General features: G+C 41.2%; 8 protein-coding genes, 2 long non-coding RNA genes and 1 pseudogene across 38 annotated transcripts; 5 read left to right on the plus strand and 6 right to left on the minus strand.

Annotated features, from left to right (window-relative positions):
• Window positions 1–3,592: 3,592 nt before the first annotated feature.
• HBEGF (heparin binding EGF like growth factor) lies at window positions 3,593–17,883 on the minus strand. Of its 2 annotated transcripts, none has more exons than XM_047731351.1 (6): window positions 16,451–17,883; window positions 16,067–16,240; window positions 12,049–12,223; window positions 6,475–6,630; window positions 5,370–5,460; window positions 3,593–5,028 (listed from the first exon to the last, which is right to left on the minus strand). In XM_047731351.1, exons 1-5 carry the CDS (start codon window positions 16,494–16,496, stop codon window positions 5,388–5,390), a joined length of 624 nt encoding a protein of 207 aa, XP_047587307.1. In that variant the 5' UTR covers window positions 16,497–17,883; the 3' UTR covers window positions 3,593–5,028; window positions 5,370–5,387. The 2 variants fall into 2 exon arrangements, with proteins under 2 accessions (XP_047587307.1, XP_047587306.1); XM_047731350.1 differs by having other exon boundaries at window positions 12,049–12,226; window positions 16,451–17,871.
• Window positions 17,884–30,804: 12,921 nt separating this feature from the next.
• Window positions 30,805–43,648, plus strand: SLC4A9 (solute carrier family 4 member 9). Of its 6 annotated transcripts, XM_047730488.1 has the most exons (22): window positions 30,805–31,060; window positions 31,405–31,565; window positions 31,838–31,951; window positions 32,359–32,414; window positions 32,567–32,724; window positions 32,985–33,072; window positions 33,431–33,585; window positions 33,765–33,881; window positions 34,053–34,227; window positions 34,388–34,521; window positions 34,701–34,963; window positions 35,846–35,904; window positions 36,140–36,328; window positions 36,435–36,548; window positions 37,746–37,907; window positions 38,054–38,232; window positions 38,927–38,999; window positions 40,488–40,556; window positions 40,810–40,983; window positions 41,817–41,969; window positions 42,326–42,426; window positions 43,422–43,648. In XM_047730488.1, the coding sequence occupies exons 1-21, from the start codon at window positions 30,843–30,845 to the stop codon at window positions 42,377–42,379; spliced, it is 2,865 nt and encodes a 954-aa protein (XP_047586444.1). In that variant the 5' UTR covers window positions 30,805–30,842; the 3' UTR covers window positions 42,380–42,426; window positions 43,422–43,648. The 6 variants fall into 6 exon arrangements, with proteins under 6 accessions (XP_047586444.1, XP_047586446.1, XP_047586442.1 ...); XM_047730490.1 differs by lacking the exons at window positions 40,488–40,556; window positions 40,810–40,983; XM_047730486.1 differs by lacking the exons at window positions 42,326–42,426; window positions 43,422–43,648 and having other exon boundaries at window positions 41,817–42,314.
• On the minus strand, window positions 38,166–68,700 carry LOC125100340 (uncharacterized). Of its 4 annotated transcripts, none has more exons than XR_007127510.1 (4): window positions 68,384–68,700; window positions 59,434–59,539; window positions 39,100–39,193; window positions 38,166–38,993 (listed from the first exon to the last, which is right to left on the minus strand). It is a non-coding gene; the product is annotated as an uncharacterized LOC125100340 (long non-coding RNA). The 4 variants fall into 4 exon arrangements; XR_007127509.1 differs by lacking the exons at window positions 38,166–38,993; window positions 39,100–39,193 and adding exons at window positions 41,606–41,930; window positions 42,579–42,661; XR_007127508.1 differs by lacking the exons at window positions 38,166–38,993; window positions 39,100–39,193 and adding an exon at window positions 46,672–47,850.
• A 386-nt stretch (window positions 68,701–69,086) lies between these two features.
• ANKHD1 (ankyrin repeat and KH domain containing 1) lies at window positions 69,087–201,899 on the plus strand. Of its 12 annotated transcripts, none has more exons than XM_047729812.1 (37): window positions 69,096–69,532; window positions 97,805–97,958; window positions 104,134–104,290; window positions 105,257–105,404; window positions 105,998–106,145; window positions 108,439–108,672; window positions 110,789–110,883; window positions 119,959–120,196; window positions 120,429–120,620; window positions 126,028–126,137; window positions 136,173–136,229; window positions 146,259–146,346; window positions 149,154–149,281; window positions 149,493–149,636; window positions 150,580–150,682; window positions 159,610–160,368; window positions 166,044–166,189; window positions 166,563–166,674; window positions 167,133–167,278; window positions 167,798–167,940; window positions 168,439–168,652; window positions 171,148–171,323; window positions 171,594–171,756; window positions 173,420–173,515; window positions 173,977–174,093; window positions 179,121–179,295; window positions 181,153–181,609; window positions 182,077–182,223; window positions 184,731–184,880; window positions 185,046–186,655; window positions 189,748–189,924; window positions 191,055–191,306; window positions 192,091–192,263; window positions 192,711–192,875; window positions 196,145–196,254; window positions 200,464–200,637; window positions 200,796–201,899. In XM_047729812.1, exons 1-37 carry the CDS (start codon window positions 69,242–69,244, stop codon window positions 200,797–200,799), a joined length of 7,953 nt encoding a protein of 2,650 aa, XP_047585768.1. In that variant the 5' UTR covers window positions 69,096–69,241; the 3' UTR covers window positions 200,800–201,899. The 12 variants fall into 12 exon arrangements, with proteins under 12 accessions (XP_047585779.1, XP_047585773.1, XP_047585778.1 ...); XM_047729811.1 differs by having other exon boundaries at window positions 69,097–69,532; window positions 192,088–192,263; XM_047729814.1 differs by having other exon boundaries at window positions 69,097–69,532; window positions 191,106–191,306; window positions 192,088–192,263.
• On the minus strand, window positions 111,405–112,441 carry LOC125100043 (60S ribosomal protein L7a-like; annotated as a pseudogene).
• Window positions 201,900–202,085: 186 nt separating the features above from the next.
• SRA1 (steroid receptor RNA activator 1) lies at window positions 202,086–208,038 on the minus strand. The gene is made up of 5 exons (XM_047729836.1): window positions 207,903–208,038; window positions 207,655–207,780; window positions 203,075–203,280; window positions 202,669–202,777; window positions 202,086–202,514 (listed from the first exon to the last, which is right to left on the minus strand). Exons 1-5 carry the CDS (start codon window positions 207,976–207,978, stop codon window positions 202,303–202,305), a joined length of 729 nt encoding a protein of 242 aa, XP_047585792.1. The 5' UTR covers window positions 207,979–208,038; the 3' UTR covers window positions 202,086–202,302.
• Window positions 208,039–208,043: 5 nt separating this feature from the next.
• APBB3 (amyloid beta precursor protein binding family B member 3) lies at window positions 208,044–214,772 on the minus strand. Of its 8 annotated transcripts, none has more exons than XM_047729830.1 (13): window positions 214,613–214,772; window positions 213,689–213,852; window positions 213,527–213,603; window positions 212,940–213,000; window positions 212,539–212,691; window positions 212,289–212,416; window positions 212,031–212,036; window positions 211,742–211,877; window positions 211,517–211,601; window positions 211,186–211,269; window positions 210,802–210,917; window positions 210,475–210,666; window positions 208,044–208,193 (listed from the first exon to the last, which is right to left on the minus strand). In XM_047729830.1, exons 1-13 carry the CDS (start codon window positions 214,719–214,721, stop codon window positions 208,044–208,046), a joined length of 1,461 nt encoding a protein of 486 aa, XP_047585786.1. In that variant the 5' UTR covers window positions 214,722–214,772. The 8 variants fall into 8 exon arrangements, with proteins under 8 accessions (XP_047585786.1, XP_047585788.1, XP_047585780.1 ...); XM_047729832.1 differs by having other exon boundaries at window positions 208,076–208,206; window positions 214,613–214,768; XM_047729824.1 differs by lacking the exon at window positions 208,044–208,193 and adding an exon at window positions 208,687–209,242 and having other exon boundaries at window positions 214,613–214,763.
• A 40-nt stretch (window positions 214,773–214,812) lies between these two features.
• SLC35A4 (solute carrier family 35 member A4) lies at window positions 214,813–217,118 on the plus strand. Its single transcript, XM_047729837.1, has 3 exons — window positions 214,813–214,958; window positions 216,139–216,237; window positions 216,894–217,118. The coding sequence occupies exons 1-3, from the start codon at window positions 214,944–214,946 to the stop codon at window positions 217,089–217,091; spliced, it is 312 nt and encodes a 103-aa protein (XP_047585793.1). The 5' UTR covers window positions 214,813–214,943; the 3' UTR covers window positions 217,092–217,118.
• A 331-nt stretch (window positions 217,119–217,449) lies between these two features.
• LOC125100042 (probable UDP-sugar transporter protein SLC35A4) lies at window positions 217,450–219,450 on the plus strand. Its single transcript, XM_047729835.1, has one exon. It carries the CDS (start codon window positions 217,456–217,458, stop codon window positions 218,491–218,493), a length of 1,038 nt encoding a protein of 345 aa, XP_047585791.1. The 5' UTR covers window positions 217,450–217,455; the 3' UTR covers window positions 218,494–219,450.
• Window positions 219,451–220,390: 940 nt separating this feature from the next.
• Window positions 220,391–228,696, minus strand: LOC125100041 (uncharacterized). 2 transcript variants are annotated; one of them, XM_047729833.1, is made up of 13 exons: window positions 228,489–228,696; window positions 227,822–227,899; window positions 227,464–227,546; window positions 226,890–226,976; window positions 226,696–226,812; window positions 225,602–225,735; window positions 223,705–223,913; window positions 223,549–223,632; window positions 222,359–222,410; window positions 222,216–222,286; window positions 221,620–221,784; window positions 220,664–220,822; window positions 220,391–220,585 (listed from the first exon to the last, which is right to left on the minus strand). In XM_047729833.1, exons 2-13 carry the CDS (start codon window positions 227,888–227,890, stop codon window positions 220,424–220,426), a joined length of 1,392 nt encoding a protein of 463 aa, XP_047585789.1. In that variant the 5' UTR covers window positions 227,891–227,899; window positions 228,489–228,696; the 3' UTR covers window positions 220,391–220,423. The 2 variants fall into 2 exon arrangements, with proteins under 2 accessions (XP_047585789.1, XP_047585790.1); XM_047729834.1 differs by lacking the exon at window positions 226,890–226,976 and having other exon boundaries at window positions 222,359–222,413.
• On the plus strand, window positions 225,295–230,032 carry LOC125100046 (uncharacterized). The gene is made up of 2 exons (XR_007127425.1): window positions 225,295–227,288; window positions 229,848–230,032. It is a non-coding gene; the product is annotated as an uncharacterized LOC125100046 (long non-coding RNA).
• The last annotated feature ends 11,820 nt before the right edge of the window (window positions 230,033–241,852 follow it).

Consider the following 241,852-nt stretch of genomic DNA (forward strand, 5'->3'; position numbering starts at 1 on the left):
ATCTGGGGCACTATGTAAGTAAGTTTCTAAAATAGGAGTATGCTTTAGAGCTTGAAACATCATATAAATGTCAGGTGTCCTCATTTGTTTCTGTCTTTAGGTCCTTATTTACAGTTTTGCCTCTTCTTTTTTCCCCCTCCTTGCATCCCCCTTCCTCTCTCTCATTGCCCTCTCTGTAGTGCCCTCCTTTACCCCATATGGACTTAGTATGTCCACAGAAGAATGTTTACTTCTATAGTCCCCATGAACTCCTCCCCCATTCCTTCCCATCTGGGTGGCTAGAACCATCGTTTACCCAGTTTCTCAGGTTAAAATACAAGAAGTCATCTTTGATTTCCATAATTCCCACAATTCCACCCATCAGTGTGTCTAACGGGTGATTCCCTCCAAACATAGCCTGAATCTGACCATTGCTCACCACCTCTCCTACCACTGTATTCCTGGCCACCAGCATGTCTTCCCTGGATGACTGCCAAGGCCTCCTAACTGGTCTTGCTTCTTCCACTTTTGCCCCCTAAAACCTCTTTCTGTGCATAGCAGAGTCATATTTGCAAAACAGGAATCAAATCCTATCAGTGTCCTACTCAAAACACTCCACTGGCTTCCAAATTGCTCACCATGGTCTACAAGGCCCTACATGATCTGGTCCTTGCCTCCCTCTTCAACCTTCAATGACTATGCTGTGTCGCTCAAGGGATCCTTTCTTTCCTTCATACAAACAACGCTTATTTTTGTCTCAGGGCCTTCGTATGCCTGATCTCATCTTGTCTCGGTTCAAGTGTTACCTCTGCAGAGGGACCTTCTTTGAGCTACCTATATAAATTAATTCTTCCCCCAATAACTCTTCAGCACATCACTCTTTGTGTGCATGTGTGTGTGTTTATATTACTTATTTCTGAAGTTACCCTATTTCTTTATTTATACATCTATTGTTGGTCCAAGTGTTGGTCTCGCCACTGTTCTCCAGTGACAAGTATAGTATGTGGCACATTATAAGTGCTCACTCGGTTTTATGGATGAATGAATGAAAGCCCTTGCTCCAAAGTACTTCTCTTTCTTTTCTTCCCCCACCCTCGCTCCATCAAAATGCCCTCTCCTTCAGAGCGTGGATTTCATCTGGAAGGTGATTGGGAGGCTTCCACAAATATTTGCTGAATGAATGAAGCTAAAATGAATTACACCAACAAAGAATCCCAGCCTCTCGATGCTCAGTTATTCCCAGAAGTATTAGCATTCTCAAACAGGAAGCTTGAATTTCAGGCATTGTTGACAAAGGGAAGAATTTCAGGCCAGCCAAGTTGAAGTGATATATTTGGACAGAGTTGCTGTTCCCGGGCTTCTTAAACCCACAAATATTTGTTAAGACCCTTTAAAGCTCCTTTGAAACCACAGTTGACATTAAAATGTAAAACACTGATTGAGAAGCATGTGTCTAGGGGAAAAAAATGTGGACTAGAATTCAGAAGGCTGGGTTTCAACGCCCAGTGTGCCTCCAATTATTTCCTTGGACAGGTTGCTAAAGATCATCAACATTTACTGAGTATCTAGCATGTGCCATGAGCTAGGCACTTTCTTCGCAGATATCATTTCTGCAACTCATCGAGGTGGATATATTTAGTATCTCTTTTAAGAGCTGGGAGACAGGTTCAAAGAGGTCAGATATCAGGCATGAGAGCACCCCCTAATAAACAGAGGCACCTGGACCCAGACCCAAGACCGAGTCTGCCTGCTCTCCTGTTCCTTCCCCTGTCCCCTGATAAGACATCTCACATCTTCTCCCATGAATTTGTAAACAGGGGGCAGGGGAGGAAACTCATAGGCTTTAAGATCCCTTTCACACGAGCTTCTCACCTTAGTGTTATTTCTAGATGAATACGGGAAGAGAACACAAATCTGGGCCAAAGAACTCATCTGGAAGGTAACTTAGCTGTTAGAGCGAAGGCTTGGATAGTTGAACGCAACTGAGGTGATGCCTGAAGAGTGTGTGGCCCAGGAGACAGGCTTAGGGAGCACTCCATGACTGTCCAATATTTATTTGATTATTAGCCTAATAATGATTGTGATGAACATTATAAAAGAAAGTATGGCAAAGGTGGCGAAAGGGAAAGCCCATTGGAGAAGAGGTAGGGGCTTCTCGGCATGGGAAGGCCAGATTACTGCTAGCCAGTCTTGACAAGTGGCTGCAAGTTCAGAGGCTCCCAGAGCCACCATATCAGCCAAGGAGATGCCTGGTGTGGGGGTGGGGGAATGGGGAGAGATGCTCCCAGCAGCAGCAGTGGCAGGAGAGAGCCCGTGAAAGGCAGGAAACCCAGAGGCCGCAGGAAATATTAGTTGGAGAAACAAAGCGTGTTTGAAAAGCTGAGCCTGGTGTAAGACAGAAGCAGGAGAGGGAGCCCCGTGAAAAGTTTGAAGTGACATCTGTCCTATTTTCTCTGATTACCAAAGTAATATACTGGTACTTTACAGAGCTTTATATAATGTAGATAGCAAAAGAATCCCCGATCCGAGTTTCGAAAATCTTTTTGTTGCAGTTTAATCATGACCCAAGCGGAAGGCAGTTGCTTAACCGAGTGAGCCACCCAGGCACCCAACAGAGGCCCTTCTTTAAACCCAACCACACTCCTACGGCAGCACTGGATCACATACATGTCCACTTGCTGGCCTCTGACAAGATTCTAGTCATTTCTTATGTTCATTCATCCATGTGACAAACATCGAATCCCCACAATCTGGGATTGGAGTAATGTACACGCCCTTACCTTCATGAAGCTAGCATTCTAGCAGGAGGAGACAGTCAACAAAGAAGAATATGTTAGTGATGATAAGGGCTATGGTGGGAAAGAAAGCAATGGAAGGAGAGTAAGAAGAATGGGGTGGGCGAGGAATGTGCTATTGTCTAATAGGTTGGTCAGGAAAAGGCTGCAAGGCAGACAAGAGCTGGGTTACGTTTTACATGATGGCTCTGGCTGTTCTGTTAGAAATGGGCTGCACAGGAGCAAGGTGGAAGACAGCAGACCCAGCCAGAGATGACTGTGAGTGGGACCAGGGTGATGGTAGGAGCAGTGATCAGCTGTGGCTGCATTCAGTATATATTCTAAAGGTAGGTGTGATAAGGTCTGTAGACAGATTGGTTGTGGAACATGAGAGGGAAGTCAAAGGGCCCTGTTTCCACCAGGGACAATGCTTCATTGCATAGAGAGCACAGGACCAGGCCCTGAGTCCAGAGTCTATTGACCAAATGGGTGGACGTCTTTCCTGATTACAGCTGGCCAAAATTCCTATGTGAAAGGTTTCTTTTCAGTTGTCTCAGAGGTGGTATAAGATAAATCCTAAGACAAATAATTGCAGTCAGATTGCCCATCCCAGCTCTGTCACTTACCAGCTGTGTATCTTCAGGAAAGTTATATAACCTCTCTGAGCGTCAGCTTTCTCTTCTGGAAAAATGGACAATGATAGTACCTCCATCACACTGTTGCCTGGGATACCGTGAGAGCATACGTAAAAAGGCCTGGCATAGAGTCCAATATCCACTCAGGGCTTAGGAACTACCTCTGTTAAACCAGTTCCCAGATAAAACAAGCAGACAGAAGTCTATGGAGTAAGGGTTATCTTTATTTGAATTGCAAAATATAAATATGAACCAGGTTTGGAAATACAGGTTGTAACAGTTCAGAAATGGCACCAGAAACTTCCAGAAGGGACCATGACAGCATACCTTTTTAGTTTTCGGTGAGGTGGGTGGGTTTACACAAAAGCCCTCCTCACCTCCAAACTCTGTAGTAATTGGTAGATCATCAGTCAACAAGAACAGTCGGCTCCAGTGTTTCCTGCTCCTCCTCAGCCTTTTTTTGTTGCTAAAATCTTCTCTAGATTATCCTCTGCTGCACTGACCCCCACATGGAGTAGCACCAGAAGAATGGCAGGAGTAAGAGAAATGTTTCGACACAGGGGAGAGGGAGTTCCCACTCTGTGGGCCTGGGGCCGTCGGGGTTGAGGAGTCAGGAGAGCTGCGGGCATGGAAGTCCAATCTCTTATGAGATTTGGCAGGGACAGGACACAGGCAAACACCAATATCTGTCGGTATGCTTGGACGTCAGCACCTTGGGCTTTCAAAACACAAACGGTAGACAATATCGCCTAGGCAAGACCGCAGTCCAACTCATAGAGAGGATCTGACAAGGTTAACTCCTTTATCTTGACTCTACTGACCTCCCGCTGTGGTACTGCGATTGTGGAAGATCTTCGGAAACGTGGACAGAGAGCATATTACCCCAGCATATTACCCACCTTGGAGTTGTGGCAGAGGGGTGCAACGCTGAGCCAAGTGGTGGGGTATACAAGGTCGAGGGCCAGGAAATCGCCAAAGTAACAGACTAGGCACTTGAAATATTATTGTTAGATTGTTAAAAACTAAATAAATTAACATACATAGAATAAAATAAATATATAATTTAAGAGGCATTTTACAAACAAACGAACAAAAAATAGTTGTTACTTTTCCATCTGGGTAGAAGTCCCAAAATTCAGAGTTCTCGGGCTTGTTGTATTTCACAGTTAGCTCGTCAAATCCTGCGCTAGAGGCTCCAAATGGCCGATCCCTTGGTGGCCGCATGAGTTCATGGCTTCTCAATCTTTGTTACTTTCTTCCCATCCACAAAGTTTTCTTTCATCCTCTCCTTCTTCTTTTTTATCAGTCAATGATCCTGGAGCATATGGAATTTAACTGGCATCTGAATCCAGAAGGTAATTGTTTAAACGAACTTATGGGGATACGTGAAGTTTAGAGGAGGGGAATCAGAAGGGCACGAAGGCCTCTCGCTTTTGCTTTCTTCTGACCAAGATCCCATTTTGACATATTCCATTTGGCACTTGAAGGCTCTGGTATTTCGGCAAAGCAATTATGGGAGGCCCAATCTAGACAGCAACCGGGAACGAAGGAGTCTTCCTGACTAGCTGTGACGTACTTTCCCTCTGCAGAGTCTACGATCAGCTGTGCCTTCTCAGAGGTAGCAGTCGTCCTGCAGATTCCTAAAGCACAAAAGGAAGGCATGTAAAGCTGGATCCAGTCTTAAGAGGTCTTAAGAGTCTCTCAGATCCAGTCTTATAAAGTAGGGAGCTCATCTGGGAATGGGCAGAAGAGGGGACAAGGATGGGAGAAGCTGTGGTCTCAGGCATCTCTCTCGGGTATTTCTCTAGCAATTGTCACCCCAAGTGGAGATGACCCACTGGAAACCTTTTTGAAAACCATTCTGCAATGGGACTCTGACTCCATAGTAGCCTGCCCCCCAACCCCTAGGTCAAGAGAAGAATTCAGAATGTCTTGAAGGGAAGATGGTGATGGTGCCGTTGGGCAAACAATGGCCCATTACCTTGAGCACAGGTCTCTCTCAGTGGGAAGTAGTCATGCCCAACTTCACTTTCTCTTCACTTTCCACATCATAACCTCCTCTCCTATGGTACCTGGAGGAGACAAGTTTTGTGAGCAAGCTCTGCCTGATATGACAGGATGCAGGTCCCAGGGAAGGTCCTTCTAAAGGACACTGCCATGGTAGTTCCCTCCATTACTTGGAAAAGCCAAGATGGTCTAGCAGGGGGCGCCTGGGTGGCTCAGTGGGTTAAGCCTCTGCCTTCGGCTCAGGTCATGATCTCAGCGTCCTGGGATCGAGCCCCACATCAGGCTCTCTGCTCGGCGGAGAGCCTGCTTCCCCTTCCCTCTCTGCCTGCCTCTCTGCCTACTTGTGATCTCTCTCTTCTGTCAAATAAATAAAAATAAAATCTTTAAAAAAAAAAAAAAAAAAGATGGTCTGGCAGCCCAACAGACCTCTGGTCAAAGGCCCGAGTGCCCCAAGGAATGCCTGTCTCTAACAGCAGGCTATAATTTGCTGAGAACTTTGACCTCATTTACATGATCCTCATACTATCCTTATGAGGTAGGTAGACAGATTCAATCACTGTGAGATTATAGCCCTCAGAGAGACAAGTAACTTGGTCCAGGACTTACAACAGATGAATTACACAATGTGGAAATGGGCAGAGTGTTTGGTAGGTCTCCCCCAGTCTAGAACATAACCTGGACTGGAAGTATGGCCTGAGGTTGAGATGCCTCAGAATTGAAAGGCTATATCACCAGCCATGCTGTGTCTATCAAAGCACACACTAATACCATCAAAACACAGTGCAAAGGGAATGAACTGTTGTGAAGAGGTAGAGCCATGGGTGGGTCACTAGGCCTGCTATGAAAAGCAGGACCTTCGACGACCTGGCAATCTTTGCCCTGGGCTCTGGACCCTGGACTCTCGGCAGGCCAGAGAAGCTAGGTTCCTAGAGAACCTGTACTCAGGAATGTCAGTCAGAGTCCTAGCCTGGAATTTGGGAGGTTGGAGGGCTCATGTGATGATCACAGACAAAAGACCCAGAGGGTGGAGGAATGGGAGTGATTTGCAGAAAGAGCCTGCAGGGGGCCCCGATACTCACCTAAACATGAGAAGCCCCACGATGACAAGCAGACAGACGGACGACAGCACCACGGCCACCACAGCCAGGATGGTTGTATGGTCATAAGTATATAAGCGATTTTCCACTGGGAGGCTCAGCCCATGGCACCTCTCTCCGTGGTAACCGGGGTGGCAGCTGATTCAAGACAGAACAAAGTGGAGATGAGGTTAGTGGTTTGGCCTCTCTCTACAGGCAATGGGCCTGCTACCTGAGGCCATTGCCAGCTCTCACAGCCTCACAGCCTATCAGTCCCTGACCTTAATCCCCACCCTTCCTCTATCCTTCTAGCAGGAGTCTAGGAAAAGGCCAAAACTCCTCTGAAGGTTCTGTGGTTTTCCTCCCCATCCTTCGCTCCCCCTGTCCATTCCCTCTGGTTCTCTGACTCAAGATTCCTGCTTCAGGCAGGGGAAAAGTGAGGGAGGACTTGAAGGTCCAAGCTACATATATTCCATGTGTGGATTATTTATTACATGTGTATTGGAACATGCTGTTTAAGCCCCTCAGAAGACTTAGGTCTGTGAGCCGACAGGTTGAGCTGAGGGGACTGAGTATCACTTCCTCTAGTGAGGCCCCTTAACTCTGACCCAGAAATAAACCCAGCCTTCTCCACCACGGCGTCCAGCCCTCAGTTCCTCTCAGCCACGGCCCATCCTATTAATAGGTCCTGTTCCTTTGCCAGGAGTCATTTTTCTCAAGTTCCCTTCATTTAACTCCCAGCTCCCTCTGGGTGCAGGGCCCACTTCGAGAGCTTCACATCAACTTTTGGCCTCTGAACCTTGGGCTATCTGGCCTCCTCCATCATAGGACAAAGCAAACAAAACCAAGGTAACTTCTTCTTGCCCAGCTATCTTGCCAGAGCATGGAAAATGTCATGGAAAACAACCCTCTGACTTTTCACACCAAGAAATCAATCAGACAGCAAATGCCTCTTGTAACATAAAGCATTTCCTCGAAGCTCTGAGGAAGACTTGGAAGCACTTTCGGTTGAACAAAACATTCATGTCCCTTCCTGCACCCGAGCACCCTAGAGGCCCTTTGATGTAGGTGGCGGCCCCCCATGTTACAGAAGGGCAGAGCTATCCTCCCCATGGTCACTCAGCGGAGCAGAAGTGTGGTCTCAGTTTGTCTGACTCTGAGCTCAGTGTGCTCCCCAATCCCACCCACAACCGCACTGGCACCATCTGCCTGGAGCCTCCAGGCCACTGGCTTGCTAATGGAAGCACCGAGAACCCTATTCTGAGCTGTGCCTCCACTGGGAAGCAGGTCGTGCATGTGGTACCTCAGAGCAAGGAATCCCTTCTTGGCAAGAGGCACCCCGGAAGTGGACCTTTCCGGACCTGGCAGCAGCAGGGGGGCCAGGCCACCCCTGACGAGTGCCAAGCACCTCTCCCTGCCTCAGCTCCTCCTGGGTGCTTTGGGGAACCATCCCCCTGCAAGACAAATGGGGGTCAGTCCCACAGACACACAGCAGGGCAGATGACTCCATGCCTCCACTCTTCATGAATCTGTTCCCTTGGCCAAGATGGGCAAAACAACCACCCCCATCCTGACAGGATATGGAGGAAGCTCTCAGGAGTCCCCCTGGAAAATCACTTATGCATAACAGTTTACAGTTCATAAGGCCCTATCCCTATCTGCTAGCTCAACTGAGACTCATAACATTGGGTAGGCAGGTACAGCCCCATTTTACAGATTGAAAGATTAAGATTAAGCATCAGAAGATGTGATTTACCAAAAGTAGCACAACTAAGAAGCAACAAGACTAAGACTAGAAACCAGTCCTAGCAGATTCCAAATTCATGATTCTTTCCATTCTGAACAGCGCAGATTACCCCAAGGAAACATATCTGATGAGGTGAGAGGTTCCTGGGGCTGTCTGACCCTGGTCTTTGACTTATTATTATTAACTTGAATAATAAATAGCAAGCATTAAAGGCTTACTGTGAGCCAAGTACTCTGTGCTAATTGGTTTACAAGAATCATTTCACTTCATTTAATCTTAAAAACATCTCTGTGAAGTAGGAGTTAGTCTCCCCATTTTAAAGATGGAGAGACTGAGGTTTAAATTCTTAGCTAATTTGCCCAGGGTTACGCAGCTAGTGAGAGGTAGAGCCAAGACTCAACCCAGCAATCTAGATGACTCTTTCAGAGACTATGCCTTCCTGGGTTAGGGGTGGGGGGAAGGGAAGTTGAAGCTGAGGCTGTTTTTCACTTCCAGCCACCACTCAAACCCCACAGGTAGTTACTCAGATGATAGAAATAAAGCTGGTCTCAGAGTCCCGCAATTCCGTTACATAATCCGTCCACCCCCACCCTGAGTCAAAAGGATAATAATGTAAACATCCTAATATTACCCACCTCCCCCTCCCTTTGCAGATGACTCCTGACTTCCCCAGGGAAGGAGGGGGGTGAGTACGTTCTAAGCATCCCGGGGAGGGGACAAGATCATGTGTCTTGCTCAGAGCCAGCAACCCACCAAACTGGAATGTGTCCCTCCTACAGATGTTTGCTACCTATTTCAGAACTTGTATTACAATGGGAGTAAGAACCCTCTAGGGTCCAGAGACTCTTCCAAGCAGGGTTTCTCTGCCCCTACTTCATGCCTTGCTGCTATTTCTAGCCAGGTGATCTTGAGCAAGTTACTTTTACCTTTTCAAGCTTTGGTTGACTTGTGTAAAACACATTATTAATAAAGACCTGTTTCACCAGAATATTGTGAAGATCAAATGAGATGTTACACTTAACAGCCCTTAACAAAAGGCCAAGTCCCACATATGTGTGAGTTAATATAAAATAGGAATCCAGAGGGGCGCCTGGGTGGCTCAGTGGGTTAAGCCGCTGCCTTCGGCTCAGGTCATGATCCCAGGTCCTGTGCTCGCTTCGGCAGCACATATACTAAAATTGGAATGATCCCAGGTCCTGGGTTCGAGCCCCACATCGGGCTTTCTGCTCAGCAGGGAGCCTGCTTCCTCCTCTCTCTCTGCCTGCCTCTCTGCCTACTTGTGATTTCTCTCTGTCAAATAAATAAATAAAATCTTAAAAAAAAAAAAAATAGGACTCCAGAGGGTACTGTCCTGAGGAACAGGGCCCCGGAGTCTGATGGAGAGAGAAGGGGGCTCACCATTCCTTCTCAGCATCTGGCCAGGGAGGCCAAGGGAAGGCCCCAGGCCTGTCTCTCTTCCAGCTGAGTTCTCCTCAGCCTGACTGCCTCTAGGTTTCCTCCGGCCACAGGAAACTTTGCAGCCGGTTTCTGGGTCAGCAGCCAGTCAGGAGCCCCAGGAAACGGCTCTCTGAGGGCAAATTTGACTGGTGACACAAAAGGGTTTTCCTGTAAATGATGGCTGCGGAGGACTGGTTTAGGAAGCCAGCTAGCCTCAAGCTTCTCAGGGCAGCGCGGGCACACCCTGGCTGGCAGTTCCAGGGTCTAGAGGGAGGGAGGAGCAACAAAGGGCCCCAAATGTAGGCGCCCAGCTAGGACACGTCCCCACACCAGGAGCTCTGTGTCTTCTTGCTGCACTCTGCCCTGAGTGCCAAAGGCCAGAGGCAGGAGGTAGCCAAAGCTTAGACACAATCCAGCCCCTAGAAAATCTGCCTACGAAGCAGAGACAAAGTCTTCAAATCAGATTGCTCTGCTCTTAGGCTGGTAAAAGCCTTAAGAGACCTCGAACATAACAGCTGTCCTCCATGAAATCCTATTCAAACTCTTTAAGGACAGATAAGGAAGAGGGACACAAGCCAACAACACCCAGTACAGCCTGAGGGCATGAAAAGTTATGCTGGACTGGAAGTCAGGCACCTGAATCCTTGTTCTGTTTCCATCCATTTATTTAGCTGTTGATCTCAGGCAAATCACTTCCTACTTCCTGGCTCTAGTTTCCTCACCTTTCAACTAGAGATAGCAAGTCCTGCCAACTCCCCGCCTAGGGCTTTTAAGAATCCTAGGACATGACTGTAATTCCCCATTCCCTAGAATAGCTGGTACCAGGTAGGTACTGAACATGTACCTGCTGGGCTCAGCTCATAATAAAAGTTAATTGGGAAGTTATGGGGTAAAAGAGAGAAGGCATTATCACCGTTAGGACCACCTTGGCCCTGGGCAACCTTATCTACTGGCTTTAGCTGGTGGGTCAAGCCCAGCTGTCCAGGATAGCAGCCTTACAAAGGTTCTCAGCCGAGCAGTCCAAGTCCATCCACCAAAGCCCTGGGTCAGTTTGGACCAGACAGAATCCTGGCCTCAATCCACCTTGACTACCCTCAGAGTCACGGTCTCCATCCTGTGCTAATGATGGCGTTTCACAAATTGAAGACAAACATTTCCTACCCTATCCCAAGACCTTGGGAAGAATACTACTATGGGGACTGTCTATGTTACTCCAAAGCAACTCCCTCTAATACCAAGGTCCTGACAAGGATGTTATAGGGGAGGACACACAAGTGTTCATGGACATGGTAGAAAGTGACAGGTCTGTCTGCCAACTGCCAAATACAGGGCAGCTTTGCTATCTGAGATCAGATAGGACAAGGAGGGAGCTTTAAAGACAAGGGATTGGTACTAATCCCAGTAGAAGAGATGCCAGGCAGCCAACCTTCTTGACGGGTTGAGAGGTGGTACACAGCTAATAGCCTCCCGGCCCTGTCCAGAGCCCAGGTCTCAGAGTCTGTCTCTCTACAGAGGAAGAGAGTGGACATTTGTAGTCGAATGTGGGTGTTGGCCCCAGGCACAGCAGCAATACGATGCCTGCCAGAGAGAATGGCAGTACTGTCGTCCCCAAAGGGGTGCCAAGGCAGCCATTTGCTGGGCTTGGCCTTAGCAGAGTAGCTGAGGAACCCAGGGCCCCTCCGCCCAGGGAAAGGGTGGTGCTGCCTGACCAGGGGCTGATGCCTACTGGGTTGGGTTCCATTTCCTGTTAATTTTGCACAGAGGACATGTTCTCCCAATCCCATGGCCAAAAGGCCAATACCCACTATGTCCCCCGACATCCTGGCCCTTGTGGGGATGAGGAAGAAGAAACGAAGGGGCTTTTCCCTGTTCCCATGATGACTGCTTTCTGTATAGTCCAGCCATGCCTTCGAATCAACCCACGCATGCTCTCATATGAGTGCACATATGTCCGAGCACAGACACATCTGCACAGCATGAGTCCACATGCACCTCAGGGCTTGGGAAAGGAGGCCGCGGGAGCTCCCCTCCGCCCGGGAAGCCTACTCAGCCGTGTGTTCCACTGGCTTCTCCCATCTGAACTAGGGCCTGAGGTAGGACTGAAGGACCTGCCTTCAGGTATCAGCTCTCCTAGCCACACCCTTGCCCGAACAAGCAGGAAATGTCCCTAAGGATGAAAAAGCGTCACAAACCTACACCACAGGAAATTACATCCCATGCGGGGGAGAGCCCCTTCCGCTGACTAAAAATATTTCCCCTCCTCCCAACTTCCGCCTGAAGATTGAGAAGAAACTGGGTAGAATTATGAATTCAAGGAACAGTGACAACGAGGAACAGCCACGTGACTGACAAAAAGTGTGCTGAGCACAGTCAGCCAGGGAAGGGACACTCACATGCAGGATGGAGCCCGGAGCTCCTTCACATATTTGCATTCACCATGGATGCAGAAGTCCTTGTATTTCCGAAGACAAGGGTCTCTCTTTCTCCCTAACCCCTTGCCTTTCTTCTTTTTTTTCCCACGCTCCTCCTTGCTGGGTGTGGCCAGAGCCTGTGGCTTCGAGGAGAAAGCAGCTGCAGGAGAAAAGGACTCTGTTAAGTCTTTGACTCTTCCTAGGGGAAAGACCCAGAACAGCACCTGTCTGGAAGGAATACGCACGCTCTGATGCCACCCGAAGTCAGAGGACTGGGGAAGGCCCCCTAGCTCAGTGCCTCCCAGGGGGCTAAAGGAAGACTAGGCAGAACCACCAGAAAGCAGTGGAGGAAACAGAGGCTACAGGGGTCCCAGGGAAGGCATTTCTCAGGCTCAGTTTAAGAATTTCATTCGAACAATGCTAGCTTCTGTTAAGTAACTGCCGCTGACTGGGCAGTTCCAGCAAGCTCTCCCCCACCCCACTGTCCATCCCCATTGACTCCCCCACGCCCACTTGGTGCTATTTTGGCCTTAAATCAACCTCATTTCCTGATGTTGCACTCAGTGACCCACTTGCAGGAAGACAGTGTCAGAGATAAAAATTGCTTCTGGAGAAGGTACTTGGAGGGGTTTTGGCGGGGTGAGGGGCTCCTAAAATAACAACAGTGTCCCTGTCCAGACAGCCCCCTCTGAGGCACCCATTAGCACCAGGTTACCATAAGCCCAGGCCAGAGCCAGGCTTAGGGACTGCAAGCAGGCTATCCCTGGTCAGGGCCTTGCTTTTTCGACTTCAAGCAGAATATTTACCTGGCTCTGTGTCCTTTGTAGCTCACTACTTCTCTCAAAGGTCTATTACATTTACTCCTAAATGTCCTGTTTATAGCTCTCTAGGATGGATGAGTATAGTGTGTACATGGGGGCAAAAGATGGAAAGTAAGGAACTCCAGAAGGAACTGGAACAATGATGACTCCCCCCATTCTTTCCACACTTCAAAGGGGGGAAAAACAGCCTCACACAGACATCCAGCCGGGACAGACCATGGGCTACGCCCATCAGCCCATCAGGGGTCTGACGCCAGTCCTCTTTCCCCTGCTCCCAGAAGAAAAAAATGTGCCTGCTGCCCATAACTGTAGCCACGTGTCTGGTGTAAGCACGAACATCATACATAAGACTGGAGACCCAGGGTCCTCAAGCGGGAAGTAACTTGAAAGAATATCATGGTTTTCCATTTTCAGATGAAAAACTTGAGGTCCCAAAAGGCAGTGATTTGGTAAAGGTCATGCAGGGTTGAGATCTGAAATGTCTCCAAACTGTGGAAAGAACCAAGATGCCCTTCAACAGGTGAATGGATAAGGAAGATGTGGTCCATATACACTATGGAGTATTATGCCTCCATCAGAAAGGAGGAATACCCAACTTTTGTAGCAACATGGACGGGACTGGAAGAGATTATGCTGAGTGAAATAAGTCAAGCAGAGAGAGTCAATTATCATATGGTTTCACTTATTTGTGGAGCATAACAAATAGCATGGAGGACAAGGGTAGTTATAGAGGAGAAGGGAGTTGGGGGAAATTGGAAGGGGAGGTGAACCATGAGAGACTATGGACTCTGAAAAACAATCTGAGGGTTTTGAAGGGGCAGGGGGTGGGAGGTTGGGGGAACCAGGTGGTGGGTATTGGAGAGGGCACGGATTGCATGGAGCACTGGGTGTGGTGCAAAAACAATGAATACTGTTACGCTGAAAAAAAATTTAAAAAAAATAAGTAAAAAAAAAAAAAAAAGAAAAGAAATGTGGTCTGTGGATTCCATATCCAGTGCTCTTTCCCAATATAACCAAACTGCTCACACACCCCTGTCCCTTCCCCTGGATAAGTCTAGAGCACCTGGGATGTTGAACCAGGAATGAGATAATAAATGGGCTCTGAAGTCAGCAGACCTGTGCTCCAACTTCAGCTGTGTGATTTTGGGCAAGTGGCTTAATCTCTCTGAACCTTGGGGTTCTCAGTAAGTAGTGGCTAGCACAAGTTCAATCTTAGAGGATTGCTATAGGATTAAGCAACCCACAAGAGCACAGTGATTGCCTAGAGCACAGTAGGTACTTAATAATTGGTAATAGTTATTAATTTTAGATGATAGGATCCCCAGACCTGAAAAAAAAAGAGCTCTCACCAAGCAAAGCCAAGAGAAGGGAAAAAAGGCAGGTGCCAGTAGTGCCCCAGTCCCGTTCCCTCTGGTGTAGACCCAAGTCCCTTCAGAGCTCAGATGGTGAGGCAGATGCTCAGAAAGACCAGAGCTGTGGTAAAACTGTGGCAGGAGGGGCAAGCCAACCAGAGAGGAAGAGAGTGACAGGGTGACAGCGACGCTCCTGCCAGGGACAGGGAGCAGTGAGTCAGGTTCTGCAGAGGTATGAGGAGCAGCCGTGTGGGTGGAGGGTGAGTCACAGCCCAGCTCTGCCCAGCCTAAGAGGAGAGGGCTTGGAGAATCCAGGTTGTTCCGGCCAGGGGTGACCCAAGGAGGCTACAGGGAGAGGACAAGGGGTGGCAGCTCAGGCTCGGCTTGGGAGCAGACCTTTGATTCATACAAAGCAGAGATAGCACCTAAGGGAAGCTCTGGGTAAGGCAGGGCTGGAACAGGTGGGTATCTTTCCAACCAAATTAGTCATTCTGGAGCTCCAGGTCTCAGTCCCTGCTCCACCCTTAAGAATCACTGCAGGTGGCTGGAGGCAGGCAAGTGGGCAATGCTGGAGGCTCTGGGCTCAACCACAGGCACATCTGCTATGGTCCTGCTGTGGTCATGACGTCAGCACCTGCACACGAGGGTCGTTTCTGATGAGTCTGGGGAGACCTACAGTTCAAATCTCTCCATCTGTCTCTGTCTCCCTCTCTTTCCGTCCCCCTAGAATATATATTTTTTTAAGATTTTATTTATTTATTTGACAGAGAGATCACAAGCAGGCAGAGAGGCAGGCAGAGAGAGGAGGAAGCAGGCTCCCCGCTGAGCAGTGAGCCCGATGCGGGGCTCGATCCCAGGACTCGGAGATCACGACCCGAGCCGAAGGCAGCGCTTAACCCACTGAGCCACCCAGGTGCCCCCCCCCCCCAGAATATTTTTGGTCAGACAAGGACCTACACCACCCCTGCCCCCCAACACACACATGGTAGGTCTGAGATCTCTGCTCAGAGCCCCAGAACCTAGAGAGATTTAGAGAGTGAGAGATAAAGGGAGAGGGAGAGAGAAGTGGAAAGAGAGAGAATTAGATGGAGAGGAAGGGACGAAGGAAGTGTCTTTCTCTAAACTGGGAGAGTAGGAGCCTGGAGATGAGACGCCAAGGCTTGGAGGATCCCACCTGGCCCTTCATCCCTTCTCTCAGGGACTCAGGGTGCTTCGAAGTCTCTAGGCTTTGGGTAGGATGTGTAGATACCCTGCATTTCATTATATCTCCCTAGGGACACTGTGCCCACTGCTCATAGGCTCCCAAGGAGGTGCTGGCCTCACCCCCCTTACCTGGGGGACCAAGAGTTCTTCATTGCCCTCTGTTTCTCCAACCTGGAGACAGGTGGAGAACACTGCACACCCCTACTATGTTCCTAGGCTCTCCACATCTGTCATTTTATACATAATAGTCATTTGATGGAGGAATTAAGACTTGCACCCATTTTTATGTAGAAACTCTACGGAAAGCATCCCAACCATTCCTCCTTGTTCCTTACTCCAGCTTAGCCCAGAGGACTGTACAAGACCCCAGACCCCTTACCTTCTCCCTAAGCTCTAAATTATCCAGAATGGCAGCAACTCGACATGTGAGACTCAACAGCAAGAAATACAGTGGGACCCACATTTCAAGATCCCCGAGTAAGCTGGTCAGGCTCAGCAGCTTTTCCTTGAAGTCCTCCATGAATATCCCCAACCCATAAGCACGCCCAAACAGCGGGAAGCCTCGATCTACGTATTCTTCAATTGCCCAGCGCGGGCTCGAGGATGGGCAGCCCTCACACCCACCTCTTAAAAGGTCCAGGTCTGTCTCTTCTAAGTTCAGGACTTCCCTGCCCCGGCCGCCTTCCGGGGCCAGTAGCTGGTCTGTAGATTCGGTGGGAGAGTCCAGGTTGCCGGTTCCAGCTGCCAGCCCTCTCCGAAGCCGCTCCAGGCTCTCGCCAGTCACCAACGCCGAGAGCACTGCGGGCGAGGGGCGAGGCCGCATCAGACCCCCCTCTCCAGACCCCCGGTCGCCACGCACCAATGCTGGCGCCCGCCTGCCAGGGAGCACGGGCCCCACCAAGTGGCCCGCGCTGGGGTCGCTGCAGCGACCTTCCCCGGTGCCCCCCAGCACAGTGTCCCCCAACCCCCGCCCCTCCCCGACCTCGGGGGCGTCGGCAGCTCTCTCACCTGCAGCCAGAAAGAGCTTCAGCACCACCGACGGCAGCAGCTTCATGGTCCTAGACGCGGCGGAGGCGGCGAGGCAGCAATCACTTCGGAGGCGGCGGCCACGGGGCGCTGGCACGGGAGCCGGGGCGGGCGGAGCGCAGGAGATTCGGCCGGTTTCGGTGTGCCGGCGGCCTCTGGGTGCAAGCCTAGCAGGGACCTGCGTGGAGCTGGCGGCCGCTGGGCGTCTGTCTGCTCGCTCTGTCCGTCCGCCCGCCCAAGCCCCTGGTGTCTCAGTCAGGCGAGCCACCGGCCGCCCGCAGGTCCCTCAGTCGACTGAAGGCTCCCGGGAGCGCGGCTGGGAATAAGGCTCCGGGAGGAGCTGAAGCTCCGCCCCGCCCCCCCTCCCCCCTCCCGCGCTGGGCAGCTCGCCCGGCTCCCGGCGCCGGCCGCGCAGCCCCCGCAGCCCCCCACTCCGCGGGCGCGGCGGTGGGGAAGGGGGCGGGAGTAGGAGGCTGCGCTCACATATTTTGGGACCAGGCCAGGGTCCCGCTGCCTGACTGTGGGAAGGAGTGCTGACCGGCAGGTGGCGGGGACCAGTTCCTACCTTCCCCAAACGCTTGTCGCGCTGCAGCCTTGTGACTGCCGAGCTGAGCTCTGTCCTTGGACACCCCTCGTTCCTTCCCCCTGTTCCAGGCCTGGTCCCCTCCAGCCATCCCTGCTCCACACCAGGGATCTGCACCCATGTCACCTTCTGAAGGGTAACACTCGCGTCTTTGCATAGCAACACAGAAGATAGTAAATAATTAATTCATGTATCATTTAAAAATTGGACACATGAATGCCAGCAGGTCTCCCGAGCCCAAAGTAACGGGAGTTGCAGTTGCAGGCACTTGGTATCAATCCAGCAAAAGCAAAGGAAGTTAGTATTCTAGCTGCTGGAGTGGCTTCCCTCCACATTTCTTCCAAGGAACACAGTCTCAAAACCATTAAGATTTTTGAACTATGGATTATAATTCCCAGGCTTCTGGGATCAGAGAGACAATGGTTGTGCAACGTGCCTCATAGTATTCCATCTTGGAACACCCTTCTTCCCCAACATCAAAACTGAGACCCTCTCCCATAGGAACCAGCTAGCTAGCCTAGGTTGCTATGTTCAACAAGTGCCAGGAGACTAATGTGTTGCTCCTCCAACCTATGTATTTTTCCAGGGGTCTTCTGCTGTCAATGTTCTGACCCAAAGAAATGACTCTCCCAGTAGATATTTCAGCTCCCAGAGACATGCTGGGGAGGGAGTTGTGTGACACAGGGCTGGGTTGGCATTCAGAGCCCTCAAATTGTGCCAAATAGAGCTGCTTGCCTGATTCAGCCCATGTGTAGAGATAAAAACAGGCCTCCTATTTATACCCAGGCTATCCCCCACTGTCTCTCTCCATCCCCACTTTTGCAGGGGTCTGCCCTCTTGACCTGTTCCTACCAACCCTTCCCAGGCCTAGGTTTCCATAGTACACTGGAATTCCTACATACCTAAGTTGGAATCCAGACCTGGCTGCTTCCTGAACAAACTTGAACAAGATATTTAATTTCATTGAGCCTCAGTTTCCAAATCTCTCAAATGGAAATAACAACAATAATAAGGCCTACTTTGTAGAGAGCTTTTGGAAGATTGAACGAGGAAACTCCTATAAGAAAACAGTTAGTACAATTCCAGGCGTATTATAAGCTCTCAATAAAAGTGACCTATTATCTTATTATCACTAAGCATCCTACCTTGACTATTCTGTTCCCTTAGAGCCTTTTCATCTCTCCCTTCCCGCCAGGTCTGAGGCTATATGTTGTCGGTTGGACTGGTTTCAGGTGGAAGCTCACCTGTCACCTATTTGGCCAAGTGCCACTGTGGGATTATTCTTTTGGGTGATCACTAGTACCTTAGTGGATGGTCACCACCCAGGCCACACCTTTGTTCTCCCTCAGCAACCGCCTGACCACCTCCTTCCCCCAAACAAAACCACTCTGGGATCAGGGCTCTCCTTGGGGGAGGGTGGAGGGAAACACTTCCTGACACACAGCCAAGTCACCCCTTGCCCCTACCTGCCTCCAGGGTCACACCCTGCTTTCCTGTCCCAGCCTGCCTCTCCCTTTGCACGCTCCGTCTTTCCGCCTTCTCACCTCCACATCAGCCTTAGCCGCCCCATTCATGGGGCAACTCCAAGCTTTCACCACACCTAGGAGCCTCACCCCACCTCGGTTTGTGTGTCAGCCAGGTTTTACGGGAAGGGCCTGGAAAAAGAAGACAAAGACCTGGAATGCTTTTGGGACAGTCATTTCCCCTCTCAGAACCCGGGGTGTCCTCTGATCAAAGAAAATAAATCAAAATTCAGACTGGGTTCATTCCATTAGCTTATTTATTCCACAAACATGCAATAAATGCTTTCAGGCACAAGGGACGCAGCAGTAAACAAGGCAACCAAGAATGTGCTTTCATGATGCTTCCATTCTACAGAAAGGGAAACAGGCAACATATTAAGTAAATTTAAAAAATGAGGAACAGCTACAGTGCAAGTTCAAATGCAATGATACACTATAGGGGGAATGTGTCCCAGTGCTTGGGATGACACTTTAGGTGCAAACTCGTCTCTGAGCAGGTGATGTGTAAGCCGAGTCCTGAATAAGAAGAAGGAAACAGACTTGTGCTCATCCATTGCTAAAGCATTCCAAGCCACATACATAGCGCACCAACTGAAGTGGGAACAAAATTGGAGGATTCAGGGAACAGCAAGAAGGCCAGAAAGCAAGGAGGGTTATAAGATAACCTTGAAGCAAAGGCTAGGGACAGAGAACAGAGGACCTTACAGGCTCAAGTAGGTGCTGGAATTTATTTCCTATCACTGTGGGCATCAAATGAGATGGTGATGGGAAAGCACAATTATGCAGGATTTTTTTCATGTATCCTAGCCCCCCCCAACATATGCACTGGCTCTCTGGCTGTCAAGTGCCCGGTATACTCCTAAAGAAGCAGAGTCTAAATGGGCCACTCCAATTTCCCCAACTGTCTATGGACCATAAGCAAACTGAGGCTTGAAGACTCACTGGCCCTGGGCCACCAGTGAGTCACAGAGGGCAAATCCAGAGCAGAAACCCTGGCATCCTGTTCTCCAGCCCTGTCCTGGGTTCCCTAGCCTCTGGAAAGACAGTCTTCATGGGACACTGAGTGTCATTGACTCACTGCCAGGCCATACGGACCTTAATCTGGGGAGAGAAGCCAGTGGGGAGGAGGTGGTGGAAAGGGGTACTGGTCAGGAGAAGAAAAGGGAGAAAGGGACTTGGAGAGGGAACCCACCGGAATCCCTTCCCTAATGTGGCCAAGATGTCTATGCCAGCAGATTGGTTCGCCCAAACCTGACTCTGCATCAGCTTACCTGAGAATTTATTAAAGATAAAAAGATCCAAGCCCCACCCAGTCCTCCTAATTCAAAACCTCCTGGGGTGGAGCCCAAGCCTTTATACTTTTGTTGGTAATTCTTTTTTTTTTTTTTTTGTCAGAGAGAGAGGGAGAGAGAGCGAGCACAGGCGGACAGAATGGCAGGCAGAGGCAGAGGGAGAAGCAGGCTCCCCGCCAAGCAAGGAGCCCGATGTGGGACTCGATCCCAGGACGCTGGGATCATGACCTGAGCCGAAGGCAGCTGCTTAACCAACTGAGCCACCCAGGCGTCCCTTTTGTTGGTAATTCTGACATCAACCCGGTTCAGAAGCACTGGTCTGCGTAATTAGCTAGAATAACTTATCCAGCATCTGAACAAAAAGTGTGACTCTCTGGGGTAGAGGGGTTTAGATAATGTCGCTTGTCCTGTGCTCAACACTTCACACACATTATCTTGTATGATCTTTACAATTGCCCTAAGACTAGCTATTCTTCCCATTGTAAGGTCTTGAAGCTAAAAACAGGTATGTAGCAGTCCAGGTCACCCAGCTAGTGAGAATCTAAGCCTCGATTTGAATTCCTCCCTTCTTCCTGGGCTTCTGTTCTTGAGCTCAACACTGCCGTTAACAAATGGATGAGACAATGGCTGCCTTCTCCCTGCCTCTACAGTCAGTAACACTGTCAGCTTTGCTGAGGCTCAGGGCTCCATCTGTCCTGCGGGAGGCAGTGATAAGAATCGGCCTCGAGGCCGGAAGACTAGGTAAGACAGCAGAGCAGCTAGTGAAATTGGTATACCCTTGTGAGCCAGACAGCCAAGGGTTCAAATTTTGAATATGCTATTTGACTTATTTATTTATTTGTTTGTTTTTGCTTTCTAGCTTAGGACCCATTATTCAACTTCTCTGACATACAGTTTGCTAATCTGCGAGACAGGAATAATAATAGTAGTTTTTACTATAGGGGTTTGTGATGATTAAATCAGATCATGTGTGTAAAGCAGAATATGATGCCTGGCACATGGTAGGTGCTTCCTTGGTGACAGCTGCTACTAAGAACAAATGCTTCAAAAAAAAAAAAAAGAAAGAAAAGAAAAAAATGCATGCACACACACACACACACACACAATCCCCAAATGCTGCTTCCTTCTCTCCTTCCTTCTCTCTCTCATTTTTTCTTTCTCTCTTTCTCTCTCCCTCCTTCCCTTCCTTTAAGTGGGAAATTTTAAAATGTGACAGCCATCCTCATCTCTCTGCTGGGAGATCATCATGCTTACGATGAGATGGTAGATCTCCAAGGCCTCCTGGAATTTTGAAAACCTTTACCCAAGACAGCAACCCTGGCTCAGAGTTCAGAGAGTAGCAGGTGTCCCCTGGGAGAGGGGATTCCGCCTCTTTCTCCTTCCAGTGTACCAAGAGAAGGAGACCTAAAGCTCTGCTGGCTGGGGAAAGGGCACCTCCCTTGAGGGTACTTCTGTCGTAGGGTACGATGAGCCCAGAGTTACCGAAACTTGAAAGCTGAGAGTTACGGAGTCATGGTTCCTTGCCCTAACCTGCCTTCATCCCCACTCTCTATCCCAGCTTGAGCCCAGCAATCAAGCAGTTTTGGGGTTGCAGCTGGATTTGTACTCAGATCTGCCCTTTGGAACCCCCTTGTACCGCCTATGCTGCCTGGGCTTTCCTGGAGGTCGTGCCAGGTAACATTTCATTCGCACTCAGGGATGAGCAGGACTGCCTGTCTGATTGCCCGGGCTCGGGACCCATTTGAATAGGATGAAGACTGGGGTGTGGAGGGGGGTTAGGGGAATCAGGAGTCCCTGTCATTCCCAGATATTGAGGAGGGAATATTTATAATGTGCTTGGCTCAGACCTGGATTCCTAGCCATCCTCCTCCATTTCTGGGCCCATTTCTGTGACTTTGAGGGATTAGCAGGACTTTACCGCTCTGGCCATCCGCTCACACAGATGGCTGTCTGTCATCAGGAAGGGGGCGAGTGATTCCTCATTCAGCCACCACACAACCATCTCCCTCTTTAAGCCTCAGATTCCTCACATGTAAAATAAGAGGCTGAAGCACTATTCTGTGTTCAGGCACTGGCCAGTAAATGTCCCTCCCAAACTGTTTGCAGGCCTGCTGCTGTTCAAAGTCCAGCAGAGACAATACCATGACAACCAGCAGTGCCTGATCTGTGAGGCATGATAACCTTTCTCTCTGTGCCTCTTCGTCTCTCAGTGTGGAGAATAACAATCTACTTAAGGGGTTCTTGTGGCTAAGGAGATGGCACCTGTGAAAGCTCTTGGCAAAATGGAGAGTCCTACATAAATAGGTCAGTACTATTGTTACTAACTTCTCTAGGGCTCAACCTTCGAATGAGGTCACATCAAATCCTGTACCAGGAATGTGTAAGTTCGGGTTCTCTTAGAAATGCAATCACAGAGCTGCAATTTAAAAATTTAACCTTATCCATCTGCTTTTTTTAAAATAACAGAGCATTGATCCAGGACAATGATTCACAAAGTAAGAGATGCTGCCCCCTAGGGGTCATTATGGGAATCTGTGGGGAGTTTTTGGTTGTCCAAAACTAGGGAGTCTTCAGGCATTTGGAGGAAAAGATGTCAGGCTCACACATTTAAAATTTGCTCCCCAATTGTCCCATATTCCACATACTTTTGAGTGTCCTTCCAGACATTCATATAGGTGATAAGCTTGATTATAATCACTTGAGCCTAGAATCATCTCTAATTACCATTAAAATATAGAAAGAGTTTTTTAACACTGACTTTCCCAAGAATTGAATTAGCATGAACTGTTCATTTTGGTGGTATCTGAGTTCTGAAACAACACACTTGTGTCAGTATTTGTAGGTGTCACATTCAAAGTAAGTCTGAGTAGGTGTAAGCAATGGGCTTCTTCATTGAGATTTCTAGAGTCATTCTTGAGCAAGCATTTGCATATTCAAATAATGTTATTTTATTTAAGAAAAGATTTTTTTAATTTAAGTAATCTTTGCAACCAGTGTGGCATCTGAATTCATGATGCCAAGATCAAGAGTCATGTGCCCTACCAACTGAGAAAGCCAGGTGCCCCTATTTTTTTTTTTTTTAAGATTTATTTGTTTAAGAGAGAGAGAGTTAGAGGGAGAGAGAGAGCAGGGGAGGGGCAGAGAGAAAGAGAGAATCTGAAGCAGGCTCCATGCCCAGAGCAGAGCAATGTCCACACAGAGCTTGATCTCATAACCTGAGATCATAACCCCTACCTCTATTTTATTTTTAATCACTTTCTCTTTTCTATTAATTAGGGCATTGACTTTCTTTAAAGAGTAAATGTGCAATTATGGTGATTATTTTACAATATATACAAATATTAAATCATTATGCTGTATACCTGAAACTAGTATTATAATGTTATATGTTAATTATACCTCAATTTTAAAAAGTGAAATTAGGAGTGCCTGGCTGGCTCAGTTGGTAGACCGTGCGACTCTTGATCTGAGGGTCATGTGTTCAAGTCCCACATTGGGTGTGAAGCCTGCTTAAAAAAAATAGAAGGTGGGCGCCTGGGTGGCTCAGTGGGTTAAGCCGCTGCCTTCGGCTCAGGTCATGATCTCGGGGTCCTGGGATCGAGTCCCGCATTGGGTTCTCTGTTCAGCAGGGAGCCTGCTTCCCTCTCTCTCTCTCTGCCTGCCTCTCTGCCTCCTTGTGATCTCTGCCTTTCAAATAAATAAATAAATAAATAAAATCTTTAAAAAAAAAAGGCAAGAATAAAGTATATAGAATTGTATCTCTATAATTACTTTATTTTTTTTAATTCATATTTTTGAAAGTTTATTTATTTAAGTAATCTCTGCATCCAACTGGGGCTTGAACTCATGACCCTGTGATTAGGAGTCTCATGCTCTTCTGACTGAGCCAGTGAGGTACTCCTCTCTATAATTATTTTAAAATGCTTTCGAAACCTATGTATGGGGGAAAGAAACTGGAAAAAATACATCAAAATGTTAACATGGATGGATTCCTACAAAAGAGAAGAAAATAAATGTACAGATAGGCTATTCTCTGTGAACTTTATTTCAGGATAGTAAAGGAATATTAACATATTTGCTATAAAAAGGAAATATTTATTCTGACATGGCTGAGGACCAACAACACCAGAAAAATTCACATGAGAACCCTTTCTGTATCCCTCGTAAAAGTGCTATTCTAGATACTATTATATATAAGGTCCCTGGCCAGTGCCTGAATAAGGTATAACAAATTCCTCTTATAGTTAATTCAGTGTTAGAAAGTTTGGTTCTTGTGACTATCTAGTACAGCTACCTCCTTTTATTAGATAATGACAAAATGTCAAATTCATAGGTTCTCTTTTTGCCTCCACTGTCAATAAGATCACAATTAAGTATTGATGCTTGGAGCACCTGGGTGGCTCAGTCGGTTAAGCATCTGCCTTCAGCTCAGGTCATGATCTCCTGGGATCGAGCCCTGCATCCGGCTCCCTGCTCAGCGGAGAGCCTGCTCCTCCCTCTCCCTCTGCTGCTCTTCCTGCTTGTACTCACTCACTCTCTCTGTCAAATAAATAAAAATCTTTAAAAAAATAAAAGTTCTGATGCTCAGTTGCAATGATTATCCCTAGTCCAGAATTTTGAGGAAAATTGTTTCTTTCTTCTCCACTTTGGTTTCATTACAAGTGCTCATTTTTTAAATATTTACTTGTATCCATGTCTTTTATTGTCTTTACATCTCTTCTGGAAGTAAACGGAGCATACATAATTAATGTGAAACTCAGAAATCACATCCCTGTAGCTGCCTTGCCAACATTTCCTGAATGTGGAAGGCTCGGTGGCAGGGGCATGCAAAGCCTGAGGCAGAGAAGTTTATGCCATGTGCTGGTGGTTTTGTGCTGCAGACTCAGGTTCTCTGATACCTCTTCCTTTTCCTCTTCAAATGCCCTGACCCCTGTACTCCAGAAGGAGTGTGGGCGTTGTGAGGAGTAGAAGCGGGCTCCAACACTCAGGGCCCACTCCAAATGTTGCCTGGATCTTGGTGGTCTGGGGTCAAGGTGAATGTCAGGGAAGGGTATCCCAGCTCCAGGGTCAGAGAAGCCCAGGCCCCCCAAGTGGAGAGACCCTCCCTCCACACGCATTCCACTAGCATCTTGTTTGAACCCCTCAGAGCAGAAGCACTGAAGCTCAGGTTCAGGGATGCAAAGGACCCCTTTCTGAACCCTGGGTCCACTAGCCACTAGCTAGGACTTTGGCCAAGGTACCAAGGTACCTCTGAGGCTCAGTTTCCTCATTCAGAAATGGGGCTGATACCTACCTCCAAGGGCTGTCATGAAGACTCATGGAGATGACCACGAGGTGCTAGGGCAGTGCTTGGAACCTAGCAAGCACTCAGAAGCCAACAGGTGCTGCTCGTCCCCCGGGATCCATGTTCATCTTGCGTCAGTCTGCCGTCCACAGCTGGGAGCAAGTGTGTCTGTTAAATTGCAGCTCCTCGCTCATAAGCTCAGCAGCTGTGGCAAACTGCTTCACCTTTCTGAATCTCAGTGGTTTTTTGTTTTGTTTTGTTTCAAAGATTTTATTTATTTATTTGACAGAGAGGGAGAGAGATCACAAGTAGGCAGAGAGGAAGGGGGGGGCGGGGAACAGGCTCCCTGCTGAGCAGAGCCCGATGCAGGGCTCAATCCTAGGACCCTGAGATCCTGAACTGAGCTGAAGGCAGAGGCTTACCCCACTGAGCCATGGAGGTGCCCCCCAAGTCTCAGTGTTTTTATAATAAAGTGGGAATAATGAAATGTGCTTCATATTTGTGGTGTGAATAAAATGATTACTAGTGAGTAAAATGATTAATTTATTTTATGAAAAGGAATTATGCAATTATATTTTGTTATTTTTACTCTTATGGGCATTTTCTATTTTTTTTTCTACAATGACTATGAATTAAAAAAAAACAAATATGAATGATTTATGTATTTCGAGCCACTTTTATTTTTATTTTTATTTTTTTTAAAGATTTTATTTATTTATTTGACAGAGAGAAATCACAAGTAAGCAGAGAGGCAGGCAGAGAGAGAGGAGGAAGCAGGCTCCCTGCTGAGCAGAAAGCCCGATGTGGGGCTCGAACCCAGGACCTGGGATCATGACCTGAGCCGAAGGCAGCGGCTTAACCCACTGAGCCACCCAGGCGCCCCTCGAGCCACTTTTAAAGCCATGATTTTTCTTTTTTTATTTTAAAAAAATTTTTAAAAAGATTTTATTTAGGGACGCCTGGGTGGCTCAGTTGGTTAGGCAGCTGCCTTCGGCTCAGGTCATGATCCCAGCGTCCTGGGATCGAGTCCCGCATCGGGCTCCTTGCTCGTCGGGGAACCTGCTTCTCCCTCTGCCTCTGCCTGCCATTCTGTCTGCCTGTGCTCGCTCTCTCTCCCTCGCTCTCTCTGACAAATAAATAAATAAAATCTTAAAAAAAAAAAAAGATTTTATTTATTCATTTGACAGAGATCACAAGTAGGCAGAGAGACGGCAGAGAGAGAGGAGGAGTAGGCTCCCTGCTGAGCAGAGAGCCCAATGCGGGGCTCAATCCTAGCACCCTGGATCATGACCTGAGCCGAAGGCAGAGGCTTTAACCCACTGAGCCACCCAGGCGCTCCATAAAGCCATGATTTTTCTTAAAAAATACTGGGGCACCTGGGTGGCTGAATCGGTTAAGGGTTGGACTCTTGGTTTTGGCTCAGGTCATAATCTCAGAGTCTTTGGATCCAGCCCTGTGTTGGGCTCCCTGCTGAGTACAGGCTCTGTTTGAGATTCTCTCTCTCTCCTTCTTCTCCTCCTCTTCTCTCTCTCTGTCTCAAATGAATAAATACATAAAAGTCTTTTTAAAAAATTAAAACATACTTAAATTTATTGAAAGCTCACTACATTTTAGGCATTGCTCTGAGCACTCTATATACATTATCTCATTTAATTCTCATAACAGTCCTCTGAGGAAGATAGCATTTTCACCCCCAGTTTATTGATGAGAAAAACCAATGCTTAAGGAAGTTGAGCAACTTGCCCAGCTTGGATGTGATACACTGTTGTAAAACTGTACACACATGGGCACATACGTAGGCAAATGAGTGCATGCAGAAATAAAGGAAATCTGAATCAGGTCTGTAGCCTAGCTAACAGTATTGCGTCTCTGTCTTTTTCCTGGTTTTGACCTTGTGCTATCTTTATGTAACATGTTACCATTGGGGGAAGGTGGATGAAAGGTGCTAGCTGAAGATCTCTTTGTATCTTTTTTTGCAACTTCATTTCTTCTTCTATAATTAGACTCTCATAAATGGTCAAAAAAATTAAAGAGTTTTTTAAGAAGTAAAAGTTTTGTTTTTAAAGGCTTATTTATTTGAGGTGGGGGAGGGGCAGAAGGAGAGGGAGAGGGTTTTTTTTTTTAAAGATTTTATTTCTGTATTTGAGAGAGAGAGAGAACATGAGTGAGAGAAGAGTGAGTGGCAGTGGGAGGTGGGAAGGGCAGAGGGAGAAGGAGAAGCAGGTTTCCTGCATGTGGGGTTTGAGCCCAGGACCCTGGTAACATGACCTGAGCCCAAGGCAGATGTTTAACATTCTGAGCCACCCAGATACCCCAACAAAGAGAGAGTCTTAAACAGAGTGCACACTAAGCTCAGAGCCTGACGTGGGGCTCTATCTCGTGACCCCAACATCTCCGCCTGAGCCAGTCTCTTAACCAACTGCACCAGCCAGGCACCCCAAGAAGTAAAAGGTTTTTTCTTTTTTTAAGTTGTTGCAAGGATTATGTGAGATAATGTGCCCAGGACAGGGTTGGATATAATTGACATATCAATATATATTTTCTTTCTTTCCTACCCTATGAGTGACTGTTTTCCATTGTCTAGTAATAATAGCCTCCATATTATGTATACTATGTGGTAGGCTTAATTTCCATCCATTGTTTCATTTAATAAAGCCCCTCCTGGGTACTTTTATTATTCTCCTTTTGCTGATAAGAAAACTCAGGTTCTGCAAAAACTAATCTCTTCTCCACTTGCTGGAAAGTGACCAAGCCTGGATTTATACCAAGGCAGTCTGTTCATGACGCCACTCCCTTCTACTCTGGGTTGAGCTCAGAGTATTGCGTGAAAGTATGCTTTGAACCTTGGAAATCATCTACCCCAACTGTTTTAATTTATACAAAGAAAACAGGCCCAGAAAGGGGGAAGGGCTTTAGTAAGAACGCCTAATAAATCTGTGACTGAGCCAGGATGAGAACCCAGTTTTTGGATTCCTGGGTCAGGGTATTTTCCAGGGCCAACACCCAAGGCTACTCGCCCATTTGGCCTACCTTCACTGAGCCCTGCCTGGGAGACAGCTGGTGCCCACAGACAAAGCTGCAAGTTCTCACTCACATCCCTCACCTGCACAGCTCACGGCACTTAAGACCCAAGAGGTAGCAGTGGACCCTGGGGACAGGGGAGGCATGGTGGCCCTCTACTGCAGGCATTCTTGGGGGGCCAAGTAGTTGGGACCACAGAGAAGGCAAGGTAAGACCCTCTGAACTTTGGCAGTGGGGGTGTGAAGGGAGGCTCTATGTGTGAGGGGGTTACTCATGCCAAGTGCCTGTTCCTGTCTCCCTCAGGCTCTCTTGAGTCACTTGCCCTGAGGTTGGGGCACATTCTTGAAGTGGGTGATCACAGGGATTCCAGGCCCTCCTAGGTCCTAGGCCAGTTTCTATTCCTCCTGGAGCTGAAACCAACTCCCCCCGCCCCCACCTGAGACTCAGCACCTCCTCTCCAAGTGGCAAAATAGTGACTCACTACTTTCATTTCTATCCTGGGACCTCCTTGAACTAGGGCAAATCGCTCGGCTCGAAGTCCACACCTGGGGTTGGTGGGGAGAATCAGCCCAAATCCCATTTCCCAGGAGGGAGGGGGTCCCATGTATCTAGTGAAGGGTTTGACCCACATTCAAAGAGCACGATTATCCCTCTCTCTCCATCCTTGTTGCGCCCCCCCCCCCATTCCATCCCACTGGGCCAATCCAGGGAAAGTTGGAGGATTAAAGACACCACCCCTTCAGCCCTGCTCTCTCGTCATCTCTGCGCCCTGGTGGGTCCACTGGGGAAAAGGGCTGATGAGTGAACCAAGCGATCCTGTCCGCGGGGAGCAGCGCCCTCGTGTGACCTCCAGGAGAAGCGCATTTATTTTCCAGCCCCTCCCTTTCTATGCCCTCATTGAGCAAATATTTATAGAGTGCCACTAGGTGCGCTAGGGGCAGCTGTTGAAGAAGATAGGTAAAATACCTGCTCACATTGGGGCGCCTGGGTGGCTCGGTGGGTTAAGCCGCTGCCTTCGGCTCAGGGTCATGATCTCGGGGTCCTGGGATCGAGCCCCGCATCGGGCTCTCTGCTCAGCGGGGAGACTGCTTCCTCCTCTCTCTCTGCCTGCCTCTCTGCCTGCTTATGATCTCTGTCTGTCAAATAAATAAATAAATAAATAAATAAAATCTTAAAAAAAAAAAAATACCTGCTCACTGAACAGTACATTCCTCTGTGTGTGTGTGTGTGTGGTGGGGCAGGCAATAAACGGCAAATAAATGAGGCAGATTGTAGTAGTGATAACTGCTGGGACGAAAATAAAACCGAGAACAGTATTGGAGACACAGGGCTGGGTGGAAAAAACAAGGTCTCCTTGAGTAGGTAATGTCAAAGATGACACTTAAGTTACTGGGACCCAGTCATGTGACGATCTGGGGCAAAAGCTTTCCTTGCAGAGAGAAGAGCTACAGCGAAGACCGCTAGGCAGCTACATGCTTTGCATGACAAAGACCAATGCAGCAGGAAAGGAGTGGGCAAGGGACAGTTGTAGATGTGGACATAGGGATAGGGCCAGACTGTAGATCTTACACGTCATGACAGAGTTTGCCTTTTCTTCTAGGAGTAATGGGAATGTCTTGGGTGAGTTCTGAGAAGAGGAATGTAGCTTGATTACCTTTTAAAAGGATCTCTATGGCTGCTATGTGGATTAAGAACTTTGGGCCAGGAAGGAAGAGTGGAAGCAGGGAGATGATTGCAAGAGATTAGAAAGCTATTGAAATAATTCAGGTGAGACAGGATGGAGGCTTGGAACAGAGTGGAAGTGTGGGAGGCGGGGGAGATGTGGTTGGATGCTGGGTTTACTTTGAAGGTAGAGCCAACAGGACTTGCTAATAGACCACATTCTCCTTTGTTCTTTGGGCTCCAGGAACTCCTTCATACACACACCCTTGCTGGCGCCTCTGTCCTTACTCCTAGGCTGAGTTAGAAGGGCAGACCCCGGGGACACTGCTAAATTGGAAAGTTTCCAGGTGTGGTCAGACAAAGGAATTTAAGCCTCAGGCACTGAGTTCTCCTTGCAATGCCTCCTTAGCCCATTTAATGGTCTGGGACTCTGCCTGGTGTCTCCCTTATAGTAACCTGGCTTCTCTAAGAGAAGCCAGTTACTTATAACTGTTACTTCTGTAACAGACCTAGTTACTTATTAGGTCTCTGTTTATCCAAATGGGTGCCTTTAGGGTGTATTGGTGACACTCAAAACAGTCCTGAGGGTTGGTGTTTGTATTTGATACAGAGTAGGGGGCTGGATAATCTGAGGGTCCCAGTCCTCAGACCTGGGCCAGTGACTTACTCCTGTTAATTTACACAAACACAGTGCAGTCCAACCTGATCCCATAGAAAACACACACAACATTTTGACCCCAGGCTGGGTATTTCTGAAGAGCCTGGGAAAGATCAGGTTAGCCTTACAAATGCTCGCAGGCAGCCAGGGCTGGGGAGAGCAAGTGGGAAAGGGAATGATCCGGTTGGCTCTGGAGTCAGCAGGCCTTGCTCTGTTTGCGTTGTGCTGCTTGCGTTTTTGTGTGTGTGTGTGTGTGGGGGGGTGCATTATAAATGCAGCCAGCTGGAGGGCCTCTGGATTCAAAACCTAGAACTGCACTGCTCCCTAAGAGTCTGTGCAGGCCTCTCCAAGATGAAGCTACCAGGCCAGGAGGAGTTTGAGGTCTCCAGTGCTTGTGAAAATGTGCCCACAGGAGAGCTGGACAATGGCACTGCCTCTGGCCCCAGCCCCGACAGCCCCTCAGACACAGACAGAGGGGAGCTGGGAGTACCCAAGGACCCTCTGCTCTTCATTCAGCTGAATGAGCTTCTGGGCTGGCCCCAGGCCCTGGAGTGGAGAGAGACGGGCAGGTGAGTCGGACCCAGGGCAGTTTTATGGGTTCTTTCCCTTTCCCCAGCTGGGGACTCCTCCACGACCCATAGCTCCTCCTGTGTGAGGAGGTGCTCTAACCCCCAATCAGGAGTTCCTCTCTGTGAGTTCAGGCCCTCACCCTTCATGATGCTTGGCTTTCAATGCAGTGTACTTGTGAGTTCCCCAAAACCCCAGGTGAGGAGTGAATGCCCAGGAAGAGGCATACTTTGCACCACTGGGCCCAGGACTCCCCCATGGACCTACCTTCCCTGCCTCTCCTGTGTGCTCCCTCCTGCACCTGGGAGAGATGACCCCGATAACAGTCCACTCCTCTCCACTGCAGGTGGGTGCTGTTTGAGGAGAAGCTGGAGGTGGGTGCGGGCCGGTGGAGTGTTCCTCACGTGCCCACACTGGCACTGCCCAGCCTTCGGAAGCTCCGCATCCTACTGGCCGAGGGCCTTGTGCTGCTGGACTGTCCAGCTCAGAGCTTCCTGGAGCTCGTGGGTACGTGGGGAGCCTTTGCAGGGAGGGCCTGGGCAACTATGCCATTTCGCCAGGACTACCTCTGCAAATCTCATAACTTTCCAGAGCTCACCCCACCCCACCCTAGGGATTAGCCTTCTCCGTCACTGTCGGGGGTAGAGGGTGGGGATGGAAGAATAGAGTAGAGGAGCAAGTTCCCAGAATGGAAAGGGACCTGGGCAGAGGAGAAAGGGGAAGAGTTTTGGGGCAGGGAGCTCTCAGGAAAGGGTTGGAGCTCCTCCTCTGTTCTTCAGAACAGGTGACCAGAGTGGACTCGTTGAGCCCAGAGCTGAGAGGGCAGCTGCAAGCCTTGCTGCTGCAGAGACCCCAGCACCTCATCCAGCCCACAGGCACCAGGCCCTGCCAGGGTGAGAGGCCTGTCTTTGGGCCCAGCACCAAAAGCCCTAATCCCCCTGCCCCCTTCCTGGACCAAGACCAGCCTAGCCTTGGCTTATACCTCAACTTGGGTCTCATGGGTGAGAAGAAGTGGAGGTAAAGGTGAGGGGAGGGAGAATGGAGGGGCCAGAGTTCTGGGAAGGAATGTTGTTGGTAGGCATTGTGCCAGGAGTTTTATGTGTAGTATCTCATTTAATCTTCACAGCCATCATGTGAGGTAGTACCGTAATTAGCCCCATTTTAGTGATAAGAAAGCTGAGGCTCAGAGACGGGAAGCTCCAGTTTTCATCGTTTGTCAGAGGTAAAGCTTGTCAGGAAGCCCAGCTGCCTCCACCTCCAAAGCCTGTGCTCTTAGTCACTGCCTAATCCTGTTTTGTAGGGTCTGCCCATCCAAGAGAGGCTTCTCACAGTGAGGAAGCCCCACTGAAGGAACAGGTTTGTGGCCCTTCCTTGGGCAGGGCTGGGAGAGGGGTCAGGGATGAACAGAAGTTCACCCTCCACTTGCCTCATTATCTATCAATATTTTGCCAACACCCACCTCCCCAAATGAGCTCTTGTCCTTCGTGTCTCCTTGAACCCCCAACCAGCATCAGAACCCCCTGAGATGGAAGCTGCCTCCAGGGGCTGAGGCCGGGGCTGTGCTGGCAGGGGAGTTGGGCTTCCTGGTGCAGCCCCTGGGGGCCTTTGTGCGACTGCGGGATCCAGTGGTGCTGGGACCCCTCACTGAGGTTCCCCTCCCCAGCAGGTAAGGCTGATGAAAGTGGAGGGTTCTGGAGACCAGAAAAGGGATCTTTACTGGAGAGGGGATTGGGAGGTCTCTGGTCCAGTTCTTTTGGGGGTGAGTGCAGGATGGTGCTCGGGGGTCTGTGGAGGGGGTAGTGGTCAGGGCTGCAAAGTAGGTGTGCACATGAGTGTACATATGGGGGCTGGTAGCGAGGGCAGAGATCAGGGCTGCCATATGGGATAGCTGCCTCTAATATTTCTGGGGCCTGGTTCCTTCTTCAGGTTTTTCTGCCTCCTCCTTGGTCCTTCTACACTGGGAAAGGGCTACCATGAGATGGGCCGAGCAATGGCCGTCCTCCTCAGTGACCCGGTGAGCTGGGCAGGTGTGTGTGTGTGTGTATGTGTGTGTGCACGTGCCCACAGACTTGTGTCAGTGAGTGTGCACGTGTGAACTCTAGATGTATGACAGAATACAGCAGTGAGGCAGAGTATGGCCTTGTGTACATAGAATGAGGACTGAAGTTTCCTTTGCTACCGCTGGAGTCCCCTTATCTAGCACAGTGCTGGCACACAGTAGGCAGCCAACAGGTACTGACTGCATGCATGTGTCAATGAATGAATGCTTGAGACGTGTCCGCCTATCTGACTTGGGTCTAGCTTAGAGACTGTGAAAATGCATGTAAGGGTCCAGATCTCCATTTAGTGCCCCTCTCTGCCCCTATCCCTAGCAATTCCAGTGGTCAGTTCGTCGGGCCAGCAACCTTCACGACCTTCTGGCAGCCTTGGATGCCTTCCTAGAGGAGGTGACAGTGCTCCCTCCAGGTCGGTGGGACCCGACAGCCCGGATTGCCCCACCTAAATGTCTGCCTTCCCAGCACAAAAGGTATGGGGGTGGGGGGACTTCCCACTGTGGAGGAGGGTAGGGGATTCCAGGAAAGGGGTAGAAAGTCATCTTTGGATTCCAAGCCTGCTGGCAGAGACACGAGCAGCCACCAGGGGGCAGGGTGCCCAGTCATGTCGGGTTGGAGATCCTCAGGCAACCTGAGTTCCCATTCTCTCCAGGATCCTCTCACAACTGAGGGAGGTCCAGGGCCCCTCTGCCCAGCATGGGGCCCTGGCTGAGGACAGGTATGGCCACCGGCTACAGCTGCGCAGCCCAGAGTTACAGCGGACAGGCAGGTGAGGTGAACTGGGGTGAGAGCAAGGGTAAGCGTCCTGGGAGGGGTCAGGGGTCACAGGGGCCTAGAGGCATATGCTCACTGTGGAGGGGCTCACCCAATCCCAGGAAAAGTAGCAGGGATGGGGCATGGGATGGGGCCACCCGGGTCACTGACAAACCATGGGTGGGAGGCTGTTTGGGGGCCTTATCCAGGATGTGCGCCGGAAGGCCTCATGGTACCCCAGCGACTTCTTGGACGCGCTACATCCCCAGTGCTTCTCGGCCGTGCTCTACATTTACTTGGCCACTGTCACTAATACCATCACTTTTGGGGGACTGCTGGGGGAAGCCACCAGTGGTGCTCAGGTGAGTGGGGAGGCGTGAGGGGCAGGCATAAGTTGTGGTATTCTGCCGGCCATGCCCTTTAACCCTCCCTGGGACGATGGGTGGGCTTCCCTGGAAACTTGGGTTGCTGTGCTGAGGACTCCAGTGTCCTGGGCGGACGGGGCTCCCTGCTGGCTTCTAGGGGGTGCTGGAAAGTTTCCTGGGCACTGCAGTGGCTGGAGCTGCCTTTTGCCTGATGGCTGGCCAGCCCCTCACCATCCTCAGCAGCACGGGGCCAGTGCTGGTCTTCGAGCGCCTGCTCTTCTCCTTCAGTAGGTAGGAGAATACCCCAACTGTCACCAGACCCCAACAAGCCACACTCTCAGCCTGGTCCTGGCTGGGTCAGTAGGGGAGGGTGGAAACTGTCTGGCTCCAGGGGCACTTAACCTGGGTTAAGTGGAGAGCAGAGCAGCTCTGCCAATTCCTGTCTGTGTTACCCCTCCCGCCCCCACCAGAGATTACAACCTGGACTACCTACCTTTCCGCCTGTGGGTGGGCATCTGGGTGGCCACATTTTGCCTGGCACTGGTGGCCACAGAGGCCAGCGTGCTGGTACGCTACTTTACCCGCTTCACCGAAGAAGGCTTCTGTGCCCTCATCAGCCTCATCTTCATCTACGATGCTGTGGGCAAAATGCTGAGCTTGACCAGTGCCTATCCCATCCAGAGCCCTGGGTATCCTGCCTATGGCTGCTTTTGCCAGTACGCAGAACTGGGAGGTGGGTGAGGGAAACAGGGAATTTGGCAAGATGGGGAAGGATGCAGGAGGGGGAGGGGTTGTCCTCTTGCTGTCCCCCCTTGTTAAGTTCAGCAGACTCCTGAATACTTACCCAAAAACCAGCAGCACTTTTCCCCACTCTGGTTTTGAATCAATTGAGAAGTAACAGAGCAGGCCCAATATTTTCTTTCTGACAATGCCGATTGAAGAACATGCTTACATCTATGGAGGAATGGGCTTCCTAACAATGAAACCAACATTAGATAGGTTTATGCACTCAGTCATGGCTGCACTGGACAGGGACTGTCTTGCCCCAAAGGAGCAGAGCTAAATGCATGCACAGTGCAGGCAGCTTATTCCCAAGAGTGAGGAGAGGAGGGAACAGAGAGAGGCATGCCCGGCTTCTTCTCTCAAACTCACAAGTCAAACAAATCGCTGCTCTTTCCCCAGTCTGAGTGACCAACTCAGGGGGAGAGTGGCCCAGCATATTACTCTGGCACAAATACCTCCATGTGGAAGGAAACAGCAGAGATGGAGACAAGATGTCCTCTCAAGTGTGCCAGACTCTGCTGGGCATGAACAAAACCAGTTCTTGTCCTGGTAGAAACCCATAGATGGTGGACTCCTCCATTAAGCAAACATTTGCTAGGCGTCCTCTATGGCCAGTCCTGTGCTGGGTACCAGGGATACAGATAGGTGAGGAATTTGAAAGGACCAGGCAACGTTCTGAGGAGCACAGACTTGGTAGCGATTGGAGTCAGCAGACAGATGAGTCAGAACTAAGAACTTTCTGGTTCACTTGGCCCATGAGATTAGACTTCTGAGGGGCTGGAGAAGGTTCTCAGGGGAGGGGCATAAACCCAAATTGTTCTCTGCTTCCCAGGAAATGAGTCTCAGTGGATGAGGACAGAGCCAAAAGACAGAGATGACATCTCAAGTCTGGTGAGGGCCTGTTCCTGGGGGGGGGGGGGGGGGCAGGAGAGAAAGGCTGGGAGCCAAAGAAGTCAGTGGTTCCTGGCTTTTCCCACCCCATAGGCTAGGCAAACCTCAAAGGTCATAGAGGCCCAGACCTGTGCTTTGGCTGGAGACCTCTTATCCTGGGCCCCTCCTGTCTGAGTGAGCGTCAATTTTTATCCCATTACCTATAACCTCATCCCTGACAAGACCCTCCATACAGGACCTAGGCTTGGTCAATGCCTCCTTGCTGCCCCCACCTGAGTGTGCCCGGCGGGGAGGCCGCCCTCGTGGCCCCAGCTGTCATGCAGTCCCAGACATCGCCTTCTTCTCCCTCCTCCTCTTTCTTACCTCCTTCCTCTTGGCCATGGCCCTCAAGCATGTAAAGACAAGCCGCTTCTTCCCCTCTGTGGTGAGTGTTACCTCTCTTTTTGTGGGTCCTGTATGTGCATGGGAAAGGGTGAAGAAGGAAGGGGGTGGCGGGCCTGAATCTGACTGAGTATTCACTGTGTGGCCAGGTGCGCAAAGTGCTCGGTGACTTCTCCTCAGTCCTGGCCATGCTGCTGGGCTGTGGCCTTGATTCCTTCCTGGGTCTGGCCACACCAAAGCTCATGGTGCCCAGTGAGTTCAAGGTGAGAGCTGGGAGTATAAGACAGAGGGGAAAGCAGGGCCAGCAGACAGGACCTTGGAGGAGGAAATGCATAGATCCCATGCTTCTCTTCCTCTGAGCTTCCATTTCCTTGCTTATAAAATAGAAAGGGTAATGATAATGACCTCACAGAGTTGCTGTGAGGATTAATGAGGCACTGCTGCTGACACAGTAGGACAGAATACATGGCAGCTATTATTATAAATGAAGGGTTAAGAGGATGGGTTCTCCTCAGCCAGTCCTGGGTTTGAGATCCTGTTCTGCCACTTCCTAGCTGTACAACCTTAGGCAAATTAACTCACATCTCTCATCAATGAGCCTCAATTTATGCATCTATAAAATGGAAATAATAAATAACAATGGCTCCTACTCTCTAAGTTGTCTTGAGCTTCACAGAAGATGAGTGTAAAGCATTTTACCACAGTGCAGGGACGGGCACATACCAAGACCTTAATAAATGTTACTTATTGTTGTCATAGGTTGGCCCTACCCACTCCACTACTCCCCACTCTCTTCTTTGCCCCCCACCCCAGCTGCCAGCTCTGATCTGGTAAAGCTGGAGCTCCCTACCAAGGGCACAGGACAATGCACAGGACAAGGCTTAGCACTGACTTAGCACTTAGACTTTGCCTGTGCATTTGGAGACCTCCTCTCCAGGTTCCCCCAGGACAGGAGAACAGGGGGACTCCAACTGGGGTAGCCTCAGGGGCTCAGAATCTGAGCTGGCAACTGGGGTCCCCTCCCCCACAGAGACGCTTATAATCAGAGCAGACGCAGACACACCCAGCCCTGCCCGGGCCCCAGATCAAGGCAGGTCTGAGCCTGAGTCGCTCTACCCTGGTTGGGGGGCGGGGATAGTTCCTAGGGAGGAGGGTGCTGTACATCAAGTAGTGTGGGCAGGTCTCACCCTCCATCTCCTCCTCTTGCAGGGCAGGAGGGCCCCTGAGAACCCAAGTGCAGAGCCCCCGGCTCCAGCCCAACCCTTAGGGTGGTCCCGCTCCTACTGCCCTCTTTTAAGACACTGGGAGGCTTTGAACCAGCTGTGCATACACATAATGCTCCTACCTACCATCTTGGTCTTAGAATGGGGGCTAATGGAAGAATGCCAACGCTGGGGTGTACAGATGAGGTACTCTTGGGAGACCCTCTCTAACTTGTCTGTGGAAACACCCTCTCCCAGCCCACACTTCCCGGGCGTGGCTGGCTGGTATCACCTTTTGGAACCAACCCCTGGTGGCTGAGTGTGGCAGCAGCCTTACCCGCCCTGCTGCTGTCTATCCTCATCTTCATGGACCAGCAGATCACAGCGGTCATCCTTAACCGTGCTGAATATAAGCTGCGGGTAAGGCCTGCCGGGTGAGACCTAGGCCCCTAGCCCAAGGGACAGAAACTCCAGGATGGGGTCCAGGACCTCCCTCTCCTACTCCAGAGGGCAGAGAGCCCAGGTCTGGTTTAGTTTCTCCCTCAATGCTCCACCACTACATGCAGAAGGGTGCTGGCTTCCACCTGGATCTCTTCTGTGTGGCTGTGCTGATGGTGCTCACGTCAGCGCTGGGACTCCCCTGGTATGTCTCGGCCACGGTCATCTCCCTGGCCCACATGGACAGTCTTCGGAGAGAAAGCAGAGCCTGTGCCCTAGGGGAGCCCCGCAGCTTCCTGGGTATCAGGTGAGGCCAGTATTCAGGAGGCGAGAGTGAGAGGTGGTCAGTAAGGTGATATGGTGGGAAATGAAGCAGTTATCCGGACAGCTTAAATTTGAAGCTGGTGACTCCAGAGGGCTCTCACTGCTCATGAAAACGCAGTGAGGTGAATAGAGGGATTCTGGGCTGAGACGGGTGTGTCAGATCTTCCCCCATTCTTCTTCGGCCATGGGATAGGAAGGGCCCTTGAGAGGATCCTCAGGGCTGTGAAGGCAGAGGCAGCCAGGGCTGGGTGAGGCCCGCTAATTCCCCCTCCCCTCAGCGTTGGAGTACCTCATTGATGTTACAGAGTTACCATCACAAAAACAATTTGTAACTACTAGAAACACAATGTGTGGAAAGTATGCAAAAATAACTTTGAAACCCGGAAAGAAAAGTTTTTATGGCCTGTAAAAACTGCTAACTTCCAATCAAAATCAAAATAAAAAACCTATGAGCTTGAGCAGATGGAGAGGCCTGGGACACCCGAACTGAAGTGCCCTGCCTGTTCCTCTCCACCAGTTTTGCACACCGTGCCTAGGTGACTGCCCGGGCGGGGGTGGGGGTGGGGTCCCTCCACTTCCCTCCTGCCAGTGCCTCTAGTAGTATCTGGTCCATGTCTCTGGGCCTGGCACCTTGGGGGCTCCCCCAGACTCCAGCTAACCCTTCCCTCTCCGCACAGGGAGCAGAGGCTGACAGGCCTGGTGGTGTTCATCCTCACAGGAACTTCAATCTTCCTGGCACCTGTACTCAAGGTACCTTTGTTAAGCTGGTGTCGGGGGTTGGGGGGGGCAGTGCAGGCAGGGCAGCACTAATAATAAATAAAGCAAGAACCGATACTGGCTAAATACTTACTGGGCACCAGGCACTGCGTTGTTTTCTCCACAGTGGGCCTCATCTGGTCCTTACATGAATCCTGAGAGACATCCGTACTTCACAAATGAGGAAGCTGAAGGTTGAAGAGGTTGAGTAGCTTACAAAAGATCACCAAGGGAGCTAGTTTCTCAGGTCCATCCAAGAACTCAACCTCTTACCCAGGGGTTTTCTACCTAGTGGAGCAGGGTGTGGGCATGCCTCCATCCTCTGTGGCCCAAGTGGGATGGTACCCTGGCTCCAGCCTCCCAACTGACCTTAAACGGAGAGTGTGATCATCACACCCCAGAAAAACCTTGAGGCAAAACACCTTCCCTTCTCTCCTACCAGGTATTTGTAGAATACCTGCCATGTGCAAGGCTCTGCCAGACACTTGGGAGAAGAGGGCAGTGCACAGGAAGGGGCAGGAGTATTGAAAAGAGATACGGAGCCAAGCCCCTATTAGCAACATACACACGTGAACAAAAATTAAGTAACACGTAATCACAGAAATGTTCAACAAGCCAAGGCAGCAAAGCAATCGAGGGCATGGAGAATGGCATACAAGAGTCATTAGTGAGGAGAGGTTTGGGGAGGGAAAGGTCATGGAGCTGGGTGAGAGCGGAGTAGTTGAAAGAGCCAGATGGACCAGATCAACTGCTTACTACCTAGGTGACTCTCATTCAGCAGATATTTACTGAGCATAAACCATATGCCAGGCACTGTTCCAAAGACTGGGGATAACAGTAGTGATCAAAACAGACCATCCACTGCTTGCAGTCTGGTGAGAAGAGACCCATGAAAAAAAAATTAATAAAATAGGATGATTTCAGATAGTGACTACTCCTAAAGAAAAATATAAGAGGGTAAGGTGATTAAGAGTGCAAGGGGTCTACTTTAGATTGACAGGTCACATCCTCCTGGGGTGTCAAGAGATGAGTAGTGAGCAGCCTGAGTAGCGAGAAGAAAGTCAAGGAAGGGCATTTTAGGTGGAGGGAAATAGCAAAGCAAAGCAAAGGGCTTGCAAGGGGGAGAAACAAACTTGGGCATGAAGAGGGAAGGAAAGGAAGCCATAGAGCAGAAACAGAGAGAGCAGAGAAAAACATGATAGATAAGACTGGAGAAGTAGGCCAGATAGTAGAGAAGTTCACTTAGACTCTCTGAAATCCAATTCCCCCTTTTGTAAAATGGAGACAGTTACAGAATTTAGCTCCTCTGACTGTCTTGAAGATTCAGTATCAGGCATGCAAAGTCAGAAAAGAACAGAAAGAGCTGGGTAGGCTTAGATGTGGATGTTGGAGGCTGGGGTTGGAGCCTAAGTGGGGGTGGGGGGCATCTGGGCAGCTAGCAGAAGTGAAATCCTTTGCCAGCTCTCTGCTTCTTCCTACCAGTTCATCCCAATGCCTGTGCTCTATGGCATCTTCTTGTACATGGGGGTGGCAGCAATTAGCAGCATTCAGGTGAGCCCATTATATGTACCATGCAATCCCACTCTTCCTCTTGTTTCCTGCTGCTACCTCCTGCCTATACTTGCCAAGTCCTCTCCTATCCTCTTTTCTGGACTCTTCTGGGCATAGGACTCTGCTGCCCTGCTCTGAATGGGGAGGGTGCCAAGGGAGTCTTCTGGCTTCCCCCTCATGCTAGGCTTGGATAGCTAATAGTGACACCCCCCAGGCTGAGTATCCGGCTTTCCTCTTCCTCTTGTTCCCCTAGTTCACAAAGAGGATACAGCTATTACTGATGCCAGCAAAACAACAGCCAGACCTCCTGCTCTTGCGGCATGTACCTTTGAGCAGGGTCCACCTCTTCACAGCCATCCAGCTTGCCTGCCTGGGTCTGCTTTGGATAATCAAGTCTACCCCTGCAGCCATCATCTTCCCCATCATGGTGACTTGGGTCTGGGTTGGGTAGTGTCTCAGGGATCCGGGGAGACTCTGAGTCTGTGAGGGTGGCCAAAGCCTCCACAGGAGGAAGATTCTCCCCTTCTCACTTGCCCTGGCTCTGCCTGGTTGGGAATCTTAGGACAGAGAAAGATAGTTGAGAGATACCCACAGATAGGCTAACCCTGGGACACCATTTCCAACCTCTTTGGGTTCAACCACTGACAGAGATACGAATGAAAAAAAAAAAAAAAAAAACCACCACAAACTGAGTCCCTGGGAGAGGCAATACTGGCACTTCTGTTACCCAGTGAAGAGATGACACTGGTGGTTTCTGGTCTTATCCTTACTCCCCTAGGAAGAACCCTGGGCTTCCTAGTAGGGCCAATCTGATTACCATATCCCGGCTGTGTGGCTTCTGGAAAGGTTTTTTTTTTTTTTTTTTTTTCTTTTTAAGTTTAAAAAGATTTTATTTATTTGACAGCGGGGGAGGGGAATACAAGCAGGGGGAGTGGGAGAGGGAGAAGCAGACTCCTTGCTGAGCAGGGATCCCAAGGTGGGGCTTGATCCTAGGACTCTGGGATCATAACCCAAGCCCAAGGCAAATGCCTAACAACTGAGCCACCCAGGCACCCCCTTCTGGGAAGTTTCTAAACTCTCAGGGCCTCAGTTTCTTTCTCTATACAATGGGAGCAATTATATCTATCTCGTAGGAATGTATCAGCATTAAGTGAAGCAATACACAATGCATAGGAGATAGGAAGTGCTCAATGCATGCTACTGCTGCTCATGTTTCACTGCTTTCGCTGACAGCCCTGGGCCTTGTTTCTAACCCTGCAGTTGCTGGGCCTGGTGGGGGTCCGAAAGGCACTGGAGAGGGTCTTCTCACCACAGGAACTCCTTTGGCTGGATGAACTGATGCCAGAGAAGGAAAGGAGCATCCCTGAGAAAGGGCTGGAGCCAGAATATTCACTCAGTGGTGACAGTGAAGATGTGAGCCCCAGATGGGCCCTCTCAGGAGAAGCGGGCAGGGGTGGGGAGAGCCCTTTTGTCCAGGAGTCATCCCTAAAGTCTAATCCTTCTATTAAGCCTGAAGATCTGATCAACACAATCATTCCCCTTAGGTCCTCACTGACACAGGTACACTGAAAGGGTCAGGGAAATCTATCTTTAGAGGGAAGGGGCCCTGGTTTATGAGTCCGTGGGGGTGGAAAGATCTGGGGACAGCTCTGGTGGTCTTTTCCAACCATGATCTTTGTCTCAGTGTGGGTGTATATCCTTTCACTTTCTGGGTCCCTTTCTCTCTGCTCTGTCTATTCCCAACTCATCTTGGGATCTTTCTTTTGCAGTCAGAGCTGATGTATCAGCCGAGGGCTCCAGAAATTAATATCTCTGTGAATTAGCTGGAGTAGGAGTTTGGCAATAGAGACTCCAGGAACCTGAGCATGAGGTAAGGATATGAAGGAAGTGCCCCTGGGGTCGAGAATGGGAATGTGGGGGTCAGACCTTGGAAACCTCCAGCGTACTGGAGGTTTCTCTTCACGTTGCAGTTCCTCTTAAACTCCAAAGTAAGGGAGGGAAGAATGAAATAAGGGAGGGTACCTGGGCTTGGCTACTTGTGGCACTGAAGTCTGGCCAGTAGAGGGAGCTCAAGCTCACGCCAAATTGGATGTAGAGCTGCAGGGCTGGGGAGGAAGGGGTATAATGACCAAAGTAGGGTAGGGAGTGGGGAGGAAACCAAGTAAGGGTACAGCTCCCTGCTGCTTTCCTCTGCCCTGGAGGCCACTCCCTTAGGCTTCTGAGAACCACATTCCAGACAAGTGGAGGGATTCTTTGCCATTCCTTCCATTTTTTTCATCCATTTATCAAAACTGTTTATGAGTACTATACTTAAGGAATATCTAGATACCAGAGATATAGCGGTGAGTAGGATAATCATGGTCCCTGACCTCATCAGTTTAAAATCTACCAGGAAAGACCAACAGGGAGTTGCTGGAGTGGGATGGTGTTGGCTAAGGCAAGCACCAGTTGTGGGAGCAGAGAGGCTCTAAACCCTTCTTGGAGGTGGTGAGGGTGGGGTGGTGGGAGCTGGAGAGGAGGAAATGGTCCATAACTTGAAATTTGAAGAAAAATGAAGAATGGCCAGAATAAGGTGGAGGGAAATGTTCTAGGCAGAGGGTGCAGCATGTGCAAAAGCCTGCTGTTTTTTTCTCCTTGATAAGCTGAATTCTCTTCTGGGCCACAGAAACCCTTCCATCCATGCCTTTCCAAGCTCAAGGGCCCAAGAAGCCCCATCACTTGCAATGGAAAATTCTAGAGGGCAATTCAGCAGCTATCCCAGAACAAGATCTGCTGGGCTTTCCATATCCCCTATAGCTCCTTTGCACTATTCTTTGATCTACTGTGCCCTTGAGTACTTACTCTGACCCCACTGTCTTCTCTCAGTTCACAGGTGTTACTCGGAAGTCTGGATATTGTTGGCTTTTGGCTTAACTGCCAGATATTCAGTTGACTGGAACCAGTGGGGCAGGACTGGAGGGCAGCTGGCCAAGATTTCCATTACCCTCCTGAGCAGGGCCTAGAGAGTGGCAGGGATGGGGCACCTGGGTGGCTCAGTAGGTTAAGCAGCTGCCTTCGGCTCAGGTCATGATCCCAGGGTCCTGGGATCGAGCCCCAAATTGGGCTTTCTGCTTAGTGGGGAGCCTGCTTCTCCCTCTCCCTTTGCCTGCCGCTCTGCCTACTTGCACACGCGCATCTCTCTCTCTGTCAAATAAATAAAATCTTAAAAAAAGGAGAGAGAATGGCAGGGAAAACGCAGGTTTGCTGGTAACCCTGGGGGACTGACCACACCCCATTCATCCTCTACCCCATTAAAGGGACCTGGAAACCCTTCCCAATTTGAACTTTCTGTCCTCACAAATTCTTTTACAGAATCGGGGGTCTCTGGTGAACTCTTTTTGGTTTGCAAAAGGGGGAAAAAAATCTTTCCCAGAAAAATTATTCCTCTATTTAAAAGATTTTTATACAGGGCGCCTGGGGGGGCTCAGTTGGTTAAGCAACTGATTTCCGCTCAGGTCATGATCCTGAAGTCTCAGGATCAAGTCCCACATTGGGCTCCCAGCTCTGCGGGGAGTCTGCTTCTCCCTCTGACTTCCCCTCTCATGCTTTCGCTCTCTCTCATTCTTTCTCAAATAAATAAATAAAATCTTTTCAAAAAAGTTTTTTATACATATGAAAACAATCCTTTTTTTTTTTTAATTATAAAAGCAAATGATGGGGTGCCTGGGTGGCTCGGTGGGTTAAGCCTCTGCCTTCGGCTCAGGTCATGGTTCCAGGGTCTTGGGATCAAGCCCCGCATCGGGCTCTCTGCTCAGTGGGGAGCCTGCTCCTCCGCTATCGCCTGCCTCTCTGCCTACTTGTGGTCTCTGTCTCTCAAATAAATAAATAAAATCTTAAAAAAAATAAATGAGATTAGTGCAAAATATTAAAACACTACAAAATAAATAATTTTGAAATGAAAACCATACCAGTGATGATCAGTGTCCAAATTTCAGTGTATATTGTTCAAATTTATTTCAAGGGACATGTTAATATTTTCATTAAAATGAGATTATACATTGAGTTCTACAACATGCTTTTCACTTGATATACGTTGAATATTTTCCCCACGCCAATACATATCTACATTTCTTTCTGTAATCTGCATAGAGTGAACAACCTAATAATCTAAAAAGGTACCGTATGTACAAAAGAGTATATAAAATGTCTTCTGGAATTACAAGAGTTTCTTGAAAGCATACACCTCGGAATGAAATTAAAGAGTCACTTAAGGGGCACCTGGTGGCTCAGTGGGTTAAAGCCTCTGCCTTCAGCTCAGGTCATGATCCCAGGGTCCTGGGATCGAGCCCCACATCAGGCTCTCTGCTCCACAGGGAGTCTGCTTCCTCCTCTCTCTCTGCCTGCCTCTCTGCCTTCTTGTGATTTCTGTCTGTCAAATAAATAAATAAAATCTTAAAAAAAAAAAAAGAGTCACTTAAGAGACAACACTTGTGTATGTCAGTTCATCTATGAATTCTAAAGTTAAAAATTATATATATATATTTTAAAGATTTTATTTATTTATTAGAGAGAGAGAGAGAGATCACAAGTAGGCAGAGAGGCAGGAAGAGAGAGAGAGGGGAAGCAGGCTCCCTGCTGAACAGAGAGCCTGATGCGGGGCTCGATCCCAGGACCCTGGAATCATGACCTGAGCCAAAGGCAGAGGCTTTAACCCACTGAGCCACCCAGGCACCCCATAAAGTTAAAAATTCTATTTAATCTAGTATTTTAGTTGTTTTAGTTAGGAAGGTTGTTCAGGAATTTTAACCTATACAATGCCAGAAGTGGAAATTCTTTTTTATTTTATAACATTTTATTTTTAGGTAATCTCTACATACAACGTGGGGCTCAAACTCATGACCCTGAGATCAAGTGCTATTTGCTCCACCAATTGAGCCAACCAGGTGCCCCAGAAGTGGAAATTCTGACAGGTCTTTTTAATGTTTTAAAGAAGGATCCTAGGGGTACCTGGGTGGCTCAGTTGGTTAAGCCTCTGACCCTTGATTTTGGCCCAGGTCATGATCTCAGGGTTGTGAGAGCCTGGAGTCAGTCTCCATGCTCAGCGGGGAGTCTGCTGGAGATTCTCTCTCTCCCTCTGCCCCTCCCCTACCCCTGTTCTCTCTCATAAATAAATAAATCTTTAAAGAAGGCTCTGAAAATTATAGTCTAAGTATCTATTGATTGAGAGAAATATATGCTAGAAGTATAATTTAAACTTAGATAATTATATATTTTACCCATTTCAGCAGCATCTACATATTGTTGAAAACATCTTCGTTTACTCTTATTTAAACACTGAACAAATACTTAGTGACTATCACAATGTCCTGTCAGATAAAGTTTCTAACTTCATGGATTTTATCCTAAAGGACAGAAACAACAAAGAAAAGTAAGATTATCTGAGATAATGACAAGTACCCTGAAGAAAATCAAACAGGGTAATGTGACAGGGACTGGGAGAAGATTACTTGAGGTGGATGTTTGGGGGAGGCCTCTCTGAGTAGGTGACTTTTAAGCTGGGACCTGAGTGACAAGAAGTCAATTAAATTATCATCTGTGGGCAGCCAAGACATGGTAAACATACACATGAATCTAAGTGCTTTACAGTCCCCACATTGGGAACCACTGTCATAAGGGAAAGACTGAGGTCAGCTCTGGCTTCAAACTTAGTCCTTAGCTTGTTCAGTCCAGGCCATATGAGCCTGAAACATGCCTTTCCTGGTTCTAACTCATAGGCTTCAGTTTTCTGTCAGTAAAATGGGGTCAAGAGTCCAGATTTTAGGGTGCTGTAAGGGTTAATTAATGCCTATAACACTCTTTAAGATGTCTAGATGAAAAACCTAGGGCTGTATAGAGGGTTATTAGAGCCTCCCAAGCCTCAGGGAAAATCTCTCCCTATCAGTAATGTAGGTCTTCAGTCTGTAGATGTGGGAAAATGGTTTTCAAACTTTTGTGGGTATTAGAATCAAAGATTGTCATAATGTGGGATGCCTGGGTTGCTCGTTGGTTGGGCTGCTGCCTTCGGCTCGGGTCATGATCCCAGAATCCTGGGATGGAGTTCCACATTGGTCTCCTTGCTCAGAGGGGAGCCTGCTTCTCTCTTTGCCTCTTCCTGCCACTCTGCCTGCTTGTGCTCTCTCTCTCTCTCTCTCTGACAAATAAATAAATAAATAAATAAATAAATAAATAAATAAAACCTTAAAAAAAAAAAAGATTGTCATAATGTGAATTCTTGGATTCTTGGCCTGAGGTTCTCATTTTCTCTGAGGTTCTGGGTTCTTGTCTCCTTAGTTCTGTGTTCTTCTGTCTCTGTGTCCAGTGCCTCATGCTTCCCAAGATTTTTATCTTTGCAAATGGACCTAAGATGCACTTGTGCATATATACTATGGTCAGAGACAACTTTGGTCATTTTTCCTAAGAGCAATCCAGAGTAAAGACTGGGGAAGCCAGGAATGCATCTGTATCGGCTTCTCAAATGTAGACAGACATTAGGAAGAGGATTTAGGGGAAAACTTTGAAAAAAAGAAGGGAGGAATTGCTGACTGGAAGAAAATGAGAGAAGAAGGTGAGTACAAGGAAAATAATCCTGGTGTGAGGGTCAGTTCACCACTTTTCCTAGTGCTGAGTCCCACTATAGGGGCTGTCCAGGGCTTGACTGATCAATTTGTTAATTCATTCAATAGATAAATACAACTTAAATGTCTATTACATGCCAGGCAGTGTATATTATATTCCTATGTGTAGGAATTCAATGTGAAATAAGACAAGACCTCTGCTTTCCTGAAGTTTCCACTCTGGCAGGGGGAAACAGAAAATAAATAAATAAATAAATACAATGATATAAATATGACTATTTCAGACAGTGTTAAGTGCAATTATACAGCATAATGCAATAAAGACAGAGGTTTTCGTGGGTGACTACCTTAGACTGGGGTTAATAAGGGCCTCTCTGTTGAAGATAACATTTGAGCAGAAACCTGAATGACAAGAATAAGTCAGCCTTGGGAATAGAGCAGAAGGAGTGAAAGGAAAGCATTTTTGGCCAAGGGAATATCAGTGCAAAGGCCCTCAGGCAGGAAGGACTTCAGAATATTTGAGAAGGCCCATATAGCTAGAGTGGAAGAGTGAGGGAAAGAAAACTGCAAGGTGCAGTTGGAAAAGATGAGGATCAATATGGTAGGCTACATAATGAACACCTTGGAAGAGGCAGTGTGGATGAGGCCTTGTCTCCTGGGGTAACAACAGTAGAGGCCAACCTAGAATAGCCAAAACAATCCTGAAAATGAAGAACCAAGTCATAAGACTCACAGTCTCTGATTTCAAAACTTACTTCCAAGCTATTATAATCGAGACAGTGTGTTACTTGCACTCAGAAATACATACAGGATTGACAATCTAGGAACACACACTCACACTTAGGGTCGATAGATTTTTGATGAGAATGCCAAGACGATTCAATGGTGAAGAATAGTCTTTTCAACAAATGATTCTGGGAAAATTGGATATCTTCATGCAAAATAATAAAGTTGGACTCCTACCTCATATCACATACAAAAATTAACTCAAAATCCATCAAAAACCTAAATGTAAGAGCCAGACCATCTCTTCTTGGAAGAAAATAGGTGTTAATCCTCAAATCCCTGGGTTTGGCAATAGTTTCTTTCTCTCTCTCTCTCTTTTTTAAAGATTTTATTTATTTATTTAACAGAGATCACAAGTAGGCAGAGAGGCAGGCAGAGAGTGGGGAGGCAGGCTCCCTGCTGAGGAGAGAGCCTGATGCGGGGCTGGATCTCAGAACCCTGGGATCATGACCTGAGCCGAAAGCAGAGGCTTTACCCACTGAGCCACCCAGGCGCCCCAGCAATAGTTTCTTATATATGATACCACACAAGGAACAAAATAAAAAAATAAATTAGACCTCATCAAAAATTTAAGACTTCTATCCTTCAAATGGCACTATCTACAAAGAGAAAAGACAACCTGCAAAATGGGAGAAAATACATGTAATCATACATCTGATAAGGGACTTGTATCTAGAATATATTAATAACCGTTATAACTCAAAAATAAGAACGCATGCGTGGGTAGCTCATTTGGTTAAGTGTTCAACTCTTGATTTCAGCAGGGGTTATGATTTCAGGGTCATGAGATCAAGTCCTGCATGGAGCCCAGTGCCAAACCCTGTGTGGAGCTCTGCACTCAATGTGGAGTTTGTCTCTCCCTCTCCCTTTGCACTTCCCCACATGCTTGCACTCTCTCTCTAAATAAATAGATCTTAAAGAAAAAAAAAAATTAAAAAAGACAGGGGGCCTGGGTGGGGAGCAGAAGGAAAAGGACAAGCAGACTCTGCACTGGCATGGAACCTAACATGGGACTCTATCTCATGATCCTAAGATCACAACCCCAGCCAAAACCAAAAGTTGGCTACTCAACCAACTCAGCCACCCAGGTACCCCCAAATAACTCAGTTTAAAAATAGACAAGAGAAGAGGTGTCCGGCTGGCTCAGGTGGTGGAGCATAGGATTCTTAATCTCAGGGTCGTGAGTTTGAGCCCCTGTTAGGTACAGAGCTAACTGAAAAAAAAAAAAAAAAAAAGTGGGGGGATCCAAAAAGACCTTTGTCTAAAGAATATATATCAATGAGAGGCACCTGGCTGGCTTAGTTGGAGGAGCCAGTGACTCTTGATCTTGTGGTCATGAGTTTGAGTCCCATGTTGGATGTAGGGATTACTTAAAAATAAATAAATAAACTTAAAAAAATAAAGAAGATACAGTAAATGGACAAGAAGCACACTAAAAGATACTCAACATCGTTAGCCATCAAGAAAACACAAACCAGGGCGCCTGGGTGGCTCAGTGGGTTAAGCCGCTGCCTTCGGCTCAGGTCATGATCTCGGAGTCCTGGGATCGAGTCCCGCATCGGGCTCTCTGCTCAGCAGGGAGCCTGCTTCCTCCTGTCTCTCTGCCTGCCTCTCTGCCTGCTTGTGATCTCTCTCTGTCAAATAAATGAATAAAATCTTTAAAAAACAAACAAACAAACAAACAAAAAAACCAAAAAAAAAAAAAAAGAAAACACAAACCAAAACCACCATGAGATACCGTTCACACTCATTAGCATGGCTATAAATAGTAAGTATCGGTGAGGATGCAGAGAAATTGGAACCCTCACACATTACTAGGGGGAATGCAAAATGATGCAGCAATCACAAAAACAGTTTGTGTTCTTCAAAAAGTTAAATACAGACTCATCATATGATCCAGTAATCCCACTCATAGGTATATGCCCCCAAAGAATTTAAAGCAGGGACACAAACAGATGCCTTACACCAATGTTCATGGCAGCATTATTCACAATAGTCAAAAGGTGAAAATAATTCAGATGATTCAACAACCCAAAGTTCTGAATAAACAAGATGTGTTATATATCCAGACAGTGGAATATTATTCAGCAATAAAATGTAATGAAACATGATACATGCTATGACATTGATGAACTTTGAAAACATCATTCTAAGTGAAAGAAGCTAGTCACAAAGGACCACATATTGTATGATTCCATTTTGTGAACTATCCAGAATGGACAAATCTATAAAGACAGAAATTAGACTTTTGGTTACCAAAGGCGGGGGAGGGGTATTGAGATATAACGGCTAAGGAGTATAGGATTTCTTTTTAGGGCTGATGAAAATATTCCAAAATAGATATGATGGTTGTACAACTCTGCAAATATAATAAACACCATTGAATTGTATGCTTTGGGTACATTGTGTGGTCTGTGAATCATATTTCAATAAATCTATTAAAAAAAGTTAAAACATTGGTAGGGGCCAGAGCCTGGTATCTAATTAACAGGGTCACAACATGGAGGTCAAAAACCTCTAGGGCCCCCAAGACCAAAGGAATTATCCCTGCTGGGCAAGAACTGAGGGAATTCTCCAATACCGACTCCAGGAACCTAATAGCTAAGTGAACCCAAGGGAAGAACCACAGTCTTGGGAGGTTTCTCCAGGTTGTTTTCAGAGACCTGTGTTTGTTAATCTCCTGTGAATATATCCATGTCCAAAGGGGATAACGTATAGTGATGCAAACTAGAGCTGTGTTCCCTTTCCAGATCCTCTGCTCTTTTCTTTTCTTCTTCTTTTTTAAATTTATTTGACAGAGAGATAGAGAGCGAGGGCGAGCGCACAATCAGGGGGAGCGGGGGAGGGAGAAGCAGGCTCCCCACTGAGCAGGGAGTCTGATGCTGGGCTCAATCCCAGGAACCTGGGACCATGACCTAAGCCAAAGGCAGATGTCCAACCAACTGAGGCACCCAGTGCCCATCCTCTGCTCTTCTCAATGAGAATACATTTATGACACAGTCCTTAGCTCCAGCCTGACCTATCTTTTGTTTATTAATAACCACAGGATCATAGAGCTGGAAGATCATCTCATCTTAAAGATGCAGAAACTGAGGGTCCAGAGAAGCAGAGTCACCTGCTGGATCACATAGCCAGTAAATGGCATAGTGGGGACTCAAATCATGGTATGATGCCTTACCCTTAAGTTCCCCCTCCTAGTGACTAAATCTCTAATAACTCAGTAGTAGTCTAAAGAAGGATAGGGCTCAGGCCAAGGGGAGGGGATGGATGGTAGGAGGGAAAGGGAAAGATGGAAGTGCATGTGGAGGTGGAATGCAACATATGTGGCAAAGTAGTAGTTGTTACTATGTTGGTTTACATTTTTTTCTCTTTAAGTTTGATTTCTTTCATGTTGGTCTATTCTAATTAACCATTTGAGACTGTGGCCTAGAATTATTGGTTCTTAAAAGTCATTGAAGACTTTAGGCCATTTTAGGAAATGGGCCAGAATGGGAGGAAAGAAATACAAGTATCACTGCTCTAGGAGTCATCCCTGGCTCCTCCCAGTTCCTGATATTGAGCCCAAGTGGACCAGCTGAGGCCCCTTATAGCTTGCCCTTACCACTTAATTTCAGGGTTTCTAAATAAACTCCTTAGTGGCTTCTAAGTTCCCTCCCTGCCCTTTCTAGTCTCTCTCTTTACCCTGTGCAACTGCCAAGTCTTGTCTGGAAACTTAGAGAGGGAGAAAGAAGGAAAGGAGTGCCTCTTCCTTTTCATAGATTGACAACAGAGATGCCTAGAGCATAGCTCAGAGCTCTTGCTCCCCAGCTTTAACTGCTGGGTTAAAGATGAGAGTTGGCTCAGTGAGGAAAGACTGAAAACCCAGCAGAGTCTTCGTAAGTCATCTCCTCCACCCTTCTGCCTCCCCTGCAACTGCTATATAGCATTGTAGCAGTTTGGAGACTTTCTGGTCTCAGAACCCTTGTACGCGCTTAAAAATTATTAAAGACCCAAAGTCCTTTTATCTATTACTAAAGACCCAAAGAGCTCTTGTTTATATACATGGGTTTTATCTATTGGTATTTAGTGTATCAGAAAATAAAACTGAGGAATTTATAAAAATCGGTTTGGTTCATAAATGTGAACACAAGTAACATGTTTTCAGAAAAAAATATTTTTCTAAGCAAAAATAGTAAGAGTGAATTTTTAATGTCTGTCTTAATAAAGGACAAATTCTCCTATCTGCTTCAACATTCAGTCAATTGCAATATAGTATTTTCATTGAAGAATATGAAGAAAATCTGGACTCGTGGATATGTAGTGGGAAAAGGAGGGATATTTTAACCTTTTTCCCCCCAGATAATTGTGGTTATTATCTTTTTTAAAAAAGATGTATTTATTTATTTTAGAGAGAGAGAGAGATTGCAGGGGGAGGGCACAGAGAGAATTTCAAGCAGACTCCCTGCTGAGCACAGAGCGTGGAGCACAGTGCAGGGTTCAATCTCATGACCTGAGTTGAAATCACAAGTCGGACACTTAACTGAGTCACCCAGGTGCCCCTCATTATTATCTTTAATAACACACCAAAATTCAAGAACTGTTTTCTAAAGGTTGAAACTGTAACTAAAAATTTTTCATATTCTGTTACATTAAAATCCACTGGTCCATCTTTCCATGTTCTTTTATTTATGCATGGTTTTATAACATCATGCATTGGTCATCTGGGAAATACATTTCATTGAGTTCTGCAGCTCATGCAAATACACATTTTATTACAGAATGTCAAAAATACATTTGGCAATATCATTACCTATCTCATCAAAAAGTCTTCAAGGGGCGCCTCGGTGGCTCAGTGGGTTGAGCCGCTGCCTTCGGCTCAGGTCATGATCCCAGGTCCTGGGTTCAAGCCCCACATCGGGCTTTCTGCTCAACAGGGAGCCTGCTTCCTCCTCTCTCTCTGCCTGCCTCTCTGCCTACTTGTGATTTCTCTCTGTCTAATAAATAAATAAAATCTTAAAAAAAAAAAAAAGTCTTCAAGCTTGGGGCTGCCTGGGTGGCTCAGTGGGTTAAGCCTCTGCCTTCAGCTCAGGTCATGATCTCAGTGTCCTGGGATTGAGTCCCACATCAGGCTCTCTGCTAGGCAGGGAGCCTGCTTCTTCCTCTCTCTCTCTCTCTCTACTTGTGATCTCTCTCTGTCAAATAAATAAAATCTTAAAAAAAAAAAGTCTTTAAGCTTGGGGAACTAATCACCAATGATAGTGGATGCAATTTTCCAGAAATCCTCATTTTTGCCCCAAAGCTTAAATTTTATATTTGGACGCAAATACTATCAGCTGTTTTCCTTCAAGTGGCAGAGTCCAGAAAATGTCTGCCAAATACACACGTCTGAATTACCAAATTTTATGTCAGTCATACCTTCAAGTAAAAATGACGTTCCATGAAAAAAATGGTTAGTTCAATTTACAACAAAAATAGTTGCATGAATGTTTTTCCTTGAGACAACCAATGTTCATACTTCCCATTTCCTCATATAGAATATAAAAATATATGTACTCAAAGGTTGAGATTTGATGAATAAATTTAATCTTTACTGTTTCATTAGAGCAGTTTTATTTTGTTTTGTTTTTAACTTTTTAAACTTTTTATTTATTTATTTTTGAGAGAGAGCACAACTAGCACGAGGAGCAGAGGGAGGAGCAGACTCCCCACTGAGCAGGAAGCTGGATGTGGGACTTGATCCCAAGACCCTGGGATCATGTCCTAAGCTGACAGCAGACACTGAACTGACTGAGCCACCCAGGAGCCTATTATCAGGACATTTTTTAAAAAAGATCTTACTTATTTATTTCAGGGAGAGAGAGAGAGAGAGCAGGAATGGGGGAAGGAGCAGAGGGAAGAGGGACAAGCAGACTCCGTGCTGAACATGGATTCCTATGTGGGGCTTGATCCCATGACCGTGAGATCATGACCCCAGAAACCAAGAGTCTGACACTCAACTGACTGAGCCACTCAGGCGCCCCCATTAAGGACATTTTTAAAAAAAATTATTTATTTATTTATTTTAGAAAGAGAGAAGAGAAAGAGAGCACATAGGAGCCAAGGGAGGGCAAGAGGGAGAGAGAGAGAACACAGTCCCCTCTGAGACCTGAGTCCTAAGCCAGCTGGATCCCATGACTCTGAGATCATGACCTAAGCCAAAATCAAGAGTTGGAAGCTCAACCAACTGAGCAACCCAGGTGCCCTTTAAGTGAAACTTTTCTATTATTTCTCTTTTGAGACCTTAGCACTTAGATTTTGCAGACCTGGGTGAGAAATCCATCACCCACTTTTCACATATACAACTGTTTTTTGTTTTTTGTTTTTTGTTTTTTAAGCAGGCTCCATGCCCAGTGTGGACCCCAATGAGGGGCTTGAACTAAAGATTCTGAGATCAAGATCTGAGTGGAGATCAAGATTCAGATGCTTAATTGACTGAGCCCCCTAGCTGCCCCTATAGGTCCCATTTTTGCAACAGCATTTGCTCACTTTGTGTCTCTTTGCCATATTTGGTAACTCTGGCAATATTCCAAACGTTTTCATTATTATATTTGTTATGGTGATCAGTGATTTTTGATGTTGCTATTGTAATTGTTTTGGGGTGCCATGCATGAACTGTGCCCACAAGGGCAAACTTAGTAAATGTTGTGTGTGTTCTGACTGCTTCACCCACCATGTGTTCCCCCACCTCTCTCCCTCTCTTCGAGTCTCCCTAATCCCTGAGACACAATAATATTGACATTAGACTGATTAATAACCCTACAGAGGTCTCTCAGTGTTCAAATAAAAGGAAAAACGGCATGTCTCACTTTAAGTCAAAAGCTAGAAATGATTAAACTTAGTGAGGAAGGCATGTTAAAAATCAAGATAGGCAAAGTAAACTGAAAACCTTCTGTAAAGGATTCACCATTCTAGATGTCGTTAAGAATGTTCAGGATTTAAACTACCAACATTAACAGGAGTTTGGAAAAAGTTGATTCTAACCCTCATGGATGACTTTGAGAGGCTCCAGACTTCAGTGGAAGAAGTAACTATAGATGTGATGGCAATAGCAAGAGGAATAGAATTAGAAGTGGAGCCTGAAGGTGTGACTGAATTGCCATTATTTCATGGTAAAACTTGAACGGATGAAAACTTGCTTCTTCTGGATGAGCAAAGAAAGCGCTTCTTAAGATGGAATCTATTCTTGGGGTGCCTGGGTGGCTTAGTTGGTTAAGCGTCTGCCTTTGGTTCAGGTCATGATCCCAGGGTCTTGAGATGGAGCCCTGAGTCCAGCTCCCTGCTCAGCAGGGAGTCTGCTTCTCCTTCTGCCCCTCACCCTACTCGTGCTCTCTCTCTCAGACAAATAAATAAAATCTTAAAAAAACTAAAAAAGATGGAAACTACTCCCAGTGAAGATGTTGCGAAGATTGTTGCAACGACAATGAAGGATTAAGATTATTATATAAACTTAGTTGATAAAGCAGCAGCAGTGTTTGAAAGGGTTGCCTTTTTTTTTTTTTAAAGATATCATTTTTAAGTAATCTCTCCACCCAACATGGGGCTTGAAATCACAAGTCTCATGCTCTACTGAGCCAGCCAGGCACCCCAGGATTAACTCCCAATTTTGGAAGACAGCTATGCTCACCACTATACCACCAATGCGTAACTCCCAATTTTGAAAGAAGCTCTACTGTAGGTAAAATGTTGTCAAACAGTATTACATGCTACAGAAAAATCGCTCATGAAAAGAAAAGTCCTTTAATGAGGCAAACTTCACTGTTGTCTTATTTTAAGAAATGGCCACTCCAATCTTCAGCAACCACCACCCTGATCAGTCTGAAGACATCAACATGGAGGCAAGACCTTCCACCAGCAAAAAGATGATGACTTGCTAAAAGCTCAGATGATAGTTTGCATTTTACAGTTGTAACACTACTTATTTAACCACTTAATGATGGACAAGCAAGGTTTCAGTGAACACCTTCATACACATATTTTTGAATTCATGTGTGGAGCCATGACATGAGAGGAGCTCTGTGCCAATTGCCCCAGAACTAGAACTGGATTTTGCTAGATAAAAGGGTGAATACATCTTAAAATGTGAAGGTAACTCCAAAACTGATTTCCTTAAAGATTTTATCAATTTACGCTCTTGCTAATAATGGCATATAAAAGTACAACAAAGAACCTGTGAGAATAATTGTGGGGAATGAGATGATCAGGCTCTGAATGGTGGTCTCACCAGTGCTTTCGAGGGTTTTAAAATATTTGAGTCCTTCAGTTACTCTCGAGGAATTCTAATATTTATATGAAGTCTTTAGTACACAGAAGAGTATTGCTGCTTTCTTTGGACACTCTCTTATGGCTCAATCTTGGCTAAAAACTCTGTCAGTTGGGCGCCTGGGTGGCTCAGTGGGTTAAGCCGCTGCCTTCGGCTCAGGTCATGATCTCAGGGTCCTGGGATCGAGTCCCACATCGGGCTCTCTGCTCAGCAAGAAGCCTGCTTCCCTCTCTCTCTCTCTGCCTGCCTCTCCATCTACTTGTGATCTCTCTCTGTCAAATAAATAAATAAAATCTTTAAAAAAAAAAAAAACTCTGCCAGTTTATGGACAGAGGCACTGGGACAGACTAGGGCTTTAACCAAACCCTAGAGGCCACTGACAGTCTTGCACATTTCTGAGGCTTTTGTCCTACATAACTCTTGAAATGGTGAAGCAATCCTCTTCAAATGATAAAGATTTTTCATCTATGAGATTTATGCTGGAGAAGTCCAACCCTGGCTGTTTTTTTCTTCCTCGTCACCAGTGGTGCCAATGCCAGGGTTCAAGAGGTCCCTCTAGGTAAAAAGTTTCAGAGTAGAGTCTGGACCACAGTTTTTCTTATAGCTTCTGTGAGCTTATACCAGACTCGTGTTTCAACTAGACTGTCTATAGATGTCCTCTTAGAGCCACAGCAAACACCATGTCACTTCCCTGGGGAAGAACATCTGGGAAGTGGCACTGTTCACCTGCCCTGCAGGTGAACGCCATGCTGCGTCTCTTGGTTTATAGGCCTGCCTTGATGAGCAAGGGGTGTGGTAAACAAAGTTGAGTTCAAACACTCCACAAGAGTCTCTAAGAACAGTCCTCAGAGTGACTCAGTACTCACTTGTAAGCTAAAGTTGCTCTTTGAGTTGGAATCCTGGGCTTGTTCTCTTCTCACTTTGGTAAGCAATGATGTACTTCTGATTCTTACAGGAAGCATCAGAGGGTGAAGAATGGAAACATCACCCTAAAGATTTTTGCAGGAGGTATTGACCCTAATGCACAGTCCTCCAGTTTCTTCTTTATTAAAGGGGTAGTATGAGACCTAGAGGACTACTTAAGGGTCCTTCTGATTCAAAAGTACTCATTCACTATGAGCCAGACCACCTGGAAGATAAGCTGCGTCTTGCTGTGAGGCTTTCTATTTAACTATTCTCTCATCAGGAAAGTGCTCAGCAAATGAGATTCTAAACTTTCACCAGTCCTGGGCCCTTCTAGTGTCTGTGGCGGAAAGCCCCCGCTATCAAGGAGAGCTCTAGAGAAGGTAGGTGTGGCTGTCCAAGTTGCAGTGTAGAGGAGGACATAAGGAAACAGGAGGTTTGGAGTATTCAGGTTTCCCACATCTATAGGAGAGGTAGTGGCTTCATTGTGATGCACACAGTAAAGTTCTGGGTTTCTTCAGAGGATCTATTGATTGCAGGCTCTTAGAACCCTGTTCTTGTCAATGAGCTTATACAACTGTGGATGTAGGTATCTGGGCTGACGGCCTATACACTTGCTGATACTTATTCATTAGTGTGATTCTTGGGCTTCCCTTTTAATTACTAATGAGCAGTGAAGGACAGCATATTTTTAGTATGCATCTTTCTGGGGAGGCAATACCTAAAATGTATTCACCAAGGACTCACTTGGGGGAAAAATAGCTTAATCTTCATTGGTAACCACATGACCTTTCTGCAGAGAGATGTTTTCTTTTACGAAAACCAAAGCTACAATTTGACATCTTTTAAAAATTTGTTTCCAGGGGCGCCTGGGTCGTTCAGTCAGTTGAGCATCTGCCTTCAAGTCGGGTTGTGATCCTAGGGTCCTGGGAGCATTGGGCTTCCTCCTCAGCAGAGAGTCTGTTTCTCCATCCCCCTCTGCCTCTCCCCACTGCTTGTGTTCTCTCTTTCTCTCAAAAATAAATAAAGTCTTCAAAAACAGTTGTTTCCAGTTACAATAAAGATATTTATCTGTGTTTCTGCTGAGTATGTTTCTCTTGGGAGTTACCATATAATGGTGCACATATCTAAGTTCTTCCCATTGCAGGAGCACCTGGTTGGCTCAGTTGTTAATTTTCTGCTTTTGGCTCAGGTCATGATCCCAGGGTCCTGGGACTGAGCCCCGCATCAGGCTCCCTGCTCTCCGGGGAGCCTGTTTCTTCCTCTCCCACTTCCCCTGCTTGTTCCCTCTCTTGATGTTTCTCTCTCTGTGTCAAATAAATAAAATCTTAAAAAAAAAGTTCTTCCCATTGCAGTCTGAAACCAAACAGATAAGGTGAACCCATTATCATCTTCTTTACCTGAAAAAGAAATTGTTCCTGCTTTATTTTCCCAACCCTGACAATAAGTATCCCATTTGATCGATCCTCTGATTTTTCACCTATAGTGATTTTTTTCTTACAACCTTTATTTTATTTTTTTTCTGATCACCAGAGTAATAGATTGTTTATACAAAAACTGGAAACATATAAAAATAGATAGATAAATAAGTAAACCCACTATCCCACCATCCATACATAATCTATATCTGTCTGATGTTTCTTATTTTTTTTTGTTGTTTTTAAACAGTTAACTGACTGAGCCACCCAGGTAACCCTCAAAGGAATAAGCATTTTAAAAAATAAACTTTCATAAGAAAGTAGGATCTTAAAAGTTCCCAGCACAAGAAGACAAATTTGTAACTATGTGAGGTACTGTATGTTAATTAAACTTATTGTGGCAATCACTTTGCGATAGCAAGTTAAACTTAAGGTTGTATACTTTAAATTAATACAGTGTTATAGATAAATTATATATCAACAAAACTGAAAAAAATCAAAATAAAACAATTTAAATTTTAGAAGAGTTTTAGATTTAAACTTTTTTTTTGGGGGGGGGTGGAGGGAGAGAGAATCTTAAGCAGGCTCCCTGTTCAGCACAGAGCCCAACGCAGGGCTCAATATCACCACCCTGAGATCATGACCTGAGCAGAAATCAAGAGTTGGATGCTTAACCAACTGAGTCACCTAGGTGCCCCATAGAATTGTTTTACATTTAAAGAAAAGATGGGAAGTTAGTACAGTTTCCGCATAGCCCGTATCCAATTTCCTCTATTACTAATATCTTATATTAGCATGGCACATGTGTCACAATTAATAAAATAACATCGACATATTATTAGCTAACTGACACATTATTACTGAGACCCACACTTTATTCAAATTTACTTCAAGTTTACCTCATGTCCTTTTTTTGTTCCAGTATTCCATCCAGGATAACACATTATATTTCGTCATCATGTCTCTTTGGGCTCCTCTTGACTATGACAGTTTCTCAGACTTTTCCTGCAGGTAATATCAAGGGTATACACTATTAATATGAGCTATCATTGTTGATGTTAATCCTGATAACCTGGCTGAGGCAGTGTTTGTCGGGTTTCTCCAGTATCAAGTTACTCTATCCCCTCCCTTTTCCATATTTTACTCTTTGGAAGGATATCATTATGCACAGCCCAAACTTAAGGAAAGGGGACTTCACCTCCTTAAGGGCAGGGTTTCTACATAATTTGAAATTCTTCTGCTTGGAAGACTTACCTATTTTCCCCATTTATTTGTTTATTCAAACATTTATTTATGCCCATATGGATTCAAGGGTACTTGTTTTATATTTTGGGCTATATTTCAAGACTATTTATTTGTTCAGATTATTCCAGCTATGGCTGTTGGGGGCTCTTTTAGTTAGCTTCTATTATCTCTCTCAGATGTCCTCATTGGTGTGTCTGTGTGTCTGTATGCATGTATGCATGCATGTGTACTATTTTCTTACTTTATGGCACTATAAGATGCTCTGGGTTCATCTTGTATATTTCCCACCCTAATTCTAGACTCAGCCATTTCTCCAAGGAGCCATGGTTCCTCTTATTGGAGAATGTTATTAAAAACCAAGATGTGGGTTCAAGGTAAGCAAGTCACTACAGGAATGTCATTTCTAGATAGTATCATAAAGCATTTTACCAGTCTGAAAAGTCCCTGTGCTTCTTCCATTCAACCCTTCCCCCACTCCAACCGTTGGCAGTCGTTGATCTGTTTACTATCTCCACAATTTTGCCTTTTCCAGAATGTCACATATAAATAAGATCACATGGTATGCAGCCTTTCAGACTGGCTTCCTTTACTTAGCAATACATTTAAAATTAATCTATGTCTTTGCATGGCTTGGTAGCTCATTCTTTTTTTATTACCGAATAGTATTCCATCATGCAGTGAGAACACGTTTGCTTATTTATTTACTTTTCTTTTTTTAAAAAAAGATTTTATTTATTTATTTGACACACACAGAAAGAAATCACAAGTAGGCAGAGAGGCAGGCAGAGAGAGAGGGGGAAGCGGGCTCTCTGCTCAGCAGAGATGCGGGACTCGATCCCAGGACCCTTTGATCATGACCTGAGCTGAAGGCAGAGGCTTAACCCACTGAGCCAGACAGGTGCCCCATTTATTTACTTCTCAAAGGAGACCTTGGTTGTTTCCATGTTTCAGTGATTATGAATAAAGCTGCTATGAACAATCACATGCAGAATTTTATGTGGAAATCTTTTTCACTCTGTGGGTAAATACCTAGGAGTGCAACTGTGGGTTGTATGGTAAGACAATGTTTAGCTTTGTAAGAAACTTTCAAACTCTCTTCCAAAGTGGCTGTACCATACTAGCAGTGAGTGAGTTCCTGTTGGTTTGCATCCTCACCAGCAATGGGTATTATCAGTTATTTGGATTTTAGGCATTCTAGTAGATGGAAATGAAAACTTAAAGAAAGGAATATTTAGTCAACTCTGTGCCCAAGGTGGGGTGCAAACTCACAACCCTGAGATCAAGAATCATATGCTCGGGGCGCCTGGGTGGCTCAGCAGGTTAAGCCGCTGCCTTCGGCTCAGGTCATGATCTCAGGGGCCTGGGATCGAGCCCCGCATCGGGCTCTCTGCTCAGCAAAGAACCTGCTTCCTCCTCTCTCTCTGCCTGCCTCTCTGCCTGCTTGTGATCTCTCTCTGTCAAATAAATAAATAAATAATCTTAAAAAAAAAAAAAGAATCATATGCTCTACAGAGTGAGCCCACCAGACTCCTGTAAAGAAAGGATCTTGATACATTATGCCACATTGCTCCTCAGAAATTTTGTATCAGTTTTTCTTTTTTTTTTTTTTTAAAGATTTTATTTATTTGATAGAGACACAGCGAGAGAGGGAATACAAGCAGGGGGAGTGGGAGAGGGAGAAGCAGGCCTCCTGCCAAGCAGGGAGCCCATTGTGGGGCTCGATCCCTGACCTGAGCTGAAGGCAGACGCTTAACGACTGAGCCACCCAGGCGCCCCTGTATCAGTTTTTCTGAAGTAACTTTTGTTCCTATACTCCTTGTTTCCTACATTTAATCAGATATGAAGTCATACAGATTCTTTATGATTGCTGACAGTAAATTTTACTCCATTTGATAGTCATTCATCTGATCTGGCTTCATTACCTCATACCTGGACTAAGCACAACAGCAAGACTGCTTATTTTCCAGACTCCAGTATTTCCTTGTTCTAACAAAACTCATGCAATACAGCCAAAACAAAACAACTGTAATTATCCCTTAACAATTTTTATCTTGATAATTTTGCTTTTCAAGAACTATGGTGGGTGGCCTATTGAACCACATTTCAAGCCCCCAGTCCAGTATTTAACATTTCTTTAAACTAAATTTCGCTTGAATTCACGTTTTGATTTCTCTGTATTGACCAAGTTAGTCTTTTTACCATCCTGATATACAATTTGAAGACTTTCAACTTTTTATCAACATTCCTATCATTTCTTTCCATTTGTAATGCTTTACCTCTTCTGTTTCCCTCAGTCATTATCCTAGCTCAAAATGGTCATAATCAACTTTTCCCTAAATAAACTTACTCCATTTTAACTTCTCTTTTATATTCTCTTTACTCAGTGCTGTAAAATATTTTGTCATACAGTCTTGAATTTGTCTGTTTTCTATTATTCCCTGTGCATTTTATCCACCTAATCATCAACCTATAAGTATATATATCAGGATAGTTGAAAGGAAGTACATTAACTCTTCTGTTTCTTTTGTTTTCCCCCAAAGCAGTTGGCACACTGACATGCACATAGCAGGAATTGAATAAATGTTGGCTGAATGAACACGTGAGAAAATTGCAAAACTTATTTGAAATCAATTTATTTAATTTAAACATTTAATTTTTATTACACAAAATGTATGTTAACTATGGAAAAAACTAAAAAAGAAAAGCCTAGAAAATACAAATATTCAAAAAAGAAAAGCAACTTTATAAATCTCTGTATAATTCCATTATCCAGAGATAATCAGTATTTTTTAACTGTTTTTTTTTAAAGATTTTATTTATTTATTTGACAGAGAGAGAGATTACAAGTAGGCAGAGAGGCAGAGCAGAGAGAGAGGGGAAGCAGGCTCCCTGCTGAGCAAAAAGCCCTATGCGGAGCTTGATCCCAGGACCCTGAGATCATGACCTGAGCTGAAGGCAGAGGCTTAATCCACTGAGTCACCCAGGCGCCCTTAACTGTTTTTTTGTTTGTTTGTTTGTTTGTTTTAAGATTTTTTATTTTAGAGAGAGAGAGTGCACACACTGGTGGGAAGTGGAGCAGAGGGAGATGGAGAGAGAATACTTAAGCAGGCTCCCTGTTGAGCATGGAGCCTGATATGGGGCTTAAGCTTAGGACTCTAAGATCATGACCTGACCTGAAACCAAGAGTCAGCTGCTTAACTGAATGAGACACCCAGGCACCCCTTTTTACTGTTTGTTAGTTTTTAAGATTTTTATTTTTATTTTTTATTTTTTATTTTTTTTTTTAAGATTTTATTTATTTATTTGACAGAGAGATCACAAGCAGGCAGAGAGGCAGGCAGAGAGAGAGGAGGAAGCAGGCTCCCTGCTGAGCAGAGAGCCCGCTGCGGGCTCCATCCCAGGACTCTGAGATCATGACCTGAGCCGAAGGCAGCGGCTTAACCCACTGAGCCACCCAGGCGCCCCAAGATTTTTATTTTTTAAAGTAATCTCTGCATCCAACGTGGGGCTCAAACTCAGAACCCTAAGATCAAGAGTGGCATGCTCTATCAACTGAGCCAGTCAGGCACCCCCTTCCTCCCTGAGATGATTACTATTAATGTCAGTTTTACATTACTTTTTTTTTTCTTTTTAAGATTCTATTTATTTATTTGATAGAGGGAGAGAGCAAGTAGGAGGAGTGACAGGCAGAGGGAGAAGCAGGCTCCCCACTGAGCAGGGAGCCTGATTTGGGGCTCGATCCCAGGACCCTGGTATCATGACCCGAGCCGAAGGCAGAGGCTTTACCCACTGAGCCACCCAGGTGCCCCAATAAATAAAATCTTAAAAAAAAAAAAAAAGAAATTCTGATAGAGCCCCAAGGAAGTCTCTCTTTTGCTGAGAACCTGAGTGATTCTACCACAAGAGATATTTATATACTCATTAGTTTTAGAAGTTTGGAAAAAAAAAACCCAAAAAACTATTTCCAGCACCAAAGGTGTATAATCAAATGGAGTAACATCACTTACTGACCCCACTCTTCTTCTTCTTCTTTTTTTTTTTTTTTGGTGGGGGAGGGGCAGAGGGAGGGAGGGAGGGAGAGAATCTTAAGCAGGCTCCATGCCCAGCACACACTGGATACAGGGCTTGATCTCACAATCCTTAGATCATGACTTAAGATCATGACCCAAGACAAAATCAAAGGGTCGGATGCTTAAACGACTGCATCATCTAGGCATCCTGATTGGGCTCATTTTTGTTGGGCAGGCAGTAAGGATAGAACTTTTGGAAGGGAAGCAGATGTCTGTATATATATATACATCCCCTTTTTAGGAAGGGTAAGCTCAATAGCAGAAGAAACTCTAGGAAACTTTCTGAATAATTTTCTTAGGTTGTGTGGTGTGGTAATCTAGCTGCAGCCATAACTCCATATTTTTAAAAATATGCCCATTTCCTAGATGTTGCTAGACATCCTGCAGTTGTATTCAACTATAGCTCAAATAAGTAGTAGCCTTCAGCTTATGATTTCTCAGTTAAATTAATATGTTTCCAGCACTTCCTTGAGGACAGACAGTAGATCAGAAAGCTACACATCTGTAACAATGTTGGTTAAGGGCGGGGTAAGGAAATAATCTAAATGTTCAACACTAAAGACGATAAATCATGTAAACAGAATACTATGAAGTAGTAAACAAGAATGACAGACCTCTTTACATGCTAACATGAAATATGCCTAGAATAAATCAGGTGAGAAAAGCAAGATATAGAAGTGTGTATAGTAGATGCTGCCATTGTGTTTAAAGAGAAAAAAATAAATTGACACATATGAAATTGCTTATATATTTAAAAATCTCTAGAGGTCTATTTTCTTTTCTTTTTTTGGAGAGACAGAACATGTGTGCATGTGTGCACAGGAGTGGGGGGCAGGGGCTAAGGAAGAGGGGAGTGGGTGGGGAGGGGGAGAAGGAGAGAGGGAGAGAGAATCTTAAGTAGGCTCTATGCCCAGCACAGAGCCTGATGTGGGGCTCCATTTGACAACCCTGAGATTATGACCTGAACCAAAATCCAGATCTGGATGCTTAACCAATGGAACCATCCAGGTGCCCTTCTAGAAGAATATTTTAAAACCTAATAAGACAGTTTGGGCAACTCTTTCTGCTCACAGGTCCTGTCCCATGCTTTCATAAAACCACCCTAAGTAAGTAAGTAAGTAAGTAAGTAAGTAAATAAATAAATAAATAAGACCTAAAAGATGATTTGCTTATGAGAGGGTATCTGAGTGTATAATGGACAAAATAAAATGACTCCTTTTATTATGTTTTTAAATTTCTTTTTGAAATTTGAACCACGTGAAGGTATTAACTATTCAGATTTCTTAATGTGAAATTACATGGTCTAAGAAATTAACAATACAGTTGGAAAAACCAGAAAACGTTTTAAATTAAGTGTTTCCAGTTGTTAAAAAAGAGAAAGATATTAAATTTGGTGGCAGTCAGGGATAACTCCACCTAGAGTGTTAATTAGCAGATCTATAAGAAAGATATAATGATTGGATTATTATATCAGTTTATGTGATTGATGAAGTTCCTCTTCCTCTGATGTGACACAGTGGAAAAAGCATGGATTTTGAGATCAGGCAGAAGTAAATTCAAATCCTAGCCTTTCCATACATTGCTCTTATAAGCTTGGGGAAGTTACTTAACCTTTTTGGAGTTTCAACTTCCTCATCAGAAAATGGGTGAAATCTTGGTAAGTTTATTATAAAGGTTAAATGATATAATATCCAAGTGCAACATATTTTTTGGTTTGCTTCCTTCCTTAAATAGACAGGCTGAACTGAGATGCACTGACATGCAGAAATTAAATAAATGTCTTGAGAAAATGTAAATTGCGCATGAAAGAACTATAGTTAAAGTAGTCAAAGTAGCTTAAGTCCCTGTATCTACAATTTCATTTGTCAATCTCACATTTCTTGCAAAAAAAATGAAGATTTTTATTATCCTTAGAAGTTTTAAAAATCCTTGGGATATACAGTTTCTCCTTTTGCCTTTTTCTTCTATGTCTGAAAGATGGTCAAAAGGAAGAGTGCTTTGAAATACATTATAGCTACTCCTTAATCAATACTCCCACTAGTTTTTTGGAAGAAAACATTTTATTCTAATACTCCTTTCTAACATATATATGTATTTCCTAAAAGAGGGATTTTGCTCTCTACTGCTTATTTAGCATTTGAAAAATCAGTGTACGTGTACTTTTTTTAGTTAGCAAATACCATCTTAAGATATGATATATCAAAACCAACATTACCCAATAAATCACATAAATTTATTGATATTTTACATTGAATACTTTGAGTGTGATTTGATATATTCACCAAATGTATTACTTGATATAGTGATTGACTGAATGATTTCTCCGTTTTCACTTCTGTAATACCACATGATGTGGTGTATATAGAAATATTAAAATCATGTTTAATACAGTCTCAACAATAGCAGCCACCAATATCTAGAATACTGGGAGTTACTAAATCCTAAAATGATTACTCAATTGTTGTCAAACTCCTGGCAACAAGTGTCTCAGGTAAAGATCCAGGTGAAACAAAGATTATTGCTCAATCATATTTTCCTGGCTATACTCAGGGTTGATTGCTAGGCACTACGTAAAGAGTATATAGTTCTCTCTCAAATATATTGGGTAAAATGCATATGCCCAGATTTCCTTTCTCTCTGTTCCTGAGATTCATTACATTTGTTCAAAGAATTTAATGAGTTTGTTCAGGGAGTTGCATCAGAAATTTATTTTTGTATTAATGGTAGGACTGACAAGCAGTTCCTTTGTAATGCTGCACCAGTCAATACCTGTTTTTGCCTAGGGATGTATCCATACCAATTCTGGATAATCCAGCTTTGAAGTGGGTTGGGCAGAGCTGGGTTTCTTTCCTTGGTGCTATTAGTTTGGCTTGTGACCTCGTCACACATGTCTTCAAAATTTAAACAGCACTGAGGATACAGGCTAAGTTCTGTAGATTCTAACTAAAGACAGTACACAGGACATTTGTATCAAAATAGTTCTGTAGAAAAGGTACAAGAATTTTTTCCATTTTCTACAACTTATTATCTAGAAGGAACATTCACCTAACATATTCTGCTTATAGAAAAGACTCCTTTTTTTGGTATGTTAAATGCCAGAATTAGAAATTACCACGCCAAAGAAATGTTAACAATCTTCAAAATGTTCTTTAAGCTTGACAGAATCGAATTTTTAAAAATTTATATATATATATATTTCATATTTACGTATTTTAGAGTGGGGGAGGGGCAGAGAAAGTAGGAGAGAGAGAATCTCAAGCAGCCTCTAGGTTGAGCTGGAGCCTGACCCCGGCTGGATCTCACCACCGGTGAGACAGATTCATGACGTAAACCGAAATCACCGGTTGGTGGTCTAACCGACTGAGCCACCCAGGTGCCTCCAAATTGTTATAGTCTTTACAGAATTTTCAGATTACAGCTCAAGGTAGGTGAAATATTAAAAATTGCACAATCAAGATATACAAAGACTTTTGTTAGAGTTGCAAGAGAGGAGAAGTGCCAAATCTTTTGCTTTTAACCAACCTAAGTCATATGCACATTCTCTGGGTCAAAGGACATTTGCAATACAAACTTCACCAAACGCCTTTCTGGTGACTTTTTTTTTTTTTTTTTTGACACAGAGAGAGCACGAGTAGCGCTTTAACCCCCTGAGCCACCCAGGTGCCCCTCCGGTGATCTTTGATCATAGGATTTGTCGAAGCATGAGTATTTTAAAGCCCCTCTTTATTGACAAAAGAGATAGAGGGATAAAGATAGGGATAAAAGAAGGAGAGACAGATCCTTGGAAGGGGGAAGACACCTCCGCACGCCGGACCCCCCGCCCCCAACTCCCGCCACCTGCCTTAGCTAGCTTGTTTTGCATCACCGAAATATGACAAGAATTAGTTTGGTTGCCCCCGGATCCAGGGGCAGGTGGAAGACTCCTGAAGGAAGAGTAACTAATAAAAATGGGTCTTTAAGTTTGGCACTTTGCTCACCGCCTTATGCTAACGTATTCAAAACAACAACGCAATGAGGGACGTGCTGCTACTGGTCCCATTTTACAGATTTAATGAACTGAAAGTCACAGAGATTCAGCACAGAATGCCCGTAGGTCACACGGCAAGTAAGTGGAGGGACCAGAATTCGTAACAGCTCCAGAGCCCGCACTCTAAACACGCCCTGCGGTCTGATTTCCTCGAGCAGTTCGCGGCCTTCCCACCTTCCTCGGTGGGACAGTTCCCAGTACTGAGGCAAGGCGCTGTCCAGCCCTCAGACCCGCCGCCTTCCACGAGCAAGAGAACGCGGCCTCGCCGGGCCATCCCGGCGGCAGGTTGTAGAACTGCCTCACCCAGCCACGTCCCGGCACGCGGGCGGGCGGAATCGCCTCGGGGCGGCCACATCCCAAGCAGTGCCCCCTTGGTCTCCTCAGCTTCGCGCGCCGGCTCCCCTCAGAAAGGCTGGAGGCGCCAAGCAAGAACAGCCCTGCCTCCTCGCCTGTCCCAGCCCCCTACACCCGCCCAAAGAGCCAAAGGCATAGGTTACACAATCTCACCTGTCCCAGAGGTGGCGACCGCTCCAGTGACTGACGCTCCGCTCCTCCAACCAGGGGCTGTCAGGAAGGTGGAGACGCGCTGAGACCGATTGCTTCTCTCCTCCAATCCCCATGCAGCAACTCTCCGGCCGCAGTCTCCGCGTCCGGCGCGGAGCGACAGGTGGGAGTTTCGTAATCTCCGCGCCTCTTGCATCCTTGACAGATAAGCCCCACCAAACTCCGGGTGAATTCTGCTCCAAATCTTACCAATTCTTGAGGGTCGTCACCTCTGCGGTCATTTAAATCAGAAGTGGAAATTCCCCAGCCCTTTCCCGTCACCTCAGATGGGGGCGGGATGAATGGTACTATTGTGGGCCAATTGTAGCACGCGACGTCCTGTGACAAAGTGATCGACACTTTGTGGCGCCAATGAAGCTTCCTATTGTCAAGGGTCACTATGACTGACCACAAGGCGAACTAATCCACTTTAAGGTCGTGACGAGGTAGTGAGAGAGGTTGACCAATAGACGTAGAAAAGGACCGGAAGTCGGCGCGTGGGGACTAGGAGGCGGGTGTTCGCAACCGCCTAGGCCTGCGCGGGTCAACGCAGCTTGGGGGCCGCGAGCCAGCAAGCGGCGCGTGACGAAGAGCCTGAGCGACGGGTCACCTTGGCCAATGATCTGCAGCCGCTGGGGAGCTGCAGCCAGTGGCGAGTGTGGGGGGCGGGAGGCAGCAGGTTAGGCAGTGAGAAGTTAGTGGCGCTGCTGGGACGGGGGGGAAGGAGAAGCTTCTTCCTCCTGCTGTTCCTCTCGTTCCCGGGATCGGCGGCGGCGGTGGCTGCGAGTGACTCGGCAGCGTCTCCGGCTCCGCGTGCGAACCATGCTGACCGATGGCGGAGGCGGCGGCACCTCCTTTGAGGAGGACCTGGACTCGGTGGCTCCGCGATCCGCCCCAGCCGGGGCCTCGGAGCCGCCTCCGCCGGGAGGGGTCGGACTGGGTATTCGCACCGTGAGACTCTTTGGGGAGGCCGGGCCCGCGCCGGGCGTCGGTGGCGGCGGCATCGGTGCGGCCGGAGGAGATGCGGCGCTGGATTTCAAGTTGGCGGCTGCGGTGCTGAGGACCGGGGGTGGAGGTGGTGCCTCTGGCAGCGACGAGGACGAGGTGTCCGAGGTACGCTTCCAGGACCCCCGCCTTCCATACAGTGTGAGGCATGATTTCTCTTTGGGCCGGCACAGGGCCCGGGCCATCCTCTGGCTCCCCGGGCGGAGCCGTTCTCTGACAGCGATCGGCTCCATGGCGGCAGTGGCAGCGGTGCGGGCCTAGTGCGCCCTCAGCTTACTCTTCAGCCGGCGGCTCGAGCCGGACCGGTTCGCGTCACCATCTAGACCCACAATGGGGAGTCCTTTGGTCTCTAAGCTTCGCGCGGGAACAAGGACTCCTCTGGCTACCTCCCGCCCACCCCGCTTTGGAGATGGGGGGCGGGGTCTTGCCAGAGTCCCTGCCCTTGGTACTGAGAGAGCGAGCGAGACAGGAGAGGGAGAGAGAAACTGAGACAGAGACAGAGCTTGCTCGCTGAAAGGGCATTTCCACTATATGCCCGTCCCCAGAGTTGAGTTGTCTGTCATTTATTTGCCCTGTGCCTTACCTACGTATGAAAGAAGTGTTCTTAATCTCCTTTTTTAGTTTGAAGCATGTTAGTATGAAGAAGCTCTCTGCTTTTACCCTGAGAAGGCACGTGAGTCTTGCACCTGGGACCTTTTGTGAAGTTATGCAGGAAAAGGAAATTCCAGTGCATCTTTGAACTTCAGAATAGCTGGATAGCTGAAGTCTGTATTTTTTAGACTTGGAGAAGTTGAAACACTGAACAGCTTTTGCAGAAATTAATGATCAGATCCTTCATTTCTTGTAACTCTTTAACTCTTAACTGTGCCTTTTTAGGTCCGAGCAACCTGGGATGGAAGGCATCATCATCTTTTGGGCCCTAGGGAATAGGGAGATATATTATATATGTACTTTTATCTCTTGACCATGGCTTGGATATAGTACTGTTTCTTGACGGCTATTGTTCTAAGTGCCCAGAGTATTCTATTTTGGTTCTAAGGTGCCTCCTTCATTCCCCTATGACCAATTATTTTAGCCTCTGATCTTGCTGTTAAAGTACAGAGATTTCTCTGTGTACAACTATCCTGGCTGTTGTGTTTGAGAGGAATAAGAAACTATTTGTGGGTTGCAGAATACAGTTAGTGCATTGTCTTACCATTCTACATTGTCTTAACCATGTTTGAACAGGGGTTCATTTAGTTTTAAAATGTTAGTACATTTTCACTCCAACATTTCGCTTTGGAAAAAATAGTGTGTGGGTTGTAAGGAAGCTAGTCCCTTGAATGTCTATATCTTTGGATTTCACTTTAAGAGAATTAACTTCTAAGTCAAAGTGGGACAGGATTTTATTTGAGTAGGCAGTTATGGGGAGAGTCTCTGGAGCACCTCCACTCTTGTGCTTATGGAAGACTTTCTTTCATCCGTTCAATGAAAGTGGATGAGAGAGGAACCTAAAACACATGTACTTTTTACCTACAAAGCAAAGTGGGAATACCTTTAGATTTTAAAGATAGAGTCCTTTTTTTTTTTTTTTTCCTTCCCGAACTTGTAGGAGAGACGGAAAAGGTTTCCTTTTGTCTAAAAGTAATGTCCTTGATTTTCTGGACCATTTTTACATAATTATCATAGGTAATGTGAAAGATCACTAATGCACTTTTACATAAATAATATGTTTAAATTTTTTCAGAGGTAGAGTGCGAGTGAACCTCCAAAGTCATAAATTTCTAACTTCTTTGGCTCATGTGTTATATCTGGGAAATGAGTTTTTGAAGTAACCATTTCTATGAGGCTTACACACACACACACACACACACACACACACACACACACACACAGCATCTCTCTCTCTTTCTCTAGCTTACTGTATTTCATTTGGATTCCCCATGCCATGTGATTAAAGCTGTGAGCAGAATCGTACCTTTTTGTTTTTTTGATGGTTTTTTTGGATGTTATTTATTGATGATTCTTGTACCCATTTAGGCTAGTGGTAGAACTCCTTAGTTCCCTGTTACTTAAGTTTTCTGTGCCTAAAAAGGATTTAGGTATTAAGTGTATATTGGTGGGCCGCATTTTTGGAATGAATGTGTCTGGGATACCTGGAAACTTTATCTTAGTCTAAGATGTTGCTCAGGGTGCATATAGATTGTTTCTTAACCTATAGAAAAAGGAAATTTTGTTTTTATGACTTCTTTCTCCCATATTACATAGAGAAAGAAATTCCTGGAGTATCTGGTCTTTACAGTATGTGTGGTAGAGGATAGTCTATGTGTTTGTGAGTGAAATGACATATTTTGCCCAAGCAGATTTCTTCCTTTTTTTTTCTTTTCTCTTTCAAAGTATTAGCCGTCTTCTCCCATATCATTGCCTTTGAATTTCCAGTATGAAGAGATCATAATATTGTTCAAAAAATACTCACCCAATTGGCATTTGATGAATAATGCTAAAATCTTTTTGTCTTCCCTAGATGTTCTAGAACCAAGTACTTATACTTTAGACATCCAGAAAGATGAGTCATTTTATAGTTTGAGAGTGAAATTTGTCTTGTTTTTCAAATGGGGCAGGACTTGGTGAGAAATAAGTAAGAAATGTGGAGGCCTAGTTTATTTGCTCTAGAATTAGTTGAAGTCTTATATATTTGGTGTATAGAGGCATAGATACTCTAAGGACCTCTTATTTGTTCATTGTGAGAGCCTATAGCTAAGAAAAAACAAGCTGTTTTCCCTTGCTGGCTAAGTCAAAAGACCGTTCAGCTTAAGGAATGGGCTTGGGTCTTTTTGTAAATTTTTTATTAGAATTATACTAGCTTAGAGAATGCCACCATTTAGGATCTTTGGTTCTTGTTGTTTTAAACATAGGTAAATATTTGTTTTATATTTCTTCAGGCATAGCAAGAATGCTCCTTAGCTCACCAAGGCCTTGAATAGAAATGAGAACTTGCATTGGATCCTATTGAAATATACTATTGTTTAGAATAGAAATCAGGTTGAAAATTCTTTAAAAAAAACAATTTTCAAATGTTGATTTTTAGATTCGTAGTCTTTTTTAAGCAAGTAAAAAAGAAGAAAATAACCTAAAGGAAAGACTTTTGTGAGGTTTGTGAATTAATTTTTCTGTCGTAAGAGTGTATGCATATGTATGCATGATATTCTCCTTTTAACTTCTTGTTTTCAAGATTTTATTTACTTATTTGAGAGAGTGAGAGGGTGAGAGAGACAGAGAGAGCACGAGTGGGGGTTGGGGAGAGTGGTGGGGGCAGAGAGAGAGGGAGAAGCAGGCTTGCCAAGGAGCAGAGAGCCTGACACAGGTCTCAATCCCAGGACCCCAGGATCATGACCTGAGCAGAAGGCAGATCCTCAGCCAACTTAGCCACCCAGTTATCCCCTGCTTTAAAATGATAAAAGTCGGGGCGCCTGGGTGGCTCAGCGGGTTAGGCCGCTGCCTTCGGCTCAGGTCATGATCTCAGGGTCCTGGGATCGAGCCCCGCATCGGGCTCTCTGCTCAGAAGCCTGCTTCTTCCTCTCTCTCTGCCTGCCTCTCTGCCTACTTGTGATCTCTCTCTGTCAAATGAATAAATAAAATCTTTAAAAAAAAAAAAAAAAAAAAAAAAAATAAAATGATAAAAGTCATATAGTCTCATGTTGAAAAATTCAACAGTGTAGGTGTTAGATATAAGGTGCAAAGTAGAAGTCCTTTCATTCCCACTGATCCTTCAAATCCCATTCTTCAGTGATAACCAATATTACAGTTGTGGTTTTTTTTTTGTTTTTTGTTTTTTTGGAAATTTTCTAGGCCTATATAAGCCTATGTATGTGTGTGTATTTGTTTATATACAGATACTTTAAAGATAGATACCCAATTAGACAGCATAGGTTTTTATCATATTGAGGTTTTTTTTCTTATCTTGAGGCATGTGCCTTACTTGTAATTAGGTAGAAGCACACAAACACTGTGTACAGTAATTTATAGCAAATTATAGCAAAAGCTTTGTAGGGATTTTTTTTTTCCTTGAAAATTATTTTTAGAGGCAAAAGTACAGCCATACTGAATTTCTATTTTGATTTTCTCTAGTCTAGGAGATGTATCATTTGCTTTAGAGTTACTTGTAATCTGTAATCTGGAACAAGGTTTCTCAACAGCAACATACTGACGTTTTAGTCCAGATAATTCTTGTTGTTAGAGGCTGTCCTGTGCATTAACAACATCCCTGGCGTTTACCCACTAGATGCCAGTAGAACCCATCCAGTTGTGAGAGCCATAAATGTCTCCAGACATTGTTAAATGTCTCCTGGGGACAAACTCACCCCTGGTTGAGAACCACTGGTCTCTAGTCCATTCTTATCAGCAGGGATGGCAATTTTGTCATGAATACTCTGTATTCAAACTTTAGGTAAACAAGGTGAGTCACTGCTTTTAATAGCATTTCAAGGCTTGTGCTTATAATCTAGACAAGAGAGAAATTGAAGGAGGGTACTGAAAAGTTAAATGCTGTAAATTTTCTGCAGTAAGTTTATCATTTTGAGTAACTTTCACTTAAAATACTCTATTGTTTTTGAAAAATCATTTATTGTTCATGAAAATAGACTTCTAAAAAACTTTGATGGGGACTTTGTTCAAGGTAGAAAGTGCTTTATTCCATAAATTATCAATACTGGTGATAAAATAGGAAATATAACTTTGTATACTAGTGAGCAAACTTTGGAGACACTGGAAATGTTTACAGAAGGAAAAGCTACATGTTACTACTGTAACAATTTGTTATATTGCATGAGTATCAACCTTGTACAAGTTTCATTCATTGAAGCCTTAAGACATGGGGCACCTGGATAGCTCAGTCCTTAAGCGTCTGCCTTTGGCTCAGGTCATGATCCCAGGGTTCTGGGATTGAGCCCTGCATTGGTCTCCCTGCTCAGCGGGAAGCCTGCTTCTCCCTCTCCCACTCCCCCTGTTTGTATTCCCTCTCTTGCTGTCTCTCTGTCAAATATATAAATTTAAAAACCTTTAAAAAAAGAAGACTTTACATATAAAATGATGTGTTGATAAGTATGGTTATATGAATGGTGGGTCAAGCCAAAGTTGATTAGATTTGGATGGAGGAAAACCTTATTGTGAAACTTGAAGGATGGAAGGTTTTCTTATGGTTATTATTTAGTACATTTCTTTTTTTTTTTTTAAGATTTTATTTGTTTATTTGACAGACAAGAGATCACAAGTAGGCAGAGAGGCAGGCAGAGAGAGAAGGCAGAGAGGCAGGCATAAAGAGAGGGGGAAGCAGGCTCTCAGCTGAGCAGAGAGTCCGATATGGGGCTCAATCCCAGGACCCTGGGATCATGACCTGAGCTGAAGGCAGAGGCTTTAACCTACTGAGCCACCCAGGTGCCCCTGTTTAGTACATCTCAATAGGTGATTACATGTATACAATTTGTGAGTCACAGTGACATAAAGGCAACTACAGTGAAAAATCTTGAAATAACCCGTCCCAAATATCCTGCCCTCTACACTTTTAATGTCTTTTTTTTCCTTTCAGAATTTATGGAAATACAAGTATGAATTTTTATTTTCCCTATTATTATACCAAATATAACATACTCTATATATGAGATTTTTTTTTTTTTTGAGATTTTTTTTTTAAAGAATTTATTTATCCATTGGACAGACAGTAGTAGTAGACACAAGTAGGCAGAGAGGCAGGCAGAGAGAGAGGAAGGGAAGCAGGCTCCCCGCTGAGCAGAGAGCCCGATGTGGGACTCGATCCCAGGACCCTGGGATCATGACCTGAGCCGAAGGCAGAGGCTTTAACCCACTGAGCCACCCAGGCACCCCTATATATGAGATTTCTAAGCGGTAAATTTGAGAAGGATTTAAACTTTTTCTTTTTTTTTTTTTTAAAGATTTTATTTATTTATTTGACAGAGATCACAAGTAGGCAGAGAAGCAGGCAGAGAGAGATAGGAGGAAGCAGGCTCTCTGCCGAGCAGAGAGCCTGATGCGGGGCTCGATCCCAGGACCCTGGGATCATGACCTGAGCCAAAGGCAGAGGCTTCAACCCACTGAGCCACCCAGGCGCCCCGGATTTAAACTTTTTCTAATCAGAGTGATAAAACACGTTAAGAATGAAGCATTGGAGATGAGTTTAAGCACATTCTTTCCTGAGTCTATCTGGTAGTAAGGTGAAAATGCACTAGATAACCTCTGAAAACCAATTCTGGCCTGATTCAATGATAGATTAGGTAAATAAAATATTTTGCTTTAAAGAGAAAGCAAAGCAGTTTTTAAAAAGTACTAGTCTTGAGTTGGCAAGTAAAAAGAGTCTACCTTTTTTTGGTTTGTTTTTTTTACCAAATCTACCTTCCTACGTAACCAAAAGTATAAGAAATAAAATCAGTTCCTTTTTTTACCCATTATTAAAAAATTCCTTTTTTTAACCCATTATAAATTAACTGTTTCTTTCTTTCTTTTTTTTTTTTTTTTTGAGATTTTATTTATTTCCTGAGAGAGAGACAGAGTGCGAGAGAGAGAGAACAAGTGGGGAGGGGTGGGCGGGAGGAGGAGCAGAGGGACAAGCTGACTCCCTGCTGAGCAGGGAGCCCAGCGTGGGACTCGATCCCAGGACCCTGAGATCACGACCCGAGCTGAAGGCAGACACCCAACCAACTGAGCCACCCAGGCACCCTATTTCTTTTCTTTTCCATTCTTTTCTTTAAGGTTATTTATTCATTTGAGAGAGAGAGCAAGAGCAGGGGGAGGGGCAGGGGAGAGAGACAAGCAGACTGCTGCCTGAGCGGGGAACCCAATGTGGGGCTCCATCCTAGGACCTGAGATCATGACCTGAGCCGAAGGCAGATGCTTAAGGACTGAGCCACCCAGGTCCCCCTAACTATTTCAATATATATATCTTCTTGAGCTTTATTATGTGTAGTTTTCCTTTTCTGTTGCATGTCTATAAAGTCATAGAATCTTGGTGATAATCCTATCTCATCTCCTTTTTAGGTAACTGCTACCATTTACCGAATGCATATTATGTGCCAGTACCGTATTAGGTACTTTCATTATTTGTTTCAATACCCCTTTGAGGTAGATGTCTGCATTTTTATAATGTAGGCTCAGGGAAATGATGAATCCATAAAACAAAAACCAAAAAAATTGGTTAAAATGTTACACAGCTAGTAGGTGGTAAAGCTAGGATTTGAATCTAGTACTGAATCCAGACCCATGCTATTATTTTACTTCTTCAGATTAAGAAATAGAGGCAGATTGGGTTACAAAATACTGTTTCTCCAATAAATACTTGCTTAGTCCCTGTAGAAGTTTTCATTAAAGTGAGATAAGAAAAGTAAGGACAATGTAATGAACTTATAAAGCTATTTTTCTGTACTTTTTTTTTCTATTTTGAGATAATGCTCTTCTTACTGTTATGATATGAATTTTTTAAAATACCCATATTTGGCAAAATGTCAAATTAGAAACTTCATGTTGGGACCCTGGGCAAAGCCTTACAAGTCTGGACACAGTTGAGCTAAGTGACTTGCCCAGGATAACACAGCTAATTTGTAGTAGAAAATAGGTCATCTGACTCCCATTCTAGTTATCTTACTTGTCCTGCTGTTTCTTTTTTGGTGCATTGTACCAATGAATTTAATTAGTTGCTTAAGACATGCCTGTCTCAAACTAGCACATAAATCATAGTTGACCTTGTTGGAAAAGTTTATTTTATTTATTTATTTATTTAAATTAACATATAATATATTATTTGCTTCAGGGGTACAGGTCTATGAACCATCAGTCTCAGACAATTCACAGCACTCACCATAGCACATACCCTCCTCAATGTCCATAACCCAGCCTGAAAAATTTTATATTATTTAATGAAATTGGTGACTGCTGTGTAGATCAGTATATTAAGAAGGCAGTTAAAAGTATACCATTGAGGGGGCACCTGGGTGGCTCAGTGGGTTAAAGCCTCTGCCTTCAGCTCGGGTCATGATCCCAGGTTCCTGGTATTGAGCTCTGCATGGGGCTCTCTGCTCAGCAGGGAGCCTGGTTCTTCCTCTCTCTCTGCCTGTTTCTCTGCCTACTTGTCATCTCCATCTGTCAAATAAAATCTTAAAAAAAAAAAAGTATACCACTGAGTACAGGAGGAGCACTATTCTAAGGTAATTTTGTAATTGAACTTACTTGAAAATTTCATTCATCTTAAAAGAATTAAATAAATATTAAAACTCCTGATATAAAAAGGCATAAACCCAATTTTGCACCTTTGCCAATAAGGAAAATGTTGTTTTGTATATTGTTAACACTCTGATTAACTTGTAGAAATTAAAGTCTAGGTGCTGTTCTATTGGTAGTTAACAATGGTGTGTAGTTCCTGTGAATGAAGATCATTTGCCTTGTGATGATTGATTGGCTGGCCTTTTTCTGGCCAACTTTACCTAAACCAGGAAAAAAGTAAACTTGTATATAAAGCTCTGTTTTACTTGCTAGACTGAAACTTAGCAGCTGTTTGTCAAAGAGCACATTTGATCTTCCTCCTTTAAGTACACTTCTGTTCTCATAAAGTTTTTCCCTTAATGGATGTTTTCAGTAGTAGAAAAGGTGTTTGCTTTTGTTCTTTTTTTTTTTTTTAAGTAGATACCCTAGTGTGTCCTGGCTGTTTGATTTACCTACATTAGTGAGCAATTTTGAAAAGAGAAAGGCAAGTATACCCCCAGGGATTAGCCTTAAGAACCAAAGAATTGTATGGGAGAGCAGTTTATTAAGTTGCCAAGGTAAGTTTGATTTGTTTAACAGTTTGTAATGAGGACAGTTAGATTGAGAACAAGTTTTGTTTCTGTTTCTGTGTGTGTAACAAAATATACAGAGACAAAATTGACCATTTTAACCATTTTTTTAGTTTTCTTAGAATATACATAACATAAAATTTACCATTTTAACCATTTTAAAGGGTCCAGTTCAGTGGCATTAAGTACATTCACATTGTTGTGCAGCCTTCACCAGCAGCCATCTCCAGAATGTTTTCATCTTCCCAGACTTTGTATTGATCCCCATCTACCCTTCCCCAGCCCCTAGCAACCACATTTCTACTTTCTTTCTTTCTTTTTAATGTTTTATTTATTTATTTATTTAGTAGAGAGTTAGAGAACACAAGTAGGCAGAGCAGCAAACAGAGGGAGAGGGAGAAGCAGGCTCTCTGCTGAGCAGGGAGCCCGATGCAGGGCTCCATGCCAGGACCCTGGCATCATGACCTGAGCCGAAGGCAGCTGCTTAACCGACTGAGCCACCCAGGTACCCCATCTACTTTCTTTCTTTGTAAATTTAACTACTCTGGGTATGTCAAATAAGTGGAATCATACAGTGTTTCTCTTTCTGTGACTGGCTTGTTTCACTTAGCATTATGTCTTCAAGGTTCATCCATGTTGTAGCATGTGTCAGAATTTCATTCCTTTTGAAGGCTGAATACTATACTGTTGTATGTATATACTACATTTTGTTTATTCATCTGTTGATGGACACTTGAATTGCTTTTACCTTCTGGCAGTTATGAATATGCTTCTATAAACACGGGTTACCTATTTAAGTCCCTGCTTTCAGTTCTTCTGAGTATGGTAGTGGGATTGCAGGATCATATAGTAATTCTGTTTTTAATTTTTTGAGGAATTACCATATTGTTTTCCGTAGTAGCTATAGTATTTTACATTCTGACCAAAATTGCACAAGGGTTCTAATTGCCACGCATTTTAGCCAATACTTGTTTTTTATTTTGTTTTTGTTTTTGACAATAGCCATCCTGATTTGTGTGAAGTGGTATCTCATTGTGGTTTTAATTTGTATTTCCCTAATGATTAGTGATATTGAGCATCTTTAAGTGCCTTTGGCCATTTGTATATCTTCTTTGGAGAAATGTCTATTCAAATCCTATCCCCATTTTTATTTATATTTGTTTATTATTATTTTTAAAGATTTATTTTTCTATTTGAGAGTGAGAGTACATAGAGGGAAAGTGAGAGAGAGAAGCAGGTTCCTCACTGAGCAGGGAGCCTGTGCAGGGCTTGATCCCAGGACCCTGGGGTTATGACCTGAGCTGAAGACAGACGCTTAACCTACTGAGCCACCCAGGTGCCCTGCTATCCCCATTTTTAGTTGGGTTGCTTTTTCAATGTTTAAGTATAGATGTTCTTTGGGTATTAATTACTTATCATATATGTAACTTGCACCTATTTTTTTTCCATTCTGTAGGTTGCCTTCTTACTCTGTTGATAGTGGCCTTTCATTCCTCCAAGTTTTTAATTTTGATGAAGTCCAATTTACCTATTTTTTCTTTCGTTTATACTTTTGGTGTCATATGCATAAAGTTGTTGCCAAATCCAATGTCATGAAGATTTTTTTTCCAATGTTTTCTTCTAAGAATTTTGTAGTTTTAGCTCTTAATTTAGGTCTTAGATCCATTTTGAGTTAATTTTTGTATACAATATAAGATCAGTGTCCAACTTCATTCTTTTGCATATGGGTATGCATTTTTTTCCAGCATGATTTGTTGAAAACATTATCATATCCTAATTGACTGGTCTTTACATCCATGTTGAAAGTCAGTTTGCCAGGACACCTGGGTGGCTTAGTCGACCCTTCTGCTCTGGTCGTGATTCCAGGGTCCTGGGATCGAGTCCCATATTATGCTCCTTGCTCAGCGGGGTGCCCGCTTCTCCCTCTGCCTGCTGTTCCCCCTGCTTTGTGCTCTCTCTGACAAATAAATCTTTAAAAAAAAAAAAAAAAAAGAAAAGAAAATCAATTTGCCATATGTTGGAGGGTTTCTTTCTGGCATGTCTGTTCTGTTTTGTTAGTCTATATGTTGGTCTTATGCCGGTATCACTCTGATTTGATTACTGTAACTTTTCTAGTAAGTTTTGAAATCAGGCAGTGTTGGTCCTTCAAATTTATTCTTCTTTTTCAAGATTGTTCAGGGTCCCTTGAAATTCCACGTGAATTTTAGCATGAGTTTTTGTATTTCTGCCAAAATGGCCCTTGGGCTTTTGGTAGGAATTACACTGAATCTGTAGATCACTTTGAGAACAAGTTTTAATGCAAATCTTTTTTTTTTCTAAGATTTTATTTGCTTATTTGACAGACTGAGAGAATACACAAGCAGAGGGAGCAGCAGAGGGAGAGGAAGAAGCAGATTCTCCGCTGAGTAGGGAGTCCAACGTGTGGCTTGATCCTAGGACTCTGGGATCATGACCTGAGCCAAAAGCAGATACTTACTGAGCCACACAGGCGCCCCTGTTTTAATGCAAATCTTAATGTAATTGTGTTGGGGCACCTGGGCGACTCAGTTGGTTAAGTGTCCAATTTTTGATTTCTGCTTGAGTCATAATCTCAGTGTTGTGGGATGGATCCCCACATTAGGGTCTTTGCTTGGCATAGAGTCCGCTTGGGTTTCTCTCTCTCCCTCTGCCTCTGTCCCTCCCCTCCCTCTCTCTCTCTTTCAAAATAAATAAAATCTTTTTTTTTTTTTAAGATTTTATTTATTTATTTGATAGAGATCACAAGCAGGCAGAGAGAGAGAGAGGAGGAGGCAGGCTCCCTGCTGAGCAGAGAGCCCGATGTGGGGCTCAATCCCAGGACCCTGGGATCGTGACCTGGGCCAAAGGCAGAGGCTTTAACCCACTGAGCCACTCAGGCGCCCCTAAAATCTTTTTTTTTAAGATTTTTTTTTTTTTAATTTGACAGAGAGAGAGAGAGAAAGAGATCACAAGTAGGCAGAGAGGAGGAAGCAGGTTCCCTGCTGAGCAGAGAGCCCGATGTGGGCCTCGATCCCAGGACCCTGAGATCATGACCTGACAAAATAAATAAAATCTTTAAAGAAATCTTAATTTATTATTGCATTAGATATTACCAAATCAAAAGGTTTGAGTCTGACAAAATAATAAAAGTCATCTGTAATAGGGAGAGGCTGTGTGAGCACTCAGTTGGTGTCTTCCCTAAAGGCATTGAATCCAGTTAACGTGGAATAGTGTAGATGAGTCAATGTTTCTGAAATATAATCCTCCTTTTTTCCTGATTCATTCTCATATTGTCTAACTTGTGATTGATCACAATGCTTCGTGTATTGATTAAAGGCTAGGAAGAACATGTTTTATCCTTTATATCACTAGTGGTAAATTCAGTTTAAAAAAATTATCTCAGTATAGTATTAAAGCAGGATAAATGAACCTTAATATTTTCTTTAATGATGTAGAATTGAAAAAATTTTCATGTAAGCATTTTATGAAATCTTAGTCTTTGGAAGGACTTTCAGCTCTTACCAGCTTCTAATTGATTTTTTCCTGTTTACATATTCTTCTGCTATATCTCTATATTTTTATTTTTGTCTTTTAAAAATTGTACAGTCGCAAAATTCAGTTACATAGGTGAAACAAACTATCATCATCAAAAAAGCGATCCCAAAGGGGCAATAGTCCAATTATATTGGTTACATTATCTTCCTTTGTTACTTTTTATTTTGAAATTTGAAACTTACTGGAAAGTTGGAACAGTAGTACAAGGAACTCCCTCCCCTCCATATATCCTTTACCAAGACTCACCAGTTGTGTTCGTATTGTCCTATTCTCTCTCTATAAACAAATAAATGAATAATTTATTTTCTGAATCATTTGAAAATAGGTTGCATACCTCATGCCTCTTTACCCTTAAATTCTTGAGTTTACATTCCCTGAATATTCTCTTACATAACTATAGTGCATTTATCAAAATGGGAAATTGAACAGATTTCCAAAGTACTTTTCAAATTCAAATTCCCAGAGTTTTAAAAATTGAAATATAATTCACATATCATAGGTTCATTCTTTATGTACAATTCAGTGACTTTTAATGTATTTACAAAGTTGTACAACTACCAGCACTGTCTTTTGAAAACATTTTCATCACCACCCCCTCCCCGCAAACAAAACCTTGTACCCACTAGCAGTCATTTCCTATCCATCCTCCTGCCCCCACTCCACATTCTCTGATAACCACTAATATGCCTTTGTCTTTGGATTTGCTTAGTATGGACATTTCGTATAAATGGAATCATATGATATGAGGTCTTTTGTACCTTGCTTCTTTCACTTAGCATATTGTTGCCAAGGTTTCTACACGTTGTAACTTGTATCAGTACTCCATTGGGAAAATACTCCCATTTTGTGGATATACCACATTTTGTTCATCAGTTCTTTCTACAATTTGGGGACTATAAATAAAGATGCTGTGAACAATTGTGTATACGTTTTACATGAAATTTCTTTTCAGGGATGACTGGGTGGTTCAGTGGGTTAAGCCTCTGCCTTTGGCTCAGGTCATAATCTCAGGGTCCTGGGATTGAGCCCCGCATTGGGCTCTCTGCTCAGCAGTGAGCCTGCTCCCCCTTCTCTCTCTCTAACTACTTGTGATCTCTGTCTGTCAAATAAATAAAAAAACCTTAAAAAAAAAAAAAGAAAAATTTCTTTTCTGTTCTCTTGGGTGTATACCTAAGGAGTGTAATTGCTAGGCCCTATGATAACTAACTCCCATGTTTGACTTTCTGAAGAACTGACAAACTGTTTTCTGTGCAGCCGCACCATTTTACATTCCCATCAGCAATGTATGAGGGTTCCAACTTCTCTACAACCTTGGTAACTTTTTTTTTTTTTTTTTTTTTTTAAATATAGGCATTCTAGTGGGTTGGAGTGGTATCTCATTGTGGTTTTGATTTGCATTTCCTCAATAACAAATGAAGTTGAGCATCTTTTTATGTGCTTATTTGTGTATCTTTGGAGAAATGCCTACTCAGATCTTTTTCTCATTTCTTGATTGGGTTGTTTTCTTGTTGAATTGTAAGTGTTCTTTTTATGTATTCTGGGTACTAGTTCCATATTAGGTACATGATCTGCAGATATTTTTTTCTCATTCTTTTGATTGTCTCTTCACTCAGTTATGTCCTTAACATTTTAAAATTTGGGGGAAGCTCAACTTTTATATTACCTATTTTTTTCTTTTGTTGCTTTTGCCTTTGGTGTCATATCTAAGAAACTGTTGTGTAATCCGCGGTCATGAAGATTTATGCCTGCTTCCTTCTAAGAGTTTTGTAGGTTTAACTCTTACATTTATATCTTAGGTGTATTTTGAGTTAATTTTTATATAAGGTGTGAGGTAGAGATTCCACCTCATTCTTTTGAATGTTAATAACCAATTGTCCCAACACCATTTTTTTTTAAGATTTTTTTTTTTTTTTTTTTGACAGATAGAGATCACAAGTAGATAGAGAGGCAGGCAGAGAGAGAGAGGAGGAGGCAGGTTCCCCGCTGAGCAGAGAGCCCGACGCGGGGCTGGATCCCAGGACACCGGGACCATGACCTGAGCCCAAGGCAGAGGCCTTAACCCACTGAGCCACCCAGGCGCCCCCCAACACCATTTGTTGAAAAGACTGTTTTTTCCTCCAATGAATTGCCTTGGCACCCTTGTCAAAAGTCAATTGACTATAAATGAGAGGGTTTATTTCTGTTAAATTCAATTTATCTAGATGTCTTATGCTTATTCCATACTGTCTTGGTTACTGTAGCTTTTTGTAGTACATTTTGAAATGGGAAGATATAAGTCCTCCAATTTTGTTCTTTTTCAAGATTGTTTTAGCTGTTCTAGGTTATTGGATATGTTCTCCTCTTGATCGGGTCTTCAGAAGAGTTTAATAGGGAGTATGCTGCAGAATCTGTGGTCACACATAAAAGTTCCTTCCCCTCTATTAGTAATATTCTAACTGTCGAAATTTCTGCCCCTCTTACTATACTCTTCTTGGACTAGGGGGATAACTCAATGTCTTAAACCTGTGTTTGCCAGCCCATGAGAAGAGCAAGTTGTCACAGTATTAGTATTTGAGTTTTTTTCATGTATCCTCTCCTTGACAAACCATGGGTATATGTTTGAGAGGAGATAAAACGGAGGTGGGAGGAGATGGTTGGTTTCCATAGTTGTAGTCTGAATGCATTTGATATGGACTATAGTCTGCATGAAGAATGTGGGTGGAATTTTTTTTTCTTTCTTTCTTTTTTTTTTAGGATAATGGACAAATGAATAAGTGGAATAAAATATAAACCATTAGAGTTTTTACATTTGGTAGCTTCTAACAACTGCTTAAGAGGTGTGGATCTAATATTTAAGTAACATACAATTTGCTTGACACCCAAGCTAGTGTTATCACCTATGTGATTAAATTGCAAAAACAAATCTTAGATGTCACTGCTCAAATGGTTGCAATTATATTAAATTATTAGTTATTTTCACTCTATGAACAGTAAGAGTATGTACTATAGTACCTGTTTTACTTAGGATTTGATAAAGAAAAGTTTATTTCCTTTTAATTAGAAGAGAGCATTAATTAAGGCTATACTTAAATCAGGTGCATGGATTTGATCTATTATTCCTCCCCCTACAAAATTTAGAATAGTATGATAATACAGTATCAAAGGTACTTTCTTCTTGTGTATTATTATCTCCTTGTTGCTTATCTGTTACAATCATTCTCTCATTCTCTAGAAAAGAAGATCAGAGTTTAGTTTAGGATAGGATCTCTTGTTCATGAATTCACATCATACAAAATAAAGTTACGTCTTTCAGAAATTAGAGTCCTTGGCAGTCTGTTTGTTAGGTATTGTAGAGTGAATTTGTTTATTTTACAATAATTTATATAGAGCCTACTATTTGATAAACTATGCTACGCTTCAGAATGACACAGATGAAAAAATGTGGTCCCTGCCCTTAAAGATACTGGTCTTTTCACAAGCATGAACATTTCAGGGAACTTCTTAAAACAAGGTAAATTATTTATTCAAATTATATTTGTCCTTCCAACTCCTTTCACATATTAACAGATTTTTTTTTGAGTGTGTTCAAAGCATTGTGTACTTTAATTGCAATACCTCTTTTAATATTTTCATGGTCTTGTGACAATCCACGATCCTAAATGCAAATGTATGTATCATTCTCCTGTGTAAGCTGGATGATCACTATAAAGTTTGATGTTTGGATGTCATACTTTAGGAGTTTGATGGGTTTTAAGTGGCAAGTTTAGAGGGCAATGATTAAAAATGAAAGGATACAAAGTTCATTACCATCAGATTGTCTTGTGTTCATATTTAAGCAAAACCACAGCTGCTTCATTATATTCTGTAAACTCCAAGCATGTCCTGGTTCAGAGCCTTTGGCATTTGCAGTTTGTTCTCTCAAGAGCATTCTTCTCTTAAATATCCATGTGGCTTCCATCTCCTACTATTAGCAGTCTGCCAAGAAGCCTTCCAACTGCCTACTATGTGTATGTTGTATAAATACCTCAGGGCACCGATTTTAATTCTCAACTCATCATTTCCCCCTCCACCCCAATTTTTTTTTTACCTCCACCTTTGTAAATTACATTGCCCAAAAGTTACTTACTGTAGTCAGAAACCTCACATCTCATATCTGCTGTTTCTTCTCACCATACACATCTAAGCAGGCATTAAGTCCTGTAGGTTCTTTCTTAACATCTTGTTTATTTGTCCCTTTCTTTGTTGCTTCTGCCATAAATAAAACCATCATCTTTCAATGGCACTTAATTCACTAATCCCTGGCTCTATCTTCAAGGTTATACCCCTCTAATTTTTACTCTACCTTGCTATCAGAGTAAACTGTCTAATGTCAGTCCAGTCATACCACTATTTTGACAAAAAGCCTTCTCATTTCTTAGATAAAGGATAAATCAAACTCCTTAATGTGGCATACAAGACTGTTTAGGATTTGGCTTCTGTTTTTTAAATTCTATCCTTTTTTACCCTACTTTATTTGCTTTTTGTTTCTAGTCATACCAAATTGTTATAGTTCTCTGAGCATATCAGGCTATTATCGGCCCTGGTTTAATTTGCTCCTGCTGCTTTGGCTTCTAGAATCATAATAGCTACTATATGTTGAGTGCTTATTGTCCACTGGGATACGTACTTACCCATATATTCTCATATATTCTTTACCAGTATCATATGAAGATTTTGATTTTAATCAAAAATCAAAATTGCAGAAAGTGCCTGGGTGGGTCAGTTGGTTAAGTGTCTACCATTGGCTAAGGTCATGATCCTGGACTCCTGGGATGGAGCCTGACATCTGGCTCCCTGCTCAGTGGAGAGTTTGTCTCTCCCTCTGCCCCTCACCCAGCTTGTGCACTTGCTCTCCACCCCCCTCACCATCTCAAATAAATTTTTTTTCAAGTTGCAAAAACAGTTAGTCCCAAATTACAGATGAGGAAACTGAAACTTAGAGACAGTTTGTGATGTACACAGAATCGTATATCTAGTAAGGATGGAGTTGGGATTTTACTTTATTTTTTAAAGATTTATTTATTTATTTGAGAGAGAGAGAGAGATTGGGGGAAAGGGGCAGAGGGAGAGGAAGAGGATCCCAAGCAGACTCCCCACTAAGCATGGAACCCCAGGGTGGGGTCAGATCTCACAACCCCGAGATCATGACCTGAGCTGAAATCAAGAGTTGAATGCCTAACCAGCTGAGCCACCCAGGCGCCCCAAAGTTGGTATTTTAATTCACTTGTCTTGGACTCTGAAGCTCATGTTTGTAACTACTACTATACACTGTTGCTGCTGTGTATCCTATTGGATACCTTCTTGTTTCAGAATTGTCATCTCTAACTCATGTCCTTTATTACTACTCCAACTGGAATTGACCATTCCTTTTTCTGTGTTCTCATGTTGTCTGTATATAACTTTTATAACATCTGTAATACTTTATTGCATTTATTTGAGTTTCTATCTCAATAGCAAGAGTCATGTTTTATTTATATTTGTGCTCCCAGTATATAATAGAATGTTTGGCATGTAATAGGCGCCTAATAAATGTTGAATGAATATATCTGTAGTGCTTAATATGCTCATGTTACCTGTTAGCCTAAAATGAGTATGATGGATTCTATATTATTTTTGTGGAGTGGAGAGTAAGAGTATAGGAAGGCAAGGCAAACTGACCTTAATGATAGTAATAGTGATAATGCTACTACTACTAATAATAATAACTAATATTTGTTGAGCAATTTCCATGTGTTAAGCACTGTGGTGCAATTTTAGATATAGTATCTTGCTTACTCATCAATAACTCTGTGATATGGTTACTGCTGTCCTTATTTTACAGCTGAGGTAATTGAGGCTAAAGAGTTAAAACAAGTTAGGTGAGATCACACTATGAGAGATGAGCTGGTTTCCTAAGAGTCCTTGCTCTTAGTCATTATGCTTTCTTTCCTTATTAGAATTAATTGGAGGTTTATGGGTGTTTGAGGCTCTTTTTAACTTATTAAAATCAAGTATTTCTTTGGAGTGTTGAATGCTTATTTTCTATTTGGGATAATGAGTAGAAGCCAGGACTCCTTTCTAACCTCAACCTTACCCATTTATTATGATAGAGAAAATATAAAGTTTATCCTTTGAACATTAAGATTTTTTTTGGCTTTAATTGCCAGGTACTTCATTCCTTGTGACTTTTCTAAGGAGTATGTGAGCAGTCTTCTTTTTAAAAAACCTATTCTGGCACAAATTTTGTTGTATATGTGTGGTAAGTATACATTAGAAATAATGTAGATGTGGGTGCCAGAAATTACTAAATGAAAACATGATTTGTGTGTTTTTTTAAGAACTCTGCCAAAGAGGTGTTAGTGGGTTTGCTAATCTTGATTGCACTTAATTTTATCTAAATAAGTATTTTCCTGGGACACCTGGGTGGCTTAGTCGATTAAGCGTCTGCCTTTGACTCGGGTCTTGATCACAGAGTCCTGGGATTGAGTCCCACATCAGGCTCCTTCTCAGCCGGGAGCCAGCTTCTCCTCCTGCTTGTGCTCTCTCTCTCTGACAAATAAATAAATAAAATCTTTTTAAAAAATAAAAAGGTTTTTCCTGACATTGTTACTGTTTTTAAACTGAAGCATTACGTACTTGTAGTTTTTCTGCTTACTTTGTTGGTTAATATTTGTTTTAGTTATACTCCATTGTTGAGAAGATTCACTTAATACAGTTTGGTGTGGTAAAAAGAATATGAGCTTTGGAGTCCAAAATATATGGCTTCAGATCTTGTATGGTTATGTGATATTGGACAAGTCACATAACTTTTCTGAGTTTCAGTTACTTAAAATTAAAGTCATCTAATATACTTCATCAAGTAGTTAAGATGACTGAATTGGGGGGCACCTGGGTGGCTTAGTCAGTTACACTTCCAACTCTTGGTTTCTGCTCAGGTCATGATCTCAGTGTTGTGAGATTGAGCCCCAGGTTGGGCTCTGCGCTTAAGATTCTCTTTCTCGGGGCACCTGGGTGTCTCAGTCATTAAGCGACTACCTTGGGCTCATGTCATGATCCCAGGGTCTTAGGATCAAACCCCGCATTGGGCTCCCTGCTTGGCGGGGAAGCCTGCTTCTCCCTCTCCCACTCCCCCTGCTTCTGTTTCCTCTCTCACTGTGTTTCTGTCAAATAAATAAATAAATAAATAATCTTTTAGGGAAAAAAAATGATTCTTTCTCCCTCTCCCGCTCCCCTGCTCTCTCTAAAATAAATAAATAAATATTTTTAAAAAGATGATTGATTGGAATAATATATAGAAAATGCTGGTAAATGTGAGGCATTTTGTTAACGGTAGCCTGTTTTTTTAATGCTCTTAATTCATGGTAGCTTTTTTTTTTTTTTTTTTTTAACAGCACAGTTTTGGGGACGCCTGAGTGGCTCAGTGGGTTAAAGGCTCTGTCTTCAGTTCAGGTCATGATCCCAGGGTCCTGGGATCGTGCCTCGCATCGGGCTCTCTGCTCAGCGGGGAGCCTGCTTCCCTTCCTCTCTCTCTGCCTGCCTCTCTGCCTACTTGTGATCTCTGTCTGTCCAAAAAAAAAAAAAAAAATCTTAAAAAAAAAAGTAAACAGCACAGTTTTAATTTTTTTCTTTTTATCATTTTGTTAAGCAAACTCTTTGCCCAAGGTGGGACTTGAACTCATGACCCTGAGATTGAGAGTCACATGCTCTACCAACTCAGCCAGCCAGGCCCCCCAAGTAGCAATTGCTTTTAAGAAGACCTTCCTTCTCCCCATCTGTAATTAGAAGAATTAAAAAAATAGATTCTGGGGGCTCCTGGGTGGCTCAGTGGGTTAAAGCCTCTGCCTTCGGCTCAGGTCATAATCCCAGGGTCCTGGGATCGAGCCCTGCATTGGGCTCTCTGCTCAGCAGAGAGCCTGCTTCCCCCTCTTTCTCTCTGCCTCCCTCTCTGACTACTTGTGACCTCTGTCAAATAAATAAAATCTTAAAAGAAAAAATTTTTTAAATAAAAAAATAGATTCTGTATTAAAACTATACATTAGAAATTGAGTTTCTGTAATTGAGCAAAGTGAAGTTAATTTTCTCTAGTGTTAACTTAGAATTAGGAAAAGCACACTGGCTCTCTCTTGAACTGTATGAAATTAATCAACTTCAGGAAGCCCAAGGTACCATTACTGTTTTTTGAGAAGAGGATTGTGGGTCTGAAATTAGGATTACAACTTTCCTTGTAGAAAGAAACTTGAAAAGCTTTATGTTAAGAAATATAGCCTTTTCATTCCAGTATTCCAAGATGTTTTTGCTGATTTTATTGGGTCTTACAGTATCAGCAAAACTCATTCCTAAATTTATCATTATTTGGTCCTAAATTGCAACTATATTACTTTCTCCCTTTGAGTGCATCTTGGGGCATGTTTGTGGTGATACTACTGTCAAAACTTTTGAATGCTGTGTTTTTTGCAAAAAAGAATTGCTCTGTCCTTCAGTAATTATCTTTTGGAACACTGATCCATAATTTTTGCTCTTCCAAGTAGAGATCGATCATAAACCACCTACATTCTAAAACGGTATAAATGCTGATTCTGACTTAAAGTAGAGGGCTTACTTTGAGTGGGTAAAAGTAAGACATACTGGTCTATCCAAATATAAGCTGTACAAAAGAGAAGAGATACAGCAAATAAATTTTTTAAAATGTTTCCGATGTTTACAATGTTTTATGTAGATTTCCATTTTAAATTATGAAATCTGAATCTCTTTTCTTTTTCAAGAGACTTATTTAATAAATTTATTTATTTTTTAGTAATCTCTACACCCAACGTGAAACCTGAACTCACAACCTGAAGATCAAGAGCCACACACTCCTCTGACTGAGCCAGCCAGGAGCTCCTCAAATCTGAGTCTCTTAAGGGAGCTTTATTTTTTTTTTCCCAAAGATTTTATTTATTTATTTGACTGACAGAGATCACAAGTAGGCAGAGAGGCAGGCAGAGAGGGAGGGGAAAGCAGGCTCCCCGCCGAGCAGAGAGCCCAATGCTGGGCTCCATCTTGGGACCATGGGATCATGACCTGAGCCGAAGGCAGAGGCTTAATCCACTGAGCCACCCAGGCACCCCATGGGAGCTTTATTTTTGAAAGTTTGTGAGAGGAGGTAGTATAAAACATTTACCCTTCTCATAGGTCCAGTTGGAATTCATGGGAGTGATGATTAGTCTTAAAGTTTGGTAGAAACAAAATTTGTGGCTACTAATATTTTAGTCCCCAGCTCAAAATACGAATTTATTTAACATGTTTAAAATAAAAGTTTCATAATTCATTGTTAGGTTAAAAGGTGTTCTGTATAAATGTATTTTCTTTTTTTTTTTTTTTAAAGATTTTTTATTTATTTATTTGACAGAGAGAAATCACAAGTAGGCAGAGAGGCAGGGAGAGAGAGAGGAGGAAGCAGGCTCCCCGTTGAGCAGAAAGCCCGACGCGGGGCTTGAACCCAGGACCTGGGATCGTGACCCGAGCCGAAGGCAGCGGCCTAACCCACTGAGCCACCCAGGCGCCCCTATAAATGTATTTTCAACTTATATTTGAGAGCTTGGTAGTTTATTTGCTTGTTGCATGAGATGACAAAATGACTGGAGAATATATAAACAAATATATATAATATACATGTTCCTTTTTTACTAACTTACTAGCAATTGCTATTTCTAGAAATATACCTTATAGAAAGTAGCAGTTGGTTATTGACAAATATATAGTTGAGGTATTATTATTTTACTTTTTTAAGACTTAAAACATATTAATATTGTTAATGTTTTAATTACAACACTGCTTACTTACACTTGATAGAAATTGCGTGGGGTTTTGTTGTTGTTTTTTAGTGAAATTAAGTTTTGGCCAAAGCATAGCTTAGTTAATAAATGATTTTTCTAACTAGATTTTGGCCAGGTATCTGACTTTGTTTTTTAAGATGGCAGTAGTTGAGTCTGTGGTTAGTCTTCCTAGTAACTGTTGTCATTCAGTTGTTCATTTCTGAAATGTAAATGGGATAAAAAATAGGAGAAAATGTTTGTTCCCCTTTTCTGCCCTGCCCCCACTTTGTTTAAATTCTAGTTGAAGCTACTATACTTATTTTTTTTTATTAACATATAATGTATTATGGCGCCTAGGTGACTCAGTCAGTTGGGTGTCTGCTTTCGGCTCAGGTCTGGATGGATCCAGCCCTGCATCTGGCTCCCCTGCATCTGGCTCCCTGTTCCCTCTCTCGCTGTCTCTCTCTCTCTCTGTCAAATAAATAAAATCTTTAAAAAAATAAAACATATAATGTATCATTTGTTTCAGAGTTACAGGTCTGATTCATCAGTCTTACACAAGTCACAGCACTCGCTATAGCACATACCCACCCCAGTGTCCATTGCCCAGCCACCTTATCCCTCCCAACCCCCTCCACTCTGCAACCCTGTTTGTTGCCTAAGGTTAAGAGTTTCTTATGGTTTGTCTCCCTCTCTGGTTTCCTCCTTTCATTTTTCCCTCCCTTCCCCTATGATCCTCTGTCTTGTTTCTCAAATTCCTCATGTCAGTGAGATCAAAATAAGTCAGAGAAGAACAATTATCATATACTCATGTCTTTTTTTTTTTTTTAAGATTTTATTTATGTATTTGACAGGACAGAAGCGGGCAGAGAGGCAGGGTGGGGGTGCGGGCGTGTTGAAGCAGGCTCCCTGCTGAACAGAGAGATCGATGCTCCATCCCAGGACCCTGAGATCATGCATGACCCAAGCTGAAAGCAGAGGCTCAACCCATTGAGCCATCCAGGTGCCCCTACTCATGTCTTTTTAAAGAAGGAAGGGTGAGGAAAGACTTTTGAGATGGAAGACATTAAGTGTTTTGCCTATAGCATTTAGAAAAGATTACCTATAAAAGAATATTTTGGGGGGGCCAGATTCCCTCTTATCTTTTTTCTCCTACCTTTGGTTTTTGAACCTAATCAGGAGATAGGAAAAAAAAAATCTGCAGTCTTTAAGACTTAAGATAAACTTTCTTGTCATTGGCAAAAACAGTACCACTATAGGTGAATGTTTTGTTTGCTGCTCAGTGTAGCTGCTTGATTGAGAGTTATATAATTATCATTGGGCAGTAAGGACATTTCTGTGATCCTTTAGCTTTATGTAAGATACTTCTGGGCTTCTATATTCATTTATATGATAAAGACTAATTTAATTGGATATAACATTATTTCAGACTTACACAATTTCCAGATTTTTTTTTTTTTTGGACTGTATCACCAAGACTTTTATGTTACATATACAGAATTGGTCTAATTTTAGTATTTCCTTGTTGTTGTAAATGGTTTCCATGTTGGCTGGTTAAGGTAATGCTATTGCAATCTGAATTATAAAAATATGTCTTCTAACAGGTTTACCAGGTAAGATATTTATGAACTGCCATAAGATATTATGAACTGCCAAAATTTATGAACTGCCAAATATTCCTAGGGTAATAGACATAACTGGATATTTTGTCCTTTTGTTGATTCCACATTGAGGCAGGCTTTTAAAATTTTAGAGAGGGTAGGACAAAGGATTTAATTAGAGTTACATGCTTTTTGGCATATCTAATTGAATTCAGATCATCTGCGTGTATAGTTGTGTATAATTACAACTCATTCTGGGAAACTTGAGATTTTCCCACAAGTGTTGTAGTTATTTAAAATTTGATCCTTTTATTATTCATTTATTTATTTTTAAGTTTTATTTATTTATTTAAGTTATCTCTGCTTCCCACGTGGAGCTTAAACTCAGTGACCCTGAGATCAAGAGTTGCACATTCCTCTGACTGAGACAGCCGGGTGCTCCTAAAATTTGATCTTTTGGGTCAGAACTTAAATATAAAATGCCTAAAACTACACTTGAAAATTGAAGTGATCATGACAAGAAAAAAAAAATTATAACTATGAAATGGTAGATTTTAATTAAACTTTCTGTGGTGGTCATTTCACAGTGCATACATATACGAAATCATTATGTTAGTACACCTTAAACTCATGTAATGTTGTATGTCAGTTATATCTTAATGAAACTGGAAAAAAATTTTAAAAAAGAATTTAAGTGAATTCTGATGAAAATGTATCATGTGAGATTCTCAGTAAATATCATTCGTTCAGTTTGAAAGGGCACAGAAGATAAAACACTGATGAAGGACAGGACAAAAGAGTTGTAATTACACAGAATTAATATTCTAATATTCTAAGAATTACATTAATATTCATATTTACAATATACAATATTCAGGATTTACATTCATATAGTGTTTTATTATTTTCAAATTATTTTACCTTATTTCATCATCATAGCACTGTAAGATAGGTGGGGCAGGTGTTTTCTTTATTTATTGAGGAAGAAATGGAACATCAGAAAGGCAGAAAGTGACATGCTTAACGTCACACATAGTGCCTGGTGAAACTGACGCTTCAACCTAATTCTCCTGAGCTGTAGTTCAGTTATTCTTTCCATTATGTCATGTTGCCTTACTGAAACTTGAATTTACATGCATTTTAAGATGTAGGAGAATTAAACTGGATAAACTGTCTTATGAATTTTAAATTTTAGAGAGAAGTTACAAGCCATTGGAAGGGACATACCTCTATTTTGTGTTTTTTTCCAAACTTGATTCTTCCCAAACACTTGGGAAGGTGCTGCTTGGGAATATGTGACACTAATATTACTGCTATTACTGTACTTTTTATTTCTCTTTGAAGCCTTTTGTGATAGCCATGTTGCCTTTGACTTACATCTTCTGCCACATTTTCATACTGTTGAGGTGCTTCATATAAAACAGGACTTCAGGGTGCCTGGGTGGCTCAGTAGATTAAGCCTCTGCCTTGGGCTCAGGTAAGGATCCCAGGGTCCTGGAATCGAGCCCCGCATCAGGCTCCCTGCTCAGCAGGGAATTTGTTTCTCCCTGTCTCTCTGCCACTCCGCCCTACTTGCCCCCCTACTCGGGTGTGCATGCCTTCTCTCTCTCTGTAGTGTTCTCTCTTTCAAATAAATAAATAAAATCTTTTAAAAAAATCAGGACTTAAGAAGGTATTCGGAAAGTGAATAAGCGAGAATAGAGAATCCTTAACTTGGATTTTTAAAGCGTTAACACAGTGCAAATCTGTATTTGTCTCCAAAATATGTTTAATACCACATTAAGCGAATGCTTTTTATAAAATAGAAATGTTAACTTTTTTTTCTGAAGATTTTGTTTATTCTCTCTCTGCCTCAAATAAATAAATAAATAAATAAATAAAATCTTTTAAAAAGGTGGGGGGTGCGCCTGGGTGGCTCACTTGATTAAGTGGCTGCCTTCAGCTGGAGTCATAATCCTGGAGTCCTAGGATTCACCCCCACATCGGGCTCCCTGTTTGGCAGGGAGTCTGTTTCTCCCTCTGTCCTTCACTCTGCTCATGCATGTGCTTGCTCGCTCTCTCTCTGTCTTTAAAATCTTTTAAAGATTTTACTTATTTATTTGTCAGAGAGAGCGAGAGAGAACAAGCACGGAGAGCGAAAGGGTGAGGGAGAAGCAGGCTTCCCGCTGAGCAGGGAGTCCAGTGTGGGACTCTGAAGCCAGGACCCTGGGATCATGACCTGAGCCCAAGGCAGATGCTTAACTGACCGAGCCACCCAGGTGTCCCAGAAATGTTAACTTTGATATACCATCTGTAATAAAAAAAAAAATTCCAGAATTTGGCATGATGGTTTTATCTGTCCTTACAACTGGCAAGTATACTTATTTGCAAACACCTAATAATTTCTTGGGCCTGTGAGAAGATTTTTATTACAAACAGTTATATTTTCATATCATTTAACAACCGATAGGATACATTTATCTTGGAATGGATCTAGAATGGCATCTTTGTAATTACATATTAAAGAAACTGTATTGCAGCATAGTAACGTGTTTCAGTGTTAATTGTGAAGTTAAAGCTTTATTTTGTAAAATTTTAGTACTTCACTAGGTAATAAAATGTATCCTAATCATTTTAACTTTACTGTCTTTCTTAGGATGTTTATTTGGTGACCATTATGAAACTGATGACAAACTAACCAGATATGCCAAATAATGTCGTCCAAATACTGTGGCCCTCTGAAGTAGCATTGCCTAGTAGTTAGGAGCATAGACTGTGTAGCTTTGTGGTGGGGTTTGAAAACAATCTTTGTCATTTATTAGCTGTGTGGCCTTGGAGAAGTACTTAACCTTTCTGTTCCTTTTTTTCTATCTGTCTCCAAATATAAATGTATTTTTATATTCAAATGTAAATCTATGTATTTACATATTGTAGACCTATCTGGGTACATAAATACATACTCAGGATTATATACATAATAGTCATGTTCATGTTACATATATATATATATATATATACTTTTAGCAAAATAAAGATCATACTATTTTGAATCTTGTGATTTTCATTTCACTTTACGAATACTTTCTCACATCACCAAATTTGCTTCAGAAACACTGTTTTTAATGACTGCATGGTAGTCCATCCTGTGAATGGACAGAATGTATTTACCAAATTACCAATTGTAGTTTTTTCCCCCTCTCATTTTTGGAATTTGAATTAATGTGCAGTGACCATCCTTGCATATTTTTGTCTTGCTTTCAGATACCTTTTTACAATTTTATTTATTTATTTTATTAACATATAATTTATTATTTGCTTCAGGGGTACAGGTCTGTGAATCATCAGCCTTACACAGTTTACAGCACTTACCATAGCACATACCTTCCCCAGTGTTCATAACCCAGCCACCCTATTCCTCCCTCCCCCACCCCCCAGCAACCCTCCGTTTTACCTAAGATTAAGAGTCTCTTATGGTTTTGTCGCCTTCCCAATCCCATCTTGTTTCATTTTTTCCTTCCCTTCCCCCCATGACCCCCCGCCCTGCCTCTCAAATCCTCATATCAGAGAGATCATATAATAATTCTTTCTCTGACTGAGTTATTTCTCTTAGCATAATACCCTCTAGTTCTATCCTCGTCATTGCAAATGGCAAGATTTCGGCGTGGGTTTTTTTGATGGCTGTATAGTATTTCAATTGTATATATATACCACATCTTCTTTATCCATTCATCTGTTGATGGATATTAGGTTCTTTTCATAGTTTGGTTATTGTGGACATTGCTGCTATCAACATTGGGTTGCATGTGCCCCTTTGGATCACTCCATTTGTTTATCTTTAGGGTGAATACCCAGTAGTGCGATAGCTGGGTCATAGGGTAGCTCTAGGATAGATTCCTTAAAATGGAATTACTGAATCAAAGGGCATGAGCCTTTTAAAGCATTTTGAAACACATTTCCAAATTGCTTCCCTGAAAAATTGTACATATTTTGTTAAGAAAATTCATTTTAGAATTAAGTTGATTTGAAATTAGAGGGTTACATGTTTATTTTCATAAGTTGCTTTTGCTTATTCTATTCATTCATTTCAACAAATGTGAATTCAATACCTACTGTATATGAGGTATTCTTCAGCCCAGAGGACAAAGCAATGAACAAACAGGTGTGTTTCTTAACTTCATGGAGCTTTCTTATCTATAGGTTTACAGATATTTGGCAGTGTATTAAATCTTATTTTCTTCTAAGAATCAGAATTTAGTAAATTGATTAAAAGAGGAAAAATGGAGCCTTACTGACCTATCCATGCTATCTAGTCTTTTTACCATTTAGTCCTATTTAGATCTTTCCAGGGACTATGTTCTTGTACTTGTTTCATTAAAAAGAAAAAAACAAAAACTGCTTGTCAAGCTCCATGCTAGGCACAGAAGATACAGTGTTCTTCAGGAAACTGAAATCTGCTGTCTCCGAGTTACACTGTAGTCATGTCTGAAAATATGAGGCTCCTTCAAAGTCCCTTCCCATATTTCTACAGTAATTTATCTGCTTATACTTAAATTCCAAATCAGAAATCATATTATCTTAAATTGCAGTTATACTACCAATATTGAGATCAGTTTCATGGCTATTACATTTTTAATTCATAAACAGGTCGAATCATTTATTTTGGACCAAGAAGATCTGGATAACCCAGTACTTAAAACAACATCAGAGATATTCTTATCGAGCACTGCAGAAGGAGCAGACTTACGTACTGTGGATCCAGAGACACAGGCACGATTAGAAGCGTTGCTGGAAGCAGCAGGTAATTTATTTCTGGTTTTCTTATTTTCATTTCTTTAGAAGTCTAGATCTCTATACAAAGCTGTATAAAATTACCCCAAAACTATGACATTATATGAAATTTGAACTCTTAAATATATTATGTTTTGTATTTACTAAAGAAAATGTTCACGTTTCATATTTCAAAAATTCTTAGTTGAAAGTTTTCAATGGATGATTCTAGGGCTCAGCACTGTATTTAAGGTCTTAGATTATCAGCTGGTTATTAAGGAAAACTTAACCTATTACCAATTACATTATAAATGTGGGAGATAAATTCATCAGATTATGAATCTTTGATCTTAACTGATTTGGGTATTCTGCATGTGCTTATTTACATATTCACTTTCATCTAGGGGTAACTTAATTATAAATTGCTATTTTTTTCTTAGAAGACAGTTAAATAAAAATTGGACACAAAATTAGACTGAAATAGGGGCGCCTGGGTGGCTCAGTGGGTTAGGCCGCTGCCTTCGGCTCGGGTCATGATCTCAGGGTCCTGGGATCGAGTCCCGCATCGGGCTCTCTGCTCGACAGGGAGCCTGCTTCTCTCTCTCTCTCTCTCTCTGCCTGCCTGCCTCTCTGTCTACTTGTGATTTCTCTCTGTCAAATAAATAATAAATAAAATCTTTAAAAAAAAAAAAATAATAAAAAAATAAAAAAAATTAGACTGAAATATACCAAGCTTTATATCAACTTCTTGTTCTATCATAGAACAAGAAAACAGAAAAATCTGTGATAAGCATACTTTTTCAATAATATATACTCATCACTGTTTTGTATTGTACAACATGCATATTATTTGTTGTACCAGGTTTCAATTCCACTGTAATGAAAGCCTTTTATCAATTAAAATTGTTTTAAGAAGGAAGTTTACTTTTTCTAATTTTTGTATATTGCTTTTCTTTATTTCTGTATATTGCTTTTGAGATATGTTCATTTTGTATGTTACTCCTTTTAGTTACTTATCTAGCATAAATATATGTGCATATTAAATACATGTAAGAATTTATTTAAAACAATTTTTTGAAGGCTTATTTATTTGTTTGAGAGCCACAAGCAGGGGGAGGGGTAGTGGGAGGGGAGAAGCAGACTCCCTGCTGAGCAGGGGCCCCTCTCAGGGCTTGATCCCAGGGCCACATGATCATGACCTGAGCCAAAGGCAGCTGCTTAACTCATCGGGCCACCCAGGTGCCCTACATGTAAGAATTTAGTCTAGAAGAATGTGTAGGTTATTTTTGAAAATAGTGCCCCAAAATTAAAAAATAAAGTAGTGCCTAAAAGCTTGTTAGAGTGCCATATACATAACCTTATCCTATATTAAAGCCATTTAAATGCAGAAAATTAAAAAATAGGGGCACCTGAGTGGCTCAGTGGGTTAAAGCCTCTGCCTTTGGCTCAGGTCATAATCCCAGGGTCCTGGGATCAAGCCCCACATCGGGCTCTCTGCTTAGCCGGGAGCCTGCTTCCTCCTCTCTCTCTCTCTCTCTCTTCCTGCCTCTCTGCCTACTTGTGATCTCTGTCTGTCAAATAAATAAATAAAATATTTTAAAAAATTCAAAGTAAAATTCAAAATAAAATTTTTTTTTTAAGATTTTCTTTATTCGTTTGAGAGAGTGAGAGAGAGTGTGCACGAATGGGGACAGGCAGAAGGAGAGGGAAGAAAAATCTGAATAGACTCCACACTGAGTGCAGAGCTCAGTCCTGCAACTGCAAGATCATGACCTGAGCCAAAACCAAGAGTCAGACGTTCAACCAACTGATCCACCCAAGTGCCTTACAGAAAGGTTTCACTTACTTATGGAGCATAAGGAATAACATGGAGGACATTAGGAGAAGGAAAAAAAAAGTAAAGGAATTGGAGTGGGAGATGAAACATGAGAGACTGTGGACTCTCAGAAACAAACTGAGGGTTTTGGAAGGGAGGGGTTGGGATGGGTGATCCTGGTGGTGGGTATTAAGGAGGGCACGTATTGCATGGAATACTGGGTATGGTGCACAAACAGTGACTCTTGGAACACCGAAAAAATTAAATAAAAAAAAAAAAAAAAGGAAGGTTTTTAAAGTATAGAAAATTTTGGGTCTCCTGGGTGGCTCAGTCTGTTAAGCATCTGCCTTCACCTCAGGTCATGATCCCAGGGTCCTGGGATGGAACCCCACATGAAGCTCCCTGCTCAGCAGGGAGTCTGCTTCTCTCTCTGCCTGGCACTCCCCCTGCTGTGCTCTCTCTCTGACAAATAAATAAAATCCTCTTTTAAAAAGTATAGAAACTTAGGTTTCTGAGTATTTTTTTTTTAATAAAAAAAAATTTTTTTAAAGATTTTATTTATTTATTTGACAGAGATCACAAGCAGGCAGAGAGGCAGGCAGAGAGAGAGGAGGAAGCAGGCTCCCTGAGGAGCAGAGAGCCCGATGCGGGGCTCGATCCCAGGACGCTGGGATCATGACCCGAGCCAAAGGCAGAGGCTTTAACCTACTGAGCCACCCAGGCGCCCCTAATTAAAAAAAATTTTAATGTTTATTTATTTAAGTAATCTCTACATACAATGTGAGGCTGAAACTCAAAATACAGAGATCAAGAGTCACATACTTTTCTGACTGAGCCAACTCTGTGCCCCCAGTTTCTGAGTACTTTAATAAACATGATATTAAAGATAAGTATGCAGAAAAATCACAGCAGCCTTTTGGCACATTTCATGGTGACTGAAGAAAAACAGTATTCATTTGACCAAATAATGACTGGGACAAATAAGAGCTAAAATAAATTGAGCATTTTTTGTATTACTCTTGGAAAGACATAAATGTTAAGAATGAGCTTACTTGATGTCGTCTTTTGTTATTCCTTCAACTTTGTCCTGTTATGGTAAAGTATAGGTATAATTTGTAGCAGACTGACTTTTAGTCTACCTACTGTGTCATTTTGGAACTGATAGAAACTTAAAATTAGACACAACAGAATAAGACCGTTTAAACTGAAGCAGAACTAGTAATTTTTTAAAGAAAGGTATAAAGATCACATTTGTAATAACATTGAATGTTCCTCCTTTAGAGTCTGGATTTCCAGTGCATCTCCTACTTGTGATATAGGGATATGCTGTATAAGATTTCTGAACGGCAGTGTCATGACCACCCTCTAATTTTGGATTCTTTATTTGTTTTGCTTTGTTTTGTTTTTGCTTTGCTTTGGAACCCTGAATTATTTGGCTTAGAGCAGAGAGAGAAATGTGGAGAAAAGACATCTCTCTTCTCCTAGTCTTCTCTGCTTTCCTTTTCTTTCCTAAATCAAGCTTTGTTTACAGGTAGTGGTACATTTTTACTCTCTGGTTCAGGCTCACACTTCACTCATGTTGTGAGTATCACTCCTTAATCCCTAATTAAGGGTTTTAAACTCATTTTTCTTTTTTTCTTTTTTTCTGGGCACCTCATGATTTCTCATAAAGGGCTCTTTTCTTTCTTTCAGCATTCAGCAGGGAGGCTGCGTAAGATTCTTTCCCTCTGCCCATCCCCCAACTCGTGCTCCCTCCTTCTCTCTCCATCTCTGTTTCTCTCTAAAATAAATAAATAAATCTTAAAATTTATCTGACAGTTTCTGTAGACAGAATATTCTATCCAACTACATATGAGTTTAAATTGTCAAATTTAAATCATTATTCTCCAGGTCTCCTTGATATTCTTAGAGAAAATTAAGAACTAAAATTATTTCAGGGGTGCCTGGCTGTTGTGTTTTTCTAATGTGAATGTAGGGGAGACTTTTCCAAGCATGAGACAGATTCCAAAAGTCAGTTCAGTTGGAAGAACATGTGACTCTTGATCTCAGGATTGTGAGTTTGAGCTCCATGTTGGGTATACAGATATTTAAGTAAGTAAACTTTAGGAAAAAAAGATTAAAGCTATTTCAAGAAGAATTTTAAAATTATTTTCTAAGTTATAATTTAATACAATTAGAAATAACTAAGGGAATATGAAATATATTAAGTAGATAATAAAACCTTCCCACTGTCAAGGTTTACATATATATCCAGACTTTTTCCTTTGTAGCTTTAATGTATATGTTTAAATATACATAGGGTCATATTGCACATAATATAACTTCCCTTTTTTTTTTTACATTATTATGAGCATCTTTCTATAATCCTCCTTTCTTCCTTTCTTTATTTATATATATACTTTTTTAGAGTGGGGGAGGCAGTGGGCACAGGGAGAGGGAGAGAGAGAATCTCAGGCAGGCTCCACACCCAGCACAGAGCCCGGCATGGGGACCTGGAGATCATGACCCAAGCTGAAACCAAGAGTTGAATGCTCAACTGACTGAGCCACCCAGGCAGCCCAATCTTTTTCTTTTAAAGGATAAAATAAAATATTCTCTTGCTTAGATGTACCATAATTTATTTTACCAGTTCCTTATTGAGAGATACTTAGATTATTTCCTCTTTTCCAATATCACAAATATTGTTGTAGTTTATATTCATATGTAGCTTTTCTTATTTGTGCATGTGTCTTCATAGGACAAGGTATTAGAAAGTGGTATCACTGTGTCAAAGGATGTTTACATCTAAAATTTTGATAACTTGTCAAATTTGCCATGACACTGCCAACTTTATACCAATATACATTCCTGTCAATGAGTTTCAGAGGGCCTTACTCCTCAATCAATTTTTTTGTCAGTTTCATAGTTTGTGTTCCTTTAATATCAGTAAGTTGCATCATACTCTTTATAAATGATAATAAGTTTATTGGGTATTATTTTCATTTTTTATTTTGCCTTAATTTTATGTTGTGCTTAATTACATGGAAAATTTTACTGAAATTAGAAATGTTTCATATCATATGTACTAATTTTTATTTCCTGGCTTTTGGAATTTGTCTCATGCTTAGAAAAATCTCTCCAATATTCACATTAGAAAAACACTACATAGGGCACCTGGGTGGCTCAGTGGGTTAAAGCCTCTGCCTTCGGCTTAGGTCATGATCTCAGGGTCCTGGGATTGAGCACCGCATCAGACTCTCTGCTCAGCAGGGAGCCTGCTTCCTCCTCTCTCTGCCTGCCTCTCTGCCTACTTTTGATCTCTGTCAAGTAAATAAATAAAATCTTTACAGAAAAAAAAAACCACTACATAGTATAATAGTATTTTTCAGTGTGTGTTTTTAACATTTAAACCTTCAGTCTACCTGGTATTTATTTTTGTGAATGCTGTGAATTAGAGATATTACTTAATTTTCAAATGGTAACCAATTTTTGAACAGTGTTTTTGAAATAAGCCCTCCCATCTCCTTTGACTTGAAATTGCACATCTATACATATTGAATTCACAAATGATCTAGGGTCTTTTTTGGTCTCTATTGTATATCCTTGATATTATAATTATCTGTTTCTGTGTAAGTATGATATTTTATAATTTGCCTGGCATCATAATACATTTTATATCTTATTGGGCACGTTTTCCCTTCTTGTTTTTCTTGTTGTTTTCCAAAATTTTATTGATTATTTTTCTCTCATTTTCAGCAGTGATCAGGCAGTGATATTATCATTGAAATTTTCCATTACAGTTGTCACCGATTCCTCACTGAATCTAGAGAAAAAGTTTAATTGGCAACTTAGACATGTAATAGTCCTTCTAGCCTGAGCTGTGTAAGGATAGAAACTGTGCCTCATCCCTTTTTGTCTCTCTAGTGCATGTACATCATAACCACATAATGAATATTAGAATGAACTTATTTTAATTTACACTGTTATCCTAGAAGATGGTTCTAGGTGGCTACTAAACCAAAGGGAGAAATTGTTGGATTGTTTGTTGTATTAATGCTGACTACCCACTTCATTATTACTGAAAATAGTATAAATATGATCTTCCACTAGAGATCCTATAGTATGACTATATATTTTGAAAGAACTTTCATTCATTTACCTCAGTGAGCATCATGTTACGTTATATTTGGAGTTAGGTATGGGACAGATTAATATTATGTGCCTTGTAAAGATGCGGTGGCCTTTTGACATTAATGGCAAAATTATTATCAACCTTATATTCTGATTGTCAGCCTTCTCTATGGAGACTATGCCGTTTTTTCCCCTAAATAATAGTGTTTAGTAATGTAACTACAATTTGCACTTTTTTGTTTTTTCTTCCCCTGCACTACCTGATTGACGCATACTGAAGGCATTGGCAAATTGTCGACTGCTGACGGTAAAGCTTTTGCAGATCCTGAGGTGTTGCGGAGACTGACGTCCTCAGTAAGCTGTGCATTAGATGAAGCTGCTGCTGCACTGACACGGATGAGAGCAGAAAACAGCCACAGTGCAGGACAAGTAGACACGTATGCATATAATGACTTTTTCTGGGTATCAAACATTTTCTTGAGTGGAATTTGGGGAAGTGTAGCAGCTTTGGGTTAATTCTGTCTTTTGGACGGGATTATAACTTTCGCTAAGCGGATATTAGAATGGGTATTATATTTTAAGTGGGTTCATAAATGTATATATGTTACATAGAAATAAAAACAGAGACTGTATTTTTATTCTTGTATTCCACTCATATTCATCATGAGTATTCTCATGGCATGTACTGTACTAGACTCTGTAAGAAATCCAAAGTGAGTAAGATGGTATTCCTCTTTCTAAGGAAGTTACTTGTTCTAAAGATGATAGTAGTAAACTGGAAGCTGACTGCTTGAGTAAATAATAAATGAAATGGGTTACTAATGCACTAATCCAGATGCAGGTTACGGAGATATGGTCCATAATCAGCAGCATCAGCATCACTTTAGAGCTTGTCAGAAATGCAGAATCTCAGACCTCACCTCAGAACTACTGAGTCAGATTCTACATTTTAACAGGAAACATGGTGATTTGTATGCACATTAAAGTTTGAGATTTATCAGTTTTGTTAACCATTGTGCAGTAGGTCACATCTTCTGTTACCAAATAAAATTTTAAGCCGTGGAGTTATATCCCAGGTATCTTTAGGAATTATTGCATTGATTGAGTTTAAAAACTTGTGCATCTAATAGTTTTTAAGACTTTACTTGAAAATTAATATGATAAAATGTTAGAACATTTTGGAAAATAAAAATGTCAGCTGTTTTCATATTCAGTTTATTGCCTTTCTGGCTTGGCTGGCCTCCACAAATAATTAGTATTACAAACACACAAAATGTTCATACAAGTTTTTTTTCTTACTGTATCAACATTTTTCTGTTTAAGACGTTGTATTTAATATAGTTTATTAGCATAGGATTCTGAGTCTTTCTTTGTTGGTTAATTGTTGATGGTTTTGTTTTCAGTCGTAGTCTGGCAGAAGCTTGTTCAGATGGGGATGTGAATGCTGTTCGTAAATTGCTAGATGAAGGCAGAAGTGTAAATGAACATACAGAAGAAGGAGAAAGTCTGCTGTGTTTGGCTTGTTCAGCAGGGTATTATGAATTAGCACAAGTAAGCAGAACTTATCTTCAGTGATTGAAATTATGGGAAGGTTTTTGATGTTTTATTTTTATTACTAATCAAAGAAGTTGTTAGAGGCCAGATTCCTTCCTTTTGGGCAGTAGGTAAAGTGGAACCTGGTACATAATTAATTTTGTTGCCTACACATGTAACTGGGCAAGGTGCATTTTCCTGCCATTTACTCAAAACTGTTCCTAATGAATAAGAAACACATAAAAGTAGTAATATCTTCAGCTTGTCTTTAGAAATAATATACTTATAAAAAATAAAATTAAAAAAAAAAAGAAATAATATACAGCTATAATGGAAAGTAGTGATTTATTGTCATTTCATCCAGATTATCTCAATTCTTTTAATTTTTTCTGTCTGTTGTAGTAATATTGAGAAATAACCATGTGTTTACCAGTTAGTTTCTGTCTTGGTAGTATAGTTCTGCTGTTCTCTTGCTGAATAATCCTAAGCATAACACATATTCTTTGACAAGAGCAGTTAACATTTTCTGTTGCCTTTATGCATTTATTTCTCTAGAAATACTATTAATAGTAAGAACTGACTGTTCTCTCTCTGTGTAATGTGTTTTAAAGGTATTGCTTGCTATGCATGCTAATGTTGAAGATCGAGGGAATAAAGGAGACATAACTCCCCTAATGGCAGCATCTAGTGGAGGTTATTTAGATATTGTGAAATTATTACTTCTTCATGATGCAGATGTCAACTCCCAGTCAGCAACAGGTAAGTAGAAATTATGTGTTAATTTGAGGAAAATAAATTGATATAATTAATTATAACCTAAGAGATAAAAATTTGATTTTTATGACTGGAAAAATCAGTTGTAAACCTACAGAAAAATCTTAGCCATTGATTAGAAATGAGTAAAATCTAAATTAATTTGGTATCTTCAAAAGACTGAGATTCCGTTTGGCCAAGATTGTCAGTTTTTCTGCTGGAGACAGTTTCTTTTTTGCCATAAGAGGCAAAATTAGGAACTGTATGTCTTAAAATTCTTTATCTCATTTAAATTCAAATTCCTTGGGTGCCTGGGTGGCTCAGTGGGTTAAGCCGCTGCCTTCGGCTCAGGTCATGATCTCAGGGTCCTGGGATCGAGTCCCGCATCGGGCTCTCTGCTCAGCGGGGAGCCTGCTTCCCTTCCTCTCTCTCTGCCTGCCTCTCTGCCTACTCGTGATCTCTGTCTGTCAAATAAATAAATAAATAAATAAAATCTAAAAAAAAAAAAAATAAATTCAAATTCCTTAACTTTAGATTATAGATTAACCTGAGAGTATTTACCCTGTGGGGTTTTTCATGTTGGGCATACTGAATCCATTTACTACTAAGATACTCTTGTGGCAGAATGAAAGCTATTCTAGTAAGAGGTGTTCTTTTAGTTATTTATACCTCGCAGACACATAGAAGGAGCCTTGGTCATGTGTCATGAGTTATAGGTATAGTTTTAGTAGTAAGATTACTTGGATTTAGTGAGGCAACAACATGATTTTTTAAAAATTTACATAATGAAAGCTATGTCATTGTTCTACACCTTTAAGTGAATATTAAATGTAAGTGAGCAAGACTTCCTGGAAGGAACTGTAGACTATTTTGCTGACCATTTTGTCTTACTTGTAATGACAGTAACATGTATAATGTGTAAAATGGTTGAATAATTGAATTCTAAACACATTGGATTCTGGAATGTTACTTTTCTTGCTGAATCTTTAAAATAATCTTCTTCAGTGCCTTACTGTTAGGTAGTAAACCATCTCCCTTACCTTCTCTAATAAATAAAAATCCTCAAAACAAAATCAGGAAAGAAATAGGTGGAACGCCAATAATGGAATAATGACCTTTTATTTTTTTATTTTATTTTATTTATTTATTTGACAGAGAGACAGAGAGAGAGAGCACAATTAGGCAGAGCGGCAGGCAGAAGGAGAGGGAGAAGCAGGCTGTTCACTGAGCAGGGAGCCTGACATGAGGCTCGATTCTAAGACCATGACCTGAGCCCAAGGCAGCTGCTTAGCTTACTGAGCCACCCAAGCGCCCTGGATAATGACCTTTTTAAAGAAATGTTTCTTTTGAAGGACTTATGCTGAGGGGGATTTATATCTTCCTACTTTATTAGGCTGTCAAGTAAAATTGTCATCTTGAAAAATCCCTTTCAGTATATTTTTATTTAAAATATTCTAGTGTATCATTCAAAATTACTCCTTTTTCTTTTGATACTTTACAGTCTAGAAATCCTTAACATTTTCTTTCTATGTATATCCATTTCTTAATTTTCTCTTACCTTTTCTTTATGCAGACTTATTCATAAGACTATTCATTGTTTTAGCTACATTTTCCTTCTGACACATATCTTTAAACTAATGGGAATATAAGTAAATTGGCCTGTTTTGTTTTTGTTTTTGTTTTTTTTATAAAGATTTTTATTTATTGTTTGACAGAGAGAGAGATCACAAGCAGGCAGAGAGGCAGGTGGAGGCGGGGTGGGGGGGGAAGCAGGCTCCCCTTCAAGCAGAGAGCCTAGTGTGGGACTCCATTCCAGGACCCAGAGACCATGACTGGAGCGGAAGTCAGAGGCCTAACCCACTGAGCCACCCAGCCGCCCCAGTTGGCCTGTTTATAACAAATCTTTTATTTTTTTAAAAAGATTTTATTTACTTATTTATTTGAGAAAGAGAGAGGGAGAGACTGAGCTGGGGGGAGGGCAAAGGGAAAGAGAGAGAGAAAGAAGCAGATTCCCCGCTGAGCGTGAAGCCCAACGTGAGGCTCCATCCCAGGACCTGGAGATCATGACCTGAGCCAAAGGCAGACATTTAACCAGCTGAGCCACCCAGGCACCTGTTTAATAAATCTTTTAATTAGTAAGAAAATTAAGATGATGCTCTTAACCAATAGAACCAAAAAAATGTAAGATGATAGTTCTAGTGGTTTATGAAGGGAATTGAAGAGCTAGAACTAGAGTATAGCATAGTTATAATTTTATCCATTTTATCATAATTCTGTGTATCTTTTTGTTCTTTGTTAGGAAATACTGCACTAACTTATGCCTGTGCTGGAGGATTTGTTGACATTGTGAAAGTGCTACTTAATGAAGGTGCAAATATAGAAGATCATAATGAAAATGGACATACCCCCTTAATGGAAGCTGCCAGTGCAGGTCATGTGGAAGTTGCAAGAGTTCTTCTGGATCATGGGGCAGGCATCAACACTCATTCTAATGAATTCAAAGAAAGTGCTCTTACCCTTGCGTGCTACAAAGGTACTCTCTCTATATGTGAATATTTACAATTTTTTTCATAACAACCTTGAGTATTTAAATATTTGAGTATTTGAATTAATTTTATATTACTTATATTTTCCCTGTGCTGTCAAATTATGTAACTTATAAGAGATTATATAGAAAGCCTATTTTAGCCTATATTTTGTAAAGTATAAATTTCACAGTGTATGTTTCTTTATTATTTTAATTCAGATTTATTCAGGTAGCTATGAAGTCAACGAAAACTCATAGCACAGATTTAGAGGATTTTCATTTTTTAATAACTTTCATTTTATATGATTTTTTCCAACCTTTATTTCAAAAATAATACACACTCAAGTAATAGTAGTAATCACAGTTTAAACAGAAAACCTCATAAACAAGAAAAGCATAAGGAAAAGAAATTTTACAATGACATGTATTATTACTACCTAAAGATTAAAGCATGTAAGCAGTATTTTAGTATGTTTCCAGTGTGTTTTTTAAGCATATATAAAACAAACATATATATTTAAACTAAACAACCATACCTAACTGTTTTATAGTCTGCTTATTTTATTTAGCAATATATCATGAACATTTCCCATCTCAATAAATGTTTTTATAACACAACTTTTGATGGTCACATAGTATTTCACTATTTCTGCTAGGAGTGGGTATGGCTGCATGTGTCATGAAACCTAAATTAATAATGATTTAAACAAAAGAGAAGACTTTTTTTTAAAATATATAAATCAAGTCCAAGGGTGTAGGCTGTCTAGAACTAGTATAGCTGTTGCACTGCTATCAAGATCTCAGAATTCTGTTTTTCTCTTCTACCTTCCTACTGTGTCATTTCTATCCTCAAATTTACCTGTAATCCAAGATGGTAGCTAGAGCCCCAACAATCTACATTGTAGGGAGGACAGAGAGGGTAAGGGCAAAATGGGGAGTGCCTTCCACATCAGTAAGCTACTTTTAAGAAATCTTTTTAGACGTTCTGCCTTATAGCTCCTGCTTGTATCTCATTGGCTACATATAACAAGGAAAGCTGGGAAATGTACTCTTTTAGTTAGTTGCCACTCAGATAAAAAACAGAGTTCTGTTATTAAGGAAGACTATTCCGTGGTATTGAGTAGGGAACTAGGAGTCTCTGCAAATACATCAAATGGGTGTACCATAATTGCCTATTGTTGGACACTTGAATTGTTCCCAGTTTTCACTATTATTAAAAACACTGTAATAACATCCTTGTGCAGACATCTTTGCCTAATCTCTGATTATTTCCTTAGGATAAATTCCTGGAAGTGGAATTGCTGGGTCAAAGGGTATGGACATTTTTAAGGCTTTTGATACATATTGCCAAATTGCCTTCTAGAAAGGTTGAACCAATTTACACTCCCACCAGCAGTGTTTGAGAGTGCCCTTTGTCCCACCCTACACCCTCACCAACACTGGGTATTACCATTCTTTTTAATATTTGCCATTTTGATAGTAAAAAATGGTGTATAATTTTAATTTGCTTTTGTTTAATAGGAAGGTTTAATATTCTTTTTCAGTTTAGTATTCATTTACATTTCTTTTTTAATAACCATTTCATGTCCTTCATCCATTTTTCTACTGGAGTGTTTGTCTTTTTCTTACTGACTATTAAGGCTTTTTATATATTTAATGTATCCAGAGGGTTGAAATTATTTTGACTGGAGTTTTCTGTGCCTGTTCATTGCCACAGTGAGTTTATGGTCATTATTTTAATGCTGTTTTTATGAAAAGTATGATCCAAAAGTATTTTACCTGGCATTCTAATTGATTTCAGTGTTTTGATTTATAGTTTGATAGTTTTTATAGATTAAATCAAAGAATAAGTATTACCACTTTATTTAACTTGTTATGTGCTTTCTACTAATTCAGTCTTTAAAACCTAGATACCTTGGTGAGAGCGTGCTTATTATTTTGGATTGGCTTTGTAAAACTGTCATTCCTTTATAGAATGAAAAATAAGTTCTCATAAATTTTTGTGTAGATACCTGAAAGAAAATGATTCCCTATTTTAATACTTAATGTATTAAATTAATACTCAGTTCTTTAGAAATATAGTTTAAAAATTCATGTTCTTTTTTTTTTTTTTTTTTTTAAGGCCATTTGGATATGGTTCGCTTTCTGCTTGATGCTGGTGCGGACCAAGAGCACAAAACAGATGAGATGCACACTGCGTTAATGGAGGCTTGCATGGTAATTTTAAATTGCACTCACTTGCGATAACATTGAAAAGCAATGTTTTGTTTCACGTTTGTTCTTATTTTGTTTTAAAGATTTTATTTATTTGTCAAACGGGGGGAGAAAGAGAGAGAGAGCACAGGCAGGAGGAGCAGTAGGCAGAGGGAAAACCAAGCTCCCCACTGAGCAGGGAACGGATGTGGGACTCTGGGATCAGGACTCTGAGATCATGACCTGAGCCAAAGGCAGATGCTTAATGACTGAGCCACCCAGGCATCCCTGTTTTGTTTTGTTTTTTTTAAATAAAACTTTTTATTGCTTTTATTTTTTTATTTTTTTTTTAAAGATTTTATTTATTTATTTATTTGACAGACAGAGATCACAAGCAGGCAGAGAGGCAGGCAGAGAGAGAGGGGAAAGCAGGCTCCCTGCCAAGCAGAGAGCCCGATGCGGGGCTCGATCCCAGGACCCTGAGATCATGACCTGAGCCGAAGGCAGCGGCTTAATCCACTGAGCCACCCAGGCGCCCCTTTTTATTGCTTTTATGTACAGAGAATTCAACAGCATACATTTAGCCCTGTTTGGCGGCCGGTCCTTTAGCCTTTGTTTTTTCCAACTTGGCAATGTGAATCACTGAGTTTGGACCCAGGACCTTGCCTCCCCAATGACAGTGGATCTCATCATATCTGTCATTTTAATTGGTCCTAATAGCTTCTGCCAGCTTAGCCAGAGCTCCTCTGTCTTCTGAGTTAACCTGTGTGAAGGAGACAGTGGTGAAGGTCTTCCTGTGGATCAGACACCTTAGCCTGCCCTTCCCCTTGATGATGAAGTAGGAAATCCCCATCTTATCACTCAGGGCAGGCACGAGGATAACCAACTCAGTGGGATCCAACTCAATGGGATCCACATCATGTGCAGTCACTGCCATCCGAGCCTTCTTATTTTCCCCTAAGGTGGTGACATTATTAAGCCCAGCTTGAAGGATAGGCGGCCTCTTGGTGGGGACATTCCCTTTGCCAACAGCTTTCATCTCAGCCCGTGTCAACAGTCTCTCCTTGTGTTGCTTTGTCTGTGGTGTGTATTTGTGGGCCAGCTTAAGCAGTTGAGTAGCTATTTGGTGGTCCAAGACCTGGGTGAGCTGGTTAATTGTGGTAGGCACTTTCAGACATTTATAGAAAATAGTCTTTTGCTGCTACAGGCAGATAAAGTGGCACCATTTGACAAAGAAGATGAGGTCCCTTTGGGGCTGGATGTCCTATCTGATGCCAAAATTCTTGGGCCTTTTCTTTCTTTCTTTTTTTTTTTTTTAAGATTTTATTTATTTGACAGACAGATCACAAGTAGGCAGAGAGGCAGGCGGAGAGAGAGGCAGGCTCTCGATGTGGGGCTCGATCCCAGGACCCTGGGACCGTGACCTGAGCCGAAAGCAGAGGCTTTAACCCACTGAGCCACCCAGGCGCCCCTCTTGGGCCTTTTCTTAAGCAGGATTGACCACCTTCTTGACTCTCTGCTTCTTCACGATAGCAGGAGCCGGGGCCACTTTCTTCCCCTTAGCCTTCTTTCCTTTCAGCATCTTGGATGGCTGGAGGAGGCTGGTTTAACTTTTTTTTTTTTTAATAATTTTTTTTTTGAAAGATTTTATTTATTTGAGAGAGAGAGGGAGAGAGAGCATGAGCAGGGGGAGGGGCAGAGGGAAAGGGAGAATCAGATTCCCTGTTGGACAGGAAGCCTACCTCGGAGCTGGATCCCAGGACCCTGAGATGACCTGAGCCAAAGGCAGATGCTTACCCAACTCAGCCACCCAGGTACCCTGGCTTGTTTAACTTCTGATAGTAAATCTGCCAATGTAGGAAACAGTACAAAAGGCAGGCTTGGCTCCGCCATTTCCAACACACTGAGAGACTTTTATTTTCTTCCCAATTTTTTTTATTGTGATAAAAAACACATAGCAAAGTTTGCCATCTTATGCATTTTTCATGTATAGTTCAGTGTATTAAATACATTTGTAATGTTATATAACCGTCATCACCATCCATCTCCGTAACTCATTTTATCTTATAAAACGGAAACCCTGTACCCATTAAATAACAACTTCCCATTCCCTATTCTCCCCAACCCCTGGCAATCACCATTCTACTTTCTGTCTATGATTTTGACTACTCTATCTCATTTAAGAGCAATACAAAATTAATTAATTAAAGAAGAGGAATCATATAGGATTTGTCTTTTTGACTGCCTTATTTCACTTACATAGTGTTCTTAAGATTCATCCATGTTGTAGCATATGTCAGAATTTCCTTACATTTTTAATGACGTGTAATATTTTATTGTATATATATAACACATTTTTGCTTATTCACTCATCCTTTGTTGGACACTTGGGTTGCTTCCATGCATTAGCTATTGTGAATATCCTACTGTTCAAGTCCCTCTTTTTAGTTTTCAGGTATATACCCAGAAGTGGTATTGCTTGATCATATGGTATTTCTATTTTTAATTTTTTAAGGAATTGCTACCATACTGTCCTTCCACAGTGGTTTTTCCATTTTCACAATGTACAAGGGTTCCAATTTCTGTATATTCTCCCCAACACTTGTTATTTTCTGGGGCTTTTTGGTAGTAGCCATCCTAACGGTTGTGAGGTAGTATCTCATTGTAGTTTTGATGTGCATTTCCCTAATGATTAGTGATGTTGAGCATCTTTTCATGTACTTATTGGCCATTTATATATCTTCTTTGTTGAAATGTCTATTTAGATCCTTTGCCCCTTCTTGAATCAGGTTGGTTGTTTTCGCTTTTGAGTTTTAGGAGTTCTTTATATATTTTGGATATGAATCTCTTGTACCCTTTACAAATATACCCAAATATTTTCTCCCATTCCATGGGTTGCCTTTTTACTCTGTTGGTAGTGTCCTTTTATATATAAAACTGTTTAATTTCATGAAATTCGATTTATTTTTTTCTTTTGTTGCCTGTGCCTTTGGTATCATATCCAAGAAATCATGGATAAATCTAATGTCATGAAGCTTTTGTCCTATGTTTTCTTTCAAGAGTTTTATAGTTTTAGGTTTTTGAGCCCTTTTAAGTTAATTTTTGTATATGGTCTTAGGTAAGGGTCGAACTTCATTTTTTTGCATGTGATAAACAGTTTTCCCAGCACAATTTGTTAAAAAGACTGTTATTTCCTTATTGAATGGTCTTGACATCCTGGTCAAAAATCATTGACCATATATGGAAGGGTTTATTTCCGAGATCTCTCTTCTATTCCTTTTGTCTATGTCTGTCTTTATGCTAGTAGTAAATACTGTGATTACTGTGGCTTTGTATATGTTTTGGAATCAGGAAGTGTGAGTCCTCCTGCTTTAATCTCTTTTTCCGAGATGGTTTTTGGGGTCCCTTTAGAATCCATATGAATTTTAGGATGGGACTTTATATTTTCTGCAAAAACCACCATTGGGCTTTTTATGGGAATTGCATTGAATCTGTAGATTGCTTTCGGTAATATTGACATCTTAACATCATTAAGGCTTCCAGTCCATAAAAATGAAATGTATTTCCACTTTTGTATATCTTCTTTAATTTCTTCTAGCAGTGTTTTGTAGTTTTCCTTGTATAAGTATTTTACTTCCTTGATGAATTCCTAAATATTTTATTCTTTTTGATGCTGTTGTAAATGGAATTGTTTTTCTAATAACTTTTCATATTGTTCATTGTTATGTGTTGAAATGCAACTAATTTCCGTGTTGAAATGCAACTGATTTCCGTGTGTTAACTTTATATCCTGCTGTTTTGCTGAATTCATTTATAAGTTCTAACAGTTTTTTGTGTGTGTAGTCTTTAGGGTTTCCTACATATCATCTGTGAACAGAGAACTGTTAATCAGTGGATTATTATTATTTTTTTCTTTTTTCTTTTCCCTGTGAATCAGTGTTTTATTTTTTGAATATAAGTCTTTCACCTCCTTGGTAAGTTTGTTCCTAGGTTTTTTATTATTTTGGGTGCAGTTGTAAGTAGGATTGCTTTCTTTCTTTTTTAAAGATTTTATTTATTTATTTGAGAGAGAGAGAGCATGAGAGATATCACAAGCAGGGGTGAGAGGTACAGAGGAGAAGCAGACTCCCCACTGAGCAGGGAACTGGATGTAGGACTCCATCCCAGGACCCTGGGATCATGACCTGAGGTGAAGGCAAACACTTAACTGAGCCACCTGGTACCCTAGGATTGTTTTCTTAATTTCTCTTTCTCTTGCTTCATTATTAGTGTATAAAAATTCAGAGGATTTCTGTACATTGATTTTGTATCCTAGAATCTTACTAAATTCATTTACCAGTTCTAGTAGTTTTTTGGTGGTGTCTTTAGGGTTTTGTATAAGTAGTGTCATGTCGTCTGCAAATAGTGAAGATTTTACTTCTTCCTTACTAATCTGGATGCCTTTTATTCCTTTCTTTTGTTTGATTGCTGTGGTTAGGACTTCCAGTACTATGTTGAATAAAAGTGGTGAGAATGGGCATCCTTGACTTCTTCCTGATTTTAGGGGAAAGCTTTCAGTTTTTCACCACTGAGTATTATAATCGTGCTCTGTTCTTTATAATTTCCTTCCTTCTCATCCTTTGGGTGTGTTTTGTACTTCCTTTTCTAAGCTTTTGAAATGTGAGCTTAGATTATTGATTTTTCTCTCTTCTAATTGTATGCACTTAGTTCTATCAATTTCCCTCTCAGTACTACTTTAGTTGTGTCTTAGAAATTTTATTATGTTGGGTGCCTCGGTGGCTGAGTTGGGTAAGCATCTGCTTTTGGCTCAGGTTGTGATCTCAGGGTCCTGGGATTGAGCTGCATGTTGGGCTTCCTGCTTAAGAGGAAGGTTTCTTTTCCCTCTCCCTTTCCCCTTCCCCTGCCCATATTTTCTTTCTCTCTCTCAAATAAAATCTTTTAAAAATTTTTTTATGTGTTATATTTCATTTTCATTTAGTTCCATGTATTTTTTTAAATTTCACTTTAGACTTCCTCTTTGACCCATAGGTTATTTTCATGTGTGTTCCTAAACGTTTGAAGATTTTCTTGTGATCTTTCTGTTAATGATATTTAGTTTGGTTCCCTTGTGGTCAGAAAATACATTCTACATGATTTCATTTCTTTAAGTTTGTTTTATATTCAAGATGTGGACATATATTCCCTATGCATTTGTGGAGAATGTATATCCTGCTGGTTTTGGTAGAGTGTTCTATAAATGTCAGTTAGATCCTGTTGATTGATGATAGAATTTTTCTACATTATTTCTGATTCTCTGTATAGTTTTTCTAACAATTACTGAGAGAGTTGTGTTAAAATCTTTAGCTGTGCTTGTGGATTTGTGTAGTTCTTTTAGTTGCTTTTCATTTTTTTTCTCATTTTTTCATATGCTGGATCTCTGTTGTTTGGTACCTATACATTTTTAGAATTGCTATGTCTTCTTCATGATTGACTCTTTTATCATTATGTGATGTGTCTCTTTGGTAATCTTTGTTCTGAGGTCTCTTTTGTTAACATAGTTCCTGATATTAATATAGCTACTTTTGTTTTCCTGATAAATATATTTTTTTAAAGATTTTATTTATTTATTTGTTCGAGAGAGAGAGAGAGTGCGCATGAGCACAGGCAGACAGAGTGGTAGGCAGAGGCAGAGGGAGAAGCAGGCTCCCCGCCGAGCAAGGAGCCCGATGTGGGACTCGATCCCAGGACGCTGGGATCATGACCTGAGCCGAAGGCAGCTGCTTAACCAACTGAGCCACCCAGGCGTCCCCTGATAAATATTTTTATCCTTTCTTTCAATCTTTGATATATTTGATACGCCTATATTGTTATACTGAAGTGAGTTTTTTGCAGACAGCGTATTTTTAGGTCATGCTTTGCAACCCACTCTGTCGGTCTTTGTTTTTTAATTGGTTTGGTTAGACCATTTATATTTAAATATAATTATTGATATGATGTTCTTTTATTCTGATTCTATGTTGAAATTTATTTTTTATTTATTTTTCCATTTTCCCCCCTTTATTTTCTTTAATATATCATTAATAGTCCTTTTTTCCATCTCTTGTGTTTGATTTATTTCTAGGTCTGCTTTTTTTCCCCCCACTAGGTCTGCTTTTATTGGTTATTGCATATCTTGACAGTCACCACATGTTCCTGCTTTTTAATATGTGGTATTTTTAGTTGTAAGCCATATGCTATGGATGATCCCTTTTCAAGTATCTTGATTATCATGTTCTTATAAAACTGTTATGTTTTGTTCTAGCAGGCAGTTAAATTACCAGTGGATCATTGGTCATACTGAGGCTTAATTTCTTATACTCCTTATTCTTATACTCCTACTTCCTTGCTCCTTGATCTTTGGATACTCCTTAGGTATTTGGTCTTTCTATTCTGGCTGAGTCTGAACTCCCAAGGTCTCCAACCTTTCAGCAGCCATTCTCTGCTAGCCTCCTAGAGTGGCATCTTTGGTGTGTTCAACTCAGGAGTTGCCCCAAGTATCTGAAGATAATTTTATATAGACTTTGAGATTACTCTGTATTTTCTTTTTCTCAGGTATCCTGCCCATACTCCAGCAGTTCTATTTTGGCTGCTTTGTATTCTGATCTTTGTTTTCTTTGTTGAAAGAAATCTTCACTCTTTGTTTAGCCTCGGTTTCCTCAGACCATGGTTTGGAAGATGCCTAAAGAGAGAAAGCTGGAGTGAATGTAGGGTTAATCTTATGTGCTGCCTTTTTTTGGTGCTTAGCCTTAGATTGGTTGCTATTCAGTGCTTCTAGTTGCTTAGTCTTAGAATTTTTAAAAAGTCTAATAATTGTATTAGACCTTTAAGATTAGATTATATTGTTTTTACTTCTTTATTTTTTCCTTTGACAAAATTAAAATTTTTTTATTAAAGCAAAAAGTGCTTAGTATAATTTCTCTCTTAATGTATGTACTCAAGATATAAAAGCAAAATCAGTAAAGAAATTGAAGTAAATTCACACAAAACTATTGGGAGCCTAGAGGAGCTATGCATGGCAGTAGTTCTTTGATCTGTGAATACTTATAAATTCTGTTTTTTTTTTTCAATTAGAAATGTATTTCAAATACCAAATAACTTAATACAGCAATTTGGTTAAAATATACTTTATTTTACATATATTTGAAGTATTAGTGTTTAATAGTAAAGCTAGAATTTTATTTAAGATTTAGTAAAACTGAAGTTTTAATGCCAAGTCATTTGTTTTTGACATCATGTCAAAAGTGATTAAAGCTAGGCTAGTCATTTAGTTAAATATAATGAAACTTTTTTTTTTTAAAGATTTTATTTATTTATTTGAAAGACAGAGATCACAAGTAGGCAGAGAGGCAGACAGAGAGAGAAGAGGAAACAGGCTCCTTGCTAAGCAGAGAGCCTGATGAGGGGCTCGATCCCAGGACCCCAGGATCATGACCCAAGCCGAAGGCAGAGGCTTTAACCCACTGAGCCACCCAGGTGCCCCAAATATAATGAAACTCTTTTTTTTTTTTTTAAGATTTTATTTTTTATTTATTTGACAGAGAGAGATCACAAGTAGACGGAGAGGCAGGCAGAGAGAGAGAGAGGGAAGCAGGCTTCTTGCTGAGCAGAGAGCCCGATGTGGGACTCGATCCCAGGACCCTGAGATCATGACCTGAGCCGAAGGCAGCGGCTTAACCCACTGAGCCACCCAGGCGCCCTATAATGAAACTCTTGATGGATATTGAAATCTAACATTTAATTAAGGTTTCTTTAATTAATTCTTTAATAAAAGGATTGACTAACCTTATAAAACCTTATTTTTATTTTCAGTCTTTACCTTTCATTAGCATTATTTTGGTCCTTTTTGAAATACAGACCAACACAGCGTTTTTGATTTTATATGCTGCAACAAGAGTTAAGGTCTATATAAAATTTTGAAGTGAAGAATTTGAAACTAAAGGTGTGCCTGGATGGCTCAGTTGGTTAAGTGGCTGCCTTGGGTTCTGGTCATGATCTCAAGGTCCTGATAATGAGCCCCACAACAGGCTCTCTGCTCAGTGGGGAGTCTGCTTCTCCCTCTCCCTCTGCTGCTTCCCCTGCTTGTGCTTTCCTGCTCACACTCTCACTCTCTCAAATAAATAAATAAAGAAAGAATTTGACACTAAAGAAAACAAACAAACAAATAATAGAGGAATATTTATGGTGGCAGAGGGATAGGAAGAATTACGCTCCATGAGAATGTTTTATTAATTGCCTTACTGTTGGGGTACCTGGGTGGCTCAGTTGTTAAGTGTCTGCCTTCTGCTCGGGTCATGGTCCCGGGGTCCTGGGATCAAAACCTGCATCAGGCTCTGAGCTCCGCAGGTAGCCTCTTCTTCCTCTTCCACTCCCCCTGTTTTTGTTCCCTCTCTCGCTGTGTTTCTCCCTGTCAAAAAAATAAATAAAATCTTTAAAAAGAAAATAATTGCCTCTGTCTATACAGATGGACCCATGGTAATATTATTTACAAGAGAATAGATACTTGTTTATATATCTTCGTAAAATTATTTCTTTCATTGCAACAAGCTAGTGATGAGGAAAAATATAGGGTACTATCAGCCCACTGGGGTTTTCCTTGGTGACATAATCCCAAGTGGTAATGACTTCATAGAATCTGTTGTTACTTTTTGTCAAGTCTTTGTTTCTTAAATAGCTCTAATACAGTTTCCTATGACACCTAGGTTGGAGGGTATAGTTATATTTGACTTGACAGTAGTATAAATAGTAATTATTTTGAGGTACTCTTGTGTATGGATTTAACAGTTTTTTGAACTTCAAAGAATGTGAAAATTTGAAATTATTTGGAATTGTTAATATATGTTGCAAATCTGATTCTTGTGGAGAATTTTGGGTTTGCTCAAAGGCAAGGTAAAGTAATTTTAATGGAGTTTTGATAAGACACCTCAGGTTTCTCAGATGGGCATGATAATACGTGTGTATCTAAGGTGCATCTCTGTTTCTTTCTTCCTTTCCATATTTCCTCAATCTCTTCTTTTCTCCCAATTTAAAAATCTCAAAACAACAAAATTCCTTCCTTCTTGCTTTCCTTCTAAAAATCTGCAGGATGGACACGTAGAGGTAGCACGTTTGCTTTTGGATAGTGGTGCTCAAGTGAACATGCCCGCAGATTCATTCGAGTCTCCGTTAACGCTAGCTGCTTGTGGAGGACATGTTGAATTGGCAGCTCTGCTTATTGAAAGGGGGGCAAATCTAGAAGAAGTTAATGATGAGGGATATACTCCCTTGATGGAAGCTGCTCGGGAAGGACATGAGGAGATGGTGGCCCTACTCTTAGCGCAAGGTAAAGTAGTTTTACTTCTTTAACTAAAAAATAAATTTCCTTTGGGTGTTTTGTGTTGAGTATCAGCGAAGTATACTACAACTAAAATACTTTTTTGCATTGATGGTAAAATAAATTATCAGCACCCTAGAAGGACTCCCAGAAGCAGGGAGAGATGATTAACATAATTTAGAACAATATTTTTATCATAAGTATTGCAGCTAGTGTATCAATTTTTATGCTTTCCTCTTAGGAGCAAATATAAATGCCCAGACGGAAGAAACCCAAGAAACTGCTCTGACCTTGGCTTGCTGCGGAGGGTTTTCTGAAGTTGCAGACTTCTTGATTAAAGCAGGGGCTGATCTAGAACTCGGCTGCTCCACACCTCTGATGGAGGCTTCACAGGAGGGACACCTCGAGTTGGTTAAATATTTATTGGCTGCTGGTATGTGAATTTAAAAATGCCCTTTAGAAAAAAGATTTTATATTGCTTTCATAACTTTATCAATTAACCTTTACTTTTTCATATCTACAAAAGTTGAAAGCCAGCTCCACAATTTGATTGTTCTACTTAGGCTCCTACATCTCTAAAAATGTCATTTTTAAAACATTTTCTTATTGTTAAGGTTTGCTTCATGACCATAGCCTGCACATTGACCTTCTCTCTCCAATAGTTTGTGGCTTCTGAAAGGGAGAAATTAGTTCCTCTTAGTCTCTGTTAGTAAGTGGAGGTGGGGATGATGACATTATAGAGGTCATAGTTTGATATTTTTTTTTTTTAAAGATTTTATTTATTTATTTGACAGAGAGAGATCACAAGTAGACAGAGAGGCAGGCAGAGAGAGAGAGAGAGAGAGAGAGGGAAGCAGGCTCCCTGCTGAGCAGAGAGCCCGATGCGGGACTCGATCCCAGGACCCTGAGATCATGACCTGAGCCGAAGGCAGCGGATTAACCCACTGAGCCACCCAGGTGCCCCCATAGTTTGATACTTTTAAGCCTGTTCATTTCTTGACATTTTTAAGTCTTCTTAAGAGTAAAAAAAGAAAAAAGAACAAGTGGGAATTTAATTTTTGGCAGAAGTACTTAGTTTTAAAATGATTTGTGCTTTATGCATTGATAAGCAGTAGGAAGAAATAAGTAGTTTTGCATAAAATATTTGTAGTTTTATAGCATAAAATAAGAATTACCAGAGGATGCCTGGGTGGTTCAGTCAGTTAAGCATCTGCCTTCGGTTTAGGTCATGATCCCAGGGGCCTAGGATAGAGTCCGAATCTGGCTCCTTGCTCAGCAGGGAGCCTGCTTCTCCCTCTGCCTGCTGCTCCCTCCACATGCTACTCCCCATGCTTGTGTTCCTGCTCTTTCTCTCTCTCTGACAAATAAATAAATAAAAATCTTAAAGAAAAAAAAAAAAAAGAATGTACTAGAAACTAGAAAAAAATATCCAGGTAGACATATATCTTTATAAGTATATTGGAAATAATATGAAATTTTTCTTTTTATCTATGTCTGACATATTGTTTAAAACTTGACATATGAAGAAATTAATATGTTAAGGAAAATATAATATTTAGCAAGGCTTTGTTCAATATTTTTAAGCTTTTGTTGTTAACATTAATTTCATTATAGCCCAGATTCAATTTTTCCTTTGAATTGTTATTGAAATAATTTCTTAGGATTGTTAATGGTGCAGATGATTGTGTAGTTTTTGAACAAAAGCATAGGCCAGTCATAGAAGCTGACCTCTCCCCTGACTCAGATATTATTAATCACTGTAGTTAATGTGTGCATTATTCAGTCATTGTACCTCCATCATTTTCAGCAACTATCTTTGTGCCCTTCAGGAGTCCCCTACCAGTGATTACCTTCCATAGTCTTCACACATCCCTCTGCGTAAAGTCTTGCTGTTGTAAGAGGCTTTTAAGAGAAGGCATTAATGTTTAATAAGAAATTATTGAATACCAAGACATTCTGCTCAGCTTTTATTTCTATTAATTACCACTGGTCCCTACATAGTTAGAAATATTAAACATATTCTTATAGATATGGAAACAATACATAAACATGTTACCCTAAGGCAACCAGGCTAATAAGTGACAGAGCTAAGGTTCATACTTAGAGCTCTGGACATCGTTTTTCCTGTTGTACTACTGTGGAATCTTGTTTAGCTGCTCATGCTAATTTGACGTACAAAGTTTCCAGAACTATCTCAGGGGATTGAGAATCACTTTTTTTTTTTTTTTCTTTTTAAGATTTTATTTATTTATTTGACAGAGAGAGATCACAAGCAGGCAGAGAGGCAGGCAGAGAGACAGGAGGAAGCAGGCTCCCTGCCGAGCAGAGAGCCCGATGCGGGACTCGATCCCAGGACTCCGAGATCATGACCTGAGCCGAAGGCAGCGGCTTAACCCACTGAGCCACCCAGGCGCCCGAGAATCACTTTTTTATATGATCACTATCTATAAAAATTTTTTTCCAGTTTAGAGTGTGCTTAATTTACATGAAGTTCTTCTTAGAGTGTAGCGCTAAAAACAAACACAAAAAGCAAAACAATAAATTTTTTAATATATTGCCTCTACCATTTTCAAGAACCTTTTTGTTATGGCATATTTTCAAACATAGAGAATAGTATAATGAACCCTAAGAAGCCCATCACCCAGCTTTCTTTACCAATTTTTAATTTATGGCCCATCTCATTTCTTTTTTTTTTTTTTTTAAAGATTTTATCTATTTATTTGACAGAATGAGATGGCAAGAGAGGGAATACATGCAGGGGGAGTGGGAGAGGGAGAAGCAGGCATCCCATGGAGCAGGGAGTCCCCCACAGGGCTCAATCCCAGGACCATAGGATCATGACTTGAGCCCAAGGCAGACGCTTAAAGATTGAGCCATCCAGGCGCCTTCACCTATCTCATTTCATCTATATTCCTCCTTATCCCCCATTTATTTTCTTCTTTTTAAAGATTTATTTATTATCTGAGAGAGAGAGAGAGAGAGAGATCATGAACAGGGGGAAGGGATAGAGGGAGAAGCACACTCCCCTCTGAGCAGGGAGCCTGATGCGAGACTCAGTCTCAGGACCCCTGGATCACAACCTGAGCCGAAAGCAGACACTTAAGCAACTGAGCTGCCCAGGTGCTTTCCCCCATTTATTTTTATACAGGTGTTTTTTACTGAGATGTAATTGATACAGATAACATGAGTTTCAGGTGTACAACCTAATGATTTGGTATTTGTATATATTGTGAAATGATCACCACACTTAAGTCTAGTTAACATCTGCCACCATATATATTTATAGAAACATTTTTAAATTTAAAATTCAAATTTTTAATTTAAAAATAAATTATTAAAAATATAAATTTATTTCTCTGATCAATAAATGTTTTAATAGGTATCTCTGAAAGATAATCTTTTTTTTTAAATATTACATTTGTTTATTTGACAGACAGAGATCACAAGTAGGCAGAGAGGCAGGCAGAGAGAGAGGAGGAAGCAGGCTCCCTGCTGAGGAGAGATTCCTGACGCGGGGCTGGATCCCAGGACCCTGGGATCATGACCTGAGCCGAAGGCAGAGGCTTAACCCACTGAGCTACCCGGGCGCCCTTCTGAAAGATAATCTTTAAAAAATAACCACAATATCATTTTCCTACCTACAATTTTTAAAATAATAATTTCTTAGTATTATTAAATGTCTAAGCAGTTTTCATATTTTTCTTACAAATATGTATGTGTGTGTTTAATGAATTTTTTGAATCAAGATTCAATAAGATTTATACAACAACTGTTGTTGTATAAATGCCTTAATGTCTCTTAAGTCTCTTTTTTGTCTTTGTGCTCCCCTTCCATCTTTCTCTTTCCTTGCAAGCTTTGATTGAAGAAATGGAATGTTTATTCTTTAGGCTTCCCACTGGTGTGGATTTTACCAGTTGCATCTCCATGATTTTATTTTACTTGTTTTTTTGTCTCTTGGATTTCCTATAAAGTTGTAGTTAAATCTAGAGACTTGATCAGAATTCGGGTATGATGTGGGTTTTTTTGTTTGTTTTTTTACTAGACTGCTTCACAGGTAATATTTGTATACGTCCTTCCGGAGGTAATAAACATCTGATTATCTTTCTTTTTGTGATAATATTAACCATAAATGATCATTAATTCATAAATTATCAGTAGATCCATTAATTCATTAGGAGTAGTCTCAATTCTGTTATTCCTTCCTTCTTTATTAGCTGAAATGTGTCTATAAAGAGAAACTACCCTTCATCAGCTATTTGGTTACCCTTAGACATAAATCCTATGAGAATGGCAGTTTGATTTTTTTCCCTTTTATTTACCAGTTAACAAAACAATAAGGTAATCCCCTAACATCCTTCACTGGTGACTAATGAAGTTTTGTTTTTTACTTGAAGCATATGTGATGGCTTTTACTTCATCATAGTTCTCATTCTTTTAGAAGCAAAAACTATTGAAAGATGGGAAAATTTGATTATCTTTGGTCAGTAAGGTTAGCTCTGAAGTCCTTTTGATGTGACCTCACTATAGTCTCTCATAATTCTGTTGTTTTCTGATATGGCAAGGTATTTCAGGCACATCTTACACACATTCTGCCCCAGTCTTGGAACCAGTTATTTTTCTAAGCCCTTGTTGGATTTGTTAGAAAATAGTATGTAGAAACCATAGTGTAAGCTAGAGACTATTTCTGCTTGGTGTGTCATTGTCTCTAGCACTTATTGGTTTGACAGAATTAGGAATTATTTATTTTTCTTTTTTTTTTTTTTAATTTATTTATTTGACAGAGAGATCACAAGTAGGCAGAGAGAGAGGAGGAAGCAGGCTCCCCGCCGAGCAGAGAGCCCGATGCGGGGCTCGATCCCAGGACTCTGAGATCATGACCTGAGCCGAAGGCAGCGGCTTAACCCACTGAGCCACCCAGGCGCCCCGAATTATTTATTTTTCTTACGGATAAAATACATCATGAGTTCATGTCAGTACTTCTAATTCAGAGCCATAGAGTTTTCACTTAACTTCAACAGTCTTCTGTGTTTTCTCTCTGTTCTTCCGAAAATTTCACTTTTCACCAAAGATTACTTGTTTACTCATTTGATTTTAAGATATCCATAGAACTATGTCAGAATACAAATCAGCACGCTGAAAAAAAGTTAAATTTAAAAAAAAGGATACAAATCAGCAGTACCACCAATATGATTTCTGAGAACTCTTTGATATTTTTTGTTTTGCAGCCCCCACTTGGGCTATATAAAGTAATTTGATATAGTTCCTCTTTTTTTTTTTTTTTTTTTTAAAGATTCTATTTATTTGGTAGAGTGAGAGAGAGAACATGAGATGGGGGAAGGTCAGAGGGAGAAGCAGACTCTGTATTGAGCAGGGAGCCTGATGTGGGATTTGATCCTGGGGTTATGACCTGAGCTAAAGGGAGATGTTTCACCAACTGAGCCACCCAGGCACCTCTAGTACAGTTCCTTTCTGTGTGCCTAAATGCATAAAAGAAAAATAGGATACTTAAAATACTGTAGTATTTTAATATTTGAATTCATCAATTTCAGGGTGCCTGGATGGCTCAGTGGGTTAAAGCCTCTGCCTTCGGCTTGGGTCATGATCCCTGGGTTCTGGGATCGAGCCCCACATCGGGCTTTCTGCTCAGCGGGGAGCCTGCTTCTTCCTCTCTCTCTGCCTGCCTCTCTGCCTACTTGTGATCTCTGTCTGTCAAATAAATAAATAAAATATTAAAAAAAAAAGATTTCACTGAATTCATCAATTTCATCAGATTGTAAAATTGGACTGTTTAACACAATTTTACAGTTCACAAGTAAATGTTTGGTTTTTTTGCTTGCCAGGTGCTAATGTTCATGCTACGACAGCAACAGGAGACACAGCCTTAACCTATGCTTGCGAAAATGGACATACGGATGTTGCAGATGTTTTACTTCAAGCAGGGGCTGATTTAGTAAGACATTTTTATTTATTTATTTATTTACTTATTTATTTGTGAATGTTGATATTCTTTCATTTATTTTTAACATTTAGAAAACACTTGGAAAGGAGATCAATGGTTTGCATACTTTGCATAAAATTACTTTTGAAAAAGTTATTATAATTGTTGCATTCATTAAATATATATGAAAGTACTTAGTTTTTAATAGAGCATACTCTTTCTTTCCTAGGTAAAACTATTTGTTGGTTTCTTCCACTCACGCCAGTCCCGTTTGACATTTCTGAACTTTTTAAACTGCTCTTTTTAGACATATAATTTCAAAGATATGTTTACAGAATAGAATAACCTATCAAATCACTTTGATTTCTTTTGTTTCTTTAATTAGTTTGACTTTTGAAAACAAAACTATCCTCTTCCTAACAACATTATTACAGCATTCTGTTGGTTTTCTTTTAATGTTTTCTATTTTGGCTTTTCAAAATTTCAAATTAGATGGCAAGCTTCATATATGTAATAATCTTTACAACTGTGGGAAATTATAGTTTTTCACTTTAAAGGTTCATACTTCTTGATGAAATGTGTGCTTTGACTAATTTTTATTTTGGAGGGTACTTTAAATTGCTTTCTAGAGTCTGTCTCCGAATTTTCTTTTATATTTCTTAAAAATCTGAGACGTGCACAGCTATAAATGTTGTAGAGGACTGATATATTAAAGTTTTTTAGAAAGAAAAGTTTTTAATATTGCCTTTTAAACCCTTTCAAGTAACAGATATTTCCACAGATACCTGAGAACATTGTTGGAAAATAATGATTGTGGTTAACATAAATGTACAGTATGATTTTGCTATTTATCATTATTTCTACTGATTCTAAATATTATAATGATAATAATAGGATTCATTCTCATCAATCAGGATCTGCCTCATCGGTTAGAATTTCTGAGAGGTGTACTTTTTTTGCTTGAAAATTACGCAGAATGATACATTAAGTGGATCTTAACCTTCTGCCTTCTTTCCTTTTTTAGACTTGCTTTGGGTCATCCATAAAAATTAAGAATTGAAGTATTTCATCATTTGAAATAAAGAAATAAGATGTAGCATAAATGCTATATACAAAGTTAAATATTCCTCTGAATTCTATCTGATTCTCTCCATTTTTCTTTGGCAAAGTCATTTTCTTAATCTGTTTGTTTAAAATTATTCTGAAAATATTAAGTAGTAGAAGAGGAACTATCTGTTAAATAGAATCTAATATATAGCAAAACCTTACTGATTTTGAGTTAAAAATCTATTATGAAATATTTTTAATTTAAATGTTTTATTTTGTAGTCTTCTGGAATTACATAAAGAGTATGATTAGAGTTCCTCAGAAGAATTACGTTAAATGAACAGATAAAAAGATTTAAATTTATCATACTATTTTACATTCCAAATGTATGACTAAAAAAGTGGCTCCGATAAATATATATCTTAATTAAGTAGGGTAATATTATTATCCTAATACAATTGTTTATTCTATTTTATAATCTTGCCTTCGCATTCATATTTATTTGTAATTATAACCATAGTGTAATAAAGTTGTTTTCTATTTTTTCCACTGTGTGTTCTACATATTGCTACATAGTCTCTATATTTATAGCTCTTCCATTAACAAACCATGATTCACTTATCATTGAACTTTTGACTTGCTTTCATTTTTCACAGTATAAATACTGTTAGATTTAATAACTTCATGAGCATAGCTTCTTTTCTTTTGAATAACCACATTATTTTTTAACTTTAAAAATATATTTTTATTTTAACTTTTTAACTTTATTTTAACTTTAAAAATATATTGCTTGTTCCATGCTTTTGCTATCTGTGGAGAGGCTTTTCAATTTTAATATTAGTTCTTTTTCTGATTAATAAAAAGCAGTACTCATTCTTTATAAAAAATATGGCAAGTATGGGAAAGTATAGTAAGTTCAGTATTTAAAACCTACAAATAAACTTTGTGATTTCAGGCGTTACTATGTAAGCCAGTGGGGGAAACAAGACATAATAAAAAATAAGAAGTGAGTTAAACAGGCGGATCAGTCCAAATCCTGAGAAGAAGTGACTGATCATTTTTACTAGCTGGACCTTACAGGCAATAGCATCTTTCTTGTTCGCCATTCTTTGCTGCCACCTCCTCGTATCTATTTTGGGCTATACTAATTTCCTCCTTTCCTTTGTAGATAGAAGACTCTCCACTCCCATTCTATCTCTGGCATCCCACTGGTGTGTTCTATATCTATATTTGTTAGTTGTTTAAGTAAAATGAATTTTCTGTGTGTATGGGCTGGCCGAGAGCCTTCATTTTGGGGAGAACTATTTTTACCTTCAGTTTTAAATAAGGATTTCCAAGTCAACCTTGGAACACAGTCCGAACCAAATCCTATGCTTTATTAAATTTTAGAGTCTAGTTCTGGCAACAGTTCAAGGTTTTGGTATAATAATTTGTGAAAAGGAACTTAAAAGCTATTGTTTCTCATTCTTTAGAATATTTTGTACCAGAATCAGTTAGGATATTAATTATGGTTTGAAAAGGTTCTAATGCAACAATTTGGTTTTCTTGTATTGTTGCCTGAAATGAAACCGAAAACTTTTATGGCTTTTCATTCTAAATGTATAGTAGGTATAATTCAGGACTTAGTTTTAAGGGAAATCTAGAATTTTCTTATTGATTGCTTTTAAAAAATTCTCAGCTAGAACTGATGGCATACTTAAGCGTTTTCAGGTAGATCCTCAAAATATGTGCATGTTCTAATTTGAAACTTAGTTATTTAAAATGTCACTTTTTCTAGTTTTAAAAATACTTTAAAATAAAATGATATATAGATATTTCTAGTAAAAAGGACACTGAATATCATATTTAGAGGTTGTGGATTGATTATATAGCTTTTCTAACTTTTTAATAATTGAATAAATTTGAATAATCTATTTAAAACTTTTTGACTTGATTAGTATCCTTAAATAGACCACTTAAAATGTTCTTTTTGAAAATAAAAAATTAAATGAAAAATTGTCCATTAATTCCAGAATTATTTGAAAATTCTCCCTGTTTAGCATGCAGAATCATTTTGACTACTGTACGAGTACAAAACCTTGAACAGATCACCTAATTCATATCTTCCTGATGTTTGCATCTCTTATTACAACAGTAATGGGAATTGCATATTGAAATCAAGATTATTCCTTTATGAGTTTTCTTTGTCTACATAGCATCTTTGTTTATTGAGCCCAGGTTTAGTTTTAGTTTTTGATAATGATTATAGGTATATGAGTAAATCCATTTTAAGAAAATTTGTATTAAAATGCATTAGCGGGCGCCTGGGTGGCTCAGTTGGTTAAGCGACTGCCTTCGGCTCAGGTCATGATCCTGGAGTCCCGGGATCGAGTCCCGCATCAGGCTCCCAGCTCCATGGGGAGTCTGCTTCTCCCTCTGACCTTCTCCTCTCTCATGCTCTCTCTCACTGTCTCTCTCTCTAAATAAATAAATAAAATGTTTAAAAAAAAAATAAAATGCATTAGCATTACTTAAAATCTAAAAGAAATATATTTAAAAATTGTCTTTGGAAACTGCTTAATCTTGTTTCTCTGAAAAGGAATTTTCATATTATTTGTGTCCTCACACATTTGTTACTGAACTCTTTGATCGGAAATTACCAGTAACACCATTTCATAACTGAAATCGACCAACTCCTGTAGTCTTTTAGAACCTGCTCTGGTGTTATTACTCTAGGCTATTTTCCCCAGTTACTGGTCTTTAGACCATAAGGCAAAGTTTTAGTATTTCATACTTGTTCTCGTCTTTGTAGCCAGCTAGCTTTAGCTAAAGCACTTATGGCTTGATTTCTTTTACCACAGTCTTCTTATTACTATTACTTTTCAAGTTCAAGGTGGAGAATTTGCATTAACTATATACAGCAGTTTGATTTGATTGTAAAACTCTGCATTTTTCTCTTGCTTGCTTTTAATTTTGACTTTGTGTTGACTAACATGTCAGAGGTGTTTTGACTTGGTGTTTATGTTTTCCAAACCATTTGTGAAGATTATAGAATCTTAATCTTTTCATCATGACATGTTAATTTTGGTATTAAAACTTTGGTACATTTGTTAAGATAGGAGAAATAATGGTGATCTGTAGACTTTCCTTCACCTGTATTTGCCAGCAAAACTGAATTTGAAATGGGAGAAAGAGTGATAATATAAATCAGTTAAATAAGTCTTCAGGGACGCCTGGGTGGCTCAGTTGGTTGGACGACTGCCTTTGGCTCAGGTCATGATCCCGGAGTCCCGGGATCGAGTCCCGCATCAGGCTCCCAGCTCCATGGGGAGTCTGCTTCTCCCTCTGACCTTCTCCTCACTCATGCTCTCTCTCACTGTCTCTTTCTCAAATAAATAAATAAAATCTTTAAAAAAAAAATAAATCTTCAGCTCCTTGGCCTTTCATTTCTAAAAGAGGTATATTGTAGTATAACTCATCAGTAAGTTCCCCAATCAAGGAGTACTTCCTATGATAAACAACTAACATAGATATTAAGGGAATGTAAGTACATTCTAGTTATGTTCATATGGAAAGATTTAGTGACCCACCTTACCATTTATAGGCCAGCATTGCCATTTGAAAGTAGAACTTACTTACTTTGGCTCTGCTGGGTATCCTTGGGCAAATCACTTAAATTCTCCAGGCTTCTTTGTTTCTCTTCTCTTTTTCCCCACCTCTTCTTCTTCTTCCTTTTCCTTTTCTTGTGTATTCTTTTTTTTTTTTTTTAAGATTTTATTTATTTATTTGACACAGAGAGAGATCACAAATAGGCAGAGAGGCAGGCGCGGGGGAGGAAGCAGGTCCTTTTCCTTTTCTTGTGAGGGATTTAGACCAGATGATCTTTAACTACCTGGCTTAAGTCTAATTTTGTGATTTCTGAAGAACAGGTGAATTCCCTATTTGGAGGTATTAGACGGATTAGATGATCTTGAATGTTTTGTTAGTCCAAGAATGTGTAAAGTGCTATGAGATCTTAAAGAAGATGAATTTTTAAGATTATAAACCATCATTTCTAATAATTGTGTTAAGTATTATATAAATTATTTTCCCTCTTAAAATATTTGTATGTCTTAGATGCATATTAATTACCAAAAATTATTTTGGGTGTTAACTATAATTACTAGTTAGCAGGCTTAACTGCTTTAAAATACCTTATAGATTGTCTTAATAGATAGAAGTTATTTATCCTTGGGGTGTCTGGGTGGCTCAGTTGGTTAAACATTTGACTCTTTTTTTTTTAAGCATTCAACTCTTGATCTCAGCTCAGGTCTTGATCTCAGGGTCATGAGTTTGGGCCCCATGCTGGGTGTGGAGTCTACTTAAAAAAAAAGTTATTAATCCCTAAAATACACAGTTGACTTAGTAAGGCTACCCCAGTAAAGAATAATCTGACATTATAATGCTAAGTCATTACCTCTTAGTCACCTATTAATATTTTATTCTACTTAAATACTATTAAAGAAGTAGGAAGAGTTTCTTTGACATGGATTTTTTTTTTTTTAAATGAACTATTTCCTCAAGAATATAAGTCTCTCAGTTATCTTTGGAATTATTCAATTATAAATACATTCCTTTTTTTCTTGCAGCCAAAGTTTATTTCAAGTAGCAATATAAACTTGTGTTCATCTTCTCATCTTACATACCTTAAAACTTTTCAAAATGTCCTTTGTGTAGGATTGTTTTTACAGCTTCGGCTTTCAAGTATACACAGGCAATGTTCAATGAGAGACAAGGAATTTAGAATGCCATTTTACTTTAAGATGTTTACCACCTTGGGGCACCTGGGCGGCTCAGGCATTAACCATCTGCCTTTGGCTCAGGTCATGATCTCAGGGTCCTGGGATAGATCCCCACATTGGGCTCCCTGCTCAGTTGGGAGTCTGCTTCTCCCTTTCCCACTGCCCCTGCTTATGTTCCCTCTCTCACTGTCTCTCTGTCAAATAAATAAATAAGATCTTTAAAAAAAAAAGGTGTTTACCACCTTGAAGAGGGGGTGGAAAAGGGATAGGATACCAAAGGCATGAGATAGAGCATGTTTTTTTTCTTTTGCTCACAGTGAATCTGTTTTAGATGAAATGGGTCAGAGGAAATAAATAAAACCAACCTAAGGAAGTGTGGTAGGTACAGAGCTTTGCCAGTTACGGGGTATTTGCCATATTGAGTAGAAGTTGGTTCCATACCAATACTTAATTTCCTTGTTATTTTGGCTAAATTGTTATTTTTTTTAAAAAGTTTATAATTGAATTTTTTTTCTTAGTTTTTTTTTTTTTTTAAGATTTTATTTATTTATTTGACAGAGAGAGAGATCACAAGTAGGCAGAGAGACAGGCAGAGAGAGGGGAAGGGAAGCTCTCTGCTCTGCAGAGAAGGCTCGATCCCAGGACCCTGAGATCACGACCTGAGCTGAAGAGAGAGGCTTAACCCACTGAGCCACCCAGGCACTCTGAAAATTTTTTTCTTAGTTTTAAAAAGGTGATATCTTTACATGGTTCAAAATTCAAATGTAAAGTGCCCTATGGGCACCTACTTTCCCTCTCCATTGGCCATAATGTTCATTTCCTGTATCTTTCCAGAGATATTTTATGTGTGTATGATGAAAATTTACATATGTTGAAAGAAACAGTTTTCAATGTTCGGTGCTTTGTATAATTCTTATTGAGATAGAATTTTGGTTTTTACTATACTTTCTCCATAGTGTTGACCATAGCTTTTAAGGACTTTTTTTTTTTTTTAACATTTTTAGTATTTTATTAAAGTTGAAGCACTTTAACACTGGTGAGGAAATTAGGCACTTTGAATATGTCATAATGGTCTATCACTGATTTTCATCCCTAACCATAAAGTAGGCTCTCTGACTCTTTTTGCTTTCCTTAGATTGAATTCTACCAGCCAAATGAACTTCTTTGGGCACTTTTTAGAAAGTTGAAATTACATGCCTTGGACATGGATGTGTTAACACTCTCTGGTTCTTACTTGTGGAATTTATTTCCTTTGAAATGAGATTTGATGTGGACTTCCCTCAAAAGAAAAAGTTTTGAAAGATTAATTTGTTATCTATATTAAATCTTAATGAAATAGAAATGTGGACCAGCTCCCCTTTCATAATTTTTTTTAAAATTTCAGCAATATGTTATTTGTCCTTCTAGGCATTTCTGTCCCCAAGCATATATATAGTCCATGTATGTGAGCAATGTCTTTTTTTATATGAATGGATTTGTTATTACATATACTCTTCTGTAACTTTTTTCTTATAATATTTTTCTATGTTCCTATAGATTTCTCATTCTTTTTCACAGGTACCAGGGTTCTATGTAATTTATTGACCATTTATTCATTCATAAATTTCTGGGTTATTATAGTTTTTAAATATTATAGATATGCTACACTATATATTGTTAAACATATTTACATATTTCTGCTACTTTTGTGAATTTATGTATAGGGGTAAATTCCTAGAAATGAAATTACTAGTTATCAGAGGATCCAAATCTAAAATTTTGATAGCTGCTGCCAAATTGTTCAAAAATGCTGAACTAGTCTGCATCTCTATTAACAGTTGAGACCTGATTCCCCACATTCTTACTGAATTATATTGAGCGAGTTCCTTCTCTTTCTTTCTTTTCTTGGTTTAATTTTCTAATCTTTAATCAGAGTCTCCATGTTTATTTTATCAAAAAATCTTTCTGTGTTCCAAGTAGCTCTGTGAGCTGCTTCTTAATTGCTCCCAAAGCTTTTGTGAACTACATAAGACACAAGTGTAAAATTACTTTCCGAGAGTATTCAGACATCATCTACAAATGCAAATTTTGAAATATTTTTTAATTTCCTTAACATTGATTTTTTCGAGAAAATCAAGTATTCAGACAATATTGATTTCATTCTGAAAGAGGAGAATAATGTATCTTCCCCCATAGGATTTGCATGAGCTTTTTTTTTTTTTTTTTTTTGCATTGTCATTTTTTTATAACATTTATATTTACAGTCTTTTTTTACACTATTTCTCACATTGTTTAACTTTAACTGTGTATTTAGGGAATTCACTCTTTATCTTACTACTCTTGTAGTAGGTAGCCTTATAATTCCTGAGTTCTTAAACCTGACTCCCTTTTGGCTGGCTAATATTGGCATTTTGATTTGAATTTACTTTCCTCCTATGAAAAATGAATTCACAGATGCTTGCATTTTTGAGACTGCTATATGTTGTATTTATGAATGAATGTAACCATATATAGAATTATTGAATTGTTTCTTTTTTCTCCTCAAAATTTAAAACCGTCTATTGTACTGTCTTCTGGTACTGAATATTTCCAAAGCTTGCTGGAATATTCCCTATTATGTGTAAGTTACTTCCTTTTTTTTGCCTGGATTATCATAAGAGTCTTTCATTATACTTTTAAACCTCTGAGAGTTCATCAGACTATGTCTTGGTGTTTTATTTATGTAATTTTTCCTAGAAATTAGTGAGAAGATTTTAGGTCATCTTGTTAGGTCTTCTCTTCTCCCCCTCCTTCAGTTTTCTTGTGTTATATCCTTGAATGTTTCTTTTTCTATTCTGCTTTCTTCTGGGATATTTATTATTGGTATATTGGATTTTTCTTGTTTCTTTTATCTTTATGTCTAATTCATTGCATTTCTTTCTTTTTTCCTCTGCATTTTTTTTCTTAAGCCCATCCTCTAGGTCACTATTTTTTTCTGTACATTTCTGATTCTATGTGATTTTCATGATTTAGTTTCTTCTCTTCCAACTTATTTTTAGAACTTTTCTTGTTGTTATATCACTTTATTCAGTTATTTAAAGAATTCAGGTTCTCTTTATTTGGAAGTATAGGGGATATTTGACTAAAAATTTATTGTTTCCGTTTTTGTAAGAATTTCTTAGTATGTTCTCTATTGGATACTCTGTGCTTATTATTTATATTTGAATGAGGCTGGCTACTTATTGAACATCATGTGGGGGTGGGGCAGGGAGAGGAATCCTGATAGCTTCTTCAGATTATATAGTTGTCTCAGCATACTTACTCACCAAGTCTCCATCATAGGAGCATACATCCCCCTAAGGTTAGCACATCACCCAAAGAAGAGGTAGGAGTGACTTAAGAGTGAAGTTTTCTCGGAGTACCTGGGTGGCTCAGGTGGTTAAGCACCAGACTTAATGATTTCAGCTCAGGTTGTGGTCTCAAGAGTCATGAGATGAGCCTTGGCCCTGCACTGAGTCCCTACTCGGGGCAGTCTGCTTGAGATTCTCTTCCTCTCCCTCTGCACATCCCCTTGTGCATGCTGCACATGCTCTCTCTCTCTCTCTAATATATAAATAAATCCTTTTTTAAAGAGTGAAACTTTATCTAGGCCATGTTTCTTTTATTGGAGACTTAGTTTTCTGGTTAGTGACTGAAAAGGTTATTGCTGTTTCTTCTACTGTATCCCTATCTCACCTTCAGGTACTTTCTGTCACAACTTTAGATTGAGGAAAAAATAGATCTATTCCATATCTCAAGTTCTTTGGAATTTCCTGATTTAGTTGAAAAGCATGAGTGCCAAGGGCATTTCTCAGGGAGAAAACTATATAACTATTTAAACACTTTATAGTATTTCCCTTACTTTTTTTCCCAACTTCTGACATTCCTGGTTCCTTTGATTTAAATATTTTCCTTGGTTAGATATTAAGACACTGCTCTTAATTCTGTGGCTCTAGTTGTATTTCAAGACAAAGGCATGAGTTCAAGTAATTCAGCAGAATTTTTCTGTGTGTGAAAGTTTATAATGAAGTTATATTATAGAGAACCACATTATCAGACCCTTAAAAAAAAAAATCATAGTTTGCTTCTGAGATTATGATCTCTATAGATGAGAATCTCTTTAGTTGAAGATCCTGAGTTTACAAAGCCCAGCACCTGAAATACCAGTCACAAGGTCTTCATGGCCAAATGTGATTTTCATTTTTGGAATAAGATCCGTGAGTTCTTCTTTTTCCTTTCACAGGACAAGCAGGAGGACATGAAGACTATTTTGGAGGGCATAGATCCGGCCAAGCATCAGGTGAGGGAGGCCTTTGATGCTTGTAAGCTACTACATAAGGAATAGATGTTGTAGGTAACCAAAACTCTGGATATCTGAATTACAGGCAAGAAGTTCCAGGACCTTGCTGGGTGACAAAGAAAATTTTCTGCAATTGAAAAAGATTATGAAGTTCCAATAAGAAGAGATTTATGTTACTAGTAGTTTGCTTCCTTAGTATTTTTTTTATGTGGTATTCCTAAAAAATTTCTTAGGTGAAGATAGATTTTCTTATTCGTATAGTTCTTTTGCATTCTTCCTTACCTGGAGATTCAACATACTAGAGAGAGAAATCCTCAGTTTTAAAGTCCTTTGCATTCAGCTTAGTTTATCAAAAATCTGAACTCAGGCTTAGGGAGTTATATTGGATTATTTTTTATATAATCCTCAAAGAAAAATAATTAGGTAAAGCATTTACTATATATTATTCATGCCATTAATTTCTATAAACTTAAAATTATTTTTGTAAAATTGCCCCCTGTAATTTCATTTTGAAATTGGTTTTTAAGAAGGTAAATACTTATTCATAAGCAAACATTTCTTTTGAGAAAATGTTTTGAATTTGTGCCTCATGGTTTTAAGAGTCAAGCAAATTTGGTATCCATTTTAATTCAGAGAGATTTATTTAAACTCAGGAAGCAGTGCTTAATTTTAAAATCAGGAATAAATTGTGATTATATCACAGTTAGCTTAGGCCTTCTAAAATAAATTTTTCAGTATCAAGCCACTCTTAATCAAGATGCTTGTTAAGGATTTTCATTATTATCTTGTTGAATGAGAAGCTGCTATATTCATTCTATTTTGAACCAAGTAAATAATATATTTCACAAAACATTATGTGAAAATATGAATTTTTACTCAGTTGTATAGTATCTCAGGCTCCTATCAAGAATGTAAAGCTGAGTGTTATTTCAGATAATTTCTTTCTTCTCAGATTGGTTAAAGGAAACGTGATTATAAATCTCTTTTCTAAGCTGTAAGTCTCAAAAACTTGGGGTACTTTTTTTTAAATGAGCTTTGTGGCCCCACTTTTATTAGAGGTTCAGATTTAGTAGATCTGAAATGGGGACTCTGCATTTTAAATGATATCCCAGGAGATGCTGATGGCAAGTTCTCTATATTCCACACTTTAAGACATTGCTAGAGTCCGTCAATTACTCTGCATCTGTGTTGAGTTCTCTTCCTTTTCCATCTTTGCTTTATAATCCATCATTCTTTCTCCAACCAAACCGAGTAAGTTTGGTTTTTCTCTTTTACTTGTGATTTTTAGAAACTGAGCTAAACACAAGCCCTAGAGTAGTGCCTCAATCTTTTTTTCATCTCAGTTGTCCTAAGGGATATGAATAAGATCAGTAAGAGCAGATCACTAAGGTAATAATTAAAATACAGTGGTGGATTGGAAGACCATACCCCCCCCCAGGGGAGAACATTAGTATCCTCTAGTACATATATAGTATAAAACAGTCTCCTCTCCCTCTTCTGTGATTCTGGTCTTTCCCTTGACAATGTCCTCCTCCAACTCGAAGAAGTACTGCCTCTGTAATATAGTTATAATCCTTAGATGTATACCTTGGGTGTGCCTGGCTATGATTTTAAGGGAAATCAATTTACTTTCTAAAAAGTAAACTTAATTTTAAATTAAATTTTGTTATCTAAATCCAAATGGGGAAAAAAAAATGCAGCCTTTTCCTCCTAGTGCTTATTCCTCAGAACCAAAACCTTGCAGTGTATTTTTCATGGATAAGATTTTAGGGGACTTACAAAGTTCTAATTATCCATTTATCAATATAGTTCAACCATTATTAATTGGCTTACCTTAATTAACTTTAAATATGACCTACTTTTTAAATGTTAAGTTTTTATTAAGGAATAACGTACAGATTTTTTAGTTTTACTATCCAAAGCTAGAAAACTTTTATCTATTTTTTTCTTGATCTAAAACTATTTGTGAAGTACACAAAATTCCTAATGCCTTTTCTTTTAAAGGCCACAAAAACAAGTTCTCTCTTTCTAGGTTATTGTATTTTGAATGAGTCCTTTTCAGCTATCTCAAGTTTGTTTAAATATAAGTACAAATGGCATCCAGTCAAGAAGGTAAAGTCAGTGTTAGTATATTTTGAAACCTCTCTGCTCTCTGTTGTTTCAAGTATGTAGATATAATAAATAAAGTATGGGAGAAAAACAAACTAAGACTCTGTAGCTACAGTCAGAAAAAAAGATTAAAGAACACTAGACTAGAAGTGGACTGTGGATCCACAGCTGAAGCTATACACCCAAGGAGAATTAAAATTTAAAGAAAAGGGGGGTGTGGGGGCTGGGATTTCAGTTTCTGTAGGCAGTAAGGACTGAATGCATCACAAATGGAACAGGCGAGTAGATCTAGTCTACTTGACTGAAGCAAGGAACTGGGGACCTTATTGCCCCACCTGTGAACAAAGATGGGGGGAAAAGCTACAATCAACTTCCTTGTTGCAGTTAGAAATGATCTACTTATTCTTCGTAGAATGAAGATACAAAGACAACCGTGTAACTAAGAACTTGGAAGACACTTTTCTTTTTAAGACTTTATTTATTTGACAGACACAGATCACAAATAGGCAGAGAGGCAGGCAGAGAGAGCGGCGGGGAGGGGGCAGGCTCCCCACCGAGCAGAGAGCCCAACGCGGGGCTGGATCCCAGGACTCTGGGATCATGACCTGAGCCGAAGGCAGAGGTTTAACCCACTGAGCCACCCAGGTGCCCCTCTATTTTTTGATTTAGTGAGCAGAACTAAAATAATTCCATGAGACCAGAAGTTTAAGTTGCCAACAAAGATCTCTTGCTGACATGGACTTTTAGGGTCAGATTCAGGCAACTTTCAGATCATCTGATGAGAAGGGATAAGTTTGTAAATAGAAATAAAAGAAAAAACTCTCATGCAAATTGAGCTTTTCAAAAAAATTATGAAGCTCAAGAGCAAATCGACATGAAGAGATAGTCAAGATGTAGCAAACAAACAAAAAGCAGCAAAACAGGAGACTTCAAGCTCAGGCAATTGAAATAAAAGACTTTAAACATGCTTATTTTAAACTATAACCAGTAGCCACAAAACAACGTGAAACAATGAAACAAAAGCCAATAATTATGAATTAAGAACAGATGGGTATGAAATAAAAAATGTTAATTTTGTGAGAGGGAAAGTTGTGGAAATAAAATATATATGGGATAAACAATGTATTGGACTCAGTTGAATAAAAAATTAGTGAATCAGGTAGTTAAATGAGAAATAACACAATATAGCATAAAGATAAAGAAATGGAAGATTTTATGAAAGAGAAATTGAGAAAAAGAGGGTAGATTGAGAAGCTCTACCACACATTTGAAATTTCTGAATGAGAGGATAGAAATACACAGTAGAGGCAATGTTTGAAGAGATAATGATAGAGAATTTTCTGAAATTGGAGCCAGACATGAATACTTGATTGAAAAATTAGTAAGTAAAACAAATGAAACTATAGAATTTGAAAGATAATATTTTAGAAGCTACTAGAAGGGGGAAAGTGCATTACTTCAAAGGAACAACAATCAAATTTTTGACAGCAGATTCTCATCAACAGTAATAATCACAGAAGACAGTGGGAAGTAATATCCTCCAAATACCAGAAAAAAAAAATAGAATTCTGTACTCAACTACTCTTCCAGAGAAGGAAAAATAAACTTATTTTCAGATCTACAAAGAATTAAAAGAGCTTACCACCTCAGATCCTTGCCAAAAGAACTACTAAAAGATATATACATCAATAAGGAGACAGATATATCCTGGAGGAAGGCGTGGGATGCAGGAAGCTACGGTAAGCAAAGAAATTAGTAAAACATATTATAAATATAAATTTTTAATACAACACCTAAATTTTTATGCTTAAAACCAAAGTAATACTAAAGTTCTAGACAGCAGTAGCATGAAATTCAGAAGAATGTGTTAAAAGGTTGAAAAGCCATGCTAGAGTCCCTCTGTTGTTCAGGAGAGAAGGATCAGGTACTGAATAACTTTAAAGATTTTTTTTTTTTTTTTTTTTGCAAAATATGTCAGTAATCAGAACAAATATAAATCTGTTGAACACAGTTAAAGGGAAAGACTTTTGAATTAGATTAAAAATGAAAATCTAGCAAATTCTGTCTTTGAGGATAAATCTAAAGTGAACTAATAGGGGAAGATTGACGAAGTGATGGAAAAAGTTATGTAAGGCAATATTAATATCCAATGAAATGGGATTTTTTAAAAAGATTTTATTTATTTATGACAGAAATAGCGAGAGAGAGAATGCAAGCACAGGGGAGCTGGAGAGGAAGAAGCAGCCTCCCTGCTTAGCAGGGAACCTGATATGGGGGTCGATCCCAGGACACTGGGATCATGACCTAAGCCAAAGATAGACGCTTAATGACTGAGCTGCCCAAGTGCCGTCTGAAATGGGATTTTAAGCCAAAAGCATTTTTAGAGATAAATGTTCCTTCAACTGATATAACAGTTATTAATCAGTAACAATCTACCTTCTAAAGAAAATAGAAAATTACAAAGTTACAAGAAGGATAGGTCTATATTTGTGGTGATAGGATTTTTTTCCACAGACTTCTGTATGAAACTGATCAAAGAGATAAAGCAATTGTTAAGAATAGAAAAATCAGATTTGCTTGTAAATAGCTAACATTCTATTTCTATTATATATACTATGAATTCTTTTCCAGTACATGGAACGTGAATAAAATTGTCTATGTTTTAGGCTACAAAGTCTTTAAAATAAACTCCTTAGTCACATGGACTAAATTCTTAGATCTTTATTGATTTGAAATTACAAATTAATAATAAAACCTTTTTTTAAAAAAATCCCATTCACCTAGAAAGTGAAGAAAAAATACTTTTATATAATTCATGGGTTAACGAGGCAATCATAGTGAAAATTACAAATTATCACAAAAACTACACATCAAAACTTAGGTGAGAGGATACAGCTAAAGTGGTCCTTAGAAGGAAAAGTTTTAAAAACACCAATCAAGCATAAATATTAAAGGTGTCTTGTTAAGAAAAAAAAAAAAAAAAAAAGAAGGAAAAGTTTTTTTAATATATAAAATGAAAGTAAATGGAGCTAATAAAAGAACAACAAAAAGCACCACAAAATAAGGTAATAATAAAGATAAAAGCAAAATTAATAGAATAGAAAACAACAAAAAATAGGAATAAAAAATAGGGAAGAAGACCAAACTTAAAAACTGATTTAATAAAAACAAAACACAACTACTGAAATAGATAAAATAAGAAAGACTATTTGCTAAAAAGGGGAAATGCACAGGTAAATGGTAGAAATTTAAAGGGAGTTATGACTATATGATACAGTAGAGATGAAAATTTATAAGGCAATCATATGAACATCAATAAATTTGAATACTTGCATGAAATGAATGCTGATTTTTTCCATGAATATATAATTTTATCAAAATTGACTCATGAATAGGAAACCTCAGTAGAAGGATAAGTATATTACACATTGAATCAGTAGTTTAAAATCATCCATCCAATGAAAGGAAGAAGTTCAGATGAATATATAGGTGAGTTTTACCAGATGCTCAAAGAATAAATAAACTGTACATTGCTCTAGCTATTTCCAAGAACAGAGAAAAGAAGAAATGTTACAATGTGCAATATTTAAGTTTATAAGCTTGGAAAATAATTTTCTTTGGTTATGAAGGAAAAATGCCATAATTTAAATCCTAAAATTTGATTGATCTTGAGCAAATATTGGCTTAACAAACCCAACGTTCATAAGGAGTATATACAAATTTGATTCCTATTTTAGGGATTTATTTAGAATGAGAGAGAGAGCGCGTGCATGCGCACAAGAGAGCAGGGGTGGGGGCAGAGAGAGAGAGAGGCTCAAGCGGACTCACCGCTGAGTGCAGAGCCCAGTGCGGAGCTCTGTGCCAAAATCAGGAATTGGCCACTCATCTGACTGAGCCACCCAGGCGTGCCTGATTCCTATTTTAAGAGAAGGACTTAGTGGTCAGATATCTTGGGGCAACTTATATATGTTGTAGGATTTACATTATTGATTTTAGGACATGAAATATTATAAATACATTAAAAAGTTGGGGCATTCCTTTACCTACCATTTTCTCAAATATAATTATGTTTTTCAAAGCCAAAGAATGCATGCATCTATTTTTAGGGAGGAAAATAAAATAGCTTTTCACACCTTTTATTTCAGAAATTTTATTGGTGTGTTGAATTTTGAAATTTGATTTGGGGTGAGGATCTTGGGACTATACTTTCTGATTTTTTATCATTTAAGAGCTATCATAATATTTTATATATGCAGAACTAACAGTTATTTTAAGTTTATTCTAAAGGAGGGCTTTCACACTCTTGTCTTTGCCATTACTCACGGGACCTAGTTATGCTGATGGGTGTCACTGCTAGGCTTAAGAGAGAAGAAAGAAAAAAGAAAAGAAAAGTGACATTAATTTTGCCCACCCATGTTCTAGTAACAATGTATTATCAAATGCAGATAATGTCTAATTCTGAGTTTAGCTACTACCCTTAATTTCTTGTCAAATTAACTTTTCTTTCTCTTATTTACCTAGTAGAAAATTAAAACTTCAAACCTCAGTACTAAGAAGGAAGATTTGAGAGGTCAGTTACACTTAGGTTCCTTCTTGGAGCAGTTTATTGTTTTAGATGTTAGGTATGTAATGTAATGGTAAGCAAAAATGACACGATTGGTGTTCTCATGCAGCTTACAGTTTAGTGGCAGAGACATGTTAGCCAAATAGTTATATAAACTAATATATGATTGAAACTTATGAAGGAGTGGTTCATATAGCTATGTACATAGAGATGGTCCTCAACTTATGATGGTTCACTTAGAATTTTTCGACTTTATGATGGTGCAAAAGTGATACGCATTTAGTAGAAACCATACTTTGAATTTTGAATTTTGACATTTTCCTAGGCTGGCGATATATGATAAGATACTGTCATGATACTAGGCAGCAGCAGGGAGCAGCAGCTACGGTCAGCCAGATAATCTCAAGGATAAACAACCAATGCACTCACAACCATCATGAACTCATAGAATCATTGTTATTCACTTTCAGTATAGTGTTCATTCATTACATGAGATTTTAAGTACTTTATTATGGAGGAGACTTTGTGCTTGTTGATTTTGTCCCAACTGTGGGCAAATGCTCTGAGCATGTTTAAGGTAGGCTAAGCTAAGCTATGATATTCTGTAGGTTAGGTATATTAAATGCACTTTACACTTAAGATATTTTCAACTTAAAATGGGTTTATCCATACATAACCCCTTCCTAAGTCGAGGAAGATTTATAATAGAGTAATTGAGTCAGGAAGTTCAAGGAGGTCTACCTTGAGGAAATAACACTTAGTTTGAGATGTGAAGGATGAAAAGGAGCTAATAGAGAAGTGTTACAGGGAAGAAAGAACAGCTCAAAGGCCTTGAGTCAGGAGTGGAAATAACACATTGCCAAAGGAGCAATTTATTTCCAGTGTGTAGTTGATTGCATTGATAATTCAGAAAAAAAGTGACATGGAGAAACTGAACAACTTTCTAAATGAGGTTTTCTTTTTTTTTTTTTTAAGATTTTATTTTTTATTTATTAAGACAGATCACAAGTAGGCAGAGAGGCAGGCAGAAAGGGGGGGAGGGAGACTCCCTGCGGAGCAGAGAGCTGATGCGGGGCTCTATCCCAGGACCCTGGGATCATGACCTGAGCTGAAGGCATAGGCTTAACCCACTGAGCCACCCAGATGCCCCTGAATGAGGTTTTCATAAAGTATATTCCATTTTGTTTTAAGTAGATTTCTAGAATGTTAGATTTGCTTACATTTGAATGTAAATTCAAAATCCATTCCAAAGCATCACCTGTGTTAACCATCTTCTATATTTTAAAATTAGTAAAGAGTATCACATCATCAATATGTATAACAAGAAGTCAAAACATAAATTAATTTTTATAAGAAGTTGAGAGATTCTGTACTATCAAGGTAAAAATTTTTAAATCTCTTTTAGAGTATAATTCATGTCACTGCAGGCCAGTTTAAAGTTTCCATCGGGCAGACAGTCTACTTATTTCTTATTGTTAGTTTGCCTTAATTGTAGATTAGCTGTAGTTATTTAACAGACTGAAAAGTATCCTATTGGCAGAGCACACTATTTTTTTCTCTAAAGATTTTATTTTTTAGGGGCACCTGGGTGACTTAGATGGTTAAGTCTCTGACTCTTGACTTCAGAAAAGGTCATGATTTCAGGGTCATGTGATCAAGCCCCTTGTTGGGCTCCACATTCAGCCCAGAGGCTGCTTGAGATTTTCCCTCCCTCTCTCTCTGCCCCTCCTGCTTTTTCACATGCGCTCTCTCTAAAATAAATGCATCTTTTAAAAAAAGAGACTTTTCTTTTTAAGTCATTTCCACACCCATTGTGGGACTCGAACTCAATCCTGGAGATCAAGAGTTGCATACACCACTGGCTGAACTAGCCAGGCGCCCTGAGCACACTATTTTTAAGTTGACTGTGTTAGCTAAAGGATTCTCTGAGTTAGCTAGAAAAGAGCTGAAATAAAGCTTGACTTAAGCATTGTTCTCTACCAAGTTTTTCTTTTTTATATATTAATTTACTTGAGAGAGAGAGAGCACACACACGAATGGGGTGGAGGGGCAGAGGGAGAGGGAGAAGCAGACTCCCCACTGAGGAGGGAGCCCTACGTGGGGGTTGATCCCAGGAGCCTGGGATCATGACCTGAGCCAAATGCAGAGACTGAGCCACCCAGGCACCCTTTATCAAGTTTTTCTTAGTAACAAAAGACCAGAACAACATAAATTAATGTTTACATACACAATGAAATGGAATAGGTGAGCAAACTTTTCATAGAAGCAGTGCATCAGCTACATATTTATTTATTTATTTATTTATTTATTTATTTATTTATTTATTTGAGAGAGAGAGAGCTGAAGCAGAGGGAAGAGGCAGAGGGAGAGGCAGACTCCCCGCTGAGTAAGGGAGCCTGATGCAGGACTCGATCCCAGGACCCTGGGATCATAAACTGAGCTGAAGGCAGACGCCCAACCAACTGAGCCACCCAGGCACCCTATTTGTTTATTTTATTTAAAATTCAGTTAACATAGGGCAAGATTGGTTTCTGGAGTAAAATTCAGTGGTTCATCGCTTACATACAGCACCCAGTGTTCATCAGTCAGCTATATTTTAATACTTAGATGAATGTAATAAGAATTCAAGTTCTCCCATCAGTATTACTTGGCTTATTAACAAGCTCCTTTTAGGGGCACTTGATAACTAGGATGGTAGCATGCAGTTTTGTCATTCACTCCTCTTGCTGGCAAACTTCCTAGAAGGAACAGCAATCTTTCTGCTATTATAAAACTGCTTCTTTTGCCTTTCACTATTCACATATTTAATTTCTAGTCTAAAATAAAGTCTGCTCCTTGGTGTGTTTTTTCCTTTTTTCTTTCCTCTTAACCCTTGAAATACTGTAGTGCTTTTCTTTAGAGACTGGTTTCTGAATAAATAAAATTTAAAAAGAGAGAGAGAGACTGATTTCTGTCCTGTGATAGGAGTTCTTATTAGTTTCTGATATAAGATCAGAATCTTCCTAATCATGTGTAAGACTAAGGTTCTTTTTTCACAATTCATATGAATAGTTAGGAAAAACATCTTTTTGATCATGGGATTGGAAAAATGCGGCTATTTCTCTTTGAGGCTCAAACAAAACATAAGTAATATCTAAATGCTGTTGTTTGGTATGCAAAAATGAACTTGCCCTTAAAAGGTTATACCATGTACTGTTGACTGAAATTAATCCTACATTTTGGAGGAATTGAGATAGGTAGTCTAAGTGGCTACAGTAAGTATTAAATCTTACTTCTCATGTCATTTGTACTAAGTGTTTAAAAATAGATGGTTAGTGAATTGGCACTCTTGGATTATTTTTTTGTTTCTTTAATAGGAACATGAATCTGAGGGTGGAAGAACACCTTTGATGAAAGCTGCGAGAGCTGGTCATTTGTGCACTGTGCAGTTTCTTATTAGCAAAGGTAAGGGAAGCACAAGTAAGGATTTGTAAGAGGCTGTAACTTGTGAAGAAAAAATCCTAAACTGGTGCAGTTTGTGTTAGAGCTGTTTTTCCTTTAGTACAAGTATTGTATCCTAGTCTTTTCTTGCTGTATTTTATTTAGTAAGTGTAGAGTTCATGAAGTACTTATTGGGATTTTTCTTTATATATATATATATATATATATATATTTTATTTATTTATTTGACAGAGAGAAAGAGAGAGATCACAAGCAGGCAGAGAGGCAGGCAGAGAGAGAGGGGAGGAAGCAGGCTCCCTGCTGAGCAGAGAGCCCGACTCGGGGCTCAATCCCAGGACCCTGGGACCATGACCCGAGCCAAAGGCAGAGGCTTATTAACCCACTGAGCCACTCAGGCACCCCGGGATTTTTCTTTATTAGTTTTGAATTTGTGAAGTTTGGCGACTAAGCTGCCTATTATTCCTGACCAAAATTAGAAAAGCCAAATGTAAAACATCCAGCTATATTTAATAGAGTATTGTTCAGCACTTAATGATAAGGCAGTTCTGCTGGCGGGGGGGCGGGGGTGGAGAGGCAGAAAGTCTGTAACTATTGTTTACTGCTCCGTTGAATTAACCACATATACAAGGACGTTATGTATTATTTTTATATTCCTCTAGAGGTTCTTTTATTAGAATATATTTAGGGAAAGAAGTTTGCATGATGGGTGAAGAGATAGTTCAGGACTGTTCACTACCGAAGAGTGAAATACTGTTAAACCCATGTTAGGTTGAACCACAAAACTGTCATTTTAAACATCAAAAATGGTAATATCAATGATTTCATTTGGTTCAGCCTAACTCTGTGTATAGTGTTAGAGATATTCTAGCATCTGATGAAAGATCCTGGGGTAGGATGGTAAAATGCAAGGAAAGTCTGCTCAGGTCATGTTATTAAATTAAGAATTTTAAAATGTATATTTTTAAAGATTTTATTTATTCATTTGAGAGAGAGACAGCAACAGAGATAGTAAGAGAAGACATGAGCAAGGAGGAGAGGGAGGAGCAGGCTCCCCAGTGAGCAGGGAGCCCAATGCAGGGCTCAATCCCAGGACCCTGAGGGTCCCAGGACCCTCAATCCCATGACCTGAGCTGAAGGCAGGTGTTTAACTGACTGGGGCCCTAAAAATAAGAAATTTATTAAAAGAATAAAAATTTTATACCTAAGTTCCAACCGAACTCAGATATTTTGTGCCACTACGAAACAAGTATAAGATTTTATCCTTTTGAAAATACTTCTTTTCTTCTTTAATTGGGTACAACTAGGTTTATTTTCTTAATAGCACATTTTTGCTACCAAATAAGGCATATCTTTACATAAGGTTACAACATAGTCTGTAAAAGGTATTTACCTCAAGCATACTGAAATAATAATAAATAGATGGGTAACCTTTGGAATCTCTCAGGCTCCTTGCTAAGGGGGTTATCTAGTCATATCCAACACCAACCCTACTAAGCATGTAATCAGACTTGTCAGAAAAAGAACACATTGATTATAGCCTTTCTAGGCTGTAGTAACTGCTAAACAATCCTACCATCTAAATTTATTATTAACAACTTAAAAAATATTCACATGTTGCTAATATAAGAAAGTTTATTGGTGTGTCTTGCTTGCCCTTCCAAAAGGTACTTTTATGTGAGTTAGGTTTAGGTTTGGCTGGATATTTCTGAAAATTAAATTAATTATAGTGGTTTTGCCCATGGGTTTATTTTTCTTTTCAGAAACTAAGTGTGGAATTAATGAAGAAGGAATATTGCTATAGTCTTAACTATGGAGTTGAAACTTTGGTGCACTATAATTTTTTTAGGGGTCAAAAACAGTTTATCAAAAAGGAGGTCAAGAAGGGATTTTGCATTTAGACTTTTGCAGGTCACATTGAACAAAGCTATTGAACAACTTACTAACTAGGCTTTCGGATAACATTTTTGGATATTCTTTTTTTTTTTTTTTTTAAAGATTTTATTTATTTATCTGACAGAGAGAGATCACAAGTAGGCTGAGAGGCAGGCAGAGAGAGAGGAGGAAGCAGGCTCCCCGCTGAGCAGAGAACCCAATGCGGGGCTCGATCCCAGGATCCTGAGATCATGACCCGAGCCAAAGGCAGCGGCCTAACCCACTGAGCCACCCAGGCGCCCCCATTTTTGGATATTCTTGTCTTCTCTCCATATCCAGGTCCCTCTGACTCTTAAAATACAAAATCTGTTTTCTCTACTTTGAGACCTGGCTATACTGCCACATTCTAGAAGTAGATAAAAAAATGTCTTTACAGCATTTTGAGAGTTAAATACAATGATATTATTTGATGCTTACATTAACCTGTATATATTTATTAATCTTAGTCTTCTAGATTTTCCATTTTAAAAGTGGTATTGAATGAACGAACTACAGCTACGCGCAACATTTTGGATGCATCTCACAAATATTATATTGAGTGAAAGAAGCCAGACACAAAAGAGTACACTGTATGATTTCATTCATATAAAGTTCAAAAACTAAGACTAGTTTGGAAGTCAGGATAGTAGTACCATTGGAAGGGTGGGTAGTGACGGAAAGAGGGCACAAGGTGTGGGACTGCTGGTATGTGGATAACGTTCTGTTTCTTGATCTGGGTGCTGGTTACACAGGTGTGTTCACTTTGTGAAAAATTTTCATTTATGATTTGTGTACTTTTTAAAATCTATGTCATACTTCAAAACAAATCTCTAAAGTGATATTTTTTGTGACCTTGCTTCATTCCTTTTTCTAAGATTGCTGTTTATGTTTCTTTGAAGGCGCCAATGTGAATAGGGCTACAGCCAATAATGATCATACAGTAGTGTCGCTAGCATGTGCGGGAGGTCATCTGGCAGTTGTTGAGCTACTCTTGGCTCATGGAGCCGACCCTACTCATCGACTCAAGGTATTCTACCTAAAAATAAGTAAATAAATAATATATGCATTGTTACTAAAAGATATTGAAGATATGTTTGCTGGTCTCAGTGCTTCATATTCATTACTGTTTATAAATGAGTTTTGATTCTAGATAGGCTGCTAAGAAACTGAATGTCGATAAGCATTTATAAGAAGAAATTTACAAGTAATTGATTAATGGTTTTGTCAATCTTTCTCAGGATGGCTCGACAATGCTCATCGAAGCTGCAAAAGGTGGCCATACTAATGTTGTTTCTTATCTGTTGGATTACCCAAACAATGTTCTGTCAGTTCCTACTACAGATGTGTCTCAGCTCACCTCACCTTCTCAAGATCAATCTCAGGTAAAGTAAAACAGCTGATTTATAAATATAAAGCCTCCAAATTGATTGGGAGTTTTTGTTTAAAATTAGTTTTAAGGAAAATGGATTTGTTCCTCTCTACTATTATGTATTGAGATAAACAAGATACTAAATCCTTTAAGATTTATTTCCTTCAAAAGTACATGAAAATTACCTGTTGCCTTATTTACTGAAAAAAAAAAGCTCTTTTTAAAAAACACTTAATACCAAATATAAATATAAATTTTCCACACTGTCAAACTACTATAGCTAGGTCTTTAGGGTTATTTATTTTTAATGAATACATTAAACATAACCTTAAACCAGGGGACAGCTTCTTCCTTAGTACCTCCCAAGACGGTATTAGTTATTCTAGAGATAGTTATTTTTGTTAACCAGGAAAGTGTAGTTAGCCAGGATAAATGTACCAAAAGTTGATTAAAGTAATTTTTAAGCCTACCTAAAAATAGGGAGAGAATATAGAGAGTATACTAAGTATACAAAGTTCAGTGAAATCTTAAGTTCTTTTCTACAAAGTTATCCTGAGAACTGCTAAGTTACCCAGTTAGGGAATATGTTGGATTTTCTTTTTTGATCCATAAAGAATTTGAACAGGGTAAATGGGCCAGTCAATATATGACTTGTACTCCTAGCTATAATCAGAACCACCAACGCCCAATAAGGCTTCCTCTCTAAAAAGAGAGTAATACTAATTCTGTTTAGCTTAAATCATTCATTGCATATAGATAGCCTGATTTTGTCCAATTCAATATTCTCAGAAATTATTCCTTGGTGAAGGCTTTTTTTTGTTGTGTTTGTTTGTTTTTTTAGAAACAAAAAAGTGAATTTGGTAGTATATGAAGAAAATCTAAATTTCCATTTCATTTATGGGCCCTTGTTTTATTCTTTGGTCTGAGATGATATTTTTTCTGAGTTAACTTTTTAGGTTCCACGTGTACCAATGCATACACTTGCCATGGTTGTACCTCCCCAGGAACCTGACAGAACATCACAGGAGAACCCCCCTGCCCTTCTAGGAGTACAAAAAGGTTGGTTATTGAATTATTTTCCTTAAAATGGGTTTTTTATCACCTAATTAATGAACTCATAAAAGTATTTTAATGGCATACAGTTAACATCTACCCAGGATTAATTGTGTTAGGTAATTCTGATAAATGTTAGTAGTCTTACAGACTGTTTATAAAAGAAAGAAGATAAATACTAAGAAAAATGACTTCTAATTTTCTTATTAACGTACTGCTAGGTATAGTTTTCATCTGGCACAGATAAAAATACTTACAAAGCATATCAAGTTACTGATTATATTACAGTAGCAAAAATTTATCAGACATTCATTTTCCATTTGACAGTTCTTTTGTTAAACAGTAGTATAATATGAGGAGTGAAAATGTGCGTTTGCTGTCTAGTTAAGTCTTCATAGCATTGATGCAACTGAGGGAGTTAGAAGTTTAAGAATTACATTTAGTTTCGTTCATGCAATACTGAATATGGTGGGCTAACATCTATCATGTGAACCTAGACAAGGAACTGTCAAAAAGTACATAAATAACATCCAAGTAAACAAGAAGAAGCATATACTCTTTAAAAGACTCAAGTTTATGAACTCTAATATTTTCCTGCTTTTTCATTTGTAGATACAAAGTACCTTCACTTGATAATCATGTATAGTTGTCCTGTCTGAGTTCTCTGAAATAAAATAGGTGATGTGTAAGATATTAAAAACCATATGAAAACAAATTTATGAGCATATTTCATTCAGTATATGATAACCAAGCTCTAGATTTTTGAAATCACAATGAGGTGTATAAGTATATATTAGTTTCTCTTTGACTTAAGAAAAGTTGGATAGAGTTGACTGTTATAGCAGCAAGTAGAAGCTTCTTTTAAATTATGTCAATTTGAGTAATTTAGAGTATCAGGGGCCTTGACCAAGGGTTACTTCATTTCTAAACCATTACTTCCAGAGATAAAATATTGGTGATCTCTCTGACTTAAGCTTTATAATGGAGTTTTCCATTGCACACCTAGCTATTCAAACTCTTCAGGAAATGAAGACTGCTGTTTTTAATTTTAACAAATAAAAAGCAGATTAAGCATGTGCTTATTAAGGAATCTAAGCATCCTGACTTTACTCTTAGTAAAATATTTAGACCTAAATGTCTCTTTGTTTTATGTTTGGCTATATGTTGTAGAGGACTATAGTAACTTTGGCTGGGGAAATTCAGTACTAAATAAGAAATGATTAAAAAAAATATATTAATAACAGAGCCACAAAATAATCAAGAAATAATCTAGGGAGGACATGGAGTGTATGCAGAGAAGAAGTAAACCATTTTAAATTTAGATTTAATACGTAAGTCTGCAGAAACATTTGGGTAGGGTTTCTTTTAAGTTGATGCTCAAGTGAATAATCAGTCATATTCTTTGAATACTGAAATACCATCTGATACTGGGTACCTACTTAAGTTTCTTCACTTTGGTGTTTTATTACTTATTGAATAGCATAGAAATGACTAACCTTTTAAGTAATCTTTCATTTTACTAAATTTTAAGAGAAGGAAAAAAAATTAACACTTGTATTTAGACACTTGGGTGCTTGCTGTTGCCAGATGCCACGTGGCATTGCCAACTTAATATTTCTTTGTGTAGGATCAAACTGCAGTGATGTACTGTATTAAGATGCTATTTTAGGGGCGCCTGGGTGGCTCAGTGGGTTAAGCCTCTGTCTTCAGCTCAGGTCATGGTCTCAGGGTCCTGGGATCGAGTCCCACATAGGGCTCTCTGCTTGGCGGGGAGTCTGCCTATCCCCCTCTCTCTCTCTGCCTGCCTCTCTGCCTATTTTTGATCTCTCTCTGTCAAATAAATAAATAAAACCTTTTTAAAAAATGTTAGTAGTATAAATCATGTACATCATAGAATGTTTTATCACTATGAATTAGGAAAAATTAGTTGATGATACAGATTTATACAATGAATTACCCAGATAGATATTTAAATCATAAAAGATATATTATTACGTTCTCCTGCTTAAAGTGGCTTTTTCTCCTTAAAACGTCTCATTTGTGTCTCTAAAGAAGTTCCTTTGAGTGATGAAATCTCTGTTTGACCCTGTTGTTTTTGTTTCTTCTAAGTCCATAGATTGTATCTGTATTAAAATGTGATTAGGGATGAAGGAAGAGTTCTTCCTCTTCCTCCTCTCTAACACCCTCTTCCTTTCTTAGCAGTCATCTTTTAAGTTCTTAGAACATTTTACTTCTGCCTGAAGTCTTTTTATTATTTGTATCTGCATCCTTCTAAAATACTTTCATGCCCTTAAAACTTACCTAGGTATTTTACATATATACTACCCAGATATTCTTTTCTTTCATGATCCACGTACAACACTTGTTCCATCCCTCTTGACCCATATTCTCCTGATTTAGGAAGCTAATCTCCCTTACCCTTTGTTGGTTTTCAAAGGATTTGACATTCTAGGGCGCCTGGGTGGCTCAGTGGGTTAAGCCGCTGCCTTCGGCTCAGGTCATGATCTCAGAGTCCTGGGATCGAGCCCCGCATCGGGCTCTCTGCTCGGCAGGGAGCCTGCTTCCTCCTCTCTCTCTCTGCCTGCCTCTCTGCCTACTTGTGATCTCTCTGTCAAATAAATAAATAAAATCTTTAAAAAAAAAAAAAGGATTTGACATTCTAGGTGCCATCTGACAAAAGCCTCAAGATCACCCCTATAAACAAAATATGAAACCAACTGATAGTGATATGCTCAGTTTTCTAGTATTATTTAGTTTTATTAACTATAGTTTTGAATGTTCAATTGGGAAAGGATGCATAGGTAATACCAACTTTATGCCTTTCCAAATCAGTTTCCAAATCAAATTTGTTGATCAAAGCCACTGTTGCATCTTATTTGTTATAACTGGTTCTCCAGCAATTCTAAAAGATAGGACTCATGATTATCCTCTGCAGGTTGTACCACTTAGAACTAAACCCCTACAGAACATTAAAATGATGTCAAGATAAACAAAACACATCTTTTGTGTGCACCTCAAGTCCTCTTGAGGAGTAATTTCTTTTCTCTGGAGTACTGTACAGCTCTTTATTGGATCTTTCTTCTGACTCTGGTAACATCTGCCCCTTCCCCTCCCCTTGGACTTCATGTATAGAAGGTTGAGTTACTCCTACTTCCCTGAGACAATCATTCTGTTGTGTTTGATGCGAATTCTTTTGTTTTTGTAAGTTCTTATAAATTGTTTACTACTTTATGCGTATTTTTAGTTTACATGAGTGGTATTGTGCTATAGATCATGTTTTCTTTTTTGCTTTTTTCACTAAACACTGTTTTACAGATCTATCCATGTGTCTGCCTCTAGACTATTTCTGCTAGCAGCATAGTGCTTCATCTTGTATATCTTCCACTTTTTACTTGTCTTTTTCCAGTGATGGGTATCCAAATTGCTTCTTATCCCCCACCACCACAGACAATGCTGTGATGAAAATGCTGGTACAGTCCTCTTAAGGATGTGTGTGAGAATCTCTTTGGGGTAAAATCAGGGAACAGAATTACTGTCATAGGAGGTGCCTGGGTGACTCTTCCTCTTGATTTCGGCTCAGGTCTTAATCTCAGGGTGATGAGATAGAGCACTGTGACCTCATGCTCCGAGCTCAGTGGGGAGTCTGCTTGAGATTGTCTCTCAACCTCTCCCTCTGCCCCTCCCCTGCCACACATATGTGTACGCACTCTCTCTCTCTCTGTCTCTCACATAAAATATAAATAAATTTAAAAAAAAAAAAAGAAAAAGAACCTGTTACAGGACTGCATAATGTTCATCTCACAAAGTGTCACAAATTGCTCTCTAGAATGGCTATGCAGTTTGCATTCCCACTAGCAATACATAAGGGTTCCCATATTACCCGTATTATACACCCTCTGTCCCATTCCCAAACCTGCCAACCCTTGGCTTTATCTTTGTATTTGGTTTTGTACATCTTTATCTCCCCTGTTAGACTGTAAGCTCCTCAAGGGCAGGGTTTATGTTGTCTTTGTATGGTCCACTATGCCTTGCTTATACTAGATGTTCAGATATTTGTTAAATAAATTCATGAGCACCAGGCTAAGTTTAGATTGTCCGAAGACAAAGAAAATATTTAAGAATTTTTTTTAAGAAGAGAGACATTGTAATTAAAGAGGATGTTTAAAAAATTAATGAAGAAGTAGTATTCTAGAATGGTTGGGAAAAGATAAAAAACAAATTTGAATATAAACTAAGAATTAAATTAATATGCTGCTTTATATCCCAGAATTGTTTATTGGAGTAGGCAATATGAAAAGTTCTCATTTTCATATCAAATCAGTAAAATTGTATAGAAATTATATGTACAGTGAATGAAATTGAGTGTTCCTCTGGAAAATTTTACTACTAATATTCTCTAGTTTTGGGACGCCTGGGTGGCTCAGTTGGTTAAGTGGCTGCCTTCGGCTCAGGTCATGATCCCAGCGTCTTGGGATCGAGTCCCGCATCGGGCTCCTTGCTCTGCAGCGATCCTGCTTCTCCCTCTGACACTCTGTCTGCCTGTGCTCTCTCTCTCTCTGACAAATAAATAAATAAAATCTTTAAAAAAAAATATTCTCTAGTTTAGTAGATTTCCATTATGTAATCATGCTTATGTGAATTTATCAGTGTACAAATTTAATATCTTTTAATATATGAGATTTATATTAAAAAGCAGGAGGTTCAATTAATCTTTTAGCATGTTACACAGATGTTCACTCTTTGGACATTCTTGGTTAAGCTTACTGTGTTGAAGATATATAGGATGCCCTGTTACTTTGGGAAATTTTGAGACAGAAATTTAGGTATAAAGGAAAAATGAGTCATTTCTCAGCCAGTGGCTTTCATTTTTGACTGTGACGATAATAAGAAGTATTTTGTATTGAAACTCACAAAACAATATACATTTATTTATCCAAATACAAATTCCATTAAACAACGTATGTGCTAATACACTTACGTACTATGTTATTTTCAACTGTACTTCACTAACCTTTTTTTTCCACTTAAGACCCAGTTGGGAGTGTTGTTTAAAATTCATTCTTGGGGCGCCTGGGTGGCTTAGTGGGTTAAGCCGCTGCTTTCGGCTCAGGTCATGATCTCAGGGTCCTGGGATCGAGTCCCACGTCGGGCTTTCTGCTCAGCAGGGAGCCTGCTTCCTCCTCTCTCTCTGCCTGCCTCTCTGCCTGCTTGTGATCTCTGCCTGTCAAATAAATAAATTAAATTTTAAAAAAAAATTCATTCTTGGAGGGGCGCCTGGGTGGCTCAGTCGGTTAAGCGTCTGCCTTCTGCTCAGGTCATGATCCCAGGGTCCTGGGATCGAGTCCCACATCAGGCTCCCTGCTCAGCGTGGAGCCTGCTTCTTCCTCTGCCTGCTCTGTCTGCTCTGCCTGCTGCACCCACTACTTGTGCTTGCTTTCTGACAAATAAATAAATAAAATCTTCAAAAAAAAAGTCTTTCTAGGGGTGCCTGGGTGGCTCAGTTGGTTAAACATCTGCTTTTGGCTCAGGTGATGATCCCAGAGTCCTGGAATCAAACCCTGCATTGGGCTCCCTGCTGAGTGGGGAATCTGCTTCTGTGTGGTAATGTAAGAAAGTGAGGGAATTGTGGAACCATGTTTAAATTTCCTTAGACAAAAACAAGTAAGGAAAAATTTAGATCGATTTGTATGTCAGGTATTTTTCCCTTTGGCCATTATTTTTTTATTGCACAAAGTACTAATTCAGACACAACAATGATTGATGGAATTAAACTCATTTTAATAGTAAACTTAATTTTTGGCAAGTGTATGTCCACCTCATTCCCTCACTGTGCATAAAATAAAGGCTATATTCTAAACTATCTGTATATCATGGTTTCCTGTTATAAACTTTTTTTTTTGTTTTATTAATGGAGGAAAAGGGAAAAAGAGAAAGTAGGAAAACACCAGACTTAAGAGTGAGATATTGGCTTTACCTATATTCCTAAACAGTACTTTATGATGTCACTCAATGCTAATAGTGAATAGATTCAAATTACTTGTTTCTGACAGTGACTTGTTTCTGACAGGAGATGTTTTAAAAGTTAGAACTCTTATGTTCTAGATTCTTATACTACCTGGTAAAAATTTTGTTGCTAAGAGGATGCTTGTCACATTCAGTACTTTTCCCAAACACTAAGGTGTTGCTTAAGCTTCTAGGAATAATTAGGTGACATTATTTGTTTTTACCAACTTGTTTTCTTCCAGACTTATATCTTTTATTAATGCTTTAATGTGTATCTGGGCAATCCCACTAACACCATGATTATAGATACTCAGCCATTAGCTATTTTGGGAAGAACTGGTTTTTGTCCATTATTTTCACCATCCTGTTCTTCCTGCTACATATGTCCTGGCCTTAAAGTTTTTATTTTAAGTTAAATAAGTTAATTTTAGTAAATCTTGTGCTGTAAGCTTATTATATTTTATTTGTTAACAAGATAGGGCTTATTCCTGTCCATTACTGTCCTCAAAATTCCAGTCTTATTTTGGATCATACTGTTTATAAGATTTTAGATCTGAGATTGTCCAGGGTCATCGTAATTACCAGTCTGATTGGTGTTGACCTCTTACCTAATTTTCCTTAATCTTAAATACAAATTAAATAGTAAGTACACTAGTATGTTTGAAAATTAATGAACATTTAAAGCAACATTCATTCAGTCTTTGCAGAGCTTGAACTGTCATTGAATTTATTGCATGATTGAAAATTACTTTGCTGGACTAGCAGATATCTACATTGCTATTTGTGGCAGTAAATCTTTACCCTTTTCTTACCTGTTGATTGTTAGTAGGTACTTGGAAGAAATAAATCAAACCATGAATTCCTGTAAGATCTTAAAGAAGTTATTATTTTATCTCACAAGGGTCCCTGGGTCGCCCAGTCTGTTGAGTGTCTGCCTTTGGCTCAGGTCATGATCCTAGAGTCCTGGGATTGAGCCCTGTGTGGAGCTCCCTGCTCACTGGGAAGTCAGCTCCACCCGGCCACCCCTACCCTTGCTAGGGTGTTCTCTCTTTCTTTCTGTCTCTCCCTCCCTCTCTCAAATAAATAAATAAAATCTTTAAAAACATTTATCTCACAAATATAATGGATTTTGCTCTGGAAGGATAAGGTCTTGACCCGTCCCTTTGCTCAGATATAAATTTGAAATTGAATGTGGGTAATAAATTTTGCTGAAGTTTGCTTTTAAGGAATAATTAAGTCTCTTAGAATGATTGCAGTAGTTGAACTGTGGTATCCTGAACCTTTAAAGTCAATATCTGGGGGAAAACCGTTGTACTTTTTCATTAATAACACGTTGAAGATGTTTGAGGTACCTGCATTTTTGAGATTTCCTAATCTAGCAAAAACAAAACAAAACAAAAACAGTTGAATCCCTGATTTTTTTTTTTTTCTCTATTGGTTTTATTATCCTCTTGTAACTCAGAGTATTAACATCAAATGGGTGATGACATTTTTCTTTGGACTCGAGAATCATGTTGAATGCATTGGATGATCTTATTTTTAAAAATCTAAAGTTACCTATGTTATTCATATATGTTGATTGCAATTCAGAAGAGTAAACAACTATTTCTTACCCAGATCTTCTTTAAAAGCGAATTTACTGTTGTTTAATTTACATTCCATAAAGTTCCTTCATTTTAAGTATACAGTGCAGTGAGTTTTAGTAAATTTACCGAATTATGAAACTATCACTACCATCTAGTTTTAAACATCTTTGTTACTCTGAAAATATCTTTCATGCTAGTTCATAATCAATGTTCATTCTCAATACCATAACCCCAGGCAAACTACTTTCCTTTCTGTCTCTATAGATTTGCCTTTCTCTATAGATTTGATATAAATGGTATTGCACGGTATGTCATCTTTTGTGTCTGGCCTCTTTCACTTAGCGTAATGTTTTCAAGGTTTGCCCACCTTGTAGAACATATCAGTTGTTCCTTTTCATTGTTGAATAGCCCCGGTTCTTTCTAAACAGGAAGAGTAAGCCTTCAGTTTGCCTCAAAGTAGTTACTGCATAGTTCCCTCCATTTTATGTCCAGATGGTAAGATTGTTAATAATGATAATTATTTTGTCATGAGGAGTATCTTACTTTAATTGTGATCTAAAATCTTAAAATAACATACATTTACTTCATTTTTAACATATACCATCAATATGAGAAATCCTGTATGAGAAGTCTGATTTTCTCCTAGGTAACACTCATTGTTTTTCTCATAGACTTTTACATAAAAACTTTATTTAAACTCAGAATAATTGTCCTCTGTGATTTAAGTTTAATGTCATTTTCAGGTAAAGAAATGTTAAAGATTTACTTAATGGAAAATTTTAGAAGGATAGGTCTGGAAAAAACTGATTTCATGTTATATTTTAATATAATAAGACATGGGTTTTGGCCATTTAAAAAACAATTTTCATTACGTTGATTTACAAGTTATAGTTTCCTGTAGTGACCTTTACTTGCACAGTTAATATTGTGAAGAAACAATTGGGATATCTTTAATGATATCCTCAACACTATTTTGACGCTATTTTAGAGTTAATGTTCTTTAAAAGTCAAACCTAATATGCAGAATTGTGAGATTCTTTCCTCTTTGATCTCCTTTCTCCTTGCCGCATCTTAACTTCCAAAATTCTCCTATCCTAAAATTTCGATTTTTTTAATTTAAAAAAGTCACATTTTTCAAATCGACAACATCCAGAATGTGCTGTTTTGAAATAGATGAGTACAGTTTAATCTACCTTCCACTGGTGTGAATCTTTGAACATTCATTCTACAGCATTAGTTATAAGGGTTTTGGGAGGGAGGTCCGTGTGTGTGGGAGGGGGAGCTGATTTTTTTTTTTTTTTTTTTTTAGCATGGCACTTTTTCAAACATTTTTCATGTGCTTAGGTACATCCAAGCAGAAGTCCAGTTCCCTGCAGGTAGCAGATCAGGACGTACTGCCACCTTTTCACCCATACCAGCCTTTGGAGTGCATAGTAGAGGAGACTGAAGGCAAGCTGAATGAACTGGGACAAAGAATTAGTGCTATTGAAAAAGCACAGCTTAAGTCACTGGAGTTAATTCAAGGTGAACCTCTGAACAAAGATAAGATAGAAGAACTTAAAAAGAACAGAGAAGAGCAAGTCCAGAAGAAGAAGAAAATACTGAAAGAACTACAGAAAGTGGAAAGGCAGTTGCAGATGAAAACACAGCAGCAATTTACCAAAGAATACTTGGAAACCAAAGGTCAGAAAGACACAGTATCTCTACACCAGCAGTGCTCTCATAGAGGAGTCTTCCCAGAAGGGGAAGGAGATGTTAGTCTCCCAGAGGATCACTTTTCAGAGTTACCTCAGGTTGACACAATCTTATTTAAAGATAATGATGTTGATGATGAGCAACAGTCTCCACCATCGGCAGAACAAATTGATTTTGTCCCAGTCCAGCCTTTATCTTCTCCGCAGTGTAACTTTTCCAGTGACTTAGGTTCTAATGGGACAAATTCTCTTGAACTTCAGAAAGTATCAGGTAATCATCAGATTATAGGACAGCCTCAGATTGCTATTACTGGACATGATCAGGGGCTCTTAGTTCAAGAACCAGATGGACTAATGGTTGCAACTCCAGCCCAGACGCTTACCGACACTCTTGATGACCTGATAGCAGGTGGGTTAAGAAATATATCTGTAATAATTTCTCTTTAATCTGTGTGCTCAACTTCTTTACACAACCCTCCAAAAACACCAACTTAGTACTTTTCCATTTTAGAACTATCTTTGTAAAATTATTTATTCCTTAAGGTGTTTTGGAAGTGAATTTAACTAAGCAGTATACCACTAACACATGAAAGTGTGTTTTCCCCTTTTCTTTCTTGTTATTTGCAAAGGCAAAAAATAAAGTTGCCATGAGCTTTTATTTTAGAACTTTGGTATCCAGACCACCCTGTGGGGTGCCTGGGGTGCTCAGTTGGTAGAGCATGCAACTGTTGCTGTCCAGGTCATGACTTTGAGCCCCACACTGGGTATAGAGATTACTTAAAAAATAAAAACAAACAAACGAAAAAACAAAACATCACCCTGTGTTGTATCTTGGGTAGGACATCTCAAAGTAAAATTTCTTTATAGGCTTTAGAGATATTCACATAAGATTATACATTAAATTTTCCTGCTAGTGATTTTCATATCTGAAAATCATAATTCTAAATTAATTTATAATTTTATTAGATCAACTTAAGTATTTTTAATTAAGAGGGATGTTCAGAGAAAACTATAAGTATTCCATGTTCTTGTATTTGTGGCTAGAAGATTCAAATTACATTGAAATTATTATCAACTGGATGATGATTTGGAGATCAGGATTTTTTATATTAACTATCTTGATGAAAGCACACAGACAGACACAACACACATACACACAGGAAAAGAAAAAAAGAAAGGCCTGATAACCTTAAAGTATATGTTTCTGTTTATTGTTGTGTGGAAAATTACAACTAGATATGAAATGAGGTGCACAAGTTTACTTTCCCTTTCATTGTCCTTGCAGCAGTGGGAAAACAGTGCAATTAATCATTTACCTTCCTAAAGATGGCTGGTGAATGTATCACCTCCATGAGAGCCCAGTTCAGAAATGCAGCCAGAATGGCTGTTGACAGTGGATGAAGACCAAGAACTAAGATGTAGCTGGAGTGATATTCAAAGGCAGGCCAGTCCTCTGTCTCTTGATTGCAACATTTTTTTTCCTTACTGTTGTCTGTTTCCTCTTGTCATATTCTCCTCCCCTCTTCCCATCCCAATTATGCTATCCCAATTTCCTTTCTTCTTTTGTGAGCTTTTAGCCTTCCTAATCTTTACTGAATCTTTAAAAATGTGGAATAAGCTTACTTAAATCAGGAATTTTATTGAGCATTTGTATGATTTGCAATGGTTATAGAATTGTGATACTGCCTATGAGCCTCCTCTGATACGTAATAAATAGCACTGTCCAGAGGAGGAATACTTAGTTTCCCGTACAGAAAATAAAAATGCTGGGAAGTGTTTTAAGGAGTTACATTCTTTATTCTTTAATTTGGGTTTTTATATCTTCAGCCCACAGCCACTTAACTCAAATTAACTTTGTGTCATTGGTGTTGAGAGTTGTTATAAATTATGAATAAACTCTTAGAGTTCATTTATATTCCTAATTTCTAATCTGGGTAAAAGCAGGTATTTGAGCATCAAGTATGGTTAAGAATAATAATAATGAAACTGATAATACGGGAATAACATATTTAAGACTTAGATTACATAAATGACATTATAATGTTCCTAATTGAATACTCAGTTTGCAGCCACATTACTGCTCAAACTAGTTTTGTTGTAACTTAGAACTTGTCTTTTTTTTTTTTTTTTAAATAATTTAGAAACCGCTCTAAAAAGAACTTGTAGATATTAACTTTATGGTAGTACTTATGGATGATTCTTCTAGGGGAGACAAAATTTATTTCATCAAACTATTTGTTATGTTGATATGGACCTTATAAAGTTCAAAAAATTTGTTTAGAAACATTGTTTAATTATGTATTATATTAATATAAACTAAGAAAATTTAATTTCTATTAGACATTAATATCTAGTGATAGTTGGCCTATCATTTTGTATAATATTCTTTTATTAATAAACTTTTGCTTATAAATCAGCCAATAACTAAACATTATCTTCATATAAAAATTTCCATTTTCATTATCTGTTTTAAAATATATAGCAATAATTAGATTTTCTTTGTTCAAGATGGTGAACTATCTCACTTAAAGTTAAAAAGTGTTATTCTATTAAGACCCAGTTTCTCTTAATTTTCTTTATCAAAGGTGAAAGAAATTAGACAAGGGTGGAGTAGGTGAATACCCAATTCTATAATTACGTGATGTATTAATATATCAGTATGATTATAGATTGCATCAGACATGTATGTGATCAATTTTACCCAAATTTAGTTCTCATCCCTCATATTTAATAAAGGAGATAATACTGTATATCTTACAGTTTTATTTTAGAGAATATTCATAGATAATAGTAATAAATTTCATTCTTTAAGTATAGGAGTATTTTTTCTTCATTGCTCTTATGTCAAAATATTTTCATGTAACTGAGTTAGTTAGATAAATAATTTATTAAGGTCATCACTTGATTAGCTGACTGAGTATTTAGTATATAGTCTAATATGTGTTACACTTGATAAATCCCAGACAGAATGTATGTAAACTCTCGATTGGGAGCATGGTTCTTCAGGTCCTTTTCTTGTGAATGTAAGTGCTGGGCTTTTAGAAGGTATCATAATAACAAGTGATTCTCAGTTCAGATGTCTAGAACTAAGGTTTGGAAATCTAAAAAAATACAAAATAGCTTTGACCACTGAGCAGTTCCAGAAACATCTAGTAAAAATTTTATTATTAATATATAAAGAAGATTGATTAAAAATCAACTTAACATCAATATATTAATATTTATCGATTATTTACCATGTACTGAGCTCTGTGCTTAATGTTTTATATACATTATCTCATGAGTTATTTATAATAATCTTAGAAAATAGGTCCTTTTTCCTTTTCCATACTTGAAAAAGTATGGAAAAGTATGGTCCTTTTCCATACTTTTGTATGGAAGTTGTTACTAATGTCACCTCAAACTCAGTTCAGCCATGTCTAAGAACCTTAAATGTAATACGCATGTATCTGATTCATGTTTAAGTTCTGAATTTATCTTAAAGATATTTGTTATTTGCTTAGACTGCTAAAAAAGATTAACAATTTCCTTTAATTTTATGTTAAGATGTAGTATGTATGTAAGGTAATATAATTTTGTGGCTAGCACATTGTACTGTTGTTGGCATCTTAATAGGTTCTCTTAAAACAAATTTCAATTCAAAAGTATCTTGCTTTAAGTAATCCTGTAGCAATCAATGTAAGCTTAAGAATAAAAAGGTAATTAGGAAACCCTCTTATTTTTGAGGGAATTTGCAATAAAGTATCTTTTTAAATAATTTTTTCTAATAGATGTTAATATTTTACTTATAGATTTTTATTTATTTGTATTTAATAAAGCTACTATTATATAAAACAGATTATGGTGATTTGATTTCCTAAAATCTCACAGCATAATTTGTGTATACCTAGTATCTGAGATTTTTATATGTAAGGTTTATTATTATCTTCCATATTGCCTATAAAACCATCTTAAATTGCATAAAGGATTAAGTAGAATATTGCAGTTAATTCTTCTATCACCCCATTTTAGGATAGTACATACATTTAATTTGAATTATATAGTGACTTTTGGGGTAGTGATCTCTCATTATCAGAGACCTTTCATTCAGAGGTAGGAAACATTTTAAGATTTATGAAAATGTAGTAGTCCTGGTGTAATTTTATATTAATAAAACCTTTATTCCACATGTACCTTTTAAATCTTGCTACTTTCTAGTCTTATCTTTATTACTTTTTGTGTGTAATTAATGCTGTTAAAGTCACTTTTTGGAATGTTTCTGATTGTTATTATTGGAAGGAGGGAAAAATGTTTCTAGGATAATGTACAAAAATATACAATAGTTGATTTAACAACACATTTTTGGTAATAAAGCTGTTAAATGCACAGAATTTTTTTTTAAAGCCATCTCTGTAAAGAAGTTTTATAGTTTCACATCTGGCATAGTACTCTAATCAATTATTTAAAAATTTTTAAGTATCTGTTTTTCATGATAACAAAAAGATAACATAGATAAACAACATTAATAATAATAAAAGTAGTTCTTTAGCAAGGTATTTGTTAATCATTATGAGACCACTGTTAAAAATCTTACTATTACAGAGGAGCTACAAGTCGGTCTTTAGTGTTTTATTTTCTAGAGTTGTTTTCCAAATATACCAGCTGTTTTGAGGAGGTATGACAGAATACTGTCTGTTTTTAATTTGCTGAATGATAAATATTTTTAAAGCTTTGTTTTCATTTTCTGCATGTTCTTGTAGGTGAAACAAATATATAAAATAATAATTCCTATTTGTAACCATGAAAGAAGCTACAGAAATTCATATAGTCAATATGGTTTTATATATATTAGTGGGGAAGAGGATGGGACAGTTCATGTAGAAACATATCTGAACATATTAAAATTTGTGAAGTTAAACTAAACTTAGTTGTTTACACTTGTGAACAGTATCCTTGATTGGGATCCAGTCATATCGAAATTCTAGAGATTAAACATTCTCTAACTCTTGAAATGCTTACATTTTCCTTTGAGATCTATTTACTTTTTTTATTTACTTTTTTTATTTATTTACTTTTTTATTTACTTTTAGTCTAGATGAGAGGTTATCGCCATCACTGAAGTTTTTTCTTTTTTTATATGAATGATTATAGGTTTTTTTCTGAGTTTTTTCTTGAGTGAGTAATGTTTTTGTTTTTCAGTACAGTGAGCAATAGTACTGAAAGTCCTATAAAATATCTGGTAATTACATCTAATGAGCCCTTCACATGTACCAAACACTGTGTATTTTATTTTATTTTATTTTTATTTTATTTTTTTAACACTGTGTATTTAAATGCTTTTTGTACCTTACTTACCAGGTAAGTAAGGTACCTCTGAGATCCTATTTCTCCCACTGTGGGACAAACTCTGCCTCTTATGAAACATAAGAAATATGTAGAGACATAAAGATATAACATCAATTAACTCAGTTTTCTGACAGCAGTCCCAAACACCAGATTGAGATCCCTAATAAAAGTTCCAATGTGGATTTTAAAAATAGTTTTATTTTTAGAGATTAATTCATTTTAGCAAATTTTCAAGATAAATATTGAATTTTAAAAACACACACTCTCTTCTATTTATGTGAGAAATATTTTAACTTGTTCTCCTCTCCCCTATTTTGTGCATTGTCCTCAGGACATTTTTATCTAATTAATTTTTACAAACTAAGATACAAAATTTATTCTTTATTGTAAACTATTTTTTCCCTATTGATAACATAAAGGCTGTTATTTGTTGTGTATGCACTGAACATTAAGCACCATGCTAGTAAGTATTTCACCTGCATTATCTCAAGTGGTGTTTCCAACAGTCTTTCAAAGCAGGTACTACTGTTATCATCCCCATCTTACATATGAGGAAAATTGAGGCCCTAAGAGGTTAAATTACTTGCCTGAGATCAGAAAGTGTGGAACATACATTCAAACATAGGCCCATCTGATTCCAAAGCTTGTGTTATAACTACCACATCATATTCCTGCTATAAAATTTTTTCTGTGTTTTTATGTATATAAGTGACTTTACTCTTTTAAGTAGAATTCAGCAATATGAATATTGTTTTTCAGCTGTGAGTAGCAGAGTGCCCAGTGGTTCAAACAGTTCCTCTCAGACCACAGAATGTCTTACACCTGAACCCTGTTCACAGTCTCCAAGCAATGTGGCTTCCCAGTCTATTCCCCCTGTGTATCCTTCAGTTGACATTGATGCACATGTAAGTAGATTGCTTGCTTGCTTCCTTGCTTGCTTTATTTATTTATTTAAAGGATTTTACTTATTTACTTTAGAGAGAGATAGAGTGCACAAGTTGGGGGGAGGGGCAGAAGGAGAGAGAATCTCAAGCAGACTCTGCTGAGCACAGAGCCCGATGCAGGGCTTGAGATCATGACCTGAGTAGAAATCAAGAGTTGGACACTTAACTTACTGAGCTACACGGGTGCCTCTTTATTTAACTTCTTTTGCAAATTCTGAGTTTCTTTGTTTGGAAAAGAAAATTATCATCCTACATTCATTGTGAAAATAAATATTATTTGCTCTTCAAATGATAACACCGTTGTAAACAAAAACTAACTTTTTCTCCCCTCTAGACTGAGAGCAATCATGACACAGCGTTAACATTAGCTTGTGCGGGTGGTCACGAAGAACTTGTGTCTGTACTCATTGCGCGAGATGCTAAAATTGAGCACAGAGACAAAAAAGGTAAGAAATGTCAATCAGAAGTAAAGCCTGAGAGTAGTTACATGAGAAAACAGTTTTTTCTTTTTAAAAAAGACAGTTATGTTTTTGATTATCAATAAATAGTTCCTAGACTACCTCAGTGAAAAAATGGATACGCATATTTCAGTAAGGAATATCCAGTGAGGTATAGCAAGTTGTTTTTGCCTTTCTCCTTAATCTAAAAGTAGAGCTTACAGAGATATCAGACAGAGTTCATTATGAGTATAAACTTTGGTAGTTTTGTTTGACTTAGCATTTCCTTTTTATCACGTGTTTTTGGGGTTTTGTCACTAATAAATTAGTGATTAGAGCAGTTTTATGTTAAATGGTTGTTAAGAGTCTGCCCTAAAGAGCTTCTTCTTTTGAAGTAATAGAGAATTAAAAGCAATGGCTCAATAAGTAAAAAAACACAAATTTGAGATTTTTATTTTCTGCTTTAGGTTTCACACCACTGATCCTGGCAGCAACAGCAGGGCATGTTGGAGTTGTTGAAATCCTTTTGGATAAAGGTGGAGATATAGAAGCACAATCAGAACGCACTAAGGATACTCCACTTTCATTAGCATGTTCTGGTGGACGTCAGGAGGTGTGTTAATGTTAATTTTCATTTTGAAGACATTATGCTTATATATTAAATATGCATATGCTTAGTAATTTAGCTACATGAATAAAACTTACATGTGGTGTGACATGTTCCATATACTAAATTTGATGGGAGTACTAAATCGGCTTTTATGGAATCTGTTTCTTGTGCTTTAGCCAAAAAAAACACAAAAAACAAAAAAAAACCTCTGTTTATCCTTAGATTTATTGAGGCTGAATAAGCCACAGTCCTAACACATATGAAATGCAGGTTCATCACTCAACAGTTAATGAGTAGAATGAGTAATATTTTGTTATTTCAATATAATTGGGATTTCAAAGCTCCAAATTCCTTGATATGAAATTGAATCCATTTCTCTAGTGCTGATGTTTGAATATTTAGGGCATAATTAAAATGTCAGATATTCAGACGAGTAATGTATAGGTTCCATTTCTTTGTGCTTCCTTCATTATAAGTTGAACCCTTGGTTTAAACGGGATTTCTCTGTATTTTACTTCATAGGTGGTAGACTTGCTTCTGGCTCGAGGTGCAAATAAAGAACATAGGAATGTGTCTGATTATACACCATTGAGTCTAGCTGCATCTGGAGGATATGTTAATATCATTAAGATTCTGCTTAATGCTGGGGCAGAGATTAATTCAAGGTATCTATCTTCATTTTATTCATGATTAGTAAATTACTACCTTGGGGTTAAGCGTCTTCCTCTAAATATTTGTACGGATATCAATTTTAATTAAGATAATACTAAAGTCAACTATACTTGTAACTAAAAATTAGAAACTTTTTTAGAGATAGTTCTAAAGTACAAGACCAACAGTTTTTCCTATGATGTGCTTATAAGTAATCATAGCTTATTTCAGCTAAAATAGCGATTTTTAAAGATACCTCATTTCAGGAAGCACTTCGTTGTGTATGGTTGGAAATTTTTAACTTCTAAATAGGGATTATGTTTTAAATTGTGAGATTTTCCTATTCCTAGTTAGTAGTCTACACAAATAAAATTTATTCATTGGTGTTAGAGACCTTTCTTTTTACTCTGAATCATTTTCATCTTTTATATTCTCTGTTTTATATTCTCTGTTTTTTAAAAAACAATAGGCAACATATTATCTTAATTTTCTAAGCAAATTTCTCCCCTTAGGACTGGGAGTAAACTAGGTATTTCTCCCTTGATGTTGGCTGCCATGAATGGACATGTTCCTGCAGTGAAACTGCTGCTTGATATGGGTTCAGACATTAATGCCCAAATCGAGACCAATCGGAACACGGCTCTCACTTTGGCCTGTTTCCAAGGCCGAGCAGAAGTCGTGAGTTTGCTTCTGGATCGAAAAGCCAATGTTGAACATAGGGCAAAGGTAAGCATTTTATAACTTTTATAAAATTTTATATTTTATAAATTTATATTTATATTTATTATAAATATATATATATTTAAATATATATAAAATATATATATATTTATATATATAAATATATATATTATATTATTATAAATATAAAAAATATATTTTATATTTATAAAATTTATATTTTATAACTACTTAGGGTGTATTTCTAGTATAAAGAGCATGTGTTTCAGATGCCTGCCTGGATCAGTCAGTAAAGCATCCAGCTCTTAATCTTGGGGTTGTGAGTTTAAGCCCCACATCAGGAGTAGAGTTTACTTAAATATATATAGTTATGAAAGGGCATCTGACTGATTCAATCAGTAGAGTGTGTGTCTCTTGATTTTGGAGCTGTGAGTTTGAGCCCCACGTTGGATGTAGAAATTACTTAAAAATAAAATCTTAAAAAAAAAAAAATTAGCATGGCATTTCAACTCAAATTGAATGTGCTGTTTTAAACTGTCTTAAGTTAAAAATGACATCCCAAGACAATATCTGGGAATTGTGGCCAATGACACACTATCATCATTCATGTCTTTTATTAAGAACAATGAAGAAAGTAGAATCTGTATGTTTTCCAACCTTAGCCTTGAGTAGCTATTAATCCTCCAGTTTGCAGTCTTTGAATATAATATTTGTAGTAAGATTGTCGAGGTTTCTGTTTGTTTTTTTTTTTGTTTTTTTAATGTAAGCTCTATGCCCAACATGGGGCTTGAACTCAAAACCCTGAGATCAAGAATCACATGTTCTACAGACTAAGCCAGGTGTCCCATAGGGTCCTTTAATGTAGATTTTTAAAGAACTCCTTCAAAGAAGCATGTGCTTTTTATTGGTAAAAAATCCAATCAGAAAAATTACTGCATAGATTATAAAATTAAAATAGCTAAAATTTAGTCTGATTGTAACAGATTCTGACAAATTCATGACTGTTTGGCATTTAGAAGGAAGTTAGTATATCAGTGTTTTGAATTTCTGTGCTTAGAACTTAGGTACTTACAACCCTAGAAATGTAGCTTATGTGGAATTCTTTATAGTCAGACAGCAGCCAATCTGGTAGTCATTTCAGACTTGAAAGGTTTTTTTGGTGTTCTTTTTTAATGAGAGGATGATCTTTCTAGTTCTTTTTCTTTTTTCTTTTTTTATTTTTTAAGATTTTATTTATTTATTTATTTGACAGACAGAGATCACAAGTAGGCAGAGAGGCAGGCAGAGAGAGAGGGAAGCAGTCTCTCCACTGAGCAGAGAGCCCGATGCGGGGCTCAATCCCAGGACCCTGGGATCATGACCTGAGCTGGAGGCAGAGGCTTTAACCCACTGAGCCACCCAGGCACCCTAGATTTGAAAGGTTTGAATCATATTTTCTCCTTGAACTGCTTTAGTTATATTTCTTAAAAAAAAAAATTTTTTTTTTAAAGATTTTATTTATTTATTTGACAGAGATCACAAGTAGGCAGAGGCAGGCAGAGAGAGAGAGGGAAGCAGGCTCCCCGCTGAGCAGAGATCCCGATGCCGGGCTTGATCCCAGGACCCTGAGATCATGACCCAAGCCGAAGGCAGAGGCTTTAACCCACTGAGCCACCCAGGCGCCCCTATTTCTTAAAATTTAATGCAATATTTACATTTTTGTAATCTACAAAATTAGGAAATACAGTTTTCCTCAAATTTTTCATATCACACAGACAAAAAATTTTTTTTTCATAGCACAAAGAAAAATGAATCTTTCCTGCTATCCAGGAAGTGGATTACACATATTCAGTGTTAGAAGTCCTATAAAAATCTATATTTCTTTAGAAATGATACCAGTATGAAATGCCTCTTGGCAAAAGTTTTAGAGATTAATGAGCAAAAGACACATATGTATAAAATTTATAAAGTGATATTTTAATGTATTTTTCCCAAGTTTGAACAGGATGGAAGGAATTTATTCTGAGTTATTTAGCAAACTACATTCTCAGATAAAAATTTTAAACAGGGTGGTGGTGGGAGGGTTATGGACATCGGGGAAGGTATGTGGTGTGGTATGGTGAGCACTGTGAATTGTGTAAGACTGATGATTCACAGACCTGTACCCCTGAAGCAAATAATACATTGTATGTTAATTAAAAATTTTTTTTTTAAACAAAGTTTTTCCATTGAACAATGTACTTTATTTAATTTTCTTTTTATCTTTCATATCTGCTCATTGGGTAGACAAGTCATTGTCTCATGTGTAAATTTATAACAGTATAGAAGTTGTGAAATTGGTTTTTTTGATACGAGACAGTATGTTATGATAAATTAATTCATTCTAGCATGTCTGACTCAATCTAACAATTTTCATTTGTTGTTTTGTAAAATTGAAGATTAAATATTGCTTAGCTCTTTTATGAGAGAAAATCGGAAATAGAATCCATTTGTAAGTCAAATGTTTTAGACTGTTAACAAAATTTTATTAATGTACTTGCATAAATTTTTTGTTTAAACAGACTGGTCTTACCCCCTTAATGGAAGCTGCTTCTGGAGGATATGCAGAGGTTGGAAGAGTTCTCCTTGATAAAGGAGCAGATGTCAATGCCCCCCCTGTGCCTTCCTCAAGAGATACTGCTTTAACAATAGCAGCTGACAAAGGTCACTACAAATTCTGTGAGCTCCTGATTAATAGGTGGGTAAATTTTTTATTTATATATTGAAGTTCTTGTCCTCCTTTTCACTTTTCAGCACCTTTACAGCTACTCAGATTGTTTTACTTTATTGACATTTTAAAGAGCAGATGATTGAAAAAAATGAAGAACATATTATTTGCATGCTATTTAATAGAAGATAAAAGACAAAGAGAGGAAATAGAAAGTCAGCCCCTTGTAGGAGACTAACTATAGTAACGTTCTTTGATTTTTTTTTTTTATTTATTTTTTACATTCTTTGATTTTTATAGGGGAGCCCATATTGATGTTCGGAACAAGAAGGGAAACACGCCACTCTGGTTGGCATCCAGTGGTGGTCATTTTGACGTGGTGCAGTTGCTAGTGCAAGCAGGTGCTGATGTGGATGCAGCGGATAACCGGAAAATCACACCTCTTATGTCAGCATTTCGCAAGGTAATTTGATGTGGAGGGAAGAAGGTAAAATGTAACCATTTTTAACTAATTCTAAGTTGAAACCATGTGGGAAAAATGAATTGCTCCTGGGGAATAGACTGAATTTCCATACGTAAATCACTGCTATCCTTCCACCCTCTTTTGTGGCCAAATCTAAGAGTTACACTGTAGTTCACTATAAGCAACTGCATTGTTAAATCGGTTGTGTCCCAACTAGTTTTGTTATGTTGAACATAAAAAACGAGATTTGTATGTGGATGATGTCTTCTCTACCTAAGAAGGAACAAAAAGGAGTGGACTCTTTCATAAAAATGCATTATACCTCCTGTATATATATTGCTTGTCTGCTGTATTTTTAAAAGCCTTCCCGTTACAATTACAATCAACTATAAACTACTTAACATGGCTTACAAAGCCCTACATGATATGGCTTATGCCAGCCTCCCCACAGCAAGTAATTTTTGCTACCCTTTATCCTTGCTTACTACACTTCTGCTGCTGGTCTAGAATGCACTAAATTTTTAACTTCCAGAGGGACTTTGCACACTGGTTTTCTTTCCCTTGCTCTTCATGGGCTCCCTGCTGTTCATCCTTTAGCTCCCATTTTAAATTAGGGAGTCCCTCCCTAATATGCATCTGAAAAAGGTCCTCTTGTTCTTTTTTATAGTACCCTATTATTTTCTTTATCCCAATTTGTAATTATACATTCAAACATGTATTTACTTATTTAATGCTTATCTCCCCAAGTAGACTGGAGGATCCAGGAAGACCAAGCACGAATATCCGTACTTATACACATTGTTTAGCATGGTGCCCAACACATACTAGGTGGTCACTAAATAGTTATTGAAAGAGAATAGTGTAAGTTTGTATATTAAAAAAAGAACTTAAAATTTTTTCTGGACTTAATTCTTTTTTTAATTTTTCCTTTCCTTTTAATTGAAGGATCATTTACATATAGGAAATATACAGTCCTAAGGTGCATAGTTTAATGAGTTTTGATAAATACATATACCTATGCAACCCACACCCCTTACATATATAAAATGCTTCTGTAATCATAGAAAATTTCGTCATGCCTATTCTCAGTTCCCTGCCCTGGAGGCAATGACTTTTTGACGTCTCTGAACTTGTCACCATCAGACTAATTCTTGAAGATGTTTTAAAACTTGATAGGAGGAAAACTATGTAAATTTGGTCATGTTAAAATACATGGTACTTAGAATTAATTATATCATCCGCCTCTGATCATAGCATTTAGAAAGCATTTTACCTAGATTCAAGTCATGAGCCCCAAATAAATGTGAGAGTCTACCTTGTTTAGTAAGATGGACCCAAAATAATGCTTTGAAATCTCGAACATCTTTCTGTTTTAGTACCAGTTTCCCTTTTATATAAAGGTTCATTTCATACCACCAGTTTTTATTAATAGCTTTTCTCTGGGAAACACTTGTTTTCTACAAAAGTTTTTCTGTTTTCAGTGGGGAAATGCTAGATTAAATCTAGGAAAGATAAGTGAGTGTGTTGTTTTATTTTCACAATTTCAATTTTCAGTTTAGTGAACTATCTGAAAGTATCACCATACCTTTTACTTTTAAGTTATTAAGCATATGGGCAAATTTTCAAGTTCTTTTGTGCATTTTTGTTGTTGTTGTTCTTACAGGGTCATGTAAAAGTTGTTCAATATTTGGTGAAGGAAGTCAATCAGTTCCCTTCTGATATAGAATGCATGAGATACATAGCAACAATTACAGATAAGGTAGGTTTAATAAACTGTTGAAGCACATTTTTGTTCTTTGTGGAATTATATGCCAAAGTGTGCAATTAGCAACCTTCCTTTTGTCTTCTGTGAAACTGATCACCTAATCCATCTGTGTTTTAGTTTCTCCATGGAGAATGGATATTGTAATATTAACAGATTATTTTGAGATTTCCTTCCTGTTATGAGCTATAATCACAGTGAGTGTGGCTAAAAGTTATTGCTAGACTTAGCCTGATTAGAAAGTTGCCTAAGAACACAAACTTTTTAGGAAATAATGCCCTTTTTTGGTGAGAATTAATTTATGACTAGGCTCAAAGGATAGCTTATATTTGGCTTAGTGAATTTTCATTTGTTTGGGCTTTAAGTCCTGGACTTCACTGTGCTTATCAGCTCAAGTTTTATTTGGCCTGTTGATGTTATGTGTTCCTATATTTATATAATTCCATTTTCCACTATAGGAACTCTTGAAAAAATGTCACCAATGTGTTGAGACAATTGTGAAGGCTAAAGACCAGCAGGCTGCAGAAGCAAATAAGAATGCAAGTATTCTTTTGAAGGAACTTGATCTGGAAAAGGTAAGAAAAATAATTTTTCTTTTTAGAAATTGTTGAAAATTGGGGCACCTGGCTGACTCAGTTGGAAAGCATGTGACTCTTCATCTCATGGTGGTTAGTTTGAGTCCCACATGGGTTGTAGTAGAAATTACTTACTTATTAAATAAATTTCAAAAGTTTTTAAAAAGAATTGTTGAAAATTTACGGGAATAAGTTTACCATCCTTATGACCAACAACTTTAACAAAATCTCTTTCCAAGGAAATGATTAATGGATTGTCAAATCACCGTCAACTTTTTGATTGTGACCTCTTATTCTTAAAAATATTTTGAATCATGTAAGTAAGAAACTAGTTTTCAAGCAGATCATAGTTTACCAAATGACATTACTACCTAAGTGGTTTTTTTTTTAAGATTATTTATTTATTTATTTGAGAGAGGGAGAGAGAATGAGTGGGGGGGGGGGGGAGAGGGAGAAGCATACTCCCTGCTGAGCAGAGAGCCCTACATGGGGTTCCATCCCAGGACCCCAAAATCATGACCTAAGCCAAAGGCAGACGCTTAGCCAACTGAGCCACCCAGGTGCCTCTACCTAAGTGGTTTTAACATTACTTTGAGAAAAAATTTTTTAAACATTGGAAATCTTTTGTTAATTATAAGATGTGTGCTGTTAGTGGTTTATTAGATCCTCACTTAAAGAGTAAGTGTCTAATATCCTAGGTTGTGTGGTATAATGGAAAACGTTTAAAAAAAAAATTGCTTTTCTGAGGGTCAGTCTGGTTACCTGGAAAATGAGGGTGTTGCTGTTCAATCCACAAGTTGTATTAAAAGAACAAAGACTATGATCAAGTAGAGTTCTTTTAGGAATGCAAGAGATAGCTTAACATGAAGATTATCTTGTTGATGATTAAAAGAAGAAAAAAATTATTTTGAGAGATACTAAAATCTTGAATCTCTTACTTAAAAAAGAAAAAGAATAAAACATGGGGTGCCTTGGGGCACCTGGGTGGCTCAGTTGTTATGTGTCTGCCTTTGGCTCAGGTCATCATCCCAGGATCCTGGGATCGAACCCCACATCAGGCTCCCACTCTGCAGGAAACCTGCTTCTCCCTCTCTCATTCCTCTTGCTTCTCCCTCTCCCACTCCTCCTGCTTGTGTTCCCTCTCTTGCAGTCTCTCTCTCTGTCAAATAAATAAGTAAAATCTTAAAAAAAAAAAAAAAATATGGAGTACCTGGTTGCCCAGTCAGTTAAATGTCTAACTCTTGATTTTGGCTCAGGTCATGATCTCAGGGTTGTGAGATCAAGCCCTGCATTGGACTCTGTACCAGGCATGGAGTCTATTTAAGATTCTCTTTCTCCGGGGCACCTGGGTGGCTCAGTGGGTTAAACCTCTGCCTTCGGCTCAGGTCATTATCCCAGGGTCCTGGGATTGAGCCCTGCATCAGGCTCCCTGCTCAGCGGAGAGCCTGCTTCCTCCTCTCTCTCTGCTGCCTGCCTCCCTTGCCTACTTGTGATCTCTGTCTGTCAAATAAATAAAATCTTTAAAAAAAAAAAAAAGATTCTATTTCTCCCTCTCCCTCTGCCCTTCCCTGCACCTCTCTCTCTAAAAACAAACAAAAAATCCAAAAAATATATAAGCTAAGAACAGAAGAAAAGGTTGCTTGCAAATCAATGAGAAAAACATAACTTGCCCAGAATAAAAAATGATCCAACATGAATGGGCAGTTCACAGAAAAAGAAATACAAATGTTCAATGATTTTTTTTTTTTTTTTTACCACATTGGCAAAGTTAAAATTTAAAGATTAGATAAGGGGTGCCTGGGTGGCTCAGTGGGTTAAACCTCTGCCTTCGGCTCAGGTCATGATCTCAGGGTCCTGGGATCAAGCCCCGCATCGGGCTCTCTGCTCAGCAGGGTGCCTGCTTCCTCCTCTCTCTCTCTCTCCCTGCGTCTCTGCCTACTTGTGATCTCTGTCAAATAAATAAATAAAATCTTTAAAAAAAAATTAGATAATAGCCATTGATGGCAAGCGTGAGGAAGGATTAGCACTCTAGTGAATGATTTTTGATATATGGTGTAAATCACTATAGCTATTAATAGAAGTGCTTTCCCAAATAAAAGGGTGGATACCCATACTCCCACCAATCATTCCACTTATAGAAACTTAGCCTAAGGTGAATAATTAGGCAAATGCTCAAAAGATGTGAACATAAAAGGACATTCATTGCTTATATTAGGGGGAAAAGTATAAACCTTAAGATTACAGTTAAAAGTCAGGGGGCGACTGGGTGGCTCAGTGGGTTAAGCCGCTGCCTTCGGCTCAGGTCATGATCTCGGAGTCCTGGGATCGAGCCCCGCATCGGGCTCTCTGCTCAGCAGGGAGCCTGCTTCCTCCTCTTTCTCTGCCTGCCTCTCTGCCTGCTTGTGATCTCTCTGTCAAATAAATAAATAAAATCTTTAAAAAAAAAAAAGATTACAGTTAAAAGTCAGAAGGGAAAAAAGTTATATTCATTTTAAAATAAAGCAGAGTTCATAATTAGATGATTATTAAGGTACCTTTCATGTCTATAATTTTGTTTTTTGTGTAACTACCCAGGGTTATGGTCAGCAATTCCCTAAATGGCTAGCCAATTTGTTCTTCTGCCAACAGGGTGATGAAATTCAGTTTTTAGCTAAATATGCAATCTCTTCTCTCAGTCCTTTCTCATTTACATAGTGAATTGCCAACTTTTTCTATAAAATTCTAAATAGTAAATATTTTCAGCTTTATAGGCCATATGGTGTCTGTCATGAGTCCTCAGCTCTGTTGTTGTAGCACAAAAGCAACTATAGGCAATAGCTAAGTGAATGAGCATTACAGTGTTCCAATAGAACTTTATTTTTGAACACTGGAATTTGAATTTCGTACAATTTTTTTTCAAGTGTCACAAAATACTCATTTTATTTCTTTCAACCATTTAAAAATGTCAAAGCCAGTCTTAGCTTTCAAGTCATATAAACACAGATGGTAAACTGGACTTGGCATTCAGGTCACAGTTTGCCGACTTCTGATTTGGATAAATAAAAGTTTCAAAGAATAATCAGTTTATGCCTCAAAATGATAAATTTTAATTCTGAGGAAAATGCTTTACTTAATTACCCTAGAAGGATAAATCACTTGATGTGTTTTCTACTTGTTTCAAACTTTCATCATGATGCTAGCAACTTATTACATTCCCCTTTCTTAAAAAAAAAAAAAAAAAAGACATTTTCTGATACCAGCCACAGCAAAACCTAAAAGTGATCAGAATTATGTGTGTGGCTTTAAAAAATTCTATAAAGTAGGAAAACAGTTTTTATAATAGCCTCTGTTCAGTATTTTTACAGTGAAATTTTTTAGTAGTTTATAAGATCATGATAGTTGCATTTTAGTCAGCTATCGTATAGCTGACTATATAGCAATAAACAGATGCTACATAAATGTATTTTTTAACAGCATTACTAAGATTTAATTCACATATCATACAGTTCACCCATTTAAAGTCTACAATTCAGGGGTGACTGACTGGCTCAGTCAGTTAAGCATCTGACTTCAGTTCGGGTTGTGATCTCAGGGTCCTGGGGCGGAGCCCTGCGTGAGGCCCCCGGCTCAGCGGAGAGTCTGCTTGTGTCTCTCCTTCTTCCCTTCCCCCTGCTTGTGCTCTCTGTTTCTTTCTCAAGTAAATACACTCTTAAAATATGCATATATTTTCAAACAAATAAAGCATATAATTCAGTGGCTTTCAGTACATTCATAGAGTTCTGCATTTATCACCACAGTCAATTTTTGAATATTTTCACAATCCTAAAAAGAAACCCTACACCCTTTAAGCGTCACCCCCTTTAGTCCCTCCATCCTATATAACCACTAAACTGTATTTTGTCTTTATGGATTTGCCTATTCTGGACATTTCCTATAAATGGAATCATATAATATTTGTTCCTCTGTGACTAGCTTCTTTCACTTCATACTGTGGTCAGGGTTCAGTCATGTTGTCACATATATCAATACTTAATTTCTTTTTATTGCTAAATAATATCCCATTATATACACACATATTTATTTATCCTTATCCATTCATTAGTTGATGGACATTCAGGTTATTTCTACTTCATACATATACAATATATATATTTTTTAATATGGAATGCTTTATGAATTTGCCTCTTATCCTTGTGGAGGTACCATGCTGATCTTCTATATTGTTAGATTTTTTAGTATATGTGCTGCCAAAGTGACCACCAGGTACAAGTTTTTGTATGAATGTGTTTTCATTTCTCTGGGTGTGTATATATATACCATATATATACACCATCTGTATATAGATGTAGATATGCCTATACATATATACATATATATGTATATATATATATAATATGTCTAAGAAGGGAATTGCTAGATCATATGGTAATTCTTTGTTTAACCATTTGAGGAACGTCAGATTGTTTTCCAAAGAAGCTATACCATTTTACATTCCTACCAGCAGTGTTTGAAGGTTTTAGTTTTTCCTCATCCTCACCAGTATTTGCTATTGTCTGTCTTTCTTATAGCTATCTAGCGGATAGGGAGTGGTTATCTTGTAATTTTGATTTGCTTTTCCTTGATGTCTAGTAGTTATTGAGCATCTGTCTTCATATGTTTTGGCTATTCATATATCGTCTTTGAGGAAATGCCTGTTCAGGTCCTTTGTGTATTTTTAAATTGAGTTATTTGTCTCTTTATTATTGAGTCATGGGACTTCTTTATATATTCTTGATATAAATCCCTTACCAGATGTAGGATTTGTAAAAATTTTTTTCCCATTTTATGTGTTGTCTTTTTACTTTGTTGATGGTTCCATTGAAATACAAAAACTTAATTTTAATGATGTCCAGTTTATCTTTTTTTTTTTTTTTTTTTTTTGGTGCTTTTATAAACATGTTTTGAGACTGGCATCCCTGGGAAGCCCCACCTATCATAAACAAAAATATTCATTATTTATTTTAAATGATTGCATTATTGGCTAAATGATATGCCTTCTTAATTTGCAGTCAAGAGAGGAGAGCAGAAAGCAGGCTCTTGCAGCTAAAAGAGAGAAAAGAAAAGAAAAGAGAAAAAAGAAAAAGGAGGAGCAGAAAAGAAAGCAGGAAGAAGATGAGGAAAACAAACCTAAGGAGAATTCAGAACTACCAGAGGATGAAGATGAAGAGGAGAACGATGAAGATGGTAAGAAATGACCCTTCCAAATTAGTGATAAAATTGTGTTTGTCAACTTCATTTTGAGTACTTCTTACTCTAATTCTGGATAGATATTCAATACTTTAATCTGAAATTGACAGTTGGCTTTTATAGTAGATATTTTTTAATACTTTACATTGTAAAGTGATACAGAGAAACAGAAAGTGGAAGGAAGGCAAGCATGTAATTTGAAGTTCAGTTTTAATTTAAGTCACTCTGTAAAACATGTATATCCTAAATGTGATACAGTAAAGAGATTTGCCAGCTTCTCTTCAGGTTCTGTCCTACCCTTTCCTCCTCCATTTGGAAATTGGGGAGAGGTCCAGTGCCTCAGTAAATTTTGAGCTAAGGTTCAGGCTCAAAGCTATAGAGGGCTGGGTTTTATTATTCGCAGATTGTTTTTTGTACATTCTAGCAATGCTTGTAGTAGTCAAGTAATTGTTCTCTATTTGAATTCTAATTCTAAAATACTATCTGAGGGGTTCTTGGGTGGCTCAATGGTTTAAAGCCTCTGCCTTCAGCTCAGGTCATGATCCCAGGGTCCTGGGATCGAGTCCACATCGGGCTCTCTGCTTAGTGGGAAGCCTGCTTCCTCCTCTCTCTCTCTCTGCCTGCTTCTCTGCCTACTTGTGATCTCTGTCTGTCAAATAAATAAATAAATCTTTAAAAAAATACATAAATAAGGGGCTCCTGGGTGGCTCAGTGGGTTAAGCCGCTGCCTTTGGCTCAGGTCATGATCCCAGGTCCTGGGTTCGAGCCCCACATTGGGCTTTCTGCTCAGCAGGGAGCCTGCTTCCTCCTCTCTCTCTGCCTGCCTCTCTGCCTACTTGTGATTTCTCTCTGTCGAATAAATAAATAAAATCTTTAAAAAAAAAAAATACATAAATAAAATCTAAAAAAAATAAAATACTATCTGAGAATTTCCTGGAATTTTTTTAAAAAATTATTTAAATTCCAGTTCATTAACATAGTGTAATATTAGTTTTAGGTGTGTAATTTAGTGACTCAGCACTTGCATACAACAGTGCTCATCACAAGTGCAGTCCTTAATCCTCATCACCCATTTCACCCATCCCCCCACCCACCTCCATTCTGGTAACTATCAGTTTATTCTCTACAGTTAAGGGTGTTCCTTGGTTTGTCACTCTCTCTACTTTTTTCCCCTTTGCTCATTTGTTTCATTTCTTAAATTCCACATATGAATGAAATCATATGGTATTTGTATTTCTCTGACTGACCTGTTTTGCTTAGTGCCTAATAACTTTCTAGCTACTAAATCAAAGGGGAACATGCACCCCAAAATTTATATCTTATCAACAATAGCTTGGGACGCCTGGGTGGCTCAGTTGGTTAAGCCGCTGCCTTCGGCTCAGGTCATGATCCCAGCGTCCTGGGATCGAGTCCCGCATTGGGCTCCTTGTTCTGTGGGGAGCCTGCTTCTCCCTCTGCCTCTGCCTGCCACTCTGTCTGCCTGTGCTCACTCTGTGCTCTCTCTCTCTCTCTCTCTCTCTGACAAATAAATAAAAAATCTTAAAAAAAAAAAAAAACAATAGCCAAATTACGAAAATTTCCCAGAATTTAAACTATATTGTGATTTTTGGTTAGTTCATAATACTAGCACCTCAGATCTTAAGAGTGTTATGCTGTGAATGTTTTTATACTGAGTTAGACATCAAAATTGGATATAGTACATTTGTTCTAACAATGAAGATTTCTTTATTTGCTAGTGAATACTGGTGAAAGGAAAAGATGACTTAAAGGCCGGAATTATTATGTATATCTTGTCGTAGTTTGTTTTGAGCTCTGTGGCTGTCAGTGTGATTTTTATCATTTTGATAATTTCAGTGGAGCAAGAAGTTCCCATAGAACCTCCTAGTGCAACAACTACCACCACAATCGGAATTTCTGCAACATCTGCAACATTCACAAATGTGTTTGGGAAAAAAAGGGCCAACGTGGTGACAACTCCTAGCACCAATCGGAAAAATAAGAAGAATAAAACAAAGGAGACCCCTCCCACTGCTCATTTAATATTACCAGAACAACATATATCCTTAGCACAGCAAAAAGCTGATAAAAATAAAATAAATGGAGAACCCAGAGGTGGTGGTACAGGTGGGAATAGTGACTCGGATAACTTGGACAGCACAGACTGCAACAGTGAGAGTAGCAGTGGTGGTAAAAGCCAAGAGTTAAATTTCACTATGGATGTGAATTCCTCTAATGATAGGAGATACCCGTCACTGCTACTCCATTCCCAAGAAGAAAAGACAAGTACTGCTACTTCCAAAACTCAAACACGGTAAATTTTTCTGATTTGTTAACTCTGCATCTACCTTCCTTTTTCATGACTGGCACAAAAATTTGAGTACATTTTTTAGCTCAAATTGTGTTAAACAATTTAGGTCTACCACATTATCTGTCTTCAGTATTCAGAACCAAAATTCACTAATGTCCTAATCGTGTGCCATTTTTTTAAGTGAGATTATTAGAAATTTTTATGACTAAATTTTGAAGTTGAAAATACTAGCATATTTTGATTTTTATTTTCACTGTGTCATTTTTATTGATTACAGTCCAGCTTCTGGCTTCTGAGTCTGTTTTCATACTGATGTAGATGATGAACTTTTTGCCCTGTTTTTCTGCTTTTCTGAACTAATGTGCCAAATTTTAATTCAAACATTTCAGCATAACTTTGACAATAAATGGTCTCTTGAGTTTCTATATTAAAATTTGTTTTATTGGACTTAATTAATTCTTTCTTCTCAGACTTGAAGGTGAAACGAATTCTAATTCCTTATCAACAAGCTTTAAGTCAGTGCCATTGCCATTAAGTTCTCCAAACATAAAGCTGAATCTAACTAGCCCCAAAAGAGGACAGAAAAGAGAAGAAGGGTGGAAAGAAGTTGTACGAAGGTAAGTAGAATTAGTCTTATCTTTTTAACTGTCATAGACCACACATAGATTCTTGTCTAATGAGGTAGTGACCAGTAATTAATGAATAATTTGAATGTGGTTATTATTTGTGCCATACACTCAGAGTTGGCTTAAGTAAAATGAGAAGCAATATGTAAATTTTATAGCGTGTTTTATATGACATGACATATGTTGGCTTTACAGTAACAAAATAATTGCAGACATTTCCAGACAAACCATACAGCATGGTCACAAACTTCTTTTAAAAGTGAAGATTTTATACTGATTGTTCAGCAGCAAAGTCACAGTGTTATTAGTGAGGGCTGTGATGTTTGTTTAATGGTCCCATTTTGGCAAAAACAATCAACTTGGTCCATTTACAGTGTTTAAATTAAGTTAGGCTTTGCTGGAGAGTATGTTCTAAAGAACTGGTTAGCTGCTATTAACCAAAGCAATTGTTCCAAGGGGGAAGGGCACCCATAAAATTAAAATAAAACTACCTTCACCCTCAAAAAAGAAAGAGGAAGAAGAGGACCTTTAATCACAGTATTTTATTTATTTATTTATTTATTTTAAGATTTTATTTATTTGACAGAGAGAGAGAGACAGCCAGAGAAGGAACACAAGCAGGGAGAGTGGGAGAGGGAGAAGCAGGCTTCCTGCAGAGCAGGGAGCCTAACACAGGGCTCAATCCTGTGACCCTGGGATCATGACCTGAGCCGACGGCAGATACCCAACTACTGAGCCACCCAGACACCCCATCACAGTGCTTTATACTTAAACCATGAGCAGGGAAATGAATAAAAGCAGAAGGGCTACTGCTTTCAAATGTTTTTTACAGTCCAAATGATAGTTTTAGACTCTGTTCATGCTTTGCAACAGGGAAGCAGGACAAGACAGTTTTGCTAATGTGCATTAAATCGCCAAAGGACTGAGATGTCTGGGCTTTTATTCAGTACTGTTCCTGAAGATCGTGTCCATTAAACGGAAACAAAAAGAGGTCTTGGCAGAATAGAAGTGATGTACACTTGATGATCAGATCGATTTAAGTATTGCTCATGGCCTATAGCCTAGTCTGTGCTTTAGCTCTCAAAATATCTGAATATATCCTTCCCAGAATTAAGGTGTGATAAATTTTGATCATGAAAAGTACCTCAAGTGCTGCCATTGATATTCTTCTAGACAGAATAATTCAGGTTTGTGAAGGTCCCTCCCTCTCTGACATGGGGAATCCTGGGGCCCATCACTGAGAACTTGAAAATAGTAGGTGTTCCTCTCATCTGGTTCTGCTTTAATGCTTAAGAACTGCTTCTGCCTGCAAACACTGGGTTTCTTTAATAGTCCTTAGGGACAGCCAGACCATCTTATCAGATCCCAAGATCTGGTCTTCTCTCTCCAGCTCTGCTCAGCTCACATATAAGTGCAAGTCCCAGGTTGTACGTGTGACTTCCTTTTTATGTAGTTCAAATCTGAGGCTTTAGTTTTTTATTGCTAAGTATAAATTATTGATATTGATAAGCTAGCCTCTATTATTTGGTATGAAGTTTAACAGTATGTTACGCATTATTTACTTTTTTTTAAGATTTTATTTATTTATTGGACACACAGAGAGAAATCACAAGTAGGCAGAGAGGCCTCTCTAGAGAGGGGGAAGCAGGCTCCCCACTGTGCAGAGAGCCCAATGAAGGACTCGATCCCAGGACCCTGAGATCATGACCTGAGCCAAAGGCAGAGGCTTAACCCACTAAGCCACCCAGGCACCCTGCATTATTTAAATTTAGGAAGGGTATGTACCTAGGGTCATTGCAGTTAGTTGACGTGCGATGTTAGAGGTAGACTTAAATGCTTAGGTCACAGGTTATTTAAAATATAATTTTGTTTGAAATGACAAAGGAATTTTTACTTTCACTAAATTAAGTTCAGTATGAGAAGAAGTCAGTTCCTAAAACAAAACCTTGTAATACTTGCCCCTTTAAGGTTTAAGAAATACTATTCTACAGGTGTCTGTGAACATTCTCATCAAATCATCTTTTTTTTTTTTTTTTTTTTTTTTAAAGATTTTATTTATTTATTTGAGAGAGAGACAGTGAGAGAGAGCATGAGCGAGGTCAGAGAGAGAAGCAGACTCCCCACGGAGCCGGGAGCCCGATGCAGGACTCGATCCTGGGACTCCAGGATCATGACCTGAGCCGAAGGCAGTCGTCCAACCAACTGAGCCACCCAGGCGTCCCATCAAATCATCTTTTTAAATAAAGACATTTGCTTGGGGCGCCTGGTTGGCTCAGTGGGTTAAGCCTCTGCCTTTGGCTCAGGTCATGATCTCAGGGTCCTGGGATCCAGCCCTGCATTGGTCTCTCTGCTCAGCAGGGAGCCTGCTTCCCCCTCTTTCTCTGCCTGCTGCTCTGCCTATTTGTGATCTCTGTCTGTCAAATAAATAAATAAAAATCTTAAAAAAAAAAAAAAAAGATAATTGCTTTCATAAGCTCATGTGTGGTCTTCATTCCTAGGTCAAAGAAATTGTCTGTTCCAGCTTCTGTGGTTTCCAGGATAATGGGAAGGGGAGGGTGCAACATCACTGCTATACAAGACGTTACGGGCGCACATATTGATGTGGATAAACAAAAAGACAAGAATGGCGAGAGAATGATCACAATAAGGTAATTGTGAAAAATGTGTATTACTCGTTCTGTGTAGAAATTAAATGTTTTTTAGAAGCTAACTTTTGTTAGGTTATGGTACCATTAAGAATTTTATTTAATGTTAAGATGACCTGTTTTTAGGTCTTTGATCATATTTTCATGTTTTGTTTGTTTTCTCCCCAGGGGCGGTACCGAATCAACAAGATATGCAGTTCAACTTATCAATGCACTTATTCAAGATCCTGCTAAGGAACTGGAAGACTTGATTCCTAAAAATCATATCAGAACACCTGCCAGCACCAAATCCATCCATGCAAACTTCTCATCCGGAGTAGGCACCACAGCAGCTTCCAGTAAAAATGCATTTCCTTTGGGTGCTCCAGCTCTCGTAACATCACAGGCGACAACATTATCAACGTTCCAGCCAACTAATAAACTTAACAAGAACGTTCCAGCAAATGTACGTTCTTCCTTCCCAGTTTCTCTACCCTTGGCTTACCCCCACCCTCATTTTGCCCTGCTGGCTGCTCAGACTATGCAACAGATTCGGCATCCTCGCTTGCCCATGGCCCAGTTTGGAGGAACATTTTCACCCTCTCCTAACACTTGGGGACCATTCCCAGTGAGACCTGTGAATCCTGGCAACACAAGTAGCTCTCCAAAGCATAATAATGCAGGCCGTCTACCTAACCAGAACGGGACTGTCTTACCCTCCGAGTCTGCTGGACTAGCTACTGCCAATTGTCCTATCACTGTCTCTTCCGTAGTTGCTGCCAGTCAGCAGCTGTGTGTGACTAACACCCGGACTCCATCAGTCAGAAAGCAGTTGTTTGCCTGTGTGCCTAAGACGAGTCCTCCAGTGACAGTGATTTCTTCTGTGACAAGCACTTGTAGTTCCCTGCCTTCCGTTTCCTCTGCACCTCTCCCTAGCGGGCAAGTTCCCACCACGTTTCTGCCTGCGAGTACTCCTCAAGCACAGCTTTCTTCACAAAAGATGGAATCTTTCTCTGCCATGCCACCCCCCAAAGAGAAAGTGTCCACACAGGAGCAGGCCCTGGCGAACCTGTGCACCCCTTCTTCAACGGCCAATAGCTGCAGTAGCTCTGCCAGCAACACCCCGGGAGCTCCAGAAGCGCACCCGGCCGGTAGTCCTGCTCCTCCCTCCAGCAGCACGCAGGACGAGACGCAGCCGTCCAGTGTCTCTGATTTAAGTCCCATGGCAATGCCTTTTGCATCTAACGCAGAACCTGCTCCATTGACTCTGGCATCACCCAGATTGGTTGCTGCTGATAATCAGGACACCAGTAATTTACCTCAGTTAGCTGTACCAGCACCTCGAGTTTCTCATCGAATGCAGCCCAGAGGTTCTTTTTACTCAGTGGTACCAAATGCAACTATACACCAGGATCCCCAGTCTATTTTTGTTACAAATCCAGTTCCTCTAACACCACCTCAAGGCCCACCAGCTGCAGTGCAGCTTTCTTCAGCCATGAACATTATGAATGGTTCTCAGATGCACATTAACCCGGCAAATAAATCTTTGCCACCTACATTCGGCCCGGCCACACTTTTCAATCACTTCAGTAGTCTTTTTGATAGCGGTCAGGTGCCAGCTAACCAGGGTTGGGGAGATGGTCCACTATCCTCACGAGTTGCTGCAGATGCCTCTTTCACTGTTCAGTCAGCGTTCCTGGGTAACTCTGTACTTGGACACTTGGAAAATGTGCACCCTGACAACTCCAAGGCACCTGGCTTCAGACCACCTTCCCAGCGAGTTTCCACTAGTCCCGTTGGTAAGTTATGATGACTATTACTGCAGCTTAGTGTGGGGCTCTATCAGCATAACCGAATCCTCCAAGATAATAAGAAAGCCGTTCTTTTATACATAATAGTCTGTAATCTTAAAGAAATCAGAGTGTGTCATAAATACCCATTAATGATTGCTGATGGAGTGGGCAGAAATCTACCTGCAGGTAAATCACTTACATACATTGAGCTGCTTTCTGTTGTCTTGATGATGTTTCTGTCCCTCACGGCAAGGAGGTTTTACCTTGTGTCAGTCCATTTTCTAAGAACTGGTGTGTTGGTATTACTAAAAAGGGACTCGGGATGTTTCAAGGATTCCACATTTATAGACTTTTTTTTTAAGTGAGTTTTCTTTTTATTTTTTATTTATTTATTTGACAGAGAGAGATCACAAGTAGGCAGAGAGGGAGGGGGAAGCAGACTCCCCGCTGAGCAGAGAGCCCAATGCAGGGTTGGTCCAAGGACCCTGAGATCATGACCTGAGCCAAAGGCAGAGGCTTAACCCACTGAGCCACCCAGGTGCCCCATGTAGACATTTTTAAAATCATAGTTAGTATTTGCATTTCTCATATTTAAAAAGTTTGTGTTACAAAGGTGTTAGGGACCAGTCCCTAATCTGCATTATTCTATGTTCTCAGTCTTGGGTCCTCAGACTGAATGTTAAGGGTTGTTTGATAGTGTTCTTTATTACTGACATTAGATGGGGTTGACTAAAGAGATCCAATCATTCGTGGGCTCTTACTCTAAAAAAACCAATTTAGATTCAGCACTTCAGTTTCTCGAAATTACAAATTAGCTGCTGAGGCATTATAAAGAAGATATAGATAGATAGGAGTCTAATGTTGGCTTGAAGGTATTTAGAAGACCAGAGTCTGTTTTCTAGAACCTAGGAGCCAAATTTCAGTCTATTCTCCATTATTGTGAAAAACAAATGAGAAATCGCAGCAGACGTGGATTGGGGGTAAGAAGCTCTTTTCTTCCCCTTGGAAAACTGTCTTTTGTACCCCATCCTTCCATTTTGCTAATTATAAACTGATCTGTGTGTTGAAAATTTGGGAGTTTATGGATATGGTGTAGCCTTAGCTTTCATTTCAGATGTTTTTATTCACTTGTCTTTTCAGGAAAACATAGCTGTTTCATCATATTCAAGGAAATATATAAGCTTGCATAAGAGCATCTATGGTCCAAAATATTCTCTGGGATTTTTTTTCTTCCATTTTCTATTTTTTTTTCTATAAATCAGTATGTATTTTAACTTTTCATTTTGGGGAAACTGTAATAGAGGTTTTCAGAGGCCACAGGATGAAAGAAGAATGTATTGCCAGTGCTCAGGCAATCTGTGTAGAAGGCATTAATCTTTGACTTGACTGGCACTAACGTGTGACTTCCCAGTACCTTAGCCAGTTTGACCTCAGATCTCTCATATTCCAGTATTAAACTCTTTGCACTCCACATACTGCATCCCAGAAGATGTACGGATTATGAATTTCTAGAAAAAAGGAAAGAAAATCATCCATCTGGTTTGGTAGAAAATGAGGTTTGGGGACCTTAAGTACTCAGATCTATAGCATCAAAATTATCTACTGCTAGTCAAAAATAATCATTTTTTAGAAAGCAAGCATTAATCCTGGACCTTCCCTCTGAGGTCCAGGATTGGTAGGCTTGGCCTTTTACCTTAACTTCCTGTCTGGTTTCTTTTGTTGATCCTCTTCTTTCATGGATATAGTTTAATTCTCCTGATTCACAGGTAAGAAATAGTAATATGGAAGACAATAGAGAAGGATGTGGAGAAACTGGAAAACTCAAATGCTGTCGGTGGAAATTCAAAGTGGAAATTCAAAGCAACTTGAGAAGAACTGTTTTTAACAGTTCTTCAGAAAGTTACACGTAGTTACCATATGATCCAGTAATTCCACTTGTAGGTGGAAGAGAAACATGTCTACACAAAAAATGAGTACACAGATGTTCGTGGCAGCATAATAACCCAAAAGTGGAAACAACCCACTGTCCCTCAACTGATAAATGCATAAATAAAATGTGGTATTGGTATAATGGGATTACTACTCAAGAGTAAAAAGGAGAGAAGTACTGATGCACACGACAGGATGGCGGAACCTTGAAAACACCATGCCATGTGAAAGAACCAGTGGCAAAAAGATCACATACTATATAATTGCATTTATATGAAATTTCCAGAATAGACCAATCTGTAGAGACAGAAAGTTTATAATTGGTTGTTTGGAGGATGGGGAGTTATAGGTAATGGGTACAGAGTTTCTTTTAGGAAAGATAAAAATGTTCTAAGATTGTTTGTGGTGATGGTTGCACAGCTCTGTGAATATGCTAAAAGCCTTTGAATTACATACTTTAAATGGATGAAGACCTGCTTGAGAGAAGTTTGACAGTTTTTTTATGTTGATATTAATTATCTTTTCCTGAGACAAGTACCTATAATCCTTTTCCAGACACTTGTTCCCTTTCTCTAATGCATTCTCCAAAGAAAGCAGTGGCATTTGAAAAGACTGCTAAATTCAGATTTACACAAACTAGATAAAAACTTTCATATGCAACTGTTTTTTTTTTTATCAGATGGAATACTGAAATTATCTTTAATAGGGTACTCTTCCTCATTAGGAAGGAAACATTGGTAGATCATGTTATTCATCTTGCATAGGAAATAACTATTTTATATTGATGAACAGCTGTACTTTGAGATTTTCCCCACAAGAGGAAGCAGAAGTGATTAATTGGTACCACTTAGTCACAACATGCTCACATTTCATGTCCCCTCCAATGAAAGCTTTGAGATTTATCCAGAACATCATTCCAGGTGACTGCCATTCTTAAACATTGGGCTCACTCCTATATATCTAGTGCTGTTTGGTGATGATTCGTCAGGACTGCAAGAGTAAAATTGGTTTGGGCCATAATACAGGGCCACATACATGGTTTATTTTTGCTGTGATCTACAGAAATAAACTGCATGCTTTCTTCTCTTTTAAAAAGGAATTAAGTAAACTTTGGACTTTCAGTTTTAAAACCTTGGCTAATTGGATGTCTTGGACCTGTTTTCTTTCAGGCTTACCATCCATTGATCCATCAGGCAGCTCCCCATCTTCCTCTTCTGCTCCTCTGACAAGTTTTTCCGGCATCCCAGGAACACGGGTTTTCCTGCAAGGGCCAGCTCCTGTTGGGACTCCGAGTTTCAACAGGCAACACTTTTCCCCCCATCCTTGGACAAGCGCCTCAAACTCATGTAGGAATTCTGGAGGAACTCTTCCCAAAGAGTCTTGAATAAGCTATTAAACCATTTGTTTCAGGAAACACTGCATAGTAACTCTAGTAAAAGTTTAGTAAACTAACGTTGATGGTATGATGGTATTCAGATACCTAAGGTTTGAATTGCAGGCTTGTCAAAAATTGTCATTTGTAGGATAGAAAACTTGAGAGGGGTCAAGCTGTCCTTCCAAGCCAGAAATGTTTACACAGGGAGTTGGATCAAGAAAATAGGTACTACACCTAGTTTTATAAAAAGGACCCTTTGAGGATAGTATTGCAAAATAATTTCTTAAGTCTGAAAAGTAGATTTATGTATCTAATCAATTTGGTATGATTCTTAGCTTATTTTTACATTTTAGGAAACCAAATTATTACCACTTGTAAGTGAACATATGCCTTTGTTCTTCTTATTTTTCTCAATATTTAGAACAGGTGAAGTATTCACAGTACTTGAACAGGATTTGATTTTTTAAAATGAGCTTCATGAGGCAGTCAATGAGTATTGGCTCTTTTGACAGGGAATACTACCAACATTATCTGAGAATCCCATTAGGAAACAAAGCCATGAATTGAATCCAAGATATAACATATAACATATAACATATAACATATAACATATAACATATAACATATAACATATAACATATAACATATATAACATATAACCTTTCTTCGTTATGGAAAAAAAGGGCCATAGAAAGAGAAAAAAAGAGAACAGCTAAATAGAGAAGGCCACCTACTCTTTTCCACACAATATGCTAGTTATTTTACAAACATTGCCACATTTAAGTAATTTAAAATCTGACAGGTTATGTTTTGAGAAGACTATTTAGAACTAGAATAAAAATTAATATGGCTTTCATCCTTTTTAGCTTTGTTCAGCAATCTGGAAAACAATTTTTAGAGTATTTGCTTATATTTTGTATGTACAGAAGTAGTGTAGGATAATATTGATAGAACTTATGTGCTTTCACTTGAAAGATTTTATAAAATGAAATTTTTCTTACAGAACCTGTGTTGTGAAATAGGTCTTTCCAACAAGGTTTCTCATATTCTTATAATTAGTTTTTAATGTAATAAAACAATAGAGAAATATTTTGCCACCAGGTGACTCTCCTATTCCATCTGTTTCTTCGGGATCATCTTCACCTCTTTCAGCCACCTCTGCCCCACCAACTTTGGGCCAACCAAAAGGAGGCAGTGCCAGTCAGGATCGAAAGATACCTCCCCCCATTGGAACAGAGAGGCTAGCCCGGATTCGGCAAGGAGGTTCTGTCGCACAAGCCCCTGTGGGGACCAGTTTTGTTGCTCCTGTTGGACACAGTGGAATCTGGTCATTTGGTGTCAACGCTATGTCAGGTATAGTTGCTTTGTCTTCTTTCTGGAAGGATATCTCCAGTAAGTTGTGGGATTTTGCCATTAAAACTTAGTTCCTTGGGCGCCTGGGTGGCTCAGTGGGTTAAAGCCTCTTCCTTCGGCTCAGGTCATGATCCCAGGGTCCTGGTATCGAGCCCCAGGACCTCTGCTTCTCCGCTTGGCAGGGAGCCTGCTTCTCTTCCCTTCTCTGTCTGCCTCTCTGCCTACTTGTGATCTCTGTCAAATAAATAAGATGTTTTAAAAATAATAATGATAAATAAATAAATAAATAAATAAATAAATAAAACTTAGTTCCTTAAAACAAAATGGCTTAGTTCCTACACTTAACAGTCAGTATGGGTGTTTATACCTTCGAAGAATTCAGTCCAGTCTCAGAGTTTGGAATGTTGGTTTGGTTTATACATAATAATATCTGTAATATATATATATAATAAAAATAAGTATAGATTAGAACTAAAAGATTCAAAGTGTACTTCCTTTCCCTTTTAAGCTTTCCAGTAATGGGATAATCATTTATGTTCTTTCAGAGAGCCATAAGTGCTCTCTTTCAAAGGACTAGGTACAATATTTGGGGTATTCAAAGGACTTCACTCAGTTTTCCAGGAACTGGTTTGTTTCGGTTTGCAAAGATTGTCATCAACATGCACTGAGCTTCTCAGAGGAATGAGTGTGATAAAATTCAGTATGAAAAAAGTTCAAGTAGTAATATTTTGTTATTTTACTCCAATAAATATCAAACCCTGTCCTCAATTCTTCTTTCCAGAAGGCTTATCAGGTTGGTCACAGTCTGTGATAGGGAACCATCCAATGCATCAACAATTATCAGACCCAAGCACATTCTCCCAGCATCAACCAATGGAGAGAGATGATTCTGGAATGGTAGCCCCCTCTAACATTTTTCATCAACCTATGGCAAGCAGTTTTCTGGATTTTTCTAAAGTGAGTCAACAAACATCACTGTAACTTGTTTAACACTTTGCCAGCCAATGTTAAGGAATAGTTTATATTGAAATAATTCTCCCTTTTGATGTAACAAGCTTGTTTCCATGACTTGGCCAGGTCTTTTCGTAGAGCTTCCCTTTTCTTCTTAGCACAAACTTACTGATGAAACTAAAATACAGAAAAGTTGAGGGTATTCTGTGTGTGTTCATCAAAGTTGAGAAATTTCCTGATGATTTGATACTGGATTTAGTTGGGGGGATTTTCTTCTTGTTGAAAAGTGTTGCTAATGCAGGTAACCACTTTTGGTGTTTCAACACTGCATGATTCTGTATTTTTAAAGGATCCGCAGGAGTTTTGTGGATGAAAGGAAATTGGAGAGAGCTAAGCTGGTATTATAGAAACATCATTTACCTTCAGGATTAAGCTTTTTGCTTTCTTTCATAGGGTCTGCCAATTTCCATGTATGGAGGCACCATAATACCCTCTCATCCTCAGCTTGCTGATGTTCCAGGTGGACCTCTGTTTAATGGACTTCACAACCCAGATCCTGCTTGGAACCCTATGATAAAAGTTATTCAAAATTCTACTGAATGCACTGATGCCCAGCAGGTAAAATAGACTTAGTGCTCTCTTATTTTGTCATGTCACTCTTTTAATTCTTCGGGTAATGCAAATTCTGAATATCAAGTCATGACATCTGACCACCTTCATCTGAACTAAGTTTTTCAGTAACAGTGTGATGTTTCTAAACATTTTATCTCATGTATGTGCATTCTTCCTAGGCAGAAACAGTGAATTGCCATTGCATTTATATATTCATTTTGTAACTGTCTAAAGATTCCTAATTAGAAATTCCAATTTTTCCTCCCCCTTTTCAGATTTGGCCTGGCACGTGGGCTCCTCATATTGGAAACATGCATCTCAAATATGTCAACTAAGTTAGAAGGTCTTATTCTTTAGCCTTGTTTGAGAAACCTATGACCTTGGAAGAACCCTGGGGATTTTTTTTTTTTTTTAATGTGCCTAACTAAGAAAATTTCTCTGAGGCATTAGCAATGGAGATTTGATTGCCCATTGTATAAGAACGAAGTGATTTCCTATCCACCTGATTATGTTCTCTGGTTAGTTTAGCCATTTTGAACTTAGTGCTTTTGGCTAAACATACTGAATGCTACTTGTATGCAGAAGAGAATTAGATGATTACATGTTTCAACCTTTTAGGGTGGTAAATACATGTACAATTGTTTACATACTTAAAAGGAAAAAGTTGAGTAAATTTCTTGTCATATAGTGGCTCTACTTAATGTAGCCTGTATTAATGTGAAATATTTACCAGAATATTCAATAAAAAGATGAACAGTGTTTAGAAGTGGGGTGTGATCCTTTCAGTGGTCATGCAGGTATTACTCAATCCACAGTCCTATTGAATCAAGTTGTTACTACTGTATTTCTAACAGGCGTCTCACATGTTACACCTTAGAGATCTTTTTTAGACTGCATTGAAAAAGCATTTTGAAGACTAGTTATCTACCTATTTTGTGTTAAACAGTCCTTATTTCCTTGTTCTCTTCCATATCATTTTATAAGTAGGACTAAGTTTCAAGCCCCTGCAATGTGTCTTATGTGACTTTAGTAGATAGGCCTTTGCTGGGGTTAGCTCCTTATAGATCATAAGTATCAATAAGGACCATAAGATTGCAATCAGATGACACTGAACAAACCTAGGGACACCCAAATTCTCAACTTCACATTCTTTTGTGCTTCCTGGCTTTTATCTAAAGACTTATTTGGTTACAGTGTTTTATGTTTTATTTGGGTTGGGACACAGGAGTGGGTGGGAGTGCCTCCCGTAATACTGTGGTATCGTTGAATCATCAGAGTAATCATTATAAATGTGTGACTAATTCTGGGCTTAGTTCCACAGTCCTAAGTATGGAGAGCCAATGTGTTTAACAAGCTAAACAGAGGAACACTAGAGCGGATTGCCTTGGCCAAACTATAGGCTATGCCAAGAATCTGATGCAATAGAGAAGGAAAAACAACCCTCTGAAAAGAACAGTCATTAAACTTTTCATGTTTAATACAGTGGAACTTCCTGGTTTTATGTATAGGCACTCTAGAAGAGAAAACAAGAAAATGCTTCAGGCTGATAGAGAAGTCAAAACACATATCAAGGCAAAGAAGAACATACAAAAAACAGTAACTGGCGGCAGAGCCATACCAGCAAGCACTTTTCAATTCTCATGCCACCAAAAGTTCTTAAGCTTCTCTGCCTGGCTCCTAAAGTCACCCCTAAATGAGACACCCCAAGTTCTGTGTTAGACATGCCTGGGTCTTTTGTCTTCCATATCACCTTACCTATGAGAGCTTCTTTTTTTTTTTTTTATTCTTTTTTTTTTTATTCTTTTTTTTTTTTTTTAACATTTTATTTATTTGACAGACAGAATACCAGTAGGCAGAGAGGCAGGCAGAGAGATGGGAAGGGAAGCAGGCTCCCTACTGAGCAGAGAGCCCGATTCGGGGCTCGATCCCAGGACCCTGGGATCATGACCCGAGCTGAAGGCAGAGGCTTTAACCCACTGAGCCACCAGGCGCCCCCCTATGAGAGCTTCTTTAACATCATTTCTTGTTTCCTATTTTGAATGGATTTGAATGGATTCACGGGTGTTGAAGTTACTGCTTTTTTTAGTACTTGATAACCACATCAAGTATTCTCAAGAGACCCCTGGGGTCCCCTATATATCTTGCTGTTTCTGTTTACCACTAACAACAACAACAACAACAAAAATCACCTAATATTAATGAAATGAATGAAACTACTCTTGATGAAACATACACTAGTGAGAGATAATATTAAAAGTAAATTATTCAGTGGGACAAAAATGATTTTCCTGTCTTAAGAGTCTACAATACATTTGAATTATCTGGGAGAGCTCTTAACCCTATCTTCTGCGCCTTGAGGATAACAGAAGGAGAAATTTTATCTCAGGTCAAGAACTAGAATCCATGAGAAGAGGGGACAATTAGAAGAACCCCTAGGAGGATTAGGAAGAAACAGGAGCTGTGTAGTCAGTAGTAGTTACTCAGGATACCCTCCTCCTTGCCCTCTTACTGGCACTGCCTTCTTTTCTTTCTGTTTGGATCCCTCCTCCCCAACCCATTTTGTTTGCTATAATCTCTTCTTCCTCTGTCTTGCCTCTTCCTGGCATTACTTTACTGCTCTTTTACCAACCTGAACCTTGGATTAAACCTAGCTCAGGTAAGAACTTAATTACTTTAAAAATATATGAGGGATCTGGGGGGAGGCAGCATGGGTATAGTGAAATAAGCCTAAATTCTGTTTTCATTTCTGTCACTTGAAGCTCTATGACCTTAGGCAAGTCATTTTTCATTTCTGGGCTTCACTTTCCTCATCTGAAAATAAAATTGAATGTAAATGAACTCAAAAGAGTCACCTAGTGCTAACACAGATTTTCTCCTTTTTCTTGTGAATGAGAATATATGGGATGGGAATACTGGAAGCCAGTAGAATGTTTACATTTCTGAGATTTGAGAGTCCCTACCATTGGTTCTCACCTGGAATCAGAAGCCTGCTCTTGTGTGGGACAGTACTGATTTTGAAATTTTAATAGAGGCAGAAGAAAACCTTGCACATTCATAGTAAGACCTCAGATCATTAAGAAACATCCTGTTGAGGCATAGATCAAATCGCATAAGAATAACAGCTCTTTCAAGGAATAAAAATATATCATCGAGGTTTCTGGACCCACTTATTTCTAGTAGTAGTGTAATAAAATTCCACCACCAATAAAATTATTGATGTTTTAAGACCCTTTAAACCTATTGTGGCTACAGTGTGCTGACTTGCCCTTTTATAGGCCAGTCTGCTTCCTTCAGTCCCTGCTCTCAAAGGGGAAATCCCATCACCTCAGCTAACCAGACCGAAGAAAAGAGTTGGACAGCCAATGGTGGCCTCTCCTAACCAGAGGTAAGAAATCTCAGGACTTGGAGCTACAATTTCCATCTCTTCTTGTAGGTTCTGGCCAAATCCTCCTCCCATCCTCAGAGTTAGCCCAGGAGGGAACCATCCTCAGTTTGAGGTGTCTTGTAGAAGGGGAAAGGCTAGTCATATTATAGTTTCAAGCCAAACAAAAAGGAGTGGTTAATATAGTTGGTTCTGGCCCACTGTTTGAGAACTTTGGACCCCATTGTAAACCCAGAAAGTGGCAAATAAGCCTGTAACAAAACAACTTCTGAACATCTTGTTCTCCAGCCCTAGATCTCTTCTACCAAGAAGTGTTGCTGGTTATGACGTCTTCCCAGTGGACCCTGTCCTGGGGTGAGGGGGCTCTGATAACACTCTATTTTCTATTTGTCCTTAAAGATTTGTCACCATTTGCCATCAAGCAGATTCTTTATCTCTTCTTTATTCTGTAGCAAATGAGGGAGAGAAAGATGGTTTTAAATATCCAGAACTTAATGTTTATTAAGACCACTTCCAATCTAAGACCTAATATGAACAACAGGATCATGAATCTCGCCTCCAGACTGCCAGCCTGTTTTATCTTTTACCTCCTGTTTTATCTTCATGGTATTGGTATAAGTCCAAAGTAGTTTTTCTGGTAGCAAAGATCTGATATTCCTTTATAGGCTTAATCAGATCTCTACGGTTGGAGCCTGGGCATAGGTCTTTTTCTTTTCTTCCTTTTTTTTTTCTTTCTTGTGTACTTGTCTGTTTTAAGCTCCCTAATGGGTAATCAGTGTTGAGCCTCTGATTTAAACTCTCAGTCCTTCATACAGATTGCATGCATGATGTATCTGGCTTTCTCCCTAAGGCTAATGACCTTTCTCTAGTTCCCCAGCCCTTACAGCGCACAGCACCTCAAAAGTAAGCATCTAGCAACAGTATTATAGTTGTAGTAACTGCTGCTGTCAGTTTTAACAGAAGGGTGACCTCACTCCAACAGTGATCCTTCTTGAAAACTTTTGACACTTTTCTGTCTCTTGTGATGAATCCTCTTCCACTACCTCTTAAATAAATGTTGATGTGCTCAGGGCTCTTCTTAAGCTATATCTTCTGTCCAGGTGATCTCATCCCATACTCTTGGATTGTACTCCACCTAGATCCGAATCACTAGCCCAGATTTCTCCCCCTCAGCTTCAGACCCATATATATAGCTGCTGTGCTGTCCCATCTCAGCATTCCACACATACTGTACATTCCCCAATGTAAGATAATGCTTCTTTTGTTTTCTCTGTTATATTAGGGGGTACTACTACTACCAAGACTTTCTTTTTTTTTTTTTTTTTTCCTACCAAGACTCTCAAGTCAGAAGACTGGAAATTATCCTAGCTTAGCTCCCTCTCTCTCACCCCACCCTTAATCAATCACCTTCTCTTTCCCCTTCTGTGTATGGGAATCCTGACCACTTCTCTCCATCCTCATAGGCACTGCCCTTTGGTCCACCCTGTTTCACTAGGCTAGAATCTTCACCTTCATTCTCACCGTCCCTCCATCCTATTCCTCACTGCTCCAACCAGACTTAGCTCAAAAACTGAGCTGTAATAGATGGCCCCCCACAATCTGCTCCCAAGCCTTACCTTCCAGCACTATCAAGACCCTTCGTCTATGTATACGCCACTTTGTAAGAGGCTCAGAAACATTTTGGAACAATAAAATATAAATAACCTTGCTCCCTGAAGTGCTACTCTAAGGACCTGCAGACCTAAGGGACTGCATCATCTGGGCTCTTACTAAAAACTTACACTCTCAGGTCCCACCCTCAACTTACCATATCAAAATCCTTATTTACAAGCTCTCCAGGTGATTTATGTGCACATTAAAGTTTGAGAAGCACTGAGTTATAAAATTGTTTTTTTTTTTTTTAATGAGTGGAGAAATCGGAGCTACAGGAAAATCTGATGAAGTCAGAACTGAAGTAACATTAATACTGAAATGCAAGATATCTGGTGGTCTGCACTTAATGGGGGGAGGGGTGGTAATACTGATTTTGAGGAAATTGGAAGACTACTTGATCAAATCAAGATTTTTAGTATATGTATGTACTAGGCTTAATACTTTCTCTTCCACCACCCCTCTCCTGCCTCCTTTCATATCACAGTGTCTACAGCAAAAAATCCCCAAAGGCCAGACTCTCTGATCTTCCTTCCCAGGGGACTAAAGACCAAGTCCTCCTCACCAGCCCTCTGCCCTTCCTTAGTTTCCCGAGGTTAGCTGTGGCAGCAAGATCAAAGAACAAGCCTCTGTCCCACAACATCTATTCATTATTCTGTCCAGGTATCACTTCTTCCAAAGAGGCCACCCCCTCTCCCTGACCTTCCCCTTCCTGCTGTGCACCACACCATCCGCCACTTTTTACCCTGTCCTGTAATTAATTAATGGGAGGCAGTCCCCAGCTGTGCTGAAGAGCACAGGCTTTGGAATCAGATACATTCAGGTCTGAATCCCAGTTCCCCCTCCTGCAAGATATGACTTTGAACCAGTGTTTTAACCTCTCTTTCCTTCCCTCACCTGTACAATGTGACTAATAATAGTACTTTACTGTCCAAAACTGTTAAGAGAAATGGGTGAATTAACACATGACAGTAACGTGTTAATACCTCCCTGGTCCCCGGCGCCCTGTTCAAACAGTAGATAGTAAATAGCTGAGTGGCTGCAGCTCTCAGAGTCTGACTGGCCTATATTGAGCCTGGAGGAACGGGAGGGCCCGTGCGGGACTGCTTTCAACTCTCGCCTAGTCGGGCTTGCCCCCTCGCGAGTAAGGCGGGACCGTCGGAATGAGTGACGGCTCGTGGCCCGCCCCGGGCGTGACGTCGTCCTGGTGTTGTTGCTGCGGTCGCACGTGGTCTACCGAGTCTGCTTCAGAGTTAGCTGCGCTCCGCGTCCTCGGCGCCAGCCGATTGCCTTCCTGCTCGTCCCGCTCGCTATGTCCACCTCCACGAGCTGCCCAATTCCCGGGGGCAGGGACCGGCTGCCCGACTGCTACAGCACCACGCCGGGGGGCACGCTATACGCCACTACCCCGGGAGGTCAGCGGGCCGGGCTGGGGGTCCGCGGGCATTGGGCAGGCCGGCGCGTGCGTCCTGTCGCGGGGCGGGAGTGGGGAGGTGCCGGCCTTGGGTTCTGTCCGCAGGCCCCTTTGCAGGTTGTAGTTTTTGCCGGGGGTGGGTGGGGAATGTTTGGAACCGAAGCCCAGTTCCCTGAAACCTCATAGTAATGCACCATGGCTTAAAGCCTAGCTTCCGGGTGACTGTGGATTGAAATCCTCACTATGGCCTGGGTTCTGGGGGCCTTGCTTACCCGCCCCTCTCGACTTTGCCGCCTGGAATTAGGAGTCGAAACCCCAGCCGAGCGTGGCCTCGGCAGAAAGCACCAGGTTTTACAAAGCGGCTCGAGCAGGACTCAGGCAGTTGGGGCCAGAAGCTTTGGGTATCTGCGGCTGGCTGGCTGGCCTGCTGGCTGGCTGGCAACTGTTTGGTTGGGCTGATTACCTGGGATCTCTAGCTGCTGGGCTCCCGACCCAGGGTTTCTTGCCACGTGGAGGCAGAGGGGAGAGGCAAGAACAGGGTAGGGCCCTTTGAGGACAGAACTGGGGCCAAGTTTCTGTAGGCTGACGCTGAGCCTGATAGGACTTGGGAGGGGTCAGGATAAGAACAGGCTGTCCCTGTGTTTCACGAGAAAAGCAGCTGTCCGGAGGAACACAGCTTCTCCCTGCAAGGTCTCAGAATCCAGGTGGCAGAAGGGGTGAAACTCCTTCTTAAATCTGCTGTTTGGCTTCCTGAGGTAACTGCCTGAAGGACTAACGTCCCCAACCCCCAACCAAAGTAGGGAAGGCCCAGAGCCAGCAGAGCCAGACAGGAACAGTCGAAGTACCTGAGTTCTCCCGAATTTTGTGCTCCTCCTAGAACTGAGACTGCAAGCTTCCCTAAACCAAAAGCCCCTGCCTGGACCAGCTGGGATGCCCCACTTGCTTCATGGCACGGAGCCACATCTTGGTTAGACATGGAAGTTTTTTAATTTTAAGAGCTCGGAAGGCTAGTCAGCTGAGATCCCAGCTTGCAGCCCTTTAATACATGGGGAAATGAGTCCCAAGTCCCTAAAAGGCCTGTTTGTGACAACCCCATACAGCTCTGTGCCCAAGCTCCAGCCTCTTAACTAGTCCCTACCCCTTGACAGGCACGAGGATCATCTACGACCGAAAGTTCCTGCTGGAGTGCAAGAACTCACCCATTGCTCGGACGCCCCCCTGCTGCCTCCCCCAGATTCCCGGGGTCACAACACCTCCAACAGCCCCACCCTCCAAGCTGGAGTTGCTGAAGGAGCAGAAGGAGACAGAGGAAGAGATACCCGGTAAGGAAAGCAGGGCCTAAAATTAAATGCTTAGGTCCAAATGCCCCTGTTAAGTACAATGGGGGTTTATTGCTGAGAGGGGTTTCTGCACTGATGCTAAGCTGGCTGAGCTTGTAGCCCAGCCCAACAACCAGTCCTCCTCCCTTCTCTTTCTCCAGATGACGCACAATTTGAAATGGACATCTAATCCAGTGCAGATGATCCTGTATGGAATTAGAGGAATCCCTCATACCGCTGCTGCCATCACCTCTTCCTGGTGTATTCCAAATACCAGGTGGCCTCATATAATCTGGAAGGGAGGGACTTGTTGGTTTCGGGCCTCCCTTAGTTCTGAGGCAGCTAGACCAGGGATAGGAGTGGGCAACTCGACAAGCCCTTAGCTCTACTTTCCCTTTGGTCTGTAGGTACTCCTCCCAACCCCCAGGCCTCCATCAGGGGCTGAGGCTGGGACTGAGGGATGGAGTATGTCACTGATTGCTTAGTAAAAGTTCAAAGAAATGCTTTGACTCTGGTGTTCTCAACACTGCCTTTCCTATCTCAGCCACACAGCCAAGGGCCCCAGGAGACCTAGTTAGGATCACAGGTCCCAGGTCCCTTCCAAGCTGTCATTGGGCCCACCTCCAATGGCAATTAGAGCCTAAGGCAGGCTATGGGGGCAGGCTACAGCAGCTGCCAAACCATAAACAGCAATACCCTGACCCCTGCCAAGGGCTGTTCCAGCGTTTCCAGGAAGCAGTCTTCCTGGAATTGGGCCTCTCCAGCAGTCCCTCCCTGTCTATTCCAAAGCAGGAAAAAAGAGGAACTGCCCTAGAGTTTAACCTTCTCCAGTCTCTCCCCATGCCTTTTCTGCATCCCACCTGTAAGTATTGTCCCCTATTCCAACACTGAAAGCCTGTATTCTCCCTTCTCAGCATGATTTGAACCTCTGGTCCCTTCCATCTGGCTCTCATGTCCTCAGAGGGTTAGAAGAGACATTAGGGCCCAAAATGAAGTAGCTCATTTGGTGAGTGAGAGTCATGCCCCTACCCCTGACCATCGCCCAGCCCCCCAAAAAGTCACAATCCCGTATGTCAGCAATCTAGTCTATTTCTCCTTCAATTTATACCACTATGTTCTAATCTCTGTAGCACTGTATATCTCAAAGGTGACAGTGCAAACAGGACAGTCTCCTTTCCTTGAGGGAAAAATCTCCCCTGCTATTTGAGCCTCTGTTCTTATGCTGAAATGAAATTATCCAAAAATAGAGATACTCAGCCCAGCAAGTAATGTGTGTTTCTGTCTATTTGAGGGGGGAGGTGGCAGACAGTAACTGGTTATGCTTCTTAGCAAAGCCATTCATGCTGAATGGAAGGAGAGAGGTTTTTAGGGTAAACAGGGAGCAAGGCAGTCAAGGACATCACAAGCAACTTGTTTGGCACAAGAAGGGCTTCTCTCTCCTACCCAGGGCCCACTATTAAGATGTTTTTATTGAAATGCATATGTTATGGGTAACAGGTGACTTCCCTGTGGCCTAGGTGGCTGACACCTCTTCCCCCAGAGATGGGTGGATGAGGCCAAGGATCCAAAGGAGGCAGACAGTCTCCCAAATGGTAAGAGGGAGCCAGGTGAGAGAAGGCCTCTGTGCCAAGGCATAGGAAATGGTGTGAGGTGGGTCAGGATCCAGGATTATGGAGCCTCTTGGACACCTGGTATTGTCTGGTTCTCCTCAGCTGTGGCTGTAGATTTCTCTTCATTGGCCTCTTCCTCTGAAGACAGATTCCTCTTTTCTGCAATTAATCTTTTAACTCCCACCATCCACTGGCTGACCTCAGTCACATGGTCAACCATGAGTGAGCGGTGAATGTCATCTGCTGCATCCCACTGGTGACTTGAAAGCTCTGAGGAAAGAGAGGAGGTAAACAAGCAGCTTGGGGCAAGAGACCTAGCTCTCAGTCCTCTCATCCCAACCAGTCAGAATCTGAGCATCTCTTCCAGGTCAGCCATCCACGACAAGGTGAGGGAGCTAGGCTATATGGAAAGACCTACCCATACCTTGCACCAGCAGAGCCATCCTCTTCTTCACAGGCACTGACAGCTTCCCTCCAACCCACTGTTCCCGCAGCAGAGCCAGGCGTCGGCTGATGTCATCACATACTTGCTTCTAAGAGACAGAAGCCCCTCCAAGTCAGCCCTGCTAGCCCAACAGGGGAGGGGAAAGGCAGCACCAAACAGGAAGTGGACCCACCTTCTCTGGCCCAGAGAAACACATTAAGAATTCTGGTTAGAGGCCCCACTGAGAAAACTTACAGATCAGCTCCCAAGAAAAGCGCATATATGGCTAGAATTTTAAAATCTCCACAGTTTCTCAGATCCTCAGAAATTCATTCTGTAGTGCTTTTACAAGAAAACAAAGGACCACAGTCCTTTTATCCCTCACTGGCATGCCAAGGTGGATTACCTTTGTGTGGCCACGGCAGTCCTCCAGTGCCTCTTCCAAAGGTTTGAGCACATCTTCCAGCAAAGTTTCAGCTTCGATGACTGGGAAATTTGTTGGCTCCACGCTGGAAGCAGGGTAGTTCCCAGTGGGTGGAGGCCCGAAAGCCTTAATGGAAGGAGGTGGAGGCCCCATTGGGGGAGGCCCAGGAGAAGTCTGTGAGGTGGGGACTGAAAAGGTAAAGCAGAATCAAGCAAATATGGCTGAAACAGGTAAAAAGCTCAACTCTAACTTCATCCCTTCTAGAGGACTATTCTCTGGGACAACTCATTCACTCAAAAATACATATTTTTGAAGTCTCTACCGTGTGCCAGACAATGTGCAAGGCAGCAGAGACAGAGTAGTAAACCAGATGGATTAGGTTCCTGACCTTGGAACAGAAATTCTAGGGAAAGAAAACAACACACACACATGAAAATTACCAAATTATGTTGCATGCTACAAAGAAAACATGATGTAATAAAGAGAAATAGTAAGGCACCTGGGTGGCTCAGTCAGTTAAGCCGTGGAATCTTGATTTTGGCTTAGGTCATGATCTCACGGTTGTGAGAGGGAGCCCCGAGCGAGGCTCCACACTCAGCATGGAGTCAGCTTGCTTGGGATTCTCTCTTCCTCTCCCTCTGTCCCTCCACGACTCATGCAACTCTAGCACACACTCTCTCTCAAAATAAATAAAATTTTTGAGAAAGGGGTATAGTACAGGGAACCACCTAGACTGTGTGTTCAAGGAAGGCCTTCTGAGGTTGACTTCTGCATTTATCCTTGCTCACCCACTATGTGGCATTTGTCAGGTTAACCTCTGGGCTTGGGTTCCTTTTCTATAAAATGGGGATCTCATGGTAGGAGCACTTAGGTCACAAGACTTCAGTGATGACTAAGAATACAGGTGCAACTGCCAGATTACTGTATAGCAAAATGTTCAGTTCACAAAGTTTATAGCTAGTGGATGAGGCAGATGCAGCCACAAAGAATCATGTACTGGGCAGAAGTAAGAGCAGTGCCTAAGAGCCAGGGTAAGTCCTGACTTGTTCAAGTTACACAGACCAGCCCTGTCTGGCTGGAAATTATTAACACTGCAGAAAGCAGTATTAGTTATCTCTGGAGAAGCAAGCAGGAGTCCAGGCCATATAGGGTTTTGGAGGCGTTTGGTCTTGAGTTTAATGGTAATGGGAAGCCACTGTAGGTTTATAAAAGCAGGGGGTGATGTGACTAGACGTGTTTTTTACGACATTCACTCTGTAGGGTCTGTGAAAAATAGATGAGAAAAGATCAAGAATGGTAGGCATGGACAATAGTTGGGAAGTTAATGGAGTAGTCTGGGAAAGAGAACCCTGGAATGGACTAGAGAGAGAGCAGATGAGGTGAAACAGATGCTCTGAGATTTATTTAGGAGGAAGAAGCAACAGGACTTTATGGATTGGGAGTGAGGGAGAGAGGAGTCAAGGATGACTCTTGGTTTTTGCCTAGAGTAATGGGATGGTGGAAAGCATTATGAAAAAAGAGAAAAGTCATTTGATTCTAGGCATCAACATTCACATGGATGATTATTTCATCTTCTCGTTTGGCCTCTCAGTTTAAGCTCCTCACCTCCAATGATGATTTTAACCACCTTTCTTCAACCTCTCACTCCTCTCTGCCTTGTTCTTAACACTGTGCCATCTCCAAAACCTCTGTCTTTCCAGCCCAATCAGTTTTTCATGCATTAAAATCACTCCCTTATAGATACTCTTACCTCACTTTATCCCCTCCCATGGTCCCACTTTCCTGATAAACCCAACTTGCCCACACTTGTTAGAAGGAAAAACAGAACCATGCTGTTGAGTTACACTTTAAATTCTTAGGTACAGATATTAAAAGGTATCCACCACGGCCTGGAATTCTCATCTTTTGCCTTTTTCCATTCTTCAGAACTCTTCTCACATTTTCTCTCTGAATTTTTGTCTTCTCCCCCTACTTTTCCTTTCCCTGGATTCTACATCCAACACTGCCTCATATTTCACTGAGAAAAGGGAGGTAATTAAACAGGAACTCTCATTTTCTCACCACCAGTTCTACTAATCTGCTTGTACCTGGGGCCACGTTCCTTCCTCTAATGGATGAAAGTTTCTTGCTCCTATCAGAGGCCATCTTTCCAGCTATACTAATACCAGTCTCTTATCTTCCCTAGGCTTCTCTCCTGCAGCTACCCTGTTTTCCTGTCCCACCAATTCTCCCACTAGAGAATCATCCCATCAGCATACAGACATGCTCTAGTGTTTACCATCTTAAAAACAAAAATCCTCCCTTACCTCCCATTCCATCCTTAGGCATAGCCTCATTTCTGTCTCACAGCAGGATTTCTTCAATGAGCTATATAGTGTATAGTCTCTCTACTTCTTTTTACATTCTCTTCTCCGCCCATCCAGCTGCGTTTCTACTCTCATTACTCCGTGGACTGCTTCTGTGGTAACCACATTATCACAATTTAGTTCGGCAAAGCCAAGGTCCCTTTTCTCTATCTGTCCTGACCTCTCAGCATCATCCATCATGGTTGGTTGAGTCAAAATTTTACTGAGTAAATTTCACTTTTCTTCTTGCTACTTTAGCTATTTCTCAAGCCCTTTTAGTAATTCCTTTTCTACTCAACCTTGAAATGCTAGGGAGCTTTAGGGCTCCATCTTGAACCCCCTTTAGGCCTCTTTCCACACATTCTTAAGTAACCTTATTCAAGCCCACAACATCAAACACGATCCATACAAGCAAGACTCATTTCTGTAATTCTGGCCTAGACCTCTCCTCCCCGCAGTAGCAGCCCAAATTTTAACATGTCCAAGACAAAGCTTGCTTTTCCCCTCCCCTCAAACTTATATTGCCCCCCCCCATTCCCTGGTTTCCCATACCTATGAACAATACCAGCCAGTTCCTCAAGTGAAAAGTCTGTTATATTGATTCTTTCTCTCACCTATCTGTTCCTACTGACTGCCTCAGTAACATATGCTACATCCATCCAATTTCTATTACCTCTATTCTACCCCCTCTTGTTCAAATCATTGTTAAATCTTGCTCATGTTACTGAAATAGCCTCTTAACTTGCCTTTTCACATCTTCACTAAAATCTGTTTTTTCATATAGCAGGCACAGTGATCTTTTTTAAGATGTACATCAGTCACTGTTTCTCAGGCTGGGAAGATTTTGCCCCCAGGGGCAAATGTCTAGAGGTGCTTTTGGCTGCCACAACTGGGTGAATGCTACTGGCATCTAGTGGGTAGAAACCAGGAGTGCTACAAATATCCTACAAAGTACAGGACAGTTCCTCACCACAAAGAATTATCTGGCCCAAAATGTCAGTCGTGCCAAGATTATGAGACCCTGGTTTGTGGGGCATCTGTGTGGCTCAGTTAAGCATCCAAATCTTGATTTCGGTTCAGGTCATGATCTCTCAGGGTCATAAGATTGAGCCCCCACATCAGGCTCTGTGCTAGGCATGCAGCCTGCTTGGGAATCTCACTCCCTCTACCCCTCCCCCACTTGTTCGTTCTTTTAAAAAAAAAAATTTTTTTTTTTTTAAACCCTGGTTTGTGTCATTCCTCTGCAGTGTGAGTACTGATAACATAGGGGTGCTGAAAGAGCTAAATCCGAGCCCCTTTTGGGGCCATAGCTTCAGTTGTTCTCGCAGGACATGCTCGGAAGTAAAGGTATCCCTCTACTTTAAACTTTTCAATGGCTTCCAACTTTACCCAGATTAAAATACAAACTTCCTTATCATGCTTTATAAAATCTGCTATGATCTGGCCCCTGCCTACTCCTCAGATTGTAATTTCTCTACCTAACCCGCTGTCCTCTGGCCATTAGGTATTCTTTCAGTCTCTGAATTTGCCAAACTTGTTCTCAGGGCCTTTGCACTAACTGTTTATTGCGAATGGGATGCTCTTGCACCTGATCTTTGCTGGGCTAGGTTTTAACCATTTAGCTTAAATGTCAGCTCCTCAGCCACCTTAGTTACAGAGTCACTCTTGCATTACCTTGTTTTCTCTGCAGAGCCCTTACCACTACTTAATCTATTTCCAAAGCTAGAGTATAGCCTAGTTTTGGAGACAGATATGAATATAGAAACCTTTTTGTCTTGTTCACTGCTGTCTAGTTTGCCCTTAAGCAGTGCCTGGCTCAGAGATGCTCAGTGGATAACACTGACTGGATGAATGAATGAACACATTAAGTCTGGATCTTACCAGACAACCAAATGAAGAGGTAGCACAAGACAAATGAATATATAGCTATGGTATTCAGGTTGGAAATAAAATGTGGTAACAATTTGGGAATAAAAACTATTAAAAAACCATAGGTCTGGATGAGCTCACCTACGTATAAAGCAAAGAGAGATTCTACTGAAACTTACCATTTATTGATATAGGCAGTAGAGAAGGAGCCGGGAAAAGGGCCTGCCCTGTGCCCCTTTATGGAGCTCCTTTCAGAGAGACCTCAGAGGAGCAAAAAGTGCCCTCAGGGCAAGTTTATCCCTGGCACCGCCCTCTCGGCGGGTCTCCGCACACAGGGGCCCCACGCACCTCTCGGGGAGCCATCCTGGGGAGCGGCGACCCTCTTGGTGAGCGGCGTGCGCTTGGGTCCACCAGCCAGGGTCTGCAGCCCGTAGGAGAACTGCGGAGGATCATTCCAACCACGCTCCTTGTTGCCTGCGGGAGTGAGGCGACATGTGAAACGAGCCCCGGAGAGACGAAGGCTCCACCCCGCCCCGTGCAATAATTGCCCTCAGCATGGGTAGGGGGACGACCCAGAGACCCCAGGCCGCGCTCACCCGGCTTCACATACAGCTCCGCCATCTCCACTTCCGCAAGGCCAGCGGCACAGCGCGTCACTTCCGGGGCGGCCATCCACCAGAGCGGGTGCCACCCCCGGGCCGGCTGGTTGCCAGGAGCCCGTTACGTCGTATGGCTGTTCAGAAATCCCGGGAAGAGCCGCTGTGGGAACGCTGCCGCAGCTCCCTAAAGTACTCGAAATCTCCAGCTAATGAGGCATCGGGGCCCTGATCACAAGGCACCGAAGGGGGCTGTTTTCCAAAAGGCGGCGGTCTAGGAGTCCTAATCCCCTGTAGGTTCAAACTGTCACAGTTGTTCTCAGGAGTAAATTTTAACCACCAGAAACTCCTGCCCCACAAATTTCCCTGTGTGATCTAGCCAGGTGGAACTCTCGAACCTCACCTCTGTCTACGGCCCTGCACATTTATACTCTCTAGGCTCAGTAACTAGTGTTGATTTCCTTTCAGTACTTAGGTCAGGTTAAGAATCTCACTGGAGCCTCCACAACCCTGAGATTTCCTAGTTGTACTACCTATTATCTTCTACCTCATTTAATGCTTGTTCATCTCCCCTTCTGAAGGTGGAACCCATATTTTATATCCACACTGTCTAGCACACAGACCTCAGAAAATACATTTGTTGAAAGAATAAAATCAGATTTCCACCACACCAAGTCCTCATGTGACTACAGGCAGCCACCAACACCAAGCAGAGACACAGACACTCACCTCACACAGGTGTTAACCCCCAACCCTGTCCCAGGCCCAATATACTCACACCCAGTGAGGTCACTGAGGGATTTTTATTTGTACTGATTTTGCTATAAAGTGTTGCTGAGGTAGAGCCAACTGTCCAGGGCCAGACAGGGGCAAGGAACATGGGGACCCAGGGAAAGGACAGCCAGGGGCCTGGGTTGTGGTGCAGGGCCTCTCAGTCATCCCTATAAACATTTAATAAACTGGGCAATAAACAGAGGGTAGGCAAGAGCCAGAGGAGCAGGCAGAAAAGGCTTCAAGGAGTGAGAGGCTACAGGCCCCTCGAGAATGAAGGGGTACAGAGTTGGGTATGGACCCAGAGCCTCCTTACCCAGTCCTGGATTAATTTAGGGCATATGGAGCAGAGAGGGCTTCAGGCGAAAGGCATCAAGAAAAGAGAAGACACCCCGCTTTCGAGGGGCTGCCCCTGCACCCCCAACCCCTCCTTTGAGCAGGGGGAGCGGCAGGGGACCTCCTGGGGAATCCACGGAGCTGGTCCGCTTGAGCCGCAGGCGGGCACGGGCCTGGGCACCCCAGGCCTTGCCTCGAGCTGCAGAGGCCACAAGACACTTCTGGTACTGAACCTAGGGAAAAGGGGAATGTGAGGATCCAGCTCCTTTCTGCCCCTGGACTCCCTGAAAGCTTCTGCAGAAGAGGCAACTGGCCATGGCTTCAGTCTGGTAGTCGAATAAAGCTGGTAGTCGGCCCCAACTGGAGCCCCTACAGCATTCCCAGGGAGCTCAATAACAGAAACAGAAAATTTGACATTTACTGAGCATTTAAGGAGAGCTAGATACTGCGCTACATGCTTTACATAACCTAACTTAATCCAAAGTTATTTATGAGGTGTTATCACCATTTTGCAAAAGGGGAAATTTTGGTTCAGAGAGATTATACATGACTTGCCCAAGGTCACCTAGGCAAAAAAATGATAGAACTGGAATTCAAACTTACCTATAATATACCTTAAGTTGTCTTCCTGATCCACAAACTTAAATTCACTGCTCAAAACCTTTCAATGGCTCAGAGTAACTTGGGACAAATAAACTCATGACCACAATCTCTAAGTTCTTCCCTGACTCAATGTTTTTTTCTGCCCCCTTCTCTCACTTCATTTGTCGCTCCAGATACACTAGATTCTTTTAGATACCGTAATCCACTCATATTGCTCTCATCTTCACAACTGGGCGTCCTTGTATTTGGCACACCTTCTGTCCCAATCCCCTTTACCTAACTTCTTCCTCGGACCTTCAACTCTCAGCTCTCTATCAACTCTTCCAGGTGGCCTTAAGGAATGGGCGGTCTCCTCCATCTTCCTGTGGTGTACAACTGCCTTCTGGTCTGTCTCTGATCTAACCTGAGTGTTCTGTGAGGGATCAAGTATGGTGCCTGGTACCCTGCAGGCACTCACGTTTGTTAAGGAAAGAGTAAGATGAATTCAGACTGCAAGCATCCCACATTCCAGTGCCCACAGATGTCAGGAAATAACCTGAGACAAACAGGAGAAATAGTGCCCACCCTACTGCGAACAGCCCCTACACAATTCAGCTGAATGTTAAAATTTGTATGTGTGGACCCAGTGCCAGAGGTTCTGCTATTTTAAGAGAAACAGGAATAGCAATTAATACGTGAGATGTCCTAGCTCTAAATATTAGCAACTAACTCAAACTTACTAAAAACAGCATGAGGGCCAAACTACAATCAGCCATGGGATTACTCGTTTGTGATTTCTGGAGGTTGCCAATCCCGAGCCCCAGTCACCAGTACAGAGCAGCTGCAGGGCAACCCCACCTACCCATTCCCACCCAAAACTCACCATGCAAGCCGCCTGCACAGCTTCAGAGAGTCCCCCTGCGTGGGGCTGGCACCAGAAGGCTGCACACTGGAAGCTCTGACGGCCCAGGTCAGCAATGAGGCCAAAAGTGTGAGGGTCACGACCAACGCCAATGAAGGTCATGAGGCGCACAGGGCACTGCCATAGTGGTTCCTCCTCAGCACCAGCTTCTGCCTGCCCACACCAGGCCTGGTCACTAGAGGACCAGGCACTGGCTGGACCCAGTGAGCTCTTCCAATAGCATGCAATGAGCCCCTCAGCATCCCTCCCACCCCCTCCACAGCCCCCAACTTCACCTTCTTCTGGTACCTGAATGGGATGTGCAGTCATTAGAGAGTCAGACACACTGAGCATGGCAGGGACCCAGGAATCCTGGTCCCCCCGGGTGGTGAGGGTACCAATGGCCTCATTCAGCACGTCCATGCCTGGGGGGGACATGCCCACCATAATGTCTCCCAGACATAAAGAAAGAAGGGATCTACAGGGAGTGTCTAGGCCCCTCTCACTGACTTGGGATTCAGAGAGATGGCAATGGAAGGGCTGGGGCTGGGTTTAGAATCCTGAGTTGGGAAGGATCGCCCATTCTAGACCAGATAGGGCCATGGGAGCACTCTGAGAAATGATGGTAGATCCTACCATACCCACCTTCCCCAACCTCATGTAGCCCACCTCCTCAGCCAGCTCAGTCCTCACCCATGGCTTTGTTGACTGGCAAGGTCCCCATGTACAGTGCCTCATACTTCTGAGCAGCCTGACTCACTGCATCCAGCAGCTCCACTGAAACGCACACACAGCAAGTTGGCCTGGGCACTCTCTCAATGACCCCCTCACCCACCCTTCTGAGAACTGGAGACAGAAGAAGGAAGGCCATGGATGCTCCTTCAATTCAGAGTTTGGGATCCCTGGAACCAGTACACATCAGAAGTCCCGCATCTCCAGGGAAGGACTAAACTACAACAACTAAGCAACCCAGACTTTCACGGAAGTAGCCTCTTACTGTAATGCAGGACCTTCCTCTCCATACCTTGCCGTGGTAGGTCTTCAGGGGAGATGGGGTCTAGGGAGGAGCAAGGGGAATCACCATTGACACCCACTCGCTCTGACAAGATCTGAAACACAATGCAACCAGCAGGAGATTAAGGGAGAGGGGAACTGAGGTTAAGGCAACCAATACTTCCCTGACCCAACTACCCTGGAAGCTTCACACCAGCTCCATACCCACATTCCCTGCCCCACTCTTGGCTCTTACCTGGGCACAGAGCCCATGCAGGGCACTGGCGATGGCCTTGGCAGGGACATCACAGCGAAACACATGGCACTTGAGCATACAGCTGTCTTTGTCACCCGCCACAAAAGCGAAGTCCCTGGCAGGGTCAGAGATGGGGCTGGGGCAGGGGCAGAAACTGGGGTAGGGTAGAGGCTGGGTAGGAAAAGGGACCTGTAGTGTCTGCAGGAGACTGGAAAGTCAGGCAAGGAACATGGTGTGGATAGAATCGGGAGGTCAGGGCTGGGGTTCAAGGCACTAGGCTGTCGCTCACCTGTCACTGTTCCGGAAGCATGTGGGAGCACAGGAGAGAATCAGCCCAGCCTCTCAGGCTCTCCCCCATCCGTCCCTGCTGAGCTGGGCCCACCCTCCCCAACCAGAGCTGGACCAGGCAGGGGAGGCAGAGCTTGGGTCCATGTCAGAGGATCTGTGTCCAGGGGTTCAAGTACAGAGGATCAGCATCAGTGGGGATCACAGCCTGCAGGAGGGAGGGAGGAGCAACTCTCACTTGGGGGGATGTAGGGGTCCTCACCGGCCCTTGGAGCTGCCCACACCCCACACACGGATGTGCACCAGAGGTTGGCAGTGGATCAGACTATGGTCCAGAGGATTCACCAGGCTCATGGCATCCTTCTTTAGGATCATCAGCATGTTCTGGCCCTGCAAAGGAAAGGTCAGTCCAGAGCTCAGATGAAAGTGGCTGCCACCAAGAACAGGCAATTCAGCAACGACTCTCTCCGCTAGGCCCTGGGCTGAATCCCTTGAAGGGCCAGCCAGCTCACCTCGCCCCAGGCACCATCTGGGGGCTGGCTGCGGCTACGGCTGCGAGTCTGGGCCAGTTGCTGGATGCAGTTATTGACTGCAATACTGCTCTTTCCTGGTACCAGATCCTCTTCGGGTACCTCTACCCAACCCAGGGAGTGGACTGCAAAGCACTGACGGGTTAGGGGAAAGGACAGGAGGGCCATGAGTGAGTGGAGGCAGATGTGGAAGTGGAACAGGAAGTAGAGTAGGATGGCAGATGTCGTGAGTTCCACACACATAAACCTTCTGGTACCCACTCCTTTCACCCTTCATCACCTCTTCTCAGCCCAGTCCCACCCCTAACCTTTCCCTTGAAACAATCCAGAACAATCCACCACCTCCAAAACCATTTCTTGGGCCCTCAGGCCCAAGACACTACCTTAGCCCCTGGCTCCATGCTCTGGATGTAGGATTCCTCACCATACCAGGACAGAGAGTTCCTGGAAGAGAGCAAAGCTTATAAAGTGACCACACTTCCTACACAAGGGACAGTGGGGAAGCCCTGGCTAAGCAATGGGCATGAAATGTGGGATAAGACCCAGAACACAGTACCCCAAATACAAAACCAGAGTGGGAGAGGGCCCAGGATGTATTAAATAAATGTAACACTGAGTGTGGTTTAAATTCAAACAAAAACTCAAAACTTAGAACATAGAAAAAAGTTGCAAACGGGGAACAGGATCCAAAACATGGACCAGAACCCCAAATTGAGATAAGACTCTCTAAAACACAGGACAGGCACTCCCATGGAAAGAGCTTAGTACAGTGGCCAAGATCTAGAACATGATTTACCAGTACGCAGAATAGGGAAGAACACGTAACAAAACATACAGCAACACAGAGTCTTAACTCAAGAAATGGGACAGAGCTAAGAACCTGGGCTTAAAGGCAGAATGAGAGTCCAGTTGCATCCCTGAATGCCATGGAACCCCAAGTCTTTCATTTGGCCTGGCCTATCCCTGTTACCTGCGGTCCAGTGAGCTCTCCAGGCTGGAGAAGGATCTCCCCTTGGGGGGCCGAAGTCCCCAAATCCTCTCTGTCCTCTGTAAAAAGGGAACTAAGTCAGTGTGGCGGCAGTAGGCCTAGATCCACGTGAGGGCTCAGCCTCCCTCCTCACACTCCACCTACCGTGCCTGGGTCCTCTCCATCTCCTGTTTCCCAGGTTGGGCGCTGCCACTGGGTGCTGCCACTGGGTACATGCCAATAGTAAGTACCTGCAGCATCGCGTATCTTCCTCCAGCCAGGGGGCAGTCCTGGCTCCCCCTCAAGACTCTGGTCCCCCCACAAGTCATCTACAGGAACATGGGATGGGGAGAGGAATCACGAGATTGGAGAGGAAAGGCATATTGGTGGGTTCAGAATAACCCTGACAGAAGCCTCCCTCCGGGGCTCCCAGATGGCTCAATCCGTTAAACTGCAGCCTTCCCCTCAGGTCATGATCTCAGGGTCCTGGAATCAGCCCCACGTGGGACTTCCTGCTTAGCAGGGAGCCTGCTTTTCCCTTTCCTCTCTGCTTGTGCTTTCTCTCTCAAATTAATAAATTAAAATTAAAAAATGAAAGAACCCTCCCTCCATCCCAAACGGGACAATCCTTAGGATGGAGGACCAGGAGGTCCTTTAGAGTGCAAAGATCCAGGGTTCATTTGTCCCCTGATCCTCACCCTGAGATATACCCCGTCAACTCCCTCATTCCCCCTCAGCACCCATCCTCCCATCGGGCCCCTCCGTGCACACCATCGCAGTTGACCAGAATGATGGCCAGCATGTAATCCTTGCCCAGCATAGCCCCGACCGCGTCCCCGCCGGCTTTTGCCCGCCCGCAATCTCAGCCCAGCTCGACCTCCGGAGCTGCTGCGCCCACAAGCCCAGCCTCTCTGCGCTGGCCAGGCCAAAGCGCGCCGCAAAAATACGAGCTTGGGTAAGAGCCGGATCTCAGGGGAGGGAGAGGACAAGCCTGAGGAGCACCGCCCGCCAAGGGGTGGCGCGTGTAAACAGGCCTCTGGATCGCCAAGGGGGTCGGTGTTTCCGAGAGTGGCTCGGGGAAAGACGCACCGACACCAAAGCCCCCGCTGACATCACGACGCAACTGTGAGCTCATCAAGGGGCGGACGACCAGAAAGACGAACGTGCGCAGGGCGCCCATAAGGACCAATGAGTTCATCGCGCCCGGGACGTGTGAGCGCGGACACACAAATTGTGTCGCGCCGGACGGGTCACGTGAGAGTACGTGAAAGAATGAGACCACAGGGGCTCCGGCGAGGGGAGAGCACCGGCACCCTTTCCAAAAATGCCCCGGAAGTGCCTCCGCCCTCAGTAAAGATGGCCGTAGCACTTGGCAAGTGGGAGGCGGGGCTGCGCCTGCGCCACAAGTTCGGCGGGGAAGATGGCGGATGACAAGGTGAGTGAACGTGGGGGTTATCTGCAAAATGGGGTGGTTTTCACACCGTTCTGGTCCTTGGGAGAGGCGACACTGGAGCCTCTCGCGTAGAGGTGCCCTTTATGGGGTTTTTACTCTTGTCGGGTTTATACTCTTGCGACTGGCTCAACACCGGGGAGTGGAGTAGCGGAGCACTACACGAGGCAAGCAGATCCGGACATCTCCCGGGTGTCCTCTCCTGGGACCCTCACAATCCTAAATTACTGGCACACACTAAGACACACTCACCCTGACACATCCTCACCCTTTTGCGTTCCCCAGCCCCCCGAAATTTCATGTCTAGAAACACGATGTTTCCAAGCCACAAGGATACGCACATTCTCATTCAAACTCTCTTGCGCTTATACTGAATTTCATACTTCGAGATGATCAGAGCCACTCAGTTCATTTACCCGCACTTCTGCAGACAGCCACCCAACCCGCACCCCAGCTAGCGCATCCAGTCACACGTTCAGTTTGGGAAGTCCGGGCAGAAATCAGATTTACCCCAAGGGCATCCAGGAAACTGCCTCACGCCATTATTCACTCTCAGTCTGAAGTTCAGCACCATCCGCATATTTACTAAGTACTTACCAGTCTTTATGTTGGGCTTGGGGATCCAGTAGGCAAGACGAGCTGGTTGCCACTTTCAGGCAGCCTATAATCGAGGCAGTCAGCCTGGTAAATCTAATTGAAAGTGTCCTAGCTGTTCATCTTGCCTCCCTACACACTTCTTGCTCTATAAAATTCTGTAATGGTTTTCACAGATGCCGATCCCAGCTATCACGCCCTCTGTGGCCCCCATGGGAATTCACTTTTGAATGTCTTTTCTTCGTTACCACTATCATCTCAGGAAATTTTTACTTTTTATTTTTTAAGATTTTATTTATTTGACAGAGATCACAAGTAGGCGGGGGGGGGGGGGGGGGGTGGGAAGCAGGCTTCCCGCTGAGCAGAGAGCCTGATGCAGGGCTCAATCCCAGGACAGGAGATCATGACCTGAGCAGAGGCCCAACCCACTGAGCCACCCAGGCGCCCCTCAGGAAGTTTTTATAAGATGAGATTTCTCATGCTCACAGCCCCATCCACCCAGCCTCTGATAGACCTGAGCAGGGAATGGGGCTGCGTTAACCTGCTGGAGCCCACTTCTTTTTTGTTCTAGGATTCTCTGCCCAAGCTTAAGGACCTGGCATTTCTAAAGAACCAGCTGGAACGCCTGCAGCAGCGTGTAGAAGACGAAGTCAGCAGTGGTGTGAGCCAGGTAAAGTTGCATGCACCTGCCTACCACTCCCCCACCCCCCCCCACCTGACTCCCCATCCCACCACCCTTGGGATGCATTGCCCTATACGCTTTTGAATGGGTACTAAAGATTTATTCAGCAAATGGTTATTGAGGTGGGTTCTCTGTGACCCCAAGGAAAATTTCCCTAAGAAAATGACGAAAAAAAAAACCAGAAAATGACACTTGAACTGGCATCTTAAGTAGAAATTAACTAGGTAAAGAGGAGAGGAGAGAACATTTCAGGCAGATGAAACAATATATGCAAAGCTCTCATGGTTGGAGGTAGCATGATGAACATGGGGAGTAAAAATAGTTTAACTTTGGCTGCAGTAATGCAGAGCATGATAGGAAGTGAGGTTGGAGAAGCAGACGGGTCCGATTCCTCTGTAGGTTTGTGGGGGTAGGATTCTGTCCTTGGAGTCTTCTAACCACGGTGTTCTGAGATTGTGTGATGAGGACTTCTAGGTTCTTTTTCTGCCTCCAGAACCTTGAGAAAATCTTTGGAGACAATACTGCAGCTTTTTAGAGTAAGGGGGAGCTAGTGGTGGGATGCTCTAGGACCAGCTTGAGTAGATCTAGGGCCAGCTTGAGAAGGGAGACCCTGGCTGAGTTTCTTCCTTCATTTTACTCCACAGGATGGCTCGCTCATGTCCTCCCCATTCCTCAAGGGCTTCTTAGCCGGCTATGTGGTAGCCAAACTGAGGGCATCCGCAGTATTGGGCTTTGCTGTGGGTACCTGCACTGGCATCTACGCAGCTCAGGCATATGCCGTGCCCAATGTGGAGAAGACATTGAGGGACTATCTTCGGTCATTGCGAAAGGGGCCTGACTAACTCTGGATCCCATGGGGGAGGAAGGATGAGCACCTCGGGCCTGCAGGTAGAGGTCTTTCAACTACAGACACCATATTTGGCTTCCCCACTTGTCACCCTTTTGCCATCTCCAACTTGCCCACAGCCTTCATCCTTGCTTTCCTTCCTGCAGAGGGTAAAGAGTGGCTTATCAGCCACCAGTTTGGACGCCCCTCCTTAACCCCATGGGACTGGCCCCAAGACTGTGGCTTTTAGGGCCACCAGCCCCTTCCTCTTCCAGCCCTGACTGTGGAGTTTGCAGCTGACTCAGATTCTCAGTATTCTGTCTAGCGATGTCCCACAACTCCTCCCTCCTAGGCGCTGGCTCCATACTGATTTTACCCAAATGTGTTCCAATTCCTGCTGCCCCCTTGCTAGCTACCCAGGCCAGCCAGGGTCTGGTTTGGGCATGAGCGTAGAGGACGGGGGTACACCAGGCCTGGGCCGTCCCAGGCAGGCCCGCTGGACCCTGATGCTACTCCTGTCCACTGCCATGTACGGTGCTCATGCCCCATTACTGGCACTGTGCCATGTGAATGGCAGAGTGCCCTTTCGGCCCTCCTCAGCTGTGCTGCTGACAGAGCTGACGAAGCTACTGTTGTGCGCCTTCTCCCTCTTGGTGGGCTGGCAAGCATGGCCCCAGGGGGCCCCACCATGGCGCCAGGCTGCCCCCTTTGCACTATCAGCCCTACTCTACGGCGCTAACAACAACCTGGTGATTTATCTTCAACGTTACATGGACCCCAGCACCTACCAAGTGCTGAGCAATCTCAAGATCGGAAGCACGGCCCTGTTCTACTGCCTCTGTCTCCGGCACCGCCTCTCTGCCCGCCAGGGCTTAGCACTACTGCTGCTGATGGCAGCGGGGGCCTGCTATGCAGCTGGTGGCCTCCAGGACCCTGGGAACACACTTCCTGGACCGCCTTCAGCAGCTGCTGCTGGCCCCATGCCCCTGCATGTCACTCCACTGGGACTGCTGCTTCTCATCTTGTACTGCCTCATCTCAGGCCTGTCGTCCGTGTACACAGAACTGCTTATGAAGCGACAGCGGCTGCCCCTCGCCCTTCAGAACCTCTTCCTCTACACTTTCGGTGTGCTCCTGAACCTAGGTCTGCATGCAGGTGGTGGCCCCGGCCCGGGCCTCCTGGAGGGCTTCTCCGGATGGGCAGCGCTGGTGGTGCTGAGCCAGGCACTGAATGGACTGCTCATGTCAGCTGTCATGAAGCACGGCAGCAGCATCACACGCCTGTTCGTTGTGTCCTGCTCACTGGTGGTCAATGCCGTGCTCTCAGCAGCCCTATTGCGGCTGCAGCTCACGGCTGCCTTCTTCCTGGCCACGCTGCTCATTGGTCTGGCTGTGCGTCTCTATTATGGCAGTCACTAGTCCCTGACCCCCTCCACCCAGACTCCTGACTCCGTAGATAGGGCACCGCCGTCAGAGCCACCTCCCAGGCCTCCCAACCCTTCCTCAGAAGCCAGCCCTGTAACAAGTGCCTTGTGACAAAAGCTGGGGAGATGAGAGCAGCCAGGTTAGTCCCTGGAGGTGGGTGAACGAAGGGTTACTTCAGGAGACTTAAACACTGGGTTTGAGCAAAGAAACGTCTCAGAAGTTCATCCACACTAAGGATTGGGGGAGCATCAATACCTAGGCCTTAGAAATGACTCCACCCCCAATGGAGGAGGCTCCCTGCCTCATCTTGCATGAATGCAGTTTTTTGAAGTGGGGCATGGGCAACAGTTGGCTTTCCTTGCCACCAGCGGTCACCGCAGCAGACCCATTGCTCCCAGGCCTGGTATGGGGTACTCCAGCCCAGCTTTGGTACATGACTCCCTCATTAGAGACATTCATCCCTCACTGTAAGGCAGGAAAGCCCGATTGCCACCCCTTTTATTCCAATCACCGAGGCCACCCTTCCAAGCTCCCCTAGCTCCAGCAACACCTGGAGACAATGCCCCATGCTCCCTCCAAAGTGCTGCTCTCCACACCCACCCAGCCTTTGTTCTGGAAACCCCAGAGAGGGCTGGAGCTTGACTCATCTCAGGGAATGTTGCCCCTGGGCCCTGGCTTAAGGCTACACTCCTGACCTCTCTGCTCACCCCAAGGGCCCTTTCAAAGCCCACTGCCCCTTCTGCAGCTCCTAGGAGGTACCATTCTTCTCACTCTGGGTCCTGCCTCTGCCTGGCAGTGTCCCAGCTCTCAACAGTTTAGGGAAGCTCTGCACAGAGTGACCTGGAACCAGGCACAGGGAAATTTGGTGTCGCTCAATCAGTGTCTCTTAACTATGTAAGCAATAAAGTCTTAATAAAGTGTTCTGGGGTGCAGGTGGTTCCTGCAGTTGGCTATGATAGTCCTGCGCCTTCTGTGCCGTGTAGCTTCACTCAAACATAATTTTGTTCATCTTGGACCTTGAATGTCTTAATGCTGGAGTAACTTACAGACTAGGAGAAAATACTATTTTCTCCTGGTTGTTGCCAGGAGCATTATTTCCTTCAGGGCTCCATGGAGTAGAGACTGTTCTCTGTCATAGAACTTTACAAATTTCTCTGAAGCATAAAACTAGGGTGCTGGGGAATTTGGAGGGATTCTTGGGAATAGAAGGTACTGGTCCTGGCAAGACAAACTAGATTTTAGGATAGAGAACTCATGGGTTCAGTGTGGTTTTGATTCTCATTTCCTCTGGTTCTGTCATTGATACTCTTTTGTGTCATCTCTCCTCATGGCCAGAAGAACATTATCCCTGCTTCTGTGGGAGAATACCTACTAAACTTAAATTAAAAAAAAAAAAAAAAGAGGGAAAAAGTGAGACCTATTGGAGAATCTTAGAAAGTAGGGTAGGGTCTAGGAATCTTTTTTTTTTTTTTCTTGTTCTTTAATAAACTCTCTAAATGTACACACTGCATCTTGTGAACCACTGTCTGCAGTGTAGAACTATGGTCAGCCTGGCTTGAATTCGAATTCTGGCTCTGTCACTTATTAGCTGACTGTGCTTGGGCAATTACTTAACCTTTCCAAGCCTTAGTTGCCTTAGCCTTACCTCTGAAATGGGGGTCAAATGGTACCTACCACTATATAGCGTAGCAGGAAAGGCTAAAATGAAGTCACGGGTATTAGGCGCCTAACAGGGACTGGCACAGTGAGACCTGGTTAGTGGTATTGTTAATTATCCATAATGAAGGTTAGCTTGGTGGTTGTGTCCCCCCTCCCTCTCCCTTCTAAGCCCCTTAAGAATGGAGAGAAAGGAAGCAGCTGTTGCAGGATTACTGATCATCAGATCCCTCCCCAGGGCAGCAATCTGCCAATGATTGGCCTCAGCCTAATCTACTCCCTGCTGAAGCTGCTGGTTCTGGGCTTGGAGCTCCTGGTTCTGCGTGGCCAGGTTGATGTTGTCTTGTAGGACACCAGCCAGTAGGCTGCGGTGGTGATGCTCTGTGGTCATGGCCTGCTCCTCCCACAGCCTTCGCCAGGCTCGGAATACCTGTGCCCAGATTGAGAGATGCTTGTCAGCCAGTCAGCCTTGGAACCATTTTAAGGCCTGACTTCTGACCTCACTGACCTGCAGCATGTGGCGTGTCTGAGCTCGGGCAGCCTGCACGTGCAGGTCATAGAGGGCTGCGAGGTCCTGCTCCGCAGTGTCCTGCTCTGCTTGAAGGGCCTCCAGCCGCAGTCTCAGCATCGTCTGCTCCCGGAACCATCTCTGCCTCTCCTTGGAGGCCTTCAGTGATAATACATATTCTTTGTTCAGTGCTACCTGTGTGCCAGGCTCTCTTCTAAACACTTCATGTGTATTATTTCACTTTCTCCAGTGAAAAAACCATATGGGGTAGTTGCCATTTTAGTTTTCCAAATCGGGTACATAGATCAGAGAAGTGACCTAACCTGCACAAATTCACATGGCTAGTGAGGGACAGAACTGAGATGACAAATGCCTTTCAGTGGTTTGCTGTCACTCTTAGGGTAAAGTCCAAATTCAGGGGCATGGCACACACTGGTCTCTTTAGTCTCACCTCTGACCCTGCACCTGCCAGGACCCGCCAGATGGACAATTTGTTCGACCCAGACTGTACTTTGCTACTGCTTCCCTCTGGACTTTTGCTCATACAGTATTGTCCTCAGAACATATCTGCACCACCTCCATGGACACAAGTTTTGTTTCTGAATTTGCTCAAACAAGTTATATTTACTCAGTGCCTCTATGTGATGGTACAGACTGCCCAAGCGGAGCTCAGTCTAGTAAATTCCTCTGGCTGATCTGTTTTTTTGTCTCTGGTAAATGCCATCTTTTATGATCCACTCCAGCCTGGGTCAGGCACACCTCTTTGTTCCCATAAGCCCTTAGCTCCCTGCATCACAGTACTTAGCACTGAAAATCACTTCATCTGTCCCCCACAAAGCTGTGAAGACCATGAGAGAGGGTATGGCCCAGTCTATTGTGATTGAGGCTGGATTCCACCCCCAGCAGAGTGCCTGGACCAATTAGAAGCTTCAAGTCCCCTACCTGACCCTCCTTACCTCCTTTCCAACCACCAGGGCTTTGACCTGGTCACCTGCCACCACCTCCTCCTGTCCCAAACGCTTCAGTTCCTCTTGGATCCATATTTGGTGCTGTTCGTGCAGTCTCTTCCTCTGGGCCTGGGCCAAGAAGAACTGCAAGGCCACATCTGGGACCTGCCAGGCCTAGGTGGCGTCAGTCTAGGCTTAGAAGCCATGTGTGTTCACAGCTTTGGGACTAAGGGTCCAGCTTTTCAACAGAACCCCACTACCAGGGCTGCTCCCAGAACTACATCCAGGACCTACTGGCCTATAAGGGCCTGGAACCTGGACAGAGACTTGGAGGTCAGAGGGAGAAAGGAGAGTTACTGGCTCTGCCAATAGGTACCATGGAGGCCTGAAGGATTCTATACCCTTAATGTGACCCAGTAGGAAAATAGCCTTCCTATGCCCCCTCCCCCTTAGGAATCACATAGGCTTTTGGGTCTTCTTTTTGCCAGAAGCTCTGTATTCCTTCCTGATGCTGGGACAGAGAAGCAGTAGCTACATTAACTGGGCTCTGCAACTCCACTCTCCCAACAACTTCCAGCTGTTCTGGGGCACGTGAGGTATATTACCTGTTCCTCAGAGTCCCTAAGAGGATGATTTTGGTGGAGTCCAAGTCCTAGAGATGCTGTTATTCCTACCACTGGAAGAAAATGCAGTTAAGCCCAGTAAAGGTGGAGGAGATACCCAGCTTCACCCCAAACTCCAAACCCACCTTTGGGCTCTCCCTGGAATCCTGGGCTGTGGCTTGCTGTTAAATCTATGACCTGCTGAGAATAAAGTAGGAGTGAGAATTCCATATTCTTCCTCCCAGGATACTGTGAATTAAGCTCAGGGCTTTAAAATCAGACAGATCGCTGTGCCAGCCCCTCCACGTCTCAGCTGTGTGACCTCAGGCGGATGACTAGTGTTTTGAATCCATGTAAAATAGAGCTGACAAAATTTGTAGAGAGCATGAAATAAGATAATGCACCCAAAGCACAAGTGGCAGGCACTGCTCAATAAATGGGAGCTTCCCTACCTAATTCCCAGAGCTCAGGGCTAGAAAAACAAGTTGTAAGGAAATAGGAAAAGGGAAGGACCAGGAGGTGGACAGGAGCAGCCGTCCAGGGACACAGTGTCAAATCCTGGAGGACAGTGTCCCCTGCTGCACAGGAGAGGCCATGCACTCTAAACTGATGCAAAAGTACCATATTGAGTCTAAAGACTTGGGCATGTTTGCCCTTCTGCTACCTTTGATTGTATCAATGACCCCGAGATGCTCAGATCCCTTCTCTGAGCCGCCGTTTGCTCACCTGAAAAATGTAAGCAGTGTTGTCTTCTCTGCTTAAAAAAATTCTATGTTTTCCCCATTGACCTTCAAGATGAAGTCCAAATATCTCAATAAATTCACAAAGCCCTTTATAAACTGACCCCCACTTCACCCCTTTTTTCCCAACTTCATTACTTAATCCTTCTCTCTTGACTCTTCCTCAAACTATTCTCCAGCAAAATGAGCCACTTGCAGTCTCCCAAAGAGATCAAGCTCTCCCTTATTTTTTCAAGACTTTGCCTATTATATTCTGTGCCTAGAATGTTCTTCACCTCCTTCGGGAATCAACTTCCTCCATGAAATGTTCCTTCCTTCTCTTGCCAAGACTAACTTAGATGACCCCATAGAACCCTGTGTTGATAGGGCCTTCAAAGCACTGATGATGGTGTTAAAAATTGTTTCTTTCCAGAAATTATAAACTCCATGAGGACAGGGATTTCCCAGGGTCTGCATAGCACTATGCCTGACACGTAGTGAGAAGTCAATAAATGTCTGGGAATCAGTAAATAGTGAACGAAGGAAGGGCCACCTCATAGTGCTCTGTGAAAGCAGACATCAATGGGGCTCCTAAGAGGTGGAACAAGAAGACCTACCTGTAGTTCTGGGAGCCTCACAGCCTCAGCTTTTACCCTTTTGAGCATCTGGCTCCCTGGGCGCCGGCTCCAGGCTTTTACTACCTATGGAGAGGGGGTTTAAGGTAGGCTCTAGCCATTGCTCTCTGGGGCACCTCCAGGCCTCACTTTGCTTACCTGCAATTCTCGCAATGCCCTGCCCAACTGGCTGAGCCCACTATCCGTCAGGTTGTCTCCAAGGAGGCCTGAACGCAGGCTCTTCAGGCCAGCCCGGCGGGCCCGGGCCTCTTCTACTGCATCCCACAGGGTGGGCCTCACCTGTTTCGCCTGCATCCTCCTTCCCTTGGCCCCCAACAGAGCAGCCCAGAGCAAGCTCGGGGAGCCACCTAGTGAGGGGACATTCAAAGTGAATCACTCCTTCTGGATTCCAAAGCACACTGCCTGTAATACTTTTAATTTTTACTAATAGCATTATTTATAAAAAGAGCTAATACCTATCAGGTGTTTATGTGTACTTGGTGGCACTGTGCTAAGGCTTTTCATGGATTCCCTTTTTTTATCCACATAATGCTTCAATGCAACTCTTATTTGTCTTACTCCCACATTTTCCAGATGAAGCAAATGAAGCTCAGAGAAGTCAAGGAATTTCCTGATAGTAGCAGAGCTGAAATTTAAGTCCAGTTCTGTCTGGCCTTAAGGCCTGGGCCCTTAATCATGATACCAAACTGGCCAGTGGATAAACACACTTTTGTCCTTCACTGCTTTATCTTTGAAGGCATGAACTGCCCTAATTTATCCTCCTCACTCCACAGGGCCTGGCACAGTGCAAGGTCTGGGAGTATATTAATCAAATTAATTTGTGTTTGTTAGTTTGGGAGACAGAGAGCCAGGCTTCTTTTTCTTCTTCTTCTTCTTCTTTTTCTTCTTCTTCTTCTTTTTTTTTTTTTAAAGATTTTATTTATTTATTTGACAGAGAGATCACAAGTAGATGGAGAGGCAGGCAGATTGAGAGAGAGGGAAGCAGGCTCCCTGCTGAGCAGAGAGCCCGATGCGGGACTCGATCCCAGGACCCTGAGATCATGACCTGAGCCGAAGGCAGCAGCTTAACTCACTGAGCCACCCAGGCGCCCTTTTTTTACTTTTGTTATAGAAAATTTCAAACATATACAAAGTACAGGAAACCCATCTATTTACCACCCAGCTTCAATAATTATCAAATCTTAATCATTTTTGTTTGATCTGTACCCTCCAGTTGGCCTCCCCCACGTCTCTGACATCATATTTCACAGAGGCCTGATTTTTAATAAGTCTGTGAAAACAGGCAAGTTCTTTCCCTTCTCTGATCTTTCATTTCCTTGTTTATAAATTACACTTTCCTTTCTTTTTTTTTTTTTAAAGATTTTATTTATTATTTATTATTTATTTGACAGAGAGAGATCACAAGTAGACAGAGAGGCAGGCAGGCAGAGAGAGAGAGAGAGAGGGAAGCAGGCTCCCTGTCGAGCAGAGAGCCCGATGCGGGACTCGATCCCAGGACCCCGAGATCTTTTCTTTTTTTTTTTTTAAGATTTATTTATTTATTTGACAGAGAGAGATCACAAGTAGGTAGAGAGGCAAGCAGAGAGAGAGAGAGAGGAGGAAGCAGGCTCCCTGCTAAGCAAAGAGCCCGATGCGGGACTCGATCCCTGGACTCTGGGATCATGACCCGAGCTGAAGGCAGAGGCTTTAACCCACTGAGACACCCAGGTGCCCCATACGCTTCCCTTTCTTTCCTCATCTAAGTTATATGTGTCTCATGGAGTTGTGGTAAGAATAAAAGGCATTAGTGTAAAAATGCTTGGTAAACTGTTGAAAGTCTCTGAAGGATGGGGGGTTGCTTTTCTATTGGCCCTGCCTCTCCAGCCTTTGAAGCAATCTAGCCATCCCGGAACCTTTCTGAATCCTGGCCCTCCCAGAGGGTCAGGCTCTCTCTGCACTGCGGTTGGGACTGCAGCTGATTGGGTAAGAGGGTGGATCGGGCAAAAGTTAGATCCCAGAGCTTCCCCAAGAACCCCACACCCTCCCCTCAGGCCACCTTGAGTGTCCAGGCGAAGAAGAAGGCCACTGTAGTTGTTTCCTTCCAGGAGCCGCGAGACAATCCAGGGCAAGGAGCCCTCCACTTCCTCACCAATAACCTTACCAGCCAATACCTGCAGCAGGGGGCAATCTCTGCCCAAGGGAGGGAGGAAGAAAAGAGATGTCCTCTGATGGATAGGGAAAGAAACTGGCCCAAATCACATTCTGATGGAAAGATTGACTATTTCCAGTAACTTCTGTGCACCACCAGGCAGATTTGCAACCTTGAATAGATCTTTATTTTATTATTTTTAAAATTACACAATATATTCTCATAGTTCAAAATTTATTTTGTCTATTGGATAAGGGAATTGCATCCAGAATATTTAAAGAACTCTTACCACTCAGTAATAAAAGACTAATCACCCAATTAAAAATGGCAAAGCAAGGTGACATCCACAAAAATGGCAGAGTGGGGAACTCTGGGAGTCTGTCCTTTGTCAGAAAGGTCTGGCAAAAATGGTCAGAGTCAACCTTCCTAGAATTCGGGAGGACAATCCATGTCCCAGGCTTAGAGCAACCAAGTGATTGCTTCACTGGGAGAAAGCCAACCTAAATATGTTGAGCTCTCCGTGGTGTTATCACTTAACCCACCCCCAACCTCCTCCCCAGCACAGAGTTGGTCTTGAAGACAACAGTTTGCATTTCTGGTGGGGGTACTTGGCTCTGGAGAGAGCTGAGTAGATCTTGTTCCCAAGGAATTGTGTTTGTTGTTTTGGCTATTTAGGTTTTCCCCAAAAGGGCTTTGTATCACTTACCTTCTAATGCTCTCAGAGCAGAACAGCTATGCTAGAGGACAGTACCTCAAAACATTGAAAGATGAAAGAATGAGCAAAAATAACAGTTGGAGCAAAGAACAGATGCATGGAAAGACTGGGAGGAAAGAAAAGTTGAGGAGTGAGATTTTGGGGGAATAAGGAAAATTCCCACACACATTAGGGAACCTAGAAAGCCACACACATTCTGGGGCTGCCCTGGGTCTCTGCATCCATATTTCAGCCTCCCCACAAACCGCCACTCCCCAAAGTAGTCAGAAGACTCCATGAGACTTACAGGGCTCTGGGGAGCTGCAGGATCCTCAAGGCCCCTCGCCACATGCCCTGGATCCCAGGCCCCTCAGGAGGATCAGGCCCCGGGCAGGAAATGGTGACAGTGAGCAGAGAACAGTCCCTGTGGAGGAGAGGGTAGGATCAAGCCAAACACCTAAGGGACGGGGGTGGGAGGTGACAGGTGCCCTCTGTCCTCACCTGCCTTCATCGCCCGCAGCCTGCAAGTACAGCCCCGAGGCCACTCTTGAGTCAGACACCTCCACCTCACTGGCATTTTCCACTACCCTGGAGGAAGGGAGGCTGAGCTCAATTCCCAACCACCAGGGTCCTGTCCAGCCCCCAGAACCTCTGTGTGGGAAGCTAGATGGGATCCCAAGAGCCTGTGAGAATCATCCCTAAGGTTCCAAGCTCAGTATATCCCCTAAAAGTCTCTCATCTGTACAATCTCCTTTTTCCTCCTGTTATCTGACCAGTGAGGGAAACAGGCTAGTTGGAATTTCTCCATTTTGCAGATGGAGAAACTGAAGTTCTGCTCAGTGAGATGCTCAACTGTCCAAGGATGATAAGGACTGAGGTGAAGAGGCATAGAAGGATAGGGTAAGAAGAATGAGAGGATTAGGGATATGGGATGCAGGGAAGAGGAGGAGGGGGTGTGATAAGCATGACCCCAAGTTTATGGCAGTGGGGAGAAATCTCCAAGGGCTGGGTTTGGGGGTGTCAGCCCTGCTTTAAGACAAGCACCCTCAGATCCCCTTGGGCCCTAGATACTCACAAGTCCAGGGGGGACACATCTAGCACTGACAAGTTCTCTGTCCCTGGAGAGAGCAGGTCCCGAGTCTTCCCACAGGGGCTGAGCTGGAATCACGCAAGCACAACACTGGTTACACATAGAGCCTTTCCCAGGCTTCAGCGCACACGATCCTCCCGCTGGAGCCCTATGGGCCAATCAGGGCCCCCAAATTCAGTTATTTCAGGCAGGAAAAAGGAGACCTCAGGAGAGCCAAGCCCACACTGATGAGCAGCAGAATGAGTCTGGGCTTGAGCTTTTCTGGCTGCTCCCAAGCCTTGGGCACTTTCTGCCGCACAGCAGGGGCCTTGGTTCCCAGGCCCCCCTCCCTGCAGGGTCTCACCTGCACCAGGCTAAGGGTAGTAAGCACAGGATCAGGGTCCCTGGGGGGCAGAGCTTCCTCAAACAGCATCTGCAACAGCTAAAGTGGAGAAAGGGGTTCAGTAAGGATGCAGAAAGGTTGAATCCATAATTCAGCACTTCCTGAGGGTAAAGTCTGCACCTGGTTCTCCACTAGGTGCTACAGACACAGTCTCCAGGACAGAAAGAGCCCCAGCCCTCACGGTTTTCAGCCGGTCACATGAGTAGACATTTTCAGTGAGACCTGCTGTTTCCTATGGCAGGGGCCTATGACAAGTTTCTGAAGTAGCTATTTTGATTTCGGGGGCATTTTCATGAAGCCCTAAAAACAAAACTGTCAAGTTTATTATCAGTATTAAGAAAAACTGTGAAGATTAGGCCTCCCTGGATCTTTGATCTTTGCAAACCACCCCTCCCTGACCCTCACTCCATGGGACCCAGCTTCCCACCTTCCCTGACCTACCTCTCAGTCGCTGCCTAGATTGGACCCTGGCAATCTAGGACCTGTACGGACCGCAGTGTACTATAGGAACCCCAAGGAGGGGAATCTAATCCAGCTAGGAAGGGGAAGGGAAGTTTCTCAAAGGTATCGGGGAGGAAGGAACACCTGAGCCTCATGAGTCATGCCCGGTGGCTCCTCTGGGACTCACCTGAGGTACAAGCCGGGGTGTCTCTGCTTCCCGACCCCGAAGCAGTAGGGCCACACTGTACCCTCGGGCCACCAAGCCTAGTGTGGGCTGGACTCATACTAGCAGCTCCTGCTCAGCCTCCTACAGGGGACACAGACACACCCCCTGATCTCAGGTGCCCTGACCCAGTCTGTCCGAGCAAAAGGCTTGGGAAGCACTCAGCACTCCAGGATCTAGGAGCCTAAGGGCTCCCATGCTCCTCCCAGCTCCCTAAAACCCCCCTACCTGAGTGGCATCAGAGCCCAGGACTCTGTCAAAGGTGAGGCATTGTTCCTGTGGGGAGGGCTAGGCTCAGCATTGTCAGTCCTGTCTTCCCCAGCCCTCACCCGCACCCTATCCCATCTTTACCTGAGCATCTGGAGTACCCGGCTGAAGCAAGCGGATGCTCTTGGGCCCCTCCAGAAGGACTGTAAGGCCTGAGAAATACAGACTAGATATCAACTCTCAGAGGGAAAACTGCCAGCACTCCTAGGTCCTGCTCTCAACCTTGGCTTCAGTTTCCTAACCGTGCACGGGATCAGAGGCCCTGCGAGGCAGAGCTCCCTCAAACAGCATCTCAGGGCAGCAGCAGAAGCCGAAGCAGTAAAATGACCTCACCCTTCCCCTCTCCCAAGAGGCTCCCCTAGGCTGCACTCCCTCTAAGAATGAATGTGTAAGAATTTCTTACCTGATCCTCTTCGCCCTCCCTCTACTTCCACCACAACCATCAGCCTGGCCTGGGGGTTGACCATGAGGGCTGGGGGCAATGAGCTGTCCTGGCCCAAAGCAGCCCCTGCGCTAGCTGCCTCTCCACACTCCATGGCTTCTGTGCCTCTCCGATTCCCCTCAATAATTCATCTCCTTGACCTGAGTGAGGGCTCTGGGGAGGGCCTCTAAACAAAAACTTATCAAAGGAGGTGGCAGTCCCCTCCTTCCTTCCTTCTTTCATTCCTTCTTTCCTTTCTAAAATTTTATTTCTTTCTTTATTCATTTATTCATTCATTCATTCATCTTAGTGAATATAAGTGATAGAAGTTTATTCAGCAAGGAGGCAGAAAAAGCTCTCAGGAGTGAGAGGGGTCCTGACAGTGTTGCCCTCTTTCTTTTTCTTAAAAGATCTTATTTATTTATTTGAGAGAGAAAGAGAGCATAGGAACACAAACACCAGTCAGGGAGGGGCAGAGGGAGAGGGACAAACAGACCCCCTGCTGAGCAGGGAGCCCAGCAGGACCATGAGGATCATGACCTGAGGCAAAGTCAGACACCCAGGTATCCCAACAGTCCCCTCCTTTCTGAGTCAGAACATTGCATCAGATTCTTTTTTTTTCCTCACATATACAGCTGTAGAGAGAATAATATGATGATCCTCCAAGCACTCAGCTTCAGCAATTATCAACCAATGGTCAGTATTATCTCTTCTGGTCCCCTCCCCATCCCCTATGGATTTTTTTTTGAAGCAAATCCCAGACATTTTATGTGTCATCTATAGCTACTTCAGCTCATATTTACAGAAGATAACCACCCTTTAAAAAAAAAAAACCAAAAACAAGACAATGGCTTAATTTGGTGAGGATGAAGAGAAAGGGAACACCCTTACACTGTTGGTCAGAATGCAAACTGGTGCAGCCACTCTGGAAAACAGTATGAAGTTTCCCCAAAAAGTTAAAAATAGAACTACCCTATAATCCAGCATTTGCACTACTAGGTATTTATCCAAACGTTAGAAACATAGGGATTCAAGGGGACATGTGCACCCCAATGTTTATAGCAGCAATGTCCACAATAGCCAAACTATGGAAAGAGCCCAGATGCCTACTGACAGATGAATGGATGGGTATATATGACATCTTCTTTATCCATTCATCTGTCAGTAGACATCTGGGCGCGCGTTCTCTCTCCCCCCCCCCCGCGCGCGCACACACACACACACACACACACAGGAACATTACTCAGCTCTCAAAAAGAATGAAATTTTGTCATTCGCAATGACATGAATAGAATAGAGGATATTATGCTAAGTGGAATAAGTCAGTCAGAGAAAGACAAATATGATTTCTCTCGCATGGAATTTGAGGAACTGTTTAAAACAGATGAACACAGGGGAAGGAAAGGAAAAATAAGATAAAAACAGAAAGGCAGGCAAACCATAAGAGACTTAACTATAGGAAACAAACTGAGGGTTGCTCAAGGGGAGGTGGCTGGGGGCCTAAGGTAACTGGGTGATGGGCATTAAGGAGGACACTTGGTGTAATGAGCACTGGGTGTTATATGCAACTGATGAATCCTAAATTCTACCCCTGAAACTAATAATATACTATATGTTAATTAAATTGAATTGAAATTTAAGCAGATATTTTCTGTTTTTTTAAAGATTTTATTTATTTATTTGACAGAAGGTGAGATCACAAGTAGGCAGAGAGGCAGACAGAGAGAGAGGAGGAAGCCAGTTCCCTGCTGAGCAGAGAGACTGATGCCGGGCTCAATCCCAGGACCATGAGATCATGACCTGAGTCGAAGGCAGAGGCTTTAACCCACTGAGCCACCTAGGCACTCCAAAACTTAAACAGATTTAATGATGCCTTATGGAGATATAATACCTACATCATACATTTTACCCACTCAAAGTGAGTATTTCAATGGGTTTTACTATCACCATTTTAGAACATTCCCATCACTTTATAAAGAAACTTGGTTTCCTCTATTATCACCTCTCTAACCCCACCCTACTACAATCACTAAACAACCATTAATCTATTTTCTGTCTCTATAGATTTGGCTATTCTGGACATTCATATAAAACAAATGACATGGTCTGTGTTCTTTTTGTGATGGGCTTCTTTCACTCAGAATAATGTTTTCAAGGTTCATCCATACAGTAGCATGCATCAGTATTTCTTTCCTTTCTATGACTGAATGATTTTCCAGATAGAGGTGAAAAGACTTCTGTCTCCAACTATGCAGAGTTTGGCCAAACTTCACAGCAAAGAGTATGTCTCCACAAGATTGCCTTTACTTCAGATACTAGTCTCAAGCTTGGGGTCCCCAGTCCTTCCTCATTCTGACCAGTTAGCAACATCAGGTGACCTGTAAGGACCTATTTAGCCAGAGCAATTTCATCTCAGTTGAACAGCCATTTTGTTGTTTATGCAGTAAAACTTAAATTGACCCTGTCCCTCCCACCCAGGGGACCGACTTAACAGCAAGTCCAGGAAATAAGTCCCAGGTAACAGAGCCCAAATACAAGGGCGGGTCAGGCCAGGTGGAGACGTCCAATCAGTGGGGCGCACATACTGTCTCCCTAGCTACCAAGGAGTGTGGGCCCCGCCTTTTGGGTGCCTTTTGGGCACCAATACTGACCAAGGTGATAGGCTAGTTCAAATAGCTACTATGGGGTGAATTGTAATTCAATTGGCCACCCGTGTGTGACCTAACATGACTGTGCAGCTTTCTCTGTGTGTTACAATCTCATTGGCCACCTGTGTGTGGCCAGGCTCAACCACATGGCCTTTGCTCTATAAAAGTTAGTCTGTGAGGCTGGGAGGGTCGCCCTCTCTGTAAGAGGCTATCCCCAAACGGTTGCTTTGATTCTCGATGCTTGGTGCGAAATAAAGCTTTGCTTGACCTTCACTTTGTATTAGTCTCATTCCTGGGCGCCTGGGTGGCTCAGTGGGTTAATCTGCTGCCTTCAGCTCAGGTCATGATCCCAGGGTCCTGGGATCGAGTCCCGCATCGGGCTCTCTGCTTCAGCGGGGAGCCTGCTTCCCCCCCCCTCTCTCTCTCTCTGTATTAGTCTCGTTCCTTTGATTACGGATCCATCAACCCCACTATTCTGCAGGCTCCATAATTTGCTAGAATGACTTATATAACTCAGGAAGGCACATTATACTTACTGTATCTTACACCAATTCTCTGACACCGACTGGGTGTCCTATAGTTTATTCCAATTCTGACACTAACACCCTGAGTTAGCACCAGTTCCCACAAGGTCCTCAACAAAACTGCCTGTATTTCTGATGACAGCCACAACTAGGAACCCCAAGCTGTTTGCACTACTGTCTGACTTGGCTACAGATTTGGGGGTTCCGATTGCTACCTTTCAGCTTCAATAATTCAGTAGAATGACTCCAGAACTCAAGAAGGTGCTCTACTTATGAGAACCTTTTTATTATAAATGAACAATCAGATGAAGAGGTACATAGGGAAAGGTCTGGAAGGGGCCTGAGCACAGGAACTTCTGTCCCTGTGGAGTCAGGGTGTGCCGCAAAAGTTATTTTTAATTGAGATTTCATTATGTAGGCATATGTTTCATAAAATCATAGGCTATGTGACTAAACTCAACTCCAGGCAATGTCATGGTTGTTTCTTCTGATGAGCAGCCTTCTCAGGGGAAGCTATCTGGGGGTCCCGCCAGAAGTCACCTCATTAACATAGCAGAGAGACTCCTATCATCCAAGAAATCCCAAAGGTTTTTGAAGCTCTGCTCCTTCAACTCGAGACAAAGACCAGATATATTCTTTATTATATCACAAGCCACTTGATGGTTTTTCACCAAGGATCCCTTAATAGCAAAAGGGTCATACCTGTTTGATTATCTACATTTCATAAAGTATTTATATAAGAGAACAATAATGAAAACATGAATATGGTAGTCCCCACCTTATTTATGGAGGGTATATTTCAAGACACCCAATAAGATGCCTGAAACCACAGATTGTTCCAAACCCCATATATACTATGCTTTTTCTTATGCATATCTATGGTAAAGTTTAATTTATAAATCAGCCACGGTAAGATATTAACAACAATAATAATGAAATAGAACAGTTATAACAATATACTGTAATAAAAATTATGTGGATATGTTCTGTCTTTCAAGATATCTTATTGCTGGGGCATCTCGGTGGCTCAGTCAGTTGAGCATCCAACTCTTAGTTTTGGCTCAGATCATGATCTCGGGGTCATGAGATCCAATCCCACATCAGACTCCATGATGGACACGGTGTCTGCTTAACATCCTCTTTTACCCTCTCCCTCTGCCCCTCCCCCTGCTTGCTCATGCTTGCATGATCTCTCTCTCAAAGAAAAGAGAAAAGAGGTGTGCCTGGGTGGCTCAGTGGGTTCAAGCCTCTGCCTTCTGTTCAGGTCATGATCTCAGGGTCCTGGGATTGATCCCCGCATTGGGCTCTCTGCTCAGCAGGGAGCCTGCTTCCCCCTCTCTCTCTGCCTGCCTCTCTGCCTACTTGTAATCGCCATCTGTCAAATAAATAAATAAAATCTTTAAAAGAATAGAAAGGAAAAAAGGAAAAGAAAAGAATCTTATCTAATCTTACTGGGCTCATCCTTCCTCTTCTTGTGAGGATGTGAGATGATCAAATGCCTACGTGAGGAAATGAAGAGTAGTGAATGATGTAGGCATTGTGACACAGGCTTGAGGAACTGAAACTGCAGAGTTAAACTGTAGATAAGGGGGTAACAAATTTATGTATGCCTAACATTTGAAGGAATCAGTGTGGGGAAGGCACAGGAGGCCTTAACTAAATTTCCCATGCCTATCAATAATATAATCTTATCAACAATGCCAGTGGCATATTATATCTCATCGTGTAGATATGGTACAAAAAAATAAGAGTTATTAGTCCAGTCTATCACTCTATTTTGATTAAAATGTCCCCCAGGGCAAGGCTACCCAGGTTTGCAGTCTTCCATTTTAATCTAGTCATATAGTTGAGTTGAATAGCACTGCTATGAATGTTTTGGTACAAATTTTGTTTTACATATCCCTTTTCAATCCTTTTGCATATATATCTAGAAGTAGTATTGCTGGATGATATGGTAATTATACATTTAACTTTTTGAGGAACAGCCAAACTGTTTTTCACAGTGGCTGCCCCATATTACATTCCCACCAGCAACATGTGAGGGTTCCTATCTGTCCACATTCTCACCAACAGTTCTTTCTCTTCTTCTTTTTTAAAATTTCACTCATTTGACAGAAAGAGAAAGAGGGAGCACACACAGGGGGAGCAGCAGAGGGAGAGGGAGAAACAGGCTTCCTGCAGAGCAAGAAGCCTGTTGTGGGACCCTGGGACCATGACCCCACCCAAAGGCAGATGCTTAACCAGCTGAGCCACTCAGACACCGTTCTTCTTTCTTTCTGTTGTTTTTTTTTTCCAAGTTTATTTATTTGTCAGATAGAGAGTGAGAGGGAGTTAGCACACAAACAAGGTGAATGGCAGGCAGAGGGAGAAGCAGGCTCCCCACTGAGCAAGGAGCCTTTTGTGGGACCCAATCCCAGAACCCTGGGATCATGACCAAAGGCAAAGGCAGACACTTAACTGAATGATCCATCCAGGCGTCCCCTCTTCTTTCTTTTTATTAGAGCCAGACTAGTGGGTGTGTAGTGGTGCCTCATTATGGCTTTGATTTACCTTTCCTCAATGACCAATGATTTTAAGAATCTTTTCACATGACTGTTTGACCATCTGTTTAGCTTCTTTGAAGAAATATCGATTTAAGTCTTTGCCCAGGTTTTAATTATTGTTTGTCCTGTGCAGTTTATTAATGAAGAATGATGTTAAGCATCTTTTCATGTGCTTTTCAGGCATGTGTATAGTTTCTTTGGAGAAATGGCTATTTAAGTCTTTGCCCCAGTTTTTACTTGAATTGTCTTTTTTGTTGATGAGTTATAGGAGCTGTGTAGATATCCTGGATACTAGACCATTATCAGATATATAATTTGCAAATATTTTCTCCCATTTTGTAGGTTGTTTTTTAATCTTTTTCGATAATGCTTTTTGATGCATGAAAGTTTTAAATTTTGATGAAATTCAGTTTATTGTTTTTGTCTTTTGTTGTTCTTGCTTTTGGTGTCATATCTCTGAATTCATTGCCAGATCAGAGGTCATGAGGATCAATTTCTGTGTTTTCTTCCAAGAGCTTTATAGTTTTAATTCTTATATTTGTGTAATTGCTCCATTTTGAGTTAATTTTTGTATACAGTCTAAGTTAAGGATACAAATTAATTCATCTGTATCTGGATATCCAGGTGTCCCAGTGCCATTTGTTTGAAAGATTTCTTCATTCAATATTCTCAACATCCTTGTCAAAATCAGCTGTCCGTAGAAACATGGGTTTATTTCTGGACTCTCACTTCTCTTTCACTGATCTCATGTTTGTCCCTGTGCCGGTTTCACAGTGTCTTCATTACTATTGCTTCACAAAAAGTTTTGAAATCAGGAATTGTAAGTCCTCCAACTTTGTTCTTGTTTTTTAAGATTGTTTGTCTATAGCATCTTTGGAAATTCCATATGAACTCTAGAATCACCTTGTTAATTTATACAAAAAGCTTAGATTCTTATAAGACATTAGTTGAATCTACTGATCAATTGGGGGAATTGACATCTTAACAATATTAAGATCCATGTATATGGGATGTTATTCCATTTATTTAGATCTTATTTAATTTCTTTCAATAGCATTTTGTAGTTTTAGGAGTTTAAGTTTGCTCTTCTTTGGTTATATTTACTCCTAATCATTGTATTTCTTTTGATGCTATTGTAAATGACTTTTTTTTTAAATTTCATTTTCACTATGTTTGTTGCAAGTGTATAGATATAAAATTGATTTTTGTATGTTGAGCTTGTATCTTACAACTTTATTGAACTTGATTAGTTTTAATATATTTTAGTGAATCCACAGGATTTTTTAAAATTTTTATTTATTTATTTGAAAGCGAGAGAAGGAGAGAGAGAGAGCATGAGAAGGGGAGGGTCAGAGGGAGAAGTAGACTCCCTGCTGAACAGGGAGCCCAATGCGGGACTTGATCTTGGGACTCCAGGATCATGACCTGAGCAGAAGGCAGTTGTTAAGCCAACTGAGCCACCCAGGCGCCCCTCCACAGGATTTTTAAAATATACATGATCATAAAATCTATGAATTTAGATAGTTGTACTTCTTGCTTTCCCACCTGGATGTCATTTTTTTTTTCTTGAGTAATTGCCATGGCCAGAATCTCTAGAACAATGTCAAATGAAGGTGGTAAGGACATATATCCTTATTTTGTTGCTCATCTCAGGACAAAAGCACCTAGTCTTTGATTATTAGCTATGATACCAACTGACTTTTTTTGTAGATGCCCTTGATCATGTTGAGGATACTCTTCCTAATTTGTTGGTTTTTTTTTTTTTTTTTTCATGAAAGGTGTTGGATTTTATCAAATGCTTCTGTGTTTATTTAGATGATCATGTTCTTATGTTTTATTCTGATATGATATGGTGTATTACACTGACTGATTTTCAGCTGTTAAACCAACTTTGCATTCCTGGGATAAATCTAAATTGGTCATGGTATATAATTCTTTTTATACATTCTTCTTATAAATTGCTGGAGTCAATTTCTAGTATTTTATTGGGGGTTCTTTCATTCATACTCATAAGGAATATTAGACTGTAGTTTTCCTTTCTTATGATTTGTCAAGCACTCTTTCTTAAACATTACCATGATATTGGGTGCCTGGGTGGCTCAGCTGGTTAAGCAATTGCTTTCGGCTCAGGTCATGATCCCAGAATCCCCGAATCGAGTCCTGCATCGGGCTCCCAGCTCCACGTGGAGTCTGGTTCTTCTCCCTTCTCATGCTTTCTGTCATTCTCTCTCTCTCTCAGATGGATAAATAAAATCTAAAAAAAGAAAAAAAATCACAATATCATACCTATCATATGTAATACCATAGTTAAAAAAAAAACACTGGGGGGCGCCTGGGTGGCTCAGTGGGTTGAGCCGCTGCCTTCGGCTCGGGTCATGGTCCCAGGGTCCTGGGATCGAGTCCCGCATTGGGCTCGCTGCTCAGCGAGGAGCCTGCTTCCCTTCCTCTCTCTTTGCCTGCCTCTCTGCCTACTTGTGATCTCTCTCTGTCAAATGAATAAATAAAATCTTTAAAAAAAAAAAAACAAAAAACACTGGTAATTTTTTTATATCCTCAAAGATACAGGTCAGTATTCAAATTTCTTCCATTGTAGGTAATTTGAGGTGGCTCATAAAGAGCCTCTCCTGATCTAGAGAATAAGGGAGTTCTGATTATGGTAAGAGGCGGGGGAGGGGGGTGTTGGGGAAAAGAAGACTGTGTGGGAAAGAGCAGAAACTCTTGACTTAGGATACAAGGACTTCTGAGGAAAAGAATTGACGTCCATTTGGCTCCAGATGACAGCACAGGAACAAAAGAGGAAGCTACAGGGAGACTTTTTGGCTCAGAAATGGAAGTTCTATGACCCCAGTCCTACGAATATACAATTCGTCACACCACAACAGATATCCAAATTCATTGTACATGTGGAAGTAGAACTGTTGCTTCTCCTAATCCATTTCTCAGTCCTTGTTACTTCCTTCCCTGTCTAGGGCACATTTTTCAGCCCCGCCTTATCAACAAAACTTGCTCAATCCTTGGGTCTCAGTTGGGCTGCCCTGTATACCCACCCTCAATTTTGCTCTGCCAGTTTCTAGGTTGTTTTTTTTTTTTTTTTCCGCAGAAGAAACTGTATGATGCATAGCTATAGATTCAGTGTATCAGTGGGAGAAGTTGAGTTCAAAATCTTCCTGCATCACCCTTTTGAACAGAAACTTTACCCACCCCCAATTTTGAATGTTTGAATCCTACTCCTATGCTGCTATATGCTGTCAGATCAGAAAATGCTACATGCCTTGTGACTGGAACTGTGACACATGCTTTATGGCCTCCAACCTCAGAAAAATATTTTTATTTGACCTTAATGAAGCAAAACACTAATTGGTTTTTTTCTCACTTAACTCACAGCTGCAATAAAGCCTCAACCCACTCTTTCCATTCATTCAATCAGTTTTTCAGTAAAGATTTATGGAGCACCTACCTTGTGCCAGGCACTGTCTTTGGGACTAGAGATTCAGAAGTAAACAACACTGACACCACTGCTGCTCTCAGCAGTTGTCATGGTACTTCAAACACAATACTCAACAAGCAAAAAAAGTATGAATACAGAAGATGATTTCCAATTGAGATTAATGCTGTGAAGAAAATAACGTATGATGTTGTAATCAGGATGATGAGGCAGGAGGGGCTCCTTCAGATGAGGAAATATTTGAATTGAATCCTGAACAATGAGTTGCCTGCCATAAGAAGATCAGTATTTAGAGCTTAATTTGGTAGAAGTTCCACGGTCTTCTGTTATCGCAGGAGCATCTTTACCCAAATACTCTGCCTTCCAGCCAGGTGACTATAAGTTGACTGTATGTGTGCTTATCTGAAGGCCAACCCCCCCCTTTTTAAAGATTTTATTTCTTTATTTGACAAAGCAAGAAAGGGAACACAAGCAGGTTGGGTGGGAGAGGAAGAAGCAGGCTTCCTGCCTAGCAGGGAGACTGATGCCCGGCTCTATCCCAGGACCCTGGGATCAGGACCTGAGCCAAAGGCAGACGCTTAACGCCTGAGCCACCCAGGTGCCCCAGACCAACCCCTTTACTGGTGAATTAGGTACCAGTCCTTTTTTTTACCTGTTCAAGGACATTTCTCCAGACTCCCTTCTTTCTCCTATATCATCAAGTTTTCCCTCTCTACTGCATACAACCATATTATTCCCATCTGCATACAACCATATTATTTCTCTTATCTTAAAAACCAATTAACCCGGGTGGCTCAGTCATCATCTGCCCTTGGCTCAAGTCATGATCCCAGTGTCCTGGGATTGAGCCTCACATGGGGCCTCCCTGCTCAACCAAAGACTGCTTCTCCCCTCCCACTCCCCCACTTGTATTCCCTCTCTCTCTGTCAAATAAGTAAATAAAATCTTTTTTAAAAAATTAAAAAATAATTAAAAAAAAAACAATTAACGTGGGGCACTTGGGTGGCTCAGTCAGCTAAGGACCGACTCTTCATCTCTGCTCAGACCATGGTCTCATGGTTGTGGGATGGAGCCCCGAGTCAGGCTCTGCATTCAGTGGGGAGTCTGCTTGAGATTTTTTCTCCCTCTCCCTCTGCTCCTTCCCTCAATTGTATGCGGGTGATCTCTCTCTCTGTCTAAAATAAATAAATCTTAAAAAAAAATTAACGGGCATCTGGGTGGCTCTATCGGTTAAGCGTCTGCCTTCGGTTTAGGTCATGATTCCAGGGTCCTGGAATTGGGCCCGATATGGTGCTCGCTCCCCAGTGGGGAGTCTGCTTCTCTCTCTGTCTCTCCCTCTGCCTCTCCCCCTGCTCATGCCTTGCTCTCTCTCTCTCTCAAATGAATAAATAAAAAAATCTTTAAAAATGTATAAAAAACAATTAACACCACCATACTCAATAGTGAAAGACTGAAAACTTAGCCTCTAAAATCAGGATCAAGACAAGGATGCCCACTTTTGCCACTTCTATTTAACATAGTGGAATTCGGGGCACCTGGGTGGCTCAGTGTGTTAAAGCCTCTGCTTTCAGCTCAGGTCATGATCCCAGGGTCCTGGGATCAAGCCCCACATTGGGCTTTCTACTCAGCAGAGAGCCTGCTTTCCTCCTTCTCTCTCTGCCTGTCTCTCTGCCTGCTTGTGATCTCTGTCTGTCAAATAAATAAATAAAAAATCTTTAACATAGTGGAATTCTAGCTAAAGAAATTAGGCAAGAAAAAGAAATAAAAGGCATCCAAAGTGAAAAAGAAGTAAAATTATCTCTATTCACAAATGACATAATCTTATATGTAGAAAATTGTAATGAGGGGCATCTGGGTGGCTCAGTCAGCAAGGCACCCAACTCTTGGTTTCAGCTCAGGTCATTATCTCGTGCATTCCAGATTTGAGCCCCTCAGTGGGCTCCATGCTCAGCAGGGAATCTGCTTGAAGATTCTCTCCCTCTGTCTCTCCCCCTACTCGCTCATGTGTGTTCACACACTCTCTCTCTAATAAATAAATGAATCTTTTTTTAAAAGAAAATCATAAAAATTACACACACACACACACACACACACACACACACACACACACACAAAACTGTTAGAAAAAATAAATTCAGGGATGCCCAGGTGGCTCAATTGTTAGGCATTTACTTTTGGCTTGGGTCATGATCTCAGGGTCCTGGGATAGAGTCCCACATGGGGCTCCTTCCTCAGTGGGGAGCTTGCTTCTCCTTCTCCCTCTCCCACTCCCCCTGCTTGTGATCCTTCTCTGGCTGTGTCTCCTCTCTCTGTCAAATAAATAAAATCTTAAAAAAAAGAAAAAGAAAAAATGAATTCAGGAAAGTTTCAAGATACAAAATTAACATATAAAATCCAGTGAGTTTTGGTACCCTGGGTGGCTTGTGAGTTAAGCCTCTGCCTTCAGCTCAGGTCCTGATCCCAGGGTCCTGGGATTGATCGAGTCCCGTATCTGGCTTCCTGCTCAGCAGAGAGCCTGCTTCTCCCTCTCTCTCTGCTGCTCCCCCTGTTTGTGCTCTCTCTGTCCCTCTCTCTCAAATAAATAAATAAAATCTTAGAAAAATAAAAAAATTTTAAAAAGAAAATTGCAATTTTAACACATACTTCTAACTCAGTACTCCTGATTGTTTTGCCTTTGCTGTTTTTTTTTTCCATAGTACTTATCTTCTAACGCACTATAGACTTTACTCTTCCCACTGCAATGTAAGCAAAAAAACAGGGACTTTTGCTGCTCTGTTCACTAATGTATCCTCAGCACTTCCAAGTGCTTGTTGTGTAGTAGGAACTCACCAAATGTTGCACAAACAGCAAAGGAGAAGGGAGGGAAAAATAAAACAAGAGGAAATCAGAGAGGGAGACAAACCATAGAGACTCTTAATCATAGGAAACTGAGGGTTGCTGGAGGTGGGTGGGAGGTGGGGGGTTGGGGTAAATGGGTGATGGGCATTAAGGAGGGCACGTGATATAATGAGCACTGGGTATTACACAAGACCATGAATCCCTGAGCTCTACCTCTGAAACTAATAATATACTACAGGTTAATTAATTGAATTTAAATAAAAATACATGCAAGTTTAAAAATTGTTGAACAAACAAACAAATGACCAGAGCATTCCCAGGAGAGTGAAGAGTCAGTGTGAAAGGAAGTAATGCCAGAGTGGAGCAGCTAGAATATGCTGAGGAGGAGACAGAGACAGAGATAGGGAAGGAAGCATAGGAAACTGCTGACCACTCTGTCCTTGTGTCCCCCACCTGAAAAGTTCTCAGTTCTCCTTGTCTCTGTGTCCTTTAAGGACCCTGTTTCCCACATCCTTAAATGCTGACTGATGCTTTCCAGGATCCCCTTTTTAGCAATCTCCTTGCTCTATCCCTGGAGCTTCCCCATCTACATGACTTCACAACCACTTCTACACTGAGGGCTCCTCAGTTCTGGAATGCAGC

This window comes from Lutra lutra, chromosome 5 (genome assembly GCF_902655055.1).
Source record: "Lutra lutra chromosome 5, mLutLut1.2, whole genome shotgun sequence".
NCBI lineage: Eukaryota > Metazoa > Chordata > Mammalia > Carnivora > Mustelidae > Lutra > Lutra lutra.

What these genes read in the sequence shown, in the direction of transcription:
- APBB3 (XM_047729824.1), bottom strand. Translation starts at nt 214,721, where the DNA reads ATGAACTCATTGGTCCTTATGGGCGCCCTGCGCACGTTCGTCTTTCTG. An exon ending in CAGCGGGGGCTTTGGTGTCG is followed by an intron (nt 213,853 to 214,612) that starts GTGCGTCTTTCC and finishes ATGTTCCTGTAG; the next exon opens with ATGACTTGTGGGGGGACCAG. An exon ending in GCCAGTCAACAAAGCCATGG is followed by an intron (nt 210,918 to 211,185) that starts GTGAGGACTGAG and finishes TGTCCCCCCCAG; the next exon opens with GCATGGACGTGCTGAATGAG.
- SLC35A4 (XM_047729837.1), top strand. An exon ending in TCAGCAGTGGTGTGAGCCAG is followed by an intron (nt 216,238 to 216,893) that starts GTAAAGTTGCAT and finishes TTTACTCCACAG; the next exon opens with GATGGCTCGCTCATGTCCTC.
- LOC125100042 (XM_047729835.1), top strand. Translation starts at nt 217,456, where the DNA reads ATGTGTTCCAATTCCTGCTGCCCCCTTGCTAGCTACCCAGGCCAGCCA.
- LOC125100041 (XM_047729833.1), bottom strand. Translation starts at nt 227,890, where the DNA reads ATGCTGTTTGAGGAAGCTCTGCCCCCCAGGGACCCTGATCCTGTGCTT. An exon ending in CTGCAGCTCCCCAGAGCCCT is followed by an intron (nt 225,736 to 226,695) that starts GTAAGTCTCATG and finishes TCCCTTGGGCAG; the next exon opens with AGATTGCCCCCTGCTGCAGG. An exon ending in TTAGGGACTCTGAGGAACAG is followed by an intron (nt 221,785 to 222,215) that starts GTAATATACCTC and finishes GACGCCACCTAG; the next exon opens with GCCTGGCAGGTCCCAGATGT.
- ANKHD1 (XM_047729811.1), top strand. Translation starts at nt 69,242, where the DNA reads ATGCTGACCGATGGCGGAGGCGGCGGCACCTCCTTTGAGGAGGACCTG. An exon ending in GTTCTGGTGGACGTCAGGAG is followed by an intron (nt 167,279 to 167,797) that starts GTGTGTTAATGT and finishes TTTACTTCATAG; the next exon opens with GTGGTAGACTTGCTTCTGGC. An exon ending in ACTTCCAAAACTCAAACACG is followed by an intron (nt 181,610 to 182,076) that starts GTAAATTTTTCT and finishes CTTTCTTCTCAG; the next exon opens with ACTTGAAGGTGAAACGAATT.
- SRA1 (XM_047729836.1), bottom strand. Translation starts at nt 207,978, where the DNA reads ATGGCCGCCCCGGAAGTGACGCGCTGTGCCGCTGGCCTTGCGGAAGTG. An exon ending in GGAGCTGTATGTGAAGCCGG is followed by an intron (nt 207,781 to 207,902) that starts GTGAGCGCGGCC and finishes TCACTCCCGCAG; the next exon opens with GCAACAAGGAGCGTGGTTGG. An exon ending in ACTGCCGTGGCCACACAAAG is followed by an intron (nt 202,778 to 203,074) that starts GTAATCCACCTT and finishes TCTGTCTCTTAG; the next exon opens with AAGCAAGTATGTGATGACAT.
- HBEGF (XM_047731350.1), bottom strand. Translation starts at nt 16,496, where the DNA reads ATGAAGCTGCTGCCGTCGGTGGTGCTGAAGCTCTTTCTGGCTGCAG. An exon ending in GAAGCTCTTTCTGGCTGCAG is followed by an intron (nt 16,241 to 16,450) that starts GTGAGAGAGCTG and finishes CCTCGCCCGCAG; the next exon opens with TGCTCTCGGCGTTGGTGACT. An exon ending in GTGGGGCTTCTCATGTTTAG is followed by an intron (nt 5,461 to 6,474) that starts GTGAGTATCGGG and finishes TGTCTCCTCCAG; the next exon opens with GTACCATAGGAGAGGAGGTT.
- SLC4A9 (XM_047730486.1), top strand. Translation starts at nt 30,843, where the DNA reads ATGAAGCTACCAGGCCAGGAGGAGTTTGAGGTCTCCAGTGCTTGTGAA. An exon ending in GAGCTTCCTGGAGCTCGTGG is followed by an intron (nt 31,566 to 31,837) that starts GTACGTGGGGAG and finishes TCTGTTCTTCAG; the next exon opens with AACAGGTGACCAGAGTGGAC. An exon ending in CCATCATCTTCCCCATCATG is followed by an intron (nt 40,984 to 41,816) that starts GTGACTTGGGTC and finishes CTAACCCTGCAG; the next exon opens with TTGCTGGGCCTGGTGGGGGT.